The sequence below is a fragment of the Canis aureus genome, chromosome 36, assembly GCF_053574225.1.
Source record: "Canis aureus isolate CA01 chromosome 36, VMU_Caureus_v.1.0, whole genome shotgun sequence".
Taxonomy (NCBI): Eukaryota; Metazoa; Chordata; class Mammalia; order Carnivora; family Canidae; genus Canis; species Canis aureus.
The window spans coordinates 20651169-20939526 of NC_135646.1; the positions used below are offsets into that span (position 1 = coordinate 20651169).

A 288358-nucleotide genomic window follows, 5' to 3' on the forward strand; every position below is an offset into this window, starting at 1 on the left:
CATAGCAAATAGGGTCAATAATTTCGTAATAACTGCATGGTGACAGATGGTAACTAGACTTAACATGAGGATCATTTCATAATGTACAAAAATAACAAATCAGTATTATGTACACTTGAAACTAATAGGATATTGTATGTCGATTGTACTTCAGTTTTCAAAAACTTACAACTTAAAGTGTGCAATGGGCAAAGCAATTTAATCTGTTTAATAAACCAGTCAAAAGATACACCCCCTTGGTCCTGGAAACAAGTGTGAAAAACCTGAATGTGGCTTTGAGTGATGAGGAAATGATGGTGTGTTTATGACTTCTACAAAACCCCTAAACATAGCCAGACAGGCATGAGCACTGGTATAGGGAGTTCCATTTATTATTGGAATGTATGCCATTTGGAAATGTTCTTTACTATTACTAATAATAAATAAATGGTTCAGAGAAAAAAAGAAAAAACAAAATAAGTCCTAGTGGTGATGGTTGCACAACAGTGTAAATGTACTTAATGCCACTGAATCATACACTTAAAAATTGTAAATTTTATGTTATGTACATTTTACCACAATTTTTTGAAAGATAAGGATACACAAGCCCTAAGTCTTAGTCTTCTATTTCATTCCTTGCAGCATTTCAGAAAGTAGTTTAGTAAAACTATCACTTCTCACCCTGTTTATAAAGTACACTAGCTTTTTCAACTTCTATTCAACAATATTAAATATTTAGCAAGCTCTCCCCATGTATAAAGCACTGACCTGGGCACAATTAGAAAGGAAAGGTGAATAAAACACGTTTACCTTTAAATAATTATGACTACTACCATTTCTTGGCCCCTTCTTTTCTGATGAACTGTCTAAAGTCAATGTTATTAGCTACATTCAGGAGATGAGGAAATTGAAGCTCATGGTTGCAAATTATCTTGCCATTATCCCAAAGGCAGGAACAGACGGGAATTCTAGGTCTCTCAGATTCCAAATCCCATGCTCCTGACCGCAAGGCTACAGCTGCCTGTGTCTCCATATGCCATGCTATATGTAACCATTGGGCAGGGTGTGCTGATGCTGTGATGGGGCTTCACCTAAATACTGTAAGAGCTCCAGGAACAACGGATGAGTCCTAATGAAGATGACTTGGAGGAGGAAGTATTTGAGCTAAGCTTGGAAAGCAGAAGTAGAATAGAGACACGTGAAGTAAAACTTAAACTTTTGTCTTAGTACTTAGTGGAAACACTCGAACCAAGTTACAGTGAGATTGTGTGCCATTTTATTTATATTCAGTATTTCACACTTCTTCCAATTTAGGGCACAGCAACTGAGGACATGTTGATGGCAAGTTGATAGCAGTGGAAATAATAAACATTTCTTACGGCATCTTTCCTGATTGGTTGCAGGCAAGTGGGTCTACATGAAAAGCCAGTCAAAACCTATTTAGCCTCGGGGATCCCTGGGTGGCACAGCAGTTTGGCACCTGCCTTTGGCCCAGGGTGTGATCCTGGAGACCCGGGATTGAATCCCACATCAGGCTCCCGGTGCATGGAGCCTGCTTCTCCCTCTGCCTGTGTCTCTGCCTCTCTCTGTGACTATCATAAATAAATAAAAATTTTTTAAAAAAAAAACCTATTTAGCCTTTTATAAAGTGTTGGGAGTCTGCTACTGCCCTGGGGACAAAGGGGAAATACCGGATTGTTTCTCTTTAGTTCCACCTTCAGAGTGGCTGGTGGTGGCAGTAGTAGGCTTTCCTTTATGTCCAGGCTTTGGTCCAAGTTCTCCACCCTCAAAGTTTATAAAGGGAAACTTTGTAAGTGTAAAGACTTATGAACTAAAAAATGGACACAAGTGATGGGGAAGATGGGAAGATGAGTGTGCCACCTGCCAAAGAGCTCCATTCCTTGAAACTTTCACCCCAAACCCTGATCCTGAGATGGTAGGTTCTTTTGAGGAGCCATGCCATCCCCAACTTCCAGGTCCTCCTCCCTCCCTCACTCCACACCTATTCACACATTCCAGACCTTGCCAGAACCAATGTGGGTGGGCAACATCTAATCCATTAACAGTCCAATAGAAAGGAGGAAGGGCAAATTCTCTCTTTTTGAACTGGTTGGTCATCTTCTTCTACCTTTGGACATTAAAGCTCCTGGTTCCCTGGGCCTTTGGACTCCAGAACTTACACCAGCAGCCCCTACTCCACACTCTATCTCTCACCCCACTCCCCAGCCACACTCTTATTGTGTATGCACTGGAGAATCTTGAAAGTTTCAAAGGAGGGAGGTGACAAAGTTGTAGCTAGGGAGAGTCTTCAGTTTGCCACGTATGAAGTAATCATAGAATTAAGAGGCTAGGGCAGCCCCGGTGGCTCAGCGGTTTGGTGCCACCTTCCGCCTAGGGCATGATCCTGGAGACCTGGGATCGAGTCCCATGTCGGCTCCCTGCATGGAGCCTGTTTCTCCCTCTGCCTGTGTCTCTGCCTTTCTCTGTGTGTGTCTCTCATGAATGAATAAATAAATAAAATTTAAAAAAAGAATTAAGAGGCTAGTGGCAAGATCAGAGAGAAAGCCGTTATCATAGTTCAATGGAGAGATAATGAAAGCAAGAGAAATTGTAATGATAGAGATAGATGGAGAAGACATTATAGATACAGGACCAACCAATTTGGAAACTGGCTGAATAAAGAAATAGAGGAAAGAGTAGATCACAGTGAAAATGAGGTGCCGTTAACTGAAATTGGGAGACACAGGCAGAAAAGCAGATTTGTAATGGAGGTTTTTATATTATATTATATATATTATATTATGTTATGTTATGTTATATTATATTATATTATATTATATTATATTATATTATATTATATTATTACATTGAGTTGGAGATGCCAAAAGGAAATGAAGTGGAAGCATTAGCGAGGAGGTTGCAGGGTGAGCTTTGAACTTGAAGAGTCTGGACTAGAAATATCCAACTTGTTAGCAGCATAGGAGTAGTAATTGAAGCTACAAGATTGTTGAACAAGAACATATAAAGAGAGAAAACAAAGGAGTGTTCCTTGTGAATATACACAGTCACAGATATGGAGGCGAAAGATTCTAAGAAGACTTGGTCAAAGAAGTCCTTGACAGAACTTCTAGGGGGGAATACAGTAGGGAGGGAGAAGTAGGGAGGAGACAGTGACCCCCAAAGAACCTAAAGACTACTAGTTTGGTCACCCTTCGATTTTACAGATTTGGCTGAATGATTAAGGTAGAATCCAGATAGCAAGGAAGTATGGAGCAAGTGGGTGGAATAAGAGAGAGTACAGAGTAGTCTAAACCATCATAAGACTTTTTTTTTTTTTTTTTTTTTTTTTGATTTTCTTTAGAAGTATTTTATTTTATTTTTTTTATTGGTGTTCAATTTACTAACATACAGAATAACACCCAGTGCCCGTCACCCATTCACTCCCACCCCCCGCCCTCCTCCCCTTCTACCACCCCTAGTTCGTTTCCCAGAGTTAGCAGTCTTTACGTTCTGTCTCCCTTTCTGATATTTCCCACACATTTCTTCTCCCTTCCCTTATTTTCCCTTTCACTATTATTTATATTCCCCAAATGAATGAGAACATATAATGTTTGTCCTTCTCCGACTGACTTACTTCACTCAGCATAATACCCTCCAGCATCATAAGACTTGAAAGCGGGCAGCCCCGGTGGCTCAGTGGTTTAGCGCCACCTTCAGCCCAGGGTGGGATCCTGGAGTCCTGGGATCAAGTTCTGCGTCAGACTCCCTGCATGGAGCCTGCTTCTCTGTCTGCCTGTGTCTCTGTCTCTGTCTCTCTAAGAATAAATAAATAAAATCTTTAAAAAAAAAAAAAGAAAGAAAGAAAGAGAGGGACTTAATTTGATGGGGGCGTCAGAGCTTGGTTTTAGACTGAAGGATCAAAGACAGAGGGAGAGTTTAAAGATGCAAGACAGTTGAAATAATGCTTAGTCCTGACAGAAGACTGAGCTATGCCAGAAAAGGCAGTAAGAAGAGGATGGGAATCCTAGGTTTGACGCAGGAAGTCCTTACCAAATAAGGAAGAAAAGATGTTTATCATCATTGAAGCAGTGAAAAATTGTGAATGACTTAAATATAGCGCAAAACATAGATATAGACATGACTACTTGAAGGAAAAGATAGAACAATGTTAAATATTATGCCATTTATGTTTAAAATAAATCATTAAGTGTGTTTATATATTAAACAAACTGGACCTTTTTATAATATGTAATTTTTATTTTATTTTTAAGTTACAATATGTGCTTTGTATACAAGGAAACAAATAATACAATTACATTTATCTAAAACTCCCAATATGGTACTAATATTGAGTGTATACTAATACATAGACCCTACATCTTTCAGAAAAAGTAACTCAAAATGATGACAGACTTAAATGCAAAACTCTACAACTTCTGTATAATAACATGCAAGAGGGGCGCCTGGGTGGTTCAGTTGGTTATGTATCTGCCTTTGGCTCAGGTCATAATCTCAGGGTCCTGGGATCTGGCCCCATGTTGGGCTCCATGCTCAGTAGGGAGTGTGCTTGCCCCTCTGCCTCTGCCCCTGATGGGCTCTCTCTCTCTCACAAATAAATAAATAAAATATTTAAGGAAAATAACATAGGAGAAAGTGTAGGTGATCCTCAGTTTGCTGATGATTTCTTAGATACACACTAAAAGCACAATCCGGGGGGAAAAAAAAACATCTGTAAGTTGAATTTCATTAAAATTACAAACTTCTACCACATTTGGAAGAAAATATTTGTAAAATATCTGATAAAAGACTTACATCTGTAATATACAAAGAACTCTTTAAAACTCACCAGTAAGAGGGATGTCTGAGTAGCTCAGTTGGTTAAGTGTCTGACTCTTGGTTTTGGTTCAGGTCATGATTTCAGGGTCATGAGATCAAACAAGACTCTCCTCCCTCAGTAGGGAGTCTGCTTAAAGATCTTCTCCATTTCCCTATGCCCCGCCCCCTGCTCACTCTTTCTCTCTCTCTCAACTAAATCTTTAAAAAAATAATAATAATAAAAATAAAAACCTTCACCAGTAAGAAATAAGTTACTTTAAAAATGGATGTCAACAAGGAAGATACACAGATTTAACCAAATGCTCACCATGATGCCATTAGGTAACTGCAAATTCAAATGTGTTATCACTACCCATTTATTAAAATGGCTAAAATCCAAAACATTGACCACCAAATACTGGCAAGGATGTGAAGCAACAGGAACTCTGCAAAATGGTATAGCCTCTTGGGAATACAGTCTGTGTTTCTTCCAGAGTTAAACATAAGCTTACCATCAATTCAACAATTGTTCTCCTAGGTATTTGCCTAGTGAGCTGAACTTATATCCACAAAGAAATCAGCATACAAATGTTTATCGCACCCTTATTCACAATGTCAAAACTCGGAAGTAACCAAGATGCATGTTAAATATGTAGGTTAAAAAAAAACAAAAAACATGTAGGTAGCTCAGATTTTAAGTGCATACATATTTTTAAACAATAATAGAAAATTAAAATCATCTAGATAAATTTTTAAACTTATAACATGCATAAACATTCTAAACATTTTAATCAAATAATAATGCATCAGTTGGACTGTGTAGGTTGAAAGAAGTATAAATCTTTTTTCTCTCACATAAAAATCTGGAGGTAGGTAGAGTCTAAGGCTGTACCAGCCTTAGACTCTGCCTTCATCCAAGAAGGCTACTTCCTGCTCACCACTTAGCTGGCCCTACAATGTGGCCATTATCCCACAGTTCAAGATGGAATTTAAGGCTCCAGCCATCACATTCGTGTTCTAGTCAGCAAGATAGAGGAAGGGATGAAAAGGTGAAGGGCAAAAACAACTGCCTTTTTTTTTAACAACTCCCTTTTTAACATTTTAATTCCAATATAGTTAACATACAGCGTTATTTTAGTTAGTCTTGGTAGCATAAACAACATCCTTAATCCTGAAAACTTGCTCCTAAAATCTCAGAGGGCAAGAAGAGATTCTCATATCAAACCCTGCAGATAGAAGAAGGTGTCCGGTGACCCCTACTATGACCTGTTCATGGAAGAGGATTGAAAGAATTGGGGAATGGGATAGAACAGGGAATGGGATAGAACAGGGGAAGAAGTGAGGGTCAACTGGGGGTTGACTAGTCAGTCATCTGGACCAGTGGCTCAGAAAAACAGCAGTGAGTCCGGGGGTCCTGTGTCTGAAAAGGGGGTAAATATGGGACAGAGAAGTGAGGACAAAAGTAAGAAGAGGAGGGTAGTTTTGTTAGTGATGAAGAACCAACTACTTAAAAGTTGAAAGGAGTTACCAGAGCTTTAGGGCAGGAGCCAATATTCTGAAATATATAGACAGATATAGGTGAGAATTTGGAGAACAGAAAGAGAAAATATCAGTCATAGTCCTGCCATCTATATGCCACTTTGGAAAATGACCTTTTGTTTTCCTGAGAGGTATTTTTTGTTTTATTTTAAGCGTAATTGTAATAAACATACTATTTTGTACTCTTTTTCAGGTAACATGAATATATGAGCATTTTTCCTCACTACGATGTTCTGTTAAGGCCATATTGTGAATTGGTTAAGCACTTGGGCCCCAAAGTGTCTCTCTTTATGGCCTGAGTTTATATCCTAGTATGGGGTGATGATAGGGAAGCTACTTAACATTACTTGGCCCATTTTCCTCTATCTATAAAATGGAAGAAAAATAGTGAGAACAATAATACCTACCTCATAGAGCTGTTCTGAGAGGGGATTGAATGAAATCCTTCATGTAATTTATGTAATGAGCTAACAACCCAATGTAAGCTCTTATTATTTATAAACATAATTTTAATGGTTACATAAAATACCAGCCAGTGATATCGTCACAACCATACATTTATTACTGAACACTTGACTAAGTATCAGTCTGGGACGACTGTTAACATTTTTAATATTTTATTGGATTTATGCATAGAGATACACATCATTTAAAACCAAGTCAAGAGGCACCTGGGTGGCTCTGTGGTTGAGCATCCACCTTTGGCTCAGGTCATGATGCCAGAGTTCCTATGATCAAGTCCTGCATTGCGGTCCCCATGGGGAGCCTCCTTCTCCCTCTGCCTACATCTCTTGCCTCTCTCTATGTGTCTCTCGTGAATAAATAAATAACCTCTTTTTTTAAGTCAAAAAATATAAAAATAAATAAATTTTTAAAAACTTTAAATGCTATTTTAAATAATGATCTGGTTTTAGGTCTTCAAATCCAAGAAAGAAAAGTACATGTGATTGCTATAAAATATCACTTGAGTCCTAGATATTTCAAATTACAAGGCCAGTTACAGACTCAATGTTTGTGACCCTGGGCAAATTCATAGCTTGACACCCTAATCCTCAATGTGATGATATTAGGAGACAGAGAATTTGGGAGTAATTAGCTCATGAAGGTGGAGCTATTACAAGACAGCTTGCTTCCCCCCTCTGCTCTTTGCTATGTGAGGGCACAATGAGAAGATGGCCATCAGTAGACCCAGAACCTGGTCCTCATCAGACACCAGATCTGCTAGCGCCTTAATCTTGGACTTGACAAGGAGTCATACCTTCTTGGGACACCTGGGTGGCTCAGTGATTGAGCATCTGCCTTTGGCACAGGGCATGATCCCAGGGTCCCAGGACCGAGTCCCACATCAGGCTGCCCATGGGTAGCCTGCTTCTCCCTCTGCCTGTGTCTCTGCCTCTCTCTCTCTCTCTCTCTCTCTCTCTCTGTGTCTCTCATGAATAAATAAAATCTTTTTTAAAAAACAAACTTTCCTGACAACATTCCTAACAGAGGGTCTTTTCAATACATAACAGGATAACAGGACCCATCTTACCCACATATCTTGAAAATTACTTCTGGTAGTTTGGTTAGGAAAGTTTAGTAATGAAGACTACAGAGCTAAGCTAAGAGAGGCTTTTGGCCATTCATTTACAGGAGAGGATAAGTTTCTTTCTCAGAGTATGCTGCAGCCAGACGTAGTACCTCTCCTTAGCAGACACTCTGCTATTCCAATCATACACGCTGCTGTTGAGTTCAGTGTGGAGTTCCAAGAGTGGGCGTCTTCTGGAGGGAATGAGAAAAGCAAAAATTAATGCCATGCAGATATCAAAGAGGAGACAGATTGTCATTAGGGTGAAATGAGCCAACAGATGTGAAAGTGCTTTACAATTGTTTCTTTTTAAATTCTCTCTACAAGCTACTGAGTGAGTGATCCAAATCAGCTTGCCCAATGACCACAGTCCCTTCACCCAAGGGGCAACAGCATCTTATCCTGGGGACACTCCAGCCAGATGATAACTTACCTGGATCATAATGCAAATGTAGGATGGATGCCAAGAACACTGCTGGCCCATGGAAGGCTGAGTCATTTCTACTATAGCCCATTCCTTGCTGCTGAACCACTACTGAAGGGGTTGGGTGGTCATAGGTCATGAGACATATATCTGGGGTCCCCAGAACTACAACAGAATGCATTTCACACATGGCTCAGAAACATCATTCTAAACTGTAACGAGTGAACAACTGAAAAAAGGACTGCTAATCTTATGTGGAAATAATCTTAAATAAAAACCAGATAACCAAGCTTTCCCTTAGAAAAGTATTCTTGCCAATAAACATCAGAAATGTCTGTATAACACAGACTTGCAGATGTGGGGAGTCAGGTACCATTTTCCACCTATCAAACTGTCAAAACAGGGCAATAAAAGAGCGTGCAGTGTCGAGCAGAATTTGGGGACATGGGCACTCTCGTGCAAAGTGGGTGTAACTGTCCTAGAGGGCAATCTGATAAGACACATCCAAGCCTTTCCAAATGTATGCTGTTTGACACAGCACTTCTTCTGGGAATTTTGCTCAAGAAAACAGTACGGATGAGCACAAATACTGAGCTACAGAGATATTGAATGCTTTCCTTGTATGAAAGCAAAATGCCTTCCAAAGACTGAAAATTGGTCAAGTAAATTATGCCATAGCCATATTCTGGACTGCTCCACAGACATTAAGATGATGCTGTAGAAATGTGACTACTGACATGTAAAATATATGGGATATACTGTTACACCAACTAAAAGCAGGTTATAAAGTAATAGTGGATGATGATTCCATTTTGGTTTAAAAAACATTTAGATATGAGACGCCTGGGTGGCTCAGCGGTTGAGCGTCTGCCTTCAGCTGAGGGCGTGATCCCGGGATCCAGGATCAAGTCCTGCATCGGGCTCCCTGCGAGGATCCTGCTTCTCCCTCTGCCTGTGTCTCTGCCTATGTGTGTGTGTGTCTCTCATGAACAAACAAATAAATCTTTTAAAAAAAACATTTAGATATGATTGTGCAGGTATCCAAAAAAAGATCTGGAAGGCAAAACACCAAAAAAGATCTGGAAGGCTAACAGAGATTGGTTCTAATAACTAGGATTATAACTGTTTGTTATGTTCTGGGTTCAGCACGTATATTTCATAGGGTTTTTTCAATAAGGCATATGTACTGCTTTTGTCATTTAAAAAAAAAGGCAATTAAAAATTTCTTTATTTTGAAGACCAATATCCAAACTACAAGCTGACTAGCAAGTGACCTCCCGAAGCACAAAGCATTCCCAAAACATGTATCTCCTGTGGCAATCCCAACAGGGAATGAAAAATCCTTTTCTGCCTGAAGAGAAGAGCACCCCACGTGGTAATCACAGTGGTAAACTCCATCTTGGTAGCAAGAGAATTGATGAGTGGTCCAAGGATGGGCCACCACCGAGGCGGCTCACCTGTCTTGCCCCAGTTTCTGGGAAAGGCATTTCAGGTACAATGATGGAGAACCAGAGGACTGTTCCAGAAGGGACACGTCTGCCTTGCACAGGCTCCAGAGGAAGTCAGCTTCCCGGTGAATGGTGCAGGGCCCGGGCTGCTTGGCTTTGGATTCCACATTGTTTACCTCTGGTCCATCCACCTCCAGGAAGCTGCTGCTGTCCATCTGGCCTTCTGACACCACATAGTTCTGAATAAAGAAGAGCTTTGGCTTCCCTAAGAGAAAAGGGCATGCGTCTCCCATGAACATCCTCCTGACCTGATCCAAAGGGAACCCTGAGTTTGTATGATCCACACCAAACACACTCTGGGAGCCACCTCGGCTCACCAGGACACACACAAAGCTGTCGTAGTCTTGGTGTTGGGGCATGCGGGCAACTTGGCGAAGAATCTGGATTATACTGTCCACGTTCAGATATAAGAAATACTGGACTTCGTAGCCCAGGGAGGTGAAGGTGTCCCGAAGAAAATCTGGATAAAATAAACAAACACACAGGGAAAACAACACTAGGATGAGAAACACTTAAGAGGCAGTGGATAGCAATCCTAAGCACGGGCTGATCTCTGCTCCTTATCCGTTTCTGCTTTTGTGCCATATTTTGAGGTTTCAAAGAACCGGAGCAGGGGGCAGGAAGGAATCAACCTGAAACACATTTATGTCCCAGGATCTCAGTTACCATCCGCCCCATTATACCACCTTCCCTGCCCAAGGCCACCAGCACACGTGGCCACAGGCATGGATGGAGCCTACTTCTAGGCCAATGCAACCAACAGGGGAACAAAACTTTTTCTCTTCAACCAAAACAAAGCTGGGGACTTTCCAAAAGGCTCTTTCTTAAACTCACACACAAGTAAGGAGGAATGGATGCATTTGCAAAGTGCAGACCCGCACCTAGATCCAAATGGCTGCAGGAAGGGTGGCCCAGGTCATGAGTCCCCTCATCCCCACAGCTGTGGGCTGCTACAGCTGCGGGCACCTCCATCCAAGGCGTGACTATTTCCAGACTCCCCAGTTGCTCTCATGACCCACTTCCCAGTGTAACCTCTGACCAAGATTCCCTGTAATGCCCCCAAGAATTCTTCTCTTAGTTTCCAGAAATTCTGGATTGGCTTTGCCTGGAAAAGCAGTGTTAGGGCGTGGAAAAGGCAGACTTTAGGGTGCACAAGCCTGCCTTCTAACACTGACCTTAAACATACCTGTGGCTGCATGACCTCAAAGAAGTAGGGCTCCCTAGCTTTTTTTTTTTTTAAGAATTTATTTATTTATTTATTCATTCATTCATAAGAGACACACAGAGAGAGAAGCAGAGAGATAGAGGGAAAAGTAGGCTCCTTGCAGGGAGCCTGATGCAGGACTCGATCCCTGTACCAAGATCACACTCTGAGCCAAAGGTAGATGCTCAACTGCTGAGCCACCGAGGCGTGATGGTGGAAGTGATAGAGGTGATGATACTCAGCCTATGAGCATGCTGTGAGGATTAAGTGAGATAATACACATAAAGCTCCTGGGACTCTATTCCTTTTTTAAAGAAAATCTTGTATCCATCTCTTAGAAGTTTCTAGAGCCTTGGAACCATAGAAATCCTACCCAGTCCATTTCTTGCCCATCTGCTCAGTTTGCCTTCATCAGAGAAATAGTTTTCTGCTTTGTCACATCTTTCTAATAGCAGAGGCAGACATCTTTCTCTTCCTCCTTAAAAATTCCACATCCCTTTGAGCCACCCTTTAAGTTTCTGTTCCTTGTCTGAGGGATGCCTCCACTTCTTAATTCATTTGTGGAACAAAAAAAAACTGTTCTGCCCTAAGCTAGACAGGCATCTCCGAATTCAGATTATTACTCGAACTCTCAGCCAGCCAACTTTTCTGGATTTCTCTTCATGTCTCATGACTATATACCCACCTCTCTTTGTCCCCCAGGGATGTGGTCTTCCAGAAGTTTACCACTGCGTTCACCCCAAACCAAACAACACAACACTAATTAGAACAGATATAACTTAAAAAAAAAAAAAAAAAAAAGAACAGATATAACTTCTACCAAGGAACAAAAAAGGGCCCTGTCTCATACCAGTGTAGGCGTCACAGAAAGGAGAGGTAAATAACTTCCTTGAAATTACTACAATTTGTTTGCCACAAATTGTCAACTCTCTACATTAAACGGGTCTGAAGTCTGAATAGTCACAAATAATTAAAAGACTCCTAGCATCAACCAAGAGTTTCGACCTTCTTGCCCTGCAAACTTCACTGACCACTAATAAACTATAAAAGTGAAAGTTAGCTATCGCAATTTCTCTTTTGGCTTCTCAGCAGGAAATAAGAAGAGGAAAAAAGAGAAAAAGAAACCCAGCCTTAGGTAAACAAAAGCTGGAATAAACAGCTACTGGACAAATAAGAGCTCACTTGAGCGCTCTGAGTTTAATTTGCCCAGCCTACGGGCAGTACCTGGATATGTCCACATCGAGTCTAGTAGAACTTCCCATTCAGGAGAGCTGTGATTAATTATGGCCCCACATCTACCAGATATAGCAGTTTTAAATACGTCCATGAAGTTTTTGACACCCCTTCCTTAAAAAGAGTGTAGTTCCCCTACCCTTGAATGCAGATCATGCTTGGTAACTCATTTCTAATGAATATGGCAAAAGGGATACTATGTGACTTCCACAGCTAGATCATAAAAAGGACCTGGTTCTTTCTCTCTTTTGAACAGCTCACTCTGGGGGAAGCCAGCTACCGTGTCATGAGAACACTCAAGCAGTCCTATGGAGAAGCCCACAGGAAGAATTAAGGCCGGCCTTGCACCAGCTCCACAGCCACATAAGTGAGCCACCTGAGAGGATCCTTCAATCTCAACCAAGCCTTTGGATGACCTCTGCTGAAATCTGACCACAATCTGCCAAGAGACTCTGGGCCAGAACAGCCCAGCTAAGCTACTCCTAAACTCCTGCTCCACAGAAACTGTGAGATATATAAATAAATAAATATTAATTTGCACACATTATTAGATGAATAATTTACCAGGTAAATCAGGAAAAGGGAATGATAATAATTATTACTTAAGGATGTAGTTAGGCTACATACTTTTCATCTGGCCCAAAGGTAAGGGGGAAAAATAATTATATATCACATAATAATGGAGAGATATAAAGAAGGTGTCAATCTCCTTAAAACCCTATGATAAGTAAATATCATGAGGGAAATGAAGGACATGATACATGTTGCTGGATAACCTATTCATAGCTTGCTTGTCCCCACAGGATCTTAGTGCAGTAGAAAAAGCCCACGGACACTGCCCCCTGGCCTTCACCTCAGCAGGTGTAGGCAAGGACCCCAGTACCATCACTACTGTTTTATGCCTCAGGCTTCGGGGACTCACATGTCATGGGGCATTCTTTCCTCCAGGGGGCAGAAGCAAACAGGAAAACACAAGACTCAAAGCTTGTTTACTTTGACTCACTTCAAAATCCTCTCTTCACCGAAAGATTTCCTGCCTTATCAAAGTCCTTGAAATAAAGCCACAGTCTGTCCACGCTGATGTGCAGAGGTCAGGGACCGCAAGGGCTGTCCTGTGCCTTCCATCTCTTGCCTTCTTCTGGGTTCCTGCGGGTTCTGGCTAGAGTGTGGCAGTCACACAGCAGCAAGAAGGCAGCTTGCATGGGACCAGCAAAGAGGAACCAGTCTTGGAATCACAAGATCTGAGTTTTAAGTCCTGGTTCCTCTACCTATTTGCTGGGTCTGAACCTTGCCTGGTCCTAGAAAAGCTAATTTACGCCAACAGAGAGGCTAGGAAGAGGATGGGAATCTCACGTCCAAGGCAGGAAGTGCTTCCCTAAAGAACAAGAGAAAGAAGGATAAAGGGGAGGTCCCCAAAAGCCATTAAGAACAGCAGATCTGGATGGCCCTCAGACCAAGATGGAGCACCTGTTAAATATCCCTCTGGCAACACAGTCACCTCAGTAGACACAGCCTGAAATCATCATACTTGATATTTCCCATCATGTCACATCTTTCCTCTATCAGATGGGGAGGGCTGATGCTAGCTAGCATTTGCAACTTTCTTTCTTGGGCCATCAAGAACATGGATACATAGCCCAGTATGATTTACAGGCTCGAGGGAGTAATGACGGTATGAGTTTGAACAAATTAACCATCTTAGTTTATTCACCTGTAATTAATGTGATTAATACTAATGCCTATACCATGTTCTTCAAAAGGTGGCTGTGAGGATCCAGTGAGATTTCCGTAAAGACACTTTGCAAACTATGAGTGCCTACTCAAATGTAAGATATTAATTTTAAAGAAAATAAAGGGGAAAAAAAGGAAAAAAATAAAATAAAAATAAAATAAAAAATAAAGAAAATAAAGGCAGCCATTTCACCACATCATGAAGCTTGCAGAGCATCTCTCTCATGGAAGCTTCTCCTTAGAAGGGATGTCCAGAGGAAAGTCTCTCAGCCTACATTAATATGGTCTGAGAGCCATCAGATTCTAGGTCTGATTTATCACAATAACTGCCCTGTCATTTCCCTCAAATAGGGGAAGAATAACTGGGAGGCTGAGTTTGGAAAATAAAACTTCAACAACTGCAGAAGTCACACTTCTCCTTTCCTGCACCCTGGAAACCCCACTCTTGACCCAGCCTTGCCTCTGGAAACCTCAACTTCCCAAAATGATGAGCTTTCTTGCGGCCTCACAGTTAGTACAAGGGCTAGGGTCAGCACCACCCACAGGTTTGGGGGCTATTGAGATGAAATCCAAAAAAACTAAATATAGTAAAAAATTATGCCCCCCCATTCATTTAGAATTTGTTTTCATCTACAATGAGTTCACATTGCAGGTGTCTGGCTGGCTCAGTCGGTAGAGGATGTGACTCTTGATCTCTGCATTGTGAGTTCAAGGCCCACCTGGGGTATAGAGATTCCTTAAAAATGAAATCTTAAAAAGAGTTTGCATTAATTTCACCACAATCTACAAAAGGAAGTCCATTAAATTAATGTATAGAATAACTAAGACAGAGGAAGTGTTTCATCAGTCTATTTACCACCACTTAGTACCTTGAATGAGCCCCATTCTAATTACAACGAAGCACACAAATGGAACCCACATTGGGCAGGATATTCTTAGTGAGAAGGGGAGTTCCGAGGTCAAACATAAATGTGAAATGCAAAGTTGATTAAGACTTAACTAAGTTTCTTTACAGGAGGACTGCTTAGTTGTTAAGGCCCATATGCAAACCTCCAAAGGAGGAACAAATGATTCATCATTTTTCAAATCCAACTGACCCCAAAATTAATGTCTTAAGCAGTTCCTCTTCCTACGTTGCAGAAACCCTGTATTGCAAGTTGGGAAACACAGATGAAGTACCTGCCCTTCAAGAAGCCTATAATCTAGTAGGAGAAACCTCTAAATATGCACAAAAGAATGACTGACATGTCACATGGTACAGTGGGATTTTAGGTAAAGTAAGCGGAGAGGAGGAGCCATCAGTGCAGTCTGAGAAACCTGTGATGACTTTGTGGTAAAGGCCTAATTTAAACTGGGCCTGACAAAATAGAAGGGGGGGGGGGAGAGATAGGGGGAAGATGATAAACAAGGACAGAAGAATGAGTGAGTGAGGAAATCAGTAGCAGAGACAGTCTCGTATGAGTCTGATTTGTCATCTGTTTCCATAGACCAGTCAAGGGATTTTGTTTTTTGGTTTGTTTGTTTGTTTTTAGTCAGGAGGTTTTAATGGACAATCTACATTCATTCAACATCATAAACTACTTATTAAATGTCTTCTTTTTAAAGTACAAATGTTTACTAGTAATTCCTTCTGTACTAGCTTTTCTTAGGAGAAAACAATATCCATAATAAGCCTGTCTACTGCATGTCAAAGAGGCTTCTAGGGTACCTCAGGCAGCCACAAAGTACTCTTCCACATATCCATAACTCCTTATCCACAATTCAAAAACCCCCAAGGCTCTGAAAACCTTAAGGTCTTTTCCCTGATTCATTTTGTGGCAAATCTTTCCTGAACCAAGGAGAACCTATTGATAGTCTTTATTCCACTTAATGTGAACTTCCATTCATTTTGCTGTAGAAATAGTAATGTATGGGCTCTAAGTATACTTTTACTAAGGACCTTTATAAGTATGAACTCACTCCCTTCTCCCAACCTCACGAAGAGGTAGGTCCTGTTATCTAACCATTTTATAGAATTGACACTGAGGGGCTCCTGGGTGGCCCAGTTGGTTACGTGTTCAGCTCTTGGTTTTGGCTCAAGTCATGATCTCATGGGTCATGCTCTCACAGGTCATAATTTCATGGGTCATGATTTCATGGGTCATGATCTCATGGGATGGAGCCCACAGATCAGGCTCCATGCTCAGCAGGGAGTCTACTTGAAGATTCACTCCCTCTGCCCCTTCCCCCACTCGTGCACTCACTCACTTAAGTGCATACGCTCTTTCGCTTTCACGCGCTCTCTCTCTCTCACTCAAATCTTTAAAAAAGAGAGAGAGAGAGAAAGAGAGAAATTGAGGCTTACAGAGGCTAGGAAAAATAACCAGGGTCACAAGCTATGATATGGCAGAGCCATGATTCAAACCCACACAGTCATTCGAAGGGCCCAACTCTGACCATGCTCCTATAATACAGGAAAACACAAATACATATTCAATCCCTGCACACAAGAGGCCCACAACTCAGCAAGAGAAACAAACACACACACTGGGTTTTAGTCACAAATTCACAGCAGATCATGGCTTTATGATTCTCTTCATACAATAGATATATATCCTACAGCTGGAAACTTTCTACCAATAAATGAAACAAAACTGATTATAATAGAAAGTAGAAGACAATTACTCAGTCTTTTTTAAAGGAGGAAATTACTCACTGAGGAAATATTTTTTCATTCTTATATGGGTACTAGTGGCTAAGAAAGAACGGACACTTTTCTACAGCTGAAGAGACAGCATGTTTCACATCTAACCAAAAATAGGACATGAGAAAAATGAGATCATATTTGAAATCCTGGGAAATTCAACCTAATATTTGCTAATTTGACCTTCTCTTAGACTCTCTTCCCATAAAACTCACCATGGCAACATTTTAGGTGAGCCTGAAAGACAGATCTGACTCATCCCAAGAATTCCAAAAAGCAAGATAACCGTGGGAATGTGATTATCAGCCCTTCTGAGGAAGGGATAAATGATTAAACATGTTCTTTCACAATGAGATTCTTATTCTCTCTGACGCATCACCAGTGATTGATTCAGTTTGAATAGGACATCCAACAGCAATTGAGCAAGAGAATCAGTTCAGATCCAAACAACAGTAACACACAAGTAGTACTGACTCAGGCCAACAACTCAAGTACAACGTGGCGGAACTAAGTGACACACTGCCTCTAAGTGAACACACAATTATAGTATTTTTAATTTTTCCCCAGAAAAGCTTCCACAGTCTATCTATATGAAATGATGGGACATCTGATAACACTGAAGCCAGGGAGCCTTCCATTTAGATCCCACTCTGGATCCCAGAGGACTCCTCCCTGCCACAGTATCTAGCATGAGAAAGCAAAATCAAAACTCCCCAACTTTTTGCCAATTACACCTTTGTACCAGAGACAATGCTATGTGCTCCTCAAATCCCCTTCCATTTTTTTTTCCCCGGCACAAAGCCAGTCTGAGTTTCTTATCCACTGCAGTTAGGTAGGGTCACACAAGTGAGTTTGACCAATGGAATGTGGATGGAAATGATTCATCTCACTTTCAGGACTAGTCCCTAAAACCTCTTGAGAGATCCTCCATGTACTTCCTTCATCCATCAGCCAGATGCAGAGGATCCTGTGGAAAACCCCAAGGCTTCAGATGGTGGAGTCATTGAATGATCACTCTAGCCCAATCCACACTAAGCTGTGACACGAGTGAGGAAGTACCCCTTGCTATGTGAAGCTACCGACTTCCACAATGGTCTGTTCTAACAGCTAGTGTTGATCACTGATGAGCACAGCTTATCTGGGCTGTGACCTCACCGTGGGGCACCAGTTAAACTGCAGCATCCATACCCACCTGTGTCATTGCCAATGCAATCAATTATCAGACAGATTCCTAGGGGCTTGCTCTGCATTCTGTATCTCTCCTCTGGTATGTGCTGGAAAGGAAAGCAGGGATTGTTAAAAACTCTCGCCACTGCTCTGTTTACATAAGGTCCCACACACACACTATCTTTTCTTTTGGATTTCCTCAAGCTTCCCGTTGCCAGGTGAATCATTCAATAGACACAGCCTGAAGTCACCACAGCTGACATTTCCCATTAATTTCAATTTTTTTTCTCTATTTAGGTAATGTGCTTAAGACAAGCTGTTTCAGTTTTTATTTAATTTTCATGAAAATCACAGTCTCTTTACACATGACTTAGCTCTGCAGGATAAAGACAATTTAAAGCTGAGAGAAAGGATGGGTCACATGTTTCCACAGTAACCTGAGTTTATAAAAGTATATTTTTCCAAACCAGCACAAAAGGCGGCCTTCTATTGCCTCCTTATGGAGAATGGGTTTCAGCCTTTTTATTTTATTTATTTATTTATTTATTATTATTTTTTTTTTTTTTGGTTTCAGCCTTTTTAAAAGGCCAGAGCAAGTCAAGGTTCAGCGTCACTGCTTACTTATATATTCAGCAATCACTCAGCTGAGGAGAGAAGTGCCACTCTGGAATTTCCTGCATTCCAAAGTTCACAAATGCAATCCACTTCAACATTTTTCTCTTTGCTCTATCCCCCTAGGAGAGCTCTCTCGGGAGAATGGAACTCTCAACGTCCTATTCTTGTCACAGAGAATTATTAATGGACAGCTATTTTAAAGAGAAGCCAGCGTTCTCTACAGATACCGCGCATACAGCACAATACCAAATCAGATCAATTATTCTGTACCCTCGGTAGAAATGGTCCTGATTCCTGGACGGATGCCTTCACTGATTCTCCTGGGGGATGAGAGAGAAATCAGTTACAAAGCTGAAGGAGAATTGAGCCCATTCCCATGCTGACTGGGTTTCTTTATATCTCAGTTGTTCTCTTCCCCAGCTCTAGTCAGCCCCAAGGTGCCAACCTCACCCTGAAGAACCTAACTGTTAAGAAAACACAAGTTCCCATGCTATGCAGGGGGTATAGAAAAACTGCTTAAATAACAAGGGAAAAAAGGCTCTCCTTTGCCCTTTTCCAGGCAAGCACCAGGTGACTTATGAATTTTTAAACTGATAAGGAGAATCCAATAATCTTGTCACCCAACAACATCGGTAGCTTTTTTCCATGTGTGAAACCATGGGCAATGCGTAGGGGGGCAGCCTTAGAGACTGGAGAGCAGGGAAAATTTACTTGTCACTTGTGCAACAGATGGCCATGTTTTCTTAGTCCAGTGATATTGAGAGATCATAAAATAAAATGACAACGGCAAAGATAGAGAGCCGTGAGTATAACAAATGTAGATGAGCCTAAAGCCAATAATATTAGGTAAAAATGACTTTATTAGCTCAGAGAGGTAGAGAAACCACCAGTTTTGAAGTCATAAATGGCTGACTCAAACACTAGCACCTTCACTGAGGAGCTCTGTGATCTTAGGCAAGGTTCCTCCTAAAGTCTCAGAGTGTTTCTTTTGTTTTGCTTTTAAATCCCTAAGATGAACATACCGACATCTCCTTTATAAGATTCTTACAAAAATGAGAATATCTAAAGACAAGCAAAGAAAATGGCAGTATTTATAATGTTTGGGGGAAATGAGTACTTTCAAGTTGTAAGTTCAAACAGTCTTTTTAGGGGCATCTGGCTGGCTCAGTCAGTAGAGCATGTGATCCTTTATCTTGGGGTTGTAAATTCAAGCCCCGTGTTGGGTGTAGAGATTACCTCAAAAAAATAAAATCTTAAAAAAAAAAAAGAAACAGTATTTTTAAAGGACAACTGGCAATACACTTAACATTCTGCTTCTAGAAATTATCCTAAGGAAATAATGGAGCAAGTATGCAAAAATACCTACTGAATAATTGTTTATAATGGCCTCAACCCAGAAAAATACTTAAAAATTCTCCAACATGAAACTGGCTAAACAAATCATGGTACACATAATGGGTACTATACATGTTTAAAAAAAAAAAGATAGGAAAGATCTTTATGAATTTGACATGAAAAGATATGCAGGATATATTAAGTGACAATGGATTATGAAATAACATGAATAATATTAATCTCATACACTTAAAAATATGTATTTGTGTGTATATGCTTACACATACATATACACACTTATAAGAGTCTAGAGGTATACAAATCAAATGTTGTTAGCGGTTATCTCATACCTGGGATTAAAAGGAAATTTTTCTTTTTCATTTTGTATTTAAGCAATCGTGGATTAACAGAATTTTAAAAACCACAAAACAATCTATGTACTATGCCTATGTGGGGTTAAGGCACTTAGTAAGAGCTTAATAAATTGTAGTGATCATCATCATCATCCAATTGAAATCTTTTTGGAAGTCCATATATGAATGCTTTTTTCTTTATTCACAAATAAACCAGGTCCAGGCAAAAGCAGGTCCCTAGGTCTCCGAAGGATCACAATGGGTGTTGGGAGCCTCACCCACCTCACCCATCATTAAAATTAAGGAGAAACCTGCCATAAGGGTACACTATGGAAAGAACAACATTTGTTCTTCATTCCTACCCAAATCTACCAGGTCCCTTATTTTCTTTTTTTTTTTTTTTTTTTTTTTTTTCCTTATTTTCTTTTTAAACAGCTTTTGGAAGGCTAATTCTCACCACCTCATCAGTGTTTTGAGAAACACGCTGTCACTTCAGGAATAAATTCACTTCTCAGTAGCTTTTGCTGGAGAGCAGAATACTAGGTAGGGAATGACAGTCAAGAGCAGTACCATCTGGCTAATCTGGGGGAAATGCTTCTCAGTTTCTAGGTTTAGGCAGACAGCATGTAGGTTGACTCATAAGATTTTGGCAAGAGGCCTGCCACACAAAGAAGGCTTCCATCGGGCCACTGCTCCACAATTGCCTCTGCACGCAGGACAAATTCTAAGCTCCTCAGGGAGGACTAAGCCCTCCTTACCTGCCTATCAGTCACTGCCTCCTGAAGTTCTGAGGCTCAATCAGCTACACTGCAGTGCAAGACCAAGTCTCATTCTTCACTTCAAGGAGGACTCAAGATTAGCAAAAGAAATACACTTTAAAAAAATGATGTGGGGATCCCTGGGTGGCGCAGCGGTTTGGCGCCTGCCTTTGGCCCAGGGCGCGATCCTGGAGACCCGGGATCGAATCCCACATCGGGCTCCCGGTGCATGGAGCCTGCTTCTCCCTCTGCCTGTGTCTCTGCCTCTCTCTCTCTCTGTGACTATCATGAATAAATAAATAAAATCTTAAAAAAAAAATAAAAAATAAATAAATAAATGATGTGATGGGATCAAGTGCTGATGTTTTAAGAGAGAAGAGAGAGATCGTATGGGTTGAAATGATTAGTTTTTTTATTGTATTTTCCTTTCTTTTTAGGAGTAGGGGGATGTCATCTGTACAAAATCTAAATTTATTAAATGTGCTATAAGACAAGATCCTAGTAACTTTTCTTCTTCCTACTGCCAGTTATTTGGTTTAACATTAACATTATCATGGCTAGATTAATGTTTAATGTTTTTTCTTTCAGTTTTTTTTTCAAAGATGTATTTATTTATTTATTCAGAGAGAGCGAAAGAGAGGCAGAGACACAGGCAGAGAGAAAAGCAGGCTCCATGCAGGGAGCCCGACGTGGGACTCGATCCGGGTCTCCAGGATCACACCCCGGGCTGCAGGCAGAGCTAAACCGCTGCGCCACCAGGGCTGCCCTAGATTAATGTTTAATGTAGCCTGGTTATGGTTCCATCTCAGGAATAAATAGCACAACTCTTTAAAATACAATCAAGATGATGAAGCTGATAGAGTAAGAGGTATTTGCATTCAAAAAAGCTAATTCATTAAATAATTAGAAATGCCATTGACTACATTTTAAGAATTTAACTGCTATTTATGTTGAGAGCTTCATCAGAATATGTAGATAAAGGAAATGGCAAACTCCCAAAATGCAACAATTGGTACTTGAATTATCAAGTATTTATAAAGAATGAATAAAAAGAAAAATTGGGCTTACGTTGAAGGTCAAGTTGTCTTACACTGAGTCTTTGTTCTTTACTTCTTCCATTCTGGAGCTTCAAATATAAAGAATAAGGTCACATCCCCTGTTAGTTTTTTCAGAGGCATGTTATATCACACCTCTTTAAATATCTCAATAGAATTCTTGCACAGGAAAAAAATAAAAGTATCACATTCACAGTTAAATTATCTAAAGAAGAATAGCAAGAGTGGTTAACTCCATAAATCCCATAATCTCTAAACCAAAAACAAGGCAATTCTTCTTTTTAAAAAGTGAAAGTACAATGAACATGCAATATCCTAAGTTAGCTTATTAAAATGTTTTAAAACAGCGCAATAAAGTCAGATGTTATAGTATTGTAGAGTTGCTATAATGATTCCAAGTTAGAACAAGCTGTTAGAATATCAGATTGACATTTTACTCCTGATCCTTTAACACAGAGGCAATGTATGGTATGATTAAGAACGAGAATTCTAAAGTGTTGGCAGGGATGTGGGAAAAAAGGAACCCTCATGCACTGTTGGTGGGAATGTAAATTTGTTCAGCCACTGTGGAAAACAGTACAGAAGAATTTCCTCAAAAAGTTAAAAATAGAAATATTATTTAATCTAGTAATTCCACTGCTGGGTATTTTTATCCAAAAAATACAAAACACTAATTCAAAAATATATATGTACCCCATGTTTATTGTAGCATTATTTACAAAAGCCAAGATATGGGAGCAGACTAAGGATCTGTCAATAAAGAACAGACACAGATAAAGAAAATATTATATATATATATGTAATGTTATATATATAATAGAATATTATGCAGCCACAAAAAGGGTGAGATTGTGCCATTTGTGACAACATGGATGGACCTAGAAAATATTATGCTAAGTGAAATAAGTCAGACCGAGAAAGACATATACCACTCATATGTGGAATCTTAAAAATAAAATGAATAAACAAACAAAAAGCAGAATCAGACTTATAAATACAGAGAACAAACTGTTGGTTATCAGAGGGGAAGGGGGGTGGAAAAATGGGCAAAATGGTTGAAGGCTTCCAGTTATGGAATGAATATGTCACAGAAATAAAAGGTACAGCATAGGGAATATAGTCAATGATATTAGCTTGTATGGTGACAGATGGGAGCTGTGCTCCTGTTAAGTGTAACATAATGTATAAACCTGTGGAATCACTATGCTGTACACCTGAGACTAAGGTAACATTTTTGTGGCAACTATACTCAAAAAATAATAAAATAATAAAATAAAATAAAATAAAATAAAATAAAATACCATGAGGAGTTCTAGCCCAGAAAAACCTGGCTATGAATCCTGATCCTGCCACTTACTAACCATGAAAGCTTGAGCAAGTTATTTAACCTCTACATCTGTTTCTTTATCTTCAAAATGAGAATAATAATAGTAGCCATCTTATAAATATTTTGTGAAGATTAAATGTTACACAAAACATGTAGCAAAGTGCTAGCATATTAATTTGTTTCTATAATGTCTAGTTATTGTTTTCCTATAATGCCTAGCTGCACTTAAACCACATGTGGGCTTGGTTCTTAAAAATAAGCTACCAAAAAAAAAAAAAATCAGCTACCAATTCTGAGGGCTAGAATAAAATTAGAGAATGAAAGATTGAACCGACCCTTTCTCTTCTTGGATGACAAGTCCTTTGTAAGGTACATAAACCACATACTGCCAACCATCTGATAGTTCAGCTTTCAAATGACAGTTCTCCTCTGAAGCTATCCTAGCCAAAAGACAGAAGTATACTATTCATTAAATCTTTGTGTCTGAATTAAAAAAAAAAAAAAACATGTAAGTTGCTATTATCATGAATAATAAGTGACTTAGCCAGAGGCTTAATACTACATAGAATTTGGAACCTCACATGGATGTGCATTCACATTTATGTAGCCATTAGAGAAATATAACATCAAATCAAAGCTAGGTTTAAAAAAGCATTATATTGCAGAATGACACAACTTTTTTATTCCATAATATGTTGTGCCATGTGTCATTTAATGTCACTATAATCTTTAAAGCACTTTGCACTCTTACATGAGTTAACATCCAGGCATTCACTTTCTAATTTTATGAGAAATTCACTGAATCCATATGCCACAGCTCTGCTTACTAAATGAATTAATGATCAGGGTCATAGATCAATACAGCAAATTAAAGAGAGTTTTATATAGAGAGTATGTGAGCTCCCAGTAGGCCACATAGACAGTGAATACATTGACTTTCGTCAACAAAATAGAAAGGCGATAGTAAAAATATGGCAAGCTTTTAACTAAGAGTGACAGTATAATTTATATTAGATATACAACAGTAGAAAAAGCTCAGGAAATCTGGATCTGAAACCTAAATCAATTTTGTTTCATGGTATCACACCATGAAATTATTCTCTTGGTATCACAGAGATTCAGAAGGACAAGAGGAAGTATATTTGATTCTTGAAAAAATGACAGATATGCTTAAGCTATGGTATGATTGGTATGTAGTTTATTAAATATACCATGGTATAGAAGAAGGAGCATGGACTAGGACCAGTTCTGGTGGTCCCTTGAAGTGGGCAATCACTAGTGCACTTCAGGCCTAAATTTTTTATTTGTTCAATGAGGGGGGTTGGACAGTATAATCTTTCATACCCACTTCAGCTTTGAAATTCTTTTGCTAAGGTTTATCTCTCATAGCTCACATTCTCCAACAAAACTTTCTATTCCAGGAGTAGTTAATGTTTTCCTCACACACTCTTATGAAAGGGTTTACAATTTAACCACAAAACTGCACTATGACCTAAGCCTGACTACAAATTCCACATATCTGTATATGGGGATGAGGATATTATAGTAGGATTAACTTCTCAAAATAAAAAACTAACCAAGAACAATTATGATAATACCTTGCACTATTTACTAATATAACAAACAGAAGTGACTATGTTGTACGGTCACAAATCATTCACTCAGTAATATAACTCAATAACACAAACACTTCTGCTGAAAATATTGATATTTATTTTGAATCACTGTAGTAACAAAAGACTGGGAAGCATCTAAATATATACACACAAAAAAGGGTCATACACATTGTGATACATCCAGAAAGTAAAACCATTAGAAACAATGACTAAATAGAGGTGGTCCCATATGACTCATACAGAACAATTTCTAAGAATTCTCAGCTCAGGACAATGGGTACAGTGTTCTACCATTTGCAAAAAAAAAAAAAAAAAAAAAAGTGAAATATGATATGTGCGTAGATTACCTCTGGATTTTACAGAAGGAAATGGTTAACAACCATTTGGGGTAAAATAAAAAAATAAAAAAATAAAAAATAAAAATAATAAAAAAATAAAAAAATAAAAAAATAAAAAAATAAAAAAAAATAAAATAAATAAAAAAAATAAAATAAAAATAAAATAAAATAAATAAAAAATAAAAAATAAAAAAAATAAATAAATAAAAAAATAAAAAATAAAAATAAAAAAAAACAACCATTTGGGGAAGGGAATTGGGGTCAGAGAAAACATACTTTAAAAATTCTTTTAGCACACCTTGAAATTTTTGTTGACAAGCATGTCCTACTTACTTATATTTAAAAAGCTAAATTTTCTGAAGACCAAATGAACAGTGAACAAAACATTCAGTTGTATATATGTACAGATACACAAACATGCATAGAAAAAAGACTAGAAGGAAATTTGTCAAGATATTAACAGTTGTTATTTTTAGATGGGATAGAAGTGATTTATTTTCCTTCTTTTATATTTCTCTGTACTTTCCAAATTCTTTCAATGAACACAGGTTAGCTCTGTAAGTATAAGGCATACATATTTTTTAAAATGCACAGTTCTATCATTTTTTTCAGACATTAAATGAAGTACATGCTGTAAGAATATGTATATTCTTATCAAAGTTCTGAAACTGTTTCACGCTGGAATTCCAAACATTTGCTCCAGACTCACCCTTAAGTTACATGAAGGATCCTTAAGACTCAAATTTGGGAATGATGCCTGGAGTGCATTTGTATAATTTGTTCCAGCTCCTTGAGCTGTAAACAGAAGAGAGGTATTGACAAGATTTACAAGCTTTTGTCAAGTGAATATTCAACAGTGGCTCAGTTCAGAGTCAATCATTCTGGGATGGAGCCCTACTTCAGGCTCCTGCTCGGCATGGAGCCTGCTTCTTCCTGTCCCTCCCCCTCTTCCTCTCCCCCCCACCTCTTCTCCCCTTCCCTCTCCCCCTGTTCATGCTCTTCCCCCAGGTGCCCATGCATGTTCTTTCTCTGTCTCTCTCTCCCAAATAAAATCTTTAAAACAAAACAAAAATATCAGATCGGATGACTTTCCCACTGTCATCAAGAAAGGACGAAAAATGCTACATGGACCCTTGGTCTTTTATTGGTCATTGGGGCGTGGGAGGTTATCTGTAGGTCACTGAGTCTCAGCTATGCCCTTTAGGCTGTGACTCTTTGGTGGCAATGGATTGCTAACAGAGCCCATGCTGAGACTGAGTCTAAAAGACAATGGGGGAGGGGTGGCATGAGAAAGAAGGCCAATGTGAGTCTAGCCTTCTTTATGAAGGGAGTCAAGTACCCTTTTCCATGAGGAGGTTTTATGAAACTCAGGACACATGCAGGGCAGTTATGACAGGATGTCATTCAGAATTGGATAGTTGTCAGGCCCAACACTGGAGCAAGACAGAAGGGCTTGGCATATACCCAAAAGCCCTGAGTGTCCACAATGCTGCCAGCCTGTGCAGAAAATGGAGATATAGACTATTTCTTGAAGGTCCAAATGTTAAGAAGTTCTTGGCAGGGCTTTGCAGAGGGCTTAGACTCTGTGATCATGGGTGTGGGTAATGAAGTCAGTAGATCTGGGATGTGAAAGATAGAAAGGGATATGATCTCTAGCCATAGGCTAGTGGGGGCTGATGACACTCGGGTTCTGTTCCCTCCACTTATCCAACAAATTTTTACCAACCAAACCCAGTATGCACAGGGTACTTTCCTTAGGCCACAGAGAGGCCAAAATTCTACTTACCAGACTGCTTGTATTTCTGGATTTTTGTCTTCAAGTCTATTCTGTGGATGTTCTTCAGGCATTTTTCTAGTAAATCCAATTGATCTGGAGCAATCAGATTTAGTTTTTCTAATTCGATCACAAGATCTAGGAAACTCTGAAAGAGCCACCAACAAGACACAAATGTCAGTAAGGTTGACTATTAAGCCCCAAATGCAAACCTCAAGCTGTATGATTTGTGACAGCAAGAAAATGTAGTAAGAAGAGCCCCTTCCATGATCTTCAGTGATCCTACACCAGACCTCTCTGCTTTATAGTCCCTCGAAGGCCAGGGGCAAATTACACTCCTGGATTTTACTGAGAAAGAGGTGGTAAGTCTTTTGGTGGACAACTGTACTTAGGTTGGGGATAGACACAAGGGCCATTTTATGTTATCAAGAAGTACCAAGAGAGCAGGCCTAAAAATAAAAACCTCCTGAGGTCATTCTGCTCCAAAAGGCCAGGCTTTCCTAAAAGGGGAAGAGAGAAGATAGCTGGGGGAAAGTTCTTATTAGAAAAATTCCAGTGGGGATCCCTGGGTGGCTCAGCGGTTTTAACGCCTGCCTTAGGCCCAGGGCATGATCCTGGAGGTCCAGGGTGTGATCCTGGAGGCCCAGGATCGAGTCCCAGAATTGAGTCCCACATTGGGCTCCCTGCATGGAGCCTGCTTCTCCCTCTGCCTGTATCTCTGCCTCTCTCTCTCTGTCTCTCATGAATAAATAAATTAAAATCTTAAAAAAAAAAATTCCAGTAATGTGATTTTGAAGTTCCTAAAATATTTTAATCAATTCTGGACATTCCAACTCATTCTGACTCAAGAGTTACGAGGAAGCAAAATTAAAAAGTGATATTACTACTCACTTGCCCTGGACCAAAGAGACTATTAAAGAACTATATTTCAGAAATACTCATTGCTTTGGCCTTTTATTTCCCTTCTGTTTAACATTTGATTACTGAGGCTCTATATTTACTTTTTAAAATAATCATCAACATGAAAGTGATATAAGTGATTGGCAGATAAACTGATTTAGGGACACCAAAAAGAAGTCCTATTTTTTCATTTTCCTTCCCATCAGATGCATTTGATGGTGGGGGCATCCAGTCGTCCTATATGCCTAGATTTCAGAAACAAACCTACAATTATTAAGGAACATAAGGAAATTCTCAGGTAACAACTTACCAAAGGACCATCCTCAGAGGCAGATCCTTTAAAAATATATTGTGGAATATTCTAGAATATTCACCCCATCTCCACATGGAGCCTAATGACTTCACACTGACCTCAGCTAGCTGAGGGGGGAAATAGATGGCTGTGGGAGGGCAAGACAGGAGTGGACTCGCACTTCCCACGTGTCTGCACTCGGCATGAGCAGATGGGACTTCCTAAACTTCCCAGATGGTCTATCAAATGAGAGAGAGAAACTAATGCAGAAACCCCTCTGGCTTTTATAGAAATAAGATAAATACAAGGATGAAGAAAACACCCAGGGCCACTCTACTTCCTCTCAACTGAGAAACCAATGCTCTTCCCATCAATGTTATTAAGAAAAAACGTTACTCTTCTCACTTCTTACTTTTACCCCCAGCTTGGGCCTCTCCCCACTCTTCACACCTTAGAGACCACAGCCGGCCTTCTGATAGGCTCTTGGGAACATCAACCAAGAAAGAGAAAACTCACCTTATCCTTGGCTACTTTGTTTCGACCCATATGATCCCTCATGAGGAATATTAATGAGGACACATCAGATTTGTCTAAATCATCACCAATCTCTGTCATCAGCACCCTGGAAACCAGACAAGTTTTTAAAGTAAATTCAGATACCATTCCCAGTGAAAACACCAAGAGCCTATGCCTCTGCTATGCCAATAATTAGTTAAAAGACTATTCAGGCCCCCATCTGATACATACCCCCATCAAACAGAAAGCCTAGGCTATCCCAGTAAGATATCTCAAGGGAACTCAAAAAGGAAGTTCATCCTTTCCCCTACTTTCAATAGGAAATAGTACCTCTCTTTCCAACTAACTGCTCTAAAAACAACCCAGAGAATAAAAACTTCCCTAAGGAATCCCCTAGCTCCCCCAGATGTTACAATGAAATAAGTAAAAAACATATATGACTAAGATGGAAGACATAAATAGATTTCGAAGTGATCTTGTCTTCTCTGTTTGACAAGTTCTCAGGTGATGCTGATGCTATATAGACCCAGGCATCATACTTTGAGTCACAAGCTTTTACAGCAAAGTTATACCTGGGGTATCCAACTCAAAGCGTAAAAAGCATGGAGAGCCTGGAGATTGTGACCATCAATGTCTTTGTCTAGAAAGTCCTTCCTGATTCAGTCACCTCTACTCCAGGGGGAGCCACCCTCACACTTTATCTGGGCTCCCAGGACATGCTGTGGTTGGCTTTATTGCCTTGACATTGTCATCACTGCTTAGAAAGCTGTCTTCCCAATTAGGCTCTCAAGTTCTTGAGGACAGCTCCCTTCATTTTGCTCTACCGCTGACCAAACACCTGGCATATGTTGATCCAAAAGAAAGGCCACTAAAGAAATGAGTCAATGAATCTAGCATCCCCTCCCACTGCCCAGACTCTCTGCCCAGAGGCTCTGAGGAACTGTCTACACTCACCATAGCAAGGAGACAGGAAATGGAGAGTGCCCTAACTTATTCACTGAAACCCAGTGCCTCTGAAAAAGTTTTAAGAACGTGACAGACATTATATGGTAGTTGAAGAGGTAGAAGATGATCAAGAATAACAACAATAATAACGAACTCTTGCACTTATAGAGGGCTTCACAGTTTTAAAAGTACTTCACCTGCTAAATTATCATAATTGATCTTCACCAACATGCTTATAAAATCAGGTTTCATTGTTTTTAGCTTTACAAGTAAGAAAATGAAGGCCCAACCAATGTTAGTGGTTGGCTCAGCCTGTGTGGCCTGTAGCTAATAGTTCTAGGACTTGAAATAGGCCTCTAGACCTCAAATCTCAGACCCTCTCCAAGGTCTATGCTACTTTCAACTCTCTTTAATATAGTTTTTGATAATACACATCTTCTCCAAAAGTGCATCATTGATATAATTAAAGGTTAGTGGTCTGGGGAAAAAGGAACCATTAATTTAAGGTTACAAAGTATCTTCCTATCTCCAGGAATGCAGCCTTTCTTGTTGCTTCTGTGCTCCTCTGAACCTCCAAGAGAGTAGTCTCTGAACATGAGGAAGGAAAAACTCAAAGATGGTCTGAACTAAAGGGGACTCCAGTGACCATTCCTCTCTGAACTGAAGGGGCCCTACAGCTGGTTAATGGATGGGATGTTCATTCTGCATCCCTGCCCCACTGAGCCTCTGGGGGCAAGGACGTTACAGAAATTCAAAGAAAGGGAGTTCACCTCACTAACCTCCTCAGGAGGGGAAAGGCCAAAGGGGACTTGGGAGGGATCACAGAGCTTTGCGAAGGTCAGGAAGATCATTGTCAGACTTGTTATTTCCTTTCTCAGTCTCAGAATTTGCCAGTCTGACATCATAGAAAATAAGCTAGGAAAGACCACTGCAGATCTCACGGCCAGAGGATGGCAAGAATTACGAGCTCTTAGTCATCTCTCTCATTCTGTTCATCAGGCAAATACATAATACCCAGACCTTCTACTTTCTTTATGGTCTTCTACCCAATTACTTTAAGCAAACAGGTTCTAAGAATTCAAAGACTTCAAAGGACTGAAGTAACAGCATAAGGCAGTTGAATCTGTGGGTAAAGAAAGCAACGTGGCTGCTTTTCTTATTTCCTTCATTTCTATTGTTCATAAGCCTACATCACCTCACTCCCTCCCACCAGGTCCAGCCTTGAGAAGAGCTGATGAATTAATTACCTATAGTCTGAAATGAGGCGAGGGTGCCTGAGCAGGTGGGCCTCTACTGCCCTTCTGTCCATCTTGAAAATCCGCTTGAGCAAGTCAAACCGCCTCACTCTGTAGAGCAGCTCAGCCAAGCCCATGGCAGACAGCTCTCCTCTCTCACTTAAAATATCCAGAAGGTCCCTGACAGTAAGTGGAGCAACATCTGCAGCAACGTCCCGGCACAAAAAAAGAAGCATTTCCTTCTCGTCTTCATCAAGTGCCTCTTCGACCTGATGGATGACCTCAGCAGACATTCTGTACAGTGTCATTCCAAAAAACTGCAGTAATAAAACTCCACTCCAGTCAATAAAAGGCCATGAAGCTTCTGTCTTCATTTCTGATGGTTTTCTTCATTTCTTTCAAATTGCTTTCCAAAGGAGTTCTATGGTTAAAAGGGAATTTTTTTAATCCTCTTATCAAAGTAACCAATTGCTAAAATTCAAGGTATAGGCTCTTCCTTTCTTGCTGGTCTCTCTAACCTAGCAGAATAAATTTATATTGTTACGTCTTTAGAGAGTAGGCAAAGCAACTGATCAAAAAACCAAGGCAGGCAAAGAAGATAAACTACATTTTAAAGGAAATGAAACCAGAAACAAATTATCTCCCAAAAATCCCACAGACTTTATCAGAATTTATGAGAATGTCAAAGACGGTAAGAGGAAAGTTACAATGACAGAGTTAATAACTAAATGACATACTAATAACTTTGGTGGAAGGAAGAAGAAAAAGCCCAATGACTAAGCTGCTAACTGGACTAGAAAAACTGGTATCACAGAGTTAAATACCACTTTCGGTGATACCAATAAGGTACATCTGAACAAATACAGGTCTTTTTTTTTTTTTAAGATTTTTTTTTTAAGATTTTATTTATTTATTTATTTATGAGAGACACAGAGAGAGAGGCAGAGATACAGGCAGAGGGAGTAACAGGCTCCATGCAGGGAGCCCCATGTAGGACTCAGTCCCAAATTCCAGGATCAGGCCCTGGGCCAAAGGCAGGCATTATACCACTGAGCCACCCAGGGATCCCCACAAATACAAGTCTTGACAAGAAACCTTCTCCAGGGTATCAGATCTACTCTACCCTTTTTCTTCCAGTTGTCTCCTGCCCTAAAACCCCTCAGAAGCAGAAATCTCTGCTGCTATCCTCTCAAAGTCCCGGGTCCTTTTTACAACTTCATCATGAATGCTCACAGTACATGCCACCTTAGCTGAACAAAGTTCTGATCACTGCTTCAGACCCTGAGCCCACAGAAGTGCCAGAGGCCCCTTACTCTCAATACACTGCTTTAGGTCAGCAATTATCACAAGTTTTTGATGATATGAGTGGAAGGAAGGAAGTAGAACAGAAAATCTGGGGAAAGTTCTTGATCCAGGGCTGGACTTGGGTGGGAGCAATGGGAGGTAATGCCAAGGACATATTCTTAATTGCTTCCATTGAAACTCAACCTATTCTTTCTCAAAATTTAAGTTACAAATGGTAGTCATTATCTACTCCATAGTTTCATAGCTGTATTTTTAAAGATTTTGTCTATTTGAGAGAGAAAGAGAGATAGCAAAAGAGAGCATGAGCAAGGAGGTGAAGGAGAAGCAGGCCCACCCATTACCCTCGTGGAGCAGGGAGCCTGCTACAGGGCTCAGATCCCAGGACCCCGGGATCATGACCTCACCTAAAGGCAGATGCTTAACCAACTAAGCCACCCAGGTGCCCTTATAGCTATATTTTATGTTAAGTAAACTCTTGTGTTCTGAGAGAGTATCTTGTCTATTTCTGTTAGACAACATTTTAAGATTAAAGTACATCGTAGCAGAAAAAAAAATGGAAACACAACCCCATTAAGAGCTGCTGTTACTATGTATTTGTGTACAAGTGTATTGCTATATTTATCTAACTATGTTTAATGAAAGGAACACTGAAGCTATTTTATTTATGTACAATTCCAGTCCACAATAGATTTGAGGCATCTTATAATAGCAACAATAAGTACAAGAAAAATTTTATATGAGACAAGGGGGAAAATTAGGTTAAGAAACTATTAAGTTAGAATGTCAAAATGGGGTGGAAGGATAGAGAAGACAAAGCAAATATACAGGCCAGAATGGCCTAAACAGATTTTAGCAGACTGTAAATTTGTCCCTGAGTTTCCTGGCAGTCAAAGTGAAAAGAGGTATAAGGGACATTAAATAGTTCTTGCTGTCGAAGACAAAAAGACAAAATAGATTCTTAGAGTAAACACAATTTATAGAGATCCAGAGTTCCCCATCAATTAAAATAATAAGCATTTTCAGTGTCTAAAAGTAACAAAATCAAATTTATTTTAACTTTTATTTCAAAAATTTTAAATGCCTTATTTTAAAGTAGACCATTCATTTATATCTTCCACATTGGCTAAATGGGTGAGGTTTTTTTTTTTTTTAAGATTTTATTTATTTATATTCATGAGAGACACACAGAGAGAGACAGAGACACAGGTATAGGGAGAAGCAGTTTCCCTGTGGGGAGCCTGATAAGGGACTCAATCTCATGACCCCAGGATCATGACCTGAGCTGAAGGCAGATGTTCAACTACTGAGCCACCCACGTGCTCCTAAGTGGGTGAATTCTTAATAAAAATAGACATTTTACCTAATGGATAGTTGTTAATAAGTATTAGTGTGTCTATGCCAATCCCCTGCCCATTCATCCAAACTTCACTTAAATATGGCCATTATGAATAACTGGAGAAATGGAATTTACTAAATGACTGCTCAATGAAAGTAGAAAAACTGGCACTCAGACTACTTTATTTTTTTTAATCTGAAAGCTTAATAACAATTTTATGCATCCCAGAGATCCTACATTTATACTTTCTTTATTCCCAGGCTAACAATCCTTTAGCCTAACCACTAGTTTCTGTGGAAGGAAGGTGAGTATTTTTTTCTATTGACTAAAAATCACAATTTTGCTAGTAGTTGTTATAAATCAACCTATAAAATATTCATACACACCAGAAGGTATAAAATAAGTCAGAAGTCATTAAACACAAGAGGAATAAATGAGATGCTATCCAAATTCACATGACTTAAATGTTTCCTATTTTTAAAAACAGTAGCCAACTTTTGTAATTCATAGTCATCAATGATATAACAATGCCGTCAAGAGTTAACCAGAATTAGATAATCATTTTTTTAAATGTTATCTGCTAAAAAAAAAAAAAAAAAATCTGTTCAGTTCATTCCCTCCAACCATTATGCTAGGACTGCTTTCTGCCAGTCACGCACACCCAGCAAGAGAACTGGCATGCTGTCTTCCCTCTGTACTAATGGAGGTATAGTTTGGCAGCAAAATCCAAATTACTCAGTGGTAGCATCTGGCATATTCAGAAAAAAATATCAAAAGGAAAACTACAGATCCTGTACTGAGTCAGACCAACCTGCAGCAAAATTCCAGTGTCTATATGTTAGGGTGGTGTTGAGACAGTTAATTGTAGCTAAAGATGACAGGCACTTGAGAAAGAAGAACATGAAAGGGAGAAGTAGAGTTAGGGTCCAAGTAATCACTACTTTGTTGGGGTTTCTTTTCATCCCAAACCAAGAAATAAAAATCACTCTCAAACTAGGAAAGCCTCTAAGATCCTCAGAAGCAAGCTCAAAACCACCCCACAAGGCACAACCCAAGATATATAAGACATCCATTCTGCTGGAGGCAAGTTCATGCTTAAAAACTGTCATGCACAAAATAAAAATCACCATGGTGGTAGACAACACAAATAAAATTCACATCTGAAGAATCTAAATCTGAAAGAATTTAAATAAATATGAAAACTTTCAAGAAAAATAAGGAAAATTTTCAATACAAGAGGCTTAATCAATAGTTCTCAATCAGTGGCAGTTTTGCCCCTCAGGGGACATTTGAAAACGTCTTGAGACATTTTTGGTCCTCTGGCCAGGGATGCTGCTAAACATCCCTTGATGTACATTCCCCACAATAAAGAATTATCCAATTGCAAACACCAATAGTGCCAAGATTGAGAAACCCTGCACTAGATAATATGAAAAAACTGGCTAACATAAACAATCAAATGAATTTATAAATTTAATATAAGTACAATCAAAAAAATTTTTAAAAATTGCCGCAGACTGTGGCAAGCTGATTTTAAATCTATGTGAAGGAGAAGGTCCAAGAATAACCAATACAAGTTTTAAGAACAACCAGTTGGAAGAAGTTACCTTACCAGGTATCAAGGTTTTATACAAATGTAATATGGCATGGGGATATAAAATAAAGCAACCAATACAGAAGTGAGAACCCAGAAATCAACCCACACACAGATGACTAAAGTGGTCCTACCAATCAATAGAGAAAGGAAATTAATGTCCAAAAATGGGATGGGACAACTGGTTATCCGATGCATATGGGGTGGGGGGAATTGGGATCCTTTTCTTACATCATTTATAAGCCAATTCTACTTGTACCTATAGCACCCTGAAAGATCTTGTCTCAGCCAGGGCAGTGGGGAATCAGGAGGCTTTCCCTGGGAGTGCTGGACTCACCTGTATGGAAGTGACCCAGAGTTCAGAAAGCAGCCAACCATCCCATCTGCTTCCAACACCTCCAAAGCTGCTGCCCAAATCCCTATCTCACCACCATCATGCTTGCCAACAGAGAAACTAAGAAAAGCAGCCAGCTATTGGCTTCTACCTCACTTCTGTTTACACATCTTACCTGAATGTGCCTAGTTGGCTAGTTCACATCCTAGTTGTAGAAGAGTCTAGGAAATGCAGTCTGTAACTTTCCATCCTCTAGATAGAGATGAGAATGAGCACCAGCTGACCTTAGCCACACAGAAGGAAAATCTATGAGGACATTTATACCTTCTTTGTGGTTAAAGCCTGTGCAAGAACCCCAGTGTCTGACTCATAGTAGGCATTCAATATTTGTTGAATGAATCAATGAATAAATGGAGTTTCACAAATTCCTTCCAGGTAAAGACCTCATTCACTCCTTTTCTCCTCAGACTAGACCTAGAGCACATGTGAACTCTCTCTCTGAGCAGCACCTTCAATTATCTTGCCTTTTGCCTCCTGACCACCAGCTCTGCAACACCTTCGACATATGACTGGTCCTGGCTTGCCAGGACTTTCCAGTTCTAGCACTTAAAGTCCTATCTGTGTCCTCAGGACACTCCGAACTCCCAGGAGTCTCAGGATGGTTGGCCACCCCAGTATCCCATCTTCTGTCGGTGAGCCTCCTCCACTCATACATTTTAAGTAGCAAGTCATGCTGAAGAAAGGGGGAAAGATCACACCAAACCCTGGTGGCTTACAGCCAGAGCTGGCCCCTTATTGCTGCTCAGCAATTGCTTTTACAGAACCTTGGTCAGCTCCTTTCCCACCTCTGCCTGACAGCTCCAACCTTCTCAGCTTTCTTGTACCTAAACACCACCCACTGGTGCCATTTCTTATCAGTTGACCTTGCCACTTATCAGGACCAAGTTCCCACAATCTTCCACTTTCCCACTATGGGGCCAGCACCTTCTGTCCCTCACCTTGCCAGGGCCATCCACTCCCTGTGTGCCCTCCTGTCTCCATGAGCCCCTACAACCACTCTTTCATCAACCTCTGTCTGCCTCCAGCTTGTAACATGTTCAAGTCTTTCTCATCTTAAAAAAAAAGAAATAAACTGAAAAAAAAAAAAAAAAAAACCTTACACCTGGGATCCTGAGGCCAACCACCCTTTCACTTTATTTCCCTTCATGTAAAGCTAGAACCTCATGAAGAAAGAGTCTGCACTCAGAGCTTCAATTCCTACAACTTCAAATCACTCCTCAATATGCCCCTACCTGCATCCTCCCTCTTGCTGTACCTTTTACATAAGGACACTCAGTAACAAGCCATACTGAAACAAGACAAGAAAAATCAGTAAACTAACACTGTGTCTATTTTAAATTCTGATATTTTGTTCATTGTGAATTTTTTGCACGAGTGTCAATTTCTTTCAAAACATTGCACTAAACTTTATCTTGATTATTAAGTTTTTGAGCACCCTCTTAAAGGTTGTGCCTGAGGCGAGTGCCTCACTCTGCTTACCCTAGTGTCCCAGTCCTGACAGTGGCTCTTGTAGGGGACTTGGTGACCTCCTAGTGGCCACATTCCAGGGTCACCTGACAGTTCTCTTTTACCTGGGTATTTTATCCCATCTGATACTGCTGATTAATCCCTACTGGAAACTCTTCTCCTTTGGCTTACCTCACACCACTATATTCTACACAGTCCCTCCCTAACCTTCTCTGAGTCCTCAGCACCCTCCGTCTGCACCTGTTACTTAAATGAGGATAAATATCCTCATTTAAGGAAAAAATATACATTAAAACATAAACATCCTCATTTAAGGAACACCTATCTCTCACCCAGATTTTTCCCTGGCCTTTCTGTTTTCCTTGTCTATGGTCTCAACCCCTCCAAATCAATCTCCTATCAGAATGAACTTTCTGAAGTTCACACTCGAACTAAGTCATTTTCCTAATTTAAATCTTCCAGTGATTCCTCATCTCCCATTGCAGGTTCCAATTTTCTTTGCATTCAAGGCCCTTTGTGGTCCAGCAACTGCCCCATCTCTCATTAATACACACTTGGCACATTTGGCTTCCACCTAACCCCAACACAGAGCTCTTTCCCATGCCTCTATGCCTTTGCTTGGAATACCTTCTTCCACTTCCTGTCTAGCAAAAACACTTCTCAGGTCTCATGCTGTATAAAACTTTCCTGGGAAGAACCCACACGGACTTGGCCAATAACTTTTTTGTATCATCACAGTGCTATGGACATACCTCCCTAGTACCCAGCATTGACCCCAAGAGGTGACAGTAAAATGTGGTTAACTTAAGTCAGGCTTCTCAATCTTTCTCACAGAATGTCAACTTTGCCTCCAAAGTGTCTGGTATCCAAAGTACATGACATTCTCTGTAATCAGTAACACGGCCACCAGCATGACTGGTTCCCATCATACCTTAACTTATCCAAAGACATACTGAATATTCCATTCTTTGTACTGCTTCTCTACCTGAAGCAAAGCCATGGCATGGCAATGAAAACAAGCATGGCCATAGTATGAATGTAAATGTAATTTCCCAGCAACACCATAAAACTGGGTAGTGATGGAGAATAGCCAGCCTCGCCAGCTGCAGAAACTAGCATGTAAACAAGGAACTGTCAGGTGTCTGAAAATACCCACTGAAACATGAACATAAAGTCCCTAAAAGAGTCACCCAAAAGACTCTGAAAGGATCAAGAAGGGGTTACATGATCCTGGGCAAAAAGAATGTGGCTATCTCATGTAGTTCTGTGATGTCATTTCAAACCAGAACCCACCTTCCTTCTCTGTGTACAGAATCTGTGGAGGTGGGCTGTGTGTGTAACAATTCAAGCAGCTAATACAATGAACCCATCTTTCTTCTTCCATTTGAGACATTTTAAACCTAAGATAGTGCATGAAATGCCATTTTGCATAACACCCCCACACACAGAGAGATATTTAAAATGAGGTTTATAAATAATAGATCATCATGTGGTTCCTGATTTCTGAAATGTTGCAGATACATACTCAAACATAGTCTAGATGACCATGTAGGCTGAGCTCAAGGCTAAGCCATGAACACTTTCCAATTTGAGATGTTACTGACCATTATTATGCGTCAGTAGCTAAAAATATACATTAAAACATTATTTAGCTTCACAAGTCATCATTTCACTTACAGCAAATTGCCCACAAACAACAGATAATCTCAACTATAAAATGACATAAAATTAGAAGATACTTTTATAAAGTTCTTTGATGAGGCTCAGTCCCATGACTCTCAGGGAAGCTCCCACAAATGCCAACATAACATGACCTCCAATCACCTCCCTGGTCTGTAACATTTGCACAGAAGTTGTAGAAAATGAGAGGATGAAAGAACCACAGAAAAAGAAAGGATCTAGATGGAGAGTATGAAACATCCATTTGGCAACAAAAACATACCCAGAATCACCAGGCGCAATAAAAGTAAATCCATTTAATGCAATGGTCCACTCCATCTTTCTTTTTAAAGACTTTTTTTTTTTATTTGAGAGAGAGAGAAGGAGAATGCACGAGCTAGGGGAGAGGTAGTGAGAGAGGAAGAAGTAGACTCCCACTGAGCAGGGAACCCAACGTGGGACTCAATCCCAGGACTTGGGATCATGACCTGAGCCAAAGGCAGACACTTAACCGACTAAGGCACCCAGGTACGCCATGGCCCATTCCATCTTAACCAAAGTTAAACTTCCATGAGGGCAAAGTTCTCCAACGTAGCCCAAGTACCTAAGAGTAGCTCCCCAAGAATACCTAAGAGTTCTGCCCAACTTGTAATTTAACTCATGACAAATAAATATCTCAGTGTTCTCTGGACAGAGCTTTTCTGTCCCAACCTTTTTGTTTAAGTATTTTCCTCCATTTGGAAAGCCCCTTTCCTCCTCCCAGTCTCCACCTATTGGAATTCTATCCCATCTTTCAAGGCTTCTCTTCCATAAGCTTACCTTGATCCCTAAGTCAGGTCATTTCCCACTGCTCTGTAGCACTGTTTTTACTCTCTTCCAATATTTATCTTATTCTAGTTGGGTATCTATCATATGTGGTAAAGTCCTTGAGGATAGGTAGGTCCTCCTTCATGTTCATTAGGCTGTGGTGCATCTGGCCAGGCCTGTCAAGCTCACCCCCCCAAGAACAGACTGGTCATGATTACACAGCTCCAGCAAGCCCGCACATGTGTGATGCCTACTCATCCTTTCGTAACCTACAATGAAGCAAGACAGAGCTGGTGTTGCTGTAGATATCATGCTTGGAACCTGGCTGTTAGATCCAGGAAACAGCTTGTGAAAGGAAGCTTTGTAAATATAGGAACAACAATGCAATTGTTTCAGAATGGCTTACAGTGTGACTGCAAGATCCTGGTGAGCCGCCATGCAGGGCATCCTACATGCTGGCAGGACCTCATCTTGAACAGGCCAAATCCAGTGTCTCTAGCCAGACTCACCGGACAGCCCCTGGCCTTTTAACAAAAGGTATATCTCCTGTTCCTTTAGTTAAAATTCTGTCCTTTGCACTTATCACAATTACTAAAACTACAAGATTTATGTTCAGGATTTTCATTTTTGCCAAACCTCTGGGCCAGTCCTCTGTGTGTGGTATAAATCTCCTATGATGGCCTCAAAAGTGCCTAAATTTAAAGAATTTTTTCCTCAATAGGACATCACCAAAATTACTAATACCTTGTATGAGATGGTATAAGACACAACTAATTGTCCATGAGCTATCACTTTTTCACTCATGTTATTGAGAAACAGCCATAGGACAGTGTGAAGCATTTACTACATTCATCAATTTACTCTGAGGCTTCAATTTCCTCAAAACAACAACAGGCAAAGCTGAGTTTGAGCAAGATTCCAAATTTCAATGCTTCAGCAAAGCCTGAGTTCAGAGATCAGATCTTAGTCCCAAGTACTGCAAAGGAGGGCTGTGACCTAGCCTCAGTTCTTTGTAGGTATCTGAACCATTTAGTGTCATCTTTATCACCATGCAATCACAATCAGGAAAATATACAATCCTTCTCTAAGTTTTTATCAAAGGAATCTAAGGCTCAAGAAACAACCCTCTGTGGGGTGCCTGGGTGGCTCAGCGGTTGGTATCTGCCTTTCGCTCGGGGCTTGATCTCGGGGTGCTGGGATCAAGTCTTGCATGGAGTCCCGCATCAGGTTCCCTGCTCAGTGGGAAGCCTGCTTCTCTCTCTGCCTGTGTCTCTGCCTGAATCTCTGTGTCTCTCATGAATAAATAAATAAAAATCTTAAAAAAAAAGAAACAATCCTCTATGTCCAAGGTATCAATTATGCCCCACTAAAATAAAATATTTAGCAGACATTTCTCTGCCCTGAAGCCCATTTATACAAGACTAGCTTGAATTAAAAATTCAACCAAGCAGGTATATTTGCTCAGTTTATATAATGGATTCTCCAAGGTTGGCCCATCAGGAGATAGTCCTGTTCAAAATCATAAGTCACCTATAATACCAGAGATATACAGATCTTGCAATTCTTTTTACACAGCATTCTTTTTTCTAATTATAAAAAGTACTACTTGTGTGCTACAAGAAAACCTGGAAAATGGAGAAAAGTACAGAAGAAAATAAAAATTCCCCATTTGCTCCAGCCCCATCACTATCTCTGGTATCTATTAAATGGTACCCAGCTTCTGATCTCCTGTCTGCTCCCACTTTCTAGGTTCCTTGACATTCCAGTTGACAACCCACCTAAAAGATAGACTAAGTAAATGTAGGTGCTCAGTAAATGCTGAATGAAGGAATTCACTTATTATTGATTTATATTATTCAACTTTGTTTTTTTTAATAAATTTTTATTTATTTATGATAGAAAGAGAGAGAGAAAAAGAGGCAGAGGGAGAAGCAGGCTCCATGCACCGGGAGCCTGACGTGGGACTCGATCCCGGGTCTCCAGGATCGCACCCTGGGCCAAAGGCAGGCGCCAAACCGCTGCGCCACCCAGGGATCCCTATTTTATTCAACTTTGAATCAAGCTTTGGTCATCCTTGCAAGGAATTTGGTTTATTCATCAGTTAGTATCCAAACAAGATTTGTCATGTCCCTACTCTTTAGAACAAAATTAATGATTATTAAAACTATACTTTCTGGAAGCTTCAAGTAAAATCCAAAACCAAAACCAAACAAAAAAGATATAGTAAGCTAAATGGAAGATCCAAAAGAAGTTTAAAAAAAAAAAAAGAAAAAGCTCAAGAATTTGACAGCTAGATAAGGAAGCTTGGGTTCCCACCTATAAAATCAAATAATAGAAGGAAGCCATTAGTCTGAAGAACATTTTAAACCTTGGAGTAAGTAGCTATGAGGATTTTTTTAAATTACATTGAAAAATTTCAGTATAGGGATCCCTGGGTGGCACAGCAGTTTGGCGCCTGCCTTTGGCCCAGGGCGTGATCCTGGAGACCCGGGATTGAATCCCACGTCGGGCTCCCGGTGCATGGAGCCTGCTTCTCCCTCTGCCTATGTCTCTGCCTCTCTCTCTCTCTCTCTGTGACTATCATAAATAATAAATAAAAATTAAAAAAAATTTTCAGTATATAGATATTAATGTAAATAAAGTGGGTTAATTTCTCCAATTGAAGAGTTCACTGCAGAAGACACAAACCATCTTGAATATATAGATGAATGTGGTATCACATGGGTGAAGGTTAGTTCTTCTAAGTACTAAATTACCAAAGATTATAACCCCAATAGGAGGAAAACAACAAAGAAGCTGTTTGCCTGTTTTGCACAAAAATTTAAATAAAGACAAAGTGGCTAAAAGCAGAGATCATCAGAGAAAGAAGCAGTTTCATCTGCAAAGAATATATATACACACATATATATACATACACACACATAGACATATATATTCATTCATTTGTACGTACTTGGAGTCAAAGAAGAAATTACTTCTCTGAACCCAGAATTGAGGGAGAAAAAACTTTGGGGCCATATGAACAAGCAGATGAATTAAATGGAAATTATGGATACATATGTTCTCAAAAACAAGGAAAGTGGTCATTAGGAAAAAAATCTTTCATTAGAAACACTGATGCTAGAGGCGAATGAAATTCCATCTGAGAAAAGCATAGATGTTAATAGAAAAAAATAAACACCAGTTCTGATATGCAATTGAAGACACAGCATCATACAAAATAAGAAAAAAAATATTTTAAAACACTTAGAAGTCTGTATGTAAGTGCATTAAATGTCTGAAAAAGACATTAAACACTGCAACCTTCTCTTATCTTAGGGAATGGGCTCCTGAGGGCTTTCTCTATTCACTTTGCAGGTACTTAAACACAGATAATCACAACACAACTTCACTGAAAAGTTTCTGAAGAAAAGTATTTACAATACAGAGTGTTAAGTGCTATCATATGGTAAGCGTAAAGACAGCCACCGTGTGTATGAAAGTATAGAGAAAGGGGACACGTGGTGGTGGGTTATGAAAGCTTCTGAGAGGAGGTGACAGGAGCTGAACATAAAGGAGAAATAGGGCATTGCAAGAACGATAATGTTTGTTATCTCACTGATATATAGTAAGGAAAGCAAGAATGAGTGTAATTACGTAGGCGTTGCCCTCTGTTATCTGTCATTATTTCTCCAACGTGGCCCAACAGTCTTCCCCCCATTCGTGGCTGTCAGCGGCCCCTGGGACGGCTACCTACCTGTGTAGGTAACTGCTCGGTCTCCCCTAACCGCTCTGTGAGCTCCTGGGGGGTAAGGAACCAAGTTCAGATCCATCTCTAGGTCCCCAGCGCCCAGAACTCGGCCTGGCCCATAGGAGCTCAATAATGTTGGTAGGATTACATCAAATCAAAGGAGAGGAGGCAGTTCAGTCCATAAACACGAGTTTAATTAGCCTTTGGGGCCCAAAAGAAAGAAAGAACCAAACGGAATCCATTCCTGAGATTTTAAAAAAGTGACATGCCTGGTGATCTGACTGCCGCAGGTGAGTCCCCAGAAGGCTCCAGAACAGGCCAGAAGGGCTAAAAAAGCTGTTCAATCCTTTTCCGGGGGGTGGGGGGTGGGGGTGGGGGTCGGGGGTCGGGGACAGTGTCCTTCCACCCCCGGAGCCCAGGCGACTCCAGCACGACGCGCAGGTCGAGAGAGGAGGGGCGGACGGGATTCTTAGTCTACTCACGCCCGGGCAGCCCGGCTCCCGCCCGACCTCGGGCGGGGGTGAGACCCGCCGCTGACCGACTCGCAGCTCCGGGAAGCAGGCCTTGCGGGTATTCCAGAGACTGGGCGTCCGCGTCGCCCCGCTCGGCAGGTGCACCCTCCAGCGGGCTCCCGACGGCCGCATCCAGCTAAGTCTCTGCGCGCCTCTTCCAGGCAGCCCACAGGAGACACGGTTCGAGAACTCTCCGCCCCCGCACCTAAAAAACACTCCGCAAGCGTACGTGGGGCAGTCCCGAAACTCTTCTTTGTCTAAGCAAAGCGCCACGTGGAACTCGGGGGAAATTACATGCTGTTGGCGGAGAATGAGTGGGTGCTGCGGCTGTGCCCCCATGTCCTGGCAGGGAGCGGGGCTGTGTGACTCAAGTGCCCCAGGACCAAAGCTATTTTGGTTTCGAGCTTCCACTAAGCCCCTGCTACTGCCGGAAAAAAAAAAAAAAAAAAAAAAAAAAAAAAAAACCAAAAAAAAAAAAACCACACAAAAACCCTGCCCGAGACTATACTCCCACCCACTCCCCCAATCGCGGGGTGCAAGGTGCACCCCACTCCTGCAGACCTGCAGGCGGCTTCACCGTCGAAAATAGGTGCAAGCTAGTAAGGAATATAGTGTTAAAGCGAAGTGCAAATGTCAGTTACAAACAGAAATAGAAAACGTGAAGTCGGAAGAAAAAGCCATTTTAATCAGGATACGCATCTCAAAAGCTGAAAGCAAAACAAACGTTAACATGAAAAGTGAGGGCAGCCTGGTTTAGCGCCGCCTTCGGCCCAGGGCCTGATCCTGGAGACCCGGATCATGGCCCACGACAGGCTCCCTGCTTGGAGCCTGCTTCTCCCTCTGCCTGTGTCTCTGCCTCTCTCTCTCTCTCTCTCTCTCTCTCTCTCTCTCTGTGTGTGTGTGTGTGTGTGTGTGTGTATTCTAACGAATAAATAAAGAAAACCTTTAAAAAAAATACGTGAAAAGTAAAAATTTCCGTGTGACATTCAAGATCCCCTTCCAAACCCGAGTCTTTTCTTTTGCCTTCTTTGTAGTTTTGGAGTTCAGCCAAATTTTCTCCCAATGAAACTTTTTTTTTTTTTTTTTTGTAAGATTACTTAGGGGGAACCATGGAGGGAAAAATACCAAAAATTCTGTTCCACTTCTCTGAAATATCTTACCTAAACTAGGCCAAGCCCACCAGAGCCCAGTCTTAGTTTTAGATTATCCGCGTTTGTCGGTGACATATTCCATCTCTTTGTTGTCATTACCGTCTCATCGTGTAAGTAAATTTCAAATGTCAACAACAAATGAAAATAATTCGGGGTTTTAGGGCCTTTTACTAACCCGCGCCCTACTCATTTCCTGTTCCCTAGGGCCAAAACACTCTTCCGTGGCCTTTGTTCTATTGCTTTCCCCTGTAATGTTTTTCCTTTTTCCCCCCTGTAATGTTTAAAAAGAACTTGTCCTTCTGCCCAAATCCGGACACTATCAAGCAGGTACATCTTGAAATCAACATTTCCCAGCTCTGGGGAGCCTGGGTGGCTGGGCGGTTGAGACCAGGTTGAGACCTTGGGCTCAGGGCATGATTCCAGAATCCGGGATCGAGTCCCGCCCAGCTCCCTGCCAGGGGCCTGCTTCTCCCTCCGCCTATGTGTGTGTCTCCTTCCCAGTCCTTTTGAAGGAGGGGCAAGGCGGGGCGCGGGGCGCAAGTCCATGGGACGGCTTTACAAACACCTTGCCCAGTCATTCCAAACTTTAGCAAAAGTTTCCTTGCAATTTCTCAAGATCTGTATGTCCCCTGTTGTGAAAGGCAACCCTTGACCTACTTCACCAGACTGTTGCGATAAAGTAAAAATTCCTGCCGGGCGGGCTGCTTCTGCAGAGACACGTAATCACGGAGGGGGGAAAAAGGCTCATCATCAGCTTTTCGAAAGTTAATTGCCAAATCTTTGGAACAGTTTACCCCAAGAATTGAGCCACCTGCACAAAGAGGATTTTAAGCGACGTTTACTCGTCCCCTGGAGTAAGCTCGTCCTCTGGAGCTTCGATGTGGGGCAAGGGTTACGCGGGCCCGGGCGCGCCTGGCAGCGGCGGGGGCGGCGGGGGCGGCGGGGGCGGCGGCAGCCCCGGGTGGGGGCCCCGCGGCCGAGCAGGTCGGGCGGGCGCCCGCGGGAGGGAGCCGGCAGGAGGACCCTAACCGAGGGATCGTCCGCCAGGAGGCCGTCTGCTCCCCTAACCGTGACCTGGCGGGTGCCCCCGGCGGCCGAGCAGGGCCCGCGGGCCCGGGCGGAGGAAGCCAAGGGAGGACCCTAACCCGGGGATCGTCCGCCAGGAGCCCGTCGGCTCCCCTAACCCAGGCCTGGCGGCCCCCGCCCCAGGTCAGCTCCGGAAGGAGCTAGTGCAGCAGCAGCGGCGAGGGGCGGGAGGGGCGGGAGGGGCGGGAGGGGTGGCCCCCGAGGCCCTCCCCGGCTGGCTGGGTGGGCCCGCGCCCGGGGGGAGTCGCGAGCCGGGGGAGCAAGCCCTGGGCACGTACCAGCCTGCTTACCGCGGGACTCTTCTCGAGCTGCGCCCTATCGACTTCGCTGGCGATGACGCCCCAAAATCCCGAGCAAGATGGAGAAAAGGAAACCGAAAGCTTGAGCCTGCAAACGGACGTGTCGCCTCCCTGCTGGCCCGCCTCCATTGGCCTTTCTCCCTCGAGGCGTCTCTCGGCGTTCATGCTGGGGAGGTTTGGTGACCGACGCTCCCTGGGTCGGGCCCAGACACCCCCTTAGCCCCCCACTCACCAGCCCCCAGTGAGCCCCTGTGAATTAAAGCACTCCTGTGCCACAGCCAACCAGCTGTTAATCCCCTCCACTGTGTAGGGGAGCAGACTGGCCGCAAATGGGTCTCTGTGGCACGTGGATTACTTTAGGGGATTATTTTTGAGAAACAAGACTCTGGAAGGAACTTTGACCCTCCCTATAACTGTGTATAGATAGTATATATTTGACTGATTATATATATAAATATATATATGATTATATATTGATATATATCTGAATATATATATTATATAACTGATTATATTTTATATATATATATAAAGAACTTGTCCTATATATGTTAAGATTTATATATATCTTGTCCTTCTATATATCTATCTATATATATCTGAACATAGATATATAGAAGAACAAGACATATATAGAAAGACAAGATATATATATATATCAAAAAGATACATATATATAGAAGGACAAGACATATACATATATACAGGACAAGATATATATATATATATATGTTTTTTAATGTGGAGCTTTTAATCCATGTTAGAATTCAGTTGTTGTAACTTGACCATAAATTTAAACAGAAACCGGGATCCCTGGGTGGCGCAGTGGTTTGGCGCCTGCCTTTGGCCCAGGACGCAATCCTGGAGATCCGGGATCGAATCCCACGTCGGGCTCCCGGTGCATGGAGCCTGCTTCTCCCTCTGCCTCTCTCTCTCTGTGTGTGTGACTATCATAAATAAATAAAAATTAAAAAAAAATTTAAACAGAAACCATCTTCTGAGACATACATTCTAATATATGTATCAACAGTAGTGATAGGCAACCAAAAGTCGGTTATTTCAACTCATTAGTAACATTTCACTTTTCTATCCAACATAAACCTATAGTGGTTTGCCCCAATTACATAGCTGAAACACTGTCTTATGAAAACAAAATGAAACAAAATTAAATAAAATTGAAGATAAAAATACTCTGAAGTTAAAGCAAACTACAATCCTTGGCGGATCAATCAGGTAAAAAACATTGGTGAGTGTTGGAAGCACAGGATAACTGACATGAACCTTCAGCACAAAGTACATCTTTGAAAACATGAAACAATGACTCTTTGGAGGACAATAGCTAAATACCCAAGAATCATCAGGTTTGAAAAATATTGCTTAATCACTTCCCAAAACACAGTTAGCTGCAAGAACTGATTACATATTATATGATATATATTATATATATAATCTCTGAACATAGATGGAGGACCTGCCCTGGGAAAGGAGAGATCACCATAGTCAACTACAGCATAATATGAACTAGGTGTTTTAGACCTGGAAGAACTTAGCAAAGTCTGTTTGTTAAAATTCCTCTCTATGTCCAATTGTTTCTGTGCCGCCCAGCAAACATTTGTTTACCATTTACTCTTTTGTTCCTCTGAACTCTCTTCCTTCCCTTTGAAGTCCCACACCTCTGATCCCCTCTCCTCTCTGGATAGCATGTAAGCCTCACTCGCCTGATTGCCTGCTAGGTACACAATTAAATTTTATGTTCTCCTGTCATATGTCAATTTAATTCTTAGACCAGACAAAAGAAACTTGAATAGTAAAGTAAAATCGTCCTCTTCCTCAGTAACTGAATCTGCTACGAACCTAGGGTGTTTGTCTAAAGTAGTTCTGGTTGTCATAGGAGCAAGCAAGTGCTGCTAGTGTTTGTGATCAATGCATGGGAATAATATTAAATAACAAATGTGAAAGCACTTTATATTTTAATCTATTTATTCCTAATAACCACTTTGTGATTTTTTTTATTTCTTAACTTTTCTTGAAATCAATTTAAGCTTATAGGAAAGTTACAAGAATAATGCCAAGAGATTAACTACTGGCATGACAACTAGAGGAACTCAGGTGACCCACTCCCTAGTGAAACTGATGAAAATTATTTATTTATTTTTTAGGAAGAGAGCTTGCACGTGCATGGAGTGGGGGTGGGAGGCAGAGGGAGAGGGAAAGAGAGTTCCAAGCAGGTTCTACGCTCAGCCTGGAGCCCAATGTGGGGCTCAGTCTCACAACCCTGACTGAGATCATGATCTGAACTGAAATCAAGAGTCCTACCCTCAACCAACTGAATTACCCAGGTGCTCCTGATGAAAATCATTTTAAAACAAGCCAACAACAAACAATCATTGAAAGCCTTGGAAATAGTCCTATGAGAAAACAGCAAATGAAAAAAAACATATATTCAAGAAAATCTATGAAAATTTGATAAGAAATGTGAGTGAGAATCTGTGGTATTTCAATCAAGACCACTTCAAACTCCTAACTCACCAGAGATCCATCTGCTGCAATCAAGAATACAGAGCCTCTTCTCCCCACAATCCCAGTGGGAGGAGCAGGATGTCAACAATTCTCACCAAGCGCCTAGCTACTACCTGATACTAAGGCTAAGTCCTGAATAAGTGTGGTTGAGAAGTGGAGGATCCTTTTTCCATCCAGCCCACTCATGGAACAGAGGATCTACCTGGGGCTGGAGTGCTGAGAATACTAGAGTTCTAATCATCCTCCCGAGGCTAGGAAGTGGTAGTTCTGTTGCAGGATTTCTTTTCCTTCAGTGCCTGCAGATCTTGGTCTTGCCTGCTTTGAAGAATGATGAGGTAAACCAGACAAAGAGTAGTGGGAAGCAAAGCAAAGTTTATTGAGTGATAGTAAAGCAAAGTTTGTTGAGAGTACAAAGCTCCTGAAGAGGGTGGAACCCAAGAGGGTTGCTAATCTGGCATTTAAATTTAGGGGGGTTTTATGGGGTCTTTCGTGTGGATTGTTTAAATTTGATTAACCCTTGCCTGTCACCCAATCAGGTTTTTGTTTGCATGCTCATCTACCTATCAGGTAGTTGTTCAAGGTGGGACATGGTGGAGGGCTCCTCCAGGCTAATGTTTTGTAGCCTCGGGGACCAGCAGCCACCACTGCCCTAAGGCATGCTGGTTCCTCAAAAATTAAACATAGGAATACCTTGGGAGAGCTGCTGCCTCCAAGTCCAGACTCAAGACTCAACCCTGCACACCACCAACACCAACCAATGAGCCCTCCTGAATCCTTTTGGTTCTGAGTACACTATGACAACTCTCAAGGATTCAGAATCTTCTTAAGGAAGACCCAACCCCCCAGAATAAAATTGCAGTTGTTGGGGTTGGTGCTGTTGGCATGGCTTGTGCCATCAGTGTCTTAATGAAGGACTTGGCAGATGAACTTGCTCTTGTTAATGTCATGGAAGACGAATTAAAGGGAGAGATGATGGATCTCCAGCATGGCAGCCTTTTCCTTAGAACACCAAAAATTTTCTCTGACAAAGACTATAATGTGACTGCAAACACCAAGCTGGTTATTATCACAGCTGGGGCATGTCAGCAAGAGGGAGAAAGCCATCTTACTCTGGTCCAGTATCACGTGAACATCTTTAAGATCATAATTCCTAATATTGTAAAATACAACCCAAACTGTAAGTTGCTTGTTGTTTCCAAGCCAATGGATATCTTGACCTATGTAGGTTGGAAGATAAGTGGCTTCCCCCCAAACCGTGTTATTGGAAGTGGTTGCAAACTGCATTCAGCCTGGTTTGTACTGGGGGGAAAGGCTGGGAGTTCACCCATTAAGCGATCATGGGTGGGTCCTTGGGGAACATGAAGATGTGTATTTACTGGTGTTCTATAACTTCTGATTCTTTCACCCAACATTCAACATGCCTAGTCCATCTTTTTTTTCTACAGTCAGTCACATCCTGGGATCCCATGTATAAATTCAATATTGCATGTATTGTGCATAACTGTTCTAAAGGATCTTGTTTTGTGTACTATACATGTCAGAAATAGTGCACATCACCATATAATGTAAGAAGTCAATGCAACCAATTATCTAAGTATCATACCAACAAAAATACCAAACAAACTTTGAATGAAAAAAATAGTAATACTACAATATCAAAAGTTATACACGGGGGCACCTGGCTGGCTGAGCTGGGGGAAACTGTGACTCTTGATCTCAGGGCTGTGGGTATGAGCCCCAGGTCAGATGTAGAGATTACTTTTAAAAAATGAAATATTTTTTTTAAAAAGTGTTGTATGTGGATTTTTGGCTGTGATTGGCACCCCTAACCCCCATGTTGTTCAAGGGTCAACTGTAGTATAATCTTGTGGTAGATATATGGGTGTTTACTGTAAAATTTTTTTCAGTTTTGCTCTATGATTGAACATTTCTATAACAAAAGGTTTGGGAAGAAAACACTGTGCTGAGTGAAAGAATCCAGACACACAAAAAGTACAAATATGGTTTATTTTACTGTACACAAAGTACTGTGTGGTTTATTTATACAACATTCTAGAAGACAAAATAAATCTATAATGACAGAAAGGAAATCAGTATTTGCCTGAGAGGAAAGTGTTGATTGTAAAGGGGCATAAGAAAAAATTTGAGGTGATGGAAATATTCTGCACACTGATTAGATAGCAGTTACATGAGAGTATATATTTGTCAAAAATCACTGAACCATACACTTTAAACGAGTGCATTTATTTATGCAAACTACACATAGAAAAAGTTGATTTTAAAACAAATAGGCAAACAAAAGTGGATTGGAAGCTCTGAGCTTCCAAATGGGTCTAATCTCTTTTGAACATCTCAGTGGAGTATCTGGTTGAGCTATTTCCTTGGGGAACCTCCATTGTCAGTACGTTCAAAGTTTTCCTTTAAATTGTTCAGATTTAGCAGAGATGACTCTTAATCTCCCACCTACAAAGGAAAGAAAGGCCTGGCTTCCAGAACTCCCCAAGTGGAGTGGAAAAAGACCAATGAGATTTCCTAATCTGAGAGGCATACCTCATCTTGGTTGGACACATTGATCTGCTCCCCTCCCCACTTACTGAAACCCTTTCTTCCTAAAAGGAGCCAACCCTCTCCAGAAAACCTCCCGCCTTTCTGGTCATTCCTTGTCAGTCTCTCTATAGATAGACTTCCTTTCCTTTGTTTGTTCCTTAAATATTGGCTCTGTCCTTGACCCTCTTCTTTTTGTCAACCAGGATCTAATTGTCTTTTGTCTCAGGGATCACACATTCCTCTACTGTGTTTCTCTCATTTCCATGTCTATCTGATTTCTCCTAGGTCCGTTGGAGTCCTATCTGTTATCTGCATCATGAAGCACTAGAGGGATATGTTGAGTACAGGGAGAGAGATAATCAAGGTCAAGGGAAAGAGAAATCATCAGAGCCCAAGGCCACCAGCTGGTTCAGTGATGTCCCAGGCCTGGGGGGAGATGCTGACGCAGATGGAGGCCAAGCCAAGGTACAGATGTGGCATTTCAGGGTCATACTGGGGCTGTTCCTTACTTGCGTTGACCTATTTCCATGCTGTTGCCCCACAGCGAGGAGCCCTTTCTTAACAGAAAGTAAATGTTCAGACACTCTGGTTTTCCTTTTCTTTTGACTGAGCATTTTATAATAAAATGTTAGAAAAGAAAATATTATTCTAAGTGCAAGAAGTCAGACATCGAAGAGTACGCACTGCTTCAGTGCCTAACACTGAAGTTAAAAATAGGGCTAACCCCCCATGGCTCAGGGCAGACTCCAGTGGAGAGACCATCATGCACATATCTCCCCTGGGGCCTACAAAGATACTTTGACAAGGGGAGCTACCATTTGAGAATAGACATATGATAGCTATGATTTTATCATGGGTATATTAATATGCTCATTAATATGCATATTAATATACCCATCAATTCATGTAATTCTCTGTAGGAACCATTGTCCTCATTTTACTAATTCGAAAAACTGAAGCTTAGAGTGGTATAATAATTAAGTAACCAGAGTTTTAATAATTGGCAGAGCTTCAGTTCAAAAGCAGGGAGTCTAAAGTAGTCTAGAGCCCAGGCTATCAGGCTTGTTGACTGTTGTAACTAGAGGTAGCTATGTTGAGAATAGAATGGCCCCCCTCCCACTTGCTATGGAGATAGTGCTACCACTGATCTACTGTCTCCATAGTTTTGCCTTTTTTTTTTTTTTTTTTTTTTAGTTTTGCCTTTTATAGAATGTTACATAGTAGGGACACACAATATGTGGCCTTTTCAGATTGGCTACCTTCACTTAGTAATATGCATTTAAAGTCCCTGAATATCTTTTCATGACTTGATAGCTCATTTCTTTTTAGCACTGAATAATATCCCATTGCCTGGGTGTACCGCAGTTTATTTATCCATTCATCTACTGAAGAACATGTTGTTGCTTCCAAGTTTTGGCAATTATGAATAAAGCTGTTACAGTCATCAATGTGCAGGTTTTGTATGGATATCAAATTTCAACTCCTTTGAGTAAATACCAAGAAGCAGGATTTCTGGATTGTATGGCAAGAGTATGTTTAATTTTATAAGAAAGCACTAACCTTTCAACGTGCTGGTATCTTGCATTCCCAGCAGCATTGTATGTGAGTGTTTCTTGCTCCACATCCTTGCCAACATTTGGTGTCAAATGTTCCAGATTTGGGCCATTCTAAGAGAAGTGTAGTGGTATCTCATTATTGTTTTCTTTTTTCTTTTTTTTTTTCATTATTGTTTTCATTTCTATTTCCCTGATGACATATGCTGTGGAGCATCTTTTTATATACTTATCTGCCATCTGAATGTCATCTTTGCTAAGATGTCCAGGAAGGTCTTTGGCCCATTTTTAAATGAGATTGTTTTCTTTTTGAGTTTTAAGATTTATTTTTTATATTTTGAATAACAGTCCCTTATCCAATGTGTCTATCTATTGCTAATATTTTCTCCCAGTCTGTGACTTTTCTTCTCATTCTCTTGATATTATCTTTCACAGAGCAAAAATATTTCATTTTAGTGAAGTTCATCTTATCATTTATTTATTTCATAAATTGTCCCTTTGGTTTTGTATTTAAAAAGTGATTGCCAAACCCAGGGTCATTTAGGTTTTCTCTAGTGTTATCTTCTAGGATTTTTATAATTTGGATTTTGCATTTAAGTCTATGATCCATCTTGAGTTAATTTTTGTGAGGAGTGTAAGACCTGGGTCTAGATTCAATTTTTTTGCATGTACATGATCCAATTATCCCAACATAATTTGTTGAAAAGACTACCTTTGCTCTATTGCATTATCTTTGCTCCTTTGTCAACAATCAGTTAACTATATTCACAGAGGTCTATTTCTGGGCTCTCTATTCTGTTCCACTTATCTATTGCCAATACTACACTGTATTGATTGCTGTGGCTTTATAGTAAGTCTTGAAGTCAGATAACAACAGTCCCCCAAATTTGTTCTCCTTCAGTACTATGTTGGCTATTCTGGGTCTTTTGTCTCCCCAGATGAATTTTAGAATCAGCCTGTCAATATCCATAAAGTAATTTGCTAGGATTTTGTTTGAAATTGCGCAGAATTTTATTGATCAAGCTAGGATTGGTTCAGTTTTGGAGAAGACTTATAACTACTGAGGGGTAGGAGAAGTACTATTTTGGAGATAAAGTGATAATAAATAAGTTAGTAAAAATCAGCTATAGACAAATGGAGGGATTTTAGCACAAATTTCTTAGATGTGATAGTGGCATTATGATCATGTAGAAAATTGTTCTAGTTCACAGGAGATAAATACTGCAGAATTTAGGGGCGCCTGGGTGGCTCAGTCCATTAACCATCTGCCTTCGGTTCAGATCGTGATTCTAGGGTCCTGGGACCGAGCCCCACATCAGGCTCCCTTTTCAGCCGAGAGTCTGCTTCTCCCTCTCCTCCCTCCACCCCCCCCCCCCCAGTTTATACTCTCTCTCTCTCTCTCTCCAACAAATAAATAAAATCTTTTTTAAAAAATACTAAAGAATTTAGGGATAAAGTATCATCATGCCTGCAAGTTACTTTCAAGTGGTTCACCAAAGTGTGTGTGTGTGTGTGTGTGTGTGTGTGTGTGTCTGCCTGTAGAGAAAGAGTATAACAAATATGACTTATTGTTACCAATTGGTGACTCTAGATGAAGAAAATATATATGGGGCACCTGGTGGCTCCACCAGGTAAGTATCTGCCTTTGGCTCAGGTCATGATCCCAGGATCCTGGGATTGAGTCCCATGTTGGGCTCGCTGTTCAGCAGGAGCTTGCTTCTCCCTCTCCCTCTGCTGCTCTCTCTCTCTCTCTCTGTCAAAAAAACAAATAAAATCTTTTTAAAAAAAAGTGTATGTGTATTCTTTAAACTTTTCAGGTTTTCAGACTTGAAATGCTTGAAAATTAAAATTTGAAAAAATATCTATATATGATTCTGATATTCTATCAATTGTATTTGGAATGCAATGCAAGATATTTCATACACATTTTGTTTTAAAATTGTTGTATTGAGTTTGGGCAAGGATATAAATATAAATATTTCCTATACAAATATTAGTCAAAAAACAGTGTACCAAGAGGAAAATATGTTCTCTGAAGTTTGTTTGTTAAAAAGCAAGATATATATATATATAAAAAAGCAAGATATATTCCACTGAGAAGACAGGAATCAGGGAGGTGCTTTGCAGGATGTAACTATTTATATTTGATTTTTTTTTCCTGTTTATTTTTATCCTTCATGACTAACTTTTAAGATTCATGAACCAGGGACCATGGCTCCTTTGCTTCCCATTGTACATCCAGCACTTAGCACAATGCTTGGCATAGAGTGGGTCCCTATTTAAGCTAGGTAACACTCACTGCTCTAACAAAGTAGCCTCCAAATAGTGGTGGTTTAGTACAATGGAAATTTATTTCATCACCTTTCTAAACAATGCAAGTATTTTTGGCAGGCAGTTTCCTGCCATGCAGTAATTTCAGAGACTGAGACTCCTTTCATATTTTGGCTTCATCATTCCCCAGGTATTTGTTATCTTCAACAGTCAGTCAGCAGAAGGGGAAAGAGTGTGAAGAAGGCATACCTGTGGGGCACCGGGGTGGCTCAGTGGTTGAGCATCGGCCTTCAGCTCAGGTCATGGTCCCCGGTGTCCTGGGATGGAGTTCCACATCAGGCTCCCTGCGGGGAACCTGCTTCTCCCTCTGCCTGTGTCTCTGCCTCTCTCTGTGTGTCTCTCATGAATAAGTAAATAAAATAAAAGTAAAAAGTAAAAAAAAAAAAAGAAAAAAGTAAAAAAAAAAAAAAAAGAAAGAAAGAGAAGGCATACCTGCGCCTTAAAATCCTTGTCATACAAAATAGAAATCATACATCTCATTTTTCACTCACATTCCATTGGTAAATACCACACATATGGTCATACTGAGAAGCAAGATGTGTGTGTATATGGATGGAGGGTAAGGGGTGTCTGGAAAACCACAATGCCTGAGCTGGAAGCCACTTCCCAAGGACAATTTTATAATATGGAGGGAGTGGATTTTAGTACACAGCTAACCATCTCTACTGCAGTGTTTAGATGTTTGTTGAATGAATAAATAATCCTTCTGAGACTGCCTTAATCTTTGCAAATTCAATACCATGTAAATCTCAGAATGTGGAGAAGCTCAGATGAGGTTCATGCAACCCCTGGTGGTTCTGTTGATTTTATAGTTCTTCTTTGGCAAGATACAGTAAGAAGGCCTAGAGGACCCCTCCTGCCTGAAACAACTTAAAAACCGGACCAACCAAATGTATGAAACAACAGTGTGCACTTTGGACATCAAACAGTGTAGCAGAGGTACGCACTGTGATTATCCTCGCTTGCTGCCTGGAAAGAGTTTTTGAATTGTGGCGCAGGGAGAAAGAATTCAGGCAAAGTCTAGTCATCTCCTTAAGTTGAGGAGACAGAGTCCTGGGAGGCTAAAGTGGCTAGAGGTTACAGAGCATAGTACCAGAGGTGAGAGCAATGTACAGAGAGACATCTCTAGTCTTCAGAGTTCCCCTGAAGTTTTTTTTTTTCCCCTCAAGTTTTCAGCTAACTACTACTCAGCGTATATGAAGGGAGAAACCATCCAAGTGTGGGAAAGAACTATCTGAAAGAAGAGGCTCAGGATCCCTGGGTGGCTCAGCGGTTTGGAGCCTGCCTTTGGCCCAGGGCGCGATCCTGGAGACCCGGGATCGAATCCCACGTCGGGCTCCCGGTGCATGGAGCCTGCTTCTCCCTCTGCCTGTGTCTCCGCGCCTCTCTCTCTCTCTGCGTGACTATCATAAATAAGTAAAAAATTAAAAAAAATGAAAGAAGAGGCTCTTAAAGCTCATCCGGAGTCAAAAATGAATGAAGTTTGCACCAGACAGCAGAAAATCTTTTAATTCATGGATCACTGAGTAGTGGAGGAAAATTAGCTCTACGCTCAAAGCTACTCTAGACTCATGTAACTTAAGAGCAAGCCTCATAAAGATTGAACTGTTTGTAAATACTTTAACTGCATCTCAGGGCAAAGCTCAAAAACATTCATAGGAATACAAAAACATCTAACACCTGACCAGGTAAAGTTCACAATGCCTGGCATTTAATTTAAAATTATAAAATGTAAAGAACCAGGAAAATACAACCTATAATAAGGATAGCAATCAATCAATAGAATCATATCCAGAAATGTCACAGATAACAGAATTAGTAGGCAAGTATATTATTTTTTTAAAGATTTATTTTTTTTTTTTTCATGAGAGACACACACACACACAGAGGCAGAGACACAGGCAGAGGGAGAAGCAGGTTCCATGCAGGGAGCCCGACATGGGACCTGATCCCGGGTCTCCAGGATCATGCCCCAGGCTGAAGGCAGGAGCCAAACTGCTGAGCCACCCAGGGATTCCCGAGAATTTCAATCATATTTATTACATAAATATGGAACCTGAATTGAAATATGCCTTCACATCAATTATGCTTTAAGAGAAGTAACTATATTCTTACAGGCTCAATCAAAATTGAGCAATAACTACTAGTGTTATTGATACAAATACTAACTCTGTAACATGATGCTTGTATATAAATAAAGTTGAATAAAGTATTTTTGGACATCTTTTGTACTACTGCAAAAATTAATTTTGTGGAGATTATTTGCCTCTATAGCTATCATTAAAAAATTAACCGGGGATCCCTGGGTGGCGCAGCGGTTTGGCGCCTGCCTTTCGCCCAGGGTGCGATCCTGGAGACTCGGGATTGAATCCCATGTCGGGCTCCCGGTGCATGGAGCCTGCTTCTCCCTCTGCCTGTGTCTCTGCCTCTCTCTCTCTCTCTCTCTGTGACTATCATAAATAAATAAAAATTTAAAAAAATTAACCTATGTACATGGATATCTGATCATATCGCTCTTTGCTAAAAACACTTGGGCGCTATTCTGCTGAATAAACAATGTTCAAGTATCTACGTAGAGTCATATATGGCTTATGTGTACAATCCTAAAATAAACCAGAATGGATGGTGCAGCTTTGTAATCCCAAAGGAGGCTAAGACAAAAAAAGTTCTGGAACACAACTTTATTTTCATTTCAGTAGACATTTAGTTCCAGTAAATAAGACAAGGAGTGAAAAGGGATGTGGGAAGTCAGAGAAGCCTGGGGCTTCAACAAGTTACTAGACGGTAAACTTCTGAATTCTTATGGCACTAGAGCTAAACCTGTGATTTGCGGATTAGTCAATGGATGTAATTGTGTATAAGAAGTTTAAATGAGAGGCGCTTGGGTGGCTCAGTCTGTTAAGCGTCTGCCTTCAGCTCAGGTCATGATCTCAGGGTCCTTGGATCAAGCCCTACATTGGGCTCCCTGCTCAGTGAGAAGTCTGCTTCTGCCCATTCCCCTGGTCCATGCCCTCTCTGCCTTAAATAAATACATAAAATATTTTTTTAAAAGTTTATTTTTTTAAATTTTTTATTTATTTATGATAGTCACACAGAGAGAGAGAGAGAGAGAGAGAGAGAGAGAGAGAGGCAGAGACACAGGCAGAGGGAGAAGCAGGCTCCATGCACTGGGAGCCCGATGTGGGACTCAATCCCAGGTCTCCAGGATCGCGCCCTGGGCCAAAGGCAGGCGCCAAACCGCTGCGCCACCCAGGGATCCCTTTTAAAAAGTTTAAATGAGAATTTATTCTCTTCATTTAAAAGGCAAAACTGATGAATAGATTTTTTTTTAAAGACATACAGATGGCCAACAGGTACATGAAAAGATGCCCAACATTGCTAATCATCAGGGAAATACAAATCAAAACCACAATGAGAAATCACCTCATATCTGTTAGAATGGCTATTATTGAAAAGACCAAAGATAACAAGTGTTGGTGGGAATGTGGGAAAAAGGGAACCCTTGCACACTGTTGGTGGGAATGTAAATTGGGGCAGCCACTATGAAAAACAGTATGGAGGTTTCTCAAAAAGCTACAGGTAGAACTACCATATGATCTAGAAATTTCCCTTCTGGATATTTATCCAAAGAAAATGAAACACAACATGAAAAGATATCTTCACCCCTCCGTGTTCGTTGTAGCCTCATTTACAATAGCCAAGATGTAGAAACAACCTTAAGTGTCCATCAGCAGATGAGTGGATAAAAAAGATATGGTATATATGTATGCATATGTGTGTGTATTTAAATAATTCACTAAATATTTAAGTAAATGAATAGAATTCAAAGAAAAGAAACTGAGGTGTCTGCCTCTTTTCTTGTTGCAACTCCATGGATCTCTATGACTTGGATCTTGGAGGAAGGTTGGACAAGTAAACTCCATCATTTGCACTTGGGAGTTCTGTTCCCTGTAATTTTGACAAAACAAAAAAACGACCAATGTGTTAAAGGAGAAATGTTGATTGCATGCAATGGCCATAGAATGATTGGTTCCATGCAGCGGAAATTGGTCTTGACTTCTGATGGTTACTATTTGTATCAGCAATTCAACAAATAAAAGATTATATAGCACATGTCAAAAGCTTAGCCCTAACTCAGTTCTAATGTCCTTGCATTGCTTTGGGGAAGGGGCTTCCAATCCCAGTACACATGCCCAGGTCATCATCGCAGGTTTTTTTTTTTTTTAAGATTTTATTAATTTATTCATTAGAGACACACAGAGAGAGGCAGAGACACAGGCAGAGGGAGAAGCAGGCTCTATGCAGGGAGCATGATATAGGACTCAATCCCGGGACTCCAGGATCATGCCCTGGGCAGAAGGCAGGTGTAAACTGCTGAGCCACCCAGGGATCCCCAATCACAGGTTTTTGTAAATAACGTCAGTTTTCTGATAGGTAGTTGGAATCCTGGAAGCCTCATAGACATTGGAAAATATGTAAACCTCCCCATTCTTCATTCCCTAAACCTTTATAGATTCATAAATGAGGTGTTGATCTGCAACAAATCATCTCTGTCACCTCACTTGTATATTTATATCTCTAACGAATTCATTCATTCAATAGACACTTCCTAAACACCTATCACACAGGTATAGTTCTCATCTTCAAGAAGGCCATGGTTTAATGAAAGAGACAGGCAAGTAAATGAATAAGTGCTATAATTCAAGTGTATATAGGGTTTAGGTTATAAAAGATTTCTTTCATTATCTTATAAACATAGAAATTGATAGATTAGACTTATACTTGCTGATAAACCCAGATCAAATATAAGGAAGCACTTACAGTTCATGAATTAAGGAATACCTTGAATTTAATTCCTGTATTGTTAAATATATGAATTGTGACATGTTTCCTTGTTAGAATTTATTCAGTATCTACAGATACAGGTTTAGTTTTAATTTTGTTTCACTAGAAAGTCCAGTCTCTGTATAAAATCTAATTTTAAGACTTTATATTTGTGTTAAACCCTCATGCTTTATTATTACATTACTATGACATTGGATTCCCAGGCCCAGGTGCTACCACTGTCTGTGAACCCAGTTCTTCCTCAGTGAAATTATCCCATCTGTGCTACCACAGACATTCTTTATTTTTAGGACAGTATGGTTACTATGAACCACAAAATTGGCTTTCAGTATTATCTCCCTGAACAGTTAGTATTTTCCATGAAAATTTTATAGCAAGAGAATAAATGAAATAAAATATACATATAGCACAAGAAGAGCTATAATCACACAACATTCATTTAATTGCATAATTCATTATGAATTTGTAATTTGGGGGCATCTGAGTGGTTCAGTAGTTGAGTGTCTGCCTTTGGCTCAGGTCGTGATCCTGGGGTCCTGGGATCAAGTCCCACATCAGGGTCCCTGCAGGGAGCCTGCTTCTCCCTCTGCCTGTGTCTCTGCTTTTCTTTCTGTGTCTCTCATGAATAAATAAGTAAAATCTTAAAAAAAAAAAAGAATGCATAATTTGTAAATGAATTATGCACCTGGCTGGCTCCGTTGGAGGAGCCTATGACTTGGTCTTGGCATTATGAGTTCTAGCCCCACATTGGGTATGGAAATTACTTAAATAAAACTTAAAAAAAATAAATGTATAATGCAAACATTTTCCCCCAATCTCTTTGTTCTTTTACAATAAGGTAAAAAGGTCTGACTAATGTATTTTTTTTAAATTTTTATTTATTTATGATAGGCACACAGTGAGAGAGAGAGGCAGAGACACAGGCAGAGGGAGAAGCAGGCTCCATGCACCGGGAGCCGGACGTGGGATTCGATCCCGGATCTCCAGGATCACCCCCTGGGTCAAAGGCAGGCTCTAAACCGCTGCGCCACCCAGGGATCCCTGACTAATGTATTTAAATAACTACATTTATAAAGATATTTGGTAAATTACCAATCAGTAGGAAAATGTAGTTTTAATGCCATTATTATTTACACATTCAGTTTGAGAATTGAGTAGTTAAAATTAGAGTAGGTGGAATGTTTGCAGGGGGTATATGCTTATTTATAATAAGATTTAATTAATTTACAAATATTATAATTGGTAAAGCTCTAAAAGCAAAATATTTCTTTCTAGCCATAATGTGCTTTGAAGAGCACTGTTTGGAATATTATTAAAAATTACTCTTTGGTGCCCGGCCGGCTTAGTCAGTAGAGCCTGAGTGCCTTTTTTTTTTTTTTTTTTAATTTTATTTATTTATTCATGAGAGACAGAGAGAGAGAGAGAGGCAGAGACACAGGCAGAGGGAGAAGCAGGCTCCATGCAAGGAACCCAACATGGGACTCAATCCTGGGACTCCAGAATCACACTCTGGGCCAAAGGCAGGCACCAAACTGCTGAGCCACCCAGGATCCCTAAGCCTGAACGCTTGATCTTGGAGTCATGATGTTAGAGCTCCATGTTAGGGGTAGAGTTTACAAAAAAAAATTTAAAAAAAAATGAAAAAAAAATATATTCAGCTTTAAAACACAGAATGAAAATGTATGACTTTTCCAAATGGCACAGAATCTGATTTACATTACATTTTAAGTGTATATAGTCTTCCTATTTTGTAATGGATTCTCAGAAACATAAGTCTTTAGCAATGACCAAAATTCTTTTCAGTTAGTTTTTAAATTTGGGGCCACATTTCAGAAGAGTTACTTCATTTTACTTATTTATTTTTGCATGTGAGATTAAACAGAAAAACACACAGACCTTTTGTCTTTTTTTTTTAAGATATATTTATTTATTTTAGAGTGTGTGTGTGTGTGTGTGTGTGCAAGCAGAGGGAGAGGCAGAGGTAGAGGGAGAGAGAATCTCAAGCAGACTCAGTGTTGTATAAGCAGCAGAGGTGGGACTCAATTTCACCACCCTGAGATCAGGACAAGAGCCAAAATTGAAAGTTAGACACTTAATGGACTGAGCCACCTAGGCACCTCGATTTTGTCTTTATTTTTAAATGACTGAAGCTTTGTTTTTTTTTTTTTTAAGATTTTATTTATTTATTCATGAGAGACACAGAGAGACAGAGAGAGAGAGAGAAACAGAGAGAGGCAGAGACACAGGCAGAGGGAGAAGGAGGCTCCATGCAGGGAGCCTGATGTGGGATTGGATTCCGGGTCTCCAGGATCACACCCCGGGGCTGAAGACAGGCGCTAAACTGCTGAGCCACCCAGAGATCCCCTGAAGCTATGTTTTAAATTGTATATATCAAAGGTAAATCAGTCCAAGACAATATATGAAATTTAATAATTTCACTTGATCTTAGCCAAAAGGCTAAGAAGCGATGGCACTTAATAATTAAATATTTATCTGAGTTAGCATTTGAAATAGTTCTTATATATAATATTTATAATATACAATAATGTAATACAACATAAAAATATTAGTATATACTTCAATGTATAACACAATTTATAAAATTAAGGTAAAACTTCTTTTTGCAGTAGATTCTGATAGAATCATTGGCGAGTAAATGCAATTTCCATTAGATGTTCTAGTTTTTTTTTTTTTTTTTTAAGATTTCATTTATTTATTCATGAGAGACAGAGAAAGAGAGAGGCAGAGACACAGGCAGAGGGAGAAGCAGGCCCCACGCAGGGAGCCCGTGTGGGCCTCGATCCCGGAGGCCGGGAATCACGCTCTGAGCCAAAGGCAGATGCTCAACCACTCAGCCGCTGAGTCACCCAGGCATCCCTTGATGAGTTTTTTTTAATGCTATTTTTTAATCACAACAGAATATTATGAGGAGAAATCATATTAAATCTCAATCTTTGCCTTAACATTTTATATGTAATATGTAAATATTATCATCTATGTACATTAAAATTATACATACACAGAAATTAAAGGTAAGACGAAGATTAAACATTTAAAAATATTTGCTTTTCATGATGACCATATGCTATCATTACTTAATAGATCAGTGTACTCTTAGCAGGCTCCACGCAGGGAGCCCAACGTGGGACTTGATCCCGGGTCTGCAGGATCATGCCCTGGACTGAAGGCGGCGCTTAAACCGCTGAGCCACCAGGGCTGCCCTTTTTAAAAGTCTTTTTTTAAAAGATTTTATTTATTTACTTGAGGGAGAGAGAGAGAAGGAGCAGTGGGGAGGCGCAGAGGGAGAGAGAAAGAGAAGTAAACTCCTTGCTGAGCGGGAAGCCTGATGATGGGCTCCATCCCAGGAACTGGAGATCATAATCTGAGCTGAAGCCAGACACTTACCCGACCACCCAGGTGCCCTTGTTCAAGTTTTTATTTAAATTCTAGTTAGTTAACATATAGTGTAATATTCGTTTCAGAAGTAGAATTTAGTGATTCATCACTTACATGTAACACCTAGTGCTCATCATAACAAATGTCCTCCTTAATACCCATCACCCATTTAGCCCATCCCCCTGCCCACTCCCCTCCAGCACCGCTTTTTGTTCTCTGTAGTTAAGAGTCTTTTACAGTTTACTTCCTTCTGTCTCTCTCCTTTTTTTTCTTTCAGATCAATGTACTCCTAGGGCAAGGTTTATTGTACTGATAGAAGGTCCAAGTCCAATATTTCCGTCTTCTTGATTTTTGTTGTTGTTAACTTTTTCAATGACTAGATCATTGTATTTACCTAGTAATGTTTCTGACAGAGTTCATAGTTCTGTTATTTTCTTTGCTTGTTTTTGCATTATCAGTATTAGCTCCAATCAGCAGTTTCTTTGTAAAAATCTAAGCCACTTATCTACTTCATGAAGATTAGTTTAGTTAAACTAGTAGATAATAAATTCCACAAACCAAGTGCATACAAAGTATAGTCTGTAGCAATTTGCTGAAAAGTTCCTTTATTCTCCCCTTGGAAGTTAGAACTCCCACTTCCCTTTCAAGATACCTTATTTACAAAAATTCTATGTGACCACTTGGAATCTGCCAAATGAGGGAAAATCCCACTGTCAATCTGTACAATAAACTTTAGCAAAATTGAATTCACTTTTATTAAACATGAAAAAATATATATGTAAGTTTAAGTATTTTCTCTTACTTCTCCAGTGGAAGGTCTTGCACCTTCCCTGAATTGTGTGAATTGTGTGAATTGTGTGTACCCAATTTGGGACACCATAGAAAATGAGCCTATTCTCTGATAACCAAATTTTTAAAAGAAAAATGGTAAATATGATCATAAATAGGGAAGAGAAAGAGAAGAATGAAGGGTAGGATTCAACCCTGCAACCCCTTCTTTTTCTTTTTCATTTTCTTCTATCATATTGACCATTCACATGTATAAATTCCTATTGTTTCCATGTTTTGGTCTTTGTCAACATTTTCTTTTCTTTTTTTGTCAACATTTTCTATGCCACTTTGTCTCCTTGAAGTCCTGTTACTTTTTTTTCCTTATGCTACTTTTTAAAAAATGTGTTAATCTCTTTCAGGAGGTGTACCAAAATAGTTTCAAAGCCTAAGAATACAGTAAAATTATTGTATTCATTATTTGCTGTTTTGCATTAAATATTACATGCCATAATTATATTTTTAAAAATCACTACAGTTTAGTTCAAGCATAATTAGATAGTTCTGAGAAAAGATCCAAAAGAATAATTTTATGGCATCTTATAGTACTTATCACATACAACATGATAGGTAATATAATATGGTGGTTACTACGGAGTCAGATCTGAATTGAAAATCTAACTCTGGAACTTACTAGCTGTGCCATCTTAGGCTTGGTCAATTTACTACAGACTTGCCTTACATACAAAATGGAGCTAATAATTTTACATATAATCATCTACAGTTCTTAATTATGAGGCTAGCAAACACATAAAATTATTTGCAATTGTACTTTGGTCATACATTTTAAGAATTAATATTATATTTAATATGGTTCTAGTCCAAGTAATGGCAACAGCTAGATGACAGCAGTTTATATGCTCTGCAGCTCCCAAGGAATTCAGGCAATAGTTTTCAAATTAACAAAATATAAGGAAAATTTTACTCCTTGCTTCCAGAAAAAGAATTGTAAGAAAAATTATAAAATAGGAGAGAAAAATTGTTATTCTTTGCTATAGATGTGTCAAGCACTATATTTTCCATCTTTTCTGCACTTAACCTAGCAAATGAGTTACTCATAGCTATTCAGCTATCTACTGTTTTTGTTCATTTTTTAAAAAATTTAAGTTCTATACCCAATGTGGGGTTTAAACTCATGACCCTGAGATCAAGAGTCATACACTCTACTGACTGAGCCAGTCAGGCACCACAGGTTATCTTCTTGAATGAGTTTTGGTAGTTTTGTTTTTTTAAGGACTTTGTCAATTTCACCAAAATTTATTGGCATAAAGTTGTTTGCAAAATGTGTTGTTTTAATGTCTCTAGGATCTGTAGTGATACCTCTGCTTTCATTACTAATCTTTGTGTCTTTTATCAGTTTGGCTAGAGGTCTATCTTACTAGTTGCATCCCACAAATTTTGGGATTTGTGTTTTCATTTTATTCAGTTAAGAAATCCTAATTTCCGGGGCGCCTCAGTGGCTCAGTGGTTGAGCATCTGCCTCTGGCTAAGGGTGTGATCCTGGGGTTCTGAGATCAAGTCCTGCATCGGGCTATCTCGAAAGGGAGCCTGATGTGGGACTCCATCCCAGGTCTCCAGGATCACGCCCTGGGGCTGATCGGGTCTCCAGGATTAAGCCCTGGGCAGAAGGTGGTGCTAAGCCACTGAGTCACCGGGCTGTCCCCCTTACTGTAACTACATTTTAGAGTTTTCATGTAAACAGCTTATAGTTGGGTCTTCCTTTTTGCCTAAGCTGACAATGTGTTTTAATTGAAAGGTTTTAGAGTTTCAATTTTAGACCATTTACATTTATTTATTATTTTAAAGATTTTATTTGAGAGAGAGAGATAGCACAAGCTGGGGGAAGGGCAGAGGCAGGAGAATCAGGCTCCAGGTGAACAAGGAGCCCCATGTGGGGCTTGATCCCAGTACTCTGAGATCATGACCTGAGCCCAAGGCAGATACTTAACAACTGAGCCACCCCAGGCATCCCTAGACTTTCAGTTTTTTAACAATGAAAAGTGTTATGGGAATGGATGGTGGTGATGGTTGCGCATTTTGAATGTATTTAGTACCACAGGCTGCACACTTAAAAATAGTTAAGATGGCAAACTTTATCACACTAAAAAAAACTTGAAAAAAAAAAAAACCTTTTAGAATATATTCATTTGTTCAAATATATGCTGGTACTCAATACCCATACCCCCAAATATTTCAAACCAAATCTGATATGGCTTAAGACATTGTTAAAAAAGTAATCCCTACACCTAATGTGGGGCTCAAACCCAAGACCCCAAGATCAAGAGTCTTACGCTCTGTGAACTGAGCCAGCCAGGAGCCCTGAGTTTTTTTTTTGTTTGTTTTTTGTTTTTGAAAGAATGATAAAAACAGACTGAAAGGGGTGCCTGGGTGGCTCAGTTGGTTAAACGGTTGCCTTCAGCTCAGCTAATGATCCCAGAGTCCTGGGATCAAGCCCTCTCTCAAATAAATAACTAGAATCTTTAAAACAAGCAACCAACCACCACCACCACCACCAACAACAAAAACAAACCCTAAAACAGACTGACACATGTATTATTACTTTATTAAATCTTAATAGTATTTTTTACAGGAAAAACACAGACGAGTAGGCTACATTGAAGAAATCTTATTTTTAGAAGAGAATTAAGAAGCCTTTAAGATACTTCCAGGTATTATCTTCAGTGATGCTTCTTATCTTTATTCTTGGACTCCAGGAAATATTCAGCCCCTACAGCTACCACAAATGCAGCAAATCCCCATTTGAATCCTTTTAATAACGCACCAACAAAGGAAACATTGTTTGCAAATCCACCTGCATATCTCCAAGCTTCATTGCTAGAGGAAAAAAAGGGGAAAATCATAATCACACACAACTTATGTATATTCACTGAGTAAAACAGATTTAATTTTCATCTTTCTAACAGACTTATATGCAACCTTATGTAAGTGGATCACAATGGGAATCTTACTGTGACATAAGATAATTAGGTCTATATGTCCATGTTTCATATATAAAACATAAGACTTGATTTCACAGTTTTTTTTTTTTAAGGATTTTATTTACTTATTCAAGAGACAGAGAGAGAGAGAGAGAGAGAGAAAGAGAGAGAGAGAGGCAGAGACACAGGCAGAGGGAGAAGCAGGCTCCATGCAGGGAGCCTGATGTAGGACTAAATCCCAGGACTCCAGGATCACACCCTGGGCCGAAGGCTGGCATGCAACTGCTGAGCCACCCAGGTGTCCCTCATAGTCATTAATAACTAGACTTTTACAGAATTCTCAAATGCAAGACTCATTTCAGCCTATTCATTACAGGTCAGTTGTGTGGCTTTGCCCATGTCAGTCATTACAGCATCATTTAAAGAGGAAGTTAGAAGCTTGGATATCAAACTGTTCTGCCACTTAGATTCACAATCTTGTAGGCTGCAAAAATAACTTAACCTGTCAAGGCATGCTTCCTTTTATTCAATGATGATTAGTATCTACCTTATAGTGTTATTACAGAGATTAACCAGGGTAACCAGATATATTCTGGCACAGAGAGTATGTAATACTTAACATTATTTTTTTAAAGATTTATGTATTTATTTATGAGAGACAAGAGAAAAGCAGAGACATAGGCAGAGGAAAGCAGGGTCCTCACAGGGAGCCTGATGTGGGACTTGATCCTCAGACCGCGGGATCACGACCCGAGCCAAAGGCAGACACTCAACCATTAAGCCACCCAGGCACCCAACATTATTATTATTATTATTATTCCAGAGAATCCGAACTTTTCCCTGTCATAGCAGCCTGAGCTTTAGAAGACTGACCTGCTTAAAAAAATAAAAAAGAAAAAGAAAAGAATACCAACTTCCTGCTCTGGCAATCATTTTTCTGAATATCCTGAACAGGAAAGTAAACAGAAATGAGAAAGCTCTAGTGAAAAAAAGTCTTCTCTCACAGGTAAGGATTAATGAGTAGAAAAAATAAGATATAAAAAACAAAAACCATCGAACTCTAAAAATCTGACTTACTAGAAAATGAGTTAATCAAATCTAATCAGATACCCAAACCAAAGACATTAGAAAAAAAAGCTACAGAGTAACATCCTTCATGAACACAGATGCAAATATTCTCAAAAGAATTTTAGAAAATTGGGTAGTCCGGGTGGCTCAGAGGTTTAGCGCTGCCTTCAGCCCAGGGCGTGATCTTGGAGACCCAGGATTGAGTCCCACGTCAGGCTCCCTCCATGGGGCCTGCTTCTCCCTCTGCCTGTGTCTCTGCCTCTCTCTCTCTCTCTCTCTCTGCTTCTCCCTCTGCCTGTGTCTCTGTCTCTCTGTCTCTCTCTCTCTCTCTCTCTGTCTCTCATGAATAAACAAATAAAATCTAAAAAAAAAAAAAAAGAATTTCAGAAAATTGAATCCAGCAATATACGAAGAGATAATATATCATGATGAAGGGTTTACCTCAGGAATGCAAGATTGGGTTGGTATTTTAAAATAAGTCAGTCATCATATTAACAGAAAAAAAAAACTATGTAAGCATCTCAATAGTTGCAAAAAATCATTTAAAAAGATTCAACACTCAAGAGAAACTCCACAATTGGATGAAAGACCTCTATGACCACCCTACAACTAATATACTTAATGGTAAAAGACTGAATGCTTCCTCCTCAATTAGGAACAAGGCAGGGGCTCCTGGCTGGCTCAGCTGTAGAGTATACAACACTTGATCTCATCAGGGTCATGAGTTCCAAGTTCCACGTTGGGTGTAGAAATTACTTAAAAAATAAATTAAGACAAAAAAAAGGAATAAGGCATGGATGTTAGCTCACACCACTTTTATCCATTATACTAGTAGTGTTAGCCACTGCATGAAAGAAAAAAAGTCTGTAAATTGAAAAGTAAGAAATAATACTGGTTTGAGACAAAATGTTCATCTATTAAGTAAATTCTAAGAAATCTGTAAAAAAAAAAAAAACCCTGCTAGACTGAAAATCTGAAGTTAGCAAAGTAGTAAGATACAAAGTTGATATATAAAACTCCATTGTATTTTCACACATTAGTAAAGAAAACTGGAAAAGTTCAACAATACCATTTATAATAGCATAAGGTATGGAATAATTCAGGATAAATTTAATAAAATACATACAAGGTTTGTTTTTATTTTTTATTTATTTTTTAAAAAGATTTTATTTATTCATGAAAGAGAGAGAGAGAGAGAGAGAGGCAGAGACACAGGCAGAGGGAGAAGCAGGCTCCATGCATGGAGCCCAACGTGGGACTCGATCCTGAATCTCCAGGATCACGCCCTGGGCTGAAGGCGACGCTAAACCGATAAGTCACCCGGGCTGCCCACAAGGTTTGTTTTTTATTTATTTTTATTAAAAAAAATTTTTTTTAAATTTATTTATGATAGTCACACACACACAGAGAGAGAGAGAGAGAGAGAGAGAGAGAGAGAGAGGCAGAGACACAGGCAGAAGGAGAAGCAGGCTCCATGCACCGGGAGCCCGATGTGGGATTCGATCCCGGGTCTCCAGGATAGCGCCCTGGGCCAAAGGCAGGCGCCAAACCGCTGCGCCACCCAGGGATCCCAAGGTTTGTTTTTTAAAGCAATAAAACACTATTGAGAAAATTAAACTGAATCTAAACTGTCCATAGTCTAGAAGACTCAATATTGTTAAGACACCAACTTTCTAGGTTTTTATTTAAATTCCAGTTAACATACAGTGCAATATTAGTTTCAGGTGTACAATATAGGGATTTAACTTGTTAAGACCTCAATTATCCTCAGTTGAGCTCTGAGTTAATGTGATCCCAATTAAAATTCAAATAGCCTTTTTCTAACTTTGAAAAGCTCGTTTTAACATTTAAATGTAAATACAAAGAATCTAGCTAAAACAATTAAGAAAAAAATGGAACATAGATACTGATCCTGTAGAATAAATTGCCTAAATTATTTAATTATTCTTACCGGCCCCATGGATCCCTTAGCCCTCGTGCAGCCAGCTTCTCCTGGACAGTTTCTAATGGTGTCCCTTCTATCTTCCATTGTTTATAATCTGGAAGTTCCAGTTTACTATGGCCATGATCATGGCCATGTCCATGGGCCATGTCTAAAGGATAAGATTAACGTAAAAAAGAAACATGCTGACTGTAGATATTAAATGCCCAAACATTTGTTAATGTTTTAAAAAGAGAGCCAGTATAAATACTTAAAAATTCTGAGTTAATAGGTTTTATAAAACAGCATCCTATTACGTAACTAACATATTTACAGTTAGGAAATACACATATACAAAATATAAAAAAGAAAAAGTCAATAATCCTCCCACTCAGAGAAAACCATTTACTATTTTGTTCCTTTCTGCATTACAAGAACAGCAAACATTTCTTGTGCCCTATGTGCCAGGTGCATTAAAGTGCTCTAACATGTATTAATTCTATTACTCCTAAAACAACTCTTTGACCTTAAATTACAGTTATATGTGAAGATCATGAAGCTTCAACAAGGTAAGTAACTTTCTGAAGGTAACAAAAACAGTAAACGGTACAATTGGTTTTGAACCTTGCAGTTTGGTTTAAAAGCCCTAGCTCCTAACTTCTAAGCAATACCGTTTCTTTCTTTTTAGTCCTTTCAGTGCATAATGAAATGAAAATGTACATACTGTTTAGTTACCTGCTTTGTTCAGATGATTCTTTTAAAATGCAGTGCTACTGTGTTTAAATATCTATGGTCACATGAACTTTTTCTGTAAAGAGCCAGATAGTAAATATCTTAGGCTTTGTGGACCAAGAGGTAAAATCAGGTATATTTTATAGGTAGTTATATAACAAGAGAAAAGAATTTCATTGATAAGATTCAAAGTATATAATTTTTTTAGAAAACAAGTCTGATGAAAAAATGAAATTCCCTTTTTTGGGGATAACATTTTGCTTAACTGGGGTTCAAAGTTAGCATTCTTTAGTTAGCAAATTTATTCCAAATGTTCATATGTAAAACCTTCTTACTTCATGGGCAGTATAAAAACAGGCAATATGCTGGATTTGGTCAGCAGGCTGTAGTTTGCTGACTCCTGAACTGACCAAAGAGACCTTAGGACCCCTAAGGCTCTTTAAGTAAAATATGCCTGTAATAGTTATAATAAAGACTTCAGTTTTACTAGTGATTTTTTTTTAAGTTTATTTATACTCTCAACACCCAACATGGGGCTTGAACTCACAGCCCCATGATCAAGAGTCACATGCTCAAAAAAAAAAAAAAAAAGAGTCACATGCTCTATGGATAGAGCCAGCCAGGCACCCCGCCAGTATTATTTTTATAGATAATGTAAAAATAAACTTTAGTTCAGTCCCGATTTAAATTACTATGAATTTCAAATTAAGGGTGTATGAATTAATACCCCCTTTGTATAAGGTTAGCAGTAGCAATTCTATAATCACTGCTCTCCAGAAATAAAACCAAACCAAATAATTACTACCATAATGTCTGCATTTATAACCACGAACAGGCTCAATAATAAGGCAGGGCTCTTACACGGCATTTTAGAAGACAGAGGTAATTATTAGATAGTGTATACTAAAGATACATCATGTGAAATGTTGATTCCATTAAACAATAGTTCCCAAGAATATTGTGGGTTTAAACATAGCAATTCTGACAAATTAACCAACACTTTAATATTTAGAAATACTAGGATAATCACAAAACATTATTTTAATGTTTTTTACATTTAAAAAAGAATGAAACCCAGTAACTACCAAACACAAGTTAAAAAAACATCCACAATTTCAAATGAAACATTTGATCTATTATTTCATTATTATTTGGTGTATTCAATAATATAAAGGAAAAAAGTTACCGTTTCAGATTTCAGGCTGACTTTTGAGATTCAATACATTATAAAAGAAATAGTTTTAGAAGTGTTTAATTAGAAGGACATCTTGGCTTCAAACCATGTTTAAAAAAAATTTGTTTCATTTTAAAAATCTTTAAAAAGATTGCAAGACAAACTCTTATTTTGGCAAATATCAATTCTAGAATGCTAACCCTAATTGAGTATTAACATACTTGGAAGGGAATACAAAACAAATATCAAAATCTTTTGATGAAATAGTTTGATTTTAAAAATATACATGGAGGGGCGCTTGGGTGGCTCAGTCGGTTAAGTGTCCAATTCTTTTTTTTTTTTAAAGCTTTATTTATTTATTATTCATCGAGACAGAGAGAGAGAGAGAAAGAGAGAGACAGAACACAGAGGGAGAAGCAGGCTCCACGCAGGGAGCCCGATGTAGGGCTCGACCCCGGGTCTCCAGCATCACGCCCTGGGCCAAAGGTGGTGCTAAACTGCTGAGCCACCCAGGGATCCCCAAGTGTCCAACTCTTGATTTCAGCCCAGATCATGGTCTCAGGGTTTTGAGATCAAGCCCTGCGTCAGGCTCTATGCCGGGCAAGGAGCCTGCTTACGATTTTCTCTGCACCCTCCCTTAAAAAAAAAAAAAAAAAAATATATATATATATATATATATATATATATATATATATATATATATATATATGGGCATTACCATGTATGAAGGCTATTCCAAAGTTACAATATTACTATGTTCAAATTTTAACTTGGGAGATAAATCTTTGAACAAAAACATGAAAGTATACATACTAATTTCTAATTTCCTTTAACAAAATCAATGTGTTTTCTCTTCTACCTCATTAAAATGTTCCAGAAAGCATCCCTTTATAGTCATTGACTAAACAGAGTATCTCAATGACTTTTTAGAAAGTTGAACAATACAATTTCTAGAGAACTTTTCATTTTCCTTCAAAAAATCACTTCTACTTCAGGGCGCCTGGGTGGCTCAGTGGTTGAGCGTCTGCCTTTGGCTCAGGGTGTGATCTCCAGGTCCTGGGGTCGAGACCTGCTCTAGGCTCTCCTGCATGGAGCCTGCTTTTCCCTCTGCCTGTGTCTCTGTGTCTCTCATGAATAAATAAATACTTTTTTTTTTAAAGAATAATGTCATTTATAGTACATGTAATTTAATGGTTTATTAATGACTTTCAGGTATATATCCCAACCACTCCTCGTTTTTAAACTTATGACTAAGAACACTAGAAAATAAAACGAACACAAGTGACTTTTAGTGTCCCTGCACCTACTTATATGGCAATTTAAAAACAGTAATCACTCTAAAAATGGATGTAATTCTGTAACCTGGTTTTTTTTTTCTCTTTAACGTTGTCATACGCATTCACACTAGGAAAGCCTTACTATTGCGATTATCCTCTTATTTTACAATGTTTCGATTTGGGGCCGTTGCCTTTAGGCAACTCAAAGGTCGCCACCAGAAAATACACGGCGGGGGGTTTGCGGGTGGGAAAGTAGGAAAAAAAGCACATGGACTTAACTACAGTAATTGTCACCGCATCCTTCTGCCAAGGGCCCTTCTCTAACCCCAGGACTTCATTGTTCTCTAGTGCTAGTTCTTTGATCCCCTTCCCTCGAGGTTACAGACTCTCAAGACGGTTCTCCACTTAGTCTCTCCCTTTTCTACAATCCCCAGAACAGTGTTGCACGGTTACTCCTGATCAAGAGGTGTCCCACCACCTCTAATTTACCTGACAGCAATCTGACCTCTCACGACACTCAAGAGTCAATCCTCCAGCCCGAGCCAAGCGGAAACGGAAGTAGTCTCTCGGAGTGCCTTTCGGCAGGAAAGCAGGAGAACCGTTCAACCGTTCCGCACCGGGCCACGGATTCGTGGACCGACGGGAGAGGAAAACGCGAAGGATGTGGAGTTCGACATTTTTTTTCCGCGCATCTGTGCATCGGTGGTCTGACTGAGGTAAGAATCATTGTGCAGGACGGAATGGCAGGGCAGAGGCGATGTTTCCCCTGCTCGGAGGCCGGAATCCTTAGACGCCGTACAGAAGGGCGGGCCGCGAACATGCTCCAGCCAATGAGGGAGGCAGTTTTTGGAGCGTGGACTCGGCCAATGGGAAGGCTGGTTGTTGCGCTGCAGTTGGCAGGCTGCTGCGGGAGGCGGTGGCGGCAAGAAGCCGGAGGCAGCGGGGTGACAGGTAGGCGGCGGCGGCGTCTTTGCGGGGCGCGGAGTGCTGGGTCAGGAGGGCTTCTTCTTCTCGGGCTGCAGGAACCCCCAGAGGGGATGTGACGAGGGTGGTCCGGGAAGGCGGTAGCTGGAGTGGCGGTGGTTCCGGAACCTCGCGTAGACCAGGTAGCAGCTTGGGAGGGCGGTGAGGAGAAGGCAGCTGAGGCGGGGGGAGGCCGGGCGTCGCGGGGCGACGTGGGGGCCCTGGGCGGCCGGAGGCTGCGGCGGCAAGGGCCGAGGGAGGAGAGAGGCGGGAGCACGACGCTCTCGTGAGGGCTGGAGGAGTTCCTTGCACGAAGCTCGGAGAGAGGAAAGGACGCGCGCGGCATTGCGGGCACCGGAGAGAAAGCCTAAGAATTGCTTCTTAGGGTCATTTCTCGAGGTGGGAAGGGTGCGTGAAGAGACGCCTATTTGCTGGCGGTCAGAGCCTCCAAACTCCTTATGGCTACATATTATGTAACCCTTGGCTATTATTTACCTAAACAACTAGGTTGTCGCTCTCGGAAGAGGAGGAAGGTCTTGCAACCTCTTGATGTGTCAGAATAGTTTTTGTTTTTTTTTTTTTTTTTTTTTTTTTCTCGTTGGTTTGCGTGCTCCCTACCTTGGCAGGCTCCGTAGAGGTGAAGCAGCATGGAGCAGCGTCAGGTCGAGCTTATCCCGACTCCGGACTTGGGTCGAGAGAGGCGTCGGTGTGAGACGGGCAGCCAGGGTGGTGTTTTGTAGTGTTTATGAATTTATTTGTTTCCAACGGTCAATGCTGATCACAAATACTTTTTGTTTGTTTGTTTTTGATCTTCAGGAAAGTGGGGAGCCTCAAAAACCTATAGTAGGAGGTAAGTGCGAGTTGGAAAAGGACTCGAAATTTAGTTGTTAGGGAGGGAAACCTCCCCCCCCGCCCCCACCTAAATATTGTGGATGTTAGAGACCGTGAAAATCAGGTGGTGGTGGTTTTTAGGGGCATAAGGTAGGGGAGAAGAAGTCCTCTTTTAAGTAATATGCTCTTTTACGCCTGATAAACCAGTTGCCCGGAATAGTTATGAGTGATTTCTTAGGTTTAAAAGAGTATGCTCTTGGAACCTCTCCAACGGAGGTTAAAAACATGTATTCATGTTTTTTAATTTAATTTAATTTAATTAAATTAATCCTGGACAGGATTTAATCCATGGACAGGATTAACTGTAAATTATCCCTTTTTCTGAGTTTTTACAACTGCACAGTGGAATAGAGAATAAAATAGGAATTCCATTCAGTATGTGTTTACCGAACCACAGACTGCCTTAAAAATGAGGTGTCCTAGCACACCGGGAAACTTTAAAAGACGCATCATAAATTGCTAAAATGTAAGCTGGTTGAAATGTATGTAGCCTTTGGCTGAGAAGATAAGGACTAAGGTAGTGTGAGCACGTGTACGATTTTCGTTTTTGTATTAGCGATGATTTAATATATCCCAGAGCCTAAATGAAAAGATTCTTGATTTTCCCTCTAAATATCATTTGGTAAAGAGAGGTAGATCATTAGAGTTTGTACTGAAATGTTTAACCACAAATATTTATCAGTGCTTCAGTCAAAATTTTTGATTCCCGGTGTTTTCCTTGGTCTTTTTTACCTTTTTGCAATAGTAATACTGTCTCAGTCTCAAAGAATACTGCTGTAGGTGCAGTTCTGTAGTGTGAGTACCTGCGAACAAATCTCTGCTGCTTGTGCAGGGTGGTGTGAGTGTGTGCCTGTGTGTTTCTGTGTGTGTGTGTGTGTGTTTCTTATGTAACCAGCCTGCTAAGAGCTCTTAGAGAACTAACTAATGGCTGATTTTGAACGGCCAGTAGGTGTCATTGTAGAATGCAACAAAGTTGAACATTGAGTAGGAAATTACCAACTGATTTAAGAAACGCCAGTCAGAATTAGAATATAATAATAATTGGCCTATTATTTTATAACATTAGAAGCCCACTTTCCTGACACATTTCAGTATTGGAGCTGTTTATAGGAAGCTGAAACACTGGCTTAAAGAAGTATAATTTTTTTTTTTTTTGTTCTAAAACGGACCTGTAGAGTTTTTTAAATCCAACTCTTAAACCATCTTGACATGCAATTTAGATTTAAGTTTGTTTCATTTAAAAAAATTTTTTTTAATACACAGTTTTGGCATTTAATAGTAGTTTATTAAATTCTATAATTAAGATTTTCAGCTTGACGGAGCTTTATAATAGAAAAAACAATGCTACATAATAAAAAAACTAAAATGATAAAATATGGAAAGAAAGTCTCCAAATTATCAGCTGCACCAAAAAAAGTGCTTTGTTGTTCTTTTAAAGCAAGAACAGAGGAGTTTCTATCTTTCATTCTGTGGTTTCTTAGTTTTTTTGATGCCCAAAATAGCTTCTTTTTATATTTTTATCTGGCTACTAGACTATGTGCCTTTCTCCGGATGATGAACTGGATATTTGTCATGGTCTAAAATATAACATCATGAATTCTGGAAGGAGCTGGCGCAGAAAGCTCTTAAAGGTTGCTTACAACTGGTGTGAATACAGCTGGTTACCTGCAGAGCCTCCTTCTAAGCTCTTGTCTCTTTGTAGCTCTGATCCTTTGCCTGCTGTTGATACAGTGTTTAAAAAAATAGAGTTGGACCTAATTCAGGAATTCTCATTGAGGGTAGAGAGTTACATATGTATCAGAATAATCTAGGAGTTAAAAAAAAAAAGGCATACACACATAACTATTGTCTCCACTTCCCTTCAGAATCTTAGTGGTAGGGGGAATGTGAAGAGAAATAGATACATTTTGAAGGAAAAAACATCTCCTAGGTGATGTGGTTCACCACTGGCTTCCATGTTAGAATTGATCTAATTCATGGCTCTCATACTTGTGGTATGAAATAGCAATGGTAGTTTTCCCTTGAAAGAAAAGGCTGCTAAATCTACCAATATTCTTATAGCTCAATAAAATTTCACCATTTAACATTATAGCTGGGCTAGAGTCTCTAACCAGGAGCTGAAGTTGCCAGAAATAAAAATTTCCTGACTGTTTTGGTTTGGATTAGTTTTTACTTGGTAGTCACTATCCATAAAACAAACTAATTTCTTCCACAATTCAGACCTGTGCTAATTTGCACAGATATTTAGTGATAATCTTGTTTTCTCTCTCTTTTTTAAAGATTGTGTTTGTTTGTTTATTTATTTATTTGGAGAGAGAGAGAGAAAGCGAGCCAGGGAGCACAAGCGGGGGAACAATAGAGGGAGAGGGAAAAGCAGGCTCCCCACTGAGCAGGAAGCCCCACATAGGGCTCAATCTCAGGACCCTGGGATCGTGACCTGAACCAAAGACAGACACTTAACCAACTGAGCCACCCAGGGGCCCCTTTATCTTGTTCTCTTAAAATGTCTCTAAAAGCTATCTAGTTTAAGAATTAAATAGAACTGGAAAATAAAAATTGGAAGTTTTCTTGATTAAAGTTCTTTTTGTGATATTGCTATGATACAGTGAAAATATACATTTATCTTTTGTGTGAATATTCATTCATATATGTTAATATGTTAAAAATTGGAACTGTGAATGTGTTGACTTTGACATGGGCCCTGTTTAGAAATTCCTGGTTCATTTTTACAAAGTTTGAGCTTTTCTGTTTGGGTCTCTGCCATGGAGACAAGTATGAGAAGAAGTAGATGAGTAGACTAATTTTGGAAGAAGATGTAAAAACTCAATTATGTAATATATTAAGAGGTCATTCTATAAATGACTTTGATCATTTATAGAATTATAGTTCTTTCTAGGTTTGAAATACAACAAAAGTCATGAAATATGGTAAGTGGGCAGCCTGGATGGCTCAGCGGTTTAGTGCCACCTTCAGCCCCGGGCGTAATCTTGGAGACCCGGGATCAAGTCCCATGTTAGGCTCCCTGCATGGAACCTGCTTCTCCCTCTGCCTGTGTCTTTGCCTCCCTCTGTCTCTCTCTCTCTCTCTGTTTCTCTCATGAATAAGTAAATAAAAAATTAAAAAAAATATATGGTAAGTGACACCAATTTATTGGATGGCAAAGTAGGGGTTACAAAATAGTTATTTTGTTCATTGTAAAACACTGAACTCCCAAAAATGTTGGAATTCAGTTTATCACTTTTGTTATTATGGACCCTTAACTCTTTTTTTTTTTTTTAATTGAGGTAAAATTGACATAACCCTTGACACTTGATAGTGCTTGGTTTTTAATTAATAAAGACTTGTTAGCTGCTAAGATTTGTCAGTTTACTTGCTTAAATTCCTGTAGAGGGAGTTGGATGCTGAGTGGGGAATGAAACTAATAATTTTTAATATATTCTTTTATATTGAGGATTAAAAGCAATTTTTTTTTATTAAACTTTATTTTTTAGAACAGTTTTAGGTTCACAGTAAAATCGGGTGGGAGGTACAATGATATCCCATGTACTCACCCCATACACTTGTAGATCCTCCCCATTATCAGTATCTCCCACAGAATGATACATTAGTTACAATTGAGGAACCTACATTGATACATCATTATCACCCAAAGTCTATGGCTTACATTAGAGTTCAGTCTTGGCCTTGTACATTGGACATGTATCCACTATTATGGTATTAACAGAGTAGTAGTGGGGCTTTTTAAAATTTTTTTTTTTAATTTTTATTTATTTATTTATGATAGAGAGAGAGAGAGAGAGAGAGAGAGAGGCAGAGACATAGGCAGAGGGAGAAGCAGGCTCCATGCACCGGGAGCCTGATGTGGGTGGGATTCGATCCCGGGTCTCCAGGATCGCGCCCTGGGCAAAGGCAGGCGCCAAACCGCTGCGCCACCCAGGGATAGGAGTGGGGCTTTTTAACCAGCTTTTTATAGTTTTATAGTTCTTTCTTTCTAAATGAAAAAAAGTAGTGGGGAGTATACTACTGTTCTTTCTACTTGATGATTGTAAAATCTAAAGTTAATATGAACTTGGAGTCTGTCACAGTACTTACTGTTTGTGGAAAAAGACTAGAAGGAATGAATGTTTGTTTCTCTTCAGAGTTCTGTGGTCACATCTCTTCTAAATCTGTACCTTGTCCCTCTGATTTTATTTGCTCAGCATCTAAATGTGATGTGATTCTTAAATCTATGTCTTTAATCCAGAGCTTTTTCTTGATCTCTGGTTCCTGTTCTGTAAATCTAATTGCCTGCTAGATGAGGACGACCTGCAGGTCCCTCAAATATAGTATATCTAAAAGTGAATTTTATCTTCTATCATCTAATGTGCTGAAGCTGGAACCTGGTATTATCTTTGAATCTTTACTCATATACTCCTCATCTCAGCAATGATAGGTTCTGTTGACTTTATTCTCTTACTACTTTTTAAATTCACTTCTCTTAATTTCTACAACCTCTAGGAGTGTGAAGAGTTAGGACTTAGAAGTACACTATCTATTTTTTTTTTGATTTTTATTTATTTATGATAGTCACACAGAGAGAGAGGCAGAGACATATAGGCAGAGGGAGAAGCAGGCTCCATGCACCGGGCGCCCGACGTGGGATTCGATCCCAGGTCTCCAGGATTGGGCCCTGGGCCAAAGGCAGGCGCCAAACCGCTGCGCCACCCAGGGATCCCAGAAGTACACTATCTAGATGAGAATTCCAGCTCCACATTTGCAGCCTCAGTTTCTTTGTCATTAAAAACAGAGTTGTACAACTGCGCAGTTGCATTCTTAGGCATTTATTCCAGATAAATTGAAACTTATATTCACATAAAAACCTGTATATGAGGACAGCCCAAGTGGCTCAGCGGTTTAGCTGTCTCTCATGAATAAATAAATCTTAAAAAAAAAAAACAAACCAAAAAAACCTGTGTATGAATGCTCATAGCAGCTTAATTCCTAACAGCCCCAAACTGGAAACAACTCAGATATTCTTCAGTAAATGAATGGCTAAACAAACTGGCACATTTACACCATGGACCACTATGCAGCAATAAAAAAGATTGAACTATTGATAAATGCACCATCTTAGAAGAGTCTCAAGAAAAAAAAAAAAAAAGTACTCTCAAGAGGTTCCATACAGTATGATTCCATTTATATAATGTTCTGAAAATAACAGATTTATAGAGATGAAGAGCAGATTAATTATTGCCAGGGGTGAAGAATCAGGGGGAATGGAGCCTTTTGTTAGAACAGTTCTGTATTTTGATTGTGGCAGTAGTTACACAAATATACATATGTCATAAAATTGTATAGAGCTACACAGACAAATGAGCGCTTATAAAACTGTTGATATCTAAACCTCTGTAGACTGTGCCAATGTGAATTTCTTGGGTCTCGGTATTTTACCATAGGGCAAGATGTTACCCTTGGAAGAAACTGGACCAAGGGTACCTGGGACGTCCTGGCACATATTTTGGGAGCTTCTTGTGAGTCTATTTATATATTAAAAAAAAAAATTAGAGTAATTAGATTAAATGAGCAAATATAAGTAAGGTTCTTATTATAATATTTAGTGCATCATAAATACATAGTAAATTTAATGGTAGTGGCAGTAGCAGCAGTGATAATTCAGGCCTCTAACCTCTTTCTAGGCCTTTCACTTGGACCATGCCAACAGTCTCATGGGTCATCATGGCCTCAGTCTTTTTTTCTCTCCCGGCCATTCTGTGCTCTTTCCGAAATGCCTATCACATATTACTTATTTCATGCAAAATACTTTAATGGCTCCTCGTTGTACTTTCATACATTAATTTTATTTTTTAAACCATAGTGGAATGAAACATCGGAGTCAGCATGACTTCTGGGATACTACAATAGCTGAATTAAAGATAAAAAAAATTCTTGAGTGATTTTTCTCATCTTCAAGGAATTATTAAATATTATTTTAAAGTTCGGTGGTTTGGTTTTTTGTTTTTTTAGGGGAAGGTTTTTCAGTACTGATGCCTAACACCCTATGCCAAAACTTAATGACTTAGGAAAAAGAGATTTATTATTTTTCATCATCTGTATGTAGGTTGACTGAGCAGTTCCTCTGTTGGTTTCACTTGGCTCTCTCATGTAGTTGAATCTACCTAGAGAATTGACTGAGTTGGAAGATCCAAGATGTCCTCACTCACTTGTTTGCACTTGGTGCTAGCTGTCCATTAAAGTTCTTCAGTCTTCTCAGTGTGACTTCTCATTCTCTACTAGGCCAGTCTGGCAACCTTACATGGCATTTTCAGGGTAGCATTCTCAGAAGGTAAAGGTGGAAGCTATAGGGCTACAAGCGGTCTTTGGAGCTTAGGCTTTGGAACTTACATAATGTTCCTTCCATCACATTCTGTTGGTCAAAACAATTCACAAAGCTAGCCTAAATTCAGGGGGATGAAGAAATAAAGATAAAGACCTTTGTCTCTGTCAGTTTGGACTGCTATAACAAAGTATGATAGACTAGGCAGCTTAAACAACAATTTATTTTTCAGTTCTGGAAGCTGGAAAGTCCAAGATCAGTGTACCTCTAAGTGTACTCATCCCACTTATGAGAGCTCTACCCTCAACTTAATCACCTCCCAAAGGCCTCACCTCCTAATACCATTACTTTGAGGGTTAGTATCTCAATATATAAATTTTGGGGGGATACATTCAGATTATTTTCTATTTTCTTAATGTAAGGATGAAAAACAGTAAAAAAAATGACACATCACTAAGAATTTTTGAGAAGTTTTGCTGAGACTTAATAACTATAAATAAAAACATTAGTATAAAAGATGTTAAATGGCAAGCTAGGTAGGGCAGGTTTATTTATTTTTTAAAACATTTTATTTATTTATTCATGAGAGACAGAGAGGCAAAAATAGAGGAGAGGGAGAAGCAGGCTTCCTGCAGGGAACCCGATGCGGGACTCAAGCCCAGGACTCCAGAATCACAACCTGAGCCGAAGGCAGACGCTCAACTACTGAGCCACCCAGGTGCCCCATAGGGCAGGTTTAAAATAATTATGATAATCTGTATAATATATGGGAATTCAACCTTATTTGATTGTTATACATACAACAATAAATATTAACTTAAAACTTGAAGGAGGTTATTCTGTAGAAAGGTCACTTTTTTTTAAAAAATTTGAACAGCTTTTAAATAGCTGATTTAACATCTTTCATCAAAATGTTTTTTCCTAATCTCTTATTTTCATGTAATTTGGTCTTGCCAGTCACAGTTTTATAAGTCACATTACTTTTCTAGAACATAACTCCCAAATGTTGGCAAGAAATTACTATATTATGAAATCTTGTCACTGTACCAAACTACTATAAACATCCCTCCAACTGAACTATAATGGTGCCTGTACCTTCACAGAGTACAGGTTTTTTGTTTAGTCTTGCTTCCTACTCTACTCTGCTCAGTGGAAATGTCTTATATTTTATTATCATCATTAAATTGAAGCATAACTGAGATGGCTGTTGGCATCTTAGACCACAGATTTGTTGCTGGAGTCTCTTTTTCACCTTAGCAGTAAGGAATTGTGTTTGGCTGCTAGAAAGAGAGATAAAGAACCATTGCTTAAACAAGATAGTAGTTCATGTCTTTGTCTTGTGGGGTAAAAATCAGAAATTGGAAGTCTAGGATTGTTAGAGCAACTGGATAGAGTTGTCAAGGATGCAGGCTCCTCCTTTCTTTTCCTTATGCCATTTTTAGCACTTTAGGCTTCCATTCTCAAGATCACAGAATGGTTACTAGCTACCCAGCCATCACATCCAAGTTCTAGGCAAAGGGAAGGAAGAAGAAAGGCAAAGAACAAAAGGGGCACGCTTCTCATCTTTTAAGAAACCTTTCTAGAATTACCCACACAGTGTTTACCAGAACTTAATGATTTGGGCATATTTGGCTATAAGTGAGGTTCAGAAATAGTTGAGCATATAGGGTAGATCTGTAGGGGGAGGGGTAGGCATCCGTATTTGGGGGGAACTAGTAGTCTTTGCCATACGTCTCTTCTCTGCTGAGTCAGCTGCTGATTGCCCAGTTGTTGCTGCTAAGTTGTTCATTCAATAAACTTGAATTAATTGCTCTGTGCTAAGCTGGGTGGAGCTGGAAATGCAAACACAACTGAGGAATATTCCCTGCCCTGGAGAAGCTATGGTTTAATAATAGGACTAATCAACCTGTACACAGGTGTCTAGGAATTGAAAGTATTAAGTACTGTATTCTAGGGATCCCTGGGTGGCGCAGCGGTTTAGCGCCTGCCTTTGGCCCAGGGCGGGATCCTGGAGACCCGGGATCGAATCCCACGTCAGGCTCCCGGTGCATGGAGCCTGCTTCTCCCTCTGCCTATGTCTCTGCCTCTCTCTCTCTCTCTCTCTCTCTCTCTGTGTGTGTGTGACTATCATAAAAAAAAAAAAAGTACTGTATTCTATTAGGACTAGTTACCACTGTGTTTCTGCCTACTGCATCAATTTACAAGAGGCTTAAGATGGATAGGGAGAGGCAATTGCTTTGAAAGAGCAATATCCGTGGAAAGAAATCAGTTGTGCTCTGCTTCCTAAGGAGAAGGAATGAAGGCTGTTTTCCTTCCCTGAAGGCTAGAGAAAGAGGTGTCCTAAAAGAATCACTCTTGATGTTTTGTGTGCTTTTAAGAAGAGAGACTATTGTTGTAAACAGTGTTTTTTTTTTTTTTTCCAGCATGGGCAGAAGCTGTTTAACCAGAGATATTGTGACATGAAGTAATGAGTATAAATGATATTTTGATGTCTAGACACTGTGAATTTTTTGTTTCACTGTTTTGCTTACATTTGTAATCAAATTAAATGATAAATTTTAGTTAGAGATTAATAAAAAGAATGATATGGGACACCTATGTGGCTCAGTTGGTTAAGCGTCATGACTCTGTTTTGGCTCAGGTCATGATCTTCTGGTGGTGAGATCAAGCCCTATGTTGGCATTCATGCTCAGATTGGAGTCTGCTTGAAGATTCTTTCTCTCTGCCCCTCCCCTCACTCGCACATACTCTCCCTCTAAAACAAATAAATATATCTTAAAAAATAAATAGGAATGATATAATTTTCTTCCCATCAATTGCACAGGTTCCAGGGGGTCTGTGGACTCTAGGTTGAGAATTTGTGAATGAAGGAGGAAGAAAGGGTTTCAAATGGATACCAGATTGTATGTTAAGAAAGGCTTTAAAGAGGAAGTGACTTTTGATCTGAGTCTTAAGAGTAGATGGTTAGGCTAGAGGGTAGTTGACAGGCATTCTCGAGAGGAGAGAATAGCTTAAGAAAATGCATGGAGGTATGAAATAGCCTGACATGTCATGGAATTGTAGGTAAACATTGATGAGAGACTTCTGTGTTCAGCCAAGGTATAATTTCTGTTCCTACCGATTGAGCCATTTTGTTCATGAGCATAGTGAGCAAGTGCTAGTGATAGCCTCTTTGTAGCCAGTTCTTAAATATGTACCTCTGATCATTCTTTTCAGGCATGATGAACAATCAGATACAACCACCTGTAAATCTGCCTACTGAGAGGATTTCCCTTTTCTCCTGTGTTGCAGGGCCACCTCTATGTAGGGGTAATGCTGGTATTTCATATTGGAGCCATGTGAATTTTTCTTTCTTTGATCATGAGGAACTCTGCAAATTCTTAGATTAAAGGAATGTTGACATTTAGTAGAAGTGTGTACCATGGGTGTTTGAGCCATTTGTTTTTAAGGTTTATTTGTGCTTTCAGGGCTGCACTAACCTTATGTATAACCTTTTATAGTCAGGATCAGCTACTTATGTAGTGCTAATAATACCTGATCTTCAAATAATGGCTTAAAATTTAAAAAAAAATTTGTTTTTTCTCCTGTAAAATGTTACAAGTTTGGGTAACTGCAGATGCGTAGTTATTGCATCTTTATGTTTTTTTCTGCTTCTGTTATCATAGTGGCAAGAGAAAATCAGGAGATTGCATACTGGCAGTTAAATGCTTCCACAGGAATCATTTCTGCTCATTGGTCAAACAAGTCAATGAGGTCACATCTGACTTTAAAGAAGGTAGAGAGCTATCATCTCATGTGCCCAAAGGATAGGAAAAGCTAATATTTGGTACAGTATCACTTCCATTTAATGATGGAACACTGCTAGCACATTCAGCTTTATGGCTTGGTAGGTTAGAACACCCAGTTGTTAAGAGTTGATCAGGTCACATAGTCATTTTGGTGCCCTGTGGTTCTCTATCAGAACCCAAAAGCCAAGCAAGGAACTCTTTCTCAACAGTAGTATAATCATCTACAGAAGACGGCATAGCTTTATTCTAAGCAGTGATTCTCAGGGCTCCTGAGTGGGTTAGTTGTTTAAGTGACTGCCTCTTGATTTTGGCTCTGGTCATAATCTCAGGGTCATGGGATTGAGCCCCATGTTAGGCTCTGCACTCAGCACAGAGTCTGCTCGGGATTCTTTTGCTACCTCTCCATGCTCCAATAGGGCATGTGACTTTTTTTCTTTAAAAGTCTATTTTCACCATGAAATTATGTTTAAAAATATGGAACGCTTCACGAATTTGCGTGTCATCCTTGCACAGGGGCCATGCTAATCTCTGTATCGTTCCACTTTTAGTGTATGTGTTGCCAAAGCAAGCCCGGCATGTGACTCTTGATCTCAGGGTTGTGAGTTTGAGCCTCATGTTGAATGTAGAGATTACTTCAAAATAAAATCTCCTACCTCAAATAAAATCTTAAAAAAATAAATATGTTTAGAATAGTGTGCCACATCTAATAAATGCCACATAAGTATCAGCTAATAATACCAGTAATAATACAAAATCTTTATGGAGAAAATATAAGTGGGTATGTTTTTAACCTTAGCATCGGGAAGGAGTTCATTAAAAAACAAAAAGCATAATACTATAAAGAAAGAAAGAGATTGACAGATGTGACTAGCTGTTTTCTTAATTTGTAAATCTAAATTTTAAAGATAAGCTCCTTTGTAATACATTAGATTGTATTTAAAATTAGAAATAGTACATCTGTTTTCTAGTACTATTTAAAAAGGAATAATGGGGCAGCCCCGGTGGCCCAACAGTTTAGCGCTGCCTTCAATCCAGGGCATGATCCTGGGGACCTTGGATCGAATCCCATGTTGGGCTCCCTGCATGGAGCCTGCTTCTCCCTCTGCCTGTGTCTCTGCTTCTCTCTCTCTGTGCCTCTCATGAATAAATAAATAAAATCTTAAAAAAAAAAATAAAAAGGAATAATGGTTACAATAAGAAGAAGGGAAGAAATATTTAGGCACTTAGATGCTCACCCCTACTCCATCCCTTTTTATTCAATTTCCTGCTTACTCTTTTTCCTAATTGTAGTTCTAGATTATAGTTTAAAATGATTTATTGAAGAGGCACCTGAGTGGCTCAGTCTGTTAAGCATCTAACTCTTGATTTCAGCTCGGGTCATGATCTCAGGGTTGTGAGATTGAGTTCTGTGTTAGGCTCCCATGCTGGACGTACAGCCTGCTTAAGATTTTCTTTCCCTCTCCTCCTGCCTCTCTCTTAAAATGATTAACTCAAATATTTTTTGCCTTCAGGAAGAGCTTCTTCTGAACTTTGTCAGTTAACTAGGTAAAGAAGAGAATTATTTAGAGCTAAGAATGCTACCAAACCCAGATGCTACTGCTTTCCTGGACTCTTTAAATACCAGCTACTTAAAACATTTATTTGGTATTTGAAAAATTTATTCTAAAACTCAGTGTAATTTCCTGGAATAAATTGTATTTAAAGTATGCCCATCTTTAGCATCCAGAATATAGTCTCTAAGTATTATTTCCTGCTGAAAGGGACAAGGGTTTTTTGGAGAAATGTTTGATCCTAAGTCTAGGGCAAAAACTGTGCAGGATGAGCCTGGAACTTCTTGGCTTATCAGGAAGTTAGATGTCTATCATCATTTACTAGGTTTATGTCAAAAGGGCTTTGGAGCTGTGTTGGGGCTCCCATGACCTCTCCCAAGTTTCATGATTTGTTAGAATCACTAATAAGTCATTATATTCAGTTATACTTTATTACAGTGAAATGATAAATATCATCAAAAGGAAAAGCATATAAGGTGAAATCTGGAGGAAACCAGGTGCAAGCTTGCAAGAGTCCTCTCCCTGTGGAGTTGAATAGGATGTGCTTAATTCCTCCAGTGATGAGTTGTGACATGTGTAAGATGTCTGCTAGGGAAGATCTCTTGAGCCTAGACGTTCAGGGTTTTTATTGAGGGGTCAGTCATACAGACCATAGTTACTGAAGTTTCAGATCTCCTAAAGGAAAGCTGATTTTACCATAGTCACATTGTTTATACAGACTACCTAAACAGACTAGTACAGTTTGATTCAAGTCCCCAAGAATGCAAAACGCTTTTATCAGAATGTTTCAAGAGCTCATTTTCCAGGAGCCAGCTATTAGGAGTTGAATGTATTGCCCAAAAAAATTAATGTTAAAGTCCTGACCCCCATTCCCTCAGAATTTGACCCTGTTTGGAAATAGGATCATTGCAAATGTAATTAGATAAGATTAAATCATAGTGGAGGAGGCTGGACCTTTAATCGAATATGACTGGTGTCCTTACAAAAAGAGGAGACACAGGCACAGTAAGAAGAAAGCCATGCGACAACTGAGGTAGCAGTTGGAGTAATGAGTCTACAAGCCAAGGAATACCAAGAATTGCTGGCAACTCCAAAACTTGAAAAGGCAAGGAAGGATTCTCTGCAAGTTTCAGAGGAAGTATGGTCCTGCTGATATCTTGATTTTAGGTTTCTTCTAGCCCATCAGAACTGTGAGATAATAAATTTCTGCTGTTGTACAATGTGCAGTTTATGTGTTATGGTACTGTGTGTTATGGCAGCCCTAGGAAAGTAATACACTAGCCGATGGCACAATAACAGACCCTTCTTGGGAATGTGCAAAGTTTGAACAACCCAGACTTGCTGGGTTAACTGTTGCCTTCATTGGAGCCAAGCATGGAAAACCTTCCACGGGCAAAGATGGGACAATTTGAGAATTAGTAAGAATAGTAATTATAGTGGGTTGAAATATATCCAGTATATTTAGCCCATGAGTTTATAATGATACTTAAAGCAAAACTAATTCACTACTAGTAGAGGATGCTAGCTAGCCAAATCATTTTGGAAACTGGTGAATAAAAGGAAAAAAGTTAAGCATTTATTCCATTTTTCCTATAAAAATGCTATTACAAAGTAATCAAATACTAGAGAAAGAGAAGTTTCTCTTTATAGAAGTATTCCATAAATGAATAATTAAACTAATTAAATGAAGAAAGAATAATAGGATTAGTTAATTAATTATAACTACCTGGTAATCCCTAAAAATCCTTAAGCATTGATCACCAGCAGCTGCATGACAACCAGACGTTATGAACCTTCAGACAGAAGCACGCAATATGAACAGTCTTCCCCCTAGAAAAATAAACCTGATCTGGTCAAACTGCTGTATCCAACCACAATTTTATAAGAACTACAGAAGGTAGGGACACTTGAGTGGCTCAGTCAGTTAAGTGTGTCTGCCTTTAGCTCAGGTCATGATCCCCCAGGGTCCTGAGATTGAGCCCTATATCAGGCTCCTTGCTCAGCCAGGAGTCTGCTTCTTTCTCTCCCTCTGCTGCTTCCCCTGCTTGTGTTCTCTCTCTCTCTCTCTCTCTCTCAAATAAATAACAAAATCTTAAAAAAAAAAAAAAAAAAGGATGACAGAAGGCAGCAGAATATATTAAATCATCATAAGGGTGCTGTCAGCAAAATCCAGATTTGTGGAAAATGGTAAATAACTTTCTTCAACAAATAATTTACAAGATACACATACACACACCTATAGATTAAAAGAAATTTAAGAGACATCATTCAGTCTTTTTTGTATACTGATTATATTAAGGAATTATTTTAAAATTTCTTAGATGTAATATTATGGTTACGTCTTTTTGAAAGGTCTCATATTTATATTATATAATATATTTATGTTACATGTAGAGAAAAATCCTATGTGATGAAATTATATCAGACTATTTCTGAAGGATTTAGTATTTTATTCATTCTCCTTTGGAATAAATGACTTGCTGTTTTCTGGAAGTGGAAACGTAACAAGACTGGGAAAGAGATTGCAGGTAAACAGAAAAATTAGTTACCTGTATATTATCTTGATTATGTTTTGCCCAAATAACCCCCCACATATAAAGCCATTAATTTAAGTTTTCATATTCTTTCTCTACTATATTCTTTGCACTTTTGCCTCTCATTTCTGAGACCAGATTTCATATCATTAACATATCTCCTTCCATGAAATCTGAAGTTGTTTCCTGGAGCTGTCTAGTAAGATCTAATTTGTTTAAAAAAAAAAAAAAAAAAAGGGATCCCTGGGTGGCGCCGCCATTTGGCGCCTGCCTTTGGCCCAGGGCGCGGTCCTGGAGACCCGGGATCGAGTCCCACATCGGGCTCCCGGTGCAGGGAGCCTGCTTCTCCCTCTGCCTGTGTCTCTGTCTCTCTCTCTCTCTCTCTATCATGAATAAATAAACAAAATCCTTTAAAAAAAAAAAAAAAAAAAGACAACCTCCCTGCCCCCAAAAAACCAAAAACCTTCAACCATACATTCAAATTATTTTTTTTTTAAGATTTTATTTATTTATTCATGAGAGGCACAGAAAGAAGAGAGAGGGAGGCAGAGACACAGGCAGAGGCAGAAGCAGGCTCCATGCAGGGAGCCCATGTGGGACTCGATCTCAGGTCTCCAGGATCATGCCCTGGGCCCAAGGCAGGTACTAAACCGCTGAGCCACCCAGGGATCCCCCCATACATTCAAATTAGCACATATTCAAAATCATTTTCAGTAGTTTGTTGTGTGTCAAGATGTGGATCTTACTGAGTTCATCCACGCAGGAGTTTGTTGAGATTCTTAGATGTGTAGGTTCACACATGTGAAGGTTCATTTTTAGATGTGTTGATCTTTTTCATCAAATTTGGGAAATTTTAGGCCATTAATTCTTCGACTACTATTTCTGTCCCTTTCTTTCTCCTCTGTTTGGGAGCCCCATTGTGCTTTTGTGTAAGTGCGATGCTATCCCACGAATCTGTAGGCCTCTATTCATTTTACTCCATTCTTTTTTTGTGTGTGTGTTCCTCAGATTAGATAATCCCAATTGATTTATCTTCAAATTCACTGATTCTTTTATCTGCCAGCTCAAATCTAATGTGCCCCTCTAGAGATTCATTTGTTTCAGCTATTGTACTTTTCAACTTCAGATTTGTTTTTTTATTAAAAATGATCTCTATGTTCTCTAATTGGAGAGAGATCATTCTTTTACTTTCATTTAGTTCCTTAGATATGGTTCTTTTATCTTTGAATGTATTTGAACGAGGTGACTTAAAATCTTTGCTGAGTAAGTCTAATATTTGGGATTTTTCAGGGATGGTTCTGTTTACTCTTTTTTTCCCATATGGCTTTTTCATTTTTCATGTAATTTTGTTGATATTTCAGAAATTCTTCCTGATTGCTAGAGGTCTCTGTCCTATATCTTACTTGTTGAAAGGAAATACATCTCTTCTGCAGGTGATGCTTTTTTACTCTTTCTTTGGCTCCTGTGTATTCAAAGGAGCCTCTAGCTTCTTTCTGTGGTCAGCCTCTCTCACAGTGTTCTCTCTCTCTTTCACATAACCCATCTCTGATCCATGGTTAGCATTTTTGCAGTCTTCATGGACACACTCTGGGAGTGCTCATTCCAGCATATCAGTAAGCCCTTTTCACTCTGACATCCTGGAGTCATTGGCGAGCCCATTTCTTGCCCTTTAGATTTCTTAAATGTGAGTTGCACCAGTCTAATGTATCCTTCCAGCTGCTGATGACATATATCAAGATCTCTGAGTAATAGCTCTGAAGTTCCTTCTTTTTTGAACATGGTTCAAGAGGTAGTACTGTCGCCTGTATTTACTCCTTGGGGAAGGATATGACACATGACATTTCAGTGACCCTTTCTAAAAAGTACTCTCCAGTACAGTTCTTTAGTAACTAACTTCTAAATACTTTTGTATTTTGGCTGAAGGATTAAGATGTGTGGAAATGGGTTGAAACTATCTCCCTTGCAAATACTGCATTGACTCTCTCACATCTCATTGTCTTTTGATTTTAGTAATGTATCTAGGTGGTGGTTTGTTTCAATGGGAGGGTATTCATCCTGCTTAAATTCTCTGAGCTTCTTGGATCTGTGGTTTGATGTCTTTCAAAAATTCCCAGCCATTTTCTTTAGTGTTTTTTATTCTATTTTCTCTCTTTCTGAGACTTCAAATAAAACTGTTTTAAACAATTTGATACTGCCCCACAGCTCTTGGATTATCTGTAAATATTTCTGTACTCTTTATTTCTCTTTGTGTTTCAAGCTTAATCATTTCTTTTGACTTTTTTTTTAAGTTTATTGATTCCTTCCTAAACTGTTGAAATCTGATAGGCTTGGAAAAGGAATTATTTGGCTCATTGTTATTGTTGTTGTTTTTCCCCTCTAGCATTTCCATTTGATTTTTTTCTTGTAGTTTCCATTACTGTATTGTAATTACTTATCTACTCATGCTTGTTGTCCAACTTTTTAATAGACTCTTTATTTTTTTTAAGATTTTATTTATTTATTTATGAGAGACACAGGCAGAGAAAGAAGCAGGCCCATGCAGGAGGCCTGATGTGGGACTCAATCCCGGGTCTCCAGGATTAGGCCCTGGGCAGGAGGCAGCACTAAACCTCTGAGCCACCTGGGCTGCCCTAGAGTCTTTAATATAATATAGTTATGCTGAAGTGTGCCTTTCTGGTAATTCTGAAATGTGGGTTATTTCTTAGTCTGGTCCTGTTGATTGCTTTATATCTTGGCTGAAGGTGGTTGTTTTGTGTCTTGAAATTTTTTCTTGAATGCCAGATATTTTGTGTAGAACGGTAGAGACGATTAAGTTGTATTTATGCCAAAAAATGAGCACATTTCTGTCTGGCCGTTAGTGTGTGGGGGGTGGAAGGGAGGGATGGTTTAGACAGCCTACTCGGGAGTTGAGCTGGGTTTGGGTGTGTTGCTACTATCATTACCTTCGCTGTACTTCACACTTCAAAGTTTTCTAATGGTAGGTTGGTTTGCTTTGTGTTAGGGTGAGGATTTAGTTCTCAGAGAGATTTCCTCAGTGTTCATGCTTTCCCTCAGCTTTCAACCATCCCTGTCTACCTACCTACACAGGAGTCTGGTCTTACATTTGACAGGGGCAGGGAGGTTTTTTATATTGCAAATTACATTTTTAAAATAGAGAAATATTCACATTATTTACTTCTTCTCGAGGAAGGTTTGATAAAATGTTTCTTTCAAGAAATTTGTCCATGTTGGGGCTCCTGGGTGGCTCAGATAATTAAGAGTCTGCCTTTGGCTCAGGTTATAATCTCCATGTTTTGGGATTGAGCCCCACCTAGAGCTCCCAGCTCAGCACAAAATCTGCTTCTCACTCTCCCTGTGCATCTTCCTCTACCTGTCTCTGTTTCTTTCTCTCTCTCAAATGAATTAAAAAAAAAAAATTGTCCATGTCAACTAAATTGTTAAGTGTATTGGCATAAAGTGTTTTATAAGATTCCTTTATTTCTCTTAATATCTGTAGAAAATAAGAAATTAATAAAAATCACGTGTTTATCTTTGTAATTACTGTTTATGATTCTCTTCAATCCTTTGTATAAATCCATATTTCTATTTGGTTTCCTTCTCTCCAAAGGGCTTTCTTTAAAGGGCCTTTTTTTTTCTTTCAAAGGGCATTTTTTATAGCACTTTTATGTGTCTAAAGGTCTGTCTTTTGCCTTTGTTTTTGAGAAATATTTTTGCTTTATAGAATTCTTGGTTGATAGGTATTTTTTTCTTTTAGTACTTTATTTTAAGATTTTATCTATTTATTCATGAGAGACAGAGAGGCAGAGACACAGGCAGACAGAGAAGCAAGCTCCATGCAGGGAGTCCCATGTGGGACTGGATCCCCAGGACTCCAGAATCACACCCTGGGCTGAAGGCAGTTGCTCAACTGCTGTACCACCCAGGCGTCCCAGTTTTGAGCAGTTTAATTTTAACATGCTTTGTTGCAGTTTTCTTCATATGTCTTGTGCTTGGGTTTCATTGAACTTCTTGGAACTGTAGGGTAATAGTTTTCATCTAATTTAGGAATTTTTTTCACCATGTTCTTCAAAACATTTTTTTTAGTCCTCTCTTCTATCTTTTCTCCTTTGAGGAATCCAGTTACACATATTGTAGGCTGCTTGAAAATGTCCCATAACTTACTGGTGCTTTGTTTTAATTCTCTTTTCCCTGTGTTTCATTTTGACTGGTTTCTGTTGCTGTGTCTTCAAGTTCACTAATATTTTTTTTTTTTTGCAGTGTCTAATGTGCCATTTTCCCCATTCAGTGTAATTTTTATCTCATGTTACAACTTTTGTTTCTAAAATTTTGGTTTAAGCCTTTTTAAAAACATCTTCTATAATCTTGCTTAATGGTTTGAATATTATTTATAATTACTGTTTTAGAGTCTTTGCTTGTTGTAACATCACATAATTTGGGCTCAGTTTTGATTGATTTTTCTCTTCATTTTAGATCTTGTTTCCTTTTTCTTTGTGTTTTTTTTTTTTTAATTTTTATTTATTTATGATAGTCACAGAGAGAGAGAGAGAGAGAGAGAGGCGCAGAGACATAGGCAGAGGGAGAAGCAGGCTCCATGCACCGGGAACCCGACGTGGGATTCGATCCCGGGTCTCCAGGATCCCGCCCTGGGCCAAAGGCAGGCGCCAAACCGCTGCGCCACCCAGGGATCCCCTTTCTTTGTGTTTTATTGGATGATTGATACTATGAGTTTTACTTTGGGGTGTTCTGGATATTTTTGTATTGCTATAAGTATTTTTGAGCACTCTGGGATGTCAAATTATTGGAAAACAGTTTGATTCTTCCATTTTGATTATAAAATTTATTAAGTACTGGAACTGTGTTCAGTAAAGAGCTACTTGTTCCCCATTATTTAGAAAGGAACCTCTTAAGATGTATTTTACCTGATTTTTAATCTGGTTTGTGAGAATAGTGCCATTTCCAGCCCTGCATGAATTTTAGGCACTGCTGCTTCTAATTCTTTAGGCATTTCTTTCCTGGCTTCTTCCCTTTCCCTGGCTGTCACACACATATGCTGAGCACTTTTCTGACTACAAGAGGAGAACCTTCTACAGATCTCCAGAGTTCTTTGTGCTGCTCTTTCCTTTCTTACTCTGTCCTGCAAACTCACTAATATCTTGGTCTGTCTGGATTCTTATCCTCTGCCTCTTTAACTCACGGTTCTACCTGCTTTTCCCTTCCTTGCTGCAGCCTGGAAACTCTCTCAAGGAAGGAAATTGGGCAATTTCATTGTTCTTCATTATCTGTGCCCAGTGTCTTGAAAACCTATGTTTTCTAATCCTTTCATCCCTTTTTTGATTACTTCAGGCAAGAGAGTAAATTTAGTTTCTATTACTCTTTCTTTTTTTCCTTCGGGAACTTTGACAATGCATATTTTGGTCCACTTGTTAGCAGATGGGTCTCTTAAGCTCTGTTCACTTTTTTCAGTCTTTTTGTGTTTTTCATCCGTGATAATTTTTATTTTATTTTACTTTATTTTATTTTTAATGAGGCTCCATGCCCCACACAGCGCTTGAACTCATGACCCTGGGATCAAGACCAGAGCTAAGAGCAAGAGTCCGACCAGCAGAGCCACCTGGGCTTCCCATATTTTAAAAATATTTATTTATTTATTTATTTATTTATTTATTTATTTATTTATTTATATTTATATTTATATTTATATTTTATTTAACATACAGTGCAATATTGGTTTCAGGAGTAGAATTCAGTGATTTTTCACTTATATACAACACCCAGTGCTTGTTACAAGTGCCCTCTTTAATACCCATCAACCATCTAGCTGATCCTCCACCCACCTCCTTCCAAACCATCAGTTTGTTCTCTGTCGTTAAGAATCTCTTATGGTTTGTTTCCCTCTCTCTTCTCCCTTTTTTCTTTTCCCCTTCCCATATGTTCATCTGTTTTCTTACTTAAATTCCACTTCTGAGTGAGATCATATGGTATTTGTCTTTCTCTGGCTTATTTCACTTAGCATAATACACTCTGGCTCCATCATACATGATAATTTTCATTGTTCTTAAAGTTTGCTTCATTTCTTCCTCTCACTCAAGTCTGCTTTTGAGTCCCAGTAGTTAATTTTTCATTTCCGTTATTGTATTTTTCAGCCTCAGAATTTCTTTTCAGTTTTGTTTTAGTTTTTCTCTTTATATTTCCATTTTGTTCATACCTCATTTTCTTGACTTTCTCCACATACTCCTTTATTTCCTTAAATATCTTTAAGACAGTTGTTTTAAAGTTTATGTCTAATATATCTGGCACCAGATCTTTTTCAGGGATGGTTTCTGTTGATTTCTTTTTCCTTTGAATGGATTGCATTTTCCTTTTTCTTCATATACTTTTTGATTTTTGCTGTTGAATGCTGGACATTTGAATATAACAATATGGAACTCTGGAAATCAGATTTTTGCCCTTCCCTAGGTTTGCTGTTATTTGTTTTTGTTTTCACTTTGACTCTTGTTATAAGCTGTCTCTGTATCAAGGGTCGGCCTAGGATGTAAACTGCATCTTTTTCTGTGCATATGGTGGGCATGCATGGTCACTTTCTATTTTTCCCTGCATATGCAGTTGTTTTTGTTCTTTTGTTCTAGCCTTCAGTGTCTGGCTTCCAAAAGGAGAAAAAGAAAAATGGAGGGGGAAGATGGGCACAGTCCTGTCAAATCCCCTGGAAATCACTTCAGTGGGAGGGGTGAGGCTTGCAACAGTGAGGGGAGATGGAACAGCAGTGGTTGGCATCTCTTTTTCTGTACCTCCATGATCAGAAGCAGCAGTTAGCGATCAGAGCACACATCTCTGATATTGGACAGAGTCCTATTTGCCCTCTCTGGCTCCTGCAACCTGGTATAGGAACATGTGCTCTGCTGCTTGCCCTGTGGTTTGGCGTAGGGAATGGGCAGCTGTTGCTGTGCTGAGCCGATCAAAATTAGTCACAATTAAAATTAAAATCCAGAAGTCTTTCCATGGAAGTTGCAAGCATTCAATAGACTTCAGAATTCCAAAAACAGATTCTGCAAGTATAAGTGTTGTCTAGATGTTGATAGATTCCTGGTGCTCTCTGTTCTGCTATCTTCCCCCAAATCTCCACCTACATTTTTAAAGGATGTTTTGCTGGATATTTAGAGAATAGTTACTATATTCTAGATTGGCAGTTACATTCTTTTGTCCTTTTAACTGTCATTCTGTTATGTCCTGGCTTCTTTTGTTTCTGTTGAGAAATTTGCTGTCAGTCATACTGTTTCTTTGAAGGTCCCCTGATTTTTTTCTATGAATTTTCTCTTCCTTTACTCCTTCCTTTGATAACTTGATTATAATATCTCAGGTATGGTTTTCTTTGAGTATATTCTGCTTGGAGTTGGCAGATTATCTTGAATCTCTGAATTGATTTCTTTCATCAGTTTTGTTAAAACTCTGTTATTCTCTCATTGAATATTGCTTATATCTCTTTCTCTTGTCTGGGACCTTGGTTACATGTATATTAGACATTTTGAGCATGTCTTCCATTTCTCTTAAACTTCTCCAACTCTTTCCGCTTTTTCCCTACCTTCTACTCTTCCTTCTGTCTTCTTTCCTACTTTCTATCTCTAGCTATAATTTGGTATTTCTTATTGACTTAGTCTTCTAATCCTATAGTCTGCTGTGTCCAATTTGCCATAACCAAAATACTGAAATCTTAATTTCATATATTGTATTTTTCAGTTCTAGAATGTACATTTAATTATTTTTATAGATCCTAATTCATTGGTGAAATTTTCCATTTTACCAATTTTGTCCATTTTTTCCTATGGTTTCTTTAGTATGTTACTCAGAATTATTTAAAATTATTGTCCTTGTGTGTGAACTCTCTTACTGGATCATTTGTGGATCTGACTCTTTCTAGTTTTCTCTTCATTATTGGTCATATATTTGTCACTCAGCATATTTAGGAATTTTTTATTGTGTGCCAGACCTTATGTATGAAAAAAACCATAGTCTCCGGACAGTGGTACCTTCCTGACAAGGTTCCCATATTCTTTCTGTTGCTCAGATGACTTCTTTCTTCCAGTTTATCAGGAGTTCATGTGTTAAAGTTTAATAGAACTGTTCGTATCCTTTGCCCTGTTGGGATTTTTTTCTTTTCTTTCTTTCTTAAATTGAGAACCTAGTGAGTATCTGTTTTGTTAACCATGAAAGATTGTTGGAGACTCATCTCTACAGAGATTCCCAGTAGAGCTATCGAGTCTGCTTACTTACAGTGCTTCGAAATCTGACAAGGTACAAAGAGAGAATTTCTTTGGGGCACCTGGCTGGCTCAGTTGGTAGAGCATGCGACTCTTGATCTTCAGAGTTGTGAGCTTGAGCCCCATGTTGGGTGTAGAGATTACTTAAAAATAAAATTAAAAAGAGAGTGAGTTCATTGATGTCAGATGTCCCTTTCCAAAGTATGAGCAGCTCCTTATGTATCTTTCAAGAGGTATTCTATTAGTCCTCTTCAAGTTTTTTCACCCACTGCAGAACTTATGAAATGAAAATCTCATGTGATAGTAGCTTAGAGCAAAAAAGTCAGTTGCTGTGGTTGTATTAGGAGGCCCTAAGACATCTTCAGTTTGAAGAACATCAGAGACCTTGCAATAATGATATAACTTAACTCCAAGAGAATTTTGTTGTATTATTTGTATTTTAAAATCACATTTTGTTAATGAAAATATTTTAAGATGTTAATTTTGGGGGGTTTTAGATTTTAAAGTTGTGATACAGTTTTGAATCAAAGTGGTAGAGCATAATGTGGTCAACAACTACTTGAATATAGTTTTCAGTTTATGAGGACAGTATACTTTTAACAAATTGAAAAGAATTCTCTCTGATCAAAAAAGCTTTTAATACGTTTTGTACCAAAAATTCAAGGAATAGCATTTTCTGTGTTCTTTTTAAAAGTGATAAAATTTTCAGTTCTGTGGACCTAATCCAAAAGGATTTTATAGCCATTGATACTTCTTATTTAAGCTTGATGTTATACTGCATATTGAAATTTTAATGATTGTTTGCATGTGTGTGTATGAGAATGACATCACTGTAACATGTTCGAAAAGTTGGATTCATAGAATTTTTGACTGATAAGGACTTAATTTTATAGATTATTCAGGTGAAGCTCCAGAATATTTAAGTTACCTACTCAAGGTCTTACAGATAATTAGTGGGAAATTTGAAACCAGAACTGAGGCTTCCTTTCTCCAAATCTAATGTTTTTAAAATCAGGTTTGATAATGGTAGACAAATATATGCTGGTTATTATAGAAATTTTTTTAATACCTAATTATTTTTTAAAAATAGATAAATTGTGGTATAAATGTTTTATTGAAGTTCTTTTTATTACATTCTTAAGATTATTATATCAGCATTTCACAGTTTTTAATTTTTATTTTTTATAGAGCTGGAAAATATTTAAGTCTCAACAAATGAATTCCACACTTGAACTTTGCCGCATTCCTGTGCCACCTCCTCCTTTAGAAAACTGATCTTAGAACAGAGGTAAGATGATGGAATTTAACTTTTTAAATTTAAGAATGAATTTTCCATACAATTAGACATGTTAGAATTTTTGGTTATCTTTGGTGGGTAGCTTCTATTTATTTAGCAGTTTTACCTAAGAGACTTAAAATAATCATATCTTAATGATTGCATTTGAGTTTTACTTTTGTTTTTTTTTGTTGTCGTTATTTTAAAGGTTTTATTTATTTACTCATAAAACACAGAGAGAGAGGCAGAGACATAGGCAGAGGGAGAAGCAGGCTCCCTGTGGGGAGCCCAGCGCGGGACTTGATCTCAGGACCCTGGTATTATGACCTGAGCCAAAGGCAGATGCTCAACCACTGAGCCACCCAGGTGCCCATGAGTTTTACTCTTGAAAGTATTTTCTTCTTAATAGTTGTGCCTTTAACCTTGTTGCCTAGTCTTTACAGTTACTGAATAATTGAATGTACTCAGCATAATCATATTATGTAGCTAGACTGAGATTAGTGCTGTCCAATAGAATTTCTGTGATGATGTCCATGATCTGTATCTGTGTTCTCCAGTATGGGAGACAATAGTCGCATGTAGCTACTAAGCCCTTGAAATGTAGCTAGTGCAAGTAAGGAATTAAATCTTTAAATTTTATTTTATTTTAATTAAATTTAAATACCCATATGTAGCTAGTGATACCATACTGAATGGTGCAGCCTTAGGTTTTTTTCCTTAGAGAAATTAGTATTTACAATAACCACACATCTTGAATGCTTAAATTTCTGAATTATATCTTGAAATATTTTCATAGTTGTTGGCCTTGTTTGAAAATTTGCAGTAGCAAAACCAGTTTTTACTCTTTCATATGTTTTCCTGATAAATGTATAGCTTTGTTTATCCAATAATTTTGGTCTACTGGAAACCCTTGAGAGCAGTTTTCATTGTTTTTCTCATTGATGTGTTAATTTATTTAATTAAAAAAAACCCTTGAGAAAAATTAAATGAGATGAAAATAGGCAAACCATAAGAGACACTGAACTCTAGGAAACATACTGAGGGTTGCTAGAGGAGAAATGAGTAGGAGGATGGGGTAACTGGGTGATGAGTGGTAAGAAGGGCACTGGGTGTTATGCGCAACTGATGAATCACTAAATTCTACCCCAGTAACTAATAATACAGTATATGTTAACTAAATTGAATTTAAATAAAGAATTTAAAAAAACCTCTGGCATAGGTTCTTACATTATTCCCCTTTGATAAATGAGGAATTGAATTAGGCCATAAATCAGTAAAAGTTAATAATAATATAATAACTAATAAATTAACTTTCCCACATATATAGCTTGTAGGTCATGGAATTAGAATTCAAACTCAGGCAGCCTAGAGCCCATACTCTTAATATTAGGCTCTACTGCCTCTTATAATCTTATTCTCTATAAATTGGTAATTTCCAAAAAAAAAAAAAAAAATACATGTTAATGTCAGCTAAGACACAATTTCTATCTATGTAGGCATTGGAAAGCTTATTGTACTCAGATGGATACGGTGAGTTTATTTACTGGCAAGTAGTTATTGACTTCAAGATCATGTTCCAGCAGTTTATTATTTTGTTCATTATTTTGTATTCAGGGCTTGCTAATAAAAGTTGCTATTACCATGGTCACCAAAAAGATAATTATTTTTGTGATTTTTTTTTTTTTACTTTGTTAAATACTGAGAGGCAGTGTGGCCTGAGTTGAACTATATGTTGGGATAGCAGCTTGATTTTTGCTTTTAAGATTTTAATTTTTTTAATTTTTTAAATTAAAATTTTTAATTTTAATCTTTAATTTTTAATCTTTTAAGATTTTTAATTTTTTTAAAAAGTAATCTAGGCCTAGCATGGGGCTCAAACTTGTGACCCTGAGATCAAGAGTCACATGTTCTACTGACCAAACCAGGTACCACTTGATTTTTGCCTTTTTTTTTTTTTTTAATATTTTATTCATTTACTCATGAGAGACACACACAGAGAGAGGGGGCAGAGACACAGGCAGAGGGAGAAGCAGACTCCATGCAGGGAGCCTGATGTGGGACTAGATCCCGGGACTCCAGGATCACACCCTGAGCCAAAGGCAGACGCTCACCACTGAGCTACCCAGGCATCCCTGATTTTTGCTTTTTAATATAGTTTTTATATCCCAGGTAATGGGATGGGCATAATATATAGTAGGAAAAAATCTTAGGAATTATATATTGTATAGTTAAATAAAAAGAAAACTTATAATACATTTATCACTATGCTCACAGCTGTCTCTAGATACTAAGATACTGAGAATAGCAGAAATCTATATTTATAAAATTTTTTGTAATCTGTAGTAATCTGTTTTCAAATAAAGGTGCTAAAATATATTTTTAGAATTTTAGATGTAGTAAGTAATTTATCCTTGTAGAAAACTGAAACCCAGAGAGTTTAAGTGAATTGCCCAAGGTCACCTAAGCAGTGTGGTTTATCGATTCAACAAATACACATAAATACCTGTCATAAATCCAGATACCATTGTATGCTTGGTAGCTTTGAGTGCATAGTGAACACTCAAATGTGAGCAAACCAGAAGTGGACTGTTTTCATGTAACTCACGTCTGGTGGGGAAGATAGACAATAAGTAATAAGGTCTAAGAATTTGCAAGGTACAAAATGCAAAGCACTAGGAAGGAAATGAACCATGTTTGTGGGAATGTAAAATACTAAAGCGAGAAAGGGATGCTATTTAAAGTGGTCAAGACAGGCCTGCTGAGAATAAGAGGACTGAAAAAAGCCAGCTCTTTAAATATCACACAATCTAAATATCTATACAGAATCCCTGGGGTGAAGGGGTGCATGAAGCTATGGGAAAACAGAAAGGAGATTATGGCCAGGACATAGAAAGCTGTGAGGGGAGTAGTATGAGCTATAAGAAAGGAGCCAAGGTACATTTTTCAACTGTTGTTTTTAGAATAGTCATTAAATTAAAATCTGAGTTCTGCTATTTAAACTATGTTACCTTGTTTGGGTCATTTGACCTCTTTACACTTTAATTTTCTTATCTGTTATTGGAGAATAATAGAGGCTATATTATAGTATATAGTATCAGGAAAATTAAGTATATAATTCTTGTAGCAAACATTTTATAGTAGTTTCTTTGTTATAAGATCTAAGTATGGGACACCTGAGTGATTCAGTTGGATAAGCGTCTGCCTTCAGCTCCGGTCATAATCCTAGTCAGGCTCCCCGCCCCACAGGGAGTCTGCTTTCCCTCTGCTCCTCCCCTCCACTCATTCTCTCTCTCTCTCTCAAATAAATAAATAAAATCTTAAAAGAAAAAAAATAGGGCACCTGAGTGGTTCATTCAGTTGGGCATCTGCCTTTGGCTTGGGTCATGATCCCCACTGAGCACTGCATCAGTCTCCATGCCCAGTGGGGAGAGCCTGCTTCTCCCTCTCCCTCTTCCCCTGGCTAGTGCTCTCTCACACATTCCCATCAAATAAATAAAAATAAAATCTTTAAATATATATATATATATGTGTGTGTGTGTGTGTGTGTGTATGTATGTATGTAAGTCTTCTTATCTTACAAGATGCCCATCATTTACCTTTGGTAGTTTAAATGCATAATACTATCCTCATGTTCAGTGTTTTTTTTCTTGCAGAGATAAAAAAGAAATAGAGTGTAGAAGAAGATGCTGGGATCTGAACGTGGTGTTGTGGAAGAATGGTTATCAGAATTCAAGGTAAATTGGGTTGGGATAAGAATGTGTCCTAGGGCTCTATATGTCAGTAATTGAAACAGGAATATATGTTCTATGGAGAAACTGAAATAAGTGAAAATGACAAAATATGAAATAATGTATTTTTATATTTGTGACTCTTTAAAAAGGCATTAGGTAATAATGACTAGAAAGTAATATGTAAAAATGAAAATATTTGTTAAGATTGATGAGGGGGTATGTGAGTTTTTAAATACATTCCATAAAAGAGGAGAAGCTTCCAAGCTTTAATAAGGCACAGACATAGGATTTGTGCCTTATATTTTTATTTCCTGTAATTAAAAATCACCCATTGATTTGATTTAAAACTACATAATTTCTGAGTACCATAGAAATAAATGTTCTATAAACATTAAATGCAAGAATTAAACTATATCCTATACTTATTTTTTTAGAGTAGATTAGTTTAAGGTGACCCATTTCAGCAAATCTTGGTATAATGTATGATTTCTAATCATTTTTCATGGCTGAGTAGTTTGAAGAACTGTATACTATAACATTCTGGCTTTTGTTTTATTAACTCTCATGGTTATTTCTTGTATTATTTTTATTTTTCTTAGTTGACTCTATCACAAATCTTTTCAAGAAGGACTCAGGTAAAATAAATTTCCTGACTTCCAAATATTAAGTTTGCTTTGATTTCCTTTGATGTTTTTTTAGGCATTACCTGACACTCAGATCACCAATTATGCAGCAACTTTACACCGGAAAAAAACCCTGGTACCAGCTCTCTATAAAGTTATTCAGGATTCGAATAATGAGGTAGGAAGGTTCATAAGAAAAATAATTTCAACGTAGTGAGATGAAATAATGTGTACTAAAACACGTATGTAAGTTTTGTAGTTTTCCCTCCTCTTTTTTTTTTTTTAATTCTTCTCATGGGACTGGAAAACTTTCTTTCTGCCATGTTTCATTCCGGTAGTTGCTTTGGCTTTCCCTTTGCCCTCCCTCTTACTATTTTAAATATTTTGATCAGATTTGTTTCTGTTGAGGACTATATGTTTTGATTCTTGATTTGAGAGACCATCATCTCAATAGATTACTTACTTAATTTGAGACTTTTCTTTGTTTCCTGTTTGGAATGTTTCCTTTTTTGGAATCCAGATTTTAGCCAAACACTGATTCAGATTTTTTTAAGTATTGTTTACAGTTATCCTATTGACAATATAGAACTATGTATATTACTGTAATCTGTGAACTCAAATGGGTGACTTGAAATGATGCTGCTAGTAAATTTAGCTTGAAATGATTGGAGGAGAAAGCGCTATTTAGCATGAATAGTCAAGATCAGTAAACTTAAAAGTTTCCTGTTACTCAACTTTGTGATAGAAGGGGGGAAACTGCAGCTGTTGAATCTATATGTTAACTTATGCAAAATACACACATTATCTTTCCATTAACACAATAGTATGACATACAGTTTTATCACCACTGGATTCATGTATGCTTTAAAATGAAAATGGAAGGAACACACAGGAAAGTAGCTTCTTATCTTCCCAGATACAGCCTCCAAGAGTGCCTCTGCTGTGTACTGGAGTGAGTTTGAAGAAGTTCAGGTAATCATCTCCTAACCAGCAGCTTAATTTAAAGTGTATCTTAATTTTTGTCCTATCACTAAAAGCTTGCTTATTGACCTCTTTCTTTCCTGTCTCCTAAACTTAGATTGGCTCTCAGTTAGGCTTGCATCTGTTGCTATTTGTAGCAGCAATTGCAGGATTCATTTGCTTCTTTTTCTCTTGCTGTGTATTTATGAATGTTTTATAACTTTAGGTGTTGTTTTATGTATATATATATCTATCTATTCAAATCTTTTTTGGTTAGGAGTTTTCAAAATTCTGTTTGAATAATGAATGTGTGTATTCCTACCCCTTGTTTTGCATTGTTTTAACATTTAAGCTTTGCTTATTAAAATTTGTTTTATGCTTTCTCTTTAGATTGTAAGCTCTTCATGGGCAGTAGTCATATATTCTATATTTGTTACTTCCCTAGAATATATTTTGTCATGTACATAATGCACACTTAGTAAATATTGATAAGAATAGTGAAACACAAAATGACATTCTAAAATGCTGTCATTTTCATTAGAAGTCACAAGTATATAAAAAAGAATGCTTTCTTTTTTCTTTTATACTTTAGAAGCTATGACATTAAAAAAGTTATTCACATTACTTTATACTATAATACTTCTTAATACTCATGTATGAGACCTTATCATGGCTAGAAATGGGAAAATTACAGCGTGGGAGCTTCAGGCTCAGTAGAAGTCACTGTAATCATCCAGGTTCCAGAGCATATCTGTCTTTCCATATTTTCTCTTGTCAGATCATAAGGTTTTAACCATGTGGTCATATTTCAAAAATGCAGAATGTTTAGCACTATAGCATCTCAAACCAATTCTGGACTTTAGTCCTAGAAGGAAACACCTTTTAGTCCTGATTTTATTATATTCTGAAACACAATCAACTGTTTTTATTTAGTTAACAGGAAATTATTTCAGAAAATTGTCACATGTCATATATAATATTAATTGAAACTTATGACAGTCTTATGAATGGTTTTGCTTTAAAGACTTTAAAAGTTCTTAAGAAAGTGTGTTTCCTAGTTTGGTATTAGATATTATGGCCAACCTGTACTGCAGCTGAAGTTTTACTCTCTAGACCAACGTATAGTGTAATTCTCATTTTCCTTGTTCCACATCCTTTGAACACTCTAGTAGTTCTTCCATTTCAAGGAGCCTTCCATCCAATCTATGAATCCTATCACTTTTTCATGATTTGATTCCCTTTTCTTCTTCCCTCACATATCTTGCTTCTCTTTTCACCCAGCTAAATTTTCATGGTATATCATAGTCTCTTTCCTTGCCTACATTCTTAGGTCCTTTGCTTCTCATTCCATTAGTTCTTATTCTTGAGGAAAATCTCAACACTGGATAAAACCCAGGTATTTGTCTTCTTTAGGCTTGTACCGCAGCAGCTGAACATACTTGTAGAAATCAGCTGCAATAACAATTTTGTTGACTTTCTCCACTTTATATTTTATGTATTTATTTTTTGAGTAAAATAGAGGGAATCACTAACAGACTCCAGCTCAATAGGGAGCCTACATTGGGCAGATGCAGGGCTCATCTCACAACTCTGAGATCATGGCCAGCATGAGCCAAAATCAAGAGTTGGAGGCTTAACCAGCTGAGCCACCCAAGCACCCCTCCTTCTGCATTTAAAGTGAAGAAAGTCAGGGTGCCTGGGTGCTGGTTAAGCGTCTGACTCTTGATTTTAGCTCAGGTTGTGATCTCAGAGTCCTACAATTGAGCCCCAGATTGGGCTCCATGCTCGATGGGGAGTCTGCTTGAGGATTCTCTCTCTCTCTGCCCCTACCCCAGCTCTCTCTCTCTCTCTCTCTCTCTCTCTAAAATAAATACATTAAAAAAAATGCAGGACTAAAAATCTCAAATATTCATATAATACCACCTTGCAGTCTTATTTTACTTTCTTGGTACACTGTCCCCACTGTGAATTTTATACCTTCTCTTTGTTCATCAGTCTTACCCACCTTTCTCTCATCTTCAGCTTGCTTTCTTTGTCATTAAAAAAGAAGATAATTGGGAGCTCTCTTATTTTCTCATTCATATCTACCACTCTACCAGCTTCTCCACCTATACTTTCCTGCCTTTTCTACTACGATGGATGAAGTGCCCCAGGTTATAGCAAAGGCAGTCTTCCACATAGGGCTAGATCACATCTTCTCAAAGATTGTTCCTGCAATTATATCTTCTCTTTCCTTCAACATTGATTTCTGATCAGAAGTTATTGGATTGCCAGCTATTCATCCCTCCCCTTTTTAAATAAAACGGAGTAAAAATTTTGGCAACTCTGTATTTCCTTGCTGTGTTTAATTAATATATAGTCTCTTAAGTGCCATTGTGGTTCTTGCTACTGAGAAAGGGAAGTTAAAGTCTTTATAACAGAAACATTTTTTTTTTTTAAAGATTTTGTTTATTTATTCATGGGAGATACAGAGAGAGAGGCAGAGACACAGGCAGAAGGAGAAGCAGGTTCCATGCAGGGAGCCTGAAGAAACAAATTGTAATTGGGGCACCTGGCTGACTCAGTTGGTAGAGTGTGTGACTCTTTTTTTTTTTTTTTTTTTTTTTTTTTTTTAAGATTTTATTTATTTATTCATAGACACACAGAGAGAGGCAGAGGGAGAGGGAGAAGCAGGCTCCATGCAGGGAGCCCGATGTGGGACTCGATCCCAGGTCTCCAGGATCACACCCCAGGCTGCAGGTGGCACCAAACCGCTGCACCACCGGGGCTGCCCGAGTGTGTGACTCTTAATCTCAAGGTCATGCGTTTGAGCCCCTTGTGTGGTGTAGAGCTTACTTAAAAATTAAAAAAAAAATTATAATAAAATTTAGAGACAGCAATTTTGGAGTCCTTACTAAAGAGAAAAATAGATTTGAAACACAGGTATATATTTTTAACTAATACATTCATGAGAGCAGCAATCTTTTTTTTAAAGTTTTGGTGGAATTCACCAGTGGAACCATTGGGTTCTAGGTTTTGTTTTTGTTTTTAAGATTTTATTTATTTATTCATGAGTGACACAGGGAGGGGCAGAGGGAGAGGCAGGCTCCCTGCAGGGAGCCTGATGTGGTACTCAATCTCAGGACCCTGGGATCATGACCTGAGGCCAAAAGCTCTACCACCGAGCCACCTAGGTGTCACAAGAGCAGCAATCTTTAATTCCCCAAAAGATCTGGCTGTTTTGTCAGTACTTTAAAAAAGATGCCACCAAAAAAAAAAAAAAAAAAAAAAAGATGCCACCAGTTGGCTATTTTCAGAAGTTTACTTCATTATTGACACTATGTGGAATATAGTATTTGTAATTAGATAATCCTCACCTCCCATTTTCCACCTTCATTCTAGTATAAAAAATGTGGTATAGTGGGGGCATCAACTTAATGTTTAGAAGACCTGAATTTTAAGTGTCTTCTTCTATCACTAACATCTGTGACTTTCTCGGCAAATTGTCTGACTAGTCTAGATTTCTGTGTAAGAGAAGAATTGGAATTTTCAAAGGATTTTAAATATTATTGGGGCACCTGGTTGGCTTAGTCAGGAGGAACATGCAACTCTTAACATTGGGGCTGTAATTTCAAGCTCCATATTGGGTGTAGAGATTACGTAAAATTAGAAAAATCCTAAAAAAAAAAAAAAAAAAAAAGAAAAACCCATGGTAGTGATTTCACATAAAGGGCTTAGTAGTTACTAGACAATAGGGTGTGTGTATGTGTAACTTTTTTTTTTTTAGCTTTCCTTAAGAGCTAAGCTTAACTATTATTAACTGTATGATTATTTTTAGCTTTCCTTAAGAGCTAAGCTTAACTATTATTAACTGTATGATTGGGTTTATTGACTTTAAATTTCCAGTTGTGAAAATAGTGACTTATTGTAGAGCGATTATTACAGACATATATAACTATATTCAAGCAGATTTCCAAATGTATGTGAATTACTTAATCATTCAGAATAAAGATAGGCGTATAAATACTGAGTGATTGTTTTAAAATCTAGTATTAAATTTTAAACATTATATTATAGTTTTCTATCAGTTTTTTATTTGCATTTTAATTATGTCCCGTTTTGTTTTATTTCAACAAAACCATTATAGATTGGCAGTACATGATTAGGATAAAGGGAGAGGTTTATTTTAAACTAAACTAAACTCATTTAGTTCTCAAGGTTAATGAAGATCCTTGTAAGTCATATTCTGTGATATCATATGAAAAATTAAACACTGAAAAAGCTATTTCTGTATACTTGCCTCCTTTACAAAATCTTTCAAGTAAATATAATTAGTAGAATTTAAATCAGTCTTCAAACATAAAGTAATTTGTTTTACTTGTGTGTATTTTAATATTAGCTAGCTTTTTTTTTTTTTTAAAGATTGTCTTTATTTATTCATGAGAGACACACAGAGAGAGAGGCAGAGACACAGGCAGAGGGAGAAGGAGGCTCCATGCAGGGACATGAGACTTGATCCTGGGTCTCCAGGATCACACCCTGGGCTGAAGGCGCGGCACTAAACCACTGAGCCACCAGGGATGCCCTTAGCTAGCATTTTGGATGCCCAAATATTATACATTGCAAAATCCTTTTCTCAACTGAGTGGTATATAATTTTATTTAAACCATAGTCTAAATTGAGATTTAAAGGTTATTTCCAACAAGAACATTTGAAGTTGTTTTCTTCCAATAGAAACTTTTTTAAATGGAGGATAGTAAGGGCTAGTAATACTAGAAAACTTACTAAATATAAATGTAGTACATTGATTAAAAGACGAATTGTCTAATGTAATGGGTAGAGTGTATTGAAAAATATCTTGATATCATATGGCACAAAATTCTTAGTAGATTGATCAGTTTAATATGTAGTCTTTGTACATAAATAGAGATTAGGTTTGCATCACACTGATTCAAAAATGCAGAAACTAATATGAGAATATATTTTTAAAATATTACCCGAGTATATGTGCCTTTTAAAAAGTTACAGCCAAAAGAATGGAAATAGCTAATGCACTTTATTTTCCTTTTAGCTTCTGGAACCTGTCTGCCACCAGCTGTTTGAGCTCTATCGTAGCTCTGAAGTTCGACTTAAGAGGTTCACACTGCAGTTCTTGCCAGAATTGATGTGGGTTTATTTACGGCTTACTGTTAGCCGAGACAGACAGAGTAATGGTTGCATCGAAGCACTTCTGTTAGGAATTTACAATTTGGTAAGTTGAAAATGATAGTTTGGGAAATTTTAACTATCTTTTTTTTTTTTTTTTTTAATTTTTATTTATTTATGATAAAGAGAGAGAGAGAGAGGCAGAGACACAGGCAGAGGGAGAAGCAGGCTCCATGCACCGGGAGCCCGACGTGGGATTCGATCCTGGGTCTCCAGGATCGCGCCCTGGGCCAAAGGCAGGCGCCAAACCGCTGCGCCACCCAGGGATCCCTAACTATCTTTTATTTAAAATCTTCTGAGGTAATACTTAATGCTTAGGGGTGCCTGGGCAGCTCGATCCATTGAGCATCCAGCTCTTGATTTTGGCTCAGGTCATGATCTCAGGGTCATGACATTGAGTGCCAAGTTGGACTCTACATTGAGTGTGGAGCTTGCTTGGGATTCTCTTCCTCTCTGCCCCTCATCCCTCCACTCACATGCTCACACACTCTCTCTTTCTCTCTAAAAAAAACAAACAAAAAAAGGAATAATTATAAAAAATAAATGGAAAGTTCTACTGAATAATTTATTTAAATTAATATAATTGAGTACATAGAGGCTTAATAAGTAATTGCTGATAATGGCATTTTATAAAGCAGGCGAAACTATTTTAATTGATAGTGGTGTTAATATGTTGTGACAACTCTTTAAATTACTTTATTTGGGATGCCTGGGTGGTTCAGTGGTTGAGTGTCTGCCTTTGGCTAGGGGCATGATCCCAGAGTCCTGGAATTGAGTACTACATTGGGCTCCCTGCATGGAGCCTGCTTCTCCCTCTGCCTGTGTCTCTGCTTCTCTGTCTCTCTAAATAAATAAATAAATAAATAGATAGATAGATAGATAGATAGATAGATAGATAGATAGATAGGGACGCCTGGGTGGCTTAGCGGTTGAGCATTTGCCTTCAGCTCAGGGCATGATCCTGGAGTTCTGGGATCAAGTTCCTGTGTCGGGATCCCTTCATGGAGCCTGCTTCTTTCTCCCTCTGCCTAAGTTTCGGCCTCTCTCCTGTGTCTCATGAATAAATAAATAAAATCTTTTAAAAAATAAATAAAAATAAATAAATAAAATTTATTTGACCAATGTTTATGAATGTGCTGCATTTAAAATTTTTGAAATTGTTTTTAATAATCATTTGCTAATATGTTATATATCCTTGATACTCTATTGTTTGAAACAGTTTTTTAAGAGATTCTTAAGTACCTTAAGCATTTTTTCCCTAGTGTCCAGTTAGAACATTGGTACTAAAACTCCTGTTCTTTGAAGTCTTATGTTCTATGTATTTAGTACTCATTAAATAAGCATTCCACATAATAAAAATAAAGTTTAATAGTTGAGAGGTAATAAAGTATCTCACAAAACATTGAGTCTCACAGTAAATAAATTTTCTTCTCTACCACTGCTCTCTCCTTGAGGTATTATCCCTTAAAAAATCATTAGAAAACATTTCAATCACTGGAACATATATCTGAAGGAAGCAGTGTGGCCTTTGGAATCACTTGTATTTTGTTTAAAACCAGGCATTGTTCTTTATTGGCTGCTTTAAATTCTGGCAAGCTACTTAATATCTTGACTTCAGTTGCCTTATCTGTAAAAGAGAAATAAAACATTGTTAAAATTAAAAATAATTAGAATCTGGATGTTGCCTGGGTGCTTAATAAATGTCATTAGCAGTAATTGTAGTAGTATCAAAATTAGGGGTGAGTTTTTTTTTTACATGAAAAGCTGGTCCAGGCATAAAATTTTCTGTTTCGCTAACTTGCCTGATTATTTTTTCTTTTAAAGCAGGAAAATTGTTTCATATACTACTCTCTTCTCTAGTATTTAGCATAGACACTTAGTAGATGTTTGTTGAGTTAATAATTGAATTTAGTGGTTTACCATATGTTGAAAATTAAGCTATCTTTGATTTGTTTAATAAAACTCAGTAGTGGGACAAATGAAGCAAAAAATTTTTATAGCAGAACGCTGACAAGTTCTTGACTTTGCTTGTTGGTGCTATAGTTTAATTATCTTTTAGTATCTCAGAAATAATGCCTATATAAGTGCTCAGTTATATGTCAGAAATGTAACCTCAGGCTTCTGTCTTCTTCTAATTCCCTGTGTTCTCACTTCTCTGTGGCTCTCAACTTTTTTTACTGCACTGGGTTTCTTTTATATATTTATTTCTCTTTCTCTTTTTTTTTTTTTTTAAAGATTTTATTTATTCATGAGAGACACAGAGAAAGGCAGAGACATAGGTAGAGGGAGAAGCAGGCTCCCTTCAGGGAGCCTGATGTGGAACTTGATCCCAAGACCGAGGGATCATAACCTGAGCCAAACACAGATACTCAACCACCGAGCCACCCAGGTGTCCCTTCTCTTTCTTTTCTTTCTCTCTCTAGAACTTCCCTTGCTTCACCTAGCTGCAGGGGAAGTTTTTATTACCCTAAGCTTAAACATATTGCAGAACACCCTTTTTCAGAGATATATACAAATATAGACAAAGTTTATTTGGTTTAATTTGAAATTTAGGAATAAAAATTAAAGTTTTATTGCCTAACTTAAATGAGGTCCATTCATCTTACAATAGACTTTCTGTGAGGCATAATGGCCCACTAGTCAACTAGTTTGACTATAAAGTAAAAGGACCTCCCTAAGGAATCCTTAAACCCACTTCCCTGCAAAATTAGAGACATGGCCATTGTTCACATATAATTGGTACTCTCCTGTGACATATTAAACTCAGAAATGAGCCCTACAGGGAGGTTCTTTTGGGTTTGTATTCTGTTGAGATGTTTTTATTGTTGTTTCTTCCTTCTGTGGTGTGAACTACTCAGTCTCTCACTAACCTTCCTTTTAGGTCTACTAACAGTGGGAGGGGGCAGCCTTTTATCTCTGGATTCTATGCTAGTTATGTATACTAATAGGAGTTGTAAAAGAAACAGACAAAAATGAGGCAGTACAGAAAAGGAGTGATGCCAGAGGATCATTTCATGTCTCTATTTGCTAGCATCTATAGGCAGATTTATATTGATACTTGTAGGTGCAATATTGATACCTGGAGGTGCCAAGACTGTAAAAATGAAGGACACCATTGTCCTTTTCATTCAAAGATAAAATGCTTTAAAAAAAAAAATAAAGATTTTATTTATTTATTTATGAGAGACACAGAGAAAGAGAGGCAGAGACACAGGCAGAGAGAGAAGTAGGCTTGACGTGGGACTCGATCCTGGGTCTCCAGGATCACGCCCTGGGGTGAAGGCAGCTCTAAACCACTGAGCCACCCGGGCTTCCCGATAAAATGCTTTTAAGAGAAAATAAAGGGGGTGTCTGGATGGCTCAGTCAGTTAAGCATCTGCCTTTGGCTCGGTCATTTATCATAAATAAATCTTTAAAAAGTTGTCTAAATATGAACTTAATCACTGGAACTAATATGTTAATATGTAGCTTACTCAGGTCACTAATGTTTTGCTGAATAATTGTTTCTTTTAGTCAAGATTCATTTTTTTTTTAAAGATTTTATTTATTCATTCATAATAGAGAGAGAGAAAGAGGCAGAGACACAGGCAGAGGGAGAGGCAGGCTCCATGCCAGGAGCCTGATGCGGGACTCGATCCCGGGATTCCAGGATCGCACCCTGGACCAAAGGCAGGCGCCAAATCACTGAGCCACCCAGGGATCCCAAGATTCATTCTTTTAGTCAAAATATTGTTTTTCTTATTTAATAAGTGTATATCTTGGCTAAAACATATCATCTGTTTAACTCAGATCTAGTCACTTGTAATCTTCCTGTCCTGTCTGTATATTTAACATGAAAATCAGTTTGTGTGCCTGCCTAGTGTCTCTGCTGTCACATTGCATTTGATTTAGCTACAGTATTGCTCTTCATATCTCTCAAAGGGTAACTCAATTACTAAACTGTGTAGATTTGGTTAAAAAAGATACACTAGGGTAGTATTTTTTATATATTACTGTTTTAAAAATATTCCTTGGTTGCCATGATATATTTGGTAAATTAAGAAAGAAATTATTTCTTTTTTTTTAAAGAAATTATTTCTTATAGTCTTATAATTATCTTTGTATATTATTTTTTAACTATAGGAAATTGCTGATAAAGATGGAAACAATAAAGTTCTATCTTTTACTATCCCTTCCTTATCCAAGCCTTCAATATACCATGAGGTAAGTAAGATTGGAAAGATAGAATTATTTTAAATTATATTGAATAAGAGATGGAAAGTCAGTTTCTTACCAGAGATAAACGCTCCTAACACATCTTTATTGATTTCCTTCTTAAAAGTAAGTGCTACTTACTTAAAACTAAGCTCTTATCAAGAGAGGCAGAAAATAATTAATGGAAGATTTTCCTGTAGCTCTTGTTTATTTCTTTTTTATTCTTCCACCACTATCATTTTCAATTTTTTTAGTCTTTTGTGAATTCTTAAAAATATTCTTTAATTTTTTAAAGTTTCCCATGTTAATTAGAAATCTGTTAGAAAAATTTTTTTTTATTTTTTAGGGAAATGTCTACTCAGGATATTAACACTGAATTATTTCCATTTAAAGGAGTCTATAATTGATGCATTTTAGCTATTCATTAACATTATGCTTCTGAGTTTTGCTTATATTTATTTTTTTGGAGAATTAAGAACACTGATAATCGTATAGAAGAAAGACAACTGTGAGCTGAAATCCCAGATTTAAGGATATGTTATGAACTTCTGGTTCATAACTTCTGGTTATACACTTCTGGTCTGTAGTGACCTTTAGTGTATAAAGTATAAGAAAAGCACTTAAACTTTATCAGTAGTCCAAAAATTATATTCCATTTTCTTATCAACAGATAGTATCCAGTTACGCATAGCTTCATGCAGCTATTTATTTCCTTAGTTAATTCCCCTGGGACTTTGTTTTGTATTAGAATGCGTCTAATAGACTGGGCTCATTTAAGCATAGACTATTTCTGAGTAATAGATATTAAGTTCTGTGTATCATGTTATAAAATAAAATGGGAGCATAGTAAGACACTTATGAATGGATGCTTCTAACTTCAGAAACCTGAAATCAGTTGTCACCATTAAAGAAACATTTGATCACAGTCTTCAGTATTATTCAGTATATAACTCTGCAACCTTTTTTTTAAGTTTTTATTTTAATCCCAGTTAGTGCTATATTAGTTTCAGATGTGCAGTGTAGTGACTCAGCAAACAGCAATTCCATACTCCATCCAGTGCTAATGATGATAAGTGTACTCCTTAATCCTCATTACCGATTTAAACCATGCACCTTGCTTTCTTCATTATAGAATGGGATTAATGAGAGTATCCACCTACCTGAAGTCAGACAAACTGCAAAATTTAAATGCATAATCTCAAAACTGGTGTGTGTTCTGGAGTACAAAGAATTGTAAAAATGGTGACTGAAAAACCTTCAGTCTTTCTAGCAACTTTTCATATTCTGTGTCCTAAATATAGATTGTAATCTTTTAAATTTTTTTTTTTTTTTTTTTTTTTTTTTATTTATGATAGTTACAGAGAGAGAGAGAGAGAGGCAGAGACACAGGCAGAGGGAGAAGCAGGCTCCATGCGCCGGGAGCCCGATGTGGGATTCGATCCCGGGTCTCCAGGATCGCGCCCTGGGCCAAAGGCAGGCGCCAAACCGCTGCGCCACCCAGGGATCCCAGATTGTAATCTTTTAAAAAACTAAAGCACCGTATTTTTCGTTTTATATATTATATATAATTTCCAAAAAGAGCTATAGAATGTATGTAATTGAAAAACGCAAAAGGTTTTAAATGAGAAGAAGAAATGGTCTTAAACTGCCTTCTATTAAAACAAAATTAAGGGGATCCCTGGGTGGCTCAGCGGTTTGGTGCCTGCCTTTGGCCCAGGGTGTGATCCTGGAGTCCCGGGATCCAGTCCCACGTCGGGCTCCCGGCATGGAACCTGCTTCTCCCTCTGCCTGTGTCTCTGCCTCTCTCTCTCTCTCTATCATGAATAAAAATCTTAAAAAATAAAATTAATTATCCCTACATGATATAGATCTTTACTTCATTTTAGAGACAATGTGTCTTTAAAAGATACTTTATTTTATTTTATTTTTTTGTAGCCCTCAACAATTGGATCCATGGCTTTGACAGAAGGGGCATTGTGTCAGCATGATCTCATCAGGGTTGTTTATAGTGATCTTCATCCTCAGAGGGAAACATTCACTGCACAAAACCGGTAATGCTCAAAACTGCAGGCAATAATAATTATTAATTTGTGTTTGTTAACTGTAATTACTTTGGTTCAGGTTTGATGAGGGAAGAGGCAAAAGGTTTAAAAGGTCATAGTAGTGAATACATTATAGTGGTGAAATACCTATCTATCTCATGCATGGTACTTTATATGGTCATCTTGTATAAAGCAATGTAAAATCTAAAAGTGTGGGCACAGAGCAGCTAAGCCAAGGTTTGTGTTCTAGCACTACACCTTAGAAGCTCACTTTCTCAGGCAGTTTATCTACTCTCCATACCTTGCTTTCTTCATTGCAGAATGGGTTAATGAGAGCACCTACCTTCCTGAAGTTACATAGACTGCAAAGTTTGAATGCATGATCCTCAAGACTTTCCTCACTTCTGACACCAACTGCAAGTTTGGGGGCTTCCCACAACCACTTTAAACTTGGATAACTCACTAGAAGGACTCAGGACTCTATGAAAGCTGTTATATTCAGAGTTAAGGTTTACTACAAGGGAAGGATGCAGATTACAGTCAGCCAAAGGGAGAGACTCCTAGGATAGAATCTAGAAGGTGCCAAATGCAGAGCTTCTGTTGTGCCACTCACTGAAGGAGTTAGGATGCATTACCCTCCCAGCATCAGTGTGTGACAAAATGTACAGAGTCAGGCTCAGTGGCCATAGTTTTCACTGGCTCCATTATTTTATGTATGACTGATTGGATTGATTGCTCACATGGTTGATCTCAGCCTCTAGGTTGATTGAGGCTGTGTGACCCAAAGCCCTACCCTAAATCACATGGCATTTGTTTGTTTGTTTAAGATTTGTCTATTTTAGAGAGAATTAGCAGGGGGATGGGCAGAAGGAGAGAGAGAGAATCCTCAAGCAGACTCTGTTGAGCATGGAGCCCAATCCTGAGATCATGACCTGAGCCAAAATCAAGAGCCTGCCACAATCAACTGAGCCATCCAGGCACCCTATGGTGGTTGTTCCTAATGTGGCTAGCCCCTACCCTAAACAAAGACACTCCTGTCAGGTATGACAGAGGTTACTTACTCACAGGGGGCAAAGGGCAGACTTCTTTGGGCAAGGCCAAATTCTGTACTACACACAGGCCATGCCCTGGCCACTGGCTTAGGCTCTTTTAAACAAAAATAATCAGGTGTATCTGGGCATCTACTTTTAGTATAGAATTTATGTGACAGATATAGACAGCAGTATGATCATTAGGAATATGCCCAACATTTGAAGAGCCAGTGTAAGTTAGGAATAGATTTGAAGAAACAGTTTGTTTTCTAAAGCCACCATATACATACATTTTCATATTTTTGTACCATTTTGATTATTTTCCATCCCAACCTACCTGGGTACATAATCTACTGCTGTTTGTGCCTTATGATAAACTTTAGTAGAAATAATGATCATAGAAATTAGCTGATTATTAGCTAGGTCCAGTTTTTCCCTCAAGCCAATTGTTTTCTATAAGGAAGCTTTAACTCAATTTACAATATTTCATTATCAGTATTATAACCTTATCAACCATGCTAGTGTTACAGCATATCACAGAATGGCAGTAGGTGTGACCTGAAAAATTAGTCATAGATACTAAGAAATTAATAGTCTTAGTCACTATTATTGCAGTTCATTATCATCTCTTGTGGCCAAAATGTTCCTAAAACAATGTCAGTCAGGTTTGCAGGCTTTGAGTTGACTTTATCAGGTATAAAAGTAGGAGTGGTCTCACCAACATATGGTTTCACCTTTTTAAGTATCTAATGTATATTATTGAACCAAGAGATAATGACATTTCTTGCTCTGAACCTCTCATGGTAGCAATGTAATATTGAGTTTCCCTCATTGCATCATCCATTTATTAATTCCTTTATCTCAGCTAAACATTCCAACCTCTCTCCATTTGTACCCAAACTTTGGAGAGGCTGTTAAGATGTGGCCACTGTGCTGGTCCAGATTTCTGGCAGCAATACTAGCCTAGCATGTGTCTCCTGCCTTAGTCCACTCCCACCCATGTATGGTAGATTTACCTAGGTATAGAACTAGTGGGCTGTTGACCACTAGGTGATATATCTGCACTCGTGTCAAGCCCAGTTTTGTCAGGTGGGATGAAGATACCACTCACCTCATCAGGCTCTTGGGAATTTTTTTTTAAATTTTTTTTAAAAATTTATTTATGATAGTCACACAGAGAGAAAGAGAGGCAGAGACACAGGCAGAGGGAGAAGTCGGCTCCACGCACCGGGAGCCCGATGTGGGATTCGATCCCGGGTCTCCAGGATCGCGCCCTGGGCCAAAGGCAGGCGCTAAACCGCTGCGCCACCCAGGGATCCCAGGCTCTTGGGAATTAGGAATATAGTTATAATTTCTTCCTTAGAAATCCTTTGCTTCTGGCATCTGCAATTAGAGCCCTGGTCCTAGACCAGTGCTTTAGATAGCAAAAGAAAAGTTGAGCTGATGTGGGGAAGAAGGAAGTAGTATAGTTATACCACCATGTTAGGAAGAATTGCATAATCTTACCAATATTGTCCTACCCACCTCTTCCCACATCCCTAGAAAAGCAGAGAAATCTATCTAGTGGTGACCCTCTGGTGTAAACTTGCCCCTCATGCTTCATTCCTTTTCCTTGTCCCATTTTAGATGAGGGGTGTTTCAATTGCTTGTTCCACTTCTCTATCAAACCACTATGCTGAGGATATCTCCCTACCCATTGTTAGACCTTACGGGCTGTAAAGTGTGTTCACTGCTCTAAAGAAATGTGACTCAGCAGTCCAAATTATGCAGTATCTTCTGGTCCTTTTATAGCACTCTGAACATTTGATCTACCATCAGATAAGCAAAGTTTAGTGCAGAGTGTCTATTCCTGTCAGGACCCATTTGTAGCCACCAGGGGCTACTGGCATCAGTCCAGTTGTCACCTGTGTACAGGCCTTACCCCAGAGTAATCTGCCTCGTAGCCGGTCTATGTCTCTCTTTTTGGTAAACAAAAAGTTCTTACAGCATTTTTTTTAACTTAGGGTATAAAAAGAGTATGTCTAAATTCAGTTCATCTCTGCATTGCTGCAGTACCGCCACATCCACTCATTTTGTGGACACAGATAGTCACTTCAAGCTAACACATTGATACCAGTCTATTCATTGTTACCAGTTGCCTTCTGATTCCCCTGATAGACAGAGACATAATTCTACTTTAATGCACTCCTCAAAATCCCACGGTGATTTCCATAGGATTATTCCCCTTGCAGGCATCCTTTAATAGGCCGGTTTTCCCTTGCCTTATTATGGGACCATATGGCTAGGCCATTGGCCACTACCACTCATTGTGGCAAACAGTGTGCAATGAAGTCTACATACCAACCTGATTTGCTTTTAACCTTCTTCAGTCAGAGTGGCAGTCTTCCAAACGGAATGTATTCCATTCATTTCAGAACTGTCATCCATAAATCAGACAGTTCTTTGTTGCTCAATGAGTGACCATCACTCTGTGTCCAGGTGACAGTAGAATCTAGCAGTTTGTTAGGTAGTACCAAAGTTGACCCTATGGAAAAAAAGAGGCTCCTTCTTGATGAATACTCTGAGCACCTCTTTGCATTCTCTGGTAACACTTCTCTGCACATACCATTTCCATTTTATTATGGAATTCTTCTGGCACTGCCTTTGTTTTTCTTACATCACCCAAGATGTTATGGGTGTTTCAAATTTTGAGATTATTTTATGTTTCTGGGTTACCAGCTCCACCTGAAACAAAGCTGTCAGGTATGACATGGATTATTTCCCAGAAGCTGAGAGCAAAGGCCATACCTCTCTTTGGGCAAGGCCAAATTCCTTACCACACATTGTGAGGAATAAATGAGGAGATGTCCGAAATATGCTTAGCATGGTGCCTGGCACATAGTAAATATTAGTGATATTATTTATCATTGTATAATATTTGGCAATAAAATAATACTATTATCTTGTTGGTTATAATATTAGAGTTATGGGAGGAATATAGAATCAAGCAGATTTTCATGGTCATTGACCTTTGGTCAGTGCTTCTGTCTGGAATTCTGGTTCTTTTACGGATCTTTCCAGTATTACACATGTCATAGAAAATACATTTTTACCTGCATTCTAACACATTGTTTTGGAATTTAGCTCTATTTTTTTTTTTTTTAGATTTTATTTATTTATTCATGAGAGACACAGAGAGAGAGGCTGAGACACAGGCAGAAGGAGAAGCAGGCTCCATGCAGGGAGTCCGATGTGGGACTCGATCCTGGGACTCCAGGATCACGCCCTGGGCTGAAGGCAGGCACTAAACCACTGAGCCACCCAGGGATCCCTGGAATTTAGCTCTAGTGATCATCCTTTATTAGCCAGAAGAATGCTTGTAGAAGGCTTTTTCTAACTTAAAGTAACAGCTTAATTTTTTTTCTATATAGTTATATTGGTTTACTCAAATCATTTCACAATATAAAATTTATGTTAAAAGAGTGGTTCAGGGGCTCCTGGGTGTCTCATTCAGTTAAACATATGCCTTTGGCTCAGGCCATGATCTCAGGGTCCTGGGATTGAGCCCTGTGTCAGGGTCCGTGTGCTCAGCAGGGAGTCTGCTAGAGGATTCTCTCTCTCCATTTTCTTCTGCCCCTCCCTTCGCTTGCATGTACATGTGTGCTCTCTCTCAAATAAAATAAATCTTTTTAAAAAGAGAGTGGTTCATAGTATAGTCTGCATTAAAATCATCTGGTTACCTGGCTCCCTTTCTGTTTTCTAATTTTAATTTTTAAAAGTATAACTTGTGAGATACTTGTGGTAAACTGTAAATAGAACAGAATTTAAATAGATTAAAATAGATGGAAACACAAAGAGAAAAGTATGTGTCCCTTTTCCCTCTAACCACCATTTCCATTCTCAGTAGTTAAAATTTTAGCTGTTTTGTTCTGTGTCCTTCCCGAAATTTTTAATGCATGCAAAACCATGTATTCGACCTTAAACGTATGTAGGTCCATATGCATTGGATTCAGTTGTATGTATTGTTCTGTAACTTTTTTCCATTTAAGAATGAATCTTAGACTGACTTTTCTAACAGCATGTAGAGGTCTCCACATTCTTTTTTAATGACTACTTAGTATTTCATTGTATATACGCACCATCAGTTTTTAACCATTCTTATATCAACTAAAATTTAGATTGTTTCACTTCTTTGCTACTATAAACAATATTACAAGGAACTCTTTATTTTATTTTGTATGTATATTTGCATGGGAGCACCAAAATTATCCAAAAGAAAAATTCCTAGCATCGAAATTGCTAAGCTAAAGGGTATTTCCTTTTTCACTTTGAGTACATATTTCCAAATTACACTCTCCTGAATAACTGCACCAACTAAATCTCCTACCAGTAGTTTGAGAGGGCCTATTTCCTTGTACCAACTCCCAGTAATGAGTATTTTCAAATTTTTTAAGGTTTGCTGATCTGATCTTTAAAAACTGATATTATGGGCAGTCTCAGTGGCTTGGCGGTTTAGTGCTGCCTTCAGTCCAAGGTGTGATCCTGGAGACCTGGGATTGAGGCCCATATCAGGCTCCCTGCACGGAGCCTGCTTCTCCCTCTGCCTGTGTTTCTGTCTCTCTCTCTCTCTCTCTCTCTCTCTTTCTCTGTCTCTCATGAATAAATAAATAAAACCTTTAGAAAATAAATAAATAAAAACTGATACTATGTTGTTTTACTTGGCATTCCCTTAATTATGAGTGGGCCTGAACACATCTGATATATTAATTCACTAGTTATTTTTTCTGACCTGTGAAATGCATATTCTAATCCTGTGTCCATTTTTCATATTGAACTGTATATTTTTTCCTGGTGATTTGGAAGAGTTTTTTTTAAATAATAAAACTACTCTGGGGCAGCCCGGGTGGCTCAGTGGTTTGGCACCGCCTTCAGTCCAGGGTGTGATCCCGGAGACCCAGATCGAGTCCCATATCGGACTCCCTGCATGGAGCCTGCTTCTCCCAATGCCTGTGTCTCTGCCCCTCTCTCTCTCTCTCTCTCTCTCTCTCTCTGTGTCTCTATGAATAAATAAATAAAATCTTTAAAAAAAATTAAAAAAAAAACTATGTGTTCTACACCTTGCACATTTTCAGTTAATAATTGATTTTTTAAATTATTTTTAATTGAGGTATAATTTGTGTACCATAAAATTCACTCCCTATACAGTGTACAATTCAGTGATTTCTAGTTTATCTACAAGATTGTGCAACCACTACTACTATTTAATTCCAGGAAATTCCCCCCCCGGGACATTTTTATCACATCAGAAAAGAAACTTTTTTTTTTTTCCTTCCCTTCAGCCCCGGGCCCCACCATATCTTAGTTTTCTATCTGTAGAATTCTGTCCATTCTAAACATTTTATGTAAATGGGATTGTCTAATATGTGGCCTTTTGTGTTTGATGACTTAGCACATTTTCAGGATTCATTTATGTGGTAATGTATATCAGTACTCCCGTTGTATGACTGAATAAATATTCCATTATTTTGATACACATTTATCCTGTATCAGTTGATGGACATTTGGATTATTTCCACTTTTTGGCATTTCTGAATGATACTACCATGAACATTTTTTTTTTTTTGGTAAGTTTTTGTATGAACATACATTTTCAGCTATTTGGGATATATACCTAGGAGAAGATGGTTAGGTCATATGAGAATTCAGTGCTTAACTTTCTGAGAAACCATCATAATGTTCTCTAGAGTAAGTACGATTTTACATTTCTACAAACAGCTCTTTTTGAGTATAGCCATCCTACTGGTTGTGAAATGTGGTATCTCACTGTGCTGTTGTTTTATTTTTGCTGTATATTCTAGTTTTGTGCACTGTATGAGGAATACACTCACAGATACACAGGCAGATACATATTTTCAAATTTAAACATGCATTTGTTCTATATAGTTTATCAAGAAAAACTGTGATTTCCTTTTCCTCTCCCCCTTCCATTTCTCCTTTCCCACATATTATAACAACTTTTTTTTTAAAGATTTTATTTATGAGAGAGAGAGAGAGAGAGAGAGAGAGAGAGGAAGAGACACAGGCAGAGAGAGAAGCAGGCCCCATGCAGGGAGCCTGATGTGGGACTCGATCCTGGGTCTCCAGGATCACGCCCTGGGCTGAAGGTAGCGCTATACCGCTGAGCCACCAGGGCTGCCCTACAACAACTTTTAACCAGTGGTTCTCAACCAGGACATTTCTGCCTTCCAGCAAACATTTGGCAATATCCGGAGATTTTGTTTGATTGTTAAAACTAGGTAGGAGGGAGGGCTGTTATAGGCATCTCATGTGTAGAGGTCAGGGAGGCTGCTCATCCTGGTGTGCTGCCAACCCCCCACATTTATCTAGCCCAAAATGCCACTGGTGCTGATATTGAGAAATCTTGCTAACTGACTCTCTTAATATTTATTTCCACATCTTTCAGTAACTTGCTGCTTCTTAATTTTCAGTCTTGAGCATTATCTAACAATTTATCCCTATGAAAGATAAAGATTTAGCTCTTTATCTCTTTTTCCTATCGTCTCAGTGTAGCTCTGTTGTAACTGTGGGGAATTCATTTTTCCAATTTATTATTACTATGAATGACCATAGTTCATTTGAAGCTTCCTTGCTTTGTATGACTGAGGCTTGTGATTAAATGTTTACTTTTCCTTTCTTATATACCTTTTTAATTGTCTTTTATTTTGTTTATTAATTGCTTTATAATTCAACTCCTGCAAATTCTCTATCAGTTGTCTAAATCTCCTTGTAAGTCTTCATTCACATCAGTTATTCTCTCAATTTCATTCTCCTACAAAAAGGGTTCCTGGAGCTTTTGACTTACTCCAATCCAGACTGTGTTGCCCTCTTTGCCTGATATACACTTATTATTGTGGGGTCTTCCTTCACTCTTATCCTGGGATTCCCTTTGTCTTTTTCCTGAGTGGATCTACTGTTTTCCTGTATGCACCTATATCCTCATTCTTTTTTCCTAGTGTTCTGAAACTCCACTGTGATATTTCTTGGTGTAGGTTTATTTCCTCCATTGTGCTGAGCATTAAGTGGAACTTTTTGATTTGGAAACTCATGTCCTTTAGACTGGAAATTTTTCTTGAATTATTTTTGTAAATTAATTTGGCCTCTCTGTTTTATCTGGTCTTTTATTATTTGTTGGTCTTTTACTTATTTGGGTTTTTATTGTCTGTCTTTATTATTTGGATTATTTTCATTATTTGGATGTTGGAACTCTTGGAGTGGTCCTTTTTTCTCTCTCATCTACTGTATCTTTTTCCTTTTGCTTTACTTTCAGTGATATTTCCTCAACTTCATCAACCAGTCTTTTTCTTGAGTTCTTAATTTCTGCAGTTCATATATTTTATATATTTAAATAGAAGCTCTTCTTGTTTTCTAAGTGCTTTTAAAGTAGATGCTTTTTTCCCCTAGAAACAGCATCTTCTATATTTTTGAGAATATCAATGATAATTTACTTTGTTTAAGGGTTTTTTCCTTCTTTGTGTATTCTGTGTTTCCTCCAAATTGTGCCCCACCTTTTGTATTTCTTTATTTTGTTCTTATTTTCATATTAGTAGACTTCCTCAGATGTCTGATAATCCTCCCCACCTTATACTAAGGAAGTAAGGAAAGGAAATAAAAAATGAACAGCTCTGACCATGTGAGAAGGGCTAGTTGACTATGAACTTCACTGAGCCATTCAGTTGGAGAACTTCCCAAGTCTATACCTCTAAGTCTTTCATTTTGGGGTGGTCCAATTCCCTATAGAAAACTCTTTCTAGTCTCTCAACCAGAGGGCTGGCTGTTAACATTCTGGTGGCCTGGCCAAGGAGGGAAGGAGAACTTAAGGTTTCAATATCCAGTAAGAAGTATTTAATTTTCCTGTTTTCAGTATGATATCCTTCCCGCAACCTCCATTCCAAACAACAATTGGGCTTGGTGGTTCCCAGGTAGAAATTTCTTTTATCCTTTAAAAAAGAAATCTTCAATAAACCTAATGCCATAGAGAAGGAGAAGGGAAGGGATCTGAAGATGTGACTGCTTCCAAGTCAGACTTTCAACTCAGTTTTAACTCTTTATTTTGAAATAATTTCAAACCTACAAAAAATGTTTCAAAAATAGTACAAAGAATTTCCATATACTCTTTACGGCCTATGGAAAGCTTTTTAGAAGAACAACTTTCCTGGGTGGTGCCCTCATAGATTCTAATTGGGTCAGTCTATGTTGAGGCACAGGAATATAGCATTCCAGAATGCCCTTCAATAACCGTAATGTGCATCCAGATCAAGGAACCACTTAAAAAAATTAATTTATTTAAATTCAATTAATTAACATATAATGTATTATTGGTTTCAGAGGTAGAGGTCAGTGATTTATCAGTCTTATATAATACCCAGTGCTCATCATATCACGTGACTTCTTCAGTGTTCATCACCCATTCCACCTCCTCCCCTCCAGTGACCCTCAATTTGTTCCCTGTGATTAATGAGTCTCTTATAGTTTGTCTCCCTCTCTCATTTCATCTTGTTTTGTTTTTTCCTTCTTTCTCTTATGATCCTATGCTTTGTTTAAATTCCACATGAATGCAGGGGATCCCTGAGTGGCTCAGCGGTTTAGTGCCTGCCTTTGGCCCAGGGCACGATCCTGGAGTCCCGGGATCAAGTCCCACATCGGGCTCCCAGCATGGAGCCTGCTTCTTCCTCTGCCTGTGTCTCTGCCTCTCTCTCTCTCTCTCTCTCTCATAAATAAATAAGTAAATAAATCTTTAAAAAAAAAAACAAAAATCCTTTAAAAAAATAAATTCAAAAAAAAAATAAAAATAAAATAAAAAAATAAATTCCACATGAATGCAGTCATATGTTAATTGTCTTTATCTGACTTATTTTGCTTAGCATGATACTCTCTAATTCTATTCATGGTATTGCAAATGGCAAGATTTCATTTTTTTGATGGCTGAGTAATATTCCATTGTGTATATATATCACATCTTCTTTATCCATTTATCTGTTGGTGGACATCTGGGCTCTTTCCACAATTTGACTATTGTGGACATTGCTGCTATAAACATTGGGGTGCAGGTGCCTCTTCAGATCACTACATATGTATCTTTTGGGTAAATACCCCATAGTGCAATGCCAGGTGGTAGGGTAGCTCTATTTTCAACTGTTTTCCAAAGTGGCTGCACCAGCTTACATTCCCACCAACAGTGTAAAAGGGTTCCCCTTTCTCTGCATCCTCACCAACATCTCAAGCTGTGTTTCCTGACATGTTCATTTTACCAATCTGGTGTGAGGTGGTACCTCATTGTGGTTTTTTTGACAGAACCACTTTCTTAGAGGCTGTAAAGATTAAGAAATTGTTATTCATTAAATCAAATCATTCAACAAAATTTATGGAACAATTATAGTGTATTAGACACTATGCTGGACACTAGAGATAGAGATGATAAACTAAATGAGCAAACTAAAGTTGCTTATTATTAAATAGCTAAAACAGAGGTAAAGAGAAAGAATTGTGATTCCCTGGGATAAATGTTGTATTCAAGCTACAGAACAAAGGGAACTCTTTCCTTTAGCCAGAGGAATTAAGAGCAGCTTTATGTCTAATGTAAAAGTTTAAGCCAGCACTTGAATCCTAAGCAGAAATTTCCCAAATGAAAAAGTATGTTCTAGTAAGAAAGGGCAGCCTCCATAAAAGCAAGGAGTTATGAAAAGTTATGATCTATTCATGGAAAAGCAAGGAGTTATGAAAAGTTATGATCTATTCATGGAGTGGTAGATCGATGTAGAGTTGTGTATGTGGTAAGCAGTGGAGGGGACGAAAGATTGGAGCGGTAGGTTGAGGGTGGATTTTTTTTTTTTTTAAGCTTTATTTAGGGGCCCCCAGGTGACTCAGTTGGTTAAGAGTTGCCTTTGGCTCAAGTCATGATCCCAGGGTCCTAGGATTGAGCCCCCATGTCAGGCTCCCTGCTGAGTGGAGAGCCTGCTTCTCCTTCTCCCTTCTTTCTGCTTGTGCTCTTTCTCTGGTTCTTTCTCTCAAATAAATAAATAAAATCTTTAAATTAAAAAAAAAACAGTTGTATTTATTTTTAGTGAGAGCATGGGAAGGAGAGGGAGAGAGAGAACCTCAAGTAGACTCCCCACTGAATGTGGAGGCTGATGTGGAGCTCAGTCTCAGGACCCAAGACCACGATCCAAGCCAAAATCAAGAGTCGGACACCCAAGCAACTAAGCCATCCAGGCACCCAAAGGGTGAATTTGATTTTATTTGATTTATTAAAGATATATTTATTTGAGAGAGAGCATGAGCATGGGGGAGAGGAACAGAGGGAGAAGACGACTCCCCACTGAGCAGAGATCCAGACGTGGGGCTTGATCCCAGGACCCTGGGATCATGACCTGAGCTGAAGGCAGATGCTTAACCAACTGTACCACCCAGGCACCCTCCAAGGGTGGATTTTAAAGGCCTAATGCCATAATGAGTTTGGATTTTATCATATAGTCAACAGGAACAGCAGATTAATGGAGGAGTTATCTGTTCAAGCATGATGGTTTATTTTTGGAGGAAGAAAATATAGATGGTAGCAAGGGACGTGACCTTTTAATAAGGAAAATGAAAACAGAGAAATTATAGAGGAGGAGATCACAGCAGTCTGAGAAATCAGGAAAGTCACTATTACTAATACATTCTTATTATAACCCTTGTTATAGGGATGTCAGAGTGGCTCAGTTGGTTAAGCAACTGCCTTCTGCCCAGGTCATGATCCCGGGGTCCTGGGATGCAGCCCCACATTAGGTCCCTGCTCAGTGGAGACTGTTCTCTTTCTGCCCCTCTCCTCCCACTCTTGGGCATGCACACACACACACTCTCTCTCTCTCAAATAAAATCTTTAAAAATAATAATAATACTAATAACCTGGGATGCCTGGGTGGCTCAGTGGTTGAGCATCTGCCTTTGGCTCAGGGCATGATCCCAGAGTCCCAGGTTTGAGTCCCACATCAGGCTCCCTGCATGGAGTCTGCTTCTCTCTCTACCTGTGTCTCTACCTCTACCTTTCTCTCTCTTTCTTTCTCTCTGTGTCTTTCATGGATAAATAAATAAAATCTTTTTAAAAATTTAAGGAATAATAATGCTTGTTATCATCCACAAAGAAATCAGTCTCTAGTAGAAATAGTTGTTGATAATCCTTTTCCTTTGTTTTATTTTTTTCTAGGTTTGAAGTCTTGAGTTTTCTCATGTTGTGTTATAATTCTGCTATTGTGTATATGCCTGCTTCATCTTACCAGTCTCTTTGTCGGATGGGCTCCAGGTGAGAAGAAGAATTCTCATTAGCCTTCATATACATTTATTTGACAAATACTTATTGAGCACATTTTCTATAGTAGGTGCTGTTCTAATTCCTGGTGATATAGCAGTAAACAAAACTTAGGGGCTTATATTCCTGTAGGAATCCTTATCATCTTTTATGTATCATGAGTTTTAAAAATACTTAAGCATTAAAAAATTATTTTCTAGCTGAACATCAAATTAAGCGAAGGTATCGTAAGTTTAGGGTGGTATAGTGATACACCTAATCATTGCCTATATGCCAAGTTTTATAAATCACTTCGAGATATTTGAATAAATAGTTCTATATGTGGAGAAAGACGAAAGGAATGCAAATTTTTTCATTTATGTATTTCACAAATAACTCTGCTTTGGAGAAGATTAGCAATAGTACCAATTATCTATATGTCTCTTTCGTATTTGTGTGTTGTAGTCTTTACTAAATCAGAATTTCTAAAAATTTGGACAGAGCTGAGCTGAAATTTAAATGGCCAGTATAGAAAAAAAAAATTAAGTAATAGGAATCAGATGGGAGTCAGAGTACCTTTTGAGTCACAGATTTCAGTTATAGAAGGAACCCTGAGTTCATTCCATCCAACTGATTTTCACTTGAGGAAACTGAGCCCCTCAAAAAAGGCTAAATGCTGTATTAATTTTTCATTGCCTTATGGCAAATTGCCACATACCATGACTTAGCAGCTAAAATAGCAGGCATTTATTATTTCCACGTTTCTATGGGTGAGGAGTCCAGCCATGCATTGGCTAGGTCCTCTGCTTATGGTGTTAGAAAGCTGTGGTTAAGATGTCTGCCAGAGGTTATCTGAGGCTCAGTTGAGGTATCAGACACTTTTATTGGCAGAACTCAGTTTTTCTAGTTGTAGGACTGAGTGCTTTAGTTTCTTGTTGGCTCTCTACTGAAGGCTACCCTCAGTTCTTTGTCTCTCCAACATTGGCAGCCTACAACATGGTAGCTTGCTTCTTTAAAGCAGAGAAAAGAGTGAGAGACTCCAGCAAGAACTGCAGTACAATCTTGTGATACAACATAATCACATACTCATGTACTTGTAGTCATGGAAATCTCATTATCTTTGCTATATTCTCTTAGTTGGAAGGACCATCCAGGTCCCACCCACACTCAGTAGTAGCAGATATATAGCATGTGAATACCAGGACAGGGGATCATAGGATTCATGGCCTTCCAAGAGACTGTCCACTCACAAATACATTATTGAAGTTCATGCTGCTGTGTTACTGAGAAGAGAGTATGGTCCTTTTTAAAACAAGTCTTTTGCTAACTGGGGAAAGGCCAATCTAAATTAGGTGTAAGTTTGATTTTATATAAAAAAAAAAAGTTTGATTTTATAGTATCTTAAAAGAGCCTGTAATAACATGATAAATGATTAACAAAATTCTTGTCTCTGTAACTTAGATACTGTTATCAAGAAAGTACACTATTGAAGCACATACTGCCTATCTACAAATAAATTATGTATAAATGACTATTGTTGATTCATTAAAACAAAATCTGCCAAGGCTCTAATTTTTGTGGCACTTAAAAGAGATTTTCTTAATAGCAAAAATGATGATAGAATTTAGTGATCCTCACACTTTTGTTCACATAACGCCTTAAAGAATTTTGAAAACATATGTAGCTTTCACATATTTAAGTTGACATTTAAATTTTTCATCTTATTTTAAATAGTTGCAAAAAGAAAATAAATAAATAGTTGCAAATGGTATGATTTCTAGTATGTAGATATTGACATAAAATAATTTAGTATTTTAAATGTATATAACATAAATACCCAACATCATCCATATGAAGAATAGATGAACAGGCTTCTAATAGTCCAACATTATATTATCCCCTTTTTTCTCCTTGAAATTAATCTTCTCTACCATTTTAACCATATAATTTTATCCTAATGCCATTTTATGCTTATAAGTCTTTTTTTTTTCTTTTTAATTTAACCGTTGTTGTAGGTTTTATTTTTTACTTTTGAGTATTTTGTGGGTTTTTTTTTTTTTTTTTTTTTTTGGTTGGTGTTGTTTTTAAGTAGGCTTCACAGCCAACTTGAGGCTTGAACTCACAACCCCAAGATCAAGAATCACATGCTCTACCGACTGAGCCAGCCAAGTCCCCTATGCTCTCAAGTCTTATTGATCTCTTAATTATATATCTCTGCTACAAAAATATATATGTAAATTGAGATTTTAGAGAAATTTCCAGAAATCATAATGCACTAAAACCCTGAAAAATCTCTTCTGGACTCACCTTACAATTATTCTAACAGATTAATTGATTAAAATAATATAGGTACATTACAACTTTTGATAATTAGCATAACTTTTCTGGAAGCCTCTCTTAGTGAGATGAAGACAGAATTGTTTATGGCACTTTAATTTAAAAATGGCCTCATAGGGGGCACCTGGCTGGCTCAATTGATCTTAGAGCTGTGAGTTGGAGCCCTGTGTTGGGTATGGAGATTACTTAAAAATAAAACCTTAAAAAAAAAAAATGGCCTCATAGACATCAGTATTTTGAATGCCCATTTATTTGTTTTGACATTTCTAAATGGTTTTTTTAAAAATTTTTTAAATTTTTATTTATTTATGATAGTCACAGAGAGAGAGAGAGAGAGAGAGAGGCAGAGACACAGGCAGAGGGAGAAGCAGGCTCCATGCACCGGGAGCCCGATGTGGGATTCGTCCCGGGTCTCCAGGATCGCGCCCTGGGCCAAAGGCAGGTGCCAAACCACTGCGCCACCCAGGGATCCCTGTTTTGACATTTCTGTATCTCCCACTAATTCATCCTGATAAAATTTGGGATATGTAAAAATTACACATTTCTTTTCTTAAGAGGGAAAAGGATGACAGACATAGTTAGCTATTTGAGAAAATTTGTTGCTTTTATTGATATAGTTCTCTAGAATATATGCTTTGTGAGGGCACGGATTTTATTTTATCTTTTTGCCTGTTCATAACTGTATGCTTAGGCCCGGGATAGTGACTGACATGTAAGCAGGTACTCAGTAAATGTATGAGGAATGAAAAACTGAATAAATGATTTTGTGAAAGGAAAAATGTTTAATCGATCAGGAAATCACACATGGCAAATACTGTGTTTTCCTAGGGTTTGTGTGAGTGGGTTTCCACGACAACATGAAAAACACTGGAAAGAACTCTGTGGTCGTATAGTATTGGATCCTGAATTCATGGTGCAACTTCTCACAGGGGTTTATTATGCCATGTAAGTACATAGACTATGAAATGGAGTGAATTCATCCTAACATCTGGAAACTTAATATTTCTCTTTTTTTTCCTTATCAGTTGCACAACACTGAATTATTTGTTCCATCATGGACCCATTATCTTCTTTAATATGAATTCCATTTAGTATCCTTTTTATTTATTTTAATTTTTAAAAAGATTTATTTATTTATTCATGAGAGACACAGAGAGAGAGAGAGGGAGAGGCAGAGACACAGGCAAAGGGAGAAGCAGGCTCCTCGCAGGGAGCCCGAGGATCCAGGGATTCCAGGATCACGCCCTGGGCCAAAGGCAGGAGCTAAACCGCTGAGCCACTCACGGATCTCCCCTAGTATCTTTTATTAAATGAATATATACTTGTTTCTTGAAAGCAGTATAATAATGATTAAAGACAGTTTTTTAATTGAAATGCAATTGGCTTATAAGATTGTGTCAATTTTAGGTGTACAACATAATTAGATATATTTTATATTGTGAAATGATTACTACAGTCAGTTTAGTTAACATCCATCACTACAAATAGTTACAATTTTTTTTCTTCTAATGAGCACTTTTTAAAATCTCTTAGCATCTTTCAAATATACAAATACAGTATTGTCAGCTCTAGTCACAATACTATATATTATATCCCCAGACTTACTGATCTTATAACTGGAAGTTTGTACCTTTCCACCACTTTCACTCTTTATACCCACCTCCACCCACCACCTCTAGCAGCCACCAGTCTGTGAATTTGGAGTTTTTTTCCTTTCAGATTTCACATACAAGTGAGCTCTAACAGTAGTTAGTATTTGTCTTTCTGTCCGACTTATTTTACTTAGCATTATGCCCTCAAGGTCTGTCCATGTTGTTGTAGAAGGCATAATTTCTTTTCCTTTTTTGTAGCTGGATAACAGTATCTTGTTTGTGTATGTGTGTGTACACATATTCTTTACCTGTTCATCTGTCAGTGAACACTTAGATTGTTTCCATGTCTTGGTTACTATAGGTAATGCTGCAATGAAAGGAGTGTAGATATCTTTGAGTTAGTGATTTTGTTTCCTTTGGATATATACCAGAAGTGGGATTGCTAAATCATATGGTAGTATTTTTAATTTTTTGAAGGACTTCCATACTGTTTGCCATACTGTCTACCAATTTACATTTTCACCAGTATTGCACAGGATTTCCTCTCTCCACATCCTTGGCAACACTTATTTCTTGATAAAAGCCATTTTTACAGGTATGAGATGATATCTCATTGTGGTTTTGATTTGCATTTTCCTGATGATTAGTGATGCCAGGTATCTTTTCATTTACTTTTTGGCCATCCGTATGTGTTCTTTGGAAAATGTCTGTTCAGGTCCTCTGCCCAATATTTAACCAGATTGTTTTTTTTTTTTAACATTAATTTGTAGAGGTTGTTTATGTAGTTTGGATATTAACCCATTATCGGCTATATCATTGAAAATACCTTCTCCCATTTAGTAAATTGCCTTTCCCTTTCTTTAGTGGTTTCCTTTGCTGTGCAAAAGCTTTTTATTTTGGTACAGTCCCACTAGTTTATTTTTGCTTTTGTTTCCCTTGCCCAAGCAGAAATATCTAAAAAAACATTGTAAGGTTGATGTCAAAGAAATTACTGCCTGTATTTCCTTCTAGAAGTTTTATGGTTTCATGTCTCACATGAAGGTTTTTAATCCATTTTAAGTTGATTTTTGTGTATGATGTAAGGTGGGGGTCCAGTTTCATTCTTTTGCATATAGTTGTCCAGTTTTCCCAACGCCATTTATTGAAGAGACACTCCTTTCCCTGTTGTAAATTCATTAGCCATGTATGTGTGGGTTTATTTCTTGGTTTTCTTCTCTTCAGTCTGATTTATACGTGTTTTATATGGCAGTGCTATATGTTTTGATTACTATAGCTTTGCAGTATAGTTTGAAATTAGTAAGTGTGATGCCTTTGGCTGTGTTCTTTTTTCTCAAGATTGTTTTTGCTATTCAGGATATTATGTGGTTCTATACGAATTTTAGGATTATTTCTTTTGTTTTTTGATTATTTCTATTCCTGTGAAAAATACCACTGGAATTTTGATGGGGATTACATTGAATCTATAGATTGCTTTGGGTAGTATGGACATTTTAACAATATTAATTCTTCCAGGCCATGAGTACAGAATATCTTCCCATTTATTTATGTATTTTTCTGTTTCTTTCATCAGTGTCTTTATGAAAACTTCAGGTGTACAGTATATATCTTTTATCCTCTTGGTTAAATTTATTCCTAGGTATTATTTTAATGCAATTGTGAATGGAATTTTTTCTAATTTCTTGATAGTTCATTATTAGCATATAGAAATGCAGACAGATTTTTGTATACTGATTTTTGTATCCTGTAACTTTACTATATTTATCAGTTCTAACAGTTGTGTTCTAACAGTGACATTGCTAGGGTTTTCTATAAATATCATGTTATCTGCGAATAGAGACAGTTTTAGTCTTTCTGTTCTGATTTTGGATGCCACTTCTTTCTTTCTTTTCTTTTTTTTATTTTGCCTAATTTCTGTGGCTAGAATTTCTAGTACTATGTTGAACTTTTTTAAAGTGAGAGTAGGCATCCTTATCTTTCTCCTGATCTTAGAAAGCTTTCAGCTTTTCACCTTTGAGTATGATGTTAGTTGTAGGCTTATCACATGTGGCCTTTATTATGTAAAGGTGTGTCTCCTTTACATCCACTTTGTTGAGTTTTTATCATGAATAGATGTTGAATTTTGTCAGATGCTTTTTTGTTGTCTCTATTGAAATGATTATATGATTTTTATCCTTCATTTTGTTAATATGGTATATCATATTGATTGGATTGCAGATTTTGAACCATGCTTGCATCCCACTTGATCATGGTGTATAATCCTTTTAATGTATTGTTGAATTTGGTTTGCTGATATTTTGTTGAGGATTTTTGCATCTATATTCATCAAGGATATTGGCCTGTAATTTTCTTACAGTGTTCTTGTCTGGTTTTGGTATCAGGATAATGCTGGCCTTGTAAAATGAATATGGGAGTATTCTCTCCTCTTCTGCTGTTTGGAAGAGTTTGAGACTGGTATTAAGTCTTTTATAAGTGTTTTGGTAGAATTCACCTGTGAAGTCTTCTGGACTTCTGTTTGTTGCCAGTTTTTTGACTAGTGCTTCAGTTTCCTTACCAGTGGGGCACCTGGGTGGCTCTGTGATTGAGCATCTGCCTTTGGCTCAGGTCGTGATCCCAGGATCCTGGAATCCAGTTCTGCATCAGGCTCCAGCAGGACTCCTGCTTCTCCTGCTGCCTATGTCTCTGCCTCTCTCTGTGTGTCTCTCATGAATAAATAAATAAAATCTTAAATTTTTTTTTCTTATCAATAATTGGTCTATTCAGATTTTCTGTTTCTTCATGATTTAGTCCTGGTAGGTTGTATGTTTCTAGAAATTTATTCTTCTACTTTGTCCACAATCTGCTGGTGTATAAATTGTTCATAATCCTTTTACTACTTTATAAATAGCCAAGATATAACTAATCAATAAATTGAAATCTGGAAAGCAGTCAGGTTTTCTTTTTGGAAAACTGTTTCTCTACATAGTTTTTAAGTATGCTCCACACCCGGTGTGGAGCCCAGCATGGGGCTTGAACTCATGAACCTGAGATCAAGACCTGATTTGAGATCAAGAATCAGATGCTTAACCGACTGAGCTACCCAGAGGCCCCTCTTCAATTTGTTCTTGTAAGCAAAAGTGGGATAGTTTAGAAATAAAATGATGCACAAATTAATGTGAAAATCTTGTTTTGGAGCCAAAGTAGCAGGACTTGGGACAATAAAAATGTTGTTAAGAGATTAGAGATATTTGCTAAAGTTGGTTAACAGTCTGCTTGTCCACAGGTATAATGGGCAGTGGGACCTTGGCCAAGAAGTCCTTGATGATATCATTTATAGAGCTCAGCTAGAACTCTTTTCTCAACCACTATTGGTAAGTTTTTATATTTGTTTTTTATTAAATATACCTGTGCTGAAAGGGGCACTATTGAGTGAATATATTCAATATATAATATATGAGGCAATCTAAATCATCGCAGGAGAAAGGTTTATTCCATAACAATAGGTTAACTGTTGGACAGAAAACAAAATTGATTTAAATCCTCTACTACCACATATCAGAATAAAGTTCAGATAAATTAAAAAATTAAATGTTTTGAAATCCTTTAAGAAAAGAAAGGAAAAGGTTAGGAGCACTTACTCAAATTTCTAGAGATGGAAGGATTTTCTAAGCTTAAGTGTTGGGACAAATCACTAAAATAGGATTGAGTTCTTTTCTTTGACCACATGAACATCTAAATTCTAAACCACCAGTTTTTTTAAAAAACAAAATTAATGTGTACTGCACAGACTGAAAAAGATTCTCAACAGACATGACAAGAAAGCCAGTTAGGATTTTGTTCTATATAAATAAAAAGATTTAATACTCTTGCACAAACTCAACATATTTCTAAAAATTAAATATATTTCTAAAAAATCTTTCCATTACCAGTAGCAGTATAACACAACCCTGTACATCCTTTTGCAGAAGTAGTTCAGTAACATGTATACATTTTCTTTAACCCACCATCCCATGTCTAACAGCACATCCCAGAAAACTACTTTGAAAGTTTTTAATGTATTAAAAGCACGACATTAGTGTCATTTCTAATTACAGAGGAATCAATACAAGGTGTTTCACAGCATAGAATAATTAACTTTATGTTTGCTTGATGAAATTATAGATTCAAAAAAAATTTTTTGAAGATTTTATTTATTATTCATGAGAGACCCAGAAAGAGGCAGAGACATAGGCAGAGGGAGAAGCAGGCTCTTCACAGGGAGCCTGATGTGGAACTTGATCCCAGGACCCTGGAATCATGCCCTGAGCCAAGGCAGATGCTCAACCACTGAGCCACTCAGATGTCTCATATTCAAAAATTTATACTAAAAAATACTAGTTTGTGTTAAGTGGTCAAGCAATGTACAATTATTTTTTATCTGGACAAGACAGAGGCAACATACAAATGCTAATGGTTACTCAAGTGTTTCAAATATGAATGGTTTTTCTTTGCAGTTTTTTGTGTTTTCTAAGCTTTTTATAGTATAATGGTATTTTAAGAATATTATTTATGCTTTTTTACTTGTAACACTTTAAGAGTACAATTTTTTTATCTAGATTATTGGCAGATACATATCATAGTGTAGATTTTAATTTTTTTTTTTTTTTTTAATTTATGATAGTCACAGAGAGAGAGAGAGGCAGAGACACAAGCAGAGGGAGAAACAGGCTCCATGCACCGGGAGCCCGACGTGGGATTCGATCCCGGGTCTCCAGGATCGCGCCCTGGGCCAAAGGCAGGCGCCAAACCGCTGTGCCAGGCAGGGATCCCTCATAGTGTAGATTTTAATTGTAATTACATTAGTTTACATTTTTTTTAAAGATTTATTCATTTATTCTATAGAGAGAGCACAAGTGGGAGGGGCAGAGGGAAAGGGAGAGTGATTCTCAGGCAGACTCTGTGCTGTTACAGAGTGCAGTGGAGGGCTCAATCTCACAACCCCAAGATTGAGACCTGAGCCAAAACCAAGAGTTGGACACTCAAATGACTGCACCACCCAGGCATCCCAAGAATACAAGTTTTAAAGCCATTTTCTTTGTATTCTTTATATTTTAAGCTAACTGTAAATTTATCAAAGTAGCATTTACTTTAAATGCATTTAAACTGTAAATTTATCAAAGTTAATTCTTTGCTATTTGAATTTCCATTTTTTTTCTCATGTCAGCAAACCTAATTTTACTCTCAGGGTTACATTAAAGCAAATGGATAACAAGATAAAATAATTGTACAGTATTATTATTATGATATATTTGTGAGATTCTAAATTCATACTTTTCTCCTTGTAACAGTCTTACAAATTAAGTAGAGATGGCATTTCCAGGGTAAAATAAAGAGATTAGTAATTTCTAGCCTAGAGCAATCCTTTGTTGTGGAGGGTCCTTGAGGGATCCAACCAAGACCCCAAGGGCCATCTTTTCTCTGTTAAAATCTAGAGCCAGGGAGCACCTGGTTGGCTCCATCAGTTGTGTGCCTTCGGCTCAGGTCATAATCTCAGGGTTGTGGGATCAAGCCTCATGTCAGGCTCCCTGCTCAGTAGAGAGTCTGCTTCTCTGTCTCCTTGTGCCTCTGTGTGCTCACTTGCTTTCTCTCTCTCAAATAAATCTTAAAAAAAAAAAAAAAAAAAATCTAGAGCCAGGTGGTAAACAGAGTAAATAGTTGGCAGGTAGAGAAACAAGCATCATCTCTATTCCTGATAAAATCTAAATTGAAAAACTTAACCTCCCCACCCCTGTAGTTGTTGGAGCAGCCTCCTGGAGAAGTTTGAGTTGGCAGAGCTGGCACACTTGTCCAGGTTGCTGCATTCTATTTATCCTTTCCAAGTGGAGAGGAAGGGAGAAAGATAGTTCTCCAGCTCAAGGTCTTTGCTAGATTAGTACTACTCAATTAAGAAATGTGCATCAGTTAATGATAATTACTCTCCAGCCAAGTAATTTCCTCTCTTTGTGGAGGGAGCAGAAAGTGGTGTATAAAATGCCAGATATGTTTAGGGAAAATTTCTCATTGTGGAAACGAAGGAGTTGGGGAATCCTATGGTGTCTCAGCGGTCTAGTGCCTGACTTCGGCCCAAGGTGTGATCCTGGAGTCCCGGGATCGAGTCCCACATAGGGTTCCCTGCGTGCATCTTGCTTCTCCCCCAGCCTGTGTCTCCACCTCTCTCTTGCTCTGTGTCTCTCATGAATAAATAAAATCTTAAAAAAAAAAGGGGTGGGGGGGACAAAGGAGTGGAGAGAAGGCTAATTATTTTTTTTAACCTGAGATTAAATTTTGCATGTTATTTTCATCTGAGGAATCAAACTTCTAAATTTTCTTTATCAGGGTTTCTGTCTTTGAAATGGCTTTCCTCTTTGAACAACTTTAAGGGATCTGTGGGGTGTGTGACTCATATTTTAAAAGTAAATTCTCGTTTTAAAAGTCTACCTAAAGAAATAAGAACAGGGGCCCCTGGGTGGCTCAGTTGGTTAAGCATCCAACTCTTGATTTTGGCTCAGGTCATGATCTCAGGGTTGTGAGATTGAGCCCTGTGTTGGGCTCACAGCTAAGCATGGAACCCACTTAAGATTCTTTCTCCCTCTCCCTGTGTACCCCCCATAGTAAAAACAAAACAAAAATACCCAGAACAATGGAGGTACTAACTTTTCTGATACATTGTACTTTTATATTTTATAGTACCAGGATATATATTTTCAAAAAATTATGAAACGTGAAATGTAAAATAAGTGTAAATTATATATTCAATGTAAATACGTATAGACTTTATATTATCATTTTAGGTTGCCAACGCCATGAAAAACTCATTACCATTTGATGCTCCTGATTCTTCACAAGAAGGCCAGAAAGTACTTAAAGTGGAAGTCACTCCAACAGTGCCGAGGATTTCTCGGACCGCGATTACAACAGCTTCAATCCGTCGTCATAGGTGGAGGAGAGAAGGTGAATGCAAAATTCCTATAGTGCATTCATGGATTCTAGCAAATTTATCCCTGTTTTTATAGTCTAGGTTAGCACATGATATTTATCTAAATCAAAATAAATTCAGGCATTTAAACACATATCTAGTGCTATATTTAAAAATGAAACAATTTTACTTTTATATAGAGTACTAGAATATTTTTTATGAAGTAGAAAGATGTTATTTAGACTGTTCTATGAATGTTAAAACAGAAAATAAGATCAAGTTAATTTTTGTCCTTTTTTTGGTACTAATAATAACAATAGGAAAGAAGTTTTTTTAAGCCTTAATCATAATAGGAAAAAAGGTGCATGAATGAGCACTGTGGGAGAAAATTCTATAACTGACCAAACCAATGATGAAATATAAGCTATCCATAAAAGAGTTAACTATTGTATTTTCAATTTTTGTCTTTGCTTTTCCTTTTCTTGGAGGTGCTGAATCCAGCAGTATTTCGTAGGCATATGGTACTTGAATAGTCAAGCTGTCTTGCCTAAGATATATTAATTGCCACTTTAATGATCCCTATTTTCCTGTGCTATTCATTTGCAAACCTCACATTGTTCATCTGCCGCCTTATGTGTGTGCATGCTGTGCACACACATGTAACTATATAAATAGTGTTTGTGTTTTTATCATATCCATATATACATTCTCTTATCTGCCTGGGTCAAAATGCTCAGAAAAGAATAGAGCAGCACAAAAGCACTAAAATTTTATATGTTGAATCCCAGATGGCTTTGACTTCTCAAACGAGGCTGACTCGAGTATTCCTGGCTCCCCGATCCAACACGGCTCCACTGACCTAGGGATCAAACGTGTTCAAGAGGGGGAGGTGCTGGTGCGCAGGACCCCTGAGCACGGCTCACCGGAGCCCAACTCAGCAGCAGCCACAACAGAGGGTAGGACAGAGATGAGGAGGCAGAAGTCAGTGAGGCAGTTGCTGGAGAAGGATCCTGGCTCTCTATCCCCAAGCAGAACATCATTCCATTCTAGTGTGTGTTTCCACTACCCCAGGGTGTATTAGCTCCTCCTTGCAAAGCACACCTCCCCATATGCCTAGCCGCCAGGTCAGGTACAATCTTTAGTTACCATTTGTGCTGGCCTGGAGTCTGCATTCTGTGTAATCCAAGAACAGCTTGGCATGGCTACTAACAAGGCAGAGTCCTGTTTCCAAAAGGTCTGCAAATGCTTGGGATTTTTTTCATTACTGAGCATGTTTACTCTAACTTTAGGAAAGGGAAAATGCATCCAATGGACATGAGCCTTTTAGTCATTATAAAATGATTTCCTTTATATAATTTACTCTTTAAAAATGTGTGAAGAGAGTTTTAAAACATTAATATCATTTGAGAAATTGGACTAAAGTGGAGCTGGCCGATTTATCTCTAATTCCAGGTTGGTCAGTTAACAAGAATTTCTTAACTCTTTGGCAGAGTAAACCAGTATTTATTGCTTTTTGTAATCTGTGGGTCAAGTTACCTGGTCTAAGTAGTGAACTACTGGCCTCTTTCCTCTCTAAATGTGCTCTATTGGTCCACACCACATTTTATCATTTATTGTAAATAATGATTGTCCTATGTAGCTCTCAGATAATTGAAATGTATTATTTAGAGTTCAGGTATCCTAGTAGATCCTTGTTTCTACAATGTAGGTATTTCAAAATGAGAATTTTTCTTACCCCCAAATCATCAGCACCACCACCACTATCACCGCCACCACCATCTGTAAAAGAACACTTCTCTCCAATAGGAAACTATTTATTTGCTGTTTTACATGTGATGCCCATAGGAGTTGACCTTGTGAAAGAGGGAACTGTAGCCTAATGGTTTTTCATTATTTAATGTTATTGCTACCATGGAACCGTTATATTAATTAATAAAATATAGCAAATAGTTTTAAAATAGATTATATATTTTTTACTTAAGACCAAACATATATGAAGCACTTACCTTCCATATTAAGGAAGTCTCTTGCTCTTTGGTGCATTAGAAATTTGAGCATGCTCAGTAAGAATCTAAATCTACCTTCTGTTCCCTTGCCCATTTGCCCACATTGACCTTAACTTCATTTAACAGTGTTGCATGTGCATGATCTAGGGACCCAAAGGAGTAGGTGCTGTTTTACAGAGATCCTTTGAAAGATGCAGCTTTCCCTTTTCATTTCCTATCTCTTTATGTTATCCTGAGTAGTCCAAGGGCATAAAAATAAGTGTATGAATAGATGTTGAACCCAGAGTTGGCCTAAATTGAACAACAGGCTGTCTCTCAACATTCCTAATCACTAAATGAGCCGCTTGATATATCTACTACCATGGTTAGAATGTTTGATTATTTGTGCTAAATGTAGTACTGTGTTATGATAATTAACATTCGAAATCCTAGAGACTATGGGATTAAGTTGAAATATTTCTTCCAGTTTATCAAAAGTCATACTTTGAAAAAGGAACCAAGATAGTAGTTCTTTTAAAATATCCTATTAAGGGGTGCCTGGCTGGTTCAGTTGGTAGAGTGTGCAACTCTTGATATTGGAGTTGTGAGTTCAAGCCCCACAATGGGTGTAGAGATCACTTAAAAATAAAATCTTTAAAAAAAACAACAACAAAATATCCTATTAAATATTAAAATATTGTATTTTAAAATATCTCCTATCACTAGTAAAAATTTCCATTTGTAAAGGTTAGGTATCACCACAAGGAAAGAGAAATAAATTCCTTCAGTGTTTGAAATTTCTCAAAAATTACTTTGCTTTTTAATCTAGATTAATTGTATCATTAAATCAATGTTAGTAGGAGGTAAATTTATAAGGAAAGGGAGACATGAATAGAAAAGTTCAGTAAAGGGGTGCCCAGGTGGCACAGTTGGTTGAGTGACTGACTCTTGATTTCAGCTCAGGCCATGATCTCAGGGTCCTGGGATTGAGCCCCACATTGGACTCCCTGTTTAGTGGGGAGTCTGCTTATCTCCCTCTCCTTCTGCCCCACTTGCTCTCTCTCAAATAAATAAATCTAAAAAAAAGAAGTTTATTAAAGATCCTTTTTTGTTATCATCCCTGTAGATCATGAATAATATTGTTATTGCCCATGGAGAAAATTACAGAAAGGAAAAAAGTTGTGAGACGTAACTGCCTTTTTATTCCTTGAGGTTTTTTAAATAGAAGGAAAGAAATTACTAAAACCTGTGAAGAGTTTTGGTAATTCTGAAGTCTGCTGGAGCTTTTGTATTAATATCAATATTTGGCCTTTTAAAAGAATTTTCTAGTATATGGTTTTAAGTCATTTTACAATTAAAATTATATTTGTTATATGTTGAAATTGAAGGGCGAATATAAGCCAATCACCTACCCTTATCCTTATTGTCAAGTAACATTTTATTTGTGACTTTTAAAGTTGGGTTTAAAATTATTACTAAACTGAGGACAATGCCTGTGATTAAAGCGTAGTGAGTGTTCTATTGTGTTCAAACAGTATTTCTTAGTATATTAAATATCAGTAGCTTCTCTTGCATGATGGCTTTTATGTTATCATCTCTTTTATGGTCATATTGCTTGGGCATCAGACCTGCATGAGGCAAGATTTAGGCGCTAGCACTAAGTCTCTCAGTCTCCTTTCCTCGGTATATATAGATATATATCTGATGATACATTTCTATTCACTCTAGTTTTCTATTACTGATACTAATTGTGAACCAGTAAATATCTTTTCTTGGGCATTCTGGAGTTCTTATAGTAACCCTAAGAAAATTGCTAAGATGATACCATGTGAATATAATATAAAGTTTCATTTTGAGTTATAGTACATACTACTCTTGAAGAAGGGGTTGAGAGAAGTGGTGTCAGCTGCATTTTCATATGGCTTTGCATGATGGTTGAAGATTATTAAACTGCTGGATATAATAACAACATGCCTTTTGCTTTAAAGATAGCCTGTTTCGTTCTTCTTTTGAATGAAGGAAATAACTAATTCATATAAGAAAATATATCTAAGAAAATATTTTTATTTTTCCAGGTACTATGTTAAATAAAGATTGTGTTTAAATATTTTATGTATATTTTATTTAAATAACCTGTGTCTCAAAGTAATATTTGCTTAGAATTCTTTCCTAATGTTTTACCATAACTGTAATATTGATATCTGTATGTAGATTCAGATTAAACTTTCTTGCAGTCTGGCAAACATATGTAATGATGTAACAAATGGCTATGTTTTGAAAGAAGCAAATATATTACTTTCTAAGAGAGTGTTGATCCTACTTTCAGTAAGAGAATTGGGCTTTCTGGAAAACCCAAATTGAATATATACGCTTCTCCCCTTTTAACAAAATCCCAAGATAAGGATTATTTTGTTAACTGCAGTTCCTGCATGAAATTTAATGGGACACCATAGTATTTTGTGATTATGACAATAATACATCTCAAGACTAAAAATCTAAATTGTTGCAGCTACATAATATAGAAAGTAAAAATCTTTCTTAACTATTCCTGCTAGTTACTCTGATAATCAAATATTTTCTTCACATTAATTGGTCAAGAAAATATGAAAGCTAATGAATAGATATGCCCATAAGACAAAATACAAGTATGAAGTTACTGGAAACAATGTACAGTTTTTTGAGTTAGAAAATCTAGTAATTCTATGTTAAAAGTTTTAAAGCCATGTAGAAGCACTTAGCTGTTGAGTAAATATAAATTTTTACTGCCCTTAAAAAGGGTTTGGCTTGTAGGGAAAATGAGTTTGGCATTATTCTGGGTGACTGAAATTAGAGGGGTCTCTTTTGTACACTGTTTTATGGTGGGCTAAGAGAGATAAGAGGAAAAATTTTTGATTTTTTTTTTAAAGCAGATATAGTCACCTCAAATAGACAAGGGTATATTATAAAGATTTGTAACAATGTATTTCACCTAAAGTTGTTTTATATGTGTAAATATTGAGATGCTACGTTCGTTTGTGGATAGTGTTACAGAAACTGGACTAATTAAAGCTGAATGAACACAGTGAATAACGTATTAGAATTCTGTGTAGATTAAGCTTTCTTCCCCTGAATTATTTAGGGGAAGTGTTGACAACAGGGCCATTGCCAACCAATAGCAAACATTACCCAAGAGATAAGGTCAGTTGAGTTTTTATTCACAGTTCCTTTTTTTTTTAAATTTAGCTATTGCTGAGTTTGTCTGATTTGTTTTTTAGGTGCTGAGGGTGTAAATGGAGAAGAGTCGGTAAACCTAAATGATGCAGATGAAGGATTTTCATCAGGGGCTTCCCTCAGCAGTCAGCCAATTGGGACCAAACCATCCTCCTCTTCTCAGAGGGGAAGCTTAAGGAAAGTAGCAGCTGGGCGTTCAGCTAAGGATAAAGAAACAGCCTCTGTCATCAAATCCAGTGAGAGCCCTCGAGATTCAGTCATTCGCAGGCAGTATGTACAGCAACCAACTGATCTTAGTGTAGATTCAATCGAGCTGACACCGATGAAGAAACACCTGAGCCTGCCTGCTGGCCAGGTGGTGCCAAAAACCAATAGTTTAAGTCTAATCCGGACAGCCAGTGCTTCCTCAAGCAAATCATTTGACTATGTAAATGGCAGTCAAGCAAGTACCAGCATTGGGGTTGGCACTGAGGGAGTTACTAATTTAGCAGCTAACAATGTTAATCGATACTCAACTATCAGTCTACAGGAAGACCGGCTAGGTCAAGCTGGAGAAGGTAAAGAGCTCCTCAGCCCAGGAGCTCCCTTAACCAAGCAGTCTCGATCCCCAAGTTTCAATATGCAGCTAATATCCCAGGTGTAGTTCTGACATCCTCTCATCTTTCTGCTTACCCTTTAAACTGAACATTTCATTGTATAAGAAGACACTTCATCCCACATTGTGAAAATATTGGTCATCGTAATCAGATTTGATTTAGTTTAGGTATCTTCATACTGTATTTTGTATGGAAAGAGCAATAAGGTTTTCTTTTTTCTCCTTCCTATATCTTCTCTTCACTTTATTCCTTGTAAATGTGTTTGTGAAGCAGTATAAAATGTATGCATTTTCCATGCCTTCCTTTCTCCTTGGGTGATGTGCAATCCATCGTAGGCTGATCGGTCCCATTTCAACACTGTGAGACTGAGAATATGTTAGAGGAAATGGTGTATATGATCCCTATGAAATGATTCTTAGGCTTTTGTTCAAAAAAACAAAACGGGTTTGTTCTCATAATCTATAGAACTATGGAGATTACTGGATCATATTTTTTTCTCTTTTAACCAGGAGTGCCTCAGAGATTCTGCTATGACTTTGGACTTCTCTGAGTCTGTGCAATTTTCTTGAGACGCATGGGGAAAGGTGGTAGACTGCTGCACTTTTTCATTAAAATGTGGGTGGTTCTTCCCTCCCCCCCCCCCATCTCCTTTATCTCTAGGATACAAATGTTCAATAACTGAGGCATTTAAATCAAGTTATGGCTCCCTCTTTTGGAGGGCAGGGCTCAAAGTTGTTTGTGTAATTGATAATGCACTTTCTCAGTGGCTTTACAGTCATTATTAACTTGTCTTCCCTCCTCCCCACAAGGACATAGGTCATTTCTGTCCTTAAAGTTTGAACAACTAACAAATCAGAGAATCCAAGAGGCATGTTCTATTTCCCAGGAATGATTGACACTTTGGTGCTGGGGTTTTGTGGGGGGGAGGGGGTGGTTTTTGTTTAGCTTCTGTGGGACTGTGTGTGTGAGGGGAAGTTTTGATAGGTTTTTTTTTTTTTCCTTTGTGAGCTGATGATGACTGAAGTAGAACAAGTACGTCTTCAGGTAAAGAGAGGGATTTCTCAACCCGCTTTCTGTGATGTCAGACTATTGGAGAAACCCTTTCAGCTGCTTTCTAGATGTACCTAAATTCAGTCAGATATTTTGGATTAAGAAACCCGAAGTCCTGATAGATCATATACTCCAAGGAAATACATCAGGGACAGATAATTGGCTGAAAACACTGATGCTTCAACGTGACACATTTTTATAGAACATTTCTACCAGGGGGTACTGACTTGATTTCTCCTACAAGGACCACACTGCCTTTGTGTTAAATGTAATGCAGTTTGTGTAACTTCTAATCATATATCTGCAAAAGTTTCTCATTTTTATAAGACTTTGAAATCATGCCAGTAAGCTAGATGTTGAATGTATGTAATTAGCATTTGGTATCTTGTGTTAAGAGGCTACAAAAATGCATTATTAGTAAAAAAAATTTTTTTTAGTTCTGACTTGGTTGGGTGAGATTTCAGTATAAATTCTTTTGGGTCTCAGGCTCTAATGCCTGATTGAGAAAGAAGAAAATATATTGGTTTTTGAAAAATCACTGTATTGTGACTTGAATTGCTATACATTATCCTTCCACAAAATACATCAGAGCTATTAGTGCTTTGTACATTTAGACATTTTTATTTTATTGTGAAAGATAAATATACTGAATTTATAGAAAGCAAGTATTCTCCTAATTAACAAATTTTAAAATATTATCTCTATGAATTAAAATTACAATAGATTTTGATAAATAAAGTAACCAGAAAAATGCCTCTTGTTTTTTTCCACATCTGAAAATCTACCCCCTCCTCCTCTTATTTTATTGTAACAGGGTTTGTTTGTTTTGATTTGGAGGGAATTTTCAGATGCTTGTTTGAATTTGGTGGTCTGTAACTTTTCAGCTCATGTGAAAATGGAAAACTAGAACCTAAACTAGTACAACTAGTACTACTACTACAACATTGCCAAAGTCTGGGATAAAGTTAAAAGTTTATAAATAGAAGTGTATTGGGTGTGTGTGTGTGTGTGTGTGTGTCTGTCTGTGTGTGGTGTGTATATGTATATATCACAAAGACCTATGTTAGCTATCCCTTCTTTTAATTTAACCCAAGGGATGTCAGATAAATGAGTTTGAAAGCAGCCAAAATAAATGAGATGTAGAGATCTATAATATACTGAGGAAAGCAAAGTTTCAGGTAGGAAAAGAAAAGAACATTGTTCTTTTCATGGGTAAGATCTTGACCATGGCTGGAGGTCACTCACTTTATGGCCGAAATGCCTGGTTGATTTAGGAGGCTGGCGGGTTGTTTTGAATTCAACAAGTGGTGTGTTTATTGGCATCTAAACCTAGTATGATTTAGTTAAAGCACACACAGAAAAAAAAACAAAAACAAAAAAATAATATCAAATTATAGTAAGAGCTGTAATAAACATAATAAATCTCCCTTTCATTCTGTTAAAAATCTTAAAAGTTGAAAAGTCAGTTTTGGAAAACTTCAACTTAGAGGATTTCATTTTTCTTTTTTTTTATGGATTTCATTTTTCTGTACATGTGTACATGTATCTATTTTGTATGTATAACACACCCATTAATGTTTCATGACCCTGTGACATTTTGTTCTTATTTTAAGTTACGTGATTTGGCCTTAATTGAAGAAACATTTCATTTAGCTCAAACTGTGCATTCAGGGTCTTAGAACAGATTTTCTGTGCAAGATATAATTAAAATTTAGTTTAATAAACCATAAGTCAAATTTTCTAAGAGATGTTTTATATTCATTTGCATTATTTATTGTTATTGAATTCAAAGTAGTTTTCAGATATACAACAGCTGTTACAAATATATACCAGCAATAGTCATACTTTATTCTTTAGCAACCTGTTGTATACCTACTGCCTTTCGTAAGAAAAAGTCTTTCCTTTTATGGAAAAGCTCATTACAGAGAAAATACTTGTTTTCTATAATAAAACAATTTGATTGATGCCATCTATGCCAGGTTGGATTAAGAAATACAAAGAAATATCTGAAGCTTTTGGTAACTCTTCTCTACTACATTAAGTTTAAATTATGTTACTTAGAAATGAACCTAAAATCTAAAGTATAAAAAGCTAACTTAGATGTAAGATTTTTAAATATAAAAATATTTTGGGAAGCTGAAGGAGGACGTGGTTATAATTTGAAATCCTGACCCTTGCCACCAACTCTTTTTCTCCCAGTTACTCTTCTGTGCCTGTGTATTATAGAGTCAGAATCTTTGTGCTAGATGAGACCCTAGAAATAATCTAGCTAGTCACCCAGGGCCCCCTCCCTAAATATCTGTCCTCAGGAAACTGAGGCTCAAAAAGGTTGTGACACGATTAACGTCACATAACTAAGAAGCAGAGCCAGAATATAACTCCTGTCTCCTGTCAAATGCGTATTAACACCCCACTGCCTCCCTGTACTCATACTATGGTAAATGTGGTAACACTCTCCATTTCTGCAGTTTCTTTACAGTTTTGGTCTAGTAGTTGGTGAGTATAGCACATTAAGAAAAGTATTAAATTCAGAAAAAATGTAGAGTAATAAACATAGATGGGGAAGTGTTAGAAATGTAGGTATCTATACCACAGATGTAAGGATAGATACATTTTTCTTATTCTAATTTATGCCTTACTATTTTCTGCCACATAACAGTTGTATGCTGCCATTTTGTAGTTGATTATATTTCTGCAGATTTATTTAAGTGCAAAAATAAACCCAAAGAAATAGCTTTGATCAGTGTTTCTAGCTATTTTAAAGTAATTTTTGAATCCGCCAGCTTTCAGTCACCTATGTGGTAAGTTAATTGTGTTGCACAACGGAGTATTGCGAAGTAAAGATTAAATAAATTTAAATCCCATTAATTTCTGATGTCGAAAAAAATTGAACCTGACTTGTGCTTTAGAATAGATAGATACAAGCAATATTTCCTTATGTGGTTGAAAAAGGTTTATAGCGTGAAGCTTCTGATTCCATAATGGAATGGTGACCGTTACGTCATTTAAGGTGTATATATCATATAAAATGTCTTAAATGCGGTAGTCTCAGCTATATAAGCTCAATATTTCCAATGTATATTCTCAAATTCCACTTAGTAGCTTTAATTGTAACTATTTATTAGGCACTGGAATACTGAGAATACTTTCAGATTTTTTTTTTGTTTGCACTATTTTTGTGAATATTTTAATGAAGTGAGATGTTTCTGCTACCTCACTTTGTGAGGTTTGTATGGGTCCATTTTTGAGTACTTTAGTTGACAGTCAATTGTTTCATTTAATTCTCTGCATGTTCATTTGTAAATTTAAAAAATTAGTATCCGTCTTTAGGGGATAGTATACTATTTATATAAACACTGGCAAGGAGAAGCTCTCTATTTCTGATCTTGGATTACAAAGTAAGTTTTTGTTTTAATCAGTATTTCAGTTATTTATTTGTTTTTCAGGGTAAAATGTTTTAATAAGTCATGCCAGTGGTCAGAAAAACTATGAATTTTAGAGTAACTTTTCTATACTATGGCTCTGTTAAAGTCTGAATATTGGACTTTTTATCTTTCAAGTTGAATGATGATTGTCATGTTTCAAACCACTAAGTCGGTTGAGACACTTATTTGTAATACTTTAATTTTTTTAAAGTGCTTTCTAGAAACAAGTTATTTGAAAACCAACTAGAAATTATTGATAAACTAGGATTAGAATATTTGCCAGATTAGAAGATGGAATGCAGTGTAAAATTGTTAACAGTGCTAATAAAATCATGAGTCACCAGACTGGTACAAGTTTGCATTTCCAGGGTGGCCATGTTAGTGTTACCTGCATTATGTACTTAATGGGTATATCATACTGGCACTGAATATACATAGGAAATAATATTCATAAAGTCAACCAATGTGCACTTAAACTATATTAGATTTTTGGTGGTGCCAGAAATCTGTATGGTGATCCTGCCATTAGAATTAGTGGAGTTTTCATCACCCAACCTTGCCCTACCCATATAGGCACATTCCTTCTACACCTGACCACACAACTACAGACTTTGGAAACTTCAGTCACTTCAGTATTTTTGTAGTCTTAACCGTTTGTCAAATGAGAAATATACACAAGAGCAAACAGTTCAGGATAGAAGTTAGAAAGCTGGGAATGATGTGAAATAATAACTGGCAGCATAGTACAGAAATGTAGGTTCTAGATTTTACTTTGGATCTTGAGAAAATGTTTACAAATTAAGGCACATTCAGATGTCTGCTATTAGGCTTACATAGATTTTACCAAAAAATAAAGTGTAACTTACAGTATATAGCAGTCTTTTTATAATTGTGTATCTGGAGGTAGGTTCAATAAGGAAATTCTTTTATTTTCAAAGAGAAATGAATTGGACAATCCATCCCCAACTACAGAATTGATATCAAACAAGTTTGCTGTATTTGAGTGTCAACAACTCAGTGTTAGTTATATCAGAGGAAATTCCTTACAACTTTGTTGATTATAAAATTACCAAAGAAAATTTATTAACCAAATATAATTTTTAAAGTACTTAACTGCTAAGGAATGAGGTCCCTTTAACATAAAGGATTGCTTTCTAGCCCTGGGGGAAATAAATGCTATAGGATTCTTTGACCTGCAACCTAGGTATACAGTACCTACAAGACTCCATTTGGGGTTTTCTTATGTCAACATTTTATACCTCCAGCAAAAGTACCAGTTAAGTCCAAATATTATTCCTTATGACACATTTTCATGTCTCCTTAAATTAAGGATTCTGCTTGTCAGTATTGAATAAAAAAGGGGATATTCCTAAAATTGGTGTATTGTATGATATTGTGGCTTTTTAAGAATAAAATTGAAGGGGGGATGTTATGGAAATACACCTTTTAAGTAATGGCTATTATTTCCAGTAAGTATAATATTGGCTAGAATGGTATGTTTAACATAATTTATGTACATGATCACTCTGGGTGTTTTTTTTCTTGGCAAAAAAAAGCTAAAATAATTCATTTTTTAAAAATGTATAAACCCATAAGAACTACTGGGTTTACTTAAGCTATTAAGTAACAATATCTTTGGAAAAACACAAAATGGAATTATATATTAACTAATGTTGCAAACAGGTTTTGTGTATCTTTTTCCATATCTGGTGATAGTTAAAAAGTAATGAATGTATTGATCAGCTATCTTGGAAAGAGAAGATTGCCTAACAATTACTGATGTAGGTTTGGATTTTAAGTTTCATCATCCAGACTGAATTGGGAGATAAGCTCAATGCTCCATGTGTTGTTTAAAAAATATTTTGGGAGTGCTTGGCTGGCTCAGATCGTAAAGCATGCAACTCTTATAAGTTTGAGCCCCGTGTTGGGTATAGAGATTACTTAAAATCTAGTAAAAAAAAATGCATAAATAAAATATTTGTAGTAAGTTCAACTACTTTACAGTGAATCTTTTTGATTCTCATTCTAAAAATTATGCTGACTTTACATTCATTGTAACTAGTTAAGAGAAACAGTTTTTATGGTGCAAAGATTATTTTCCCACAATTTTTCTCATAATAATTAGGCTCTCCTGAGCTACAATTTCTGAAGGGTTTTTATTATAGCATTGTACAGTGTGATCTCTGTCAAAATGGACGGGTAAACAGGAGATATCCCACTTTCATATGTTTGCTTCATAAAAGGGTATGGAATGTATAGATAAGCTCTTGGTTTTGTTTTGTTTTGTTTTGTTTTGTTTTGTTTTGTTTTGTTTTTAAACCAGCTTCCAAACTGCAGCTTGATATAAATTTCTCAAGTATTCAGAGAATCATGCTGGTTAAAATTTTAATAGGATAGGCATGAAGAAAATACGATTTCTATTGACTGGTGTCCTTTCAACCTAGGACTAGTGAAAACTTCATTTTTTCAGAGCTGAAGAAAAAAAACGCACATTTAAGATCATATTTATTGGTGCATGTAAGCCATTATCTTAACTGTCTTACTGAATTGGTTAATGCTGTTGATTGTTGAAATGTGAAACATAGTCACTGTTGACCTTGTAAATATCTGCCAGAGATGAAAAACTATTTTAATTTATTGTAAATAAAGATGTATAAAATTATCAATCTGCAATGCAGAAACATATCTAAGATGTTAAATATTGTGTTTCTTGAGAGATGTGTAATTTTCCCCTAGATGTATCTAGTAACATTAAGAATGTAAATTTTCTTTTGTACAGTATAAAAATACAGCTTTATTTGGCTTTTGACCGGATCCCCTGAGTTAATTTTATATCTTACCTAAATTTGATACCTTAAAATGGTCCTTCATTGTATTTTTTTCCCCAAAGCATGCCATTTTATTTATGTCTGAGCTTTTTGTTTATAGGACACCCTATTAAGGCAGTTTATAGAACTAATTAAGGCAATCTATGAAACAGCTATAATTAATTATAGAACTAATTACAGCAATATATAAAATAACATGAAGGCAGAAAAGTGAAGTTAATACATAAAATGTGTGCCATCCATTTCTGTATGTTATTGTTGACATACAAATTTATCTCTGAATTTTATTTTATTTTTTAAAGATTTTATTTATTTATTCATGGAAGACACAGAGAAAGACAGAGACACAAGCAGAGGGAGAAGCAGGCTCCGTGCAGAGAGCCTGATGTGGGACTCCATCCCAGGTGTCCAGGATCAGGCCTTGGGCTGAAGGTGGCGCTAAACCGCTGAGCCACCCAGGTTGCCCTATCTCTGAACTTTAAAGCAGCCAAATGTAATGAGATTACAAGACTTTCAGATCCTTAATATAAAACAAATCAGTTTCTCAGATGAAGCACAACTGTTTCTAGAACCGAGATGTTAGAACTAATTTTCTCTCCTAAGGTCCTTATAAAGAGGAGTCAATATTATGACAGTCATTTACACTGTCTTCAGCATTGTATGAAAGTGCCTGTTGCCCATACTCTTAACATGGTTTTCTAGTCAGTCAACTTTTTGGTCTTTCCCACATTGTGTTTTAAAAAGATCCACTTTAGCCTTCTCTTGGTACATAGGTTGAAAGAAGAGCTCAGCCCCAGGCCCTCTTTTACTTTCTTTACATCTACTTTCTAGAAAAATCTCAGGCCTTCCTTTCCCCACCACTCCCCCCCCCATAGCTATTATTTCTTACTTATGGACCAAGACTTTATTCTCCCTTTTATATCAGATCCAAACATATAAAACATTTTTAAAGTATCCTGTTTATTATGCCTTAATCCAAAATTGTTGATAAAGATGAACAGTTCCAGAAGAGAATAGCGTAAGGCAACTCACAAAGCCTGACTTAATTTGTTTTTGCTTTGACTCAGGATCTGTGCCAGATAGGGAAGATTGGATTCATCAGTTTGACAGTTTCCATTTTTTTTCCTTTTATTAAAAACATATTTGCCCATTTTGAAAACCTTAGAAAATACATGGGACACCTCGGTGGCTCAGCGGCTAAGTGTCTGCCTTTGGCTCAGGGTGTGATCTTGGAGTCTTGGGATCATGTCCCACATTCATGGAGCCTGCTTCTACTTCTGCCTATGTCTCTGCCACTGTCTCTGTGTCTCTCATGAATAAGTAAATAAAATCTTTAAAAAAAGAAAAAACAAGGCACAAAAGGAAAAGCCACTTTTTAAGGTACTGTAATGAAATAGTGATAGTAGAGACCCTGTCCTGCTAACACATAATATGTCTATGGTCCAGATCACAATTTATGGTCCAGAGATTCTTCCCACATGAATTAATAACCTTGGATTTTAGGACATCCCAAGCACCATTCTAACCATTTTTAAGGAAAATACGAAAAAATCCGTACAATAGTATACAAATACCATCACTCTCCTTTTATAAGAAAAGAAAGGTTCAGGGCACCTGGGTGGCACAGTTAATCGAGGCCCACATTGCACTCTCTGCTTGATAGGGAGCCTGCTTCTCCTCTCTCTGCATGCCGCTCCCCATGCTTGTGCTCCCTCTCTCACTATGTCAAATAAATAAAATCTTAAAAAAAAAAGTTTCATCTGTCTAAGGTCATAGAGCTAATAGGTAGTACAGCTGGAATTGAACCAGACACACTCAGGCTCATGGACTTGTGCACCTAACCATCATAAAATGCTGCTTCATACAGATGCTGCTTCATACAGTTGATTATTCTCAACTACTAGTATACTTGTCCTATCCCCACAAGGCCAAGGCCCTTGTAGGAGATGGGAAGGATGGGGAGATTCGATCTCAGTAGAACTAGGTTACTAAAAGTAAACGAAACCCATGGAAGATTCAAGCCCTAATAACCCAGGAATGCACAGTTAGAAATTTACTTACATCCTATGTATGGTTCCAATTGTGTACTACCCTTAATTGTATACCATTCTCAAGAGGAGAAAAATAGATTTTCTGTGGTTTGTATGAGGAACCTGTATTATGCTTTAAACCAGCTCCTTTGGTCTCTTTACAGGCCTTAGCCCCATCCTTCCCCTGCAAAAAAAAATGTCACCAAATTGCTTGGGAGGAAATCAGAATTTTGTTGGACTTACTTATAATTACTTTATGATTTAGTTTTTTTTAAAGATTTTATTTATTCATGAGAGACACAGAGAGAGACAGAGACATAGGCAGAGGGAGAAGCAGGCTCCTCACAGGGAGGCTGATGTGGGACTCCATCCCCAAACTGGGATCACGCCCTGAGCCAAAGGAAGATGCTCAACTGCTGAGCGTCCCAGATTTAATATTGTTTTGAACAACAAAGGAGAGGGTACAAATATAGTCTTTTGTGTTTGGGTTTCTAAAGGTCTAAATCTGGCCCTGGATCCTAATCCAAATAGGATGGATATAGTCTGTATTAACAGCCCTAGTTTTCTTCAAGATGTTACATAAAAAGGGGTGGGACTCCCTTCTAAAACTCACTTGAAGGACCAATCCACTTTTGGCACTTTAACAATGTTTAATACACATTAGGAATGAAACATTTTTTTATGGCCAGGTCATGCTGACCAATACAAAGTTAAATTCTGAATCATTGTATAATTTAAAAAACTCAAAAATACTTTTTTATTCTCCTCAACATTCAGTAGGAAATATCCCCATTTCCTCAAAAATAATCAGAATTTTAAGAAATCTAGATATTTACTAACAACTTATAAGTAATGGCTTTATGTACACTAGAAAACTGTCTGTATTGAAGATTATATTCTAAAGCTTATTTCCCAGAGTGTGATTTATTATTATGTGTCTATTTTTTAGGGATTAATATGCCAAATCTGTCATTACTAGTTTGTGCCTTATGAGGGCTTCATCATCCCTGGTGTGAGAAAATCCTTGAGATAAAGTAGGATTTCATCACTGTATTCTCTTATTCCTAAATGTTTAGATAGAAGTAATCACTTTCTCCTGAACAGGATTGAAATCAAATTGGTATCTTAGAAACTCTGAGTAGAAATCATTTGCTGAAGCATCTGTGACTGCCATTTTCGACCTGTCATACCCTTAGGTATGTGTTTAATGCATAGTTATGTAGGTAATTTCACATTTGATAAAAAATTCATTGTCCCTAGCTCAGTGGTTCTTAACCCTTGCCACACATTAACATCATCTGGGAAATTTTTTCTTAAATTCTGATGGCTGGACCACATTTTCAGACTCTTTGGGATTGGGATCTAGCATTAGTAGTTTTAACACCTCCCTAGGTAATTGTCATATGCAGTCAGCACTGAAAACTCTTCCTAATCCTATAATAGTCTTTGGCTTTCATAGCTAAGCTTTTCTTCTTCCACCTAGAACCACTGACTCAATTTCTTTTCCCTAGAGAAATACATAAAACAATAAATGCCAATATGAGAAAGAGATTAGTCCAGTGTGTGTGTGTATATAACTTGTTCTTCTCAGTGCTACACTCTGCCTTTTGTATCCGCTTACTTCACTGAACACTATAGGCATCAATACAACTTCACGGGCCCCAACCTTAAACCCCCAACACTTTGAGGTCCTTCTACTTTTTGGCCTGCTTACTTTCTTATTCCCTTCAGTTTCTGTTCCAAAGCTTCATCACTTGATGTACCACTTTATCAGGAGCCTCAACTTTTACTACATCAAATGGAGGCCATAATGCTAGAAGGTTTTAATTTCTTGTTTTCTCCCATCACTTCAAAGGACAAACTATAACTACAACTATCTTCATCTACTTAACTGCCTATCTCAGAAGATGAGATACCTCACTTGGTTTTTTTTCTTTCTTTCTTTCTTTCTTTCTTTCTTTCTTTCTTTCTTTCTTTCTTTCTTTCTTTCTTTCTTTCTTTCTTTCTTTTTCTTTCTTTTTTCTTCTCCCTTCCCTTCCCTTCCCTTTCCTTCCCTCTTTTCTTTTCTTTTTTCTTTTCTTTTCTTTCATTTGACAGAGCACAAGCAGGGGGAGCAGGAGGGAGAGGGAGAAGTAGGCTCTCTGATGAGCAAGGAGCCCGATCATGATCTGAGCCAAAGACAGGCGCTTAACCAACTGAGCCACCCAAGCATCCCACCTCACTTCATTTCTTATTTTGGTCATCATCGTAAGGCAATTCTTTTATTCTCCCTTTGACTTTATACACTGATGATCCCTAGATCTCTTTCTCTTGATCTCTTGGATGAATTTCAAACTCTTATAGCCACTGTTTGCAAGATAATTTGATCTCTTTTTCAAAGGGATTTCAAAGTCAAGATGCCTCAAGCTAAACTCTTTCCCTCTATCTGTAATTTTTTATAGCACACTGGGGAACTGATACCCAGACAACCATGCCAGACAGCTGGGACTTACAACTTCTTCCTTACCTCTATATCCAGTTTCCAAATCCTGCTGACTTGGCCTATATTTTAAATTTCAAATTCCTTTCTTTCCAGTTTTATTACTATAGCTCAAACTCCTGTCTTTATCTTCATATCCAGACTGCTTTGATAGTCTCCGAATTAGACCCCTGCCCCTCTAAAACTTATCTTCATTAGTGATTAATATAAAACACCTACCAGTCCCTGGTTATAATTATTCAATGGTTCCATCATAGAGGATAAATTCTGTCCTTTAGCCTGAGGCCTCCCATTCCAACAGCTATCATTTTTAACTTTTACTTAAGGTTTAAATTAACACCAAACTGCTTTGTATTACCACAGTTTGTAATACCATACTCTCTTCCTGAAATCCCTTTCCCACCGTTATTCTCTATCATCTGTAGTTGGCTTTCTGTGTGCTGCCTTTTCTCTGCTTAGTAAGCTGAACTAAGTGGTAGCAGTCCTAGTAGATCTCAGCAAATTCTATCCTTGCACTTAAACCTTATTGTGTTGATTTTACCTTTCTACCCAGCAAGAATCTAAGTTCCTTAATGGTAAGGGACATATCTGGGCACTATATTCCTGATACAAGTAGGTGCTCAAAGTTATCTGAATAAACTGAACTATCCAAAGAAAAAGACTGAGAGAAATGGGACACCCAGCTCCTTCCCTCTATTTTCCACAAACATAAAAAACACCACTCAAACCAAGGCCTCTGAGTCCATAGATTTTGCGTTGATCTGAAGAGATGAGAGTTTACATTATAGAAACATACTAGTTAAAAATTCAGTAGGCCTGGATCTTCAAATTTTTAAGAAATTTTCAAGCACTTTATTGTTAACTGTTGACTATGTTCTTTCCTCTTCTTTTTTTAAAAGATTTTTATTTATTCATGAGAGACACAGATAAAGAGGCAGAGACAAAGGCGGAAGGAGAAGCAGGCTCCCTTGGGTAGCCACATGTGGGACTTGATCCCAGGACCCGGGGATCACACCTTGAGCTGAAGGCAGACACTCAAACACTGAGCCACCCAGACATCCGTTCTTTCCTCTTCTTTGCTCATTCTTCCCCAGATTCTTTTTTTATTTCCAATGTAGAGAAAATTATCTTTATCCTTTGTTTTCTTAAATTCTGCTAACCAAAATGGAATATTGAGGGATCCAGGCTACCCTCATTTCCTTCTCAAATGGATTTCCTTTCTTTTTTTTAGAGAAAAAATTTTTTTTTCTTTTAAAGATTCTATCCTTTTATTCATTTATACACAGAGGCAGAGGAGAAGCAGGCTCCATGCAGGGAACCCAACGTTGAACTCGATCCCAGGTCTCCAGCATCACGCCCTGGGCGGAAGGTGGCACCAAACCGCTGAGCCACCCGGGCTGCCCTCCAGGGGATTTCCTAAACAGCCTCCAAAATGATGGTTTCGTCTCTTCCTTCCTTACGCTCCCACTCTTACCTCCTTTAGTCCGTAGAACTCTGACTAGTGCACCAAGGGCCAAACTACTCCTCAAAACAACAGACTCCACTTTGGCACTTGCTTGTTGGCCCTTAATGCACCTGCCGTATTGATTTGGGCTTTCTACCTGGAAAATTTTACCCTTCCTCTTTGCCTGGCTTAAATCTACTCAACTCTCAGTTTAAACATCTCTTCCTCCAAGGAAATTGCTCCGAACTCCCGTCCTTTAGATAGATACTTGTGCCACGTGCTCAGTGAATGCTGAATTTCTCATGTGGTAACATTTTTCCTAGTCTTGCCAGGTCAGTATCTTCCCCTGTAGCATCTACCGTGACGGCAGAGATGGTGTTTCCCACTGAATGGTGCATCGTTATCTGGTACGCAGGGGGTTCTGTAGTCTTGTTTGGAACAAATGAATCCAAATGAAATAGTATTGTTAGTGGGTAATACCGTACCCTAGTAGGTTCCATCCCTTTCTTCTTCATCAGCTCTTTGTGCATCTACTCGTTCCATGTTCCCAGTCTCTCCATCCGCTTCGCAGTCTGGTCCCATCTCCCTATTCAGCGCCCACGCTCCAATTATCTGGTCTCCCTTCTTCCCTGTTCCAAACCCTTGAGATGTACAGAATCCTAACCTTTCACCCCAAATGAAATACATTTTAGAGAACAAAACACAAACGCAGATTCATTCCCATTATCTTTTTCCTCAAAAGAAAGTGCCTCGAGAGACTTATGAAGACTTTTCAAGATTGCCTCAAAACACACCTGCCACGTCTCGGCCAATTTCCCCAGGTGTAACCAACACTTCCTTCCCCCTCCCCCGGAAACGGAAGGAGGACAGGAAAGGCCCGGCGCTCAGGGTCTGGAGACGCGTTTTCCTCAGGTTCCTTGGTGGGCGGGGCCGGTAGACCGGAACCGATTGGCGGGCAGAGACGTCGCTCTCGGCTGAAGTCGCTTCCTATTGGCTTCCCCGGACTCCGCCCCCTGGGCAGGGCGGGAGATTCGGTGTGCGGCAGGCAGGCCTCCCATCCCCCCGCCCGCGGCCGGACTCCCCCCCCCTCCTACCCCCCCGGACTCTGCGAGCCTGCGGCCGCCTCTGACTGCTTCCCGGGGATTTGGTCCTGCCTGCCGGGGACCGGGCCGCCTTCCCCGCGGCGCCCAGGAGCGGGGTGCGGGGAGCGGGGAGCGGGGAGCGGCGCCCGGCGGAGACCCAGCGGTGCGCGGTGGGACGACGCGCCAGCCCGCTTCCCTCTCCCGCTTCGCTGGGGTTTGTGAGGTGAGTCCGGGGGCGCCCAGCCCCGGTGGCCGAGCTGCGGGCCGCGTCTCGGAGAGGGCTTCCCCTCGGCGCCGCCGGCTGGGTCGCGGCCGCCGGCCCCCGCGGGCCCTGGGACCCCCGGCTGGCGGAGCGCGGCCGACCGGCGGGCGGCGCGAGGCCCCGGCTGGAGTCCGTACGGGTTCTGGCTGGGGCGAGAGGCTCCTCGGGGCACGCGTTGGTCAGCCTCCCTCCAGCCAGTGACGGGCCTTCTGGGCGAGCGACGCGTCACCAACGCCTCAGTTTCTCGGCGTGAGGAGCCTCGTGCTTGTGAAGAGAAAACTGGAAATCGGTAACCGGCGTGTGGAGTGACCTGACAGGAGCGGCACGGGGAGGGCTGAGGAAGAGACTCCGTCCCAGGAGCTAGCACGGGAGCGAGAATCTTGATGCCATCCCGCTAAGCCAGCAGTCACCCTGGGACAGTGGTTGTGCCGCGTGGATGAACCGGCCCCTCCGGTGGCGCTTTTCAAGTGGAGAGGATGTGGATGCGTGACTTCTCGCCTTACAACTGAAATTCCGATAAAAACCATTATACTTCCCCTAGTTAAGTTGCGATCCGAAGAAACACCGCGTGGCCCCTACCCCTCTGGGTGTTGGCGCTGCCGGTGAAATAGGTGTCCTTCATCCATCATTCACTGAGCACCTTGACTGTCAGATGAGACGTAGAGATGTGAGGTCTGCGTGCTCAGGCTGAAGGTTGAGGAAGCTGATGATAGGAAACATGTAATTACCATTCTCAGATGCCAAGCACAGGATCTCACTGAATCATCACAGTTTTGTCCAGAGTCACGCAGGAGTGTGGAATTCAGATTAGAGCCCAGGTTTATCTGTTATTAAAATTGGTGCTTAACTTTTTTTTAAAAAAGGATTATGTTGTTGTTTTTTTTAAGATTTTACTTATTTATTCATGAGAGACACAGAGAGAGAGAGGCAGAGACACAGGTAGAGGGGGAAGCAGGCTCCATGCAGGGAGCCTGATGTGGGACTTGATCCCACAGACTCCAGGATCACTCCCTGGGCGGAAGGCAGGCGCTAAACCACTGAGCCATCCAGGGATCCCCAAGGATTATGTTTTTTAAAATTGTAGCAAATCCTTTATTTGCTCTCAAAGGAGGAGGCTATGTTGCTGTTAATACTCTTTTGGTGCTGCTGTATTAGCTGCCTTGCTGACTCCTTGAATCCACTTAAAAGTAAGCACCCAGAAACAGTGCCTTGAAGAGTAAATGGTCACTAAAAAAAAGGTACATTTTTATTGTGTAGTTATCAAGTAGTGTTTTTCTTGTGTCTTTTGTTTTCCGGAAATTGTTGGAGAAGAAGGAAGGAAAGGTTTCTTTCAGCTTTGTAGAAGTGTCTTCAGTTTGGTGATTCTGTACTGTGTAATAAGATGCCTTTAAATCTGGAAAAAGAAATGAGATATAAATGCAGTCAGCTACAAACAAGATTTAGTTAGGGTGCCTCTGTCCAGGCAGTTCTTATGTAAAATACCATAGGAAAATTGCAAAGGGCAATATTCAGTTGTCTGGAATTTCTGTTTTTAAATTTTCTTGAAAAATCTCTTCCTGAAGGAACCACCGAACTTCTGCCAATGAGAATCATGTAACTGAACGTTACTCCTTTTTCACTTTGATGGCCAATTGTTAGCCAGAGAGAGAATTCTTTGTATGTTGTATTTTGTTTTCTTTATATTTTCCTAGGTCCAGACTTCTTATTAGTATTATAGTTTGTTATTTGTTTTATTGCATTTACTTATTGTCACTACTTCAAATCCTTTGTAGAACATAGCTGCTTGTATTTTAAAATGATAGATTAGGGCAGCCCCGGTGGCTCAGCGGTTTAGCGCCGCCTTCAGCCCAGGGCCTGATCCTGGGGTCCCGGGATCGAGTCTCATGTCAGGCTCCCTGCATGGAGCCTGCTTCTCCTTCTGCCTGTGTCTCTGTCTCTCTCTCTCTCTCTCTCATAAATAAATAAGTAAATAAATAAATAAATAAATAAATAAAATCTTTAAAAAAAAATAGACTGAATCTGGCCATGCTCTTAAAAGTATGCTTGTTAGAACAAGGCATGTTTAGCTTAATGAACTGGAAATGTAGAGAAACTGTAGAAGTCTTTGGATGTTTGAACTTACCAGGTGGGAAAATGATTAGATATATTAGGAATACGGGTGCCTGGTGGCTCAGTCAATTAAGTATCTGTCTTTGGTTCAGGTCACGATCCCAGGGTCCTGGGACCAAGCCCTACATCATCTTCTCCCTCTGCCTGCTATTTCCCCCTACTTGTGCTTGCTCTGTCAAATAAATACATAAATTTTTAAAAAAAATAGATATAAACAGTATCCAGAAGTCCGAACAAGCATTTAGGATAATGGATTTGGGGGCACCTGGGTGGCTCAGTAGGTTCAGGATGTGATCTCAGGATCATGGGATCCAGCCTCCATTCCAGGTTTGCGCTCAGCAGGAAGTCTGCTGGAGAATATCTCTCCCTCCTTCCTTCCCTCCCTCCCTCCCCCTCTCCCTCCTTCCTCCTCTTTCTCCCTCCTCCTCTGTCTCCCTCTCCCTTCACCCCTCCCCTGCCTCCCTCCCTCTCCTGACACCTCCTGTCTTTTTCTGCCTCTTCCCTCAATTCTTTATCTCTTGCTCTCTAAAATAAATAAGTAAATTTTAAAAAATAACAAATTTGTATTTAATGGCAAGAAAAGTGTGTGACAGAGTGATTAGGGTCTTTAGAATCAGTCAGACTTCGGTTTTAGCCCTAACACACTTTCTAGTTGTATAAATTTGGATGAGTAATTTAATGGTTAACCTCAATTTACTCCTATATGTATTGGGGGAAATAATATATATTTTAACTGCCTCAAAGAATTTGAGGACTTAATGATTTGCTATGCATGAAAGTATCCAGTAGAGTGCCTGACAAGCAGCCCCTCAGAAAAGATTTTATTTATACAGATATAAAGAAATCATGTTTCTTTATTATATAAAAATACCACATAGATACATTAATTTTTTTCTCTACTACATCTGAATTCCCCATAATAGAAAACAGTATCATGACTAGAAAGATGGCCCAAAGGAGTATATATTCTGTTAGCAATGGTCTTATAAATTATAGATGAAATATTATCTTTATACACAAAGCATAAGCCGAAGAGGATTGTTATGAGGGTTAAATGAAAATATGTATAGAATATTCAAAACTGTGTGTTTAGCATGTAGTAAGTGCTCCCATGGCCTCCTCTCTCCAGCCACTTGCTTCTGCGATTGAATCTTCTCAGTCTCTAGTACTCCTGGCCAAAATACTGATGGGTGTTTTGCCCTTTACCATGCCATCATAGTAACTTTGCAAGAACTGCATTTATCGATTTATCTTGTTTATTAAAACTCAGGAACTTGTTTGGTTGTTTTCATTTCCTAGAAGCTGACCTTGACCAAGTTCTTTTTCCAATTGCAGGTGACTCTGAATTTTCCAGCTGCAGAATGTGTAGGGCCTTTAAAGGTAAATGAAAATTAAGACAAAGTCATTTAAATGTGCTAGTTTCAGGGGCACCTGCCTGGCTTATTCCGAAGAGCGTAGGACTCTTAATTTCAGGGTTTTTCCTAACTCTGGGAAACAAACTAGGGGTGGTGGAAGGGGCGGTGGGCGGGGGGATGGGGGTGACTGGGTGACGGGCTCTGAGGGGGGCACTTGATGGGATGAGCACTGGGTGTTATTCTATATGTTGGCAAATTGAACACCAATAAAAAAAAAATTCAGGGTCATGAGTTTGAGCCCTATGTTGGGTGTAGAGATTATTTAAATAAAACTTAAAAAAAAAATGTCATTAAAAAAAAATCGGTGGGGGATGCCTGGCTGGCTCAATTGGTAGAACATACCCGCTCTTGATCTCAGGGTCATGAGTTTGACCTCACGTTGGTTATAGAGATTATAAATAAATAAGCTTTTTATTTTTTTAAAGTGTGCTGGTTACGAAGGAAAACTTGACAACGTTTAGTAAGTTATCTGCATGTGAATAACTGACTTATGAGTGACATAGTCTGCAGTTCCTATTATTAGTAGAAAAAACAAAAATAGGATTTATAGTAGAGAGAAAAGAGAAAAAACTCATTTTTTTGAGTAAACTGATTAGCTAGGAGCTAGTTGGAATCATCATTATTTAGTTTCAGGCCATTAGTATTTTAAGTTCCAAAACAAAATTTTTCAAACTAGGCAGAGTTGATCAAGTTTTTGCTTGCCAGATTCTGAAATCTGTAGTGAAGAACTGACTATAAAGTACTGTTTAGTTACCAGGATACGCAGAAAGCCATATTCATAACTGTAAAGTTGTTGGTAAGCATACAATAATAGTAAAAGGAGGTGCTTGAGGATTATTTGATCCAGGTTTGGTATACCAATGAAATGCATAGACTTCCCCCACTAGAAGTAAACGATTTGTTTTTAGTGAATAGATACTACCAAACCATTATTCTTTGCTTGTCTGCTCCTTCTCTAAATTCATGTATTAACCACTCCTTTCTGGTAATGTTATCATTCTGTAGATTGGTTAGGGCTTTCTTTACAGGAAGAATTGTTTTCCTATTATTATATTTTAGTTGCGTTGATTGAATTTTGCTTTTTCCAACTCTCAGACACCTCCTGTCTTTTCCATTTTTCAGATAAAGAGTTGATTTACCTATGTTCAGAAACATAATACTAATATAATAATGCATATTATGTGTTTTATACTTAAGACTTTTTAAAATGTCATACAAATGCATGTATTATGTGAATGTTTATTTGGCTGTTGATATCAATTTTTCATCACTTTTGAGTGCTTTATTGTTTTTGTTTAGATTGGCAATGATGAGTAAACTGGAATTAAAGGAAGACAGGATGCTGGAGGTTCAGTTTGTGGGAGATGATGATGTCCTTAATCACATTCTTGATAGAGAAGCAGGTACTGATTATATAATTGTAGAGATGTTTATGTGATGGTTACGGATTACTTCACTTTTAAAATATTTTAAACTATTTTGAAAATACAGCACAAAGTATTTCATCTAAGACTAAATAAAAACTACTTTTTTAAGTTTATTCCACTCAAATTTTTGAAAATTAAAAATAATAAAGCCTTATTTGATATGAAATGCTTAATAATAGGGGTAAGTGATAACTACCCATTGTAATTAAAATGTGTCGCCCCCCCAAAATAATAAACTTTCAAGATTTTGCTTCAAATTATATAAAGTGTGGTGAAAAGTGGTGCATGCTTTCATCAAAAACACTGAATTTTTTCCCCAGATTTTAAATAATGATAAGTTTAGTACAGTTTATTTACTTATTTAAATGTAATGTTTAGAAAGAATTTATGCCTGTCACATTGTAATTATTCAGATGTTCTTACAGGAGCTAAATTAAAAAAGGAGAGAACTCAGCTTTTGGTCAACACAAAAAAAATAATAAAGAAGCCAGAATATGATTTGGAAGAAGATGACCAAGAAGTCTTAAAAGATCAGAACTATGTAGAAGTTTTAGGACGAGATATTCAAGGTATTTTGGTGGTTGGAGTTGGGGAAACTACACTTAAATTTCTGCTAGTAGCTGAAATTGCTTTGCAGGATACATAACCATAGTCTGGTAGGTTAGGCAGTGGCGAGCTATATTATTATTTTTTAATTGTAAACTACATGTAATATAAACTTTACCATCTTTAACACATTAAGTGTATACTTCACAGTTATATATATTCATGATTCTGTGTTACTATCCCCACCATCCATCTCCAGAGCTGTTTTCATCAGGCATACTACATTATTATGTTTCTCATCAGAAAAGCATTTGCTTCAGGGTTTTATGTACAATTGGAAAGGTTGGAAAGGTTGGAAGCACTGAGTTTCCAATACAGTTTTTTTCTTTAGTTTTATTTTTTCTCACAAGCAACCAGTCCTACACTGAATTATTTTTAGATTCTACAAACCAATCTAAAGTTATATTTAAGATATTTATATGTTTAACTTGAAATAATTTCATAAAGCAAGTCACTTTGTTATGACTGTAATCTTTACAAAATTAGTTAGAAAGGGGAACCTGGGTGGTTCAGTCGGGTAGGCATCTGACTCTTGATTTCAGCGTGGGTCATTTTCCCAGGTTGCTGGGATTGGGTATCGTACTGGGCATGGAGTCTACTTGTAGTTTTCTCGCTCCCTCTCCTTCTGCCCTTCTCCCCCCTGCTTTACACACACACACACACACACACACACACTCTCTCTCTCTCTCTCTCTCTCTTTAAAAAAGAAAAAAAAGAATAAGAAGGAAAATTCCAAGAAGTAATGTTGTTTCAACATTTGCATGCTGGTGTTGTGGGGTTTTTTTTATTTAAATTATTTATTTATTTATTTATGTATTTATTTATTTATTTATGATAGTCACAGAGAGAGAGAGAGAGAGAGAGAGAGGCAGAGACACACGCAGAGGACGAAGCAGGCTCCATGCACGGGGAGCCTGATGTGGGATTCGATCCCGGGTCTCCAGGATCGCGCCCTGGGCCAAAGGCAGGTGCCAAACCGCTGCGCCACCCAGGGCCCCGGTTTTTTTACGCCTAAGCCAGATTCCTGCCAGATTATATTTATTTAAAATTTAAGTTGGAAAAAAATAAAATAAAATAAAATTTAAGTTGACTTAAAAAAATAAGGGACACCTGGGTGGCTCAGCGGTTGAGTGCCTGCCTTTGTCTCAGGGCGTGATCCTGGAGTTCCTGGATTGAGTCTCACATCGGGCTCTCTCTGGGGAGCCTGCTTCTCCCTCTGCCTATGTCTCTACCTCTCTCTCTCTGTGTCTCTCATGAATAAATAAATAAAACCCTTAAAAAAATAATAAAATAAAGACCAGGGGCACCTGGGTGGTTCAGTCAGTTGAGCATCTGCCTTCAGCTTAGGTCATGATCCCAGGGATCTGGGATCAAGCTGCATCGGGCTCCCTGCTCAGCGGGGAGTCTACTTCTCCCTCTCCCTCTGCCTTTCCCTTCTCCCCTCTCCATGGGGCTTGATCCCAAGACCCTGAGATAATCACCTGAATCAAAGTCAGATACTTAACTGACTGACTCATCCAGGCACTCTAGAACTTTGCATTCTTGACTCCTATTATGGTAGACCTAAGATTGAAAACAACATATTTGTCTTTAAATTGTTTTTTTTAAGACTTTTTTTTTTTCAAAGATTTTATTTATTTCTGAGAGACACAGAGAGGGAGAAGCAGGCTCCACGCAGGGAGCCCGATGTGGGACTCAATCCTAGGACTCTAGGATCACTCCCAGAGCAGAAGGCAGACGCCCAACCACTGAGCCACCCAGGCATTCCAACACTTACTTTTTATTTGAGAGAGAGAGCATGAGCAGGAGGGGCAGAGAGAGAGAGGAAGAGAGAATCTCAGGCAGACTCCCTGCTGAGCTCGGAGACCAACTCAGGTGTCTATCCCACAATCCAGAACCAGGACCAAGTTGGTGGCTCAACTAACTGTGCCACCCAGGCACCCCTAAATTTTTTTGTAAAGATATTATTTATTTACTTGAGAGAGTATAAAGAGAGAGCATGAGTGGCGTATGGGGAGAGGGAGAAGCAGGCCCCCCACAAAGCAGGGAGCTTTCTGTGGGGCTTGATCCCAGGATTCTGGGGTCACAACTTGAGCTGAAGGCAGATGCTCAACCAACTGAGCCACCCAGGTGGCCCTAAAATTTTTTTTCTTTTTAAGATTGTATTTATTTATTTGAGAGAGACGGCAAAAGGAAGGATGAGTTGGGGGAGTAGGGTACCAGGGGTTGGGAAGAGGGACAGAAGCAGGCTCTCTACTGATCAGGGAGCTTGATGCAGGGGTTAGTCCTGGGACCTGAAGATCGTGACCTGAGTCAAAGGCAGACACCTAATCAACTAAGCCACCAAGGCTCCCCAAAATTATTTTTCTCCCCCAAAAATACATATCTGTGAGGCACATGGCTGGCACATTCAGTAGAGCATGTGACTCTTTGATCTTGGGGTTGTAAGTTCAAGATCCACGTTAAATGTAGAAATTACTTTAAAAATTTAATTAATTTTTTTTTAAAGATTTTATTTATTTTTCATGAGAGACGTACCGAAAGAAGCAGAGATACAGGCTGAGAGAGAAGCAGGCTCTCTTTAGGGAGCCTGATGCAGGACTCCGTCCTAGGACCCCGGGATCACAACCTGAGCTAAAGGCGGACACAACCACTGAGCCACACAGGTGCCCCTAATTAAATCTTCTTAAAAAAAGAGTAATACATATTTGTAATAGAAACTCAGTGCTTCCAAGCTTTGTCACATAGTAGCATTCACAGCAAATTATATTTGGAAGCATGCTGGAATAAATGGAGGAGAATGCTCCAGACCAGGACAGATGCCCTAGGGCTACTGACCCCTGTTCCTGCCCCTTCTGGAAGCCTTGTCTGGCGTCCTCAAAAGCCTGAGAGGATTATTACTCAGCACACCTGTAACCTATGCCTTTAATTTTGCACACTTACTGGGAAACTTTGCCTTAGAGCAGCATTCTACAACCTGTTTTTTACTCTCATCCCCTAAAGAGCCTTTTTTTAGACAGTTTCTCCTAATTGCCCCCACTCAAAATTTTAATACCACACGTATGTATCTGTTTACATATCTGTTGCCCTTGTGAAGACCACAGACCAATTTATAATATCTAGGATGTTTTCACATTTTCCCTCCTCCCACACCAAGAGCTAATTTTTAATCCATTAAGAGCAATATATTCCTGTTAAGAATGCATGCTTTAGAGAACATGGAACTGTTAACAGTTGGGTGTTAAGCACACACATAAGCTTGTGTTGACAGTCTCTGAGTCGAGGAAATAGAGCTGTTCATTTGGCTATGGGTATGTACAACAAATGAGCTCAAAACTTGCAGTTGAGTCTCACAGACATGACTCTTTCTGTTTTGATTTGTTTTTTCTTGTTTGCCAAAATGTGGATAGGGATAGAGAATGCTGTTCCAGTTAAGATATAGGAAGGAGTTTTTTCTCAGTGTTTTCTTCAGAGAGAAAATGTGACATTTATTATAGTCTTTTTTAGATATGAACAATAAGCTTCTGCCCAATCTTTTATTATAACAAAAAGCATATATGCATTATTTTTAAGACACAGAGGACATTTGGTAAAGAATCTTTAGGAATAATTAGAAAGCAGCCTTTCAACAAGGACCTCTTAATACTTTATTGATTAATCCCTTTACTTACTATCAAAGTGTAAGCTTCTGCTTATAATCACACATCTTGACATAACTGGCATAATTCTCATAATCTATTAATCCATCTAGTCTGGAGAACAATCATTGCATGGAAATGCTAGGTGATCTCAGCCTTAAATAGAAGATTTTTCCCAAAGATCTCCCAAAGCAAGTAGATAGGTGTCCTCAAGAGCAATTTGTCTTATTGATACTTCTCTTGAGCAATTGGTGTGTTTTTTAGTCTTATAAACAGTATAATTCTATACTTGATTCTTTATAAGTTGAATGCTAGAAAATTATGTGACAAATATGTGGTCTATTTATAGTTTATTTAAAGATTTTATTTATTTGAGAGAGAACACATGCACACAAGTGGGGGAAGAAAGAGGGAGAAGCAGACTCCCCATAAGTGCAGAGCCTGGTTTGGTGCTCCATCCCAGGACTCTGAGATCATGACCTGAGCCCATCAACCACTTAACTTACTGAGCCACCCAGGGCCCCATTCATAGTATATTTAATGTTGCCTTATTCACAGTTCCATTTTTGAACTTAAGGATTATATCAGGTTTTTAATTGTGGTTAAATAAAATCTCTTTAAAAATTATGAGAGGAGTGCCTCGGTGGCTCAGTCAGTTAAGTGTTGTCAAACACTTAAACTAGTTTTGGTTTAGGTCACGATCTCAGGGTTGTAGGAATGAGCCTTGCTTTGGGCTCAGTGTAGAGTTTGTGGGATTCTCTCTCTTCCTCCCCCATTCTGTTGATTTCTCTCTCTAAAATAAATCTTTAAAAAATAATGTGATAAAAAATAAATAAAAATTGTAGTAAAATAAATGTTACATAAAATTTCCCATCTTAAAGTGTATAGTTCAGTGTTAAGTACGTTCACATTGTTTTGCAGTCAATCTCCCGAACTCTTTATTTTCCAAAACTGAAATTCTACTCATTAAAAAACTCCCTAGCCCTTCTCCCCACAGCCCAACAAACACCATTCTATTTTCTCTCTGAATTTGACTATTCCAGGTACCTCATATATGTGTGACTGGCTTATTTTACTTAGTATAATGTCCTCAAGGACACGTGCCTCATACATGTTGTGGCACGTGTCAGAATTTTCTTCCTTTTTGAGGCTAGATACTAGTGCATTGTATGTATATACCACGTTTTGTTTATCCATTCATCTGTCAATGAGCATTTGGGTGGCTTCAACCTTTTGGCTACTGTGAATAATACTGCTATGGACATGGGTGTATAAGTATCTTTTTGAGACTCTGATTTGAATTCTTTTGGGTATATTCCCAGAAATGGAATTGCTGGATCATATGGTGATTCTATTTTTAATTTTTTGAAGAACTGCCACGTTTTCCACAGCAGCTACACCAAATTACATTGCCATCAACAGTGCACAAGCATTCCAGTTTCTCTGCATGCTCACCAACACTTTTTTTTTTTAATAGCCATCCTAATGGTTGTGAAATGGTAGTGCTATTTCTGTAATACTGCATTCAGATTTATAAATAACATAGTTGGCCTCTATTAGACTTGGATTATTTCTAAATTTTTATTGTAACCAATGTAGTAGTGATTATCCTTGGACATAAATTTTTGTTTAGAAATCTTATTTCTTCAAAAGAGACTTCTAGTAGCAGAATTACTGGTAAAAGTCTACTAACTTTATAAAGCATACATATTGCCAAATTGTTTCTAGAAAGATTATATCAACTAGTATTAAGATCTCTCATTGGCATTAAACATTTTTTCTTACATTTATTTAGACTTTATTCCCATTTTAATTTCTTCCGTAGTTTGTATAGTCATAGTTTTTTGGTTTTGTGCTTTTCAAGTAATTTAAAACCTATTCAAAAGTTTTTATTTTTTTCTATTCAAAAGTTTTATATGTATTATAGTAAAACCTTCTTAGCCTTTGTGATTAGAACCATTGTTAGTCGATCAAAATGTCAGAACCAGAAAATCACAAAAATAACTACTATGCTCTAAATATTTTGAGTTATTATATATAAGCATGCATTATGCTTATTTTTTATTATGCTTATTATTATATATGTATATGCATTTCACTTAGTAATAGGCATTTAAGGTTCCCCCCCCTCTCTCTCTCTCTCTCTCTCTCTCTCTCTCTCTCTCTATATATATATATATATATATATATATATATATATATGCATGCACACACACCAGAGTCTTTTCTTTAATTAGAAGTTGGCTAGAGGTCAGTTGGTTGAAGAACAGCATCACCTTTTGTTTTTTTTTTTTTTAATTTTTATTTATTTATGATAGTCACAGAGAGAGAGAGAGAGAGAGAGAGAGAGGGGGGCAGAGACACAGGCAGAGGGAGAAGCAGGCTCCATGCACCGGGAGCCCGACGTGGGATTCGATCCCGGGTCTCCAGGATCGCGCCCTGGGCCAAAGGCAGGCGCCAAACTGCTGCGCCACCCAGGGATCCCAGCATCACCTTTTGATTTTGATGTTGGACATTGTTAGCATAGCCATAATGCATCACCTGGGATTTCAGGTATCATTTCCCTCCATTAGATTGTATGTTTAAACACACTTTAAATGGAGTCTTGGTATAGTTACTGTTTTTTCTTTTTTTTTTTTTTATAGAGGTTTTAATTTGAAGACCAATTTGTATTTTTTTTTTAATTTTTATTTATTTATGATAGTCACACAGAGAGAGAGAGAGAGAGAGAGAGAGAGAGAGGCAGAGGGAGAAGCAGGCTCCATGCACCAGGAGCCCGATGTGGGATTCGATCCTGGGTCTCCAGGATCGCGCCCTAGGCCAAAGGCAGGTGCCAAACCGCTGCGCCACCTAGGGATCCCTAGTTACTGTTTTTTCAAAATTTTTCTTAAAATCTTTTATGGTTTCTCATCTATACCTAATATGAAACTATTCATTTTAGTTAATAACTTTTATCAGATACTTCTAAACCATTTAATTTAGTTTACATAGAAACCACTCAGTATCTTTAAATATTTTGTCTCTGTGCCAGACATTTAAGTTATATAAATAGAGGTTTGCCATAAACAGATTCATGCATACATGAAAATCAGATATATGAGAGAGGTAGCATTGAATATTGCTCAGCTAAGGTTCAGTAAACAGCATTGGGACAGTTGGGTATCCTTATGAAGAAAAGAAATTGGATCTCTACCTCCAGTCATAAACAAATTAATTACCTTAATTTAAGACTTACATATGAGCAAATGTAAATGCTTTTACAAGAAAATATGAGAATATGGTTTTGACTTGATTATAGAAGAATTTCTTTAATCAAAAGAAAAGATTGACATATTCAACTAATTATAATTAATGCTTCTCGAGAAGACAAACCACAGATCAGAAGAAAATATTTGCAAAAGACATTTTTTAAAGAAATGTTACTCAAAATACACAAAGACCTCTTAAAACTCAACAGTGAGAAAATGAATAACCTGATTTAAAAAAGAATAGAGGAACTGGACATCTCACCAGAGAAGATATACAGATGGCAAATAAGCACATAAAAATCTACTAGCAGTATATGTCATTAGGAAATTGCAGATTAAACAATAAGATATTATTTAACACCTATTAGAATGGCCAAAATGCAAAACATTGACAGCATCAAATGCTGGCAAATCTGTGGAACAACAGGAATTCTCATTTACTGCTGAGTTTGCAAAATGAATGGTATAGCTCTTTGACAGTTTTGCAGTTTCTTAGAAACTAAACATATTCCTACCATATGATAAAGCAATAGTGCTGATGGTATTTACTCATAGGTGTTGAAAATTTATGTCCACTCAAAAACCTGCACAAAGATGTTTATAGAAGCTTTGTTTATAATTTCCATGGCTTAGCAGCAACCAAAAAGTTCATGAAGAATAAATTAATTGATATATCCATACAGTGGAATTATTCAGCACTTTTTTAAAAAAGCTATCAAGACATGAAAAGATGTGGAGGAACCTTAAATGCATATTACTAAGTGAAAGAAGCCAATCTGAAAAGGCTACTGGCTATGACTCCAACTATATGGCATTCTAGGAAAGGCAAAACTTTGGAGACAGTGAAGAGATAAGTGGTTGCCAGGCATCAGGATGGGAGGTATGAATAAGTAGAGTATATAGGAAATCTCTGTATCTTCTATTCAAGTTGGCTCTGAACCTAAAACTGCTTTTAAAACAAAGTCTGAAAAACAATTCAGTACTTCTCTTCCTCAAATGTCATCATAAAAATGAGAGAAGACAAGTCACAGAATGGAGAAGATATTTCTTCCTTGGAAGAAAGAAACGTGAAAAGATGTTCAGCCTCATTAGTGGTTAGGGAAAGGGAAATTAAAACACTCTCCCCATAAGATTCATTTTATACCCACTTGATTGGCAAAGATTAAGGAGTTTTGATAATTCCAGGTATTAGTGCATATATAATGGGGACTCTTAAACAGTAACGGTAGAGAACACTGATTCAGGGAAAGTCTGGTACTGTTTTGTAATAACAGTAATAAACCCATTACATATTAACATATATTACATATGTTTAGATGAAAACTATTTCCAAAGAGAAATTAGTGAAGAAGTCATTGTTTCACATTTTTACAAATCTCTTTCATGTCTGACTTAGAAGATGAATTTTCATATCTGCTTCACATATTCCATTAATCCACAGGGCGGTGCTGTCATCACACATCATGTAGTCTCTGGAATAGCTCACTATCCACTCTTGATTGAGAAAAAGTCAAACAATGTCTAAGTGTTGTTATTAAATAGTTTTTGCTTTAGCCACTTTGAGAATTGCTGTGCCAGAGAGTAGGCTACCAGCCATGGGTATCTAGTATGTTGTAGGTAGCGGTTGTTATTTAAAGGGATGATTTTAAAGAAGGGAAATGAAATCATCTTGATAGAGAATGAGAGCTTCCACTATGTAACAACTATTTAAATCTCAGCCTCAAATAGCTCAATTGTACTTTGCATGTTTGCTTCAAGAAGAAAATATAATAGAGTTCCTTCTGTTTTCCCTCCTCAGGGGCAACACTATCATGTATATTCCTCTAGTCTGAAGAGGCTTTTTTTTGGGGGGGGGGGCGCCTTGTTTGTGTGTTTTAAGTTTTTAGTTAAGATTTTATCTTTTTTTCTGTTTATTTTGCTTATTTTTCCAAAATAAGCATTGGATTTTCTCTTTCAGAATCCTTGAAAAATGGCTCTGCTGCAGATGGTGGGAATAAAGTTTATTCTTTTCAGAATAGAAAACACTCTGAAAAGATGGCTAAATTAGGTATGTTGCTTTTTCTAAGGTGTATTTAACCACATGCCCCACAATTATGTTATTACATTCCTGAAAAGAATGAGGAGATGTCATTTTATCATGTTTTCAAGCATACAAAAAGTCAGTGTTTCATCCTCAGATGTGTCTTCTGTTCCCAGCTAGGTTTTAAGCTTCTCATAGGAATCCTGTCTTTGCCTTCTTCTCACGTGTAGCCTAGGTTCTGAACAAATTTTTAAGTATATGGGTTACTTAAGTCACAGATACTCTGAATTTATTGAATAAGAATTTTATACTATATATAGAATAATGTTTGTGTTATAGAAAACTATATAAAATTGTTACTAATGGGCTCTTGTAACATTTTCTTAATTTACCACTTACACTAATTATACATGAATTACTAATTTTTAGAAAACTAAACTAAAATGAATTACATGTAGCATTAAAACTAAACCGTCAATCCAATTAAAATTAAAATTCAGATTGCACTTTATTTGGGTCCTGTGGGGTGTGAGGGGTCAGATTTAAAAGCTTTGAGGAAGGGAAATAATATGTAAAAGCAGTTTGAAAATTAAGGAAGTCTGTAAGTATATAAGGTTCAGGAACACCAAGATGTTAAGAGCAAGGGAATAATAATTAGCTACCTGGTAAAATGTAATAGTTGTTTAATTGGGTTTATAGTCTATAATTATGGAATACCAACATATATTTCTGAAGTGGTATATTTTTATGCAATCATTCTGGTTAACCAGGTAAGCATTCAAGATCAAGTGAAAAACTTCGGTGTTGACATTGATGAGGAACATAGAAGAGTAATTATAAGACCTATGTTATAGAACATAATATTTAATCATTTGCAAAATTCAGTTTTTCTGAAAGGTATAGTATGAAATTTATTAATTTTGAAATTAATATGGTACGTATAATAATTTACATTAACTGATCTGTTTCTTAGTGTTTATAATCTCCTTGAAAGTTTTTGTTCTGTAAAAATGACTGCATTCTGTGTAGGATCTCTGAGAAACCAGAGAAGAAATGCTAAAACAATTATTAGGGAAAGTAGGACAAAGAACATTGGAGAAAGAGAACTCATAGTGAAGAGATGAGCCCCAGAGGAGTAATCAAGTAGAAATTCTCCAAGTAGATAATCAACATGCATATAATAACCATGATATATGTCTTATATTGTATGGGCTGCAAGAAACTAAGTATTGTTAGGTTGTGCATTTGTTTGGAAGCGGGAGAGCTAGGTTCTTGTCTCACAGAGTTGAAAAATAAATCTTGGAGACAAAAGAGAGTGAGTATAGTGATAGAGTTTTATTAAGCAAAAATGCAGAAAAAGCTCTTAGGAGTGAGAAAGGTCCCAACAGGGTTGCCACTGAGGGCTTTTAGGGTTGGTCTTTGATTGAAGGCTAACCAGGGAACTTAAAACTTATTCTCTACTGACAGCATCTTTATGTAAGCAATAATACTTAGTGATAACTTAGTAATACTAGTGATAACACCTTTATTGGCTTATTTCTTTTTAGGGTCTTTGTATTTCCTGTTGACCATAGGTGACTGTCATAAAAAAGATACCCCCCCTTCCCCTCAGACACCTAGAGCAGAGTGGTCTGATGTGTTCACTTATCTCTGGTTTCCTTACACCTCTGCATTTTTTGGGATTTCTGTGAGCCTGATCACATAGCCACCTATCTATCCCTCCTACCCAGCCCTGTCTGTCCCTTACTCATTATCATCATAAATGAAAGAAATATACAGTCATGAAAAGATGGTTTTCTGGATAATTTGAGACTGATCATACTTTCTAAAATCTGTGTTTAGTTAGGACTCCTGTTTAGTTGTGATGCTTTTTAAAAGAGTTTCTTTGACTTACTAAGTATTGTTGCTAATTGTGTTTACATCTAATTGTATCAATGAAGTAGAAGGCCTTAGTATATTTTTTAAAGGTCTTATTTGAGAGAGAGCACCAGTACCTGCACACATGAGTGTCGGAGGGGCTGAGGGAGAAGCAGATTCCTCACTGAGCACAGAGCCTAATATAGGGCTTGATCCTGGGTGGCTGAGATCATGACCTGAGCCGAAGTCAGACACTTAACGAACTGATCCATCCCAGCACCCCAGCCTTCATGTTTTTAAAATAACTCTAACATGCCATAAAATCATATATTACTGTGTATAAATGATTAGATATAATTAGGCTGACAAAGACATAGGACTAGAAATACACTCGGGGTTAGATTGGGTGGCTTTTAAAAATACGTGTCTGAGATGAACAAATGAATGCAAACAAAAGAACAAAGGTAGCAATACCAAGTAGAGGACAGTAAGGAGTTCAACGAACTTGTAGAAAGGGATGACTTTAGGGAAATTAAATTAGATTGGTTGATAGGATAAATAATATCCTAATAAGAAGGCAAACAGATTTTAAAATTTTATTTTAAAATTTCCGATATATTGCAGACCAGTGTGTAAAATATAATATAAATGAAAAGCCACAGAATATATGCCTCAATTTTTTATTAGTAGATTCAGTAGCCATACATGGATAATGTCTCATGTTCTTTTTCCTCTTTAATTCTTCCTTTTCCTTTCTTTTTCCTTTTGAGGTTTGTAGTTTATTTAAAAACAGCATTTTTCCATGTTTCAACATATAACCAAAATGATCCCAGGTAAATTACTTTGTGTTTACATGACTTTTTGTTGATGTGAAGTTTTTTTCCTGTCCTTTGGATCAATAGCCTTTAATCTAAAGGTACTATATTCTTCTGGTATAAAGAGAAATGGAAAGCCTGATCTTCATGAATACTTAGAATGTTGCAGATGAGACAGCAGAGAAGAAATGGAATAACTACCAACAGTAGCTGGGGGCCAGAATAATGCCATAGAACAACCCAAATGGAGGAATAATTTCAAAGAAAGATGAAAAAGAAAAAAAAAAAAAAACTCCCAGTGAATGATACAGAAGACCGAGGAGGTTAGTTAAGAAAAAAGAGGGCAGTACTTTCGTGGAAGCTGTCAGGAGTATTTTAGATCAATTTCAAGTTTGGAAGATAAAACTATGAAACAGGAAGAGTTTGAGTCAGTAAACTGGCTTTAACTAACACAAATTCACCTATACTTTCTCCTTTACAAAAGATTTGGGGTGAGGTGCCTGGGTGGCTCAGATGGTTGGGCTTCTGCCTTCAGCTCAGGTCTTGATCTCTAGGTCCTGGGGTTAAACCCTGCCCCGGGCTCCAGTTCAGCAAGGAATCTTCGTCTCCCTCTGCCTCTCCCACTGCTTGTGTTCTGTCTGCCTCTCTCTCTAATGAATAAATAAACTCTTTAAAAAGGGGAGGGGACGGGCAGCCCCGGGTGGCTCAGCGGTTTAGTGCTGCCTACAGCCCAGGGCCTGATCCTGGAGACCAGGGATCGAATCCCATGTCAGGCTCCCTGCATGGAGCCTGCTTCTCCCTCTGCCTGTGTCTCTGCCTCTCTCTCTTCTCTGTATTCTCATGAATAAATAAATAAAATCTTTTAAAGGGGGGGGCATAATTTGAATAGCATATAACTTTTTTCTCTGTGAACAGTGTGCCTTTGTGTGTTAAGTTAGGAAATGCAAATCTATTCCTTAGTTAGGCGCCATTCCACAGGCTTCTCACACTGTTGAGAAAGTATCTTTAAAGGTAAAGATTATAGTTTTCATTTAAAATTGCCCCCTTGTGTTTAGAAGCCAACTATTTAATCTGATGTTTAGTTGAAGAAACAGCCCTCTGTTCAATGCTATATATTACATATTGTTCACACATATTACACAGTTTTAGACACAAAATATACCACAGGTGATGGGAGATTTAAGAGTTTTTAAAGCATAATTTTAAATATACATAGCTTCCATTTGATTTTAGACCCTGTTTTCTGGCCATTCTTTCTTACCCCTAGTAAAGATATGCCTCAAGTATACTTATGATAAAGAAATGCAAAGAGTGTAAAATTGTGATGGAGAGGAGAGGGAGAGAGAATGACAATTATAGAAACCAGTAAGGTGGGGGATCCCTGGGTGGCTCAGCGGTTTGGCACCTGCCTTCGGTCCAGGGTGTGATCCTGGAGTCCTGGGATCAAGTCCCACATCAGGCTCCCTGCATGGAGCCTGCTTCTTCCTCTGCCTGTGTCTCTGCCTCTCTCTCTCAGTCCGTGTCTCTCATGAATAAATAAATAAAATATTAAAAAAAAAAAAAAAGAAAGAAACCAGTAAGGTCAAAACTGTTTATTTGTATTTTCTTGAAACACCTGTAGATAGTGAAAGAAGACTTAAGATGATTGGAATACAGCAAATAAAGATAAAAGAGGCAGTACTCTTAATATGGTAGATTTATTATCTTCCTGGTAACAGAGTAGGCAGGTTTCTTGTTTTTCCGCTCCCCTAAGAATTTGTGTAATTGAGGGGCACCTGGGTGGCTCAGTTGGTTAAGCGATGAGTCTTCATCTCGGCTCAGGTCTCATGGGTTGTGGGACTGAGCCCTATTTTGGGCTCTGTGTTCAGTTCGGTCTGCTTGAAGATTCTTTTCCTCTACCCTTTACCGCCCCCTGCAAGCGTGCGCTGTCTCTCTCTCTAAAATAAGTCAATGAATCTTTATTTAAAAAAAAAAAAAAAGAATTTAAGTGACATAAAGCTATTTCCCCCCTTCATGTGCTGTCATCCATTAAAGATTGTTTTTTATACTTCTTTTGTCTGTTTACAGCTTCAGAACTAGCAAAAACACCAAGAAAAAATGTTTCGTTGAGTTTGAAGAATGATCCTGAAATTATAAACATTCCTCAGTGTAGCAAGGGTAAGATTTTACCTCAGTTCTTTGAATAGAGTTCTCATAGTTGCTTCAAGTTATGCTTCTTTTCCTTGTCTAAATGCATTAGTATATAATTCTTTTCTGTCGTGAAAATTCATTCAACAAAACGCAGTTCATACCCAGTTTGTGCCTTAGTATACCCATATTTAACTAGTATACCCATATTTAACTATTGATAAAAGGGAGAAATGTGGGCAGCACCGGTGGCTCAGCGGTTTAGCGCCGCCTTTAGCCCAGGGTGGATCCTGGAGACCTGGGATCGAGTCCCACGTCGGGCTCCCTGCATGGAGCCTGCTTCTCCCTCTGCCTGTGTCTCTGCCTCTCTGCCTCTCTCTCTCTCTCTCTGTGTGTGTCTCTCATAAATAAATAAATAAAATCTTTAAGAAAAAGGGGGGTGGGGGGAGAAATGTCTGTGCTGATTGGAGTTGTGCAAATCGACAGGGCCAACTAGAAACACTTAAACTGCTATTATCATTTGCTTAAGTTAGCCGCACGTTCGTGGAGGATTTGCTTTGCTACACTCTATTTGAAATAAGGCTTTGGGAGTTTGGAAATCACAGTTTTTAGAGAATTGTGGAGCAGTTAAATGAAACTAGACCATGATGAAAACTGAAGTACTTCTGGTAAGTAATGCCTCTTTATTTTATTCTTTAGGGCATTCTGCTTCAGACAACGTTCAGTTGAAGGTAAGCTATTCACTGAAAACAAGCAAAAACCTTAGTGCTACAAAGATATGATGAAAAATAATCACTTCATCTCTTATAGGGTGCTTTATAATTTACAGGTATTTGCCAATTAGACACCTTACATTAGATGAAGAATCTGAGGTTTAGAGAGGTGAAGTGACTTGTCTTAAGTTCATCTAACTGGGAAGGACAAAAGGTGAAAAATGAAGCCAGGTCTTCTACACCCAACTGCTAAGCCCTCCCTCCCTCAATTCCTCCCTCCCCCACTTCTTTCCTTCCTTCCTTCCTTGAGAGATACAGAGAGAGGCAGAGACATAGAGGAAGAAGCAGGCTTCCTGCGGGAGTCTGATGTGGAATTAGATCCCAGTACCCTGGGATCACAACCTGAGCCAAAGGCAACACTGAACCACTGAGCCACCCAGACGCCCCTGCTATGCCAGATAGTTCTGTCAGAACTATCCTGGATATTTTCACCTCAGTAGTGCTGGCCTGGAAATTTTATGGGTTTTGTTTTGTTTTGCTTTTATATATAATATTTTGTTGTTTCTTGAGAGAAATCCATTAATATAGTCTTTCATAATTTACGTTTGAAAACAAAGTTGGTTTTGGTAAGTTTCTTCTAGGGTAGCTGAGGAGAATTGACCATTTTTATCCTCTCCTTTGTGTTTTTGTGATTTTGTTTTCTCATTAATGCTTTGTCAAATGGCCCTATCTGGATATGAGCAAACCCAGATGGGCATGGATGAATCCAGGACAATGAGTATGTGAGTGATGAGTGTGTCCAGGCCTGGTGGCCATAAACTTAGACTTGCCTGGAATTGTTCATAGACTAAGTTTGGGGAACCCCTTATAAGAAAGTGAGTATAGACATTCAGGGCCATGGTTATGGCCTGTGTACAGATGTCCTATTTAGGCAAGTCTAGATGTGAGATTAGACATGTTAGATAGAGCCTCTTTTGTCTTTAATAATGCATTTTTCCTGTATTATATCTTATATACTGTATCACTATGAAAGAATAAAACTCATTCCATAATCCAGTCAAGAATATAGATATATTAATGTACATTGTTTTTCAAGATGTGAATTATAACACATAAATGGATTTTGTCAGTTCCCCCAAGAAACCATCAGAAAACCTACCACAATAAGAGGCAATATCAAAGTGGCAGTTTTAGTGCACTGTCTTAGAAGGGAGAGTTCAGGAGAGAATATGTATAGGGCTTGGGGATCTGGACTCAAAAGGCTTAAATTAGGGCAGATGGAAAACTGATATATATGAGACAAAATTCATTACATGATACTTGAGGATTGGTGGACATAGTAAAAAGAGGGTCTTGAACCGAGTCCTGATGAATGAATTATTGTTTGCCCTGCTGAGTAATCTATTATTCTGATGGGAGAAAAGGCTGCACAAATGAGCAAATTGTCTAGATAAGTTAGTTTGCAAAAATTTCTGTACCAAACACTGAAGTTAATTATTTGTTTATAGCCTTACCTTTTTGAGCAAGAATTTTCTTAAATGGTTATTTTGATGCAATTGTTCTTATACCTGATAATTAAGCTATATGAACACAGGCTGTTTTGACTTTCAGTCTTGAGATGAGTTTAGTAGGATATGATCTGCAGTTGTTTTTTTTATTTATTTATTTTATTTATTTATTTATTTTTTTTAAATTTTTATTTATTTATGATAGTCACAGAGAGAGAGAGAGAGAGGCAGAGACACAGGCAGAGGGAGAAGCAGGCTCCATGCACCAGGAGCCTGATGTGGGATTCGATCCCGGGTCTCCAGGATCGCGCCCTGGGCCAAAGGCAGGCGCCAAACCGCTGCGCCACCCAGGGATCCCCAGTTGTTTTTTTTAAAGATTTATTTACTCATGAGAGACACAGAGAGAGAGGCAGAGACAAAGGCAGAGGGAGAAGCAGGCTCCTTGCAGGGAGCTCAATGTGGGACTCGATCCTGTGATCACACCCTGAGGTGAAGGCAGACACTCAACTGCCGAACCACCCAGGTGTCCTGATCTGCAGTTTTAAAAATCAGATAGAATAAAATTGAAAATGTCTGTTTCATACTATTTCATTATAATTTGTTTCAATTATATTTGTTTCAATTATATACTACATGCATATGTTGATCAAGATGTACAAAATATGAAAACTTTTTAAGGATCTGGATCAAAAAAGTTTATATACTTTATAAACCTATTGGGCTCAGTTCATTTATTATAGTACTATTCTTAATATCCCAAATCAAAATGTATTAACATTTGAAACTAGCACCAACAACCTATCACAACAAATTTAAAATTTTTTTTTTTTTTTTAATATTTTATTTATTTATTTAGGATAGTCACAGAGAGAGAGGGAGAGGCAGAGACACAGGCAGAGGGAGAAGCAGGCTCCATGCACCGGGAGCCTGACGTGGGATTCGATCCCGGGTCTCCAGGATCGCGCCCTGGGCCAAAGGCAGGCGCCAAACCGCTGCGCCACCCAGGGATCCCCAAATTTAAAATTTTTCATCATAATTTCACATTGCCAAAATCACAAAGGGTACTTTATCTTTTTATCAGTACTATTAAAAATAACATTGGGCATTTTAATGTGCTAGAAATTTATTGGTGTTAGATTATTATATTCTGTGAGGAAAAGAAAAAGATTTTATGCTTCTGTAAAGTGTTTAAAAATTTTAAAATAATGGAATAAAATTATGTAGATCTCATTCTCTCATCTTCACATAGGGTAATACATTAACGCCAGTAAATTTCAAGCACATTAAAGGGCCCACTGCCATATGCATAGGAGTGCCCATATCTTCCCTTACTCATTATCAATGGATATTATCAATTTTTAAAAAAGAAATATTCTAATCTGATGGGTGAAAGTCATCAGAATGTGAAAGGCACATTCATATACTTATGCTTTTTCTTTACATAATAAAAAATACTATATGTGTGGAATACTACTTCTAGAATCACTTTGGGAATCCTTTGAAATTTGTTGTATTGTTTTTGTTGCTTTCCACTATTTTTTCCTAAGGGCCATTTGTCATTGTCTTCTGATTCAAAATTAATCTAATGAAATCTAATCTAATTTTTCTTTCCTAGCCTCTTCACTCATCCATCATTAATTTCCATGTCATTATTATTATTTAATTATTGAAACTGTATTGCTTTATTTTTAAACAGAACAATGATAAAAGTGAATTTCTATCAACAGCACCTAGTGGTCTAAAGAAAAGATTAATAGGTATGTATTTCTTTTTGAACTGAATCTTTATAAAACGCACCTAAACCGTGGGCAGTAATGGTTAAGTGTGTAGGTTCTAGTCTTAGACTGCTTTTTTTTTTTTTTTAAAAGATTTTATTTATTTATTCATGAGAGACACAAAGAGAGAGAGAGAGGCACAGGCAGAGGGAGAAGCAGGCTCCATGCAGGGAACCTGCCGTGGGACTCGATCCCAGGTCTCCAGGATCACACCCCAGGCTGAAGGCCAAGCTAAACTGCTGACCCACCAGGGCTGCCCCTAGACTGCTTTTTTTTTTCACTCTTTGGCTTGCCACTTCCAGAGACTTGTCTGTGGCTCAGGTTTTTCATTTGCAAAATAGGGATAATAATGGTACTAGCCCTGGAATTGTTCTGAGAGTAATGGAAATAAAAGATGTCGAAGTGCTTAGTGTAGTGCTTGACCTTGATATATTTCACAGGTGTTAGCTGTTACCTTTTTTTTTTAAGATGTGTTCATTTTAGACAGAGTGTGCATGGGGGTGGGGGGGGGGGCGCGGCAGGAGAGGAAGAGAGGAAACAGACTTTGCTAAGCAGGGCTCGATCTCATGACCCTGAGGTCAAGACCTGAGCCAAAATCCAGAGTAAGGCGGCCGCCCAACCAACTGAGCCATTTAAGGTGCCCAAACCTTTTTTTTTTTTTTTTAAGTGAGCTCCAGGCCCAACATGTGGCTTAAACTCATGACCCTGAGATCAGGAGTTGCATGCTCCACTGACTGAGCCAGACAGGTGCCCCCCTATTATTATCTTTTATTATTATCACTACTTCTTTTCATGAAAGAAAGGATAGCACTTTATCTTTCACATTATAGTAAGTGGGTACTGAAGTTAGTTAAAATGTCTGTCTAATAAAATAACATGCCTTTTAGGTTTTTCTTTCTGAGACAGTTTTGTAAGTGGTTCTGTTGATTTACTTAAATATTTTATAATGAAACCATTTTAAATATTCACAGTTATACTGAATGATATCAAGCCAAGTAAATAGACATGGTCCATCCTGCCTTCTGGGAAATTAAAAATAGTTCTAGATTTTCAAATATATAACTCTAGAGCAAATGACTTGTTTACTTTTTATATTTCAGAAAGATGTCAACTCCTTTCTTGAGGTTGACCCTTGACAGTAATATAGCCAACATTGTTAAATCTATATGCAGTAGCCTTTTCTTTTCAAGGCATAGATTTCAGAGAGCATTTAATAATTACATTTTTAATGAACATAAAAATGTAATACTAAATGATTAGATATCTGAAGCAATAAAAGATGATATATGCAGTTTTGATTATTATTTTACATCAGGTACAGTTATCCTATTTTCCCTCCTTACCTCAAAGACTTATCCTTTTGTGAGAGAAGCTGTAAACTTCCTTGTCCTTCTCAGTTACCACCATACAAGTAGGAAATATCCATGTAAATGAGGTAGAAGCATTTTCTGGTTCCTCCTGCATCTACCATGGGCAGCAGTCAGTGCAAATATGAATCTGCTAAGGTATATGTGCCCACAAAATCAGGCCCCTTTTTTTCTTCCTTTAGATCTACATTTATTATATGCTGACCCTAGATATCCTGAAATATATTTGTTGTTCAAAATTAATAAGTTATTTCACTCATACTGGAAGTTAACTTTTTATAATAGTTTTATACTTACTGTGTTGGGTGTAAAATTAGTTTTATCCTTTATGAGTATAAAACTAGCTTTAATATTTCTGGGGAGTAGTGGAGGTTGCTATGTTTTTGTTTTTGTTTTTTTTTTTTAAATAAAAAATCAGCTATGGGATGGAATGTGCCTGTGTATTAGTAGTACTTCCAATAGTAGCTACCATTTATTGAGTCAATTATGAGGGTATTTTCTGTGTAGGCAGCAACAGAAAATTCTACAACAGTGGCTTAAGCTGTAGACATTTAGTTATCTCACATAATGAAAAGTCTAGGGATGCACAGTTCCATGGTTGAGGTGACTCAGCAGGTCACCTATCTTCTTGGCTCTGCTACCAGCATTTTTCATCTTTAGGTTTGATGCTTCATATTGCAAAATGGCTTCTTTGCCTTTAAGCTCTTGGTATAAATAAGGGCCTTTCCTTCCATAAGTGCAAGAAATCTTTCCCAGAAGCTTCTAGCAAATTTCCCCTCAAGTTTCATTGGTCAGAGGGTTACATAGCCAATCCTAGTTGCAAAAGAGGCTTGGAAAACAAGTATCAGGCAAACAAAAGAAAAGATAATTACCGTGATTATTTATCCCTTAGGTTGAGACACATTGCCACACTTTACAAAATTGGAGTACTGTTAGCAAGGAAGAGGGCAAGAAATGATACTAAGTATGATTGGCAGTTTCTGCCATGGTCCTCCGGTGTCAGGCATTGTCAGTTGCTTTATATACTTTCAGTGTGGTCTTCACAATGGTTCATTAAATTAGGCACTGTGATCCTCATGTGATAAATGAAGGAATTGATGCTCAGAAAACTTTAACTAGCTCTGGGGAAATCATCAGCAAGTAATGACAAAACCAGGAGTGAAAGTCTCTTATTTCAAAATCTACTTTCTTTCCATTACCCTTCAGTGCCTCTCCTGTCAAACTGTCAGATTTTTCCCTATTGCTTTTCCCACACAGTTCCGAGGTCTCATTCTGACAGTGAAAGTGAATATTCTACTTCCAACTCAGAAGATGATGATGGGGTTGCACAAGAAAATGAAGAGGACACTAATGAAGTCATATTGAACCAAAAGATTCCATCACAGAATAGAGCTGTTTCAGCTTCTGTTTGCAAAGAAACACCTTCTAAGAAAATGAAAAGAGATAAAACAGTAAGTGGAGGCTTCAGCCTTAAAGAAAAATCGTATAATATCTTAAAGCTAAGCTACCCTAAGAGAAGAGATTCAAATAGGGGAATCAACAATTTTTTTTCTTCTGTGTTTTCTCAGTCTTTCACATAAATGCCCATTTGTGTCTATATAGTTTCATTTTTGTAACATTGTTGATATATTCAAGTCAGTATAAGTAGTAAGTGAAGTGGCTGTGAATTCACATGGAGTTGTTTGGAAGAACCTTGTAAGACTATGGCCTGAGGAAAAGCTAATTATCTGGTGTTCTGTGTGTAAAGATTCAGAGTAGTCGAGGAACCCTACTGCTTGTAAGGTTTTGCATCCCTTACTACCATGGAGAGTAGTCCTGCCTCAAGTCCACAGAACAAGTAGTGAGCCATTTTACTGGACTAGTAGGCAAGTCTTTTACTTTGCTGTTGAAGTCTTCCTCATTTTCAGCTCTTCTACTGTACTAATATTAAAGGATTTGTTAGAACTGTGGGAGGCAACATGAAGGTCCTGATAGGTAAAACTCCTTTTTTTTTAAGTCTAAATGGAAATTTTATGTTGGAACTGAGTAATCGTTTTTGTAAACAGACTACTTCAGTCGAGTCATTTCTTTGATTTTCATGGTCTTAAGAGTTCCTTAGTTTTACTGCTAGAATTAAATGTCCTTGGTGCTTAATCTGTATTGTTGCTTCAAAAGGAAAATACTGCCAAATAAAGAATTTCACATATCCTATTTTATGCTAATGTTACTGTCTAGTTTGATATAGAACAAATATTTGAAACTAAGAATTGGTTTTGCTCTGTTCACTTTCAGAGTGATTTGGTAGAAGAATATTTTGAAGCTCATAGCAGTTCAAAAGTTTTAACCTCTGACAGAACACTGCAGAAACTAAAGCGAGCTAAACTGGATCAGGTATGTTGCAAGGAATGTTACTTCTACTTTTTTTTACCGTGAACTAGAAAACATACTTCATAAACAGATTTGAGTGAGTTTACACAAATAGAATTATTGTCCTGATAAAATAAAACACAAATTGATGTGACATAATAACTATTAAATATTTTATAAAATGGTAAGTGGTTCACTTGAATTCTGTTTGACATACTATAATTACATTTTTTTCTCTAATTACTTTATCATTTCTTCAGGATAATCATCAGGGCCATAGTTTCTTTGATATCCATGTAGCATTAATATCTGTTATTCTTGAACCCACATCTTCATTGAACTGTACCTTGGTCGTAAAATGGACTGTGACCTTTTAGTTAGAAACCTTGCAAAGAGCAGAGGAAATCTGCTTCTTGATATTATGGGAAACTGCTCAAGTGCCATAAGATAAGAAGGGTACTATATACTATGGTTCTCGTATCTCATTTTATAAAAAATACCTGTTATACTCAGGGTTTTGACTGATACCACCCTAAGAGGGAAGACAGACCTATTTGAGAAAATCTTTGAGTAGAAAGTGATATGATGGGATCCCTGGGTGGCTCAGCGGTTTAGTGCCGCCTTCAGCCCAGGGCATGATCCTGGAGACCTGGGATCGAGTCCCACACTGGGCTCCCTGCGTGGAGTCTGCTTCTCCCTCTGCCTGTGTCTCTGCTGTCTCTCTCTGTCTCTCTCTCTGTGTCTTACATGAATAAATAAATAAAATCTTTAAACATAAAAAAAAGAAAGTGGAATGATCATCTGAGTCAGGAAAAAATTATTATTGGCTCAGAGAATATTGAGACTTACTCCTTGCAAACTAGAATTTTTGTAATTTTCCAAGGTATACAGGGCTTTTTGCAGATATAGAAAAGAGGAGAGAATATAGGGTAAGCTGCTATGACCTGGAAGACATGATGCTATGTGGTTTTTGTTTTTGTCACTTGGCTTATTGGTATTGAGACTCAGAGCAGAGATTGGCTGAAAACATGTCAAGAAGCCAAGTTATTCCAGGAAGGAAATGGCACTAACATCTGCTTAGTGCATATATTTCTATATAAGCAACATGGGAGAAAGGTAAATGGATCTAGGGTCAAAGCAGGACTTTATAGGACTGAGATGCAGAAAGACCTCTAAAATGAAAGGAACACTTGTTACCAATAATGACAGAAGGGAAGGTCATTCAATGATTTTGGACATAGCTAACCAGCACAATCTCAGTAGCACGTGTCATTCAGCATTTATTTCTTGTGTCTACAGGTCAGCGGGGGGTTGGCTGATCAAAGATTTGCTCCGTATGTCTCCCTTTTTGGACCAGAAGGCTAGCTGAGGCATGTTCTTATTGCAATGGCAGAGATGTAAAAAGTGGAAAAACATAAGACCTCTTACAGCCTGGGCTCAGAATTGGCCCAGTATCACTTCTGCCTCATTCTAGTGGTCACAGCAAATCATGTGGCGGAAAACAAAGTCAAAGATCAGGGAACTAGACTCCACCTCTCTAGGAGGAGGCAAAGTCACAGGGCAGAGGATATGGATATGTTGAGTATTGAGGCTGATAATGCGATTCTCTGCAGCCACGAAAGTTTAACATTAAATTTTATAGATAACATCCCAGATCGAGTTCACACTCAAGTGTGAGTATGCTCTGATAATCTGAGATTAGATCTGAGTATAAATGATTGCTGGAAATGATATTCATCTGCTTTTCCAGGTTCTAAACTTAAGAAGGAATGAGGGAAATGTGTACGTGTCCTGTTTCTCTTTAAGTGTGTGGATAAATGAAACCTATACAAGCCAGAATGCCTGGGATGTTGACTACAACTCTACCCTTTAGTATTAAAAAAAATATTTTTCTTAAGGGCCAGAATCATAGAAACATGGTAGCGCCAGGGTAAAATGCATATACAGCTTTTTTGCTAGAGTTTTCATTTCAAAAAGTGAGCTATGTTTGATTCACCAGCATGAATTTCCAAATTTTGGGTACAGGTACAATGTACCCTCCTTAGTTTATTTACATTATTGTTTTAAAAATGTTGTCATGAGACGCCTGGGTGGCTCAGCAGTTGAGCATCTGCCTTCTGCCCGGGGTGTGATCCTGGAGTCCCGGGATTGGGTCCCACACTGGGCTCCTTGCATGGAGCCTGCTTCTCCCTCTGCCTATGTCTCTGCCTTTCTTTCTCTGTGTCTCTCATGAATAAATAAAAAAAACAAACAAAAAACCACAAAACTTTGCCATACTGGGGCTCCTGGCTGGCTCAGTAGAGCATGTCACTCCTTGATCTTGGGGTTGTGAGTCTAAGCCCCACGTAGGGTGTAGAGATTATTTAAAAATAAAATTTTATTTTTATTTTAAGTACTTTCCATGCTCTTTCCATAACCCTAAGATCAAGACCTGAGCTGAGATCAAGAGTTGGATGCTTATCCAACTGCACCGCCCAGGCGCCCCTTAAAAATAATATCTTAAAGAAAAAAATAAAAAAACTGTGTTGCACTTATCAGAGATGGATTTGTCAGAAGTAGATTTTGGGGGGCACCTGGCTGGCTCAGTTGGTAAGCATGTGACTCTTGATCTTAGGGTCATTGGTTTGAGTCCCATGCTAGGGGTGGAGAGCACTTAGTAAGTAAAAGTTTTTTTTTAAAAAAATCAAAAGTTAATGGGGCATCTGGGTGGCCCAGTCAGTAGAATGTTCCAACTCTTGATCTCAGGTCTTGATCTCAGGGTTGTGAGTTCAAGCCCTATGTTGGCCGTGGAGCCTATTTAAAAAAAAAAAAAAAAAAAAAGGTAGCTTTTGGAAAAGGAGAAGTGATTCAAGTTTATTTTACTAGTGACTATGATAAATTATAAAGAACCTTTAATATTTTCTGAGAATTCATATTTCACAGTTACCATCAGCTTTCACATTTCTTCAAATTCAATAGGTTTTTAAAAGTCTGTCTGGATTTGTTGTTAAAGCTGGGAGGGAGGTTTAATCTCCTTATGGTAATGATCTTTTTAGAAATTAAAGCCTTATTGAAATTTATAATCACAGAAATGGCTCTAGACAAAACCTGGGAAATTCTTTACTATTACATATTTGTACTAAAAATGATGTTTAAAAAATTTTAAGAAAACAAGGATGCCAGGGTAACTTGGTGGGCTTCCAGCTCTTGGTTTTGGCTGGGGTTGTGATTTCAGGGTTGTGGGATCGAGCCCTGTGTCGGGCTCCACACTAGGCATGGAGCATGCTTAGAATTTTCTCTCCCTTTTTCCCTGCATTCATGCACATGTACTCACTCGCTCTCTTATCATACTCTCAAAAAAAAAATTTTTTTTAAGAAAACAAATATTTAAATCATACTTGAAATATTATGTGTATTCAGTTGATGATGCACTCATTACCAAACCTGATTAAAGTAATATTTCCACTAGTTTGCCTCTTCTAACCTCTACCTCTAATGAAATTTTTAGTTTGGATTGATTTTGATGTATGTGGTTTGAGAATGATTTTCTTTCCTTTTTTTTTTTTTAAAGCAAACTTTGCGTAACTTGTTGAGCAAAGTTTCTCCTTCCTTTTCTGCTGAACTTAAACAACTAAGTCAACAATATGAACAATTATTTCATAAATGGATGTTGCAGTTACGGTACGTACTATTATTGCTACTGTTGTGAAATAACAACATGGATATGCCTGTGTTAAAATCAAAGCAATTTAATTTTCTTTTTGCAATCAACCAGATATATTTTTCATATATAAAAATTTGAAAAAAAAATCCTAATTATATGACTCACATGTAAAAATGTCATATTGTATGATTCATCTCAGAAATTTTAGTTTTCAAGAAATGTGGCTATATTTATCAGATGTGAAAGCCATTGGTAAAATAAATAGCCCATCTTAGAATTCCAAGTTATTACTTATTAAAGTATTTTGAAATCTGATTTGTCAAGATTGACAAGATATATCAATTATATTTGAGTCCAGTTTTCCGCAGCAAAGTTCCTAAAAAGAATATATATATTTATTTTAATCTCATTCTATTTTCATGTACTACAGATCTTCAAAATTTTGTGATGTCTGTCTGATAAACATTATTTTACCATTTTAAAATTATTTCTTAGATTATATTTTCAATTTTACTGTTTTTCAGATAACAGATTAAAATTCAAATTTGCATTAAAATAACTAAAAGAATAACTTTTTATTTTTACTTTAATTACTTTTATATTTTTATTAAAAAGGATCTTAGTGCTTAAAAACTATACTATCGTGAATGTGTACTCAGTCACTGATAAATAAGAAGGCAGGTCTGCCAAGCAGTAAAAACAAATTGACACAATTTTCCCCATTGATACTGGTTTTGCTTTGCCAATAATACATCAAAGGGGTTATGCTTATCTTCCCTGCTAGGAGCTCAGCTTCTCTCAATAACTATTTATAGTTAGATCTGTTCATTATAAATTGGCAAAGTAGCTCTTCACTCTGATCCTATCCTCTATAGTCCAGTTCCTCCATCTGTCAACCCTGCTAATTTGTTGGGCTTTGCTTCCCAGCCTAGACTTTAGTCAGCACTTCAATAGAAATTGCCAACTCTCTGAATTCCCTTTTTTTCTGCTGCTGCCACCTTGCAGCAGAATGTGCTACGTGGGGGTTATTGCTTTGATTTCTAGGCACCTCTGAGCATCACGTAAATACTATTTCTGATTGACCTCTATAAACAATCATGGAATCGAGCTTTAGCTTTAGCCTTAGTGCTTTGGTGTTCTGGATCTTCTTAATCGCTTAGCTTTGGTTGCTTTTTGCATGTGAGTAACACCCATTGTATCTCTGGCCCACCCCAGATATCACTCCTCAGCAGCAGATACAGATATCTCAGTGTATATTTGAGGTTTCCATGTGGATGTCCTGTAAATAATTCAATATACATAAAATTTAACTCCTCTTAAACCCATCATTCCCACCTGCCCCCTGCAACCTGGCACAATGGATGTCCCATTTGTGTTGTCGCCTATACCAAAAAAATGAGGTATTCTGAAATATTCCCTTTCCATCACCTTCCACATCTAACCACTCTCCAAATTGATCTGACATGTAAAGCTCTTGACAACTTGTTTTTCTACACAACACCTAATTCAGGGCCGTAGTCATTGGTACTTCTCTCTCCTGTCTGTTCCCTCTGTTTAGCCAGGATGATCTTTCTGAAAATATCATGCTACTTTCCTACTTAAAACCTTTCAATTAACACCTGAGTAGTTAGTTTTAAATGGTCATTGTCCTTGAAATAAAATCTAATCAATGTCTTGGTTGCCTTAACAAAACCTTTGTGACCTGGCCTCTGCTTACCTTTCCTATTTAATCTCAAATAAATCTGCCTGAGCCTGTGGAATCGCTAGTGCCTTGTCCCCGCTGTTCTCCTTTCCCTCCAGCCAGCCATTATTTGAAAGGTAATAAAGAGCTGGAGAGAAAGCTACTGAAGTCTGGTGTACAGATAATAAAACTGTGCTTCTACAGTGTATGAGCTGGAAATCAATGTAATTACTTAGTCATCCTAGTCCTTTCCATATTCTTTATCAACTTAAAGAAACTAGTTGATTATAATAAATTAGGAGGTGCCGAACTTTAATTTCATGAATGCTATCTTTCCTAACAGCCTGGGGTTCAACATTGTGCTTTATGGTTTGGGTTCTAAGAGAGATTTACTAGAAAGGTTTCGAACCACTGTGCTGCAAGATTCCATTCATGTTGTCATCAATGGCTTCTTTCCTGGAATAAGTGTGAAATCAGTAAGTTTCAAAAATGTTAAAAGAAGCAACATTATATCTCCTGCCAATCCATACCCCTACATTAATGAGGATGCTACTTCTCATTCTGGAACATTCAGGTTTTTTTAGCCTTTACACTGGTAGGATTACATATTACTTAAGATCGTGTTTGAACTCAGGGTTCTAGCTTTGAGTCCTCATCTGAATTTCCTACTTTGTAACTGATAAATATATTAAATCTTAGAGAAATGTTAGTTTTGTTTACTATACCAAATACCAACAGTACTTCTCTGAAGGACAGGATTATGGAAGATTTTACTTTTATTATGCTCAGTGACACTTTGGTACTCTAAAAGTAGTAAGTTAATAGTTTGTAGTTTTAGAATACATTTATTATAGATCATTTTCAGTGCAAATACTCATGTTTCATCATTTGAAAACTAAACCTTTTGGTGCTGGCTATTAACCAATGCAGTGTCTTTAATGTTTGTATCCTATTTTCATTGGTAGATCTATGGTTTTCTAATGTTTTCCATAATCGGGGAGGGATATTTTTGCTACCCTCCTATCTATACATCTTTGCCATTCTTTCGTGTTTCATTTTAGATATAACTTTATGCCAAAAAAATGAATTAGGTATATTTAAGTACCAGTAGAATTTTTTTTTTACCAGTAGAATTTTTTAAGTGGTTTTTCAGACTTGATGGGAAATCTAAATGCATTTTTAACTTATAAAAAAGGACTGATTGTAGTTGTATTTATCCTATATGACAGAATAAGTAGTAATTGATGTACCTCTTGCACTTTTATGATACAGATCCTGAATTCTATAACAGAAGAAGTCCTCAATCATATGGGTACTTTCCGCAGTGTACTGGACCAGCTAGACTGGATAGTAAACAAATTTAAAGAAGGTAACATGAGGGATCCCTGGGTGGCGCAGCGGTTTGGCGCCTGCCTTTGGCCCAGGGCGCGATCCTGGAGACCCGGGATCGGGTCCCACGTCGGGCTCCCGGTGCATGGAGCCTGCTTCTCCCTCTGCCTGTGTCTCTGCCTCTCTCTCTCTCTGTGACTATCATAAATAAATAAAAATTAAAAAAAAAAAAAAAAAAAAAAGAAGGTAACATGATATAGATGCTCTAGTTATAGGGCGAAGCTAAGCATACACTTCTACTTATTCATGTACAGATCAACGGTCCCCTTAAAATGGATTGACTTACCATTTTTTTGACTTTATGATGGTGCAAAAGCAGTATTCATCCATTCACTAGAAACCATACTTCGAATTTTTAATCTTCTCTTGGGCTAGTGATATGTGGTATATACTCTTCTCATGATGCTGGGCAGCAACAGTGAGTCAGCCACATGACCATGAAAGTAAATAACCGATAAATTTAAAACCATTCTGTTTTTCATTTTCAGTATTTTATTCAGTAAATGACATGGGATATTCAACACTTTATTATAAAATAGGCTTTGTGTTTTTGCTCTACTGTAGGCTAATGTAAGCTTTCTGTGTGTGTTTAGGTGGGCTAGGCTAAGCTATGATATTTGGTAGGTTGAGTGTATTGAATACATTTTCAAATTATATTTTCAAGTTAGAATGGCTTTATTGGGACATATCCCCATCTGAAACCGATGAAGATCTGTATTACTGTATACAAAAATCTGGATTATATCAGTAATAACACTTCTTTCAATGCTGATTTAGATTTCTCTGAAATAATTTGTCCTTTCTTTTATCATGAAGTTTTTCTGTGAACTTGACTTATACCTAACAGGAATGATTTTCTCATACTCCTTGAATTTGTATAACCAAAAAAGCCTTTATTTCAGAATAGTTATCAGCTTTTACTTGGCCCATATGAAATGCCCCCAGTTGATAGGTACATCTTTGGTATTGTTATAGTTGCATATTTTTATAACACATTTTATCTCTTTATTTGAAGTAAATATCACTACATTTGAATAGTTTCATACATTAAAATCTGTGGAATGGAAAAAACCATTTTTTATTTTTGTGTGAATGTTTTGGCTATGCGAACATTTCAAGAAATTAAAAATAAAATTATTTAGAATCAAACGATTGCCACTTAGTCACTAAAGAATTAAAAGGAGTGGGGTGCCTGGGTGGCTATCAGTTAAATGTCCAACTCTTGGTATCAGCTCAGGTCTCCGTCTCGGGTGGTGAGTTCAAGCTCTACACTGGGTTCTACACTGTGCATGGAACCTACTTTAAAAAAAAAAAAAAGGATGGGATCCCTGGGTGGCTCAGCGGTTGAGCACCTGGCTTCAGTCCAGGGCGTGATCATGGAGTCCCAGGATCGAGTCCCACATGGGGCTCCCTGCATGGAGCCTGCTTCTCCTTCTGCTCTATGTATGTGTATGTCTCATGAATAAATAAATAAAACCTTCAAAAAAGATAAATAAAAGGTATAACTTAATTTGATCTGATGGAGAATTTTAATATTGTTTATATGCTCATGAGAGAATGCATGCCGAAGTCATTTTGTATGTATATATACATATATAATGCCTATTTTACATATTATTTATATAAAATATAGCTGTAATTATATAAATTGTAATTACATCATTCATAATTAAATATATATTATGCATGTGATATAAATGTCAATATATTAACATTTAAGTATAATTCAATTAATAAAAATATATGGGGACGCCTGGGTGGCTCAGCAGCTGAGTGTCTGCCTTTGGCTCAGGGCCTGATCCCGGATTCTCAGGATCGAGTCCCACATCGGGCTCCTTGCATGGAGCCTGCTTCTCCTCCCTCTACCTATGTCTCTGCCTTTCTCCCTGTGTCTCTCATCAATAAATAAATTTTTTAAAAAATCTTTAAAAACAAAAGTACAGGCATTAAAAAAAATAGAAATATATGTTTATATGTAATTTAAATACTGTTGATTATGGTGGCTTCTAGAATTTTAAGGAACTTTAGACTTTCAGAATGTTACCAGAATCTTTGTTGTTATATTGTCTCTCTTGTCCCTCTAGCCCCAGTGAGAGAGAAATTTACTCTAAAAAGCTCGTCCTCCATTATAAATGCTGAATGTTATGTTTCTCACAAACTCCTGAGAAACTTATCAATGACTTTTAAACATGTATAGGACTTCTTCCATTATAAGAAAAGGCTTACCTGATTCTACTGCCCTTCCACACTATTTTACTTTCTTATTTCAATGATTTCAGAGTTTTTGAAGACCTATTCTGCTTTCTACTTTTTACCTATTGCCTTAATTTCTTACTTCTGTGCTACCTTAACTATATGCTTGAAGATCACCTGTAATTTTCTTACTAAACCACAGCTGACCTTGGCCCATCCTTTGTTTTTTTGCAGTATTTTAATGGTTTTGACTGCCCCATCCATAAATTCCTCCTTCATTGACTTTTATATATATATTTTTACCTCTCTGACTTTCCTGATGCCTTGAGCAATATCCTAAATCCCCCTCCCCCCCCACCACTTTTTTTGTTTCCTTTGGCTTTTGTGTTAATCAGGGCATTCTATCTCTTAATGCCTAGTGAGACCTTTATACGTGTGTGTGTGTGTGTGTGTGTGTGTGTGTGTGTGTGTGTCTCCTTGTCCCCTCTCCACTCCCACCTTACAATGCAACATGCACGGATTTACCTCCAACCCAAAATGCATCTTGCCTTATTTCCTGTGCTTTATTGAAACTGCTTTATGATCCGATTCAGGTGCTAACCATTCCAGTTAAGTCTCTAATACCCAGTCCCTACTGATTTTCAATGAATTTCCTTAAGACTTTAATAATATGTTGCCTCTTTTGAGACTGATATTTTCTCAAATAAATTACATACCTCTATGCAATATTTACTTTGTCTTATGCTACTTTGATACATCTTTTTTTTTTTAATTATTTTTTTTCTTCATTTATTTATGATAGTCACACAGAGAGAGAGAGAGAGAGGCAGAGACACAGGCAGAGGGAGAAGCAGGCTCCATGCACCGGGAGCCTGATGTGGGATTCGATCCCGGGTCTCCAGGATCGTGCCCTGGGCCAAAGGCAGGCGCCAAACCACTGCGCCACCCAGGGATCCCGATACATCTTTTAATACACAAGCATTGTGTGTGGTAAGGACTTCACAAATACGCTTTGTAAATAATAATTGAATTGTCTTTCCTTTAGATTCTTCTTTAGAACTCTTCCTTCTCATCCACAACTTGGATAGCCAGATGTTGAGAGGAGACAAAAGCCAGCAAATTATCGGACAGTTGTCGTCTTTACGTAACATATACCTTATAGCATCTATCGATCACCTCAATGCTCCTCTCAGTATGTATTACCATTTTTCTTTCTTGGGATACCAGTCTTAAAAAATTTCTAAATGTTGTAAATCACAACATTTTTATTGTTTTTCAGTACACTTTTTTTGTTTGCATACTTAAAAGACACAGATTGCTAAAAATAAAAGTGTCCTCAATCTGATTCAGAATATAATTCTTGGAAATAAAAATTAAGATTCTATAGGTGGTGTTTTACACCTAAAGCTTCATGAAGAAGAGACCCAACTCTTATTTTGGTCTCTTTCTACTCTTTGTGGTATTGCAACATTTATTTTAATGCATTTAAATTCAGAGACTTTGTGATAATCCTTATAAAACAAAATGTTAAATTATTAAATTGTTTTAAAAGAATGCCTTGGTAGCACTGATATATTTTAAATTATATTTAATACACAAATAAAGCTTCATATGTTGATTGATAATGAAATTAGATTATGAGGTACTGATTTGGATGGCAAAATGTCAAAAATGAAAAATTTCAGGATTCATTTTTTAATACTTTCTGATTCTTTCCTAGAGTAGAATCTAGTAACATGACATTATGATAATTAGTAACTCCTGTTTTCTTTAATCATATGTTATAGTGTGGGATCATGCAAAGCAGAGCCTTTATAACTGGCTCTGGTATGAAACTACTACATATAGTCCTTATACTGAAGAAACCTCCTATGAGAATTCACTTCTGGTTAAACAATCTGGATCATTACCACTTAGTTCCCTAATTCATGTCTTACGAAGCCTTACTCCTAATGCAAGGTAAGAATGAAAACTATAGTTTCTTTTTTTAAAAAAGCTCTACATTTTACGATACGCATGAATAGCTTTTAATGGCAATTTTAAAGTCTCTAGTTTGCAGGATTAAGACAAATGGTTAAGAAAAAAAAAAAAGTTGGCAGTATTAAGGCAGACTCCTTAACAGTAGTGTTAGCATTTTTTTCTTTTTATATTTCCAAATAAGAGCATCTCAAGATAGTGGTCACTGGAAGAAAATGAATTTTCATGGATTTTACTTAAATCTGATGGTAATTTTTAACTTTATTGAACACTGTGGTGCAAACATGGGGCCCTTTACATGAAATAATTCCTTCTATCCTCACTACCATTCTAAGGTAGATAGCAACAGGCACAGAGATTTTGATCCAAATCTGCCTGGCTCCCAGGTTCTTGCTCTTAAACATTTCTGTGTAATACCTCCAGTGAAGCCCCTTCAGCAGCCTCCCTATGAAGCGTATCTGAAATAATAAAAGCTAAGAAAAGCTCGATACAGCATAAAGTGGCAAAACATCAAGGGCATGATAATTAACCTGTTGAAAAAGGCTTTGAGTAGCAGATTCCCGCAAAGCCCCCCCGCAAAGCATAGAGTTCTAGAACAATTTTTAACAAGATGAAATATTTAAAAATAACAAGCCCTGTTGAGAATAAGTAAAGTTTGAAAAAAGATGAAAATACTATGTTCTTGGATGAGTGGACTGAGCATGTATTAGACCTATAAATTAATTCAAACATCAATGATTGTGTTTTAAATCTGACACAAAATGTAAAGTTTCTTAAAGAAGCAGATGTGACTAGCAAAATCTTTTTCTCCCAAGAGCAGTGGCACTTGTCAAGATGGTACAATACTTTTCACTCTTTAATTCATCTCCTTTTGTTCCAAACACACAGCATAACAGATAAAATATAAAATGACCAAAAAACATAGATACAGCCTGGCTGAAAAATATGAACATCTCAATGAAACAATCATAAAGCAGTGAGAGAGCTGAAGGCAAAGCCCAGCTACGTTCTGGATCTAGCTAGTAGCATTGGCAGCTGAGTTTCACTTATGTAGGGTAACAGTGGTATGATAATACCACTTATTGTCCAGACCTCTAGATACTTTTGTTCAGGACAAATGCCAAACCAGACAGGATGGTAGGTTATTTTTTTTTAAAGATTTTATTTATTTATTCATGAGATATACAGAGAGAGAGAGAGAGAAGCAGAGACACAGGCAGAGGCAGAGGCAGAAGCAGGCTCCATGCAGGGAGCCCAATGTGGGACTCGATCCCGGGACTCTAGGATCGTGCCCTGGGCCAAAGGCAAGCGCTAAACCGCTGAGCCACCCAGGGATCCCCAGGATGGTAGATTAAAAAAAAAAAAGCACGTAAAACAATACCATGGATATTATATAGTGCTCAAATTCATACGGCAGTATGGCTAAAATTTTAAAGTGTGCATGGAAGTGAAAAATAACCTGTTCAGGATGGCACTGACCCTATAAAAGAAGGGTGGAGACTAGCTAGGGGGTGGGGTATGCAGGAACTTTTCAAATCTTTTTTTTTCTTCTGGCAATTTCTTTTGCATTGTTTGCTTTTTTCCTTCAAGATTTTGTTTATTTTAGAGCAAGGGAGAGCAAGAGAGCAGGGGAAGGGGCAAAGGCAGTGGGGTAGAGTCCAAGCAGACTTTGTGCAGAGCCCGACACAGGACTGATCTCACGACCCCAAGACCATAACCTGAGCCGAAACCGAGAGTTGGATGCTCGACCGACTGAACCACCCAAGCCGCCCTACATGTATTTGCTTTTTAAAAAACTTTGGGTTGTGAAGTAATTAGATTCACAAGAGGCTACACAGAAACGTACGGGGAAATCCTGAGCATCCCTTTCCCAACTACCTCCCATCACAGTGCAGTATTAAAACCAAGAAACAGACATCGGCACCATCCATAGAGCTTATTCATATTTACCTTTGATACATGTAGCTACTTGCGTGTTTATAGCCCTGAGCAGTTTAGTCACATGCAGAGCCTTACAGAACTATTACCACCACAGTCAAGATATTCATCTGTGTCCTCACCAGAAGACTTCCACATGCTAGCCTCATGCTAGTAATTTAATGAATTTTGTTACTCTGTAAAGCTGCACTGTACACCTGAAGGTTAGCATTGCATTAATACTGAAATGTGCATTGGGTAGCTAATCAAAACTTCTATGTATCTGCAACAGAAAAAGTCTCACAAAGTCTCATTCAGTCTTACTATGCTTACCCTTAATGGACTAGCGCAAGCTGCTGCATATAAAGTTAGGAATCCATGCAATAGAAGTACTCTCAACACTGCTCTAATGCAAGTAATTTTTAGTTCGGGGTACCCTCAATGTCTGTGCACTAGCCTTCGCTGCACTTTTTTTTTTTTTTTTAAACTATGAAAATTTTTTTTATTCTGCAAACTCCAGTATCATTTAGTCTTTACCTGGTGTGAATATGATCAAAACCTTTGACCAACATTTAGCTGTGGAGTCACTAGCAAGGTCTACTTATAATGTGGCCACTCAGTCAGTCTAAATATGCTTATACTAATTATTTTCTAGGTAATCTTGAAAATGTAAAGGTTTAAAGTTTTTGCCATACCCAGGGAGTCCTGGAAATCTTAGTGTGTGTGCTTCCAGCCCCATAATTCCATTTTGTACACTTCTCCTGGAGAAACTGATATGAAAGAATCATGTATAATTTAATGTGGAATGTAAATGTCCAAAATGAGTAGGGCAATGGTAAGTTTGTGGTACATGATAGGATAGGCAAGCAGCCAGTAAAAATTTAGGAAGATTTTAATGACATGCAAAAATCAAAGTGAAAAGGTGAGATGTAAAATGATGTGTACTATATATAAATGCATGAATTCATGTGTCTTGACCTTGCTTCATTCCACAAAGACTTGAGAAGGCAGCACACAGGAATGTGATTTGCACATCAAATGTTAGTGGCTATTATTTTAGGTTTATGGGATTAATATTTTCTTCTTTACACTGTATTATATAGTCCAGATTTACTGTTCTCATTTGATGTTAATGTTCTGGATTTGAATTCCTGTTTTGTTTTTTTCCCTTAGGGGGATTTTCAGGCTACTAATAAAGTATCAGCTGGATAACCTGGATAACCCTTCTTACATTGGTATCCACTATTTATAATATTGTGTGTCTTTTGTTTCACCCCATAAATTCCTTTATGTTTCACAGCAGCAAATAAATGGTTTGCCCTGGGATCAGTTTGTCTGCCACGTGGCATATTTTCAAGAAGCCCCACAGATACACTGCTTGAACAGGCTGTTTGCCAAGGCACATTCAAAGACACGTCTGGCCTATTTTTAAATTTCCTATGGTAACTCTGGACATGTGTCTGCCAACTACATACATTTCACATGCTGGACATCTTAATCAGATTTTCTTCCCCCGGGGTAAAAATAATGTGTTAATTTGCACAAATATTTTAATAGTTCAGCTCTTATGACTTACTAGTTCTTTTTTTTTCTTAAGATTTTTATTTATTTATTTGACAGAGAGCACAAGCAGGAGAAGTGGCAGGCAGAGAGAGAGAGGGAGAAGCAGCCTCCCCGCTGAGCAAGGAGCCCAATGCTGGGCTCACTCCCAGGACCCTGGGATCATGGCCTGAGCTGAAGGCAGACGCTTAACTGAGCCACCCAGGTGCCCCTAGTTCCTTCTTTAAAGGTCAACTTTATTCATAGTGTTTAAAGCTACCCACAAGATTTATGTTCTACTTGGTCATAGTTGACTACTTTTCAACCAGTCAGTTCTCTTTAATTTAAAATATAAGCCACAGTGTATAATACTCACCTTTATCAATACTTACTGCTTTGACATACGATGGCAACAGCACTTTGTGTTCTCTGGTATGGGTATCCTTATATGGGGTCATGTCTTAAATGATGACTTATGTTCATATCTCCTTCTGAACTCTCTAGGACTTTCTTTTCAAGACTTTTACCAACAGTGTCGAGAGGCATTCCTGGTCAATAGTGATCTGACACTTCGGGCCCAGTTAACTGAATTTAGGGACCACAAACTTATAAGAACAAAAAAGGTGAGACTTTTGCTATTACAGCATTATATGCTAAGAATACTTTATCTCCTGTTTACTTAAGGACAAGTATGCCTCTGACTCAACTTCAGTGATAAAATGCAAGTTCCATGATGGGTCATAAGGATCCATTTAGGCAGTATGCCATCTGAGTTCTGTAGAAAGAGATAAAGTACAAGTACTCAGTTTCAGAGCAGAAAACGTAGGAGTTCTAGCCCAGAGTAATAGGCCATTAGAAATAGAAGTCAATTAATTCTATTCCCTTCTCCCTCTCTCCCTTCTACCACATTCAGTAATTGGATGTATATGGAGCATTAAGTATTGGGACACGGTATTAAGCAAAAACCTAATTCCTTTCTGATAGAGCTTAGTCTAATGGAGAAGATAGACATTTGTCAAATAATCACACATGTAAAGCGTTAACTGTAATAAGTCCTATGATCAGAAAGGTACATAGTTCTAAAAGACGTCAGATTCATATATTATGCTAATTTTGGTTATCAGATCAGTGAGCCGAGATCTAGAGAGAAACTAGGAGATAACTGGTCAGAGAGAATAAACCAAGGCCAGCATGACTTAGGATGAGGTTTATAAGACAATGACCTAAGGGCTAGCCCACACACTACTTTTAGGCCAAGGATTTTAATCTTCATTTGAAAATAAAGGGAAATCATTAAAAAAATTGTCCTCTGAATGTAGAGAGTGGGATGGGGATTGTTAAATGTCAGCACACAGAGACACCAGCTAGGAAGGTGTGTTAGGAGTCTGTAGTCTGGGTGAGCTGATGGTCGGGAACTTGACTAGGAACTTGGAGAAAAGTGGTTGGAGTTCAGATACACTTGGGAGGTGAAACTGACAAGAACTGGTGATAGGTTGGGCATGAGTGCCAAGGAAAAGTGAGCAAGAAGGATTTCTGGTGTCTGGCTTGCATAGCCAGAGAGGTGGTGAGATCACTGGATGAGAAACATTTTTGAGGAAGACAGATCATGAGTTCGTGATTGTAATATGTTTGGTCTTAACTATGTTTGAGGTTCTTTTGAGATTTCCAAATGGAGATGTCAACTAGGCAATTGGGTTTCCTGGGACAAGAAACCAGAGGAAAGATCTGGGCTAGAGGCAGAAGATTAATCCCTGTGTATTAAGGTAGTAACAAACCAGGCATTGGTGGGACTATCTAGAGAGGGGATATACAGTGAGAAGGCCAGGAACTAAGCCTAGAAGTGTGACATTTAATGGCCGAGTAGAAGATAAACGTGTAGAGGCGGGAGAAATAGCCAGGAAGAAAACTAGAATATGATGTTATAGAAGCCAAGAGAATGTTTGTTTGTTTTTAAGATTTTATTTATTTATTCATGAGAGGCAGAGGGAAAATCAGGCTCTCTGCAGGGAGCCCGATGTGGGACTCGATCTTGGGACTCTAGGATCATGCCCTGGGCCGAAGGCAGGCAGTAAACCGCTGAGCCACCCAGGGATCCCCCCGAGAATCATGTTTTTAGGAAGAGTAGTCAGCAGTGTTGGGTTCTGCTGAGTGGCCAAAAAGATGAAAACTGAAAATATGTATTGGATATATAGGAATAAGGAATTCCTGGTATTCCCAGGAAAAGCTCTTTTAATGACATGATAATGGTGGTAGAAGCTAGGTTGGACTGGGTTGAGTAAAAGATGAGGAAATGGAGACCACCAATTATTGACAGTTGATAGTAATGAGAGTCTAGCAAGAGTTTATTTTTATTTTTTAAGATTTTATTTATTTATGAGAGACACGGGGCAGGGGCAGAGTTACAGGCAGAGGGAGAAGCAGGCTCCATGCAGGGAGCCTGATGTGTGGGACTCAATCCTGGGTCTCCAGGATCAGGCCCTGGGGCAATGGCGGCACTACACCGCTGAGCCACTGGGCGGCCCACAAGTTATTTAAAAAGGGCAGCACCTGGCTGCCGCACTTAGTAGAGCGTGCCATTCTTGATCTCGGGGTCATGAATTCCAGTCCATACTGGGTATAGAGATTGCTTTTAAAAAAATGGGTGTGATGGGGTAGAGATACCTGGATAAAAGAACAGAAAAATCAACAGTGTAAGATTCTAGAAAGAACAGGAGGGTAAAGAGATCTATTCACCCTCTTTTCCACTATGAAGTGGTTTAACTATAAACTCAGTGTATTTAAATAGATATGTCTTTGTGCCCTTTTGCCTTAATCTTTACATTTCTGTATTTCTATATTAAATCCATTGTTTTTGCCTGACCTACAACAGGATTCACATACATCGCTTTACAAATGACTAACATCCAGGTTATTGTCACTTCTTGTAGGGAACTGATGGAGTGGAATATTTATTAATTCCTGTGGACAATGGAACACTGAGAGATTTCCTGGAAAGGGAAGAAGAAGAGTCTTGAAGTTATCCCTTTCTCTTGAATCTTTTGTGGAAGGGTTGTACCCCAGCTGCCACTCCTCTAAAGTGTTTACATCTAACATTAGACTCTTTTCCAGTGTACAAGACTTAAAGTTGGGAGGGGGGAATGTCATCAATTAGAACCTTGATTAGCCTGGCTGGTGTATCATCTCTAGTACTATGCATTGGTCCTCGAGTTGGGAGAAAACGTGCCTTTCATTCATTACCTCTCTGGAGACTTCGTGCTGGAATGAACTGTGTGCTCAGGGACTATTTGGAGCTGGATGTTTTTGATTTATTTTATACTAGAGAGGATATTATTCCTAATTTTTTGAGGGCCTTTTAAACACTCCCAGAGCTGTTTGCAGATGTGTTTGTGCCAGAGTGTGGAAGTACAAAAACACTGGCATCACATAAACCTATTTCTTTATTTGCTGTTGTCTGAGCTGATGAGGGCAGATCATCTTACTGTTTTTGGTGGGCTTAACAAAAGGGATGTGTACGAGTAGGTGATCTAGCTTTCTCCTTTTGGAGTTAGACAATATCCTGGGAGGATGGGGAGGAGAGGGCATGACCCTGTTCAGTGGAGATAGAGGGAAAAGCATAATGAGTGTAGAGGGTGCATACCCACCTTAGAAAGCACATGAACAATAATCATGATCCCTGGAACAGCTAACATCTGTGCCATCACCTTCATGACACAGCCAGGCTACAGAAACACAGTCCTGAGTTACATTTTAGTTGTTGTTTTGAAGACAACAAAAAATAAAATTTTAATTATTCTTGTAGTGACAGTTTTTCTTCAATAACGTGCAAGTGAGTAGCATATTAATGGCTGATTTTAATCTTGATTTCTCTAGATTAAGTAGACCCAAAACTTACTGTAAGACATTTCAGTTTTTTTTTTGTTAAAGTAACAGTTTCAAGCCCTCTACATTTTTTTTAAAGCCCTCTACATATTTACCAAGCTTTTTTCCTGAAGAAAGAGAAAAAGGCTAACCTTGGGCGCTGGTCAGCTTATAGTCTTTACATACTCTCTAAAATACTTCATACTTGGAAATGAAATTCTTCATTAAAATATCACCAAAATAAGTGAGAGCTGCGGATGCAGTAAACTTTATCTTGTAAACCCCTTTCATGAAACTTTCCCAAAATGCTCCGAATTTAAGTCATTTCTCTTTGTGGCATATGATTAATTTGGTTAAGTCCATGTATGAGGGTTTGTTTAGTCTTACATATAATCAAAATATTTAAACTAGTACATAAATTTGATTCTAAAATGTTACCAAAGGATATTCAATGAAAAGTGAGTTTCCTTCCCCTTCACCGATCCAGTCCCTTACACAACCAGTGATAGTTTATTCCTCCAGAGGTATTCTATGCACATGGAAGGGTGTGTCTATATCTCCTTTTAAAAACACAAATGGTAGCATATGATACACACAAATGGTAGCATATGATACGTGCTCGTTTGCACCTTGCTTTTTTTGCTTAATATATCTAGTTTATAACTTATAACAAAGTATATAAAATCTTTAAATGACCTAATATGCAAATTTTGCATTCACCCTTAAATATCTACTGGTTTATTTTTATAATTTGTGTGTCCATACTATTTGCAAGCAGTATGTATCAACAGTCTTATTAATAAATAAAAAGCCAATTTGGATAGAATCACTTTTTTATAGTACTGGTTTTTTACTAAAAATATTTTTAAGTCCTTCAAAAATTTTCTGAGTGCATCTTACAAATCTGAATATCTTAGCAGAATTATCCTACACTTTAACTTGTTTCAGTATCAATGTTCCTTATACTCTATCAGTTAAGAAGTTGACTGCTAAGGCTCCAACTTACATTACTTGCTTCTGACAAGGGTCAACAGACCTCAAAACCTTGATTTTTCTGGCTGCTCTTAATAAAATGGCCAAATGAACAGGTCCAAAAACGGCATAGGGGATGCAGAACAGGCATTCTTACAACTCTACAAGAATTGATTAAACACCACTGAATTCCCGATGCAGAGTGCTAAATCTGTTCCTGTGATACTCTAGAAATTGATTTTCTTAGCATGTTTGTCATTTTAATAAATGAGCATTTCATATAAAAGATCAGTGAATTTAGGGAATAGATTTTGCTTATCTTTTTAAAAAAAACTTACTTTAGAAGTCTATTTCTTCTAATTCAAATGTGGAGCCGTAGCACTGTATTTTCCTACATTCTAGGAAGCGAGGAGACTCTTGCAGCTTAGTCCTGAGCCATCAGAGGGCCTGCGTTATCAGACTGTGGCTCCTAAAACTGATGGATAAAAATGGGTTACGCAAAGGACTTTATTCTCAGGCTTCCTGTAATTACTTCTCCCTTAGGAGGGTCTCCTATCTTTTGGTATTTCAAACTGCTAAGACATTTTAATTCATGTTTATTGAACACTACGTAGAAGGCTCTATGCTAGATAGAGGAGTTGTAAGGAATATGAAGGAAGAAATATTATGGGGTTTTAATAGCTTTATTAAGTTACAGTATTCTTAATTTGCCGAAAATAAATTTGAAATAACCGATGCTATGGAAAATATAACTAAGTTATATTTTAAACTGAGTTTAATAGAAAGCTAATTACCATGTTTTCATAACCATTTTGGTATCTACCACACTTCGGCCTTGAGCCCTCCCATATTTAGGTCACCACCCTTATTTTGTTACCTAACATCCTGCAACAGCAGCATTCTCTCTCCGGAACTGAAGTGCTTGGGCCCCATTCAAGTATCTGAATCAGCATTTTAAGAATCTGCATTTTAAAACTCCATCTCCATACATTTTTCTGCACATTAAAATTTGAAAAGCAGTGGGGCAGCCTGGGTGGCTCAGTGGTTTAGCACCGCCTTCAGCCCAGGGTGTGATCCTGCTCCCTGCAAAGAGCCTGCTCCTCCCTCTGCCTGTTTCTCTGTGTCTCATGAATGAATAAATAAAATCTTAAAAATAAAATCTTAAAAAAAAAAGCAATGATATATACAATTAACCCCTTAAAGTTAACAGTTCAGAAAATCTGACAAGTGAAAATAATTCATCTTTGGTGATACTTAAAAACAAAACTACAGAGGGACATATTTGAGGATATTTTATTTAGAAATTTTTTAAGTCAGAGACCCAGGCAAAGGGAGAAGCAGGCTCCCCACAGAGAGCCCAATGTGGGATTTATCTGGGAATCCAGGATCACACCCTGAGCCCAAGACAGATGCCCAACCACTGAGCCACCAGGCATCCCAAAACTTTAAAAATTGTAGTAACAATGGCATTCTTTTTTTTTTTTTTTTTACGATTTATTTATTTATTCAGAGAGAGAGGCAGAGACACAGGCAGAGGAAGAAGCAGGCTCCATGCAGGAAGCCGGACGCGGGACTCGATCCTGGGTCTCCAGGATCACACCCCAGGCTGCAGGCGGCACTAAACGCCGCGCCACCGGGGCTCCCCAACAATGGCATTCTTTAAAAAAAAAAAAAAAAAAAATGGCAATAGCATGTCCAATCATCATTAAAATCTTTGATCCATTAGATCCTTTCTGAAACTCAGCAAAAGGCACTAATCTACAACCTTCAGCGTGAATAAATGTTCAAGGTGAGATCACGTCTTACCTTCAGTGCCATAAAGGAAAAGGTTTAAGAATCCCTGTCACCAAGCTATTTCCCAAGCATCATCTCTGACCATACCCTTCCCGCCTCCTGCTCTCTGCCCTGACAGTAAGTGAATTGTGGGCTTTTTCAATGCATTGTGCTGCTTCTCCAGTGTTTGTTCAAGCTGTGCCTGATTGCATCCTACCCTTTCCCCAGGAAACCTCCTCTGTAGGCCCCCTGCGATCTTCAGCATGTAATTACAATAGCCTCTCAGGCATCATCTCCAAGCCATCTGCTCTCCCATTCCCTAGACCTTGACCTCGACCATCCCTCATCAAAGCTTTCTCCTTGGCTTCTGACCCTTTGCCTCCTCTAACCTTGGAATCAGGGTCATTTCTAAGGCTCAGTCCTATTAGTTATTTCTGTAGTGAATCAATATTACAGGTGAACCACCGAGAATAATGTGTAAATTAGGATCCCAAGTCTTCCAGAAGATGATTAGTAGGAAAAGAGTCCCACAAAAGAAAGGCAGGTTGTGGAAGGGGAGGTGTGCGAGGGGGGGATGGGGTAACTGGGTGACAGCACTGAGGAGGGCACTTGATGGGATGAGCACTGGTATTACATGTTGGCAAATCGAACGTCAATAAAAACAAATGAAAAAAAAATGTAAAATTCTTTCCTTTCTCATCTTAGTATTTTAAAAGATTTGCTTTTGTCATTCCAAAGGAAAAAGCTCTCTGCTGAGACACTGGAAATATGCATAGAAGGATTCAAAAGAAAAGCCTCCCATGCCATTCGGGAAAATCCCAGTTAAAATGGATTTCTTTTCCTTCAGAATTTCTTACATACCTCCTGTATCAGGTTTATTATCAATGTTCATTAAAAAGGAGTTAAGAACAGACTCTGGAACCAGACTGAGTTTGTGTCCAAACTCCCATCATTTCCTAGCTATGTGGCCTTGGGCAGACTCCGTAACCTGTTTGTTTACTCATCTGTAGAATGGAAATAATACCTGTATTCTTGTTTCTGAAGATTAAAAGTGTTTATAACATACCTGAGAGTGCCCAGGACAAAATTAGCATCGTATGGTAACTGGGAATATTTTGGAAGCTAACTATCTTTTTATAATACTAATAAAATTCCAGGTGAGTTACCTAAAAAGCACTAAAACAGTCATGAATAATGACCATGTATATTAAGAAAAAAAAACAAAAACAAAAAAATAAAACCTCATCCTGATTCTGAAATTCAGCTGAGAGATTAGTGATCTGGGAATGGGAACATAGAGACAGACCTTATCACCCTCTGCAGGCTGTTATCTACAAATAAGTATTCCTATCTCAAGTTTTTTAAAGTACATTTTAAACTAGCCAAGGGCAGAGAGATCTAGAATGACACATCCCATCTATAATTAAGCAAAGGAGTTGCTCAAGCAACTTACCAGAATGCTAAGTAAACAGATTTTAGTGGATCTTTCCTGGAGTTTATAATGAATATATGCTTTACATTTATAATCTTAATTATCTTATAATGAATACTTATTCCTGAATGGTAGTTATGTTATGGTTTTCACCATATGAGCTACAGAACATTTGGTGAACAGATTTACAAACAAGAAATAATATACATTTTAAGACATTCTTCCAGGAGGAGTCTAACTCTGATTTGTGTTATGCATTCAAGTTGGAGCCAATTGGTTTGTAGACTGTCATCCTGTCCTTTCTGTATGCTTTATACCACATGAAGAGGGTCCCTGTCTGTTTCTGACAGGATAATATTAATCTTATTCTCCAAGTGAGCACCCAGCATATCTCGAAGATCAGAAAGAAAGCCTCGTTCAGTGTTGCTATGTTCACAGAGGATGACATTTATTCCTTGGGATGCAGCATCCAGAACATCATGATGGGACATCTCACCTGCCAAGAGAGGAAAGAGCAAGTACTTAAATATTAGACACAGAGTCTGTAGAATGTTGAACCATAACTGCATAAATACCAAGTTCTCATTGTGTAAAAAAGCAGAACTTTACACATAAATCTAGAAAGTTATATTCAGGCTTTATTACATGTTCTCCAATTAGAAAGAGACAGACCATCTCACTGAGAATTCCCAATTCTTTCTCCTTGGCAGACTCAAGTCAAGTATCTAAACCCACATATACAACAGTATCTAATACTGCCAGAACTAGACCTATAAGAACACCCGTTCAAAATGTTTCCATTGGGGCGCCTGAGTGATGGTGACTCTTAATCACAGCTCAGCTCCTGATCTCAGGGTCATGAATTTGAGCCCTGCATTGGGCTCCATCTCTCACATGGAGCCTACTTCGAAACAAACAAAAACCCCAAAATGCTTCCATTATAAAAATTAAAAACTAAGTGAACTGGGGCTTTCAGAAATCTCTCGTATTAAAAAATAAAAAAAATAATAAAAAAACTCCTATAAATATTAAAAGGTATAGAAAATCCTGGGTGTACTTCCCAAAGACTCCTTTTGGCTTTATGAACACCAAAATTTTCAGTATCAGCTCTAGTCTAATTCATAAGGATGAAATAAATTTAAGGTTATTTCTAAATTAAAGGTAAAAAATAAAAATAAAAACATGCATTTATTTTCCTTTGACTTAGGCAAAATTTCTAGAAACTCTGAAGTTTCTAGTACAAGAGGATCTCTCATCTTTTGGAAAAAGATTTTAGGAAAACTCAAGTGTTTTGCATTTTTTAAAAACCCCACTTGTGAATCTGATGACTTCTAATTTACCAGCAAAAATATACTGTACAATTTGGCTTATTCATAACAAGCATAATATTGAAATCTGTTTAGAGCTCTAAAAGCATTAAAAAAAAATATGGAAAAAAAGTTTTTTCCCCTGAAAAATTTTCAATCCTTTACATTTTTCCCATCTCCCCAGTATGCGTCATTTCGTATATGGGACAGTTTTTATTCAAGCACTTTTTAAAGTTGTGTGTGTGTGTGTATTTTAAGATTTTACTTATTTATTTTAGAGAGCACTTGGGTGGAGGGGCAGAGGGAAAGAATCTCAAGCAGACTTCCTGCTGAGCACAGAATCTGACCCTGGCACCCTGAGATCATGACCTGAGCTGAAACCAAGAGTTGGGATGCTTAACTAGTAGAGCCTCCCAGGAACCCCTAAAATATCTTAATCTATAACAGCAAAATATTTTAATCTATAATAGAAGAAAAGACCCTAATGGGCTCCGTTAGAAGCCATGCTTCAGGAAAGACAAGTCTGGTGTCTGAACGATTCCACATGCTCTGATGGACGTGGGGGAACCTGCAAAGACTCTGCAATACTAGCTGAAGGCAGGGGCACCCGGGTAGCTCAGTCAGTTAAGTGTCTGCTTTCTGCTCCAGTCATGGTCTTGGGGTCCTGGGATCCAGCCCTGCATTGGGGACCCTGCTAGGTGGAGAGCCTGCTTCTCCCTCTGCCTCTGCTGCTCCCCACCCCCACTTGTGCACTCTCTCTGTTGAATAAATCTTTTGGTTTTTTTTTTAAGATTTTAAAAAATTTATTCATGAGAGAGACAGAGAGAGAGGCAGAGACACAGGCAGAGGGAGAAGCTCCCTGTGGGGAGCCTGATGTGGGACTCAATCCCAGGACCTAGGGATCACAATCCATGCCAAAGGCAAGGCTCAACCACTGAGAGCCCCAGGTACCTCAATAAATAAAATCCTAAAAAAAAAAAAAAAAAAAAAAAAAAAAAAAAAACTAGCTGAAGGCAAGGGGAAGAGAAGCCTAGCTCAGGATGGTAGCTGTGGGAAAGAAAGAGCAATGAGAGAAAATTTCTATCTGCAAGGAGCAAGCTCTCCATCTGCTGGTCTTTCCACAATAAGACCCTTAACAACCTGATACTACCATGTTCTGCTCAAAGAAAGGGTGATGAACATCAACAGAGGCCTATGTGTGGCTTTAAACAATTCTGAATTGCATTAATTTATCTTATGCACATATTGCTTAATAATTTAAAAAATCAGTTTAAGAAAGTAATTATTTATGAGAAAACAATCACATGCCCCAAATTAAGAGATATATCACAAAACAAATGGCCTATACTCTTCAAGTGCCAGTGCTCTGGACAAAGCTGAAGAACTATTCTAGATGCAGTGATCATGGACTAGATATCAATCAGAAAAAGAAATGCAACAACACGGATGCCTGGGTGGCTTAGTAGTTGAGCATCTGCCTTTGGCTCAGGGCGAGATCCTAGAGACCGGGGATCAAGTCCCACATCGGGCTCTCTGCATGGAGCCTGCCTCTCCCTCTGCCTGTGTCTCTGCCTCTCTCTCTCTCTGTGTCTCTCATGAATAAATAAAAATTAAAAAAAAAAAAAAGCAACAATTCTGATCAATTAGCAAAATAAATAGACTACATATTAAATAAGTGTTTGGGTTTTTTTTGTGGTGGTTGTTAAAGATTTTATTTATTTATTCATGAGACACAGAGAGAAAGCAGAGACACAGGCAGAGAGAGAAGCAGGCTTCCCCGCAGAGAGCATAATATAAGACTAGATCCCAAGACCCTGGGATCACGCCCTGAGCCAAAGGCAGAGGCTTAACCGCTAAGCCACCCAGGGGTCCCTTAAATAAATGTTTTAACAATATTAAATTCCTGTATTTGATCTCTTTCCATGTCCTTGTTCTTAGGAGGTTATAATGTCCTTGTTCTTAGAAGGTTTATGTTGATGTATTTAGGGATAAGATAAAAGGCCACGTATATAATTTATTATTAAATGGTTTTGGGAAAACAAATGAATAGAAATATATTTATACACACACTCATAGATATTTATAGACATACATACATGCATACATATATGTGACACAGAATATGCACATGTAGCAAAATATAACCATTAGCAATCTTTATTTTTATTCATTTATTTTTTAAGTAAGCTTCCCATACCCAGCATGGAATCCAACATGGGATTGAACTCACAACCCAGACCTGAACCAAGATCAAGAACTGGATGCTTAACCAACTAAGCCCAGGTGCCCCTATAACCATTAATCTTAAGTGAAGGACATACAAAAGCTCATTGTACTATCCTTGCAACTTTTCTACAGGTCTGAAATTCCTCCAAAGTAAAATGTTATAATTAACTTTATTTTTTAAAATATGTATTCATTTAACAGAGAGAGAGCAAAAGAGAGCAAAGGGAAGAGCAGAGGGAGAGGGAGACAAGCAGACTCCCTGCTGAGCAGGGGGCCGACAAAGGGCCTGATCGAACAACCCTGAGATCATGAACTGAGCTGAATGATTTTTTATTTTATTTTATTATTTTATTTTACTTTTTTAATTTTTTAATTTTCAAATGACTATTTTAATTTTTATTTTATTTATTTTTATTTATTTATGATAGTCACAGAGAGAGAGAGAGAGAGGCAGAGACATAGAGGGAGAAGCAGGCTCCATGCACCAGGAGCCCGACGTGGGATTCGATCCCGGGTCTCCAGGATCGCGCCCTGGGCCAAAGGCAGGCGCCAAACCGCTGCGCCACCCAGGGATCCCTCAAGTGACTATTTTAAAATTAACTGTAGGGGCACCTGGGTGGCTCAGTTGGTTGAGCATCTGATTCATGGTTTCGGCTCAGGTCATCATCTCAGGATTGTGGGATAAGGCCCTAGGTCGAGCCCCCTGCTCAGCAGGGAGTCCACTTGAAGATTTTCTCCCTCTGCCCCTACCTCCTGGCTCACACATGCACGCACTCTCTCTAAAATAAATATTTAAAAAATTAAAACAATAAATAAATAAAAATAGTCATATAATGCCGTAGGTATTTTGTCAAACTCCTTATACACTGAAAGTTGATTTCAATCTAGTACAAGTTTGGGGGCTTATACAAATTTTACATCTTCAGAAGAATAGAAAACAGATACTGGTCATGTGCACTTGTAGTAAGTTCAGAGAAGGAATAGTAACGGAGAGGCTTAGGAAGTAGCCATGGGAATAGCCAGAGGGTTAAAACCCTGGATTCTGGTCCTGGAAGTAAAAAAAAAGTAATTTTTTAAAAAGATTTTTATTTTTAAGTAATCTCTGTACCCAATGAGGGACTCGAACTTACAAACCCGAGATTAAGAGTTGCATGCTCTACTGAATGAGGAACATACAAAAGCTCATACTGAATGAGCGAGCCAGGAACCCTGAAAAAAGTATTTAACTAACTGCCTCTCTCCTAACCCTAAGGAGGAACAGAGGTGGAAATGCAGCACGTAGAGCAAGTGTACAAAGTGCCTCCAAATCTTTTGAATGAGCAGTCACGTTACCTATTAGATGTTATGCTCAAGGACAAAGCATAGAGCCAAAGTGCCAAACAAACACTGTCCAATAGAAATATATACCGCAGGTTAAGAACAAAGCAATGGGGACTGGAGAGGAAGGCATGACCATCAGGGCAGGAGCCATATAGTGTCAGAAAAAACTTCTCAGAGGAGGTATCTCAACTTATCACTAGAAATATAAAGAAAGAGGCAAGAAAGGCATTTTAACCAGAGAAAACAAAGGTTGCATGAAACAAGATAAACATTCAGGCTTGGGGAATCCCTGGGTGGCTCAGCGGTTTAGTGCCTGCCTTTGGCCCACAGCGTGATCCTGGAAACCCAGGATCGAGTCCCGCATCGGGCTCCCTGCATGGAGCCTGCTTCTCCCTCTGCCTGTCTCTTTCTCTCTCTCTCTCACAAATAAATAAATAATTAAATCTTTAAAAAAATAAGATAAAATGGAAATGCAGAAGGTGTCCCATTAATTGACATGAAATCTAAGAGAAATCATGTGTAAGAAGAAGACACATGCTAAACATCAGTCTTTTAGATAATCTAATAATAAATTGTTGGGGCACCTGGGTGGCTCAGCTGCTTAAGGCATCGGCTTTCAGCTCAGGTCATGACCTCAGGGTGTTGCTTCTCCCTTTCTCTCTGCCATTGCCCCTGCTTGTGCATGCTCTCACTCATATAAATAAATAAGGTCTTTAAAAAAAATTGTTAAATGATTCCCCCCCCTTTTTTACATTTTATTTATTTATTCATTCATGAGAGACACACAGAGAGAGAGAGAGAGAGGCAGAGACACAGGCAGAGGGATAAGCAGGCTCCATGCAGGGAGTCACGTGGGACTCGATCCTGGGTCTCCAGGATCAGGCCCTGGGCCAAAGGCGGTGCTAAACCGCTGAGCCACCCAGTCTGATTTTTCCCCCTCTACAAAGATTATGGTCTGTCTCCAATTTCACTGTAGTTCCTGTTTAGTTCAGGACTAACTACAGTTGTTAGATCAATTTATATAGTAAGTGCTATCCTAAATTCTATTTTTTATCTTGTAAAAAATAAACCAAGGTTGAGAAAACATACACACAAAAAAGAAAGGGAGACCCAAAGGCTGTCCTACCTGTGAGGTAAAGGTCGGCCTCTGCCCCTTGTAGCACCGTACTCCCAGAACCAGCACACAGGGCCACGACTTTGACTGGAGACTCTTCAAGATAAAACAAACAAGAGACCAATACTTTACAATTCCCCTTCATTTTAATATTACAATTTGTATCAAAAATACTTCATGTAATGCAGGTATCACTCCTGGTCTCATCAACAGTATATGAACTTTGCTTACTATATTTTAAAAAATAACAAAACATGTCTTCATATAAACAAGCAAATTATTCTTTGGTATTGCATAAGTAGTCCAGCACAGGGCTGTTATTTCTTCAGATGTATGTGGCTGCACAGCCCACACAGGGTACCACCAAAGACTGCTAACAGTGCAGCTCTAGGCTTCCTCCTTGCTGCTCGGTAGAGTGACCTCTCCTGGGTTTCCAGGCAACATTGAGAAGTGGGCCAGGTACTATCTCTATTATCAGGTGAGAAATAAAAAAAGCTAGTTAAAAGTATGTTACAAATTAATATAACACATATTTTTAAATATCATATTCAATTTAAAAGAACATCTGGGGGACACCTGGGTGGCTCAGTAGAGTGCCTCCCTTCAGCCCAGGGCGTGATCCTGGAGTCCCAGCATTGAGTCCCGTGTTGGGCTCCCTGCATGGAGCCTGCTTCTCCCTCTGCCTGTGTCTCTGCCCCTCTCTGTGTTCTCATGAATGAATGAATGAATGAATGAATAAATAAATAAAATGAAGAAAGAAAGAAAAAGAAAGAAAGAAAGAAAGAAAGAAAGAAAGAAAGAAAGAAAGAAAGAAAGAAAAGAAAAGAAAAGAAAAGAAAAGAAAAGAAAAGAAAAGAAAGGAAAGGAAAGGAAAGGAAAGGAAAGGAAAGGAAAGGAAAGGAAAGGAAAGGAAAGGAAAGGAAAGGAAGGGAGGAAGGAAAGGAAGGAAAGGAAGGAAGGAAAGGAAGGAGAAAGAAAGGAGAAAGAAAGGAGAAAGGAAGAAAGAAAGAAAGAGAGAGACATGAATAAATAAATAGGGACACCCAACACCCAAGTGGCTCAGTGGTTGAGTATCTGCCTTTGGCTCAGGGCGTGATCCTGGAGTCCTGGGATCAAGTCCCACATCAGGCTTCCCACATGGAGCCTGCTTCTCCGTCTGCCTGTGTCTCTGCCTCTCTCTGTGTGACTCTCCTGAATAAATTACTAAAATCTTAAAAAAAAAAAAAAAAAAAAAAGACCATCTGAAGAGTTGAAGAATAAAATAACAGAAACTTTGAAGCCCAAATCCAACAATTATTTAGCCCTTAAGGCTTCTAGAATGGGCACTTCATTAGTGACTACTCTGTTTGAAATATTTTAAAGATTTATTTGAGAGTGTGTGCATGTGTGAGCAGGATAAGGAGAAGAGGAAAGAGAGAGAATCCTCAAGCAGACTCTACACCAAGCACAGATCCTGACACAGGGCTTGATCCCAGGCCCCTGAGATCACGACCTGAGCTAAAATCAAGTCAGACTCTTTACCGACTGAGCCATCCAGGCACACCTGGGGGTATTTTAAAAGAGACTGAGGGCACCCTCTGCACAGAGAGCCCTGGGATCCCCTGGCCTATACCCACCTTCAGCTATAGCTGTCCTGCCAGGGTGCTTTAGGGACCTCCCTAGCCCAAGCCCCACCTCCATTCCAGCTGCGCCAATGAGGCACCCACTGCACAGAACACCCTGAGACACTTGGCTTACACTCACTTTAGCTTCAGTTGTCCTGCCACGGCATTCTCTGAGAGCTTTGGGACCATCCCAGTCAATACCCACTTTAGCTACCGACATCCCACTAGGAAAGCCCTAGTGCAGAGTGCCCTGAGACTCCCAGTCCATGCTAGACACTGCTGCTGCCAGCCAAAAATCACACACAGTCTACTATACAGGAAGGCCCATACACAAGACCATTCCTTCAAGTTTAGGAGCAGTACCTGTTCTTCCTGATTCATAGAAATGAACACAGAAAGTCAAGCAAAACGAGGAGCCTGAGACATATATTCCAAATGAAAGAACAGATGAAGCCTCAGAAAAGAACTAAATGAAACAAAAATAAACAATATTGCCAGGTAAAGAGTTTAAAATAATGGTCATAGAGACGGTTACCAGACTAGAGAGAAGAGTAAAACAATTCAGTGAGAACTTCAACAAAGAGACAGAAAATATAAAAAATATAAAAGACAGAACTCTCTATGAGAGTTGAAGAATATAACTTAAATGAAAAAAAGGTAGAGGAAATCAACAGATTAGTGCATGCAGAAGAACAGGTCAGCAATCTGAAAAACAGGGTAATGGAACACACTCAACCTGTAAGAGCAAAAGAAAAAAAATTTTTTTAAAGATATTATTGATTTTGGGCAGCCCTGGTGGCACAGCGGTTTAGCGCCGCCTGCAGCCCAGAGTGTGATCCTGGAGGCCCTGGATCAAGTCCCACGTCAGGCTCTCTGTATGATGCCTGCTTCTCCCTCTGCCTGTGTCTCTGCCTCTCTCTCTGTCTCTATGAATAGAATAAAATATTGATTTATTCATGAGAGATGAAGAGAGAGAAGTGGGCTCCATGCAGGAAACCTGATGTGTGACTCAATCCCAGGACTCCAGGATCACACCCTGGGCTGAAGACACTCAACTGCTGAGCCACCAAGGTATCCCAGAAAAACATTTTTTAATGAGGACACGTGAAGGGATCTCTTCAACATCAAGCTAACAAACATTAGCATTATGTAGGTCCCAGAAGGAGAAGAGAAAAAGAGGCAGAAAACTTATCTGAAAAAATAATAGCTGAAAACTTCCCTGACCTAGAGAAGGAAGCAGACATCAAAGTTCAGAAAGCACAGAGAGTTCCAAAAAGATGAACCCAAGGAGGTCCATTCCATGACACATAATAATTGAAATGTCAAAGACTAGAAGAGAATTTTAAAAGAAGCAAGTGAAAAGCAAAAGCTATATATAAGGAAAACCCTAGCATGCTATCAGCTGATTTTCAGGAGAAATCTTACAGGCCAAAAAGGAATGTTCATGATATATTTAAAGTGCCAAATGGAAAAAAGCCTACCATCAATAATAATCTTCCTGGCAAGATATTCATTCAGATTTGAAGGAGATATAAAATGAGTTTCCCAGACAAGCAAAAGTTAAAGGAGCTCATCACCACTAAACCAGACTTACAAAAAATATTAACTTCCTTAAGTGGAAAAGAAAAATCCATAATTAGAAGAAAGTTACAAATAAAAAGATATAAAATAACATATACAAAAATATGGAGGAGGGAGTAAAAAAAAAGTCCTTTTAAAATGTGGTCCAACTGAGGCACCTGGGTGTGTCAGTCAGCTGGGCAGCCAATTTTTTTTTTTTAAGATTTATTTATTTATTCATGAGAGTCACAGAGGCAGAGGCACAGGCACAGGCAGAGGGAGAAGCAGGCTCTCCACAGAGAGCCCAATGTGGGACTTGATCCCAGATTCAGGGATCATGCCCTGAGCCAAAGGCAAATGCTCAACCACTGAGCCACCCAGGCATCCCCTGGCAGCCAATTCTTGATTTTGGCTTGGGTTGTCCTTGGATCAAGCCCCACATGAGGCTCCGTGCTCAGTGGGGAGTCTGCTTTTACGATTCTGTCTCCCTCTGCCCCTCTCCTCATTTGCTTGCTTTCTGAAAATGAACAAATGAATCTTTTTTAAAAAAGTGTTCCAATTTAAGTGACCATCAAATTATTATAGATGACTGGGTGCCTGGGTGGCTCAGTCAGTTAAGCATCTGCCTTTGGCCCCAGTCATGATCCTAGGGTCCTGGGATTAAGCCTAGTATCAGGCTTCCTGCTGGGTAGGGAGCTTGCTTCTCCCTCTCCCTCTGCCTGCTGCTCCCCCTGCCTCTGTCAAATAAATAAATTTCATTTTAAAAACTTTTAAAAATTGGGATCCCTGGGTGGCGCAGCATTTTGGCGCCTGCCTTTGGCTCAGGGTGCGATCCCGGAGATCCGGGATCGAATCCCACGTCGGGCTCCCGGTGCATGGAGCCTGCTTCTCCCTCTGCCTGTGTCTCTGCCTCTCTCTCTCTCTCTCTGTGTGACTATCATAAATAATTAAAAAAAAAACTTTTAAAAATTATAAATGGCTATATGCTTAGGATTCCATAAATAAACTTCCTGGTAATCACAAAACCTATAACAGATACACAAAAAGAGAAAAAAAAACAAGTATAACACTAAAGGAAATCATCAATTGTAGGAAAAGGGAGCAAGAGAAGAAGAAAGGAACAGAGAAGAACTACATAAACAACCAGGATGAACAAAATAACAGCAAGTACATAACTACCAGTAATTACTTTAAATGTAAATGGTCTAAACGCACCAATCAAAAAACTTAGGGTGGTGGAACAGATAAAACACAAGACCCAACTATAGGCTGCCTTTAGACTCACTTCAGACCTAAAAACACATACAAACTGAAGGAGAAATAATGGAAAAAGATATTCCATGCAAATGGAAGCAAAAGATAAAAGAAAAAAAAAAGCTGAAGCAGCAACACATAGACAAAATACGCTTTAAAACAAAGACTAAGGGATCCCTGGGTGGCGCAGCGGTTTAGCGCCTGCCTTTGGCCCGGGGCGCGATCCTGGAGACCCAGGATCAAATCCCACGTCGGGCTCCCGGTGCATGGAGCCTGCTCCTCCCTCTGCCTGTGTCTCTGCCTCTCTCTCTCTCTCTCTCTCTCTCTCTCTCTCTCTGTGTGTGACTATCATAAATAAATAAAAATTAAAAAAAAAAAATAAACCTAAAAAAAAAAATAAAAAAAATAAAAAAAAATAAAACAAAGACTAACAAGAGACAAAGAAGTGCATTACATAATGATTAAAAATCAATGCAAAAAGAGGATATAACAATTATAAATATCTACATCCAACATTGGAGCACCTAAATACACAGAGCAAATATTGACATAAAGGGAAAATCTGACAGTAATACCATTATAGTAGGGAACTTTAACACCCATTTACATCAATGGATAAATCATCCAGGTGGAAAATCCATAATGAAACAGTGTCTTTGTTTTGTTTTGTTTTTTTTAAATTTTTATTTATTTATGATAGTCACAGAGAGAGAGAGAGGCAGAGACACAGGCAGAGGGAGAAGCAGGCTCCATGCACCGGAAGCCCGACGTGGGATTCGATCCTGGATCCCCAGGATCGCGCCCTGGGCCAAAGGCAGGCGCTAAACCGCTGCGCCACCCAGGGATCCCTGAAACAGTGTCTTTGAACAACACATTAGTCCAGATGGACTTAACAGATATACACAGAACATTCTATCTAAAAAAAGTCCAGAATACACCTTTCCAAGTGTACATGGAAGATTCTCCAGGATAAAGCACATGAGAACATAAAACAAATCTTAATAAATTTAAGACTGAAAATAAATAAATAAATTAATTAATTAATTAAGTAATCTAAGACTGAAATCGTATCATGGGTCTTTTCTGACCACACAACATGAAACTAGCAAGCAATCACAAGAAAAAAAACTGGAAGAAACCACAAACATATAAAAGCTAAACAACCAATGGTTAACAAAGAAATCAAAGAAAAAATAAAAAGATACATATAGACAAATAAAAATGAAAACACAACAGTCCAAAATCTGAGACACAACAGAAGCAGTTCTAAAAAAAATTTAGTGATGAAGGCCTGCCTCAAGAAACAAGAAATACCTGAAGTAAACAATCTAACCTTACACTCGAAATAGAAAAAGGACAAAACCCAAGGTTAAGGTCAGTTGAAGGAAGGAAATAAAAGATAAGAGCAGAAATAAGTGAAAGAGACTAAAAAAAAAAAAAAAAAAAAGGAAAAGATCAATGAAACCAAGAGCCATTTCTTTGAAAAGATAAAATTGATAAACCTTTGGCCAGACTTATCAAGAAGAACAAGGAGGACCCAAATTTAAAAAATCAGAAATGAAAGAGAAGTAACAACTGACACAACAGAAATAAAAAGGATGAGAGACTACTTTGAAAAATTACATGCCAACAAATTGAACAATCCAGAAGAAATGAATAAGCTCCTGGAAATACACAATCTTCCAAAATTAAATCAGGAATAAGTAGAAAATCTGAACAGACTGATTCCTAGTAAAGAAATTGAATTGGTAATCAAAAAACTCCCAACAAATACAAGTCTAGATGAACTTACAGATGAATTCTAACAAAAACTTAAAGAGAGTTAGTATCTATTCTCCTCAAACTAGTCCAAAAAATAAAAGAGGAAGGAAAGCTTCTAAATTCATTCTACAAGGCCAGCATTACCCTGATTCCAAAACCTGACACTCCAAAACTACAGGCCAATATTCTTGGTGAACATGGATGCAAAAATCCTCAACAAAATATTAGCCAACCACATTCAACAATACATTCACCATGATTGGGCAGCATTTATTCCAGGGATGCAAGGATGCTTTGATAGTCATAAAATCAATGTAATTTACCCCATTAACAAAGCAAAGGATAAAAATAATATGATCATCTTAAGAGACACAGAAAAGGCACTGGACAAAATTCAACATCTGCTCAACAAAGCAGGTTTACAAGAAACATTCCTCAACATAATAAAGGCTATAATATGAAAAACCCATGGCTAACATCATATTCAATGATGAGAAACTGAGAGCTTCTCCTGTAAGATCAGGAGTAAGATAAGAATGCCCACTCTTCCACCAGAAGTCCTAGTCATAGAAATTAAACAAAAAACAAAACATATCCAAACTGATAAGAAAGAAATAAAACTCTATTTGTAGATGACATAATGGTATACATAGAAAACCTGAAGGCTCCACCAAAAAATGATTAAAAGTAATAAATGAATTTAATAATGTTGCAAAATACAAAGTTAATATACAGAAATATGTTACATTTCTATACACTAATAATGAAGTAGCAAAAAGGGAAATTAAGGAAACAATTCCATTTACAATTGCACCAAAAAGAATAAAATTGGAATAAACTTAACCAAGGAGGTCGAAGTTCTCTATTCTGAAAACTATAACACACTGTTAGAAAACATTGAATATAACACAAATGGAAAGAGATTCCATTATCATAGATTTGGAGAATACTGTTAAAATGTCCATACTTACTGAAAGCAATCTACAGATTCAATGCAATCCCTAACAAAATGCCAATATCATTTTTCACAAAACTAGAACAAATACTCAAAATTGTATGGAATCATAAAAACACCTTGAATAGATACAGCAATCTTGAAAAAGAAGAACAAAGCTGGAGGCACCACACTTTCCGATTTCAAGATATACCAAAGGTTTAATAATCAAAACAGTACAGTACTGGTACAAAAACAGATACATAGATCAATGGAACAGAATAGAAGCCAGAAATAAACCCACATTTATATTTGGTCAATTAATCTTTGATAATGGAAACAAGAATATCCAATGGGAAAAAGTCTGTTCAACAAGTGATGCTGGGAAACCTGGACAGCTACACATAAAAGAATAAAACTGGACCACTTTCTTACACCATACACAAAAACAAACTCAAGACAGTTTAAAAACCTAAGTGTGAGGGCAGCTGGGGTGGCTCAGCGGTTTAGCGCCACCTTCAGCCCAGGGCGTGATCCTGGGAGACCCAGGATCGAGTCCCACTTTAGGCTCCCTGCATGGAGCCTGCTTCTCCCTCTGCTTCTCTCTCTCTCTTTTTCTCTCTCTCTCTCTCTCTGGTGTTTCTCAAGAGTGAATAAAAAAAAACCTAAAAAAAAAAGAAAACAAAAAAAACTAAAACAAAAACCTAAATGTGAGACCTGAAACCATAAAACTCTTAGAAGAAATCATAAGCAGTCATTTCCCTGACATTAGCCTTAGCAATATTTTTCTAGATAGGTCTTCTCAGGCAAGGTAAACAAAAGCAAAAATAAATTATTGAGACCACATCAAAATAAAAAAACTTTTGCACAGCAAAGAAAACCATCAACAAAATGAAAAAGGCAATCTACTGAATGGAAAAAGACATTTGCAATGATGAATCCAATAACAGGTTAACATCCAAAATATATAAAAGAACTTAGACAACTGACACTAAGGAAAAAAAAACAAAAACCTCAAATAATCCGATTTAAAGATGGGCAGAAGACCTGAACTAACATTTTTCCAAAGACATAAAGATGGCCAACAGATATGTGAAGAGATGCTCAATATCATTCATCATCAGGGAAATGCAAATCAAAACCACAATAAAGTATCATTCACACCTATCAGAAAGGCTGAAGTAAAAAAGACCAGAAATAACAAGTGTTGCTGAGGAGGGGAGAAAAAGGAACCCTCATCCATTGTTGATGGGAATACAAACTGGTACAGTCACTGTGGAAAACAGTATGGAGATTCCTCAAAAAATTAAAAATATGTATACCACATGACCTAATAATTCCACTACTAGGTATTTATGCAAGGAAAGTAAAAACACTAACATGAAAAGACATATGTACTTCTATGTCTACTGCAGCATTATTTACAACAGCCAAGCTAAGGAAGCAACCTAAATGCTCATCAATAAATGAATGGACAAAGATGCAGTAAACACACATAATGGAACATTTACTCTGCCACAAAAAAGCAGATCTTGCCATGGATGGACGAAGAGGGTTTTATGCTAAGTGAAATAAAAGTCAGAGAGAGAAAGACAAATACCATATGAGGAATTATATATGGAATCTAAAAAAACAAAAAGCAGGAGACCCATAAATACAGAGAACAGACGGTTGCCAGAGCGGAGGGAGAATGGGCAAAATAGGTGAAGGGGAGTTAGGAGACACTTCCAGAATGAATAAGTCATGAGGACAAAAGGTACAGCATAGGGAATATGGTTCATGGTATTTTAACAGCATTGTATGGTGACAGATTGGTGGCCACACCTAGTGAGCACTTGCTGAATCATTATGTTGTACACCTGAAACTAATGAAACATTATATGTCAACTACACTTTAATTAAAAAAAAATAAAACAGAGATGCCTGGGTGACACAGTTAAGCATCCGACTCTGAGTTTCAACTCAGATCTTGATCTTAGGGTCATGATCTCAGGGTCATGAGATCAAGCCTCACTCCCAGCTCCCTGTGGTACAGTCTGCTTAGGATTGTCTCTCTCTCCCTCTGCCCCTCTCCACCCCTCTACACATGCCCATGCACTCTAAAATAAATAAATAAATCTTTAAAAATAATTAATCAAATAAAAATTTTAAGTCTTAAAGAAAATAATCAAAAAAGCAGTTTTGGAGTTGGATCAGAAGTCAAATCTCATCTCTACCATCCATTTTCTTTGGAAACTAACTCCCATGAGTTGTTGTGGACTAAGTTACCTATATTTCTGAATGTCAATTTTTTCACCTGTAATATAATGGGAATAATAATCCTACCACACAGCTAACATGTACTATACTTAATGTGTGCCAGTCACTGTGCCCTGTCACATGGATTATACTACCTTGATGAGTCAGGTTTTATTATTACTGCAGTTTTTACAGATGAGACTACCATGACACAGGGGTGTTAAATAACTTGTCAAAGTCATGCAGCGAATAGGACAGATGAATTTGAACCCAAGTCATTCAGAATCTACACTCATAACAACTATGCTCCACTCACTGCCTCTGCAGTAGGAATTCACATACTTAGGACATTCAGTATGTTGCTAGGCCCAACAAATGTTGTTCCTTTTTTTTTTTTTTTTTTTTAAAGATATTCATGATCCATGAGAGACACAGAGACACACACACACAAAGAAAGAGAGAGAGAGAGAGAGAGAGAGAGGCAGAGACATAGGCAAAGGGAGAACCAGGCTCCATGCAGGGAGCCCAACGTGGGACTTGATCCCGGGTCTCCAGGATCACGCCCCAAGCTGAAGGTAGGCACTAAACCGCTGAGCCACCCGGACTGCCCTATTCTGTTCCTTTCTTCTGTTCCCCAAGATACTGGGAAAAGCCAAAAGATAAGACACTGGCTACAAGACTCAAACTGTAGTGGATCACTATTTATCACCTCACTATAAAATATCACCAGTATTGTAAAATATAATATTTGCATTATAATTAGAGCAATAATAATTAACAGCTCTTTTCGTGGCCCATGGTAGGACTACATTTCATGCCCTGACTTGTACTGGCAGTGTGATTAATTCTGGACAAGAGTTGAACAGAAAACATTCCAGGCTAGAATGTTTAACTGATGTGTTTAAGACCCTCTGAAATGCCTCCTCTGCAACACTGATCAGCCTATGGTGAAGAGATTTCTGCTGACTTGAAATGAACACCAAATATGAGAGACATAAATCTTGTTTGAGCCAATGAGATAACCGAGCCCACCCTGATTGATAAAATAAACCATCCATCTTCTGTGAACTAATGTTTCCTGTCACTTATATTAATATAACCAAGAGCTATAACTTGGCCCATATACTACATAATACTACATTAGTAGGTACACTGGACAAATAAACAGTACATATTTACCTAAGGTCCTTCCTACCCCAAGAGCAAGGCGAACATGAGATAGTTTAAGGTGCCTTTTGATTCGATCAATCATGGTTGCCAAGGAAACAGATTCATCCAGTGTGCACAACCGTCCCATTCCAGTGTGTAGAAGCAGAGGCTGAAGAGAAACAGAAGTTAGAAAAACTGTCCATTTCAGTCCTAGAAAACAAACAGCAAATGCTGAGGACAATAAAATATGCACTGTGAGCTTACTATACCCAGTACCAGGCTAAGGTTTGGTTATGCAAAATGACAAAAACATTCTCTGATTTCTAGGAGCTCAGTGTTCTGTAAAGGCAAATGTTTAGTTAACTAACCACAATAAAAGTGCTTAAATACAAGAGAGGTACTATTTTATGGGAGCCAAAGCAATGACAAAATAAATGAGCTGGGAGTTCAGGTGGGAGTACTTGGAGGAAGTGGAATCAAAGGCTTTACGGACTTGTGTTTCCCAGACCAGAAAAAAGTTTAAAAAAAAAAAAAAAAAAAGAAAGGAGTGATGTCAGGTGCAGTGTGGTAGGAAAGGGATAGGTGAAATGTGTAAAGGCATGAGCTCAGACACTATAGCTGGTGTGCAGAGCAAGGGATGGGGACAGAAGCCATAGCTAGTCATGAAGGGCTTTGTACATTATGCTAAAAATCATGGGCTGTCTCTTGTAGGGGCTCACTAGCAAGACTACTCATGTCCCAGATGATGAAAGATCAGAATTTCAAGTACTATGGTGACAAAGCAAATAAAGAAGAGAAACAGTTCAGACTTGGGGACAAACTAAGCAGGGCTTGGATTTAGGAGAGGCAAAGCAGGTTGCAGAAACTTGGAAAGTAAGGTAGATGATGATGCCATCAATGAAATAGAAAAAATATGTAAAGGGTTGATGTAGGGGCACCTGAGTGGCTCAGTCAGTTAAGTGTCCAACTGTTGATTTTGGCTCGGGTAATAATCTCAGGGTGGAGCCTGCTGAAGATTCTTTCTCTCTCTCTGCCCCTCCTTCCAAACCCTGCTTTCACGGGTGCACACGTTCTCTCTCAAAAATAAATAAATAAACAAATAAATATATAGAGGACGAGGTCAATATTTGTTATGTGCTGAAGTACCTGTGGGATCCATTAAGTGGAAATGTCCAGAGAGTCCTTGGAAATATGGGTTTTTAAACTTTTTATCTTAAGAAAGCATTCTGAGCCAGAACATCAAGATACAGGAATCATCTTATGAATTGTAGTCAGGTAAAAGGAGCAAATAAAATGGTCCAGGCAGAGGGTATAAAAGGGATAGAACCTGTAACTGAGTCTCTAACCCTAAAAAGTACTGCTATGTAATACTGGGTATCAACTATACTTCAATAAAAAAACAGAATTTTTAAAATTATTTTTTAGAGAGTGCACATGTGAGTGGGAGGGGAGTGGGAGAGATAATTTTAAGCAGGCTCCATGCCCAGCATAGAACCCTACCTCATGACCCTGAGATCATGACCTGAGCCAAAATCAAGTCAGAGACTTAATGTACTGAGCCACTCAGGTACCCCCAAAACCAGAACTTAAAAAAAAAAATACACACACACATATATATACTACACTGCTAGGACCTGAATGTGTCTGTCCACACAAATTCATATGCTGAAATCCTAACCCCCAAAGACGATGGTATTAGGAGGCAGAGACCTTGGGGGAGGGTACTTAAGTCATGAGAGGGGAGCTGAAATGACTGGGGTTTGCTTCTAAAATAGGCTCCAAGACAGATCCCAGTCCTTCCCATTATGTGAGGACACACAGAGAAGGCAATGCTGGACTACCAGGAAGTGAGCCCTCACCAGATACCACTCCAAATCCGTTGATACCATGATCTTAGACTTCATAACCTCCAGAACTGTAAGAAATAAATTTCTGTTGTTCATAAGCTATTCATAAGCTGGGGTATTTTGTCCCAAATTGTTATAGCAGCCTGAATGAACTAAAACATCTACCAACACTTTCCCACTCCTGGCATGTCTCCCTTTCTCAATATATTCTCCAGGGTATTTTATCCCTCAACACCACCTTGTGCTTCTTTATGTAAAAGTCAATAGCCGGTCAATCTAACAATTGATAATGATCTATCAATAAAAATGCACAGTAATATATTTTTATTACCTTCTCCAGTGACAGAATTTCAGTCTTCTGATAGAATTGTTTGCTCTGGGAAAGAAATGCCACCACCTGTATCAAAGCCTCCTGACTACAATTCAGACTAATCCTTGTTTGTTCTTCATTATCAGTCCTATTTAAAGAAAAAAAAAATCACTTGCTGCTTTAGGATAAATGTAAATGAGATGTAGTTTTTGGTAAAGATTTTGTTTACTTGAGAGAAAAAGAGAGTAAGAGAGTGTGCTCACGGAAAATGGGATGGGGGTGGTAGTGAGAAAATCCCAAACTGACTTTGTGCTGAACTTGGACCTCACTGCCACAGGAGCTCAATCTCGTAACCCTGAGACCTGAGCTGAATCCAAGACTCGAATGCTTAATCAGATGCTTAACCAACTGAGCCACCCAAGCACCCTGTGAAACATATTTTGAACGATCTATGGTTTACAACCTCCTATAAGATAGATTAGATTACATGAAATTTAGGATTCAATCCCAAATCAAACTATTTTCTAGAATAATATTTTTCAAATTTCAGCATGCATCAAAATCTCCTTGCAGACTTTTTAAGATTTGAGACACAGAACACAAGAGAGAGGGGCAAAGGGAGAGGAAGAGACAATCTCAAGCAGTCTCTGCATTCAGTGGGGAGCCTGACAACAAGGCTCAATCTCATGACTCTGAGATTATGACCTGGGCGGAAACCAAGAGTTGGACACTTAACTCACTGTGCACCCAGGCACCACAAAAATCTCCTTGTAGACTTATTAAAAACACAGATTGAACTCTCCCCTCAGGGTTTCAGATCCAGTAGGTCTATTAGGGATCTGAGAGTTTAACTTTCTAACAGTTCCAGGTGATGCTGATGTTGCTGACCCAGAGACCTCACTTTGAAACCACTGTTATAGGGACACCTTAATGGCTCAGCAGTTGAGCATCTGCTTTTGGCTCAGGGCATTATCCTAGAGTCCTGGTATCGAGTCACGATAGGGAGCCTGCTTCTCCCTCTGCCTGTGTCTCTGCCTCTCTCTGTGTGTGTCTCATGAACAAATAAATAAAATCTTAAAAAAAAAAAGGAGAGAGAGTAAACCTATGTAATGTGTTACCAGTAGGGTTTATCTAGGGATGCCTGGGTGGCTCAGTGGTTGAGCATCTGCCTTTGGCTCAGGGCGTGATCCTGGGGTCCTGGGATCAAGTCTCACATCAGGCTCCCTGCAGGGAGCCTGCTTCTCTTTCTACCTATGTCTCTGCCTTTCTCTGTGTCTCTCATAAATAAATACAATCTCAAAACAAAAGTTGTTTTAAGGGTTTACCTATATCTATATCTATATCCTCTCAAGTAAAAACCACCACCTTTCAACATTAACAGGAGAATTAGAAATATTGTAAGTAAAAGGTGTAGCATAGTCCTTCCCACATAGAAAACAGTGTTACTTGTCATTTTTATTGTTTTGAAAGGGTCCCATGGAGCACCCACATGCAAATGAGAAGTAGGCTGCCTTAGAAACCCGCCCTGGGGGAAAACAATTTGTTTCAGACCTAAATACTGGGGTTATAGAATTTATAAGGAAGATTCATACAAATACACATAAAAAAGGAGGAAAATATATCGTACCTAGTAGAAAAAGAAGTGACAGAAACATCTGCAATTCGTTTCACTGCAGAAATAACTTTGTCCAGGTCTTCGGTACCATTAACACTGAATTCTACTCTGTGTGTTCCCGTTGTAGGGTAGTTGGGAGCTCTGGAAGGATGTATGGGCCTGGAGGTGCAAACTCCTGGGGAAAAATTGTGTGTTTTTTAATTAAAAAGAGAAACCATTATGGGAACAACTTTTAAAAAATGAGTTTTTAAAGACTGATTCTCAGATACTTATATAATATATACACACACATCTCTTACCTATACATCCAAGAGCCCCCATATTCTAGGGATTTAGCACAGACATACAAAACCAAATTTACTTTCAAAATTATTTTCCAGAACTCTTAAATATCACAAAAACTTGACTCATGAATTCTTAAAGGATGTACAGAATTGTGACTGCTTCCTATACTTCTTCATGTAAATCATCATTCAGGTTGCAAATGCTCATAATCTACTTGACCACATTAATCCAGATACGTCATCACAAAAGCTTCAGCTCCAAATGAGTAAACTAAAATAACTTACTAAAAAATAAAGCTAAAACACATAAGTTAAAGTCCTCCATTGCATGGAGCATGAGTAAGCAATAAAACTCTGATATCTTAAAAAAAAAAAAAAAACCTCTGATATCTATTTTACTGACAATATGAAGTAGATTCTGGAGACGTCTGTGCTTTTGACTCAATTTAACAAGCACTTCTCAAATTTCTGGGTGCTAGGCACGTTGTTCCATGAGTGAGGACTCACAGCAATGACGATTTCCTATGCTTTCCTTATTCATTAAGGATAAAAACTTATCAAATACAACTGCCAGATTTCACATTATTTTTAAATAGGTAAAAATAAAATAATGGTACACACATATAAAGCAGTTAACATTCTATTCAAGACACTTTAAAATTTCAAAGCATTTGTAGGGAAAATATTAAACATGAAAAAATAAAAGGCTTCTCACCAAGCCCTTTTGCCAACCAGCTGTTGACTCCTTGGGGTGCAGCATCATAGGCGGTGTGAGGAGAGTAAATACCAACTCTGTTTTCCAGAGCCCGGATCACCAGGCGCTCCTTCCAGGTTTTCCAGGTTATGTGTTTTAAGGGTCGAAAAATAGGTGGATGGTAGGAGAGAATGAGGTCCGCCTTTTTTTGCAGCGCCTCCTCCATCACTTCCTCAGTCAAGTCGTTGGTAAGGAAGAGTGTGTTTACAGTGTGTGGTGGGCTTGGTTCCACCAGTAAGCCAACATTGTCCCAACTCTCAGCAAGGGAGAGGGATGCAAAGTCATTCAAGGAGCAAAGGAGCGCCTTTAAATCCATGGAGGAATGGCAAGAATTGTAGATGAGGGAATGAACAAGCCGGACTGTTCTGGGAATGAGGCGTACACGAGACGACAACATACAGAAATCAGGTAACACTGAGTATCTGAAGCCAAAACACAGAAAATGGTACAGATACATACTTTAGGCCTGGACCCTTGAGGGAGCAAAGCACAGGAGCAAAAGAGCTATAGTCACATACCCCTGGGTTCAAATGCAGAGTCGGCCACCTACCAGCACGTGGTATCTCAGTCATTTACCCTCTCTGAGGTTATGTTTTCATTTACAAAACGGGAGACGCTACAGCCTACATCAGAGGCTAACCACAGGAGCAAATGAATTAATACGTGTAAGTCACCTAACATGAGCTTGGTACATAATACACAAATGTTCATCCCCACTTTCTCCACCCCACACACACCTTGGTTCTTTTCTTCTCATCTTTGCTTTAATCATCCTCCTGCCTTCTCCAGTTCTCTAAATATTACCCTTCCTTCCAAGTCCTAAATAAAGCTTTTCTTGACAAACATTTCCAGTGTCTAGGCCCTATACTAAACTAAGAGTCAACTCCAGTTAAGAATCCATGTACAGGGGATGCCTGGGTGGCTCAGCGGTTGAGCATCTGCCTTTGGCTCAGGGCGTGATTCTGGAGACCCGGGATCAAGTCCCACGTCGGGGCCCCCGCATGGAGCCTGCTTCTCCCTCTGCCTGCGTCTCTGCCTCTCTCTCTGTGTCTCTCATAAAGTCTTAAAAAAAAAAAAAGAATCCAGGTACAGGGACGCCCGGGTGGCTCAGCGGTTTGGCGCCTGCCTTCGGTCCAGGGTGTGATACTGGAGACCCAGGATCAAGTCCCACGACCGGCTCCCGCATGGAGCCTGCTTCTCTCTCTGCCTATCTCTCATGAATAAATAAATAAAAATCTTAAAAAAAAAAAAAAGAAAAGAAAAAAAGGAATTCACCCACTGTCCTACAAATAAAGAGAAAATTAAAAATCCAGGAATATTTATATTTTTGAAGAAAAGCATTCATAATATGCATAATAACTGACAAGGTATAGCACAGCCAACCGAAAATCTAATCAAATATTAATAACCTAATTTCAAAAAACTTTTTCAATAAATATGCTCAAATTCGTTGAAAAAAAAAAAGTATGTTTTCAGCAAAAAAAATGTTTACTATGAGGTGTGCGCACTTATTCAGTGTCTGCTCTGAAGGGACGTGGGGCCTCCGAAACCCACTGGGGCCTGGGGTCGCGTGAGAGCTCAGGTCCTCATACCACTCTCCTCTCCGGATTCCAAGCACCGACGCTGCGCTCTGCACTCACCCAGGCTGGCGGGCGGGCAACTGAGGCCGCGGGGGCCAACGGCTAAATTTGAAAGAACCCTTGAAAATACCACCACCCTCCCACTTCACGGATCAGGAAGCAGCGAAGCGGCGTGGCTTGACGCCATGAACAACGGGGGGCGGCTTTGCCGGCGGGTGGGGGGGCGCCCACTCGGCAGCCAGCCCGACTCGCAGGGCCGCGGCTGTGTAACCAGGTACCCGACCCCTGTCGCTTCGCCCTCTCAAGAATGAGAAGAGGGCCCCGCTTACGTTGTGCTCGCGAGGTTTCGCGGGACGGCGGGGAACGAGGCCTAGCGTGGCACGCCCCCGCCCTACAGCCAGCCAGCGGCACCCTGTTGCACTGCGCCGGCTACCTCTCACTTCCGTCCCACTTCAGGCCGCTTCCAGGGCAAGGCAGACGCCAGACGCGCCGGAAGCTCCCAGTCAGCACTCCTGCCCTCCCCGCCGGGGGCCCTAGGCTCCCCAGCCACACGCCACTTTCCGGCCCGCGTCTCCCCCCTCTGCCTCCTTTCCCAGAAACGCCCTCACAACCTCCACAGCGCGCAATGACGGCGGGGCGCCACGCGAGGCCCGCACTCGCCACTTCCGGTCCTGCGCAGGGCCTCCAGGCGTGGCCGGACGGGCTGAGGAGGAGCCGGGCGGAAGTGACCTCAAGCCGCTCGCCGGCGTTGCCCGCCTTAGTTCCGCTTTGCGTTTCGCGTGCTTGTAGGGTTATGAAGCGAGCCCCCTCTCCCTGTCAAAAGCGTACCAGGTGAGGGTAAATTCCATTGCCTTGGTAAGTTCTAGTCACTTTGGTTTGAAATAGGGAGCGGGAGGTAAAAGGCGAGCAGGTGAGGAGCGTTCTAACGGGCCCCGCGCTCAGCCTGCGGTAGCCCGAAGACCCTAATTTCGAAACGTGGGTAAATGCAAGGGCATCGTCTCGGTTGCCACAACAGGTGTGCTAACGGAAGTGGTCCGTCACATCCCCCATTCTCTCATTCACTTACTGAGAGAGACCCTTGCTAGGCTCTGTTCTGGTGCTTGGGCTGTTCCATCCAGTGAGCATTCTGGACGGGAGGGTAGTATTGGAACAGACTTCTTTAGAAAAATATATAGCGTATTATTGGTCAGTGCTATGGGAAAAGATAATCGGGCAGGTACTAAAGTGAAGGCAATTTATTATTATTATTATTTTTTATGATAGTCACACACAGAGAGAGAAGCAGATACACAGGCAGAGGGAGAAGCAGGCTCCATGCAGGGAGCCCGACGTGGGATTCGATCCCGGGTCTCCAGGATCGCGCCCTGGGCCAAAGGCAGGCGCCAAACCTCTGCGCCACCCAGGGCTCCCTGAAGGCAGTTTTAAGGAGAGTTATAAGGCCAATAGGAACTGACTTCTGAGCAGAGACTTGGACTCGAGGAAAATAAGCGGCCAGACGTCTGGGTGTAAGGGCTCCAGACAAAGAGAGCACCCAGCGCCTGGACCCCAAGGCGGAAATGTACGCGACTTGGAGGACTTGCAGGGAGTGAAGAAGAAGTGAACAGGGGAAGTAGGAGATCGATAGGTTCTCATCATTTCCATCACTAGACTTTTATTACTTGGGGGGTGCTGTTCCAGACTTTTTCTTTTAAATATGGGGTAGAAATGAGCATGTGTGAGTTAAGAGAGGAAAACGAACTTAATTTTCTCTTTTGGAAATAGAGACACGTTTTCTAACTTCTCTTGGTGAGACTGAGAAATTGAACAATAGTACTTCCTGAAACTCACATCAAGAAGAAAAATGGTAAGTTTGATTCAATTCTTGTTGTCTTTCATTATAGATAATTTTTAGAAATTCAGTCAAGGAAAATAAAACTGGTATGATGGCTAAACAAAACCCGAAGCAAAATTACTTTTAAAGTCTTCAGTGGAAAAAAATATAAATAAATAAATAAATAAATAAATAAATAAATAAATAAATAAATAAATAAATAAAAATTAAAAAAATAAATTCTTCAGTGGTTTCACTTCAAATGCACAGAATTTAACTTTTTTAAAGAAAAAGATTTATTACAGCATATAATGGAAAGGAGTTGCAGAGTATACCCAGGTGTGATAATTTTGATTGGATCCTTTTGTTCTGGATCTAAGGTAGGCAACTAGAGCTTGAAATAGAAGAAAAGCAATGAGAATACTACCCTGTTTCCTCCCACCCTACCCCAACTCACACACTCTTGCCCTTGTCAGCTTGACCATATTCCGACTGCTAGATTCTGATGTGGGAAACAGAGGCAGAAGACAAATTATTAAATTTCCTTACCACCTACAGCCCATTGACAAGTCCTTGAAACAGGCAGAGTGACGCTCCTCTAGGGACTTAACTGCCTCAATGTCAATACTTTGCTAAGGGCAAGAGGCAGTCTTACCCCAACTCCCACGATGCTGTAAATCTACTTTAACATATAAAAATTCCTTTAGGAATTTCCTTATCTCGGGGCACCTGGGTGGCTCAGATAGTTGAGTGTCTGCCTTCGGCTCAGGTCATGCTCTTAGGGTCCTGGGATTGAGCCCCCACATTGGGCTCCCTGCTCAGCGGGGAACCTGCTTCTTCCTCTAACTCTCCCCCGCTTGTGCTTTCTCAAATAAAAGAAATAAATTCCCTTATCTCCCCCAAGATACCTGTTGGCAATCATCCCCCAAGCATATGGCCCACTGATACATATCTGAAGGATCTTTGCCCAACAATAGCTATCACCCCACCACCACCAAGGTCCTGGAAACCTTGCTTCCAGAATTCCTTAGAGATTTATGCTCTCCCTACACCCCTCCCAACTTGAGAGTATATAATGGGCCACTCGCTGTGACCCCAGTGCAGCTCTTTCTGCCCGTGAGTCCTGTCCCCACGCTTTAATAAAATCACCTTTTTGCACCAAAGGCACCTCAAGAATTCTTTCTTGGCTGTCAGTTTCCAACCCTAACGTCTTTTCCTACATCAGATACTACTGGAAGAGGAGAAAGGAAAAAGGAAGCCTCAGAATAACCCCTGACCCCACAATGGGATAACAAAAGGAATATGCAGGTTACTCGAACATCAGAGAAACAAAAAGCAAGCAAGGAGTAATATGATTACCTCTGCACATTTAAGATTGTTGTCTTCAGTGAAGAATCGTTTTTAACACTCTCAAATTACATAGGGAAATAAATGGTGGAGACTCTGTTTTGAAAAGTCATTTTCTTACTCTTTTTCAATATATATTAATGATGTTGGTCAATTGCCATTTAAATCAGTAATACTAATATAACCATTGTTTTCATTTTTATTGATGACAAATTCACACTTAAAATAAGTATTTCCATCACAGTATATTTACTGTTAATTTTTTTTTTAAAGATTTTATTTATTTATTCATGAGAGACACAAAAAGAGAGAGAGGCAGAGACACAGGCAGAGGGAGATGCAGGCTCCATGCAGGGAGCCTGACATGGGACTCGATCCAGGGTCTCCAGGATCACACCCTGGGCTGCAGGCAGCGCTAAACTGCTGCGCCACCGGGGCTGCCCTACTGTTAAATTTTTATGATAGGTACCATTTTACATTAACATTTATATTTATTTTCTGGAGTTTTTTTCTACTGTTGAAATAAATTTTGAAGAAGTACACCTTACTCTCAGGTGTGTAGACATACCATCTCTGAAATGGCATTTCTTTTTGTGTTTTAATTCAGGCTGTCATCTTTAATCTAGTTTGAGAATAATATAGCACATAAAGTCACAAAGAAATCTAATTTGTTCTATTTTTTTTTCTCTTTTTTAGTCAGTGACACTGCATACAGATGTAGGTGATATTAAAATTGAAGTATTCTGTGAGAGGACACCCAAAACTTGTGAGGTGAGTACCATTATGTCCATATAAAAAATGAGTTAATGGGCAGCCCCGGTGGCTTGGTGGTTTGGCCCCGCCTTCAGTCCAGGACATGATCCTGGAGACCCAGGATCGAGTCCCACATCAGGCTCTCTGCATGAAGCCTGCTTCTCCCTCTGCCTCTGTCTCTGCCTCTCATGAATAAATAAATAAAATCTTAAAAAAAAAATGAGTTAATGCAGCAGGATAACCATTTTGGAATTAAATCATCTAACCTAAAAAAAAAAATAATAAAAGCTTGTATATAAAACCATTGTCAGGAAAAACTAGCCATCATAATTTCTGGCCTAATTTCCACTTACCTTTGATATTAAAGGTGGATCAAAGAAAGAGCAGATAATTTTTCTCTAAACATAGAGGGGTTGGGGGGTACCTGTGTGGCTCAGTGGTTGAGCGCCTACCTTTGGCTCAGGTCATGATCTTGGGGTCCTGGGATAGAGTCCCTTGTCGGGCTCCCAAGAGGGAGCCTGCTTCTCCCTCTGCCTAATGTCTCTGCCTGTCTCTGTGTCTCTCATGAATAAATAAAATCTTTAAAAAAATATGTATATATGTATAAGTGTATTTTTGCTATATCATTTCCCAATCATTACTTTCTCTCTTTTCAGAATTTCTTGGCTCTTTGTGCCAGTAATTACTACAATGGCTGTATATTTCATAGAAATATCAAGGGTTTCATGGTTCAAACAGGAGATCCGACAGGTAAGTTAATTCTATTAATATCTAGAGAATTGGGTATATAGTGTGAAAAAGCGGGTAAACAAAGAACAGAAAAATATAATGTAACATTGTATGTCAACTATACTCAAATTAAAAATATTTTTTGGAATACCTATGTGACTCAGTTTAAGCATCTGACTATTGATTTCAGCCCAGGTCTTGATCTCAAGCTGGTGAGTTCAAGCAAGCACCACTGGGCCTAGAACCTACTTAGAAAAAAAATGTGTACGTGAAAATTTAATTTTTAATAAATAAAATTAATTTTTATAAAATAAAACAAAAATATAAGCACATAGAGTTTTTATAACCTGGCTACTTTACCACAACAATAAATTTTTAGGGCAGCCCAGGTGGCTCACCAGTTTAGCGCCGCCTTCAGCCCAGGGCCTGATCCTGGAGACCCGGGATTGAGTCCCATGTTGGGCTCCCCTGCATTGGAGCCTGCTTTTCCCTCTGACTGTGTCTCTGCTTCTCTCTCTGTGTGTCTCTCATGAATAAATAAATTAAATCTTAAAAAAAAAAAAAAAAAAAAAAAAAAGGCAGCCCCAGTGGCGCAGCGGTTTAGCGCCGCCTGCAGCCCAGGGCGTGATCCTGGAGACCCTGGATCGAGTTCCACGTCAGGCTCTGTATGATGTCTGCTTCTTTCTCTGCCTCTATCTCTCTGTCTCTATGAATAAATAAATAAAATCTTTAAAAAAAAAAAAAGAAAAATTTTAAGTAGAAGTTACTGGCATCTAGTTTTATTTATTTATTCATTTATTTATTTATTGCATCTAGTTTTAAAATAAAATATGAACGGGGTGCCTAGCGGCTCAGTCAACTGAGTGTTGGACTCTTGGTTGCAGCTTGAGTCGTTATCTCAAGGTTGTGAGATTAATCCCTGCATCGGACCTTACGTTGAGCAGGTTCTTTCTTTGTACTCGCCTCATTTCATGTGTTTGCACTCTCTTTAAAATAAATAAAACAGGGATCCCTGGGTGGCTCAGCAGTTTGGCGCCTGCCTTTGGCCTAGGGCGCGATCCTGGAGACCCGGGATCGAATCCCACGTTGGGCTCCTGGTGCATGGAGCCTGCTTCTCCCTCTGCCTGTGTCTCTGCCTCTCTCTGTGTGTGACTATCATAAAAAATAAAAATTAAAAAAAAAATAAATGAATAAAACAAAATATGAACAATACTGATAGTGAGGGGATTTGTTTTTTGTAGAGATACTTTATTTTTCTGCTCTATAAAGTGGAATTTTGAGAAGAGAGGACATTGCAAATTTAAAGAGTTATAAAATAGCCCTTATGTTTTAGAAAATGAAACTTTTTCAACATTAGATACTCCCCCCCCCCTTTTTTTTAATTAGATACTTTTTTTATTTGTCTGTCTCATAATATAGGTACCGGAAGAGGAGGTAACAGTATCTGGGGCAAGAAATTTGAGGATGAATATAGTGAATATCTTAAGGTATATCTCGAGCGCTTCAAAATCTATCTTCTCATGCCTTGTTTACACTTGAAAACTTTAATACATATGTTGTAGTAACACAAGGTAATGTCATTAGTATACAAACATGCTTTTTTTGTAGTTTTAGTACACTTGATAAATGTCAGGGAGAAAATATAAATATAAATGACATTTCTTACCTAAAAAATATTCTGGAATCTCGCAATCACATGGATCTTGACATTAAGTGAGCTTTTCTTTGGGTCCAGCCTGAAATGTTTATTAATCAGTGATGTACCAAAAGGGCTGAATGTCTCACTATAAAATTTATGTTGAATGACATGAATTACTAGCCTTTTTTGAGGATAGGCAAGAAAGACCATGAGACCTCCTGGTTGCAATACTGCACATGGTAAATATCCAATTTTTATTATCATCTGTTAGATGTTTGAATATTCCTGTGTTAACTTAATTTCTGTGGTAAATCCCAGCTAGGTTAAAGAGAAGTGCATAGCATAGTAAAATTAGAGATTTTTGTTTCCTTTTTTTTTCTTTTCATATTTTTTTCTCTATTTTTCAAACTTTCTAAAGAACATTTTTTCAAATTTCCTATTTTTAAAAGATTTTATTTTTTTAAAAAACAAATATATATATTTTTTAAGATTTTATTTTTAAGTAATCTCTATACCTAAATGGGGCTCAAATTTACAATCTCAGAATCAAGAATTGCCTGCTCTGCCAACTGAGCCAGGCACTCCAAGAACCTTTGTTTTTAAATAAAAAACTAACACATGCCTATTTAAAAAAATTTTTTTTATTAAAATTTAAAATTAAATCAGTTCTACTTCCCAGAGATGACATCTGCTGACAATTATCATGTGATCTTATAAACTTTGTATCTGCATAGAATGATAACTTTAGAAATTTTTAAAAAAGAGATAAATTCTCCTCAATAAGAACATGTAATATATTTTTTTTTCTTTTTTTTTTGAGAGAGGGAGCGAGAGAGAGGCGAGTGCACAGCAAGGGGAGCTGCGGCGCAAGGAGAAGCAGGCTCCCCGCATGACCTGAGCCGAGGGCAGACTCTTAACCAACTGAGCCACCCAGGTGGCCCTAAAATATGTGATTTAGTACATCGTATTTCAGTCACATTAAGATATATCCAAGAGGGATACCTGGGTGACTCAGTGGTTGAGCATCTGCCGTTGGTTCAGGTCATCATCCCGGGGTCCTAGGATCAAGCTTTGCATCAGGCTCCCTACAGGGAGCTTCCTTCTGCCTCTGCCTTATACCTCTGCGTCTTTGTGTCTCTCATGAATAAATAAATAAAATCTTTAAAAAAAAAAAAAAAAAAAAAATATATATATATATATATATATATATATATATATATATATATCTCCAAGAAAATTCTGAAAATTCATTGCAGTGTTTAAGTCTGGATGATGGGACTAGGAGTAATTTATTTTTTTCTTTTTGTTTCCTTCATGAGGAAACATTACTTTTGTTATAGGAGTTGGGGCTGGGAGGTGATAAATTGTTTATAAGTCATCCTTTTCCTGAATTACAAACAAAGCAACTTTAGGTATTAATTAATAACTGCTTCAGTAACACTAATTCACCATCCTATACCAGTGATTTTCAACACTGGCTATTATAGACTCATCTGTGGAGTTTTAAAAATAGGAAATATTAAGGCCTTATACCCCTTAATATAGAAAAAAAGAATAAAACTGATTAGGACCTAGATTATATTTTAAGGTTCTCTAATGATTCCTAAAGTCTTAAGAACTATCATCTTTATATACCAGAGTTGGGTGTGTATTGAATATTCACATACTCTGACCCAGCAATTCCATTCCCAAATGTTTACCTTATAGAAACTCTTGTACAAATGCATTAGGAATCAGTACAGGAGTGTTCCTAGGGTGCTATTTTAATAGCAAAATCTAAAAACAACCCAAATATCCATTGATCATAACATGGACAAATAGAGTATATTCAGTGGTTGATTATTATCCAGCAATAAAAAAATCACAACTGGACGCCTGGGTGGCTCAGCGGTTGAGCACCAACCTTCAGCCCAGGGTGTGATCCCGGAGTCCCAGGATCGAGTCCCACATGGGGCTCTCTGCATGGAGCCTGCTTCTCCCTCTGCCTACGTCTCTGCCTCTGTGTGTCTCCATGAATAAATAAATAAAATCTTTAAAAAAAAAAAATCACAATTACTGCTACACATTTATGTGTAAGTCTTAGAAACATAATGATGGTATAAAAAGCATTTACCAGAAGACTACAAATAGTATGATACTATTTTAGAGAGCTCAGAAACAACCAGAAGAGAACAATCTATTGTTTAGGCATGTATAAAGATAGTAAAATGGTGGTTTTTTTTTTTTTCCTTGGGAGAGGTTGAGGTAAGAGATGACGAGTACATAGGCACATGCAATAGTTTGGTAAGTTGGAATTCTTTTTTTTTTTTTTTTTAAGATTTTATTTATTCATGAGAGAAGCAGAACAAGAGGCAGAGACACAGGCAGAGGGAGAAGCAGGCTCCATGCTGGGAGCCTGATGCGGGACTAGATCCCGGGACTCCAGAATCATGTCCTGGGCCGAAGGCAGACGCTAAACTGCTGAGCCACCCAGAGAATCCAAGTAAGTTGGAATTCTTACATCTTAGAAATAGGTTAATGAATATTTTATTAAGTTATAAGTTAAATGTAACATTTGAGTCACCTTTTGAGAAGAAAATAAAGCTTTAATATCTTGATGTAGCTAGATTTCTATTGCTTTCTCATTAGTGTCTGCTGATGAATAGCTTAAGAGAGAGTAATCAGGGATCCCTGGATGGCGCAGCGGTTTGGCGCCTGCCTTTGGCCTGGGGCGCGATCCTGGAGACCCGGGATCGAATCCCACGTCGGGCTCCCTGCATGGAGCCTGCTTCTCCCTCTGCCTGTGTCTCTGCCTCTCTGTCTCTCTCTGTGTGACTATCATGAATAAATAAATAAAATTTTAAAAAAAAAAGAAAGTTTCATTGCAAAAATAGTAATAATAAAAATTAAAAAATTAAAAAAAAAAGAGAGTAATCACTAGTTATTTATGATATATTTTATATTGCGGCGCCTCCTTATAGCACAGTTTTGTCATGTCTTCAATCTTCTCAATAATGTCATAATTCTTATATACAGTCCCTTGTATAACAAATAGTATCATGAGTATTAGAGCAATAGGAGACCTTCCCTTACATCATCCGGTCCTGGTTTATGAGCTGCCTGCCCTTGGGTGGAAGATCCACAGATACATTCTCTGTGGCCGTGGTCTAAAAAAATGTTTTAGTACTATTTAGGCAAGAGATATACTATTCCTTTTGCCAGACTCCATCACTCCTACATTCTGTCCAAATAACCCATTTATTATCTGCTGACCCAGGTGAGCATTTGAATTATGGATAAAACCCCTGAACTAGTCCAACCTCCCTCCCTTGTTTTACAGATAAAGCAACTAGCCAGAGGCCAGTGTACGTGTGAAGAGATTATGGGGATTTTGGTTTTGTTCTTTTCCTGATTGTTTCATGCCAGCACACTGTTCCCTAATATGATGTAAAGACTTCTCTTATGCCTTGGTTTAGCTAAAAATGTCTGTGGCTGTACTCCTCCAAAGTGAAAATGCAATTAACTGGGGCATATGATTTGATATGTACACAATTCACATACAAGTGTTAGAAATACAGATCATACAGAAACTGAACATTTGGATTAGCCTTAATAGAAGCTAATTAAATGTTTTCTTGGTCCCTTAAAAAGTACAGATCTTGTCTCAGTCCTATATTTGGAATACTTACATAAAAACACAATTAAGGGCAGCCCAGGTGGCTCAGCAGTTTAGCACCACCTTCAGCCCATGGCGTGATCCTGGAGACCCGGGATCGAGTCCCACGTCAGGCTCCCTGCATGGAGCCTGCTTCTCCCTCTGCCTTTGTCTCTGCCTCTCTCTCTCTGTGTGTCTCTCATGAATAAATAAATAAAATTAAAAAAAACCCACACAATTAAATATTTTGGTCTGTCTTTCACAGCACAATGTTAGGGGTGTTGTATCAATGGCTAATAATGGCCCAAACACCAATGGATCTCAGTTCTTCATCACCTATGGCAAGCAGCCACATTTGGACATGAAATATACGGTATTTGGAAAGTGAGTATTTTGGTTATAGTTTTCTTTGGAATTTCAATGCAAGGGCTGCATATGAGAGACTATGATAGCATAATATTGAAAGAGCAGTATGAAAGCTAAATACACCTGGTAAGCCCACCACTTACCAGCCCTGTGACCTTAGGAACGTATAACCTCTTCGAGCCTTAATTTCTTTATTTCGTAAAATAGGAGCAAATACTTTTTCCCTTTTTTTTGGACTGTTATGTAAATTAACAGTACTGTATTTTTTATGAATAACATTTTGCAGGAATGAACAGATCTGAAAAATAGGGGCCTTAACAAGATGGGCTAAGACGGTGGTTCCCTTCTGTCACCAGTGTTCTAGGCGCCTCTTTCTCCTCAACCACCTTTCTCTTCCATCCTCATGCTCACCTCATGGTCATAACATGGGCAGCATAGCTCCAGTCAGAACATGTGTTCCAGGCAGAAAGGAGGAGGAAGGGCAAAAGGGGCTTGCCAGCTGAGTCAGTCCCTTTTTTTTAAGTTTTACTTTATTTATATGTTTTTGTGTGTTTTTTAAGATTTTATTTATTCATGAGAGACACAGAGAGAGAGGCAGAGACACAGGCAGAGGGAAAAGCAGGCTCCATGCAAGGAGCCCGATGAGGGACTCGATCCCTGGACTCCAGGATCATGCCCTGAGCCGAAGGCAGCCGCTCAATCACTGAGCCACCCAGGTGTCCCTATTTATATGTTTTTTGGTTTTGTTTTGTTTTTTTAAGTAAGCTCCACAAGTCGGCCCCTTCTTAAATAGCTTTCCTAGAAGACCCAGAACTTAACATTGTGGACTTCATTACCTACAAGGGAGGGTAGGAAATGTTTTTCAGAAACACATTGCCAGTCTCAATAAAATCAAGATTCTATGAGGAAGAAGAAGCCGGGAGACTGGATTCTAGGTAGTTGTTCAGCAGACTGTGCCAGAATATCCACTATTAGCACCATGCCTGGGAATTGCTTTTATAAATCAGCAAAATGTCAACCTGTCAAATGTTCATTCAACAAACATTTACTGTGCTCAATAAACCAAGGCACAGTTGTAGGGTTTCTTTTAACAGTTTAGATGCCAAGTTAGATAAACTAGAAGACTCAGGGTGCCTGGTTGGCTCAGCTGGTTGGGTGTCTGCCTTTGACCCGGGTCGTGGTCCCATGGACCTGGGATTAAGCCCTGAGTCAGGCTCCCTGCTCAACAAGGAGTCTGTTTCTCCACTGCCCTTCGCTTCACTCATGCTCCCTCTCTCTCTCTCAAATAAGTAAAATCTTTTTTAAAAAATGGAAATAAATGGGCCTGTGTAAAATTTTTAAAAAAATCGAAGACTCAACAACTCTTAGTTTTCATTCTATATAAATGTCTAATTTACAGATTAATAATCAATGAAATTAGTGAAATATTACAGCCTTAGTAGTAATTGCCTGGATGTAGATAATTCAGGTTCCCTTCCTTTTGTTTTCTCCTTTAACCCAGAATCATTGATCATTAACTACCAGGATTTATATCACTAGATTTGTGACAACTAGAGAGTTAAGAACAAAGATTCTTAACTGTAGGTTTCTTAATTCCTTGAAGTTATGTGTTCTGTGTATACACACATACTTTTTTGGAAGATGGCATGTAGCTTTCCATTTGTTCTCAAAGGTGCCCATGTCCCAAACACTTGACTAACTTGACTCAATTCTACATGCCCTTTTTGCTTGAGATCTGTTTCCTATGTCCTGTTTCTCTGACCCAAAAGGTGAGGAAGCTTTTGAAACTCAAAATTTAAGGACCTTAGTGAGGGGGCACATGGGTGGATCAGTCTGTTAAGCATCTGCTTTGGCTCAAATCATGATCGCAGAGTCCTAGGATTAAGCCCCATGTCAGGCTCCCTACTTAGCAGGGAGTCTGTTGCTCCCTATGCTTATGCTCTCTTTCTCTCTCTCAAATAAATCAAATCTTAAAAAAATATTTGGTTCTACATTTGGGAGTAAATTCAAAAGGTTGGTAGAAATGCAAAATAAAATGTAAATCTGTTATCTTTGTAAGTTATGCTGTAAGTCTTGGAAATTGATTAGAGTTGCACTAAGAGATATAACCTAAAGCCACCTGGGGCATCTCAGTGGCTCAGTCCATAGTGTCTGACTCTTGATTTCACTCAGATCATGATCTCAGGGTCCTGGGTTTGAGCCCCACATCAGATGCCCTGCTCAGCAAGGAGTCTGCTCAAGATCCTCTCTCCCTTTCCTCTTCCCCCCTCCCCATTTGTGTGCTCTCTCTCTTACTTGCTCTCTCCAAAATAAATAAATATATAAATAAATCCACCTTTCCTTAGCAAATGTTTTAGACCATTTGCCAGAAGGATAGCTCTCTATATTTTCTTATATTTGTGACGTGGAAATACGCTTCCTGGAAATGGGCTTAAGTTCCCATCTTTCCTTCTTTTATTATTAGTGCTTTTTGTTGTTGCCTAGATGCAAAAAGTAAAAACACCATATTTAAATAAAGTGCAAAATGGCCACCCACTTCAGGATCTTTAGTATAGGGCAATACTAATTAATAACAGTGTCACCATTACATACTTTCTCTGAGTATTTCCTCTAGTAAAGAAAATCTTATGACTGGTTATATTAGACCCATTTGTAGCTATGCTGTGGGAATACTTTGGTGGTAATATTCCTAGTCACTGCTATTGTCTAAAGTCCATAAAAATGAGGGATCCCTGAGTGGCGCAGCGGTTTGGCGCCTGCCTTTGGCCCAGGGCGCGATCCTGGAGACCCGGGATCGAATCCCACGTCGGGCTCCCAGTGCATGGAGCCTGCTTCTCCCTCTGCCCCTCTCTCTCTCTCTCTCTCTGTGACTATCATAAAGAAATAAAAATTAAAAAAAAAAAATGAATTTTTGTTTCTGAATTTTGGCTTATATCCATGGTAGAAAAACAAATCCGTATTTTATTGCATATTCAACTAGGGAATGCAAAGAACTATGAGACATGGTTCTTTTTTCTTTTTTCTTTTTCTTAATTAAGGAAACTGTAATTGCTATTTGGTATTTGGATATTATGTTTCAATCTATGGAACTTTTCAAACATTTATATTTCTCTTTCAGGGTAATAGATGGTCTAGAAACTCTAGATGAATTGGAGAAGTTACCAGTAAATGAGAAGACCTACCGGCCTCTTAATGACGTACACATTAAGGATATAACTATTCATGCCAATCCATTTGCACAATAGCTATAATAGACCTAGAAAAATATTTGGCAGACTATTTAAGGAACACACCTATTGTGGTTTACCCAGTTTTAATTATGTCAAAAGATTACATCATCCTTCTGCTTGTTTATAGCTAAGATCTTATTTAAGTTTAATTTTCCAAAAAACTCTTCTAATTTTTGGTTACATATAAGCATTCATTTTTTTTTTTTTTTTTAAGATTTTATTTACTTATTCATGAAAGGCAGAGACACAGACAGAAGGAGAAGCAGGCTCCATGCAGGGAGCCCGACGTGGGACTGGATCCCAGGTCTCCAGGATCAGGCCCCTGGCTGAAGGCGGCGCTAAACTGCTGAGCCACCTGGGCTGCCCAAATCCTGGCATTTTTAAGCACTATGCATATTCCTGCCATATCTAGTCCACGTCCTAGAGGTAGTCTTTTCCATTAATTATTCACTTTGTGCAGTCAGAGTAAGGACAAGATAGAGATGATCTAGAAAAGCCAGCCAGCCAATCCATTTGCTATTTTCTGTGGTCTTTAGATTACAGTAAAGGCTCAGAGAAGTCCTAGAGTAGAGTAAGCACTCAATTTCCCAATTCCTTTTTCCATGGAACTTTTTTAAAGCTATCATATACAGTATTGTAGGACAGAATTCTACAGGTGATCTGTTTGAAAAATGCAACTAATTGGCTAAGAGCACCAGTTGTAGAGTCCTGGATTGTGTTTGAATCACAGCTCTACCTCCTACTAGTAACTTTAGGCAGGTTACCATCTCCCAGATTTTCTCATCCCTAAAGACTCATCCCCTTCATAAGACTGTGAGGACTAATGAAACAATGTAAAGCTTCTGGCATCTGATAAGTGTTCTGTAGTGAGTAAACAGAAGCTATTCTCTTAATATTTATCTCCACCATAAGGCTCTCACCTAATCAGGCCTCATCATTTATATATCTATAAATATATAGATATATATCATTGATCTCATCAAAACCGTATTCTTTGATCTGCCTCCATCACCTTGATTAGATTTTGGTATTACTAAAACTGATGCCAAGCATTTCTTGGTTTGTATCATTTCTACAGATAGCTGATCTAACTAATATTTTCTTTCTTAATTATAATTTGGATGTTAGCTTGTAATATTCTCTTATTACCACCTATACCTTCTACTAAACTGATGTGCCAATTATATTAATGTCTTCACTTTTTAAAAAATAAGCTCTGTGCCCAACATGGAGATTGAATTCATGACCCTAAGATTAAGAATTGCATGCTCTACCTACCGAGCCAGTCAGGCACCCCTAATGCCCTCACGTTTTGATTCAGCCTTCTAATTTAGTCATTTAGATTTCTAGACCATATTAAAGCCTCTTGTGGGCCAAAATTTGTTTTGACACTTTCTTATACCTGATTTTTTTTCTCCCAACTGAATGGCATTGAATGTTTTTGTCATTACTCTTAGGAGGCTTTTACTGATTGCCAAGATGTTTTTGTACTGACTGGCATTCTGTCAATTTTAATTCTAAACCCTGCTCTTAAAACAAAACAAAAAAACAACCCTGCTCTTGTTTTTTTTACGTGCTACCAATATGGTGAGTTTTTAGTTTTTAGAGCTCATCCTTATAATGTCTGTTTAATGATAGCCATAAGGATCTTATAGAAAGACTGGCTGCCCGTCTTGGGCCTTTGAGAGGCATCATGAGGATCAAGATCCATAACACTGCTTTCTGTCCACTCACAGAATTGGCTGGTTCACACATCACATTAGCAGTTGAGTCTGTTCCATGTATTAACCGGAGGTAAAACACACTTAGCCAAAGGCAGACATTTAACAACAGAGCCACCCAGATGCCCCCAAAATAAAATCTTAAAAATAAAACTACAGTAAGGGGTGCCTGGGTGCCTCAGTTGGTTAGGTGTCTGCCTTCAGCTTGGATGATGGTCTCAGGGTCCTGGGATCCAGCCTCCCATGCGGTTCCTTGCTCAGTGGGAAGCTTGCTTCTCCCTCTATCCCTGCTTGTGCCGTGAAATTAAAAAAAAAAATCTTCAAAAATAAATAAAAATAAAGCTATAATGAAAAAGGGATTAGCTGCAAACATTTTATAAAGCTCCAAATACTAAATTGGTGCAAGAGATATGGCTAGAATAGTATACAGGAGTTCAATCCAAAATCATAAAGAGAAAAGTTATCCCGTAAATTGTGTTAAGAGAACCAGTAAATTATATGGGGAAAAATAGCAAAAGAATTTCAACTCATATGATGATGCAGCAAAATTCCAGAAGGATAAATTGCCTTTAAAAAAAAAATCTAGGGCAGCCCGGGTGGCTCAGCGGTTTAGTGCCGCCTTTGGCCCAGGGTCTGATACTAAAGACCTGGGATGGAGTCCCATGTCTGGCTCCTTGTGTGGAGCCTGCTTTTCCCTCTGCCTCTCATAAATAAAAAAATCAAGTTGTGGGCAGGGTTGTTTACACTAAGGTCTCACTTTGGCTGGTAGATGACCATCTTCTACACAATCTCCTCAGTGAGTGTGTAGTAATCTCTTCAAGAAGAAAGACATCAGTCATTGGATTGGGGCCCACCCTAGTGACCTCATTTTAACCTTAAGTAGGTCTGTAACAGCCCTATCTACAAATAAGTCACAATCTGAGGTAGTAGGAGTCAAGACTAAACATGAATGGGGGGGGGGGGGGGCGGGGCAGTGCCACCTCAAAACCAACAGTATGCACTAGGAACACAACATTTTCATAGGGCAGCCTTCAGTCCAGGGCCTGATCTGGAGCCTGCTTCTCCCTCTGCCTGTGTCTCTCATGAATACATTTAAAAAAAAAAAGGATAAAAAATTTAAAAAATGTTCATAAATGAAATTTTGGGTAAATATCAAATTAGTAATTGCCTAGGTATGAGTAAATTTAAAACCATTTCGAAAACTAATTTTGGTAGTATACACAAGATTTTTTTCAACGTTCATCATCTTTCACCCTTGTAATCTTATTGTGATTTCTAAATTTCTCTCTGCAGTCCTTCACTACTTGTGAAAGCACAATATAGTTGATGCCTTTTTCCCATCTCCTAGATTTTTTTTTTTTTTTTTTTTAATTTATGATAGTCAGAGAGAGAGAGGCAGAGACACAGGCAGAGGGAGAAGCAGGCTCCATGCACTGGGAGCCCGACGTGGGATTCGTTCCTGGGTCTCCAGGATCACGCCCTGGGCCAAAGGCAGGCGCCAAACCGCTGCGCCACCCAGGGATCCCGCCCATCTCCTAGATTGTTAGCATTGAGAATGTATGTACAGTGCTTGGCACAATAACCAGCTCACTATGATTAGCTACTATTCTCCAAAGGCAGGAATTCCTTAGGTTTGCTTAAGACTGAAAAATGCGGGATCCCTGGGTGGCGCAGCGGTTTGGCGCCTGCCTTTCGCCCAGGGCGCGATCCTGGAGACCCGGGATCGAATCCCACGTCGGGCTCCCGGTGCATGGAGCCTGCTTCTCCCTCTGCCTGTGTCTCTGCCTCTCTCTCTCTCTGTGACTATCATAAATAAATAAAAATTAAAAAAAAAAAAAGACTGAAAAATGCTAAATAGATCCTGAATTTCACAAGTTAACAGTGATGAATTCCTCCCTCTGAAATATGTATCTTCTATTTGGTGACCCTGGCCCCCATAAAGATTTAAGTATTAATAGTTTTAAAACATCTTCAAATCTTATGAAGGGGCTTAAGAAATGCAAACTACCATAGAATTTTGGAAATACATATTCCTCATCACTTTTTACCCAATAATTGTGCATCTGTGTAGGGCTGGCTACATATGTTGCTTTCCTGTGCAACAGCTAGTAAAATTACGGTTGGTTGTAAGTTAATATTATACGTTTTTGGGACGCCTAGGTGGTTCAGTGGTTGAGCGTCTGCCTTTGGCTGGGATCACCATCCCAGGCTTCTGGGATCAAGTCCAGCATCAGGCTCCCTGCATGGAGCCTGCTTTTCCCTCTACCAATGTCTCTACCTCTTTCTCTTATGAATAAATCTTTAAAAAGTGATAATTTTTACATTTTCCACTAAGTTTGGAACGAGTGAGCAAGACACAAAATTGTGGAGGGCACGGGGCTAGGACTGGCAGTGACTAGTCTATCCAAGTGTAGTTTGATGATTTTGTTCAGGTTGTTTCCTGACATTTTCTTCAAGCCCTTCCATTTCCCCTCTTAGAGGTCATGCAGAGGACGGACTCTATGCCAAAATGCTTAACTGTGAAAGGTCCCCATTTCCTGTCTCCAAGCTCTTGCCCATTCGTTTCTGCAACATTTAACACCACGAGGGTCGCCCGGGGGGCTCGGCGGTTGCGCATCTCCCTTGGGCCACGGGCGTGACCCTGGAGTCCGGAGATCAAGTCCCGCATCGCGCTCCCTGTGTCTCATGAAAAACATCTTATGAAAAAAAAAAGAAAAATCTCTCCAATCTAATTTCAGTGTATGTTGAGTCCCAGCTACTAAAGACTTACCGAGTTTTAAATCTCAGAAACTTAGCAAAAGCCGAAATCCAGACGATTAACTCATAAATGACTATAGGACGTCGTGTTTTTTTGTTTTCTTTTTTAAGGATTGTTGCGTGGTTGCACTCAGGTCACAGGAGATTTAGTAGCACGCTTCCCTCACTCCTTGCCACATCTACCGAGCACATTCGAGAGTCCTCTCTAGCACTTCCACGGTTGCCTCAGACCCAGAGCGCCCGACATGGCCGCCGGGGCCGCCGGGAGAGACCTCCCACCTCCCCCTTCGGTCTTCGGGCTTCCGCCCCGGCGCCTGCGCACTCGTCGGCCACCGGGCCTCCGGCCGTCCCTGCGCGCAAGCGCCGCCCACCCCGCCCCGCCCCGCCCCGCCCCGCCCCGCGGCGAGACGCGCTCGCGGCGTCACCAGTGTTTTCGAGTCGAGTCCCGACGCTGCGGCTGTCACCTCCATTTTGTTGTCGGAGCCCGTCGCAGCCAGTTGGGCTCCTCCCCGTTGTCGCGTTGCAAGCTTTGCCTCTTTCGGCTTGGACTGTCTGGCCGGGACGGTAAGACGCAGGACGAAGCGGCTAGGTGTCAGGGCCCTCTTTCTGTTCCTGGTGATGCCCTCTCGCTTGTTTGCTGCCTGTAATCTCCGGCACGACGACCCTCCGCCCTCCCCCCCCCCCCGCCGCCTCCTCCCGGGGTTGCGTGAAGGCAGCCTGCTTGTCTTCCTAGCGCCGCCGAGCCTGTGGCCGCGATTTTCTCCTTAAACCGCAACGCCCGGGACGCTGGCGAGGGCTAGCGCCTGACTGACGGCTGGGCGGGGAGCGCCGGGTCAGGGGCCCGCGGGCGCCATTTTGTCAGCGGCGGCCTTGGCCACTTCGGCGGAGCTGTAAGATGGCGGCGGGGCGGAGGAGGCGAGGCTCCTGTTGAGGGTGCTGTGTACTTGGGTCCCTGGGTGTGCGTGTCGCTCTCCCGTAAGCCGCTGTGTTCGCAGCAAGTAGATCACGTTGACCTGACAGGACTCGGTATCACCTAACGTCTAGTCGAGTCTTAAAGGATTCGAGTGAAGGTCGCGAGTGTCCTTGTCCTCGGTGGCGTTAACCAAAATCAGGTTTCGCAGAGCCCGGAGAAGCAGAAATAATAGGGTGTATTCGAAGGTGCGTGGGAGACGAGACAGGTTATGAGACGTCTTGCGCCATAGAATTTTGCGCCGCCTTGCCCCCAACCTCTAGGGAGCAGCTGGAGCCTTTTGGTTTATAGTTTATATGCAAAGACGTGGTGGCGTCCCTTCAGTTAGTACTGTTAGGAACGGTGGTTGAGATGAAAAGATGCTATCTACTGTTTTTTTCCATAAAGGTTTTATTTATTCATGAGAGACACAGACAGGCAGAGGGAGAAGCAGGCGGCTGCGGGGAGCTCAATGCAGGACTCGATCCCGTGGTTCCAGGATGACGCCCTGGGCTGAAGGCCGGCGCTAAACCGCTGAGCCACCCAGGGATGCCCGCCCTCATTCTTTTTTTTTTTTTTTTTTTTTAAAGATTTTATTTATTCATAAGAGACACAGAGAGAGAGAGAGGGGCAGAGACACAACACAGACAGAGGGAGAAGGAGGCTCCATGCAAGGGAGCCCGACGCGGGATCGAGCCCGGGTCTCCAGGATCACGCCCTGGGCTGTAGGCGGCGCTAAACCGCTGAGCCACCCGGGCTGCCCTGTTTTGTTTTGTTTTTTCAAGTTATTAGGAATTTCTGTTCAAAACATTGAAAAGAAGGTGCTCCCCTCCCCCAAGTTGATCTTGTAAGATTGCTTTCGGAATAAGCTAGGTCTTACTGGGTATAGCGTGTGCTGGGTACCTCAAAAGATGGTATGTTGTGGTTTTTAAATGCCACGGTTGACTTCTGTGTATGATAAAAGGCCTTGGTAGTTTGATCCGTTTATCTTCTTCACGGAGAAATAGTAGTGAGGGTTCTGTCGCTAAGAACATTGACGATTGCATTCGAGTTGGAGTTGAATGAGGCGAGTTAGATACGTGGACGGGTAGTAATTTTGTGCTGCTGACAGAAAAGGGGTAAGATCTTACCAAAGTTGGTAAATTGGATTTCCTGGCTCCCCACCTCATTTTTTTTTCTTTTCCTAGTGCTTTCAATAAATCTTAGAATAAGGTGGATAATGGCAGAATGTCTATTAATAGAGTTTGGACTCCACATTTTGGCACAGTGCACTAATTGGATTTATGAGTGATTTTTTTTGTTTTTTTTTTTTTTTTTTTTTAGATTGGTTAACAACTACTTTCGAACTTTGATTTTAAAGAACGGTTGAGGGATCCCTGGGTGGCGCAGCGGTTTGGCGCCTGCCTTTGGCCCAGGGCGCGATCCTGGAGACCTGGGATCGAATCCCACATCGGGCTCCCGGTGCATGGAGCCTGCTTCTCCCTCTGCCTGTGTCTCTGCCTCTCTCTCTCTCTCTCTCTCTCTCTCTCTCTGTGACTATCATAAATAAATAAAAATTAAAAAAATTAAAAAAAAAACAGTTGAGGGCCACCTTTCTAAGTCAAAGCATGTGACTTTTTCTCGGGGTTGTAAGTTCAGCCCCATGCTGAGTGTGCATATTACTTAAAAATAAAATCTTTAAAAAAATAAAAATAATAAAATATTTTTAAAAATTGAGATTGAAAAAGTCATAGCTAGAGTGAATTTGCGAAGAAGAGTTTTACTAAACTGCTCAGTGTTGACAAGTGGGATACAACTTACCTGGGAAAACTTGTCTTTTATACAGATGAGACACTCAAAGAGAACTTATTGTCCTGACTGGGATGAAAAAGATTGGGACTGCGGAAAATGGAGAAGCAGCAGCAGTCATAAAAGAAGGAAGAGATCACATAGCAGTGCGCGGGAGAACAAGCGCTGCAAATATAATCACTCTAAAACATCTGATAGGTAAAGATGGTATTTAAAGTGTCTCCATATAAAAATACATTTCATTAGAATGTATGTCAGTTATGTCAGTAAAAGGAGGAGGGGTTTATTTTCATGACTAAAATTACAGTATCACTTAACCATGAGTCCCATTCCTGTTTCCAATGATGGCTTGTAATGTTTGTAAAAATTATGTTTTGGGGGGAAAAAACTGGGGATTTTTTCTCATGTGAAAGCATAGTTTTATTAAGATTAGTGTCTTGATGAGATTTACTGAGATTTTAAGAATATTTGGTATTAGCATAAAGCATTAAAAATGTTTTTTATTTTTTAGCCATTATTTGGAAAGTAGATCCATAAATGAGAAAGATTATCATAGTCGACGCTACATTGATGAATACAGAAATGACTACAGTCAAGGATGTGAACCTGGACATCGCCATAGAGACCATGAAAGCAGATATCAGAACCATAGTAGCAAGTCTTCTGGGAGAAGTGGAAGAAGTAGTTATAAAAGCAAACACAGGAATCACCATAGTACTTCACACCATCGTTCACATGGGGTATGAGCTCTTTTAAAATATTTTTTAAAGTTTATTTCTCACATGGAACAGGAATACTTGATTTGTGTTTGATCATTTGAGAAAGTTCTGTTTAAAAAGAAGTCATCTCAATTTAACTTGGATTCTTTCTGTGTTTGTGCATTGAATAGGAAATTCCTGAAATACAGTGCATATTAAGTTAGAGTAACAGGTTTTATTACTAGTTGGCAACTAATTGTTACTCCAGTGAGTCAGTAGAAGTAATTAACTTAGTTTATTTTTATGGTAGTTCAAGAAATCTGATTTGTTTTAATAAATTGAAGTTTTATCACAAAAGTAGAATAGGCGTTTTATTTTTGTATGGGTGAGGGTTTAGTTAGGCATGCCTTTTTCTAGCAAAGCATGCTCTAATTTTTTTTTCACTAAGGAAATCAACAGATATGAACATTACAGTTTATGGGTTAATTTGCAGATCATTTCAGATGACATTTTAAATGGTATAGTGTTATTCTTATATGCCAAATTTTTTTTCTCCCCAAAATTAGGACTTTAATTTTATTTACTGTTTCGATATTTGTTTTCTTAGATTAGCTAGGAAATCTTAATTTGGCCACAGCCTACTTTGACCAAGTAAATATTACATCCTACGATTTTGCAACATTAAATTAGAACACTAGAAACTTAAAATTATATTTCATTGAATGCTACAACTTAGCATTTTTTTTTTTTTTAAGAAAAACAATTGTATTATGTTTTGTTGCCTTGCCACTTTGAGTATCTTATCTGAAAATCTGTTCCTTGCCATGTTTTTCTCCTGTTAACATAAACTATGTGCCCTGTGAATTTCTGGGGACTGAATTTGAAATTGCTCCTGCCAACCGTTTGTGGCCTGGCGTGTATCTGAATGCCTGAATATCTCCCCGCTGAATGAATTTCGTATTCTGCCCTGAATTCACTCGGGTATATTGATTGGCTGGATGATCTTGGTGCCGCCCACTTGACGTTTCCAGAAGAGTCACCGAAGGAAAAGAACCAGGAGTGTAGAGGATGATGAGGAGGGTCACCTGATCTGTCAGAGTGGAGACGTACTAAGTGCAAGATGTATAGAATATTTTTCAACACTTATTAACTTTTCAGATAACATAATCTGTATATAAAGATTTCAGGGATTTGGAAATCTTTTTTTCTTTCTCTGTTTTTTTGTTTGTTTTCCATTTCTTTTGGTGGGCGGGGATTGTGTTTTTTTTCTTTCTTTAGAAATTTAATATTTGTTAAGCAGAAGTTCCAAAAACAGTAAATCAAGTTAATAAAATGAGCTTAAGAATGAAATTAGACCTAAAAATAGTTATAAATGTTTTTTGACAGTGTTGACCAATAAAATATCTAGTGATAAGGAAATTTGTAGCATCAACTAGAATAATCTGTATTGATAGCATTTATTATGTTAAGTAAACTGTTTCCACTTCCTGGTATAACTGAGATTTATTTCTCTTTTTTAGATGAAATTGTTGATACTTTAGGAGAAGGAGCTTTTGGAAAAGTTGTGGAGTGCATTGATCATAAAGCGTAAGTTTCCTAGCTTGTGATTGCATTTGGGGCTATCAGCAGTAATTGAAAATTTGCTTAGTTTTAGAATATGTTCTGACTATGATAGATACACTATTAATCCTGTCCCTTGGGTTTTTTTTGCTTTGATGTAGGAAATTCCTAGTAAAAGGTACCAACCCTTTAGGGATGCCTGTGGCTTACTTGGTTAATCTGCCTTTGGCTTAGGTCATGATCTCAGGGTCCTAGGATGAAGCCCATGTGCTGCTCCCTCTCTTTTCTCATTTTATATTTATTTTTTAAATTTTTATTTATTTATTAGAGAGGCAGAGACACAGGCAGAGGGAGAAGCGGGCTCCATGCAGGGATCCTGATGTGGGACTCCATCCTGGGTCCCCAGGATCACACCCTGGGCTGAAGGCAGCACTAAACGGCTCAGCCACCCAGGCTGCCCCCAAAATTTTTTAAAGGGCAATAGTGTATGTAGCCCTTAAATTTTTTTTTTTTTCCAGAACATTTTTTTAAATTTTTTATTTATTTATGATAGTCACAGAGAGAGAGAGAGAGAGAGAGGCAGAGACATAGGCAGAGGGAGAAGCAGGCTCCATGCACCAGGAGCCCGATGTGGGATTCGATCCCGGGTCTCCAGGATTGCGCCCTGGGCCAAAGGCAGGCGCCAAACCGCTGCGCCACCCAGGGATCCCCTGTAGCCCTTAATTTTGAGTTGAGAGCAGATTTTACTTTTTTAGAGCGTATTTTTTTGTTGTCCCACTGGGCACAGTTGTGACTATCTCCTCTCCTCTTCCCCCCTACACCCCCCAGATTAGTGATCTAAATCAGAACTTCCCACAATCTTGGTTTTTATGTTAGGAGTATTTGGAACGGCACTTAGCCCAGGCATATTGATGCCATCTACAGAGTAGTTAGCTAGGAATCTGTATTTTTAGAAAATACTGTAGTTCATAACATACAGATGCTATAATTGATAACACAGCCACGGGTGAGAAGTCTTTCTAAATTGGCATCACATATTTAATACTTATGCCTTTTTTTTTTAACTTATGCATGTTATTTTATTTTAAAGATTTTATTTATCCATGAGAGATGCAGAGACACAGGCAGAGGGAGAAGCAGGCTCCATGCAGGGAGCCTGACGTGGGACTCAATCCTGGGTCTCCAGAATCACTCCCTGGGCCAAAGACAGGCGCTAAACCTTTGCGCCACCCAGGGATCCCCCTACTTACGCCTTTTAAACTACTGACAGAAATTTCTTGAGATAGTGTAAAAAAATTTTTTTCCTTTGCCTTGTTTCCTGTTGGAATTACTTCTTCTGAAGGGCAGAACTTTTCTGAGTGAATTAGAAAAGGCTTCCTACTATAAGTGAGGCTCTGAGAAGTAGAGCTCATTACTACGGCCCCTCCCATACCCCATCTTTTCTGGTAACTGAGACAAAATGGAAAGTGTTTTTTTTTTTTTTTTCTTTTTTAAGATTTTACATATTTTTTAATGAGAGAGGGGTAGAGGGAGAAGCAGGCTCCCTACAGAGAGCCTGATGGTGGGACTCAATCCCAGGATACCCGGGATCAGGACCCTAGCCAAAGGCAGAGAGGCTCAACCACTGAGCCACCCAGGCATCCCTAAAATGAAAAATTTTGAGTAAATATTTGCTGGTGACAGATAACACAAGAAGAAATTGTTTTTTGTTTTTTGTTTTTTTTAAGAAGAAATTGTTTTTACATGTTTTGAGTCTTATAGTTGGACTACAGATTGAAATAATGATACCTCAATATTCTTGTTAAATTTCGACTATTAATATATAGTTTAGTTGAACGACCAATAAAGAATTCATATGAGTGGTGGTTTGATGAAAAACAATTGGGTCATTCAGCATGTATTTGTGTTAACTGATACTTTCATATACCTGAGGATCATTCTCACTGTTTACATTGAGTTGCAATTAGAAGAGAGTACTTAGTTTTAGTTAGATAAAATCGAATGCTAGCCAGTAAATGCAAGAAAACAAAATGGCAGTAGTAGTACAGTTTGAAAAGAGTGATAGAAAAGTGGAAGAAGATGTCTTTTTTTTTTTTTTTTAAGTTTATTTATTTTTAAAGATTTATTTATTCATGAGAGATACAGAGAGAAGCAGGCTCCATGCAGGGAGCCTGATGTGGGACTCAATCCCAGGACTTCAGGATTACACTGTGGGCCGAAGGCAGGTGCTAAACCGCTGAGCCACCTAGCAATCCCCTATTTTTTTGAATTCAGTTAGCCAATATATACTACATCAGTCGTTTCAGAGAGAACATAATTTTTGACTTTTTTTTTTTTTTTTTAACTTTCTCTAACAGAGGAGGTAGACATGTAGCAGTAAAAATAGTTAAAAATGTGGATAGATACTGTGAAGCTGCTCGCTCAGAAATACAAGTTCTGGAACACTTGAATACAACAGACCCCAGCAGTACATTGTAAGTATCAAAGTGTAGAACTCAGAAAATGCTCTCAGGTAGATTTAAATTGTGAGAGGCTGTACTCAGTTATTTTTCGTGTGTTTATAGCCGCTGTGTCCAGATGTTGGAGTGGTTTGAACATCATGGTCACATTTGCATTGTGTTTGAACTACTAGGACTTAGTACTTACGACTTCATTAAAGAAAATGGTTTTCTGCCGTTTCGTCTGGATCATATCAGGAAGATGGCATATCAGATATGCAAGTCAGTGAATTGTAAGTATTTGGCATATCTTTAAGAAACTTGAGGTTATTGGGACTAATTTAATGCAGACTAATTTGAATCTTTAAGAAAAAATGGGATCTAACATACAGCTTATGGAAGCCTGACTTAAGAATAGGGATGAGAAAGATGATAAGCACTTGGTCAGTTTCGCATTTCATTCATTAAGTAGTTATATTGTCTATGATATAATACATTGTCATGTAGAAAGACAAATTTAGCTGTATTTATTTATAACTATCCTACTTCAGAAGACTTGCTACTATGGTTCTGATAACTGTTTTCATGGTCTCTGGTGATGTCTAGATTCATATCTTTCCTTGACTAGTCATTTCTTTATCAATGTAGCATCAAGTAGGATAATCTCACTTTTATATATCTGCTTTCTAAATAATGGCTAAAAGTATTTTTAATGCTTTGTGCTAATATTAAATATCCTCATATTCTCAGTAAATCTCATTTTTTTTTCAGTAAATTTCATTGATGCTATTCTTAATAAGACTATATACTTTGCCAACCAGAAAAAAATCCACACAATTTTACAAATATTACAAGCTGTCATTGGAAACTGGCAAATCTCTGCTTCCTGAAGAAAAATACTACTATACTTTTTGAGCAGTTAGCTGGCAGTGGACTAACTTTGAGGGTAGTGGGAGGTTTTCTAAGCAGGCTACTGAATGTTGACAATTTTGGACATGTAGAAAAGGCATCAGGTTTTTTGTTGTAGGGCTTTTGAGTTTGGTTGGGTTTTTGATTTTCAGATTACAGCAACTTTTTCTGTTTCATTCTCAGTTCTGCACAGTAACAAGTTGACTCACACAGACTTAAAGCCTGAAAACATCTTATTTGTGCAGTCTGACTACACAGAGGCATATAATCCCAAAATGGTAAGGCTTCTCAGTGTATTATCTTCATGGTTTGAAGTTAATATCTTGTGCCTTCTTAATATCATGCCTCCTTAACCCATTGTTTGTGATTTTAGAAACGTGATGAACGAACCTTAATAAATGCAGATATTAAAGTTGTAGACTTTGGAAGTGCAACCTATGATGATGAACATCACAGTACCTTGGTATCTACAAGGCATTATAGGGCGCCTGAAGTTATTTTGGGTAAGATACTTTCTCTTTTTTTATTATTATTTTAATAGAGATTGTGTGCAAATGCCTGCACGCATGTGGCGGGGAGCAGACACCACCACCACCACCCCCAGGTGCTAGGTAACTTGCTTCTGAATTGTGCTTTTGAGAACCTGCATATATCTTTACTGAAGCCAACTTTAAAGTTTATAGCTCTAGTCTTATTCTTTGTGGTTTTGTTTTTTTTGTTTTGTTTTGTTTTTTTAGTTTTTTTATAATTTTTTCTTTAAGAAATTGTTAACTTTAAAAAAAAAAGAAATTGTTATCTTGGGGCAGCCCGGCTGGCTCAGCAGTTTAGCACCGCCTTCAGCCCAGGGCCTGATCCTGGAGACCCAGGATGGAGTCCCACATCGGGCCCCCAGCATGGAGCCTGCTCCTCCCTCTGCCTGTGTCTCTGGCTCTCTCTCTCATGAATAAATAAATAAAACCTTTAAAAAAAAAATACCGAAAAAAAATTTTAACTTAACACATGAAGGATAGGAGGTGACTGGGTGGCTTGGTAGGTTAAGCATCTGACTTTGGCACAAGTCATGATCCTCAGGGTCATGGGATGGAGCCACTCTTTGGGCTCTCTGCTTGGTGGGGAGTCTGCTTGTCCCTCTGCCTTCCTCTAGCTTATGTGTGCATGAAGTCTCTCTCTGAGTCTAAAAACACACATTGGGGCACCTGGATGGCTCAGTTGGTTAAGTGTCTGCCTTCAGCTTAGGTCATGATCCCAGAGTCTTGGGATGGGGCCTCATATCAAGTCCCCTGCTCAGCAGGGAGCCTGCTTCTACTTCCTCTTTCCTTGACACCCTCACCCCACCCCCACCCCACCATGGCTCATGCATACTCTCTCAAATCTTTAAAAAAAAAAAAACAAGATAAATAAAACATATTAAGGATTTTAAGCTCATACTTGTTCCAGATAGCTCTAATACTTTGAGTTAAATGTCTTAATTTTCCTGGAATTGAGTTTGCATATATGTAATGTGATGAGATTTTAAGATATAATTCACACCTATTATATCTCAGACACTTTTCTTGTCAAGTCCTTGGATGGTGTAGGTAACTCTCATTTTACTGGTTAGGAAATTACGACTCGGGGGGCGGGGGGGGGAATAGTTCCCCAAATCACTAGTCCCAAAAAGAGTGGGCTAGAGTTGGAACTTGACCAGAGGTCTCTCTCCAGAGCCCTAATTCATATGTTATCCTATTACAATACACTTTAAATGATTCCTTAGGGTATTTCTAGCTCAGACATTAAATTGTATGCTGGCTTGTTGTGGTTTTTTTGTTGTTGTTTTAATGTCTTTAAGAAATATTGAAGTTTTTTGTTTGCTTTTACTTTGCTTTACAGCCCTAGGATGGTCCCAGCCATGTGATGTCTGGAGTATAGGATGCATTCTCATTGAATACTACCTTGGGTTTACAGTATTTCCAGTAAGTGACAGTGCTTAGTTTCAAGACTTTGCTCAAAAAAGGTGCTTGTTTATGTAAATGAGCCCTTTAAGGCAAAGTATACACACTTTTAAGCAGCTCTCCCCCCCCCTTATTATATACTTGTGAAGTATAAAGAAATAAAAGTCTGTAACTTGATGCTATTGGGTATTATATTTCCTTCATAATTTATCATTTTATTTAAAACATTTTAAAATATAAACAGTAATTCTGTTCATGGGGAGAAAAATCATTGGTGAGCTTGTTCTGTGGGCCTTAATACTTTGCAGCTGTAACTTGATAAGAGTTTGCCCTTTTTTTTATGATCACCTTCCTTTTTTGATCTCTAATTTATGGACTAGAAATTCAGCTATGTAAATGAAATCAAGGCACACGGTGTGCTTAACAAGTTTTGTTTATTGTTTTAGACACATGATAGTAAGGAGCATTTGGCAATGATGGAAAGGATTCTTGGACCTTTACCAAAACATATGATACAGAAAACCAGGTATGTTTTTATTAAACAATGAAGTGTTAGACATTCTTTTTTCACTCCAATTACTTTGTTGGGAAGGCAGTAACTAGGGTATCTTTTCAAGTCTCTAGTAAAGTGTTCATCTTTGATCTATAAAAGCATAATGATGAAACCAGTCACTTTCACTAGATGTTTTAAGTTTTCATGGTTGACATTATAAAAATGACTGGTTATTGCTTACTTTTAGGAAACGTAAATATTTCCATCATGATCGATTAGACTGGGATGAACACAGTTCTGCTGGCAGATATGTTTCACGGCGCTGTAAACCTCTGAAGGTGAGCCTGAGCCATTGCTATATGATTAAAACTTTGAGATTCCCTTCTCTTTATGGTAGAGAAATAAAATTATAATGAATGATGGTTGAAAGGACTGTTGACTCTTCTTTTCAGGAATTTATGCTCTCTCAGGATGCTGAACATGAGCTTCTCTTTGACCTCATCGAGAAAATGTTGGAGTATGATCCAGCTAAAAGGATTACTCTCAAAGAAGCCTTAAAGCATCCTTTCTTTTACCCCCTAAAAAAAGCTACATAGATTTGTAAGTGTATAGTTCTCTTGAAGAGATTTTACAGACTGTATCAGTCTAATTTTAAATAATTTATTTTGTATAGCTTTTGTAAATTTCTTACATTTTTGTATTGCCATGTTTATTTTGCTTGGATAATTTGATTCATTAAATAGCTAAAGTAATGAACATTTTTTCAAGTAATTACTGTATAAAATGATATATTCAAAATAAATTTTTGTGCTTATGAAATTGATAAGACTGTACAGTTTGTTTTTAGCACCGTTTTTCTCCCTGTATATATTTCCTTAAGTCTTTGGAAAGATAGCTTTGTTTCCACTTTAGGGATTGCCAACATTGGGGCTTTTATGCCTTGTGGTTTTTTTTTGTTTTGTTTTTTTAATTTTTATTTATTTATGATAGAGGCAGAGACAAGGCAGAGGGAGAAGCAGGCTCCATGCACCGGGAGCCCGACGTGGGATTCGATCCCGGGTCTCCAGGATCGTGCCCTGGGCCAAAGGCAGGCGCCAAACCACTGCGCCACCCAGGGATCCCTATGCCTTGCTTCTTAAAACCAAATGTAATAAACCCAAATTTTACAGGCTACAAAGAACTAGCGATTGGCCCCAATTTTATTTTCTCCCTTTATTCCCACTCAAATTTATCTCTACCTGCCCCCCACCCCCCAGTAGGGTACTGCAAATGGCTTTAGGTCCTGTGCTCATTCAAGACTAGTAACGAATGATAGAAAAGCTTCCAGAGGGGCACCTGGATGGCTCAGTTAAGGGTCTGGTCTGCCTTTAACTCCGGTAACGATCTCAGGTCCTGGGATTGAGCCCCATTGTCATGCTCCCTGCTTATTAGCAGGAGAGTCTACTTTTCCCCTTCCCTCTGCCCCTCCCCCTGCTTGTGCACTCAAGCTCATTCTCTGTCAAATAAAATCTTTTTATTTTATTATTTATTTTTAAAGATTTTATATATTTATTCATTAGAGGCAGAGACACAGGCAGAGGGAGAAACAGGCTCCATGCAGGGAGCCCAATGTGGGACTCCATCTGGGGTCTCCAGGATCAGGCCCTGGGCTGAAGGTGGCGCTAAACCACTGAGCCACCTGGGCTACCCAAAATCTTTTTTTTTTTTTTTAAAGAAAAAGCTTCCAGGATGCTTTATAGCCAAGTCTGAAATATCAAGTGACAAGTAAGTGAGGTGTTTGTCCATGGTTTTACTTATGCATGATCCATTTAAGGCTCCGACAGGTTTGTTTTTTTTTTTAATTAATTTGTCTTTTCTTTAGAGTCTAGGTTCAGCAAAATTGAAAGAACAGAGATTCCCTGTGTACCTCCTGTTGTCCTCATTCTGTCATCCCCGTCAGTTTCCCCCACCACCACCACCGCTGTGCATGTATTATCTCCTGCATTATCAGCATCTCTCACATCAATGGGTACAGTTGTTAAAGTTGAACCTATGTTGACGTAGTCCTATAAAGTCCATAGAATACTTTTTAGTCCACTTTTTTAGTGCATTACATTCTGTGGGTTTGTACAAATGGATAATTACATGAGTCTATCATTATAGAATCCTGAGCATTTTCATTGCTCTCAAACTATTCTCCGTGTTATCCCACTCCCCATCCATACTCTGGCAACCAGTGATTTTTTCATTGTAGTTTTGTCTTTTCCAGAATGTCCTATAATGGGAATCCTGTAGTGTTTAGCCTTTCACATTTCTTTGAAGTAATGTGTGTTTAAGTTTCCTCCATCTTTTCATAGCTTTATTCCTTTTAGTTCTGAATTAGTATTCCATCGTCTGGATGTACCACAGCTTATCCATTTACCTACTAAGGACATCTTACTTGCTTCAAGATAATTAAATAAAGCTGCTGAAAATACCCGTAGACAGGTTTTTGTGTGGACATAAGTTTCCAATTCCCTTAGGTAGATAACAAGGAGTGATTACTAGATCAAATACCAAGAATATATTAAGAGTTTTTTGTGGAAAAAAAAAAAAAGAGTTTTTTGTGTATTTGGGATAGTCTTTTATTAGATAAAGATATCTTGCAAATATTTTCTTCCAGTCTGGCTTGATTTGTTCTTTTGAAATGGTCTTCCACAGAGCAGAAGTGGTCAATTCTTCATGGGTTATGCCCTTGGTGTCTTTAAAAAGACCCAAGATCAATCATCTGGGTTTTCTTTGTAAGAGTTTTACAGTTTTGTATTTCACATTTAAGTCTGATTCGTTTTGAGTTAATTTTTGTGAAGGATTCATCTTTTTGTATATGGATATCCAGTTCCTATACTATTTGTTGAAGCGAGTGTGTTTTTTTAGAAATTTAAAAATTGAGCAGATTTGTGGCCATAATATAAATTCTTGGCTGCTAGAATGAGGATCTCAACTCCAGAGCTCATAGTTTCAAAACTAGCCCTTACTAGCTGCAGGACTTTGGAATGTCCCTAAGTCTATGCTTGTCTATATTATTTGTAAAACTAAGGAATATTACAGTTAAATTCCCCTGAAAAGTTAAAAGTTGCCTGTGCAGAGGATGTCTGAATTTTTTTATTGAGTAAACCCTAAATGATAGTACTTTTTTTTTTTTTAGCTTTTTTTTTTTTGAAAGATTTACTCATTTTAGAGCAGTGTGTATGCATGAGGGGGTGGGTAGAGGGAGAGGAAAAGAATTGCAAACTTCGCAAGCACAAAGCTCACGTAGAGCTTGATCCCAGCTTGATCCCAGGACCCAAGTTGAAATCAGGAGTCAGACCCCAAGCTGAAATCAGGAGTCAGACCCCCAGCTGTGACTGAGTCACCCAGGTGCCCCCCTTTTTTTTAATTTGAAAAAGGGGTGGGGAGGGACTAGCAGATCATGCTGAGCATAGAGCCCAAAAAGGGGGCTCAATCCCACAACACTGAGATGACTGAAGTCAAAATCAAGAGCCAGGACTCAACCAACTGAGCCACCCAGGTACCCCATAATAGTACGTTTTAAATGACAACCTTCAATATATCTCATAGTCCAGTTTTTTTTTTTTTTTTTTTTTTAGTTCTTTTGTCATTGAAGATGGTTCTATGGATAGTTGTCGTAATTAATAGCCTAAGTTGTGAGAGAAATGCACTGGTTACATGTTTGAAAGCTGTATTAGATTGAACACTATAAACCTTAACGGCTTAGATTTTAAAGCAAAGAGGAAAAAAAAATAAAGACGGATGGTGGGAAAAACAAGGCAGTTCAGGCTTTGAGGCTTACCCTGCCCCCTCAGGAATGGTGTCCTACAGTGAATTTGCTAATAACATCCTGTTGGTTAAAGAAAGCCACATGGCTAGGTCAGCATCTATGTGAGAGGGCATTACAAGGTTACATGGCAAAAGGTGTGGATAAAGGCAATGTTAGAGATCTCTATTTGGACCATCAGTGGAATCAGTCACCACCCCTCACTCCCAGCTGTCCTCCATCTACAAACCAAAGCCAAAGTGAGCCTGTTAAAACAAATTATTCATCTTTAAAATCCAAAGGCGGGGGGCGCCTGGGTGGCTCAGGTGGTTAAGCATCTGCCTTCAGCTCAGGTCATGATCCCAGGGTCCTGGGATCAAGCCCCGCATCAGCTCCCTGCTTAGAGGGGAGTCTGCTGCTCCCTCTCCCTCTGCCCTTCCCCCCCCCCACCTTGTTCATGCTTGCTCTGTCACTCTCAAATAAATAAAATCTTAAAATCCAAAGGCTTTCATGTCAGTTTACTAAAGTCCTTATCATCACCTTTATAATGTAACTTCTGTACCACACCCCCATCTTTCTGACCACAAAGCCAGCTACCTTCTCTATAGTGTGCTTTGGCCTCACTGGCTGCCTTATTCCCCAAACCTACCAAATATAGTCCTTCGCTCCTAGATGTGCACATTTCACTCCTTAAGGTGTTTATTTCCATGAGTCCTCCCCTGACTACTTAAAATTGCCCTAGCCTCCCTTGTTAACATCCATACTCCCCTTTCTGCCTTGTTTTCCTGTAAGGAGTTTACTTTTACACTGCTGAAAGGAACCTCCGTGAGATCAGAGATGTTTTCATTTGTTCACTGTGTATCCCAAGGAGCTATAACAATGAGGTAGATTGAAGGTGCTCAAATATTTGTTGAATGATGGCTGATGACCTTCTTTTTGGAGAATTCTTAGGAAGTTTAGAGAGAGGGTTGCATGGATGCAAATAACCCAAGATTTTGCAGGGAGAGGAAATAGTAACGGCCACTGAGGCAGAAGCATTCTTAGTGTGTTCGCTCTACAGGAAGACCAGTATAGTTGAAACTGAATAGGTGTTGGAGTGTTAGGAAGTGAAGTTAGAGATCAATCCAGAGGCCAGATTGTGTAGGGGTTTGTAGATCATTGTGTTTTTTGTTTCACTTATTTTTGACTTAAGATTTTTTAAATTTGTTTATTCATGAGAGACACAGAGAGAGGGGCAGAGACACAGGCAGAGGGAGAAGCAGGCTCCACTCAGGGATCCCGATGTGGGACTCGATCCTGGGTCCCCAGGATCACGCCCTGGGCCAAAGGTGGCACCAAACCACTGAGCCACCTGGGCTGCCCTATTTTTAAGACTTTTAAAAATTTTTAAGTTCTCTGTACCCAACATGGAGCTCGAATTTACAACCCTGAGTTTAAGAGTCACATGCTCTACTGACTGAACCAGCCAGCACCCCTGCTTTGTAGATTATTGTAAAGACTAGATTTTGTTCTGTATGAGATAGGTAGTCCCTAGAAAGTTGTGAATGGTTGGAAGAATGGTTGCCTGCATCCCCTGGCTTCTATTCTCCCGGTGTAAGATAGAAAATTGCCTCCCTTTCAACAGTCACAGAAAAAGGCTCCTGCTTGGTTTTGCTTCAAATAATCAAAAGAGGGCAGCCCCGGGTGGCTCAGCAGTTTAACACCAACCACCTTCAGCCCAGGGCATGATCCTGGAAACCCAGGATCAAGGCCCACGTCAGGCTCCCTGTGTGGAGCCTACTTCTCCCTCTGCCTGTGTCTCTGCCCCCCTCTCTCTCTCTCTGCCTCTCAGGAATAAATAAAATCTTAAAAAAAAAAAAAAAAAAGAATACATAATCAAAAGGGGTTGGAAGAACGGGAGGACTGGGGGAATATAGATAAAAATAAGGGATCCCTGGGTGGCGCAGCGGTTTGGCGCCTGCCTTTGGCCCAGGGCACGATCCTGGAGACCCGGGATCGAATCCCACATCAGGCTCCCGGTGCATGGAGCCTGCTTCTCCCTCTGCCTATGTCTCTGCTTCTCTCTCTCTCTCTCTCTCTCTCTCTCTCTCTGTGACTATCATAAATAAATAAAAAAATAAAAAAAAATATTAAAAAAAAAAAAAAAGATTGGCCGTGAGTTAATAATAGTTGAACGTGGGTGATGGATCAGTGAGGGTTCATGATATTTTTTTCTTGTAATGTTTTAAGTGTATATGTTCTCTTTGGTAGTGAGAAAGCAGCTGTAGGTAACATGTAAATGAATGGGTGTCACTGCATTCCAGTAAACTTTACAAAAATAGTGGGTAGCTGGATTTTCAAAACATGATGTGCCTTGGTGTGCATTCTTTATGTTTATCCCATTTACAGGTGCACTCAGCTTCTCAAATCTGAATGTTTCTATTTTTTGCCAAATTTGGGAGTTTTCGGCCATATTTCTTTGAATACTTTTTCAGCCCTACCCACTGTCTTCTTTCTTTCTGGAACTGTAGTGACATGAATACTAGATCTTTCACTACAGTTCCACAGGCCCGATTCTCTGGTCATCTTTTTTTTTTTTTTTTTTAAGATTTTATTTATTCATAAGAGACCCAGAGAGAGAGGCAGAGACACAGGCAGAAGGAGAAGCAGGCTCCATGCAGGGAGCCCGATGTGGGACTCCATCCCGGGTCTCCAGGATCACGCCCTAGGCTGAAGGCAGGCGCTAAACCGCTGAGCCACCCAGGGATCCCCTGACCATTTTTTAAAATCTATTTTCTCTGTTACTCATAGTGGATTATTTTTTATTATTTAAGAATACCAGTTTTTTTCCTCAGTTCTCTTTCTGCTGTTTAGCCCATCTATTGGGGGTGGGTCCCTCAATTATGTTTTTCAGTTATAAAGTTTCTATCCGGACTTATAGTTTTCCACTTGTTTCAAGTGTTTTTGTAATTGTTCATTGTAGCATTTTTGTGATGAGTGCTTTAAAATTATTGGGTAATTCCAAGTTCTGTGTTATCTTGGCATCTGTTGATATTTTTAAATCCAGGTTGGTATTTTCTTGGTATGACAAGTGGTTTTTTTTAAAATTGAAACATGGACATTTTCTGGCATATATAAGACTCTGGGTCTTACTTTTAAATATATATATATTTTTTAACTTAAATATTATATTTCACTAGTTTTCTGACATATACCCTGATGGGAAAACACAGTATTGTCTCATTACTACCAGGTTAATGGGGAGTCCAGGTTCTCCATTGAACTTAGTTAACACTCAGGGTTAGGGAGCAGCTCCTTCTCCCTGCTGGACAGAGTTGGGAGTTCTGACCCTCTGTGAGGCCTCTGCTATCACGCTGGCTAAGAGGGGCAGGTTGCTTCATGACCTGTTACCTCATGGCCTCCACTGACACAGGGTAGAGTGGCCTTAATACATGTTCTCTCTGGACAGCATGAAAGTTCTGAGTCTCTCTCACCTGGGCTCATCAAATGCCACACCAGCAACAAGAGGGAGGGGAAGTCCAGGCTCTCCAAGGGACACAGCAGGAGGTTGGAAGGAGCATTATCATCACCCAGCAGGGATGACAGGCCCAGCTCCCTACTCAGCCTTCTCTGGCCGACCTAGTCAGGGCTTGAGGAATCTTTTTTTTTTTTTTTTAAGATGTTATTTATTTATTCATGAGAGACACAGAGAGGCAGAGACACAGGCAGAGGGAGAAGCAGGCTCCTTGCAGGGAGCCCGATGTGGGACTTGATCCTGGGACTCCAGGACCATGCCCTGGACTGAAGGCGCTAAACTGCGGAGCCACCGGGGCTTGAGGAATCTTGTTAGAGCCTGGTAAGGGTGGAAGTCGGGGGTCCTCACTTAAGTTTTTGCTGGCAGGAATGGAAGTGGGGCCATGTATTTTTCTGTGGTACTTGCCTAGAGTAGAGCAATCATAGTCTTTGAAAGTTTTCTGTCTTGGGGCACCTGGATGGCTCAGTCTGTTTTAGGTTAAGTATCTGCCTTCAGCTCAGGTCATGATCCCAGGGTCCTGGTATAGGGCTCCCTACTCGGGGAAGTCTGCCCCTCCCCCTCCTCGTTTTCTATATCTCTCTCAAATAAAATTTTTTTAAAAAGTTTTCTTTCTAGGATGCCCTTTTTGTGGTCCTTTGGCTAGAGAGAACACACTTTATTGACCATCTTTTTTTCTACACCTTTTGGTGTTTCCAGGTTGCCTACTTCTGCATCAAGTCTAGGGCAGAGGGCAGCCCAGGTGGCTCAGTGGTTTAGCGCCGTCTTCAGTCCAGGATGTGACCTTGGAGTCCCACATCGGACTCCCTGCATGAAGCCTGCTTCTCCCTCTGCCTGTGTCTCTGCCTCTCTCTGTCTCTCATGAATACTAAAAAAAAAAAAAAAAATCTTAAAAAAAAAAAAGTCTAGGACAGATAAAAAATCAATCAATCCAATCAAGCAAACCAGGAAAACTCACAACCATGTCATTCCTCAGATCCAGCTAAGGTCCCCAGCTCCTTTCAGTCTCTTCTTACTTTTGTCTTATTTAGAATGCTTGGGGATTTTAGTTGTACTTAGTCGAAGGAGGAGGGAAAAGTCAACCTGTCCTCCTGGAAGTGTCCCTCCTGTTCTTTTTATATTTCCCATCTTCTCCATGTTTCAATTTGGGGGTTTTCTTCTGGTCTGTTTTCCAGTTTACTAATAATACTCTTTAGTTTGTTCAGTCTTCTGTTAATTTCATCTATCAAAGTCTTAATTTCAGATATATTTTGGCTATAGGGATTTTATAATAATTCTAGTTCATAGTTCCCAGTTTTCTGCTAAAGTCCTCCATTGTTATCTTGAACATATGGTCATAATTATTCGAAAATAATTTAATCGTGTCTGATACGAAGATCTGGAACCTCCTGTGGATCTATTTCTCTTGTCTACTTTCCCTCTTGTCTTTCAGTCATTTTTGTCTTTTTGTTTGCCTGGCTGCTTTTATTTGAATGCCAGGCATTGTGTATGAAATTACAGAGGTAATTTGGAGCCCGGGATGGTATCTTTCTCCAGGGAGGATTTACATTGACTTACTTCTGGCATGTAAATAGAGGAAAGAGAAATCATTCTAATCTAATCAAGTATTGTGCTGATTTGAAACTAGGTTTCAGGGACGCCTGGGTGGCTCAGTGGTTGAGCGTCTGTCCCTGAGTCCCGGATCAAGTCTCGCATCAGGCTCCCCGAGGAGCCTGCCTCTCCCTCTGCTTATGTCTCCGCCTCTGCCTGTCTCTCTCATGAATAAATAAAATCTTTAAAAAAAAAAAAAAAAAGAAAGAAAGAAAGAAAAGAAAAGAAAAACAAACCAGGTTTCAGTCTTCTTAGGAGTAATCTATTTCCAGGCTACTTTTACTCCTGAGGTATATATTCAGGTAGTCTCAGTCATTTTGGGTTCCCGTATAGTAAGACCCTTAGGCACGAGTTTGAGTGCAAGTAGTTTATTGGGGAGGTAATCCCATGAAATAACAATTGTGGAATGGGGAAATGAGACAGGGAAGGAAAAAAACCTGTTATAGGGTACATGATCAAGCAAGTTACTACTTGCAGATAGTTGGAGTTTAATACCACCGAGGAATTCTGGGAAGTACAGGTATCTTAAAGTTACTCCGCCTGAGGGACCAAAGATAGATTTATACACCCAACTCCTGTTAGTCACGGACTCAGGCTGCTCTGAATAAACACCAGGGGGGTGTTAATCCTTGGCACTTCTGGACTCTGCTTTTGGGCTCTGGCTCAGCAAAAAGATGCAAGTATTGATAGGAGGAGTAGAACCTGTATGTACTGTTTTGGTTAAGCCCTGAGGGGATAAGGAGGACACAATGTCTACCTACAGTTCACTCTTTGCATTGTTGAGATCCACTCAGGACCTACATTAAGTTTACTCTTTCCTGTCACTGCTTTCTCCAGGGGGTGGCTGGTCATAATTTTAAAAAAGAGGGAGGGGCACCTGGGTGGATCAGTCAGTTAATATACTGATTCTTAATTTCAGCTCAGGTCATGATCTCAGGGGCGTGGGACCAGTCCCCCCCACTTGGGCTCTGTGCTCAACACAGAGTCTGCTTGTCTCTCTCCCTCTGCTCCTCCCCCTGCTCTAATAAATAATTTTTTTTAAAAAAGGGGGGAAAAGGAACTTCCAATAGAGGGTTCATTAGAGTAAGCTGTAAAGTCTGCCGTGGTATAATTGGCCTTGAGGCCAATACTGATATTTATCACTTCTCTCTTCTACCACTCATTCTAGATTTGTACTCCACTGGTCTAGAACTCTTGCCCCTGATGGGAAATCCATACCTTCATCCCTTCTGAGGCAACTGAGTCCCTGTTTACCTTGCCCTTGTAAGGCTGTGGTTGCCACAATTGCCCACTTGTAATTATCGAGTCATAGATGTACCAAGAGAGAGCCTGCCCAGCCCCTGTGGCAGCAACTATGTCTTTCATAATAATCAGTCCTATTTCCCTGCCAGTATGCTAACATCTTTATTTGGCTGATGGTCAACCAGCATAAAGAGCCCCAAATATTCAGGCAGCAGTCACAGCAGCAAGTTTAACTCACTAATTTGTTTGCCCTTAATGCTCAGGAGTCCATCAGGCCACCTTTGACCCTAAATCATGTTAATGGCCAGGTATACTGCTCAAAGCTCTCCCCACTGAGAGGTCTTGCCCTCACCATTATCTGTCAGAGTCACTCCTGAGCAGGACTTACTACAAAAGCGGTCCATTTTCAGCTTTACCAACCTATTGAGCTGTCCCATCCACAACAGTCTACCTACTCGCCCCTTCCCTCCACTGCCTCAAGGCCCAGGGTATCAGATAAGGGAGAAAAGCTGGTGCAATGTAAGCACATGGTGTGACCTACTTGTGACCTATTCCAGACCTGCTTGAAAGGCATCTCATCAATAGATTGTGTTGGAAGACAGTGCTCCATGAATACTGGCATGTTTCTCTTTTTTTTTTTCAATTTACTTATTCATGAGAGACACAGAGAGAGAGGCAGAGACACAGGCAGAGAAGCAGGCTCTATGCAGGGAGCACGATGTGGGACTCAATCCCTGGACTCCAGGATCATGCCCTGGACTGAAGGTGGTGCTAAACCACTGAACCACCCAGGCGTCCCATTTGCATGTTTCTACACAGTTAGGGCTTCATGCACAAAATGATTTGTCATTCTGGGTTAAAGAACGACTGAATGACAAACACATCTTGAAAATTAAAGATAAACAAAAAAAATTAAAGATAATCTATTACTCCAGAAATTTGAAAGGTTCATTTCCCCTGGGGCCATTTGCTTATATTCTGAGGGTAAAAAGAACCTAGGGACTCTTGGGGCACCTGGCTGGCTCAGTTAGAACATGAGACTCTTGATCTTGGGCTCATGAGCTCAAGCCCCACATTCACTGTAGGGCCTACTTAAAACAAACAAACAAACAAATAACCAAAAAAAACAAACCTAGAGACTCCCTCTCCTTCCTCCCAAAGAGATAGAGAAGGCGCAGATGTGCCAGTCACCGTGTATCAAATCTGAGTCTCACAGCTTCAACGCTCCGCTCAGAAACAAGCCTTGTGCTGCAGACACATCTGACCCTCATCCCATTTCTCCATGTGTGTGTGAGATAGCATTGTGACAGGGTGGCATGCTGCCTGGGTCATCCGGGATGGGTAGGCTCAGACCCTTCATGATTTAGGACTTGACAGATGGCTGCTGCCCGCCTGACCCCATGACTGTGTGTGTGTGTGTGTCTGGTGGGTGGGTAGGGATTCTGAGAATACTCAGCTGAGAGTGGGCAGCTCTAGTCACAAATTCACTTGGTGTCTCATAGTCAAGGTTAGCTGCGTGCCAGAAGCCACTTTTCAAATGATGAATAGTCTCTGCTACAGACAGTCTAGCCTTGCTACAGAATCTGAGAGATCTATGGTGTGACACTTCTGTGGAAGGCTTTCCCACATCCTTCTCTACATGGAAACTTCCAGTACCACACCATATGTCCTCACCCAAGAGGCAGGGCTGTTTATACCACAGCCTGACTTGCCACATAGCTCTGTCTTGTTCTGGACCTCACTCAAAACTGAGCCTTCTCAGTTACCTAGGTAAGAGCAGTACTTTTTTTTTTTTAAGATTTTATTTATTCATGAGAGACACACAGAGAGAGAGGTACAGAGAGACAGGCAAAGGGAGAAGCAGGCTCCATGCAGGGAGCCTGACGTGGAGCTCGATCCCGGGTTTCCAGGATCACACCCCGGGCTGAAGGCAGCGCTAAATCACTGAGCCACCAGGGCTGCCCAAGAGCAGTATTTCTAAGTGGGATATGTGCTATGTCCAAAAGCATAAAGAGGTCTACCCAGCGCTGCTCCTCTCTTTTAGTCGTAGAAGGTACAGTGGGTCCATTACTTTGCAGAGAATGTGCTGGTAGATCCTCTTCCTGAAAGTGTCCTAATGTGGCGGACTCAATCTTTGTACAGTTTACTTCCCACCCTCTGACTCACAGGCGTGTTTCCAGAGCATCGAGCTTACTTGCCACTTCCTCAGGTTTGATTTAAATGATGTCATTGTGGAAGTGGGCTGGTGCGATGTTCTGTGCAATGTGCAGATTCTGTGGCAGAGTAGGAGAGCTAATATGGCACTGGGACAAGACCACAAATAGGAATTGCTGCTGTTCCACATCAGTGTGACTTCCTTCCATCCTCCTCTACGTGATGAGTAAGGCTGCACCTGCCAAATCACTAGCTCCATACTGTTTCATAGGCTGTGTTGACCTAACAGATACTAAACCGGATACGTAGCAGCTAAAATTGGGGCTACCTCTTGGTTACATTTAGGGTAATCCAGTTATCCACCATGATCCATCTTATTTTTGCAGATGCCAAATGGGTGAATTAAGTGGGAAATAAAACTATCCCCACATTTTTGAAGACTTTGAGGGTATCATTCATTGATCTTTGATATTCTACTTAGGATGCAGAATTGCTTCTGATCTATCTTGGCTGGCGTGGGGAAGCAGTTTAAGAGGCTTCCACTTGGCCTTTCCTACTTCAGTCTCTCTCATACTGCAGCTGAGCGATCAATGTGAAGATTTCATCAACTGCTAAATGTGTCCATCCTTACTTCAAAGAATGGGGACATGACTGCAGTGTAAGACTTTGGAACCCATTGGACTCACTGTGAAATGGACTTGGGCCAGGACTCCATTCACCATCTGGACTCTATGTGCTCTAACAGGAAGGCCATGATGGGTATTTGGGTTTCCCTAGGATAAACACCAGTTCAGACCCTGTTTTATTTTGGGATGTTATAATAAAAATGCCATTGACTAGGTGACTTAACTAATAGAAACTAATCCCTTGCAATTTTGAAGGCTGGGAAGTCCAAAATTAGGGTGCTGATCAGTTTGGTTCCTGGTGAAAGCCCTTTTCCTAGTTTGCAGACACCTTGCTGTATCCTCACTTGGCAGAGAGAAAGACTGAGAGGACGCTCTCTGATATCTTATTAGGGCACTGATCCCATCATGAAGGCTCCTAATCACCTCCTATAAGGCCCTATCTCTAAAACACCACCACACTGGGGATTAGAGTTTCAACATACACATTTTGAGACACAAACATTCAGTCTCATGGCAGATCCACACTCAAAAGGCCCTCAAAAATAGTAGGTACTCAGATTTCCCCAGTTTACAATTACTTTGGTAATGGCCTTTGGGAAAAGTAAAAAAAAAAAAAAAAAAAAAGGCACTGTATACACTTGCTGAAGTGTTGAAGGATTCTTCCTTAAGGGAACCCAGCCATCCCTTCAGTTGGTGGTCTGAGAACAACTCAAATTTGACAACCGGAGAGGCATTGTGACTTTTTACTGTCGTAGCTGACATTAGCCTCTGCTAATTTATTCTTGAACTCTTTTGGTTCTTACAGACATCAGACAGCACCCTTAAATGCTATCTCAACACTAGGAGGGGTGACACAGTTGTCACAGATCCCTGCAAGTCAGGGCTCCCCTACCCCTAATTGCCAAATTGAATTTCCTGACAAATTATGTTCACTTTGCTTCTGATGGTGAAATATTGCACCCTGACCTCTGCTCTTCTGGAATCCATTTATTCCAATTGATGCTAAAAACTCAGTTCTGTAGTAATATCCCCTACTGATGATCCTGACCTGTAGAGATAGGTCATAATAAAGGCCATATATGAAAAACCCACAGCTAACATCATACCCAACGGTGAAAAACAGCTTTTCCTTTAAGATCAGGTACAAGACAAGGATGTCCATTCTCACCACTTTTATTCAACATAGTACTGGAAGTCATAGCCAGAGCAATCAGACAAGAAATAAAAGGCATCCAAATTGGTAATGACAAAGTGAAACTCTATTTGCAGATGACATGATAATAAATGTAGAAAACCCTAAAGACTCCATCAAAAAAAAAAAAATACCAGAACTGATAAATGAATTCAGTAGTCTCAAGATACAAAATCAATATACAGAAATCTGCACTTATAATGAAGTAGCAAAAACAGAAAATAAGAAAACGATCTCAGGGCACCTAGCTGGCTCAGTCAGTGGAGCATGCAACTTTTTAAAAAAAGATTTATTTATTTTTAGAGAGAGAAAGAGGGAGCATGAGCACAGGAGGGTGGGGCAGGAGAGGGAGAGAGAGAATCTCAAGCAGACACCCATCCCTGCCACCCCGTGAGCTCAATACAACAACCCTGAGATCATAACCTGAACCAAAATCAAGTGTCAGATGCTTAACTGAGTTACCCAGGTGCCCCTGAACCCTGCTACTCTTGATTTTGGGGTCATGAATTTGAGTCCCATATTAGGTGTAGAGGTTACTTAAAATCTTAAAAAAAAAAAAAAACCAATAACCAATCTCATTTACAATTATATCAAAAATAATAAAATACCTAGGCATAAACTTAAAGAAGTAAAATACCCGAGAACTATAAAATATCGATGAAATTAAAAAATATATCGATGAAAGAAGTTTAAGATGACACAAAAAAGTGGAAAGATATTCCATGCTCATGGATTGGGAGAATATTGATAAAATGTCCATACTACCCAAAGCAGTAATCAAAACAGTATAGTACTGACACAAAAATAGACACATAAAAAAAATAGACACATAGATCAACAGAATAGAGAGCTCAGAAATAAACCTACAATTATATGGTCAATCAACAAAGGGGGCAAGAATATACAACAGGAGAGACTGTTTCTTTAGTAAAAGGTATTGGGAAAACTGGACAGCTACATGCAAAAGAATGAAACTGGATCACTTTCTTACACCATACACAAAAATAAACTCAAAATGAATTAAAGACCTAAAGACCTGAAACCATAAAATTCCTAGAATAAAACATAGCCAGTAATCTCTTTGATATCAGCCATAGGAATATTTTCCTATGGATCAGTGGTTTCCTGGGTGGATCAGTGGTTGAGCATCTGTCTGCCTTTGGCTCAGGGCATGATCTTGGATTCCTGGGTTCGAGTCACCTTGTACGGAGCCTGCTTCTCCCTCTGCCTGTGTCTCTATCTCTCGTGAATAAATAAATAAAATCTTAAAAAAAATATTTTTCTAGACATGTGGTCTCCTTTGGCAAGGGAAATAAAAGCAAAATTAAACTACTGGGACTAGGGATTCCTGGGTGCCTGCCTTTGGCCCAGAGCGTGATCCTGGAGTCCCGGGATCGAGTCCCGTGTTGGGCTCCTGGCATGGAGCCTGCTTCTCCCTCTGCCTGTGTCTCTGATTCTCTCTCTCTCTCCCTAGGTCTATCATAAATAAATATTTTTAAAAAATAAACTACTGGGACTATACCAAAATAAAAAGCTTTTGCAAGGTGAAAGAAACCACTAACAAAACAGAAAGAGAACCGACTGAATGGGAGAAGCTATTTGCAAATGATATATCTAATAAGGGGTTAATATCCAAAATGTATAAAGAACTTCTACAACTCAACACCAAAAAACCCCCAAATAACCCAATTAAAAATGGGCAGAAGCCATGAACAGACATTCCTCCAAGAAGACATCCAGATGGCCAACAGACACATGAAAAGATGCTCAACATCACTCATCATCAGGGAAATGCAAGTCAAAACCACAATGACATATTGCCTCACACCTGTCAGAATGGCTAAAAGCAAAAACACAAGAAGAAACAGGTACTGATGAGGATGTAGAGAATAAAGAATCCTTGTGCACTATTAGTGGGAATGCAAACTAGTGTAGCCACTGTGCAAAACAATATGGAGGTCCCTCAAAAAATTAAAAATAGAATTGCTATATAGTCCAGTAATTACATTACTGGGTATTTACCCAAAGAAAACAAAACACTAATTCAAAAAGATAAATGCACCTTATTTTTATCGCAACATTATTTACAAGAGCCAAGATATGAAAACAGCCCAAGTGTCTATCAATAAAGACATGGTGTATATATACAATGAAATATTACTCAGCTATTAAAAAGAATGAAATCTTGACATTTGCAACAAGATGGATGGATCTAGAGGGTACTAGGGTAAGTGAAATAAGTCAAAGACAAATACCATATGATTTCACTCATGTATAATTTAAGAAACAAAACAAAGAAAAAGAAGAGACAAACAACATCCCCCCCAGATTCTTAAATATAGGGAACTGGGGGTTACCAGTGTGGGGGGAGGAAATGTGTGAAACAGGTGAAGGAGTGAAGAGGATAAAGGGTACACTTAACATGAGCACTGTGTGGATGTAAGTGTTGAATATTGTACACCTGAAATTAATATAACACTGTTGATTAACCATACTGGAATTAAATAAATACATAAATGAATGAATGAATGAAACCTTAGTCTCCAGTGAAAACTAAGTAGGTAAGCAATTGTAAACTCTCTTATACCAGAATTCCTTAGATTGGAAATTTATGAATACATTTCATAATTCCAGAAATGTGTATTTTTTTCCTTCAGTAAAGCACAGAGCAGATTTACCAACAGACCCAAGCACCCTCAGTTTCTCTGTAATAAGAAGCAAAAAACAAATTTATGTTCAGTAATCAATGCTTCGTTAGCCTATCTTATCTGAAAAAGAATTAGATATCTAATGAATTCAACCCAATTCATTTGACTTAGCAAAACTTCAAAGTTTCAAGTTACCAAAGATTTTGAAAGCTTTAAACCTTTTTATTTACTCTACCTACTTGTTCTTAACAGTTGTCCATGAAAACTTTGAGACAAAATTAACTATCATTTTAAGTCATGTTTTTGCTGACAAATTGCAATAGAAATAACATGAGCCTATTTGACCTTTAGTAAACCTTGGTGGAATAAAAGGTTTAGGGGCTGGCTCTGCTTAGGGTTTTCAGGAAACATGGAAGCGGCGGTGACAGTTGGAATTTAAGCATCTTTGTGCCGGTCTCCGGGTTCCCTGTGAGAGGAAAGGGGAGGATGCTGCTGGAATCATCTCCCTCTTCAATGCCACTATCGCTCCCTCCTCCTTTACCCTCAGTACCAGATAGTATTACTAACTCTTCCCCACCCCCAGTGTCTTACATCACTTCCCAGGAGATGAAGTGTATTCTTCACTGGTTTGCCAGTTGGTCAGGTCCCCAGCGTGAACGTTTCCTCCAGGACCTGGTAGCTAAGGCAGTGCCAGGAAAATTACAGCCACTGCTGGAAGGGCTGGAGCAGCTTAGTGTGTCTAGAGCAAACCGACCACCTTGTATCTTTGGGTGCCAGCCACGTCTTTGGGATCAGTGGTTTCGAGGTTGGGCTGAGCAGGAGCGCAATGAATTTGTCAGGCAGCTGGAGGTCAGTGAGCCAGACTTCGTGGCAAAGTTTTACCAAGCAGTGGCTGCTACAGCTGGTAAAGACTGATGGACATTAAAATCAAAGAAGATAATCACAGCTGATGGAGCCACAACTTTACTGTGAGAACTTCAAATGTGTCCCTTAAAGGTCTAGGGATGGTGTTCCAACCAGCTGATTGAACTTGTTGACCTGTACAGGCTTGATTACATCTTTGGAGGCGGGGAAGGGCAGAGGGAGAGAGAGAATCTTAAGCGGGATCCATGCCCCGCACCAAGCCTGATTTAAGCGGGCTTGATTTCACAATCCTGAGGTCATGACCTGAGCCAAAATCAAGAGTTGGATGCTTAACCGATGGAGCCACCCACGTGCCCCAAGCCTTGGTTATTTCAGTGTTAACAGCCTATCAACTGGACTGCTCACATCATTGTTCTCCGTCCAAGTAAATCCGGTCGGCCTCCTACCTTGCTCCTTTCTACATACCAGATTCTGAAGAATTCCGTGGCTTCTTTTGCAAGTATAATGAGAGGGAACCTACACATTATAACTCAAGCATATTGCTGGCCCGTGGGGGCTTTTAAGTAAAGCTTTCCTACTCCAGAAGCAGGAGAGAAGGACAATAAAAGGTCATGTTTTTATAGTTTAACTGGATTCACATGGTTGGTTTCACTGCCCTTTCCAGATTCTGGCATAATTGTGCGACATGCCAACTATTAGCTTTCCTAGCGATGATTTTGTAAAATTATGAAAAAATCAGGAGAGGGAAACAATTAGTTACTCCTTCCACACTGATGTTTGTTTGAATCCAAATAGCAATGACTTCTAAAGTATATGTGATATTCTTGGAGCTGGTAACAGATTCCTATTCTGTAAGTTTGCTCTGTGATATGAAAACAAGTGACACTCTATAGGTTAAAGGGTTTATTTTTTGTATCAAAATAAAGAATCCTCAGGAAAAAATAAAAATAAAAAATAAAAAATAAAAGTTTTACATTTCAACGCTGACAGCTCTAAAGACGTTTCTATTTTAATTAAATCAACAAACTTAAAATTACTTTTAATACTGAAAATATTGCACCTGTGTCCACTGAAAGTCATCCTCCATCAATTTTACTTGGGGCTCCTGTGGGGAAATCTGAAGTGGGTGGTTTAAGCCCAGGGGAGCTCCTGGGCCCCTTCATGTTGACTTGGGAGATGCTGCAGTTGAAACCTCTTAAGAAAGTGGCCCAACAGCTTGGGGTGTGTTTTGCTCCTCGACAGTGAGGGTCAGGAGCAGGAGCTGATGGCATTACAGGCACCGAGGGTGATCTGGGAGCTGGTGTTGGTACAGCAACAGGAGGGAGAGGCAGGCCTGAGGGCAGCAGGGGTGCCACCAGCGAGGCCCAAGGTCAAGTCTAAGTTTGGACTAATGTTCCTTTATCTCCATTTCCTGTCTCTCCCTCCTGAAAAACAGGAGGTTCTCTCAGGTGGTTTCGCCCCCCTCTGCCCCATGTATTCCAAATAGGTCCTAATGGACTTTACTTGGGGCAGGAGTATTCTCTTTGTAGTCAAAAGCTCAGAAAGAACACAGAAGGCACAGCCTATAGCCAAGCCCAGTGCTTCTGCTGTTAGCATTTGTTCTTCCCCAGAAGTTGGGGGGCCTTCATTGACTGAACCAAACAGCTTCCTAGGCAAGCCAAGAGAGCCAGAGCCAAACCCAAACCCGCTGTTTGGAGGCAACCAAATTGAAGGAAGAAATCCACAAGAGCCATTCAGTGACCTTCTTTCCTCTGAGCTTATCATATACATAGACCAGGCGGTGTTACAATAAAGATCATTTTCTTCTTAGTCATAGATTTATAAAGAAAAGTAGACCCGTCAGCCAGTATTCTCCGTCGGGGTCTTTGGGAAAGGATAGAGGGAGCCTTCCCTAGCTTGTGTACACACACACACACACGTCAGTGCCAACAGAGATCTTGCCCAATGAGGACCCTGACTTCTTGTTTACTCACGTCCTTCCTCTTTCCAATGGTACTTTTACGGATGACAAGGGCCCCTGCCACAACTCAGGCTAGGTGTCAGAAGCATGCTATGCAGGTGCACACACAAGTTGTGTCTTTCCATGATGTTGGCTCTACTCAATCATAAAGCAAAGTTAATCCAATTTTATCAAGCAGGTTCAGGACTCCAAACTCAATGACATTTTACCATGTGATTAAACTTGGCTTCTTACACAGCACACAGAGCAGGACATCAAGCCACACAAGGTAACAGAAGGGTGTAAGAAGTGAACGAACCAAATGGGAAGTCAGTCTGTGGGCGCACAGCTGAGATAAGGCCTCGGTCAGGTCCAGGTCAAGGCTCAGTGCTTACTGCTTATCTTTGAGCTGTGAAAGATCTCGGTTCTGTTTGGAGATCAGTAGGAGAGAGCCTTCCATGGCAGTTGCCTTTTTTAAGTGGTTATAGAGAAGTCATGCCTGCAGAGTCAGATAGTTTGGTGCAAAAATCCTCCCTTTTTAAAGGGCTTTAATGGTCTTGGGCCCTGCACACCTCCTCTGGTTCTGCTTGTTATCAGTTCTGGGGTGTCCGCCGACACTGCAGTGCCTTTAACTACTTGTGTCATTGCTTGACACAGGCTCCTGCTTGACATGAGAGACTCCATTTTGTTCTCTACACTATGAAAACCTGAACAAATGGGTTATGAAAACCTAGAATGGGGTGCCTGGGTGGCTCAGTGGGTTAAGCGTCTGACTCTTCAATTCGGCTCAGGTCATGATCTCAGGGTTGTGGGATTGAGCCCCATGAGGGCTTTGTGCTCAGCTCAGAGTCTGCTTGTCTCTCTCCCTCTGCTCCTCTCTTCCCCCACTCACACTCTCACTCTCTCAAATAAATAAAATCTTAAGAAAAAAAAAAAAAACAACCAACAGAATGAATGGTTAAAAAAAAACTGAACAGCCAGGAACCAAGGAGGGATGAGGTCTGATGTGCAATTATCAGGGGAACTTACCAAACGCCAAATCTCTAAGGTCCAGTACCTGTAATTTGTTTCTCTGCTTCACCAAGTACGGTTAAGGCAGCCCGGGCCAGCTCAGGGCAAGGGAGAAAGAAAATCCTCCAAACGAAACAGGTTTTGGCCGCTTCCAGGGACTTCCTGTCCTCCTCGTGTAGGGCCTGGGGTCTGGGATCGAGTAGTCAAGAGCAGCTGACTCGGATCTACCGTGACCACTGCTCAAGAAGCAAATGGTGAGCAAATGGTGAGCAAATGATGAGCAAATGGTGAGCAAATGGTGAGCCCTGGTGCGCAGCTGAGGCCAAGTGCTCCATCTGGGGAATTCTGAGTAGGCTGGACAAATTGAAAGCATCACTCCTACATGGCTCACCAAGGTTATAACCAGGCCCATCTGTGGCACTTGACAACAAAAGAAGCCTCAGTCCTTGTAATTATCGTCGCCATCGTGCAAATGCCAGGGATGTTATATGAGCCAGCACATCCCCTGCCGCCGGCATCCTCTCTCAGTTCACAAGCGAGTCCTAGACGTGGTGCTACAGCATTCCAGGGGCGGCAGCACCCCGCCTATGGTCCTTGATAACCATCCAGTTAGTGAGTGACCCAATCAAGAGTCCCATCTTGGGAACCCCCTCTTGTAGGACCATTGCAAAAGCTTTATTTTGTGGCTTCCCAGAAGCAGAAACTCTGCAAGGTGATTTCAAATGCAAGTGGTTTATTTGGGAGGTGATTCCAGGAAACACCGGTAGGAGAATAAAAGAGTGAGACGGGAAAGGGATGACAACACGGAATGTATTATGGAGGAAATTCCTATTAAGAGGAACTTAATGCCTCTGTGGAACTCTGGGCGCCAGTGGAGAAGAGCCTCAGAATATTCTACCGAAGGGGCAATGTTGAGGACTGCGAGGGTGGAGAGAATAAATTCTTGGCGCTCCAGCCTGCCAACACAGAGTGGGCTCTGACAGCCAAAGAAGACTTCAGACCAAGAAATGCACAGGAGATACTGACAGTTGGAAGTTAATCTCCATTTACTGTAATGGGGAGGCTTGCAGGGGAAATGGGCCGGGCGTCAATGGTCTGCTGCAGGATCCCCGGTGAAAAATCTGGGGTCCTCCTTGGCAGGCTTCCAACACCCATTTTCCCCTCAGCCCCAAGCAGCTACCTAAAATTCTGCTCAGTCTTTCAGCTACTATTGGTAAATCCCCCAACACTTTGAAGGTATTGGCCTCTCTTTTCATCTCTCAAGGATATTGCCCCCTCAAGTCCTTACTGCCTCCGGAACTCCCCAGTGTTTGCAAACTTAAGCATTTTACATTTTGTTCAGATTTTCTAGTTATTCTTAGAGAGTTTATTTGGAATAATTTATGCCATTGCCAGAAGCAAAAATCACAACGCCAAAATATTGAAGGAGAGAAAAGAGAGCATGGGAAGGATCCCTCAGACTTTGTTGAAACCCACTAACAGATAAAAACCTTAGTACTTTCTCCCCCCCCCTTTTTTTTTTAAAAGATTTTATTTATTAGACATAGAGAGAGGCAGAGACCCAGACAGAGGGAGAAGCAGTCCCCATGCAGGGAGCCCGACACGGGACTCGAACCTCCAGGATCAGGCCCTGGGCTGAAGGCGGCGCTAAACTGCTGAGCCACCCGGGCTGCCCAGGGGCTGGTCTTAAAGAGGGAGGGTGAGGAGGTTATGGGAACGGTTGGACAGTGTGCCTGAGTCTAACCCACTGGTTGGGTAGGGCCTGTGGAGACTTTGAGGTAGATCACCTGAGGGGCCTGTCTGCATTGTCAGGTGGCTGCCGTGGGCCCTATCGCCTTGGGCAGGTTAAAAGCAGCCTCTACGATATGCATGTTGTCTTAAATTATTCCTGTGTCTGGTAAATTGAAGGCATCCACGTATTATGTCACTTATTCAAAACTGGTATTTTCTTTTTTTAACTGATAATTTCAACATTGATTAATTATGCAAAAAATAGATTGATAATTCTCATTGTAAAAGGCTCAAATAATATAAAATAACGTGGGCAGCCCGGGTGGCTCAGCGGTTTAGCGCCACCTTCAGCCCAGGGTGTGATCCTGGAGTCAGGATCGAGTCCCTCATTGGGCTCTCTGCGTGGAGCCTGCTTCTCGCTCTGCCTCTTTCTGTGTATCTCATGATAAAAAATAAAATCTTTAAAAATATATATATAAAATAACGATCAAAATATACGGAAGCCCAGCTTTGCCCATCGTCCTCGTCCCTATCACAAGGATAACTGGTACAGAGATCCCAGTCCCTTCCAGTTCTTTCTCTTTGCATTTGTATTGGCACATAGGTACACACATTTTTTGACTTTACAAATAAGATTGTGCCTGCTTTTTCAATGGACGAATACAAGTTTTCTGTAAGATAGGTGTGGCAGATTTTTTTTTCTAAAATGTCTGCTACAGGGACACCCGGGTGGCTCAGCGGTTGAGCGTCTGCCTTCAGCCCAGGGAGTGACCCTGGAGACCCAGGATCGAGTCCCACGTCGGGCTCCCTGCATGGAGCTTGTTTCTCCCTCTGCCTGTGTCTCTGCCTCTCTCTCTCTCTCTGTGTCTCTCATGAATAAATAAATAAAATCTTTTTAAAAAGTAAATAAAAATAAAATAAAATGTCTGCTACAATATGTCCAACTTCACATGGTCTTTGGAACTGCTAGCTGCTTCAAATAATAGACAATAGCAGAAGTCACAGTAGATCATTTCTTTTTTTCAGTAGTGACTTCAAACTGGGAATGAGGGAGATACAAATAATAATTTCCCCTTTTGCTTGCTCAGTCTTTTTTTTTTTTTTTAACAAAAGATTTCACTAATTTCACTATATCCCTCAAGGCCTTTGTGTCCTCCAAAGACCGAAGCTGTAGATGAGCATCTCCCGGGTCCTATTGATCAGGAGTCCTTTGCCTGTCCAGGGGGAAGCAAATCCTTCCAAGGCCCCCATCCCATCTCAGAGGTGGGTTCTAGCAGCCAGAGAACCCCCACCCTATTGCCGTAGGGTGGCTGACCCTCACTCAGAGCTCCCCCTGGGCATGCCAGATGCACCTGACTTCCAGGTGAAGCCCCCCTCGGGGGAGGCAGGGGGGCCGGGAGGGCCGCGGGTCTCGGGGTCCTGGCGGGACCCCCTCAGAGAAGCAGCCTGCCCGTAGGTCTTGCCACGGTGGCCGGGGGGGGCGCAGGCCGGTCAGCGGTGGGTGCAACTGGTGTGGGGGGCCGGCCACTGGCCTGGGGCTGCGCTGCTGGCCCATCAGGAACTTAGGGGAGGGGAAGGAGTGGGTAAGGGTCTAGCAGATGAAGAGGGCCCCCCGAAGCTTCTGGGCCTGGAAATCTGCTGGGCGCTCCTGCTTCATGTGATGCTCCCGGAAAGGTGTCACCTCTTGGCCTTGGGGACTCCTCTCCTTGGGTGAATCCTGCTGCTCCATGGTCTCTGCAGGATGGGAGTCCTCCATAATGACTGGGGTCCCTCTGGGTGGGACCTAGGCTCCCTACATCAAACTAAGTCCCCGAACTCAGGGCATGGAACACTTGATCTTTCTTTTTTTTTTTTTTTTAAGATTTTATTTATTTATTCATGAGAGACAGAGAGAGAGGCAGAGACAGAGGCAGAGGGAGAAGCAGGCTCCATGCAGGGAGCCCGACGTGGGACTCGATCCTGGGACTCCAGGATCACTCCCTGGGCCGAAGGCAGATGCTCAACCGCTGAGGCCTCCAGGTGTCCTGGAACTCTTGATGTTTGACACCAGCCTCACCCTGGTCTCCCAGTGTCCTGAGGCGGGGATTGGTATCCAGGCTTTAGCCCACCTCTCCCTGTGAGGCATCTTTCTCTGATCCTGTAGCCTGCGTTCCACCCAGGGCCCCCGCTGCCCCAAACACTGCCTGCTGTTCCCTCCTCCCTGCCATACTAGATCAGAAAAGGTTCATGCAGGTTCCTTCTGGTTTTCATGGAACACTTGCCCTCCACAGCTCCCTCCTGAGGGACTGACTACCTTTTGGAATCCAGCCCTCATGCTCTGAGAAGCCCAAGTCACTGGGAGGGGCGCATGTAAGTGCTTCAGTCAACCTCCAGTCTCTAAGTCATCCCAGATCAGCTTCCAGGTGTTTCCAGACCTCTGTCACTTGAGTTACTTCCCTCTCCCAACTGTCCGAATTTTCTTTTTAGACCTTACGGGACAGAGACAATCAGTCTCCACTGTGCCCTACCCAAATTCCTGAACCACAGAATCTATGAACATAATAAAAGTTATTTTATGCCACCAAATTTCGGGATGATCTGTTATATAGCAATATATAATGGAAATGAATTACTGGGATTGGAACAGCTAAATAAAAATATATGCTTATTTATGTTTTTTTCTAAAGATTTTATTTATTTAGTCATGACAGACACAGAGAGAGGCAGACGTAGGCAGAGGAGAAGCAGGCTCCTCACAGGAAACCTGATGTGGGACTCGATCCCAGACTCTGGGAACATGCCCTGAGACAAAGGCAGATGATCAATGGCTGAGCCACCCAGGCATCCCAAAATATAGGCTTATTTAAAATTAAATTGCCAGATTTCCTTTCACCAATAACTGACTTAAGATGAAATAGAAGAAATAGAATAGGAGTGCCTGGCTGGCCCAGTTGGTAGAGCATGCAACTCTTGATCTCAGGGTTGTGGGTTCAAGTCCCAAGTTGAGTGTAAGGATTCCTTAAAAGTAAAATTTTCTTTACATTTTTAAATAAAATAAGATCTTAAAAAAGTAGAACAGAAGACTTATAATAAGAGATTGAATTAGTGATTGAAAACTTTTGCACATGGGGAGCCTGGGTGGCTCAGTGGTTGAGTGTCTGCCTTCGTCTCAGGTCATGATCCTGGCATCCTGGAATTGATCCATGATCATTGAATCCTGCCCCTGCATGGGGCACCGTGCTCAGTGGGGAGTCTGCTTCTCCCTACTCTTACTCTCCTTCTCTCTCTCTCTCTCTCTCTCTCTCAAATAGATAAAAAACTTTTGCACAAAAGAGGGGCACCTGGTTGGCTCAGTCAGAAGGGAATGGAACTCTTGATCTCAGGGTTGTGAGTTTGACCCCATGTGGGGTATAGAGATTTACTTAAAATAAAACTTAAAAAATCTAAAAAAAAAAAAAAAATCTTTGCACAAAGCCCAGGCATAGATGGCTTCACTGATGAATTCTACCAATGTTTAAAAAATTAACATCAATTCTTTGTAAATCTTAGCAAACAGAGAAAAGGAACACTTCCCAACTCATTCTATGAGGCCAATCTTAACCAGATACCAAAAATAGATAATGATCTCACAAGAAAACTTCAGCCCAGGGCACCGGCTTGCTCAGTTGGTAGAGTATACGACTCTTTTTTTTTTAAAGATTTTTTTTATTTATTCATGAGAGACACACACACACACACACACACACACACACACACAGAGGCAGAGACACAGGCAGAGGGAGAAGCAGGCTCCATGCAGGGAGCCTGATGGGGGACTGGATCCTGGGACTCCAGGATCATGCCCTGAGCCAAAGGCAGACGCTCAACCACTGTGCCACCCAGGTACCCCGAGTATACGACTCTTGATCTCAGCGTAATAAGTTCAAGCCCCACGTCGGGTATAGAGATTACTCAAAAATAATATCTTTAAAAACAAAATACTACAGACTAATATCCTTTATGACTATAAGAGCAAAAATTCTCTATGAAATATTAGAAAACCAAATACAGAAACATATGAAAGGATTGTATTGTGACCAAATGGGATTAATCCCAAGAATGCAAAAATATGGTTCAATATATGAAAAATCAATGTAATGCACCAAATCAATACAAAAGACAAAAAACAATTTTTTAAAAAAAGATTTTATTTATATATTCATGACAGACACAGAGATAGAGGCAGAGACACAGGCAGAGGGAGAAGCAGGCTCCATGCAGGGAACCTAATGCGGGGCTCGATCCCAGGACTCTGGGATCATTACCTGACCCAGAGGTAGACAGTGAGCCACCCAGGTGACCCACAAAAGACACTTGATAATTTCAACAGCTGTGGGAAAGTCTTTGACAAAGCCAACATTCTTTCATGGTAGAAACACTCAACGAGGGCACCTGGTGTGGCTTGGTCAGTTAAGTGACTGCCTATGGCTCAGGTCCTGATCCCAGGGTCCTGGGATAAAGCCCCATGTTGGGCTCCCTGCTTCGTGGGAAGCCTACTTCTCTGTCCCCCTCTGCCCCTCCTGCTGCTTGTGCTTGATCTCTGTCAAATAAATAAATAAAACCTTTAAAAAAATAAAAAATGGGGACGCCTGGGTGGCTCAGTGGTTGAGCGTCTGCCTTCGGCTCAGGGTGTGAGTGATCCCGGGATCCAAGATCAAGTCCCACATTGGGCTCCCTGCAGGGAGCCTGCTTCTTCCTCTGTGTCTCTGCCTCTCTCTCTATCTCTTATGAATAAGTAAATGAATCTTAAAAAAAAAATTTAGAAAGAAACACCCAACAAACTTGGCATAGAAGGGCAATTCAGTCATATAAAATAGGAAAATCCTGCCATTTGCAGCAACATGGAGGAACTTGGAGGACATTATGTTAAGCGACATAAGCCAGACACAGAAAGACACATACTATACATTGATTTATATGTGGAATCTAAAAACCAGAAAACTAGAGTAGAATGATAGTTGTCAGGGAAGGAGGAATAGCAGATGGGAGAGATGGTGGTCAAAGGATAAAAACTTTCAGCCATAAGATGAATAAATTTGGGTGGGCGATCTAATATGCAGCATGAAGACTAGAGTTAATATTGAATACTTGAAATTTGCCAAGGGAGTAGATATTAAGTATTCTTACTACACACGCACAGCACACACACACACACACACACACACACAGTAATTATGTGAGGTGATGGATGTGTTAATTAACCTGATTGTGGTAATCATTTAACATACGTGTATATTAAATAATCACTTTGTACCCCCTTAACACATACATTTTTTGTCAATTCTACCTCAATAAAGCTAAAAGAGGAGAATTACTCAATTTGATAAAGGATATCTATGAGAAACCCACAGTTAACATTGTATTTAATGGTAAACAGATTGAAAACTTTCCCCTGAAGATCAGCTACAAGAAAAGGATGTTTGATCTTGGCACTTCTATTCAATAATGCACTGGAGATTATATCCAAGGCAAATAGGCAAGAATTCCTCAGAAAGGAAAAAGTAAAATTCCCTATTTGCAAATGACATAAACTTGATATATGACAAAAACAATCCTAAGGAATCTACTGAAAAAATGTTTGGAATAAATGAGTTCAGGAAGATGAAGGATACAAGACCAATATATAAAAATCACTTGTAGCTCTATGTGCTAGCAGTGAATAACTTGAAAATGAAATTCAGAAAATTCCATTTACAATAGCACCAAGGAGAATGAAATAAATATTTAAAGATAAAGTTAACCAAGAGTGCAAGGCTTGTACACTGAAAACTACTAAAACTTCATTGAAAGAAATTTTAAAAAGCCAAATAAGTGGAAAGACATTTCATACTCATGGGTTCGAAGACTTAATGTTGCTAAGAT

At 38.9% G+C, this 288358-nt stretch overlaps 8 protein-coding genes, 3 long non-coding RNA genes, 1 other non-coding gene and 1 pseudogene across 67 annotated transcripts; 7 read left to right on the forward strand and 6 right to left on the reverse strand.

Annotated features, from left to right (window-relative positions):
- Positions 1-6872: 6872 nt before the first annotated feature.
- Positions 6873-46453, reverse strand: CFLAR (CASP8 and FADD like apoptosis regulator). Of its 15 annotated transcripts, none has more exons than XM_077885259.1 (11): positions 46241-46451; positions 32223-32397; positions 30922-31330; positions 28730-28835; positions 27034-27169; positions 25957-26042; positions 21980-22037; positions 18736-18785; positions 17876-17957; positions 9782-10292; positions 6873-8094 (listed from the first exon to the last, which is right to left on the reverse strand). In XM_077885259.1, exons 3-11 carry the CDS (start codon positions 31281-31283, stop codon positions 7956-7958), a joined length of 1530 nt encoding a protein of 509 aa, XP_077741385.1. In that variant the 5' UTR covers positions 31284-31330; positions 32223-32397; positions 46241-46451; the 3' UTR covers positions 6873-7955. The 15 variants fall into 15 exon arrangements, with proteins under 15 accessions (XP_077741385.1, XP_077741383.1, XP_077741386.1 ...); XM_077885257.1 differs by lacking the exon at positions 32223-32397 and adding an exon at positions 43684-43918; XM_077885260.1 differs by having other exon boundaries at positions 46229-46451.
- On the forward strand, positions 45743-50843 carry LOC144305807 (uncharacterized; annotated as a pseudogene).
- A 15968-nt stretch (positions 50844-66811) lies between these two features.
- On the reverse strand, positions 66812-74740 carry NDUFB3 (NADH:ubiquinone oxidoreductase subunit B3). Of its 3 annotated transcripts, XM_077884851.1 has the most exons (4): positions 73870-73949; positions 70933-71005; positions 70228-70369; positions 66812-67104 (listed from the first exon to the last, which is right to left on the reverse strand). In XM_077884851.1, exons 3-4 carry the CDS (start codon positions 70365-70367, stop codon positions 66948-66950), a joined length of 297 nt encoding a protein of 98 aa, XP_077740977.1. In that variant the 5' UTR covers positions 70368-70369; positions 70933-71005; positions 73870-73949; the 3' UTR covers positions 66812-66947. The 3 variants fall into 3 exon arrangements, with proteins under 3 accessions (XP_077740977.1, XP_077740976.1, XP_077740975.1); XM_077884850.1 differs by lacking the exon at positions 70933-71005 and having other exon boundaries at positions 73870-74029; XM_077884849.1 differs by lacking the exons at positions 66812-67104; positions 70228-70369 and having other exon boundaries at positions 70931-71005; positions 73870-74740.
- HYCC2 (hyccin PI4KA lipid kinase complex subunit 2) lies at positions 73979-151928 on the forward strand. Of its 11 annotated transcripts, XM_077884841.1 has the most exons (15): positions 74297-74331; positions 75160-75193; positions 80670-80744; positions 98860-98959; positions 102601-102681; positions 103378-103479; positions 109312-109491; positions 113568-113648; positions 115575-115690; positions 127934-128029; positions 131180-131296; positions 135203-135290; positions 138729-138888; positions 139642-139809; positions 144093-151928. In XM_077884841.1, exons 5-15 carry the CDS (start codon positions 102631-102633, stop codon positions 144689-144691), a joined length of 1758 nt encoding a protein of 585 aa, XP_077740967.1. In that variant the 5' UTR covers positions 74297-74331; positions 75160-75193; positions 80670-80744; positions 98860-98959; positions 102601-102630; the 3' UTR covers positions 144692-151928. The 11 variants fall into 11 exon arrangements, with proteins under 11 accessions (XP_077740968.1, XP_077740971.1, XP_077740966.1 ...); XM_077884844.1 differs by lacking the exon at positions 80670-80744 and having other exon boundaries at positions 74239-74331; positions 102584-102681; XM_077884837.1 differs by lacking the exon at positions 80670-80744 and having other exon boundaries at positions 74239-74331.
- LOC144306292 (U6 spliceosomal RNA) lies at positions 85804-85905 on the reverse strand. The gene has a single exon (XR_013373364.1). It is a non-coding gene; the product is annotated as a U6 spliceosomal RNA (small nuclear RNA).
- LOC144305765 (uncharacterized) lies at positions 110796-119788 on the reverse strand. The gene is made up of 2 exons (XR_013372828.1): positions 119057-119788; positions 110796-111072 (listed from the first exon to the last, which is right to left on the reverse strand). It is a non-coding gene; the product is annotated as an uncharacterized LOC144305765 (long non-coding RNA).
- A 7060-nt stretch (positions 151929-158988) lies between the features above and the next one.
- Positions 158989-204451, forward strand: ORC2 (origin recognition complex subunit 2). Of its 7 annotated transcripts, none has more exons than XM_077885272.1 (18): positions 158989-159205; positions 162689-162733; positions 164068-164171; positions 164609-164764; positions 173645-173734; positions 178447-178536; positions 179206-179237; positions 182424-182484; positions 185127-185320; positions 186141-186239; positions 189766-189875; positions 191883-192015; positions 192812-192908; positions 196167-196313; positions 196909-197080; positions 200189-200250; positions 201059-201177; positions 203482-204451. In XM_077885272.1, exons 3-18 carry the CDS (start codon positions 164075-164077, stop codon positions 203566-203568), a joined length of 1746 nt encoding a protein of 581 aa, XP_077741398.1. In that variant the 5' UTR covers positions 158989-159205; positions 162689-162733; positions 164068-164074; the 3' UTR covers positions 203569-204451. The 7 variants fall into 7 exon arrangements, 6 of the variants coding, with proteins under 6 accessions (XP_077741398.1, XP_077741399.1, XP_077741397.1 ...); XM_077885273.1 differs by lacking the exon at positions 158989-159205 and adding an exon at positions 159515-159533; XM_077885271.1 differs by lacking the exon at positions 158989-159205 and adding an exon at positions 159540-159783 and having other exon boundaries at positions 162687-162733.
- On the forward strand, positions 173759-176706 carry LOC144306040 (uncharacterized). Its single transcript, XR_013373071.1, has 2 exons — positions 173759-176397; positions 176505-176706. It is a non-coding gene; the product is annotated as an uncharacterized LOC144306040 (long non-coding RNA).
- On the reverse strand, positions 178061-232162 carry NIF3L1 (NGG1 interacting factor 3 like 1). 17 transcript variants are annotated; one of them, XR_013373063.1, is made up of 11 exons: positions 231776-232051; positions 229828-230288; positions 228841-229003; positions 227235-227361; positions 225087-225225; positions 214569-214652; positions 205723-205859; positions 204196-204273; positions 200947-201329; positions 193215-193333; positions 178061-178335 (listed from the first exon to the last, which is right to left on the reverse strand). XR_013373063.1 is itself a non-coding variant. In XM_077885288.1 (7 exons), the coding sequence occupies exons 2-7, from the start codon at positions 230261-230263 to the stop codon at positions 207003-207005; spliced, it is 972 nt and encodes a 323-aa protein (XP_077741414.1). In that variant the 5' UTR covers positions 230264-230288; positions 231776-232051; the 3' UTR covers positions 206049-207002. The 17 variants fall into 17 exon arrangements, 10 of the variants coding, with proteins under 10 accessions (XP_077741414.1, XP_077741410.1, XP_077741408.1 ...); XR_013373061.1 differs by having other exon boundaries at positions 200931-201329; XR_013373065.1 differs by lacking the exons at positions 178061-178335; positions 193215-193333; positions 200947-201329 and adding exons at positions 202896-203215; positions 214788-215024.
- PPIL3 (peptidylprolyl isomerase like 3) lies at positions 232122-247881 on the forward strand. Of its 5 annotated transcripts, XM_077885292.1 has the most exons (8): positions 232123-232277; positions 232710-233004; positions 233208-233289; positions 235300-235374; positions 236013-236106; positions 237505-237572; positions 241624-241742; positions 244843-247881. In XM_077885292.1, exons 3-8 carry the CDS (start codon positions 233287-233289, stop codon positions 244967-244969), a joined length of 486 nt encoding a protein of 161 aa, XP_077741418.1. In that variant the 5' UTR covers positions 232123-232277; positions 232710-233004; positions 233208-233286; the 3' UTR covers positions 244970-247881. The 5 variants fall into 5 exon arrangements, with proteins under 5 accessions (XP_077741420.1, XP_077741418.1, XP_077741417.1 ...); XM_077885294.1 differs by lacking the exon at positions 235300-235374 and having other exon boundaries at positions 232122-232277; XM_077885291.1 differs by having other exon boundaries at positions 232710-233289.
- Positions 236695-250749, reverse strand: LOC144306039 (uncharacterized). 2 transcript variants are annotated; one of them, XR_013373070.1, is made up of 4 exons: positions 249446-250749; positions 238727-238859; positions 237752-237821; positions 236695-236791 (listed from the first exon to the last, which is right to left on the reverse strand). It is a non-coding gene; the product is annotated as an uncharacterized LOC144306039 (long non-coding RNA). The 2 variants fall into 2 exon arrangements; XR_013373069.1 differs by lacking the exon at positions 236695-236791 and adding an exon at positions 236858-237237 and having other exon boundaries at positions 249446-250748.
- CLK1 (CDC like kinase 1) lies at positions 249836-261024 on the forward strand. 3 transcript variants are annotated; one of them, XM_077885277.1, is made up of 13 exons: positions 249836-249996; positions 252207-252367; positions 252681-252909; positions 253899-253989; positions 254388-254454; positions 256785-256901; positions 256992-257158; positions 257958-258052; positions 258148-258277; positions 259644-259726; positions 260152-260231; positions 260446-260536; positions 260651-261024. In XM_077885277.1, the coding sequence occupies exons 2-13, from the start codon at positions 252207-252209 to the stop codon at positions 260792-260794; spliced, it is 1455 nt and encodes a 484-aa protein (XP_077741403.1). In that variant the 5' UTR covers positions 249836-249996; the 3' UTR covers positions 260795-261024. The 3 variants fall into 3 exon arrangements, with proteins under 3 accessions (XP_077741403.1, XP_077741404.1, XP_077741405.1); XM_077885278.1 differs by lacking the exon at positions 249836-249996 and adding an exon at positions 250399-250590; XM_077885279.1 differs by lacking the exons at positions 249836-249996; positions 252207-252367; positions 253899-253989 and having other exon boundaries at positions 252769-252909.
- Positions 261025-277283: 16259 nt separating this feature from the next.
- On the forward strand, positions 277284-278336 carry LOC144306037 (uncharacterized protein C14orf119 homolog). Its single transcript, XM_077885295.1, has one exon. It carries the CDS (start codon positions 277420-277422, stop codon positions 277846-277848), a length of 429 nt encoding a protein of 142 aa, XP_077741421.1. The 5' UTR covers positions 277284-277419; the 3' UTR covers positions 277849-278336.
- Positions 278337-288358: the final 10022 nt, after the last annotated feature.

Coding starts and splice junctions, on each gene's coding strand:
- CFLAR (XM_077885254.1), bottom strand. CDS start 31,283: ATGAAGACAGAAGCTTCATGGCCTTTTATTGACTGGAGTGGAGTTTTA. Junction 27,170..28,729: donor ACAAAGTAGCCAAGGATAAG/GTGAGTTTTCTC, acceptor TGGCTCTTTCAG/AGTTTCCTAGATCTTGTGAT. Junction 22,038..25,956: donor ATCCTTCATGTAACTTAAGG/GTGAGTCTGGAG, acceptor TTATATTTGAAG/CTCCAGAATGGAAGAAGTAA.
- NDUFB3 (XM_077884849.1), bottom strand. CDS start 74,689: ATGCCGCGCGCGTCCTTTCCTCTCTCCGAGCTTCGTGCAAGGAACTCC.
- HYCC2 (XM_077884842.1), top strand. CDS start 102,631: ATGCTGGGATCTGAACGTGGTGTTGTGGAAGAATGGTTATCAGAATTC. Junction 109,492..113,567: donor TGTTAGGAATTTACAATTTG/GTAAGTTGAAAA, acceptor TTTTAACTATAG/GAAATTGCTGATAAAGATGG. Junction 139,810..144,092: donor AGCAGCAGCCACAACAGAGG/GTAGGACAGAGA, acceptor TTTGTTTTTTAG/GTGCTGAGGGTGTAAATGGA.
- ORC2 (XM_077885272.1), top strand. CDS start 164,075: ATGATGAGTAAACTGGAATTAAAGGAAGACAGGATGCTGGAGGTTCAG. Junction 164,765..173,644: donor TTTAGGACGAGATATTCAAG/GTATTTTGGTGG, acceptor TTTCTCTTTCAG/AATCCTTGAAAAATGGCTCT. Junction 197,081..200,188: donor AGCCTTACTCCTAATGCAAG/GTAAGAATGAAA, acceptor TTTTTCCCTTAG/GGGGATTTTCAGGCTACTAA.
- NIF3L1 (XM_077885282.1), bottom strand. CDS start 230,263: ATGTTGTCGTCTCGTGTACGCCTCATTCCCAGAACAGTCCGGCTTGTT. Junction 229,004..229,827: donor CTGGTTGGCAAAAGGGCTTG/GTGAGAAGCCTT, acceptor ATTTTTCCCCAG/GAGTTTGCACCTCCAGGCCC. Junction 225,226..227,234: donor AAATTCTGTCACTGGAGAAG/GTAATAAAAATA, acceptor GTTTCTCTTCAG/CCTCTGCTTCTACACACTGG.
- PPIL3 (XM_077885291.1), top strand. Junction 237,573..241,623: donor AATATAGTGAATATCTTAAG/GTATATCTCGAG, acceptor TGTCTTTCACAG/CACAATGTTAGGGGTGTTGT. Junction 241,743..244,842: donor AAATATACGGTATTTGGAAA/GTGAGTATTTTG, acceptor TTTCTCTTTCAG/GGTAATAGATGGTCTAGAAA.
- CLK1 (XM_077885277.1), top strand. CDS start 252,207: ATGAGACACTCAAAGAGAACTTATTGTCCTGACTGGGATGAAAAAGAT. Junction 252,368..252,680: donor CACTCTAAAACATCTGATAG/GTAAAGATGGTA, acceptor TTTATTTTTTAG/CCATTATTTGGAAAGTAGAT. Junction 258,053..258,147: donor AGGCATATAATCCCAAAATG/GTAAGGCTTCTC, acceptor TTGTGATTTTAG/AAACGTGATGAACGAACCTT.
- LOC144306037 (XM_077885295.1), top strand. CDS start 277,420: ATGCTGCTGGAATCATCTCCCTCTTCAATGCCACTATCGCTCCCTCCT.